The sequence below is a fragment of the Schistocerca piceifrons genome, chromosome 7 (genome assembly GCF_021461385.2).
Source record: "Schistocerca piceifrons isolate TAMUIC-IGC-003096 chromosome 7, iqSchPice1.1, whole genome shotgun sequence".
Classification (NCBI taxonomy): domain Eukaryota; kingdom Metazoa; phylum Arthropoda; class Insecta; order Orthoptera; family Acrididae; genus Schistocerca; species Schistocerca piceifrons.
In genome coordinates, this window is record NC_060144.1 from 390,692,665 (window position 1) to 390,955,267 (window position 262,603).

Genomic DNA, 262,603 nt, shown 5'->3' on the forward strand with positions numbered 1-262,603 from the left:
TTGCTTCATTAATGAAGTGTACCAGCAGTATCTTCTGCCTTGTGGCCATTGATGTTCCGGTGACCTGCCCTGGTCGTTGACGTAGTTTTCGGCAGTGTATTTTCCTCGTCATGTTGATGCTGTCCAGCATGGCGTGTAGTTCGACAGTTGAGGTGTTGTTAGTAGTTTTGAACGTTTATTATGACCTCGATGAACTGGGCACCAGTATCCAGAACATTGTGCTATTGACATCTTGTTGTCGTTTTGCCGGTCGGGTGGAGCAGAACTGATCTTGTTGGTTGGTTCGTGAGCTGACTTTCGGTTGGGTTCCCTTCCGATTAAGGGTTTGTCGGTCTGGCTGCCTGTCTCACCTAACCGAACTTTTGTGTTACCTTCCCAGGACGATCCTAGGAACCTTCTGAGGGCCGCTCCTTGTGGTTTACATAGTGATTTCCCTTTTAGTCTTAAGTACTCTGTGTGGCCCTCAGCCGAGTTTTAGCTTATTAAAATTGCAAGGGTTTTCTTCTTAGGCTTTAAGCCGTAAAGAAAATGTTTCTTGTTTAGTATGTGGCCTTCAGCCGAGTTTCAGCCTTTCAAAATTAAAATTGAAAATTCCTTTTGCCAAGGCCTTAAGCTGTAAATTTGTTTCAAGTTGGTATGTGGCCTTCAGCCGAGTTTTCAGCCTTTTCAGATAAAAAGTTGAAAAATTTTGTCTAGGCCTTTTCTAGTTGGTATGTGGCTTTCAGCAAAGTTTCCAGCTTTAATTAAAAATTAAATTTTCTTGTGTGGTCTTTAAGCCGTGAGATTGTTTGGGTTTTGTTTGTGGCCTTCAGCCGAGTTTCATGTGAAGCATTTTAGGACAAAGCCTTTAGCCTATTTTAGTTGAAATTTAGAAGCTCTTCCCTTTATGCCTTAAGCCATAAAACTGTTTTCTGCATGGTGTGTGACCTTCGACCGAATTTTAGTCTTTCTTAAAATAAAAATTCTAATTCCTTGTCTTGCCCTTAAGCCATAACATTGATATTCTTTAGTATGAGGCCTTCAGCCGTGTTTTACACGGAATATTTTAAGATAAGGCCTTCAGCCTTTTCAAATTGAAAGCTCTTCTTCCTAGGCCTTAAGCCGTTAAATTGTTTTGTCGATATGCGGCCTTCAGCCGAGTTATATGAAAAAAATTATGCTAAGGATTTCAGACTATTTATATTGAAGACAAAAAATGTTTTCTAAAGAAGTGAAACCTCCAGAAGAACTCCTGTACCACAGTTCCTTACTTAGGCCTTGTGCCTTGGATTTTCGATGTGGCCTTGAGCCGATGTAAATTAAATCAAAGGAGGTCTTTCGTTAAAACCTTGAGAGTTTTTTATTCTTGCTTGTGTGATTGTGTGTTTTAAGAAATAAAGTTTACATGTTGAGTCCAATTGACAGTAACTTATTTTGGCCCCTTTCCACAAATATAACCGGATGCGCACTGTCCTTCTAGCCCAGGGATTTCAATGCGCTTGTATACCCACTGAGGTAGAAAATGATCTCATTTGGTTCATGCATCTTGCTTGGGGTCACTTTGGAGTGGCTAAATACAGTAGGAAGGTTGGTGACTATTGTTATATCAGTAAATTAAAGTAGAAGGTGAAATAGTTCTTGATAACTTGTCTGTTTTTCCACAAGGAAAAATTTTCCAGTATATGCAAGAACAGTGAAAAGCATCCTGTTCTATCTATGAAACCATTACAGATAGTGGTTACTAACAACCTTGGACTACTAACTAGAAGCAGAGAAGAAATGAGGTTTGTGGTTTTTTTACTACATTTTTTTCTGAACATGTGTGCCCATATGTGAAACATGCTACCAGAAGTGAACCTATAATTAGAGAGATGCAAAATGGTTAAATACCTAGGCGTCTTCATTCTGATCTAGCTCTTTCACATATTGGCAGTACTTTCTCTTGTAACAAAGGCAAGGAGTTTCTGCAAGAACATGGCATTAAGCTAATATTAAAATCTAAGTATCATCATGTAACTACCCCTGCAGAGAGATAGCAGATGATAAGAACTTACAGTCGCCAAAGGCAATAAAAGTGTCACTAGTATTTATATCAATCTGAGGAATTAATGAATGATATACGTCATACTTCCACAAACTTCACACCAAGGGAATTTATGTTATACCAACCTGTCGATAAATAGTAGTTTTCACACATTCCTAAGCTTCCATCCAATGAATCCACATAAAAGGAAATAAATTAAGCAGTCTGTAATAACACTTTGTGATCTAGCAATGCAATATAACGAATTGTTTAACAGCTATCGGTGACTGATGCACACACATCAGCTGGATGATGGTGATCTCATATGGTGTCAGCCCATCTGTGTTAAATAAATAATGAGAAATGTGAGCTAATGTACAGTCTAAGACCAGAAAAAAGTGAACCATGAAGGAGTATGCGAATGGAACGTAAATAGGTGTATGATATATACTTATACAGAAAAAGAAAAAACTACAATTTCAGAAAAAATGGATAATTTATTCAAGAGAGAGATCTTCACAAATTGAGCAAGTCAGTAACGCGTTGGCACACCTCTGGCCTTTATGCAAGCAGCTATTCGGTTTTACCTTCGTTGATAGAGTTGCTGGATGTCTGAAGGATATTGTACCACGCACTGTCCAATTGCCGCATTAGATCATCAACGTCCTGAGATGGTCGGGGAGCTCCAGTCACAATGCTCCGAACGTTCTCAATTGGTGACAGATCCGGCGATCTTGCCGGCCAAGATATGGTCTGGCAAGCGCGAAGACAGGCAGTAGAAACTCGCCGTGTGCAGACGAGCAGCTTGTCATGGAGGGCAACAACAGAACTGTGGCTGGAGTATCGCCGACGTACCGCTGTACTGTGAAGTTGCCGCAGATGGCTACCAAAGGCACTGATATGAAGGGAAGTGGCACCACCGGTGTCCAGGCCGTCCGCAGACACGTCTTCTGCCTGGAATCCTATTGACGGGAGTAGAATTGTCTTTAGTGATGAGTCCCGCTTTCAACTGAGCCCTGATGATCAGCGAAGACCAACGTCGAGACTCCCCAATCAGTGGTAGGACACCAAACTGACTGTCGCCCACCTTTTTACGGCCTGACAGCCAAGGGTGATTGTCTGGAGCGCCATTTCTTTCACAGCAGGACCCCTTTGGTTGTCATCCGCGTCACCCTTGCAGTACAGCGGTACGTCGACGATATTCTACACCCCGTTTTGTTACACTTCATGGCTAACCATCGTGGGCTTACATCTGATCAAGATAATGCCCGCCCGTACACGGCTCGAGTTTCTACTGTCTATCTTCCTATGTAGAGATACTCTCCCGTGTCATAGGCAACGTACATTTCTGTATTTCTATAAGTGTCTATTGTGACATACACACTGCCTCGTTGTAGAGAGCATAGTATACTGATGAAGGGAAAACTGACTGCTTCGTGAGAACACATTTTCAAGCTTTGTAGCCCACTGTTACTGCAGTGTTAACAAATGGATGCTATCAGTTGTGTTGAACGCAAATAATAAATAGTGCTGTCATGAGACCCGCAGAACACTGCAGATCTTAGAGTGCAATGGTCTGGGACAGCTGACTGCAAACTGCTATTTGTTCATAACTTTGAATGGAATATTAACTATAGGAAACGCTTTCAGCGAACAGTATAGTCTTTCTTCTAAATATCGAGAGAATTAAATTGCATTAGTTTGAATAAACGTATGCTTACATAGAATAGTTTCTTTCTTTTTCTTATTTTGTTTTTGTTTCTATTTTTATTTATTTTTTTTTGTTCACCTCTGGTCTCACAAAAATATTATCACTGTGTATTAGCGGTCAACTTTGTTTCCAGGAAGAACGGAATGCGTAATTAGGCTACTCCTAGCTGTTCGATTTCGTTTGCTTCACGCATGGTACATTGCTGATATACTGACTGAAAGCTAGGCCACTAACCTGATACCGAGCACTTGGCTGTCATGATGTGATTCCCTAGTCGACAAAATGGCAGTTTTGTTGCCTTCCTACATCTGCAAACGTGTACGGAAACTACGTACATACAAAAACAAAATTCTAGATTGTAGCTTCCTGTCCACAGTTCTTACTGGTTTCTTGTGAACTGGACCATTAACAAATGTTGGGACGTGAGCCAACCCAGCACAAACAACGCTACCAATCCGATGGTTTGCGACATAATAAATTTTAAATGTGATCTACATGTCAACTGGACAAAACGTAGGTAATATACCCTCAATGATACAATGGTAGTTCAACACACATATAAATGTTACTACAGAAGTTGATTAAGATTGTTGTTGAAAAGAACTATGTGATCAAAAATTATTATAAAAAGTGTATGTGTGTTGCAAATACGTTATGAGTGTATGAATGTAAATGGTTATTCTTTCATTTGATTATTGTGCTTGGCACATATTAACTACAGACACGAGCAACATCATTGTCTAATTAATTTGTGCAAAGGAGTAGACTTGCTCGTAGCGGAAATGGTGTAAAATAAAACCAGTTATGAAGTATGAATGTGATTAATTGTTAGTTTACTGCATTTCTTCTCTGTGTCTTGAGTACTTGTCCAATTGCAAATGTGTGATAAACTCCTAAACATTAGTACGCGATTCTTACCAACATCGCAGCGAATCTGGGAACTAAGAGACTTATTTTGTGATGCAAATAGTATGATTTATGTCTTCAGAAGGGGCATTATTTTCAATATAATTTTGTATATTTTTCCTTAAGTAAATGACCAGTCTTACCTCTGTAAAATATTAAGTTGCTGATGCAACTGACTCACGTTGCGAATGTTTTATGATGAGAGACTGTCTCGCATTCCTGTAGCGATTTATTCTTATGGTCTGAGTCCTCGAGGATCAGGACCCAAATTTTGACTCATACTGCTATACTTAGAGAAGAACACTTCAATCATGTAAAGTGACCTTCTATGAGAAAGCCAATCAATTACGGAAAAAATTGATTTTTACAATATTCACTTCTAGTTAAACTTTCTTCAATTATTGTTACTACTATATAATGTGCTTAAGTTTATTTCACAGGTTCATTTAGTGAGCACGAAAGCGTCGCGGAGACGCTGAGTCAACTCCAATGGTGGAGATTGCAAGAGAGGCGTTCTGCATCACGGTGTGGTCTGTTGTTAACGTTCCGAGAACATACGTTCCTAGAAGAGTCACCCTATATACAGCTGTTTCCTACGAATATCTCGTGACCTCCCGTGAACCATTCGCGACTATATCAGGAATAGGGGATAGTGGCACTGGTGAACAAAGTACCCTCCAACACACACCGAAACGTGGTTTGCAGATATATGCATAGTTGTAGACACAGATATACGGAACCCATCATTTTACGGAAGTGAATGATGGACTGTGAGAAGAGACTCGAAGCATTTGAGATGTGACTCTGCAGAAGGGTGTTGAAAATTAAGTGAAACTGAAGGTAAAGAGACGCGTTTCTTCACAAACTCGGCGAGGAGAGAAACGCGGGGGAAATACTGACCAGAAGACGATGGTTCAAATGGCTCCGAGCACTATGGGACTTAACTTCTGAGGTCATCAGTCCTCTAGAACTTAGAACTACTTAAACCTAACTAACCTAAAGACATCACACACATCCATGCCCGAGGCAGGAATCGAACCTGCGACCGTAGCGGTCGCGCGCCTCCAGACTGTAGCGCTTAGAACCGCTGGGCCACTTCGGCCGGCTGACCAGAAGACGGGCCGGGTTGACAGGTCGTCTGTTACGACATCTACGAATAACTTCCATTGTACTAGAGGAAGCTCTAACGGGTAAAATTCGAGCGGTTCAAGACAGTTCATTCCGGAACCTCGCGGCTGCTACGGTCGCAGGTTCGAATCCTGCCTCGGGCATTGGTGTGTGTGATGTCCTTAGGTTAGTTAGGTTTCAGTAGTTCTAAGTCTAGGGGACTGGTGACCTCAGATGTTAAGTCCCACAGCGCTCATAGCCATTTGAACCATTTGAGTAAAATCTGTAGGGGAAAATGAGTGTTGGAATGTATGCAACGAAATAATTGCGGACATTAGGTTCAACTGTTACTGTGATATGAACGGATTGGCACAGGAGTGGCAGCATAAAGGAAAAAAGAAACATGCACAGTGGCGCTAGTAGCGGTATGGCAGGACTCTTTCTGTGGTAACAGCTGATATGTGCTTGGGGCTACGAAATATAAGTGTACAGTCATTAACCTTGTGCAGACGTTCTTATTCGGCAGTAGAGATATGTCAGACCAGCAGCCTGCAGATCGGCTGGCTACCTTGGTATTTTTCGTCTCTTAGAGTTATACTATTTTCTTTGCTGAGATTGCAGAGGAACTTGGAAAACGTGAGTTGTAGGTTGCATGAAGTTTGTTAACGTTGTATGCTTGCAGTTCAGTGGATGGAACTTGCAAATTAACTGAGTGCACTCAGATAGCTACAGGACATTCATCATTAGTGCCAGAAATTTCACATATCAGTCTTGTTCCAGAGATACAAGCACGACCAGCCCTCGTTATCAAATCTGTTTCACTGCTATAGCAGCATAGTGTTCAGCACGTCTACTGCTTTCATAATCTAAGCCATGTAGTGCAATTGTGTGCGTCAAAAAGATATGAAGCGTGTGGACTGCGGAAGGGTGTGCGTTTATGACATAGAGCTACTATCTTGCCGCGCGGGATTAGCCGAGCGGTCTAAGGCACTGCAGTCATGGACTGTGCGGCTGAACCCGGCGGAGGTTCGAGTCCTCCCTCGGGCATGGGTGTGTGTTTGTCCTTAGGATAATTTAGGCAAAGTAGTGTGTAAGCTTAAGGACTGATGACCTTAGCAGTTAAGTCCCATAAGATTTCACACACAGCTACGATCTTTTAGCTGAAAGTATTCATGTTATTCTACATACAGTGTCTGATCAAAAGTATCCGGACACTCCCAAAAACATACATTTTTCATATTAATTGCATTCTGCTGCCACCTACTGCCAGATACCCCATATCAGCGACCTCAGTAGTCATTGAACATCGTGAGATAGCACAATGGGGCACACTGTGGGACTCACGGGTTTCGAATGTGGTCAGGTGACTGGGTGTCACTTGTGTCATACGTCTGTACGCGACATTTTCACACTCCTAAACACCCCTAGATCCACTGTTTCCGATGTGACAGAGAAATGGAAAAGTGAAGGGATACGTACAGCACAAAAGCGTCCAGGCTGACCTCATCTGCTGACTAAGAAGAGACCGCCGACAGTTGAAGAGGGTCGTAATTAGTAATAGGCAGACATCTATCCAGACCATCACACAGGAATTGCAAACTGAATCAGGATCCACTGCAAGTACTATGACAGTTAGGCGAGAGGTGACAAAACTTGGATTTCATGGTCGAGCTGCTGCTCGTAAGCCACACATCAGACCGGTAAATGCCAAAGGACGCTTTGCTTGATGTAAGGAGCGTAAACATTTGTCGATTCAACAGCGGAAAAGCGAATCAAGAGACAAAATGTGGCGATCCGATGGCAGAGTGCAGGTATGGCGAATGCCCAGTGAACGCCGTCTGCCAGCGTGTGTAGTGCCAACAGCAAAATTCGGTGGCAGTGGTGTTAAGGTGTGGTCGTGTTCCTCATGGAAGAGGCTTGCACCCCTTATTGTTTTGCGTGGTAGTATCACAGCACAGGCCTACATTACTGTTTTAGCACCTTCTTGCTTTTCACAGTTGGAGAGCAATTTGGGGATGACGATTGCATCTTTCAAGATCGAGCACCTGTTCATAATGCACGGCCTGTGGCGGAGTGGCTACACGTCTGGACTGGCCTGCACAGAATCCTGACATGAATCCTATAGGAAACCTTTGAGAAGTTTTGGAACGCCGACTTCGTGCCAGGCCTCACCGACCGACATCAATACCTCTCCTCAGTGCAGCACTCCCTGACGAATGGGCCGCCATTACACAAGAAACTTCCAGCCCCTGATTGAACGTACGCCCGCGAGAGTGGAAGCTGTTATCAAGGCTAAGGGTGAGTCAACACCACACTGAATTCCATCATTATCGATTTAGGGCGCCACGAACTCGTAAGTCATTTTCAGCCAGGTGTCCGGATACTTTTGATCACGTAGTATAAATTCGACGTGATTATCCATATAATTTTCCTGTCGCTAACATGACGAATAACGCCTAAGGATATAAGCACTGTTCTTGTAGGGAAACTTACAAATTTCTTTCCTTTTTAATGCTGTGGTGTGAAAGAATCCATTATTACACTTCCACATACCTAAATTTTAAATTCTCCTTAAAATCGTGCTTCACAGTATCATGAAAGACATTTTGTTCTAACGAACCAGTGGAACTGCTAATGTATTGTTTTTAGCAGTGAGCATATACAGATACCATTTTCTTGCATAATACACTGTCAAGTCACAGAATTGTGACCACCTTGCAGAAGCTTGAAAACCCACATTTTGCCACGCAGACCGTGTGAGACGTATAGGAAGAGTGTCAATGGCGTTCTGTAAGGTACCGACAAGCAGGTGAAGTCATGTGGACTCCGGCGCCCTGGCCAGCTCCGATAGGTTTCTCAGTTGAAGATCCATGGTGCGAACAGCCAAATCGAGATGGTCCGGCAGATTCTCAACTGGATTTGAATTCAGGGACTGGTGCTCTTCGAGCCACGCACGCAGACTGCGAGCCGTGTGACACGTTGTATTCTGCTGCAGGTATATGCCATCGTGCCGGGGAGAAACAAGCTGATTGATAGATGACTTATACCCTGCAAAGTGCACTCAAGATATTCAAGTACTTTGTAAGGTCAGTTAGAAATGCAAGATCTACTTTCCACAGTGGCTCATCAAACTCTTTTGCTAGCATTTCTTTCTTGTCCATGAATAACACTTCATCTTTACACAAGTTGAAACAACGATTTAAAAGAACACCAGTACAAAATCAGCGTACTTCATAAAAATACGGCACATCGCCATAATCACGGCCCAGCTCAGCAGGGAAGGATTTAAACTTTGTCCAAAACCGTACCATTTCATGTGATTCTTCAGTTTCTCCCGGCGTATTTCTTCCTCGAGCAGTCCACGGCTGTAGTGCTGATCCATAGTGTCCAACTGAGCTCCTGAGAGCGGGCGGCCGTCTTAAATCCCCTCCCAACGCGAGGCGTTCTCTCCGCGGTCCGCGCACCTGACGATGGCGACATATCTGATCGCCGACGTATTGTGCCCGTTGGACACTATGGACCGGCAGTACACCTGTGGACTGTTCAAGGGACCATTTCACCTTATTAACTGTTGTTACAACGCCAAAGACACTTCGAAACAGACAACACTAACGACAGAAAATAAACGCGCTTGTCTTGCAACGCGCATCGGAAACAACAAGCTATGTTTGCAAACAGGTGGGGGAGGAAGTGCTGGATGACTGTGCACACGGGAAATAATTGCGCGCACTCACGGGTGTCCGCCCCTGCAATAACGCGTTTGCCAACCCCTGATGTAAACGCTTCTTATGCCAATTATGGCTACATCTGATTCCTAACTTTTCCATCAGCACTCTCAGTTTATCACAGTACTGCACTGCTGTCCTTATTTATAGCAGTGTAATCCTTGTGTTCGGCTTGGTCGCCCTATTTTGACATCAAACGCCATACACCTTAACACTAGTTATATGTATTTACATCTGTGTTGTACATCACATTCGCAATAGCGTTGCTTAAATCCGATTCAGGCGTCACTTTTCAATGAAACGTTGTGCTGGGACTGTGTTTCGTTGGTACGTGTTTCTGATGGGTACATATCACGCCTGTCATCCTTGGTTAACATCTACTCATTCATAGTATTGTCATTTCATTGTATAAACACAAATGTTGAAAATAATACTTAATTCAGTTAAACTGCTTGAGATTTTTGAATAAAGAGAAGATCTTAGTTTCACTGCACTACTCGGAATAGTATGGTGAATGTATGTGCTTGTTTTATTTATATACTGTTCGAATATTTGCATACATAACTAATTTTGGACATTTTGACCAGCACTGTTTCTTATGGAACTAAGTCATGAAATCTTGTTAAAGTCCATCTCTGGAACTTGCTTAACTGTTGCTCTCTGCCCTTTGACATACCTTCCTGCTCAAGTGGCTTTTGCAGTAGACCGAATGGACCCCAGTCATGGTGACGGGTAATTTCTTATCACTCATTTGTTGAAGTGAAGATTGCAGCTGGAAAGGCATGTTTCAGGGAACACTGTTTTAATAGCTTCAGTTGTAGCCATTTCAAAGCCGAGTAGCTGCGGTTTTTGGTGACCACACAGATATGTTATTTTTAAATCAGGAAAAATGGCTTTCATATATAGTTCGGCTGCTGTATGGAAACACAACAAATTAAACAGGAAATACCTCCATCTTTTCTACTGGGCTTCCAATGTCAACGTGCATGGTGTAAAATTGTTTGAAGTTTGAACTATTTCGAACAACTGTCAGGTGTCCCGTCCATCAGACAAATTCCATTTTCTCAAAAAAAATTTTTTTTTTTTTGCTTCTTCATCACCGAACATCATGATACTTCTATCAGAAACAGCTGTAACGAGTACTGATACCTTTGATGTTGTGCCGTATCGATATTAAAGAAGGCACTGGGGCGTAGGCGAATCAAATCAGGCGATGTTGCGGGAATTAGATTAGGAAGTGAGACGCAAAAAGTAATAGATGAGGTTTGCTATTTGGGAAGCAAAAAACTAACGATAGCCAAAGTTGACAGGATATAGACCGTCGACTGGCAATGACAAGAAAAGCACTTCTGACAAAGAGAAATTTTTTATCGTCAAATACAAATTTAAATGCTACGAAGTCGTTTCTGAAGGTATTTGTTTGGAGTGTAAACTTGTGCGGATAGTAAATATTTCAGACTAGAAGACAATAGAATCTGTCTAAACGTACAGTTGCAGAAGAAAGCTGAAGATTCGATGGGCGGATCATGTATCAAGTGAGAAGGTACCGAATACACTGAGGGAAAGTATAAACCTATGCTATAATGTGACTAAATGAAGGGACCGGCTGGTAGGAGACGTTCTGAAACAACAAATGGACGCCCATTTACTAATGGAGAGAAGTGTGGAGAGTAGTAATTGTAGAAGGAGATCAGATCAAGAGATAAATACAGTAAGTAAGTTCAAAAATATGTATAATGCAGTAGTTATTCGGGGATGAAAGGGCACAAGACAGAGTAGCGTTGGGAGCTGCAACAAACTAGTCTTCAGACTGAAGACAGCAACAACGAGAACAACCAATCTCATCAAATGACGAGCTGCAGACACATGAAGTTTTCAGGGATTTAAATCTTACTATGAGCTCAGCTCGCGAATACGCAGTTCACGGAATGAAAGCACGGAGTTCAGTCAATGACTCTGAAATGTATCCTACTACGAAGCACTGACTGGCCATGTGTGTCACGTAGTGGCTGATCTCAGCAAACGACCAACATGGAGGCGTTTTTCATATTCTGTGAGGCGTTCAGAGAATTTTACTGCTATTGTTTCCAACAGTGATAATGTGGTTAGTGATTTGTCTTTCAGTGATTCAGATTCTGAAGAACCTTTGAGTCTAAAGAAGGAAGTAGTGATGGAAGTGGTGATAACGATGAGTGTGCACAAGCCCATTCAAAACATGTTCGTACTGCGACGCAAACTGAGCGAAGTAAGAGGCATCGGAAAAAAATTAGTAATAACTCAGTTTCCTTTCTTTTCAATGTTTGCGATGGCGTATGAGCAGATTTTTTGAATAAATATTAATCACAGCAATCATTTGAATTACTTATTGTTTTATAGAATATATGGTTATTGATCGAACTGGTTTGTGACGAGACCAATGCTTACTGCTTACCGCACACGGAAAAAAAAGAAAGACGAGCAAGAGAGTCAGAGGAAAATTAAAGATGATGATAATCGGTTGATTGGTGATATGTATTAAATATTAATATACGCACAACCACTTGGGAAATGAAATACGATCGCACTGGATCAAGGTAACAATCACTGCTAAATAGTTGGGAACAAATGATATTGATCTACCACACAACTTCTGATTGGTCAGTGGAATTAGCCACAACCGTCGACATCTATTACCATAAATCTTTAGAAATTCAATATATATTGTAAAAGTGGGTAACTTTGTGGCAAAGGTATTACTTTGTGGTACCAGCATACTCTAGATTTTTTGTTCACAAATATTGAAACGTGAGTTAAATTGCACCGGGTAGCTCTTGTGGCAGTGTGTTCTATCTCATTTGTAGGTGGAAGAACGTTGATTTCTTGGAAATTATATTCTATTGAGTATAATTTTGAAGAGGTAACCAAATGAAGGTGTGCCGATATAAATAAGTTACATGTGGTGACCGTTCATAACATTCTGCTAAGCTACTGAGAAGTGAAAAGTTATTCTCGTAAATTAAAGGGGTATCTTCGTGACAGTACACGTAACTGCAGAACAAGAGTATGTGATATAAAGTATCCGGACGCCTGGCTGAAAATGACTTACAAGTTGCGACGCACTCCATCGGTAATGCTGTAATTCAGTATGGTAATGGCCCGCCCTTAGTCTTGATGACAGCTTCCACTCTCGCAGGCATACGTTCAATCAGGTGCTGGAAGTTTTTTGGGGAATGTCAGCCCACTCATCACGGTGTGCTGCACTGAGGAGAGGTGTCGATGTCGGTCGGTGAGGCCTGGCACGAAAACGGCGTCCCAAAATATCCCAAAAGCGTTCTGTAGGATTTAGGTCAGGATTCTGTGCAGGCCAGTCCATTACAGGGATGTTATTGTAGTGTAACCACTCCACCACAGACCGTGCATTACGAAAAGGTGCTCGATCGTGTTGAAAGATGCAATCACCATCCCCGAATTGCTCTTCAACAGTGGGAAGGAGGAGGGTGCCTAAAACATCAATGTAGGTCTGCGCAGTGATAGTGCCACGCAAAACGCCCTCTCCATGGAAAACACGTCAACCGTCTCCGAATACTACTGTTCGCACTACACACGCTGGCAGATGACATTCACCGGGTATTCGCCAACCCTATACCCTGCCATCGGATCGCCACATTGTGCACCGTGATTCGTCACTTCACACAATGTTTTTCCACTGTTCAGTCGTCTAATGTTTACGCTCCTCACTCCAAGCGAGGCGTCGTTTGGCATTTAGCGGCGTGATGGTTCAAACATCTCAGGTCATCAGTCTCCTAGAACTTAGAACCACTTAAACCTAACTAACCTAAGGACATCACACACATCCATGCCCGAGGCAGGATTCGAACCTGCGACCGTAGCAGTCGCGCCGTTCCGGACTGAAGCGCCTAGAACCGCTCGGCCACCGCGGCCGGCCCCGGCGTGATGAAAGGCTTATGAGCAGCCGCTCGACCGTGAAATCCAAGTTTTGTCACCTCCCGCCTAACTGTCATAGTACTTGCACTGGATCCTGATAGAATTTAGAATTCCTGTATGATAGTCTGAACAGACGTCTGCCTATTACACATTGCGACCCTCTTCAACAGTCGGCGATCTCTGTCAGTCAACAGACGAGGTTGGTCTGTACGCTTTTGTGCTGTATGCGGTCTTTCACGTTTCCACTTCACTATCACATCGGAAACAGTGGACTTAGAGATGCTTAGGAGTGTGGAAATCTCGCGTACAGACGTACAACACAAGTGACACCTAATCACCCGTCCTCGTTCGAAGTCAGTGAGTTCCACGGAGTGCCCCATTTTGCTCTCTCACGATGTCTGATGACTACTGAGGTCGCTGGATATGGAGTACCTGGCAGTAGGTGGCAGCACAATGCACTTAATATGAAAAGCGCATGTTTTTGGGGGTGTCCGGATACTTTTGATCACATAGTGTACGTGTAACAACTGAAATTAATGAAATTAAGAACATTTGTAACTGAGTTACCGAAAGAGAGAGTATTTTATTTTCCATAATAACTTTGCTTCTAATTGTAGCACGAAATTCCTCCGATTATTGTATTAAATTTTTTAGGTTTTTCTTTTCTCTCGTATCACCGAACTTGTTAGTAAGTGTGTAATAGTTTGGTGTAACTACCTTCGATATAGAATACTGTATTAAATAAGTTGTGACTTGCTTCGCTTTCTCGTAGGCTTTCCCTGAACAGATACGCAAATGAGTGTAACCGTTTTGACTAACTACCTTGCTTGGTTCAGGTCACTTACATTTCTCATTCTTATTTCGTTTCAGTAAGTGTAGTTCCGGTCATTTCAGCTTTATGAAAGAGTAATATATCTCCATTTTGTTTGTCTTGGACATCAAGTTACAATTTTTTAGCTGTGGTGGGGGCGGGTGAAAGGGTAAGTTTGTGACAGTAAATATTTCGTTTTCCGAATAGCTAGTAGGGCAAAAGAAAGCTAATTTCAAATTCATGTGATAAAGATAATAGAATTCTACATATGTGGCATCTAAGAGTCTCACTTCATATTTTTAAAAGATTATCTTACAAAAACTGCTAAACGTGTTACAAAGTTACCCACTTTTGTGGGTATATCCTTTTACAGAGAAGACAGAATGTGATTCCTAGAAAAAACAAAACAAAACAAGGAAATTATAACGATGCCAAAGTAATTCGTTTGTTAAACTCTCTCGCGTTCTTGCGTATTTTAAATCAGTCTTGGACCTGTGGCAAACTAGATTCGTTGAGTAGATGGAAATAGCAAAACAAGAGCTGCCATTTTCATCGCAGGTTGTTTTACGTTTGTTAAGATAAATTCTCAGCTTACTGTGGGAGACGCAACGGGAAACATTTAATGAGTCATGGAGTCGTTTACGCTTTATCACTTTGAAAACAGATGTCCCAAGGAGTGAGAGAAGGCAGATATTTCTACCTCCAATGTTGATCTTGCTTAATGGTCATGATAAATATAGAGATACTTCAGGCTACACATGTAAGTACCAGGAGTTGATTTTCCCAAGTGCTAAATGTAGACTTAGATTTGATTCTAAATATCTTTTTTATGCAGAAATATTCCATCACTGTCAATAGGCATAATGGTCTGATGCCGCTTGTGGTCGGCAGATACCAGCACACATATCATTAGAGATGCAGTTTATTCACACATTCGGCAATATGCAGTGTACAATGCAGTAGCGAACGTTGACAGTGCCTTATTGAGGAAGGATTTGTTTCCAAAAGTCCATACGCTCCTTGAGGAGATCTTGCCGGGTGACAAACTCCAGCTTCATGTCCAGGTAGTTAGCAGTTTCCGCCGTGAACTTTTCCCAAGTTACTGGACTTCCACCTGTTGTAGGCTCTCTGCGGAAACAAAACGTCCACAATAAAAACCTCGACATAACCACTTATCCAAAAGGCACCCACTGTCACTAAGCACAGTACAACAATAAGCAGTAACATACAACTACTTCAGTGATCTAATGACGGAAGTAAACTGGTGATTAGAAGCGTAAGAATCACGCAGTAGTGAAATGTTTATGACAATTGTGAGAAACGTATGGAAATGACGTCACATACTTTATAATGTATCGAATATTCACTGAGGTGTGATGTACTTCTTCAAAAGACCGGCACTTGCATGCGGTGTCAACAGATACTTTTCAGTACACTGAAGATCAAAATAGCATACTGAAGTCAAGGGAGAGAGCAATGTGCACAGGTTTTTCTAATACTCAAAAATCTAACTGCATAAATTATACACTGTGCATTTGTACATATTTATACATACCGGTTTTATGAATGATGTGCCCATGAATCAAATGAGGCCTACATTTGCAGGTTTTTGTCAAAGGAAGTTACTATATGAAAGTAAATAATACAGGAAAAACATTTATATCACTGAGATATATTAGATACAGCAAAAAATGACGTAAGTGTGTGTGTGTGTGTGTGTGTGTGTGTGTGTGTGTGTGTGTGTGAGAGAGAGAGAGAGAGAGAGAGAGAGCGAGAGAGAGAGAGGGGGAGGGAGAGAGAGAGAGAGAGAGAGAGAGAGAGAGAGAGAGAGAGAGAGGAGGGAGAGGGAGGGAGAGAGACTACTTTCTTTGAGTGCGCCTTATTCACAGCCTACTACGTAAGAAAAGCCATTATGACTACCAACCATTATGCCATGAAAATGATTTACATTACGTTTTGAGATACTGAAATATCCTCTTCCCAGTATTATAATGCTCATACGCGACGTCTACGGCAATAAAATTAAGAGATTTAGTAGTCTGGGAGTACTTACCCGAACTTAGCGAAATTTGTCCACAGAGTTGTTAGCAGCTCAATCACCTTCCCGTCATTAGAATTCGGGTCCATGTCTGGCCCAAATGAAAGAAACAGGTATTGTGTTTCTGCTGCGTGGCTCATACCTGCAACAGGCGTCTCAGAAGAAAATACGACCTTTGCTTCATAACAGACATAGCTCCAGCTAATCGCGTTCACTAAGTGTAAGAAATGAAGGTTCTAGTTGTAGTCCGGCATTTTTTCTTCTACCATTTCACTGCTGATGAATAATTTCGAGAGAAGAACATTTCTCTCATTAATTGCATTCATTCTGGAACTATTAAGCAAGTTTTGATCTTATCTATGTATACTGGCGAGGCAGATGTGTATGTGTTATCAACAAACAAGTGACAAGAAGAAAATAATTTTTGTTTTCCTTTAACAGCCATTTCTATTAGTTTTGTCATAATCTGTTTAAAGAATCGTAAAAATCATCACATGTGTAAATGTGTGCAGTATACTTTTTCGTATTATTTAGGCAGTCATGAAGATAATGTAACTGAATGTTCGGGCTGTAAGCCCCTGTCGATGGTTTTTGTTGTATAGGAAGTGAATTTCCGTTTTCAAACTCCACTTCATGCCGAAACGTTGGGTTTTCTCCAGCAGCAGTAGTTTTTTACATTATGACGCGGTACCATACCAAAAAAACTTTTATGTCGACCAAAAACACAATGTTTCGACACATTCTCGTAAGTGTCATCTACAGTGCGTTTTGATTCACTTTTATAAAATATCATACAAACATCATGATTGTTTTCCTGTCTCAAGTAAGAAACTCTAGCCTGTGCATTTTGTTTCATTCGCTTGAATTACTCACCTAAAACTACATTATCTCTGAAAATGAACTGCAGCTTTCTAAACGATAAAAGGCATAAAAAGAAATTCATTTTCACAGGTAGTGTAGTTTCATGTGAACCATCGAAACAAATTAAACAAAACTGTTGTAGGCATCAAACAAAAAAAAAAAAAAAAAAAAAAAACAGCCGTGAACCATGTATGAAATTTTACAGAAATAATTTGAGACGGACAGAAGTTGACTTACAGGTATCGGAACACGTGTTGATAAATAGTAAAAGAAATCATTATGTTTTGCATAAGGCTGAGTTTATAATGCCCTGATTTAATTTTTTAATTGCTTTAAATTTGCCTTGTAGTACCTTCTGTAAAAATTAAGAGTGAATCGAGTTTGTAAATGAAAAGATAGGAAATAGGGGCAAACATAGCAGTTACCGATCAGGGACATATATGAAATTTAAAGGTCACATTATGTACGACTTGGAGAAAGGACACTACATTTGTGGAGCGTTAGCTTCGAGGCAACACAATTCCGGCGTTGACTACAGTGAAGAGGAAAGTCATTGTGACCTACGTTGGTGCATCCATAGGTGACGGTCGTAGCGGTGGATGGTCCACTAAGATAATAGATTTACACTTAATTTATCCTTGATATTAATGGCTGAGTTCTGTGACTGTGAATTAAATTACTTGAAGACATAGAGCAGGGAGCTGTTAATGGCTGTAACCATCAGTGTGTCGCGTCATCGAATACTTTGCACGAATCTTCAGTAAAGGATGCAAAGCTTCCAGCTGCTAACGTACCACGAACCTGACAACAGAAAATGCAGATCTGCGTACCAACATGTATAGTAAAATGAGAAACAACAGTGACATCAAGAGTACTTCCATTTGTTCATCCTGTCACACTGCCCTCGATGGAATGCAAGTCACTGATTTTCGCATAGGTCGATCACCGTAGATTCAGTACTTTTAGCACTTATTTTGTGTTAATCATAATTCGCCCATTTGTAGGCTCCAAAACGTTCATTTGCATCATGATAGTATAACACAAATTTTCTGAACACAAAATATTTCCGATTAAAAAAGCATTTTCCTAAACGGATCGTACCTTAAACCACACTCCTTGAAGATTCCATGCTCATCAAACCCTCAAATCGTGCTTCTCATACCTTCTTACTTTGTAAATTTGCTGCCGAAACTATTGGTCTCTACACACACTACAATCTCCCTCCTCCTCCCCCCCCCCCCCTGCATGCACACAGACCAAGGATCCGAAAACCTCTTTCCGAACGTTAAGTTTTATCTCCAAATAATTCACTCATCATTATATTAACTTAGACTTTTTAGAAGCTTCCCCATCTCGAGTCCAAGAATACTACTGCAAAAAATGTGTTACTGACTAAACTAGAACGATTTTAAACCCTACCCTCTTGCCTGCAATGATGTGCTAACCTGCTGTAATCCCATACTGTAACACGACCCACCTAAAATATAACATAATGTATCCTCGTGATACACTTGAATTAACAGCACCCATCGGCTCATCGGCTCCATCAATACAGTACTCCACTCTAAGAAATCACCTGGACCCACTCTGACCAATATATCTGACTAAATGGTTACATCTAGGTCCCACTATCTTCTACACTGCTACCGAAGTCCTGAAGCAGATAAGTCCTAGAGCCCAATATTCTCCAAAAAATTCAGCTGTCCACCAGTTTCGCATTTTATCTAAATGCCATACTCCCTAAATGGTTCCGACTTCCTTTTCTCCCAAAACAGATATCTTTGTTCAATCCCATATCCATTCTATCACACACATTGTGCCCCTCCCCACTGCATTCAGTTCCCTATAAAATATGGCCGGATGGTTTCTAATTCTGAGAATTTGCGTAGTACATACTTTCTGATTACTCCCACATCAGCTCCCAGTCAATACCACACTTCTACCTCTATTTTCGTGCTACATTCTCACCAAACCGCTACAGAACCGGCTCCCAAGTTTCAGAAGTTGTTAACCGCTACATAGACCACCCCTGCATTAATAAAAAGCTTTTATTTGTGGTTATTACACTTCATGTTATACGAACATGCATGGCTGAAGTGCCACCACATAAGTCCGTCCGGTCCTCCTCCCTGTTTCTGACGGGCAAATATAATGAAAACAAAGCATGGAAACTTGCTTGACGTATTTAATATCAAAGAGCCTCCCCAATTTCTTCAGTCACGCAACAAATAAAATCAGCAGCCTCCACCATCTATAGCCGTGCTGAGACGTCTGACCCATCACAACTGTTGAAGCTCTGTTTCCTTCAATTTTCTGTGCCATGTGCTCTTCCGTATTGTGTTTTATACACAGCCTTCCTGCCTGTCTTTATTCTCAACTGATTGCGTTTGTGACGGCCGCGGTGGCCGAGCGGTTCTAGGCGACTCAGTACGGAACCGCGCGACTGCTACGATCGCAGGTTCGAATCCTGCCTCGGTCATGGATGTGTGTGATGTCCTTAGGTTAATAGGTTGAAGTAGTTCTAAGTTCTAGCTGACTGATGACCTCAGATGTTAAGTTTTTGATTGCGTTTGCTGTGTCCGATTCTTTTTGTGCTCATATTTTAGCAGAAATACAGAACGACTGTCTGATTTATTCATCTACTTAGTTGGAAATTATATGTTTATTTTATTAGTAATTGTAAGATATATTAAGACTTTTTTTCTTCATTGTTATTTTGAAACCTGTGTACAGGCAGGCCAGCAGCAGCATACTACGCCGCTCTTGGGCCTCAGAGAAACACAAAAGATACAAATGAAGACATTTAGAGAAAAAAAAATACGGTGGACATATAAACGGAGATAAACACTTCTTAAAATACATGGAGCCGTTCACGGGCGTAGAGTCCAAGATAAAATTCGTTCAGACACTTGGACACATACAAAGACGAAAATTGTTACACGTGAATGTAGGTGCACAAAACCAATAACACTGAACCACTTAAGCACAAAACGACGGCACACACAGAACACGAGGCGTTGATCTCCGGCACGCAAATGTTCACTAACCGTGTACGAGTCCGGGGACCTGCCAAGAGAGGAGGAGGGGGTATGAGAGAGGGAGAAGGGAGAGCAGATGCCATGGGCAGGGGAGATAGATGGAAGGAAGGAAGGGGGTGGGGAAGCCCGGAGGAAGAGGGGTGGAGGGAGGGGACGAGGAAAAGGAAAGAGATGGGAGGGAGGGTGCCTAAAGGAAAGGACACAGGAAGTGGGGGGGGGAGGAGGGGAGGATCAAAGTTGATAGGAGGGGTAGATTGAGGGGAGGAGGGCATCATCAGGGATGGGGAGCTGGCGGAAGCCACCTTGGGAGAGGGTAAGGAGGGTGGAGAGATGGAGACCGGGTGGTACATGGAAATACAGGTGCGGCAGCGGGTGGGGGTGGGAGAGGATGGGTGAGATAAGCAGATGAGGAGGATCGAGTTTGCGGGAGGTGTACAGGATCCGTATTCTTTCAAGGAAAAGGAGGAGGTGGGGGAAGGGGATGAGATCGTACAGGATCCGCGTGGGGGAGGGCTGTCGGATGCGATAGGCGAGGCGGAGAGCATGGCGTTCAAGGATTTGAAGGGATTTATAAAAGGTAGAGGGGACAGAGATCCAGGCCAGATGGGTGTAACAAAGGATAGGGCGGGTGAGGGATTTATAGGTGTGGAGGATGGTGGAGGGGTCCAGACCCCACGTACGGCCGGAAAGGAGCTTGAGGAGATGGAGTCGGGAGCGTGCCTTGGCTTGTATTGTCCGGAGATGGGGAGTCCAGGAGAGGCGACGGTCGAGGGTGACGCCAAGGTACTTAAGGGTGGGAGTGAGGGCGATAGGACGGCCATAGATGGTGAGATAGAAATCAAGGAGGCGGAAGGAAGGGGTGGTTTTGCCTACAATGATCGCCTGGGTTTTGGAGGGATTGACCTTGAGCAACCACTGGTTGCACCAAGCAGTGAACCGGTCAAGATGGGATTGGAGAAGGTGTTGGGAGCGCTGCAGGGTGGGGGCAAGGGCAAGGAAGGCGGTGTTATTGGCAAACTGGAGAAGGTGGACAGGGGGTGACGGCGGCGGCATGTCCGCCTTATACAAAAGGTACAGAAGGTGGGAGAGGACGTAGCCTTGGGGCACACCGGCGGATGGGGAAAAGGTGTAGGAGTCTGTGTTATGGATGGTGACGTAGAAAGGACGGTGGGAGAGAAAGGAGCCGATCAGACGGACGTGGTTAATGGGAAGGGCGAAGGTTTGGAGTTTGAAGAGGAGACCGGAATGCCATGCGCGGTCATAAGCTCGTTCGAGGTCTGGGGAGAGGAAGATTGCGGACCGACGGGAATTAAGCTGGTCGGAAAGGAGATGAGTGAGGTGAAGGAGAAGGTCGTCGGAAGAGAAGGACGACCGAAAGCCACACTGGGTAACGGGAAGGAGGCAGTGCTGGCGGAGATGCTGGTGGATGCGACGGGTGAAGAGAGATTCCAGGACCTTACTGAAGACCGAGGTAAGGCTGATGGGATGGTAGGACGAGACGGCGGACGGCGGTTTGCCGAGTTTAAGGAACATCAGGATATGGGAGGTTTTCCACAGGTCGGGGTAGTAATTGGTGGACAGGATTACACTGTATTGCCTGGCCAGGGTGGAGAGGAAAGAGACAGGAGCTTCATGAAGGTGACGATAGGTGACACGATCGTGACCAGAAGCGGTGTTGCGTTTTGTGCGGAGTGTAGCAATGAGATCCTGTGTAGTGATAGGGGCATTGAGTTCCGTGTGTACAGTGTTGTCCAAGTACTGGAAACCAGGTGCGAGGGGAGGGACAGAGGTGTCAGTTCGATCGCGGACATCGGGGAAGAGGGAGTAATCGAACTGGGTATCATCGGGGATGGAAAATACATCGGAGAGGTAGGAGGCAAAGTGATTGGCCTTACTAAGGGTGTCAGGGAAGGGGTGATTATCATGGAGAAGAGGATAGTAGGGAGAGGGTTTAGTTCCGGTAAGGCGACGGAAGGCTGACCAGAACTTGGATGAGTTGATAGGTAGGGTAGCATTTAAACAGGTGCATGTCTGTCGCCAGTCCCGGCGTTTCTTAGCCGCTATTAAGATTGAAAGGCTTTTTTGTAAAACGCTAAGTAATATTATCATCCATTCGAGAACTGTTTCTCAGCTTTGAAGATGACAGCATATTCTAGAAGGAAGAAGTGGTTATTATACATCTAAAGTCTGACGAAGAAGTTCCAATCAACATCACCTTCGAAAATGAAGACATCCGCAGAAAAACGGGTTAAACGTCAATTATAAAAACTTACGGATAAGTGCTGCCATCTGTTGCTGGGTACAGGAAGTATCAAAATTAACATTGATCTCACCCCTTAATATCACTCAGGGGTGAGACCAGTGTGAATTGCGATAGTTCCCGTACCCAGCAACAGATGGCTACGCTTATCTCTGAGCTTTCACATTTGAGGGTCAGCCCGTTTGTTCGCTTATGCCTTTGAATGTTTCATGTTATATCTTTAAGCAGGCGCACAGCTGTACTGACAACTCGTTGGAGCTGTGACTGGGGCAACATGGATGATCTCCATGTTATGTTTACAGTCATTCCTTGATTTATGGACCTCACTTCCTTGGTCTCATGATCACCGACTGTCATCAGTGATTTTCTGGTACTTCGGAAAGCAACACTAACAAGGGAACCTCCCTATCGCACCCCCTCAGATTTAGTTATAGGTTGGCACAGTAGATAGGCCTTGAAAAATTGAACACAGATGAATCGAGAAAACAGGAAGAAGTTGTGTGGAACGATGGAAAAATAAGCAAAATATACAAACTGAGTAGTCCATGCGCAACATAAGCAACATCAAGGATAATCTGAACTGAGGAGCGCCGTGGTCCCGTGGTTAGCGTGAGCAGCTGCGGAACGAGAGGTCCTTGGTTCAAGTCTTCCGTCGTGTGAAAAGTTCACTGTTTTTATTTTTCCAAGTTATGATCTGTCCGTTCGTTCAATGACGTCTCTGTTAACCGTAATAAGTTTAGTGTCTGTGTTTTGCGACCGCACCGCAAAACCGTGCGATTAGTAGACGAAAGGACGTGCCTCTCCAATGGGAACCGAAAATATTTGATCGCAAGGTCATAAGTCAACCGATTCCTCCACAGGAAAACACGTCTGATATATTCTATACAACACTGGTGACGGCATGTGCGTCACATGACAGGAATATGTTGTCGACCCACCTAACTTGTACACTTGGCGAATGGGTAAAAAGGTTCTTCTACCTTGCCCGATTTAGGTTTTCTTGTGAATGTGATAATCACTCCCAAAAAAGTGATAAAAATATAAGAGTTTTTCACATAAACTGCAGCAAATGAATGCAACAGTTTCACAGTCTCACTGTTTTCCCTGTGCTCTATCAAAACATATGTTTTCAACGTTTTCAAATTTTTCCGTGTGTAGACCGTCAAATCCATCGGACGGACGGACGGACGGATAATAATTGCCTGAAAATAGAAGATTAAACTTTTCACTCGAGAGAAGACTCGAACTAAGGACTTCTCGTCCCGCAGCTGCTCACGCTAACCACGGGACCACGGCGCTCCTGAGGTCACACTCTCCTTTATGTTGCGTATCTTGCGCATGGACTACTCAGTTTTTATATTTTGCGTATTTTTTTCATAGTTCCACACAACTTCTTCCTGTTTTCTCGATTGATCTGTGTTCAGCTTTTCAAGGCCTATCCACTGTGCCAACTTATAACTTAATCTGAGGGGGGTGCGATGGGAAGGTTCCCTTGTAAGTAAGGGAAGCTATAGCGCGGAGAAACACACCCTTGTCTCAGGTATTTTTACTATGATATTCTCGCATCTCTCTGTCACCACAACATCGTTATTATTCATCATCATCATATCCCTTTCCTTCTCATCTTATCTTTGTTTTTCTTCTGTTGGTTCTGCCAATTCTTAAAACATTATCAGTCAGAGGACATCTTTTCATCGTAGAGCTACTTTTATCGCGTTAGCTCATTTCCCTAAAAGTTGTACAGCCCATAATATCTTAGCGTGTAATATTTCGTCCGTGTCTGCTATTCCGTAGGTTTGTTCTTTTTCTCCGACTACTTCTGAAACTGTGACTAAAACCTCCTGAAGCTGAATAATATTCTCTCAATATTTTTATTTCGATTCATATTTTGCTATTTTGTTTTTCATATTAATTTTCCCTAGTACGTCGTATCCATATCGAAATCCATCCAAGGAGTATTCCAAAATACTGTTAAATCACTATAGCTTGAAAACTCTTGCATACATTGTACTATCGTAAAATTATGTGTAATTTGTGGTTGAAAAAAGTATTTCCTGGCAATACTTACCGTATTCTGTGGCACCGTAGCCATTATAGTCGAAGTAATACAAATAGACAGGTAGGTCACTGGTATTTGCCACAATCCTGGCTAGTTCTTCAGCTGGCTGTATGAAGCCCATATCAGAATACATCTGTAAACAAACAACAAATAAAAATACCACTACCAAGTGAAGAATTTCTGCTATTATCATTCTCTGCTGTTTTTTTAATATTGTATCCCATTAGCTCATTAATAAGATGGTGTAAAGGTGCCGAAAAGTTATTGTTTGAAAGTAAAGGAAGTAACACAGGAGTGATGCAATAAATATTGAACCGTTCAGCTTCACTAAGTCGATGATGTTGGAAAATTATCCTGCAACAAACTGTGCACTTTTACAATATTATTGTGGAAACGCAGACTTCAGAGTACTTGAAGTATAATGTTCAGTGAATTCGCGACCATGGTTTTCCCTCAAATCTGGGCCGTATGAGAATGTGACGAGATAGGCCTAAATTTACCAGGAAAAAAAGAGAGAAAGGTAATTCAGGAATTATTCACAATCTGTGAAAAGAAGGCTTTGCCTCGACCCACGACTGTAAGCACACATGTTCTTCACAGTGCTATTTCTACAGTGTAATTCATGCAAGTATCATCACAAAGAAACAACGACTACAGGATTTACGTGGCAACAGTTTGCTTGCATTACACAACTGCTGCCTTCACAATCTGGTCGTGTTTATCAGCTGAAGTTTTCTGCTATTTCGCAACAGTCTTACAGGATTTCTTATGTTCAGCGGGTGACTGATGAAGCAAATATGCTTTTGCCGATACATACTGACTGAGAATAGTTCAGAGGCTCACGACAACTCAGGAAGCAATCAGACAAGATGGAGGGAATATGTAATCTACTTAACCCTTCAGCCAATACATTTGTTGGTCCACACATCATTTGATAGGATTTGGTGGGTAAATAAAAATTAATTCTCGAGTAAGCCTCGTGTGGGTGGGAAATAATGGATGTGTGAATTGTTTGTCGCTTTGTCTATAGAAAGACGGAGCGAAGAAACTGCGCTTGGGTGCTACAGTAATAAATGAAACTGAAAACAGATTTCACATGTATACATGTATCTAATTATTTCATCTGACTTTAATCACCTGTCAGGACAACCCTTAAATGAAATCTCAGTATCTTGTATTGAAAAATGTGCAGCCATTCGGATCCGCAGGGGGAGTGTGAGAGGGGGGCGGGGGCGACGTCCACTCACCCCGGTGGAATCTAGAGTAAATAGTGTCGTATCTTTCTTCTTATATAGTGATACATGGTACTTCCTGGAATTAAGGAAAAATTGGAAGGCAAGGCCCTCCAATATATCTTTCTTTTCACACAACGTGTTTGTTTAACAATATACAGGGTGGTCCATTGATAGTGAACGGGCCAAATATCGCACGAAATAAGTATCAAACGAAAAAACTGCAAAGAACAAATCTCGTCTAGCTGGAAGGGGGAAACAAGATGGCGCTATGGTTGGCCCACTAGATGGCGCTGCCACAGGTCAAACGGATGTCAGCTGCGTTTTTTAAATAGGAACCCCCATTTATTGTTACATATTGGTGTGGTACGTAAAGAAATATGAATGTTTTAGTTGGACCACTTTTTTCGCTTTGTGATAGATGGCGCTGTAATGGTCACAAACGTATAAGTACGTGGTATCACGTAACATTCCGCGAATGCGGACGGTATTTGCTTCGTGATACATTACTCGTGTTAAAATGGAGTGTTTATCAATTGCGGAAAAGGTCGAGACCGTGTTGATGAATGGTTGTTGTGATCATAATGCCCAACGGGGGTGTGCTCTGTATGATGCTCGGTGTCCTGGACGACATCATCCAAATGTCCGGACCGTTCGCTGGATATTTACGTTATTTAAGGAGACAGGAAGTGTTCAGCCACATGTGAAACTTCAACCACGACCTGAAACAAATGATGATGCCCAAGTAGGTGTTTTAGCTGCTGTTGCGGCTAATCCGCACATCAGTAGGAGACAAATTGCGCGAGAATCGGGAATCTCAAAAACGTCGGTGTTGAGAATGCTACATCAACATCGATTTCACCCGTGCCGTGTTTCTATGCACCAGGAATTGCATGGCGACGACTTTGAACGTCGTGTATAGTTCTGCCACTGGGCACAAGAGAAATTACGGGACGATGACAGGTTTTTTGCACGCTTTCTATGTAGTGGCGAAGCGTCATTCACCAAAAGCTGTAATGTAAAGCGGCATAATATGCATTACTGGGCAACGGAAAATCCACGATGGCTGCGACAAGTGGAACATCGGCGACCTTGACGGGTTATGTATGGTGCGGCATTATGGGAGGAAGGATAATTGGCCCCCATTATATCGATGGCAGTCCAAATGGTGCATTGTATGCTGATATCCTACGTAATGTTCTACCGATCTTACTACAAGACGTTTCACTGCATGACAGAAAGGCGATGTACTTCCAACATCCTTTCGTGTCCCAGTCCTAAAAATGTCAATGCGGAATGGTCAATTACTCCCGAATATTTGTGCCAAATTTTGCCCAACTAGCGGTACCATTGAACGATCTCCGAAAGAAAGGAAAAAAAAACAGAATGGGGCCCTTCCCAACAGGCGTCTTTTGAGGCCTTAAAGAAAGCTCTAGCGCCGGCCGAAGTGGCCGTGCGGTTAAAGGCGCTGCAGCCTGGAATCGCAAGACCGCTACGGTCGCAGGTTCGAATCCTGCCTCGGGCATGGATGTTTGTGATATCCTTAGGTTAGTTAGGTTTAATTAGTTCTAAGTTCTAGGGGACTAATGACCTCAGCAGTTGAGTCCCATAGTGCTCAGAGCCATTTGAACCATTTTTAGAAAGCTCTAACCACCGCCCTTTGTTGGCTATGACTGATTTCATCAAGGACTTCATTGTACAAACAGAAGCCTCCAAGTTTACGTCTGCTCGAAGAAGAGTCTTGGAGACGCACTGCAGCTTACGATGATTTTAAGTCGTATTTGGGACACCAACCATTTTTGTTAGAAGTCGATAATCTTGGTTTCAGCTGAGTGTTGGCGAGACCAAGTAGAGTACGGCGAACTGCTAGACGGGCAGTACGTATTTTCACATATCTGTTTAAGGTCAGATATATCCGTGGTTCGGAAAATTTTGTGACCCATGGCCTAAACGGAATGTTGGACCACTACTCGGAGGATCAACTGACGGTGAAGAAACTCCAGAGGGGGCTAGTCTGGAGGCACTGGTTAATCAAAGTTGTGTCATTCTTAGTGGGCTTCCGCTTCTTTTTAATGACATTTCCGTGCATCAGGATGGGGACCCAGTGATAAGTAGCATTAAGGAACAGATAAGGAAAGGAGAAAACGTCAGACCCTTCTGCTTAAATGGAAAAGTAATTATGTTGCACTAGCGTGGACAAAGAGGTGAGAAAGTAGTGATTCCGGTGATCTGGTGTCCTTAGTCTTCGAATATTATCATGAAACTCTGGTGGGGAGGTCATTTGGGAGTGTTCGAAACACATATGAAGGTTAGGGACGACTTTGTTTGGAAGGCCATGGATAGACAGGTCAAGGATATGGTGTTAGGTTCTAAAACCTGTGGGATCAGTAAACCGGCCTTGACTTTTGGTCGTCCGAAGTTGCGACTGAACACGTGGAAAAATTGTATGTTGATTTCTTGGGACCTTTCCTACGTTCCAGAGAGGGCAACCGGTATGTGTTCGTTTGTGTAGATGCGTTCATGCGCTTCTGCTGCTTGCTTCCCACTTGAAATATTATCCCGTAAACGTCTATAAAGTGCCTGGAGCGACTTTTTGGTACCTTTGGGCCTTGTCGCATACTGGTTTCTAATAAAGCTGCTTCCTTGATATCAGGGGCATACCGTAATTTTTGCTTCGAAATAGGGGTGGCTCGTAGTACAACCACACCCTATAACCCGAGTCCTTCCCCGTCTTTGTGGATGAATCGCAATCTGAGGGCCGCATTGATCGCTTTCCATCATAGTGATGAGACCCGGTGGGATAGTTCCTTATCTTGATTAGGGTACGCCTTCAATACCGCCATGCACACCGGCTAGCTTGATGTTTGCGTACAAACTCGGATGGTTTGCATGCGAAGAGGATAGACGCTGCTCAGATCCGCGCTTATTGGAAGTGCGCCGTTAATAACTTGAGGGTAGCCCATGGAAAGACGAAAAATCGGTATGAGGCTGGAAGGCAGCCGAGACCAGGGTATCAGGTGTGGGTGAAGAACTTTGGGGTGACAAGTCGTGAGGCAGATATAGTTATGGGAAAGATTCTGCCCAGATATGTGGGAAATAGGAGAATTTTTAGAACCCATCAAACTTAAACCGAATGTGAAGGAGAATGCACCAAAATAAGAAAGTGTAGTTGTGCTTCAGTTGATTGATGAAAGAAGTACAAACATGTTCCGGAAAAATCAGGAATACAGAAATACAAGTCGCTGAGGAATGAAATAAATAGGAAGTGCAGGGAAGCTAAGACGAAATGGCTGCAGGAAAAATGTGAAGACATCGAAAAAGATATGATTGTCGGAAGGACAGACTCAGCATACAGGAAAGTCAAAACAAACTTTGGTGACATTAAAAGCAACGGTGGTAACATTAAGAGTGCAACGGGAATTCCACTGTTAAATGCAAAGGAGAGAGCAGATAGGTGGAAAGAATACATGAGGGTGAAGATTTGTTTGATGTGATACAAGAAGAAACAGGAGTCGATTTAGAAGAGATAGGGGATCCAGTATTAGAATCGGAATTTAAAAGAGCTTTGGAGGAATTACGGTCAAATAAGGCAGAAGGGATAGATAACATTCCATCAGAATTTCTAAAATCATTGGTGGAAGTGGCAACAAAACGACTGTTCACTTTCGTGTGTAGAATATATGAGTCTGGCGATATACCATCCGACTTTCGGAAAAGCATCATCCACACAATTCCGAAGACGGCAAGAGCTGACAAGTGCGAGAATTATCGCACAATCAGCTTAACAGCTCATGCATCGAAGCTGCTTACAAGAATAATATACAGAAGAATGGAAAAGAAAATTGAGAATGCGCTAGGTGACGATCAGTTTGGCTTTAGGAAAAGTAAAGGGACGAGAGAGGCAATTCAGACGTTACGGTTAATAATGGAAGCAAGGCTAAAGAAAAATCAAGACGCTTTCATAGGATTTGTCGACCTGGAAAAAGCGTTCGACAATATAAAATGGTGCAAGCTGTTCGAGATTCTGAAAAAAGTAGGGGTAAGCTATAGGGAGAGACGGGCCATATACAATACGTACAACAACCAAGAGGGAATAATAAGAATGGACGATCAAGAACGAAGTGCTCGTATTAAGAAGGGTGTAAGACAAGGCTGTAGCCTTTCGCCCCTACTCTTCAATCTGTACATCGAGGAAGCAATGATGGAAATAAAAGAAAGGTTCAGGAGTGGAATAAAAATACAAGGTGAAAGGATATCAATGATACGATTCGCTGATGACATTGCTATCCTGAGTGAAAGTGAAGAAGAATTAAATGATCTGCTGAACGGAATGAACAGTCTAATGAGTACACAGTATGGTTTGAGAGTAAATCGGAGAAAGACGAAGGTAATGAGAAGTAGTAGAAATGAGAACAGCGAGAAACTTAACTTCAGGATTGATGGTCATGAAGTCAATGAAGTTAAGGAATTCTGCTACCTAGGCAGTAAAATAACCAATGACGGACGGAGCAAGGAGGACATCAAAAGCAGACTCGCTATGGCAAAAAAGGCATTTCTGGCCAAGAGAAGTCTACTAATATCAAATACCGGCCTTAATTTGAGGAAGAAATTTCTGAGGACGTACGTCTGGAGTACAGCATTGTATGGTAGTGAAACATGGACTGTGGGAAAACCGGAATAGAAGAGAATCGAAGCATTTGAGATGTGGTGCTATAGACGAATGTTGAAAATTAGATGGACTGATAAGGTAACTAAAGGAATATGTGGGAAACACTGATAAGGAGAAGGGACAGGATGATAGGACATCTGCTAAGACATGAGGGAATGACTCCCATGGTACTAGAGGGAGCTGTAGAGGGCAAAAACTGTAGAGGAAGACAGAGATTGGAATACGTCAAGCAAATAATTGAGGAAGTAGGTTGCAAGTGGTACTCTGAGATGAAGAGGTTAGCACAGGAAAGGAATTCGTGGCGGGCCGCATCAAACCAGTCAGTAGACTGATGACCAAAAAAAAAAAAGTTGTGCTGATGGAACTAGTATTATAGTTGTTTGCTCAGCGTAGTAGTTGGGTCCAGTGCCTTGCCCAATCTGTTCAGACCACCATGTTGCTTTTCCTTGTTGAAATTAACAACTTATGGAAATGAGCGTTTGGCCTCATTGGCCGAGTGGCCCCTTGCGGGGCAGGTCTGGGTCCGGCCGCCTTGCTGCAGGTCTTATTGCATTCGACGCCACATTGGGCGACCTGCGCGCCGGATGGGGATGAAATATGATAAAGACACTACAACACCCAGTCCCTGAACGGAGAAAATCCCCGACCCAGCCGGGAATCAAACCCCGGCCTGTAGAACGGCAATCCGTCTCGCTGACCACTCAGCTATCGGGTCGGACAGTTAATACCTTATAATTTAGAGGCGGAGATGAACTGTTTTCTCGCTGCTTACTATTGTAAGATAGAGTGCAGAATTGTGTTTAATGCGGAAGTGCGAGTTTCAACCAGAATCAACTCTCTGTGGGCTTCAGTTTGGCGAGGAAGGATGTGCCGACATTAATTCGTCAAGAGTTGCGGCGACTTGAATTTCCGCGCCGCCTCGTCGGGACTCGCTGTGGCGCCGACTGCTGGCAGCCGCTCCTTGCCGGCCACGTCGCCACCTCTCTTATGACCCAGCCGTACCTCTGCAAGGGTCCACGAGTCGGCTCACCTGCCTGCAGCAGGCCGATCGCCGCACCGCCGTGTTAGCATCTTGGTTCGTTTCGGTGTCAACGTCGCTGACACTGAACTTTTTGTTTTCATTAAAGAAGACTTTCCGCTGGTAGAGGAACCAGTTGGGCGCTGCATAAAGACTTGGTCGATGTACTTTAGCGGGAGCTGGTTTTTTTTAATTGTACTAGTACTATTTAATGCAAGCAAATTTGTTGTTTTGGTAAACAGACAGTGTGGGCTGTCTTGTGTATAGAGCTTTTGTGGCAGTCTTGTTCAGGAGTGGAGTGTTAAATTTTTCGTGTTTTAAGGTGGTGCATTCTCAGTATCATTTATCTGTATACAAGTTCTTTTGTTCAACACATTCAGTTATACGTTCAATTGATCTAAGTCATTGAAAACAATTGTTTGAAGGTGTGTATCATGTACTGTGTCAAGTTGTATATGAACTATTTATCTTACAGATGATCCTGGGCTTTTAAAATTTTTGCTGGTTTTCAAACTGTAATTAATAGTTGTTCAAAAGAATGTCATACGCACTTCCTCGTAGCCCTCCCACCGATTGCAAGTGCCAACTACCATTCCACGTTCAAAATCAGTTAATCTTCATCGTGCGACCTTAATCAAGTAGGGAGTGTTTTCACGTGAGCCGCTGACTGCAAATGACAGTTCCGCCAATGCACTGTCCATTCATACCTTGTGAACGTGATACACCACCGTCTGAATATGTGCATATCGCTATCCAATCACTTTTGTCACCTCAGTGTACGAACACATGCCAAATATATTAAAAAACATTCACAGCAATAATAATAATTAGGTCAGGAGTTCACTATACTCAGCTGGCGACTACACGGGTAGCGGAGGCTGTGTGGCATGGACTGGGCGGTTTTTTAGGTTAGAAGGCCTCGGGGAAGTACGGAGTGGGCTGCAATCTCAAAGGGCGCATGGCAAATACAGGACGTGCTTGGATCAAGGAACAGTCGGAATTGTAGATGTAAATTGTTGTAGTTGTCCTGGGAAACTCCCTGAGCTACAAGCGCTAATAGAAAGCACAGAAACTGAAATCGTTATAGGTACAGAAAGCTGGCTAAAGCCTGAAATAAACTCTGCAGAAATTTTTACGAAGTCTCAGACGGTGTTCGGGAAAGGTAGATTAGGCAGAATTGGTGGTGGAGTGTTTGTGTCTGTCAGTAGTGGTTTATCTTGTAGTGAAGTCGAAGTAGATACTCCGTGCGAATTGGTATGGGTGGAGCTTATACTTAACAGCCGAACTAAGTTAATAATTGGCTCCTTCTACCAACCCCCAGACTCCGATGATACAGTTGCGGAACAGTTCAGAGAAAAATTTGAGTCTCGTAACAAATAAATACCCCACTCATACGGTTATAGTTGGTGGGGACTTCAACCTTCCCTCGATAATTTGGCAAAAATACTTGTTCAAAACCGATGATATTCAGAAAACATCTTCCGAGATTGTCCTAAATGCTTTCTCCGAAAATTATTTTGAGGAGTTAGTCCACGAACCCACGCGAATTGAAAATGGTTGCGAAAACACACTTGACCTCTTAGTCACAAACAATCCAGAGCTAATAGAGAGCATCATGACTGATACAGGGGTTAGTGGTCACAAGGTCGTTCTAGCTAGGCTCAATACCGTTTCTTCCAAACCCACCAGAAACAAACGCAAAATAATTTTATTTAAAAAAGCGGATAAAGTGTCACTAGAAGCCTTCCTAAGAGACAATCTCCATTCCTTCCGAACTGACTATGCAAATGTAGACGAGATGTGGCTCAAATTCCAAGATATAGTAGCACAGCAATTGAGAGATTCATACCTCATAAATTGGTAAGAGATGGAAATGATCCCCCATGATACACAAAACAGGGCCGAACGCTGTTGCAGGGCAACGGAAAAAGCATGCGCAGTTCAGAAGAACGCGAAATCCCGAGGATTGGCTAAAATTTACAGACCCGCGAAATTTGGCACGGACGTCAATGCGAGATGCCATTAATAGGTTCCACAACGAAACATTGTCTCGAAATTTGGTAGAAAATCCGAAGAAATTCTGGTCGTATGTAAAGTGCACAAGCGGCAAGACGCAGTCAATACCTTCGCTGCGCAGTACCGATGGTACTGTTACCGACGACTGTGCCGCTAAAGGGGAGTTACTGAACGCAGTTTTCAGAAATTCCTTCACCAGGCAAGACGAATGGAATATTCCAGAATTTGAAACACGGACAGCGTCTAGCATGAGTTTCTTAGAAGTAGATACCTTAGGGGTTGCAAAGCAACTCAAATCGCTTGATACGGGCAAGTCTTCAGGTCCAGATTGTATACCGATTAGGTTCCTTTCAGATTACGCTGATACAATAGCTCCCTATTTAGCAATCATATACAACCTCTCGCTCACCGATAGATCTGTACCTACAGATTGGAAAATTGCGCAGGTCACACCAGTGTTTAAGAAGGGTAGTAGGAGTAATCCAATGAACTGCAGACCTATATCATTGACGTTGGTTTGCAGTAGGGTTTTGGAGCATATACTGTATGCAAACATTATGAGTCACCTCGAAGGGAACGATCTGTTGATACGCAATCAGCATGGTTTCAGAAAACATCGGTCTTGTGCAACGCAGCTAGCTCTTTATTCGCACGAAGTAATGGCCGCTATCGACAGGGGATCTCAGGTTGATTCCGTATATCTGGATTTCCGGAAAGCTTTTGACACCGCTCCTCACAAGCGACTTCTAATCAAGCTGCGGGCCTATGGGGTATCGTCTCAGTTGTGCGAATGGATTCGTGATTTCCTGTCAGGAAGGTCGCAGTTCGTAGTAATGGACGGCAAATCATCGAGTAAAACTGAAGTGATATCAGGTGTTCCCCAGGGAAGTGTCCTGGGACATCTGCTGTTCCTGATCTATATAAATGACCTGGGTGACAATCTGAGCAGTTCTCTTGGGTTGTTCACAGATGATGCTGTAATTTGCCGTCTAGTAACGTCATCCGAAGACCGGTATCAGTTGCAAAGCGATTTAGAAAAGATTGCTGTATGGTGTGGCAGGTGGCAGTTGACGCTAAATAACGAAAAGTGTGAGGTGATCCGCATGATTTCCAAAAGAAATCCGTTGGAATTCGATTACTCGATAAATAGTACAATTCTCAAGGCTGTCAATTCAACTAAGTACCTGGCTGTGAAAATCACGAACAACTTCAGTTGGAAAGACCACATAGATAATATTGTGGGGAAGTCGAGCCAAAGGTTGCGTTTCATTGGCAGGACACTTAGAAGATGCAACAAATCCACTAAAGAGACAGCTTACGCTACACTCGCTCGTCCTCTGTTAGAATATTGCTGCGCGGTTGTGGTATCCTTAACAGATGGGATTGACGGAGGACATCGAAAGGGTGTAAAAAAAGGGCAGCTCGTTTTGTATTATCACGTAATAGGGGAGTGAGAGTGGCAGGTATGATACGCGAGTTGGGATGGAAGTCATTAAAGCAAAGACGTTTCTCGTCGCGGCGAGATCTATTTACGAAATTTCAGTCACCAACTTTCTCTTCCGAATGCGAAAATATTTTGTTGAGCCCAACCTACATAGGTAGGAATGATCATCAAAATAAAATAAGAGAAATCAGAGCTCGAACAGAAAGGTTGAGGTGTTAGTTTTCCCCGCTCGCTGTTCGGGAGTGGAATGGTAGAGAGATAGTATGATTGTGGTTCGACGAACCCTCTGTCAAGCACTTAAATGTGAATTGCAGAGTAGTCATGTAGATGTAGATGTAGTAATAATTGACGCTAATAATAATAATAATAATAATAGTAACAGTAATTGACATTTAGAATGATATATATTAGTTTAGAATATTTGAAGCCTTTTCAGTATTATCCGGACGGGAACGATAAAGGAAAAGAGAAGACTGAAATGACAGTGACAGTGGCTATTAGGAAAGAACAAAACATGAACAGGGAACTCTGCCTGAGACGATGGGGCTCATTTCGCTTTCCTGCTACCGATAACTTTTAGCTGGCTCTCACCAGTGAGCGCGGATTACACCTTTGTTCGATCATCGCTGCCTCCCCTAGACTTCAAAAGGAGGCGCTAGAGTCGCATTTGCGGAGAGGCCTCCGAAGAGCGCGGTCCTGGCAATTGGCAGGTAGTTTTCGCAGAGTCTGGAGCTGGGTACAGTAGCAGTGTTCGGAGCAGCGGTGCGGATCGGCACGATGTCTTTCCCGGGTCGTCATTCACTCTTTTTCACCAGGGCTGGGCAGAAAGCAAAGGCCCGGTTCGCTTAAGCTGTGGCCAACTAGTTCAGCTCTGTGCACCGATTTCCCGGTCCGCAAGATGTTCGAGCAGATGTTCGTGTTTATGTTCATTGAGTCGTCATGCACGCCTTCTTATTTGGATCGCGTGATTTTATGACTAGTGTATTGCCTGTCTTCTTTGTGTGATTTTGAAGTAACATGATTTAATCTGCACGCCAGCATTCTCTCTCAAAAAATTTGCCATGGTTAATGTTACGGTTATGTAATGTGCCCGGCTGTCACGCATAGCCATATCATGGGCCTACGCATTATCTGGTTTTCTCTCTCTCTCTCTTTTGAGTTGTGTTTGTTTTATAATTGTCATGCAAGATAACCAGCTGTTTCTGAATTTTAATTTGTTTTCACGATGTTTTAGAAGATGGCTGGTTCTCCCTTACTATTATTCAGCCCTTTAAGCATGTTACATGCTAATGGTAAGACCCTAGCGAGTGGTTATTTATATTCCTACCTGGAAGATATTGTCGCTCCCTTTCAGCAGTTCCCTGTTTCCGAAGATTATTTCCTAGTGCATGTACACTTATTCGAAAGGCTATATAAGTGCAGTTATGGGTGAACCATCACTTTTGATTGTAGTATAATCCTTCGGGTTTGTTAACTCCACTTTTTAAGTTACCGTGTCGGCGGCCTCTTGTCGCATGGGTCTGGTCTACTTGCGGTCGTGTGCACGGCTCTCCACCATTTCCTAGCGCTGGTTGCTATTGTTTGCAGTCGCTAGTCCTGGTTGTGTCTGCTCAAGTTGAGTATCTTATGTTATCTAACTTGGACTGTAACCGAAATTTTGTCGTCGGCTAAAAGGCCTTTGAATAACTGGCTTCACAGGGGGAATTTTCTGTTTAATGTTTTATATTTGAACTTGTGCGTTTTATTGTAATTTTTTGGTGTAAGCCACTCGGGTATCCCCTAAAGACCAATTGTTATTTTTTTTAATATTTATCTTTTTGGGGGTCTGCCTAATGTCTTGAATTTTAATTTGTTTCAAGAAATTTATCTAGAACTGTTTTAATTATTTTAATTGGCTGGTATATTTAAACTTTTCAAATTTAGAAATGTTAAGATAGGCCAATTTGTTAAGGTCTTACTTCTTGAATTTGTTTGAGGTTATTATCATTGTAATTCAACGGCTGTCGCTTTCACCATTTGAAGGCCTTCATCTGTATAATGACAAATTAACTTCATGCTACTTTGTCGAAACTGCATAATTCTCTTTTCTATGTACATGTATACCCATAATCTAACGCGCCACTGATGATGGAAATCTTTCTCATTGTTATGGTTGTAATATCGCCTTCTTCGTATACATACTTCCATGTTTAACATTTTAAAGAACATAGTTCTTATTATAGGAAACAGCGATCTATAATTATTATAAATCAAATGGAAGCAGTCTCGATCGCATATTTTCTTTTTTTAAATGTGGTGACCAGGTGACCGGTTTCGATCTTATTGTAAGATCATCTTCAGACCATAGATGTGTGCCGGAGGCAGTGGCGCATGCCAACCGTCTTACTTATAGATGGTGGTGCACCGGCAGACATCTATGGTCTGAAGATGATCGTATAGTAAGATCGAAACCGGTCACCACATTGAAAAAATTTATGACATCAAGACTGCTTCCAGTTTATTTATACTTCTATGTGGTGAAACTTCTTGGTGTGTGAGAGGTGCTTTACGTTATGTGTATATATGTATACATAAAAAGGTGCATCATACAGTTTTCGCTGCTGCATGATCATAGTCAGCATTGGAGCGTAAATAACTAATTTTGCATCGTAAGTAATGAAAACATCTTCTCTTTAATAATTGATTTACATGACTTAAAATCTTTGCGAGGCACAATTACACTTGAAAGGCGTTGTCTCACATCTTGTTTTGGCTGTAGGGCACCATCACTCCAAGGAAATTTATCAGCTGGGAAAACAAAAAGTGAAAGCTAATGTAAAATGTCTGAAGCTGAATTTGTCGGTTCGAAACCGGTAACGGCACTGTTTAAATAAATAAACATATTGTAGAAAGTGGCTGGTTGCTGTTTTCTTCTATGCCAGAGGCAATCTATATAAATTAACTTCAATTGTCTTGCCGGTTTCTCGAAGGGGACCTGTTGTTACTCAAATATTATTTGAAAATAAATGTTTTTTTCCAAGGGTAAATGATGTTAGTTAAAGAGGCCTAGTCCTCCCATGTCATTTCCCTGATCCTGATAACTCCACAAGTCACTGCCGACAAGACGGGGGACTGACGAGAGTGAGCTGCACCTGATCTGGGGGAGCGATGTGACTTGAGATACAGTGAAACGCAGGGACAAACCCGTTTGTCGGATAATCTTCCTTGCTCAGTGGTGAATTTTATTCATACTTTGAGTATGGTATTCTTATTTCCATCTTTCCAGGTACTGTAGACCTCTAAACTGGATTTTATATGGATCGCGAACACGTTTCCTTTTCCAGGCATACGTCTACTTCAGCCGTTGTTATATGCGTCCCAATTCCTCCCACGTTCTTTATTAATTGTGCATTCTATGACTCAGGCCTACCGCTGTAATTCTCTTTGCAAAAGCAAAAGGTTTATTAACTTGTATAGTTGTGTGACAGGAACGACTACGTCATAATAGTTTTCAGATATCACTTCACAGACAGCTCACCACTAAAAGCTATGCAATGTAACCACTGAATAGTGGAGAGCTAAGAACACCCGTAGGGGTGAATTGGAGACGTTCTGAAATCCATCAAACGAAATGTGACTATACGGAAGCTCATTTAAAAGTATATACAGTTCAGCACGATGTTGTAAACAGTGGTGTTTTACTTGAATGCAGAAAACATTGATCTGTCTAACATTAATTTCACTGAATGCACGGGAAAGCAGATAACGTCTACAGTAAGACAGTACTTACGTCGTAAACAGCCTGGGTGTTGTTCACGGAGAACCCTTCTTCCCCAAAGTAGAAATTCTCCACCTTTACTGCCGCTTCGGTTTGTTCCTCCACAGTTGGCAACGGCAGCTGGGAGCCAACGAGAAGTGTGAAGTTCTCTCTCATGTCCGCAGCGAAAGCTTCGTCTGTCAGAATTCCAGACGCTGAAACAACATACACGTTGCCCGTGAAATGTCACCTTCCTGGATAAGCATGTCGTTTTCCATGTATTTTGTTACAACAGTATTTTACGGACTGTAAGACGCATTGTTTCCTTCGAAAAACTGCCTCCAAAATTCAGGTGCCTCTTATACTCGAAACTAAAATAAAAATTTCCAGTGTTGATTTAAAATTCCTGTCCGTCTTAAAAATTGCCATATATTAGATGCCGCGGGAAACCTATCTCTATCTGGCAACACTGTATTCAACTGGCAGTTGCAGTGCACCGATGCGACGAAAATGGGTTCACAAGCTTGCTAACACTGTCTCGCTCCCGCCCCGCCAAACCCAGAACTCTGTTTAACCTACGACGCGTCGTTGCTGTCTACGGTACCAGTAAACTCGAATTGAAAGTGATTTGTGTTATCGATAACAGTACAATAATTTTGTTAACAGCTAGATATGTAATTGAAAAAGTCAAAGGCATTGATATGCTGCGACCTGTAAATTGAAAGTAATAATATATGCAGAAGTACATGGACACAGAGCAGCCGAGAGGCATTTCGGTCCTCCAACGGAAAATGCCATTTCGGATTAGCGGTCTAGAAAAGAAGAACTAGAAAAAATGAGGAAGATTAAATGTGCAAACAAAGGACTGAATGGAAAACGGTCAAAGCTAGAGAATGACCTACTCAAGCGGATTCACACCTCCCAAAATAGCATTAATACAAAAATGATTCAGATACATTCTCGCAAGGTAGCGCGACAATGTAACTTAACAGACTTTAAGGGTGGACTTTTCGGGAAGCAGCGGCCTTGTGATCTATATAATATCAATGAAAAAATTTTGTAGATCGCTATCGTACTTTATGGAAACGACCGGTTTCGGCCTAGATTTGTCCCTTCTTCAGACAGCACCACCAGTTGAAGTTGACTGTGTGTAGAATACTCAGTTGACCTCAGATTCAGCGACAGAGGTCAACTGACTGTTCTGCACATCGTCAACTTCAGATGATGGCGCTGTCTGATGATGGTTTCAGCCTTCGCCGAAACAGATTATTTTAATAAAGTACACTCGCGATCTAGAGTGTTTTTCCACAGACTTTAAGTGTGGAGTTTTTTGGTGCTACAGGTTTATGAAGCATCACGGACTTACCTGCGAAACAAAAACAAAATGTATCATAAAATGCCACAAGAAAATGAAGAGAAAATATTATCTTTTCATCTCTTTATTACTTAACATCGAGAAAACACCAGTGTTGAACTAAGCCAAACAGCGAATATGGACGAAGCTCCTCTGACATTTGATGTGCCGAGTAAGAGAAATGTTGCCATGAAAGGTGCTAAAACTGTAACTATAAAAACAACTGGACACGAAAAAATGCACTACTCTGTTGTCCTTTCCTGTTGTGTTGACGGTACTAAACTTAACCCAATGATCATTTTCAGACAAAACACAATGCCAAAACTTTCTGGAATACCACCAGGTGTTATTGTTCACGTACATGTCAAGAGTAGGATGCACGAGGCTGGTATGAAATTATGGATAAACGGAGTGTGGGGGAGAAGGAAAGGTGCTTTACCGATGAAGAGTTCTAGTGTTGGATCACTTTAGTAGTCATTTGAAAAAATCTGTAAAAGAGAAATTAAAGCGGGAAAATGCATAGCTTGGTGTTATTCCGAGAGGACTTACATCACAACTGCAACATCTCGATGTCTCGACAAGTAAACCATTGAAAAATTTACATGAGAGAGAAATGGAGCAATTGGATGAGGGATGAAACCCAACACGAATTCATGCTGAAGGGAGCTTTAAAACGACCTGCAATCGAGCAAGTGTGTCAGTGAATAAAACAGTCGTGGTCTAGAGTGAAAGAAGCCGTTATTGTTAAAACTTTCAAGAAGTGCGGCATAAATAACGCTCGCGATGGCAGCGAAGACCAGCTTACATATGAAGAGGACAACGATGACGATAAAGATGAATAAAAATAAGAAGAAGAAGAAGAAGAAGAGGAAGAAGAAGAAGAAAGTTCAGATGACGATTCTGAGGCATATAAAGGTCAATTCGGTATTATAAACTAAGAATTTTTTTAGACTGTCTTTGCAATCTCAAATGTTCAGATGTGTGTGAATTCATAAGGGACAAAACTGCTGAGGTCATCGGTCACTAGACTTAAACATACTACTTAAATTAACTTAACGCTAAGGACAACACACACACCCAAGCTCGAGGGTGGATTTGAACCTCCGGCAGGAGGGGCCGCACGATTAGTGCATGGCGCCTCGAACCACGCGGCCACTCCGCGCGGCTGTTGCAGTCTATTAACTAAAATAGTAAACATGTTATTTCTTAAAAAACTGCTTAAGAAATAAGGTGCGTATTATAGTAAGTAAAATGCCGTATGTACAACACACTCTATACCTCTTATAATCCATCCGCCGCAGAAAAGGTGTCAAAATGAGTCGACAAAGCGAAATATGTAAGATAATTCTTTGGAAACAAGGTATACTTCCCAAAGTGAACGTTGTCTTAGATAGTCCACGATATTCCAGTTGCGATTAATAAAATTTACAAAACACGAACAGGATGGAAGCTCTCAGGACTTAGGTAAGGTCACCATTTTTCGTAGGACTGCAAGAACAATGTTTCTCTCAGCGCATAGTCCTTGAGGATCTGTGATGATTGCCTCACGTGGACTGAAACAGCCAGTATCAGACCAAATGCCAAGGCCAACCACGTGTTGATGGCAGTGGTTTGCGGCACAGATTGTGACGACTCATAGGTAGACTACAGTCCAACAAATAACCCTGCACTTCACCGCTGGATAAACCTTAGCTTAGTAACTCATCTTTCCACACGATTAACGTCTACAGGAAGATCGGTGCTGAGACTAGTATGATGACACCAATGTGACGGCGATTGTTTACAAAGTGGTTCGCTTTGTTTTCCCAATTATTAGGTAACATTTTAGAAACAAAGAAAAGAGACTACGGTTTTGTGTATTGTATTTATGTTAACTCCTCCTGTACAGGGGCTGTCTTACAGCTGAAAGAGTTTAATTTCAAGGGAAAAGAGAAACTGGGGTTTCACATGTGTTGACAACAGGAACTACCATAAGCTGTGGAAACGTTTCCTTTCCAACACGTGCTAAATATGTCTTACATGTATTTATAATGATTTCCAGGTAACAGAGTTTTAAAGTTAACTAGAAATTGAACCGAAATATTTATACTGCAATGAGATCGTGAAGGTCAAGAGTTCTTCATACTCAAACAGTAAACAATTGTGGAATCTCTCTGACACTAGCTGCATTAGAAATGAAAGTATTCTCTTTTTGGTAACACATGAAAATTTCTCGCGAACCGGGCCTCGAATTCGGATTTTCTTTTTGATGTGAGAGGTCGCCTTAACGACTTTGGCTACCAGAGCACCCTTCCAGGACAGATCCAAATTTCCATACGTTATTCTATCAACGAATCGCTCGCAACTTTACCTGAATTCTGTCCACAGGGTTTCAATTAGATAATCGTAATCAACGTTAGTATTATGGTAGTCATTTTGCCTGTAGAGGCTTTTGATAATCATTTTTAACAACGTCTGAAGAAACATACATTGGTAAATATTTTGCAGCTGCACTAAATTTATCAAATTTCACGTGTCACCAACAGGTAATATCTTTATACCTAATTCAGAAAAATTTTGCAGTTGCTAATACATCGAAGTTTAGTACAGCTGCAAGTTCATCACCAGTGTCTGTTTACTCAAATATTGTTAAAAATTAGTATTACAAGCCTAGATATGTAAAAATACGATCGTAATACTAAAGTTGAATACGTTTGTGTGCTTGAATCCCTGTGGCAGGAATCCGAGTTGCGCGCGATGGGGTCGTTGACAGCCGATCTTATATGCTGATCCAATACGAACTAACTTTTGGCACTTCTAGATAAATGTACTTTGATTTGCAAATTATATCAGTGCGAATGAGAAGAACGTAGTTAGGGGTGTTCTATTGTTTGAAGATTAACAGACTAAGTCAGTGGACATTGTCTTTTATTACAGAGGATCCTTTTCATCACCAGTTATTAATTTTCTGTGGCAGTTTATTATATGTACGTCACGGAGATAGAAACATGGTTTGATCATTTTGCCTGGTGTGATCAGTTTGTAAATTTCCCCTCTTCGAAAGAAACTATTGCATTCAAATGAAATGTACTGCAAAGTTACGAGAAAAATGGAGGAGGAGCTTTCACAACGACCATGTTTGTTACAAAAATTGATATTTCCTTTTACTTTCTGCAGTCTCTGGTCAAAAACATCCTGTGAATGGCGAAGAATTTCTGCCGCATCGATAAATCGGACAACAAGGTAATCAAAATTCCTCATATAGAGTCACCAGTGAAAGTCAGGAGTCTTAATGTCCAAACTTTCAGCTAATTCATTCCAGGCAGTCTCTTATACTATCTGCAAAAGTAGATTGGACACCACTGTGCTGGAAGCACATTTCTACTCTAATATTCAAATTTCCTTTCTTCTGTCAGTCGGTAGTTACATTGGACTGGCCTAAATGTAAAATTTCAATCATTGTTTCTTAGTGTTACTTGTTTACTTTTGGTGTTTCGTTGTCAGTTTGTTAGCTACTATGACACTATTAGCGGATATTAGTTTATTTGTATTTAAAAAATAGGAATTTATAAGGATTTCTCCGTAATTAGTATGATTATGAAAAGAGACTACGGAGACTTTTCACTACTCATCTGCATGAAAAGAGACTTGTAATACCTTATCTGGTTGCCCTGTTTCTGATTTCAGCTGTCGCGAGACCGTTCGCCTACTTAAAGGTGTTTTAGCACATCTGGTAACTCTGAGGAACAGGACGGCAACAGGAATGTTAGCAGTGGGTTTAAAAATCTGTCGAGACGAGTTCAATAGAGATGGAGCCATAGATCTTACGGAGCATGATGGTGGAAGAAAGAATCCGCCGATTGTATGAATCAACTACACCGGCAAACCACTGAAGTTACTTGGGGAAAATTGAGAACTTAAAATCAAGATGCTTAAACGGGATCCCAAGCTGCCCTCCTTCGTAACACAGGTCCACCGTCTTAGCCACAGCGCCAGTTCTCTGTTGATTAGCCGCGATGTTTGTCAGGGCTATGTGCATTCCTTAATTTCCTGAAGATATTTTGACGAAAATAAAGAAGGAATGTGTGACAACGGAACATATGCGAATAATATGTTTGTTTTCACGGTCATCTTATGCAGAAGCTGTAAAAATCGGTTATGTTGGTTTCTCCTCCTCAAGCTCACTGCAATTTAAATAAACAGAGTTTTACATCAGATGCGTTTCGCTTTTATTTATAAAGCATCTTCTGTGCTCATCCTGTAAATTAGATACGTATGTTTTCATATTTTGGTTGTTTTAGAAAAAAAGAGCATTCTGTTAAAGAAATTGGTGTGTAGTTTACTTGCAGTGATTCTGCCTCTGTCCGTGCTAACAAAGAGGGTGTAAGCAATGGTTTGAGAATATGTAAACAATAGGAAGAAACACCATAAGCAAACTGCATGCCAGCTTTATAAGCAAAATGTTGTTTTTAATCTAAAAACAAAAATGTACAAACATATCTACCCTATTTGCAGCATGAAGACAGAAGATGTTTTATATACATGAGCGAAACGCGTCTGGTGTAAAATTCTCTTTAATTAAACTGCAATAAGCTTAAGAAAGAGAAACCAATAATAACATCCGAATAACTCTTATTTAGCTAATGGCACTGTAATGATTACCTTTAGAGCAGACAAATCTCAACAAGGAACAGCAGAACTGAAGAAAGCACATTTGAAAATATGCCTGAAATTAAAATTATTAAAATAATGTAGGCAATAACTAGCGCATCGACAGAAGAACAGTACAAATAAACAATGAACTTATAAAAGTGGATCGGATTGTATATTTGTCAGTTCGAGCCAACAGCCAAACAGACAGAAAAATAAATAAGTATACTGAATACTGAAATTTCTTTGTAGAGTTTTCAGTACACTAAACAGGTTTTTCAGAATTTGGCTCCTTCCTCCCATTGTGTCTCGAAAGGAAGGTTGACTGTGTTTATTTGACTTGAGACCATGTGACAAGTACGATGTTGTAGTGCCTATGTTATTCCGAATAACGGTGCACTGTTCCTTTAATAGGCACTGTGGCAACTACAGTCGTTATCAAATACATTAAATGTATTCGCAGTTGCGAATATGGACAACCATCGGGTGTGAAATGGAACACGACTCAAAATTTTTGCTGGACAAGGACTCGAACACGGATTTCCCTCTTACCGCTCGCGATAAATAGAAGTATCGAAAATGTGGTGGTGTCGGGCGGATCATGTATCTAGCCGAATCGATTGTACATGAAGCAAGGAAATTCTTTGCTGCATTTCAAAAGATGATATCAGTTCGAACTGACGACTTAAATGAAGGCGGGTACATAAGAGACAAACTAAAACTATTATGTGTCAGTCACTCTTCATTTTTTATCATGAATCGTTTCGAGGCCTTACACCACCATTATCGTCATGCGTATCAGTGGATTACATTACATTTTTGTTTTTTTGGGTGGAGCCAGTTGTCTTAGATTTCATTTCGATAGAAATAATAAACATTTGTTAACATAATATGGCACAACAATTAAAATTTGTAAACAATAATTAATATACTCACATTAGATAAACACAAAACAACAACATAAATAGTCCTGTGATTGTACGGATGTATACAGCCTTGGAAGTCAAATAGCATTCATTCCTAGCTTACATTGCGAATCAAATGCACAGATAACGTAATACAATATTTTGTCTTCTAAATATAAATTATAAACCTGTATTTCACCATATTTGTTTGTTAATCTTCTGGTTTGATGATTTGGGAGTTGCTTTTTTGACTTCCTGTACATCGTATAGTGTACTTGAGATGCTTCTAAGAAAGCTCATTGCCACGTTCTCAGCTTTATGAGTGAGTGTGTCAAGAACATGTTCCCTGTTATGAACAAAAATTGCGGGTTATTGATAGAGGTTCAGTTGTTGATCTTTTTTAGTTTGTAGAGTGTTGTTAAATTACTGTCTACGTAGTGTAGAACATGTTTTGTGTCGTTAATGTGACTAGTATCTAAATGTATTAACATGTTCTGTAAACCCAGTTCGGAAACGTCGTCTAGTCTGGCTATAATGGGTGCTTTGTCTCGTAAACATACGAGCTGCAAAATTTGTTTATTTTTTATTTTTGTTGTAGTGCAGTGAATTACATAATGTATTATGGTGGAAAAAACAACTCTTACGTAACAGTGTGTTAGTATATTAGCAATTCACAACAGAAAACATGGGCAGAACACAACGACAAAGCTGAAGCGGTGGCAGTGAACTCTTTTTAGAAGACGTTGTTTCTCAAGCATATTAGGCGAAACACACTAACTTTTACTGTTATAATTTTTGCCAGTGCCTAAATGGTAAAATAACTCCCAACACACCAAATCGAAAAATTATCAAATAAATATGCTGAAATATAGGTTGATAAGCTGTTTGTTTTTCATATTTTTCGTTAATGCAATAATGATATTCTTGAGCGAAAAGGCCGTGAAGAGTTAAATACACACGTATCTGTTATCTCTCCTTTTTCCCAATGTAAGCTGGTGACGAAAGCTCTGTGACTGACAAAGCACTGTTTTTCTACCTCCATACAAGCTCTGTACTTTTAATGTTGTTGTTTCATATTTGTGTGACACCTAAAACTGATGTTGTATATTTATGACGAACTTCAGGGTTATTTCTGCTGGAACATACTCCAACTAGTTTCATTTTTCTTTAAAATGTGTGATCCTACTGTTATATTACGTTAACAAATACTGGTTATACCATGATTGTAGCGCAGGAGAACTCTAGAACTCAGAACAGACAACCAGCTACAGCCAGCAAACAAAAATGTAATGCAATCCACTAATCCACCTGATGATGGCGGTGTAATTTAACTTTTACTGCCATAAATGGTAGTGGTTGACAAATCCACAGCCCATCATGGACGACACAACATTAACGTTGGTAGATGCTATTAGAAAACATACATTAACAACACACAAAACCCAAACTACAGGCCATGATGTATGCACAGATATAGAGGACATCTTTATCCACATGTGGATATTAAACGTCTAGCGACAACGACAATGATGATTATGATACGGTGCACTGGAACATAGCTTCGGAAACACACTATAAGATAGGCTTTGAATCTTAAATGTAGTCGCAGGCATCGGTGTCATGTATTATGTTAGGTTAAGCAATGAGGCGCATAGACCAGAAAACAGTTAAGTAACAGAGCCTAAAGATAATGCATTCCCAGGTACACATCTACATTGTGAGACGTGTTGTGTGTCAGCAGTTATAAATGACATATTAGTGTAGTAATTTATATAGTCGGCTTTGAGGTAACCAAAAAAATGGTTCAAATGGCTCTGAGCACTATGGGACTTAACATCTGCGGTCATCAGTTCCCTAGAACTTAGAACTAATTAAACCTAACTAACCTAAGGACATCACACACATCCATGCCCGAGGCAGGATTCGAACCTGCGACCGTAGCAGTCACGCGGTTCCAGACTGAAGCGCCTTTGAGGTAACAGTGCACTACCTTTGTATACAAGTTTGTGTACGTACATTCAACAATGACACTGCCATCTGCAGAAGTGACGCCTGTCATGACGGCGACCTGGTTGTAGCGGCCGTCCCTCAGGATGTCTCCTGGAGACTCGGTGACCACCGCGGTGTCCGACTGCGGCTCAATAACAGGCGAAAAGGCGATTCCCTTGCGGCCTCGCTTCTCCTGTGGGGAGGTAACAGCAGGTGCTGCTCAAGGCACACTCAGTGTTGGAAATGGCAAATGAGAATGTTTATACTAAAGCATGTGACAGTGGCACTTATAATTGCAGTGGTCAGTTACAAACAACTCCACACATTCAATAAAGTCACCACGTGACCGAACAATATTTTCCACACAATATAAAATTCCGATTTTCATTTACGTTTAAAGAGATAGCACAGTATAATTTTTTTCACGTTTAAATGTGAACACTTGTATTGAAAAGTTATTTCAGACAGACCATTGAAACAGTAAAAATGTGTTAAATATATTTTTATAATTTAGAAAAGATTACTAATGATTACCATTATTCTGATTATTTGTACGATTTTGAATAATCATTTAAAAACAGCTACGGTGTCAGTTACCGAAGTATGAATTACTCATAAATGTCATTTCTTGTGTAGGTCGTTTTATGATAAAATGACTCTCTGACCTCTTCCTTCTTTTCGGTGTGTTTTAAGTAGTTGTTATTGAGAAGAGTATGGTGTTGATTGCCAATGTCTTTTAAAGCAAACATTTTTATTGAAAACATCTGTCGGCCAATAAATTGTGTGTGTGATGATATATCCTTCAAAACAAAGTAATAAATAATGAAAATATTAATGAGAAAAAAACCTCGCAGCTGATAATTTTATAGTGATGTATAACAAAATTAGCGATCCTAGATCTTTGCTTTTCAGACAGGAGTCAACTTTCTAGATTTACTGCGACAGTGTAAAACATGGAGAAAACTACAAAGAAGAGACTAAGATAAGTAACAGACAATATAACGAGTTTTAAGCCTTATAATTTCACTCAAAAGTTATTCAAAATTGTTTTGTATGTTGTCAAGAACTATTTAAGCAGATCACACCAATGTTCACCACTGAGGTTAGGCGATCAGGTTCAAATATTGATTTTATCCTAATGCAAAATAGTGTTAGACGCTCAAAAGCCATTGCTGAATCGTAATAACTCTAACATTTTTAACCATTTGTGTAACTGCAGATTGTAAACTACATTAAGACAAAAAAGAATTAAAGACATTATTGCCAGTGGGCATTGACCTACATCAATTGGAGAAGTTAAACTTTTTGTGGATTGGTATCGGAACCAGGGTCCTGTGTAAAAGGCTAATGTGCTAGCTACAGAGCTATCCGGACACAATGATCACCATAACCACGCAGACTACCCTAGCACATCCCATCACCTCATATTGGACACAAATTCTCAATTTATGCCACACACTACTGATGTAATGCCTCTGCTCTATTAGCATCAATCCTTATGGCGTCTTGCTGACTTGTGTAAGAGTTCAAGCGTGACATGTATCTTCACTGAGGGGATCATTGCCCACCACCATGAATCAAGACACATTAGCTGCTACTGGGTATTGATTTATATCAATAGGGGAAGTTCAAAATTTTTGTCGTACCATGGTTCGAACCTGGGCTCCTGCTTACTAGGCAGATGTGCTGGCCACTGTACATAATTAGGGTGATGACGGCAAATGATTCCTTCAGTGCAGTTGTACACCAAGCTAGACATCTCATGGGAATCGGATAGTGCTGCAAGTATTGAGGCTAATGACCAGGAGCACTATATCACTAGTGTGCGGTATAAGTTGAGATTTTTGGGTCCGTGTAGTCGTGGTGACCACTGTGTCTGGATGGCGTAGTGGCCAGTGGATCTGTCTAGTAAGTGGGGACCGATGTTCGAATACCACTCCACCACAAATTGTAAACTTGTCTCATTGATATAAATCAGTGCCCACTGCAGCTAATGCCTTCAAGTTATTTGTGTCTTGTTCCATAGTGGATGCAGGATCAAACTGATGCCTTTTCTTTCAGACGTGTCCTGAAGAACAGACATCACATATGTAAAATATTAGTTAAACTCTGACTCATATGTTGTTGTTCTCAATCGGCGTAACTCATACGAAAACCGTTTATTGTAAAAACTAAGAACTGTCCATTTCGTTTTCCTGCAAAATCTTTGCAAATGAAACAAAATATGTTCAAAGGATGCAAGTTAATGTATTCGGAAAAAATATGTTTTCCTGGTCACTTACAAATAACTGACAGGCCAATCACTCTGTTTAAAAATCTGTTTAGTTATGACAGGAAAAGACGTGTTCTCTGGTTAGAATATAAAACATAACACGAAAAACATAGCAGCTCGTAACAGTCCCCTATCGTAAACATTTTACTTTCTGTTTTATGCTCTGGCTTCCCGCCAGTGTGAACAGTTGGTCATCAACTGTTTTGAAAGCTTCTAAAACACAATGAGAATTTAAGACTATTTTCGTACTTAATATTTCAGCAGTTGGCCCTGTGTCACTACACAGGTCCAGTGTACCTATTCTAAGACAAATTTGCTCCTGTCATTTATTTTTACAGATGATTCCTGACAGGATTAACACAGAGCATATATGCCCATTATCATTGAAATTTATTTCTCCCTCTTATGTCAACTACTTTATAGGTGTCTGAACTTAATGTACAGTTTCGGAGCTCTTGTTAGTACCAAACTGTCTGAAATTCGTTCTTCCTTATTTCACAAGCATATACCTCGACGGTTCGTAAAGGCACCAATTCTTACTTCACCAGAAGTCTACGTTTCTCTTAACTTTCCAAAGACCTGCCTTCTCGTTCAGGAATGTAAATGCGGTTATTCAGAGTATCGTGATAGGGAGTATATGGATTCCACGTAAAAGCAATGAAAGTTCTGAGCTCATAACAAATGTATTTGACTTTGTGGAAGATGGAGCTGTTATTGCAAGCGTTGAAATGGTTTAGAAAGCATTCTGGACTGTCCAGAAATTCAAATAAATTTGTTATGAGCTCAGTACTTTAGTTGTTTCCACGTGCAATCCACTTACTCCCTAGCACGATACTTTGAATAACCGCGTTTACAGCCATCAGTGTCTCACGATATTATGATTTTTTTGAAGTTCAGTGGTTTGGAACTGTTCATTCTTCTCTAGCGTCTCCTGATGCAGCTCAGACCTTGCTAGGTTGTGAGGAGGTGAGCAAGTCCCGACTCCACTCTACAAGAATAACTGACTGTTGGACTGTTGCACCAGCCGGCCTGAGTGTGGTTTTTAAGCGGGTTTGCAAGCTAGTTTAGGCTAATGCTGGGGCAGAAAAAATCTCCCTGTCGTGAAACACGATACGCAGTTATGTTAGGTTGACTGACGAAAGTGATGACAGAAAGGGTATCACGCCACAAAGTTTAATAACATAATTTTTTTAGGTCATGAAAGCAGAGGGTTAATGAGAGAAATGAGAACTCACTTCTCATCCATTTTTCGCTGTCTCAGCCAACTGGCGGTATATACTTGTCGGCTTAACATTTTTTTCTGCTGAATTACCTAAAAATTTCGTGTAGCTCAATGACCAGGTAAAAATCTTCGATATAACGGCACTCCATCGACTTGAGTATTGCTAATCCATCATGATTATGCAACTTGGGAAAGGGGATCTGGAAATCGTTTCATAAACAAGTAGATAGCTGAAATTTCCTTGCAGACCAGGGCTGAAATCCCTGACCTCTTATTTTGCTTACAGAGCTGTTATAACTGAGCAAGACACCCACGATTCTCGTCCCGTCCATACTGCCTCAATCCTAACAGTATTTATCTCCTGTGTTCCAAAAGTCAGGGAAGCATTCCTGCATACCCTGGGGGCGAGGGGGGGGGGGGGGGTCAAGCTATCCTAAAAAGACGTTATCGTAAAGTTGAAACTTACTGACAGTGCTCTGTTTTCAAGCTTACTGACATATCAAAAAAAAAAAAAACAGTTAAAAAATGTGTTATAAACTGAGTCGAAGACCTTGCCTTTCGAAAGCAATGCTCTTTAGGACTGAGCTGTATGGGCACAAGTGACGACTCGTCCTTTGCTATGAGAATGAGTTGGGGCGTGTCTGCGTAACTCATTTGGAAAGAGAATGTTCGGGATTTGAGTCTTAACCCGTCACATAGTTGTAATCTGCCAAAAAGTTTCAAAATAACACTCCTCTGCAGAAAAACACCTTTGTTTTCATTATTACTACCGTAATTGGCGTATCATACCCGTGGTTCTCTCCCCCTTCCTTCGCTATATACAAAACGAACTTTCCTCCATTGAACTTTTTCGATGTACTTCGTCATCCTATCTGATGCGGATCCCACTCAGTGCAGCCGTACTCCAGAAGAGGTTGGACAAGCTCAGTTTTGGCATTTTCTTCAGTTGACCTGTTGGATCCTAAAAGGGTTCTTCCAATAAATCGCAGTCCTTGGTTCGCTTTCTTCACAACATTATCTACGTGGTAATTCCAATTTGTTATTCGTAATTGGAATCCCTAAGTTCTTAGATGAATTTACAGCCTTTACATTTGTGTGATTTACCGTGTAGCTCAAATTTATCTGATTTCCTTCAATGTTCATACATATGACTTCATATTTTCCATTCTTTAGAGTAAATTACCACTTTTCGCATCATTCAGATACCATGTGTAAATCATTCTGCAATTGGTTTTGATCATCTGACGACTTTACAAGACCGTAAATGACGGTATTATCTGCAAATACTCTAATAGGGCTGGTGAGGTTTGTCTCTTAAATCCTTTACGTAGATCAGGAACGAGAAAGAGTCTATAACGGATCCTTGGGGAAACTCGGGTATTACTTCTCTTGTATTCTATGACTTTCTCTCACTTACTACGGGCTGTGACCTTGCTAACAGGAAACCATAACTCCAGAGGCATAACTCAAGTGATTCCATGTAACCAAATATTTTGATTAGAAATCACTTGTGAGGAGCTTTGTCAAAAGCCTTCTAAAAATCTAAAAGTATGTAATCAATGTAGGATTCCGTATTGATAGCCCTCGTTACTTCTTGCGAGTAAGGAGCTGATTGCGTTTCAGAAGAAACGGTAGTTTCTGAATCCGTGTTAGCTGTTTGTCAATAAATCGTTATCTTCGAGGTAATTTACAATGTTCGAACACAGACTTTGTTCCAAAATCCCATTGGAAATCTAGGTTAGTGATATGAGTCTGCAGTTCAGTGGATTACTCCAATTTTCTTTCTTGAGTACTGGTGTGACTTGCGCAACTTTCCAGTCTTAAGTACGTATCTTTCGTTGAGTGAGCGTTTTATATGTTTGCTAACTGTGGATCTATTGTATCAGCATTCTCTTAAAAGAACATGACTGATATACAAGCTCGACCGGAGGCCTTGCTTTTCTTGAATAATTTAAGCTCTTTCGCTACACCGACAATACATATTTCTTGGTTTCTCATCTTGGAAGTTGTTGTTGAGTCGAATTCTGAGATATTTATTTCGTCTTATTTGGTAATGGAATTTCTGAAAACTGTGTTTAGTAAGTATGCTTTAGTGACACTGTCATCAATAATAATACCATCTGCCTCCTCTTGGCGTAGTATTGGTTCTGCATTCGCTTTTCCACTTCACATCATATCGTCAACAACTTTAGAACGCTTGATAAGCGACTGAAGGGATTCTCACTCACAAAAATTTCGATGACTAGTCTATTTTTCAGGTCACTGAGCGCTCCTGGCCCACCCAGCCTGCTGTTAGCGCTTCTCTACTGACAATGCAAACCCCCCCCCCCCCCCCGGTCCCACCCCCCTTTCTTTTAAAGTGGTGGTTCCACCTGTAGTTACATCTAGTGGTCAATTCCGCGTTAAGTATGGCTGTCCAGATACTTTGATCATATAGTGTGTATTACTACATTGGAGAGTATCGCACGAAGCAAGTGTTCATCATATGAAAATATTCAGAAAAACTTCATCAGAAATTTTGTCGCTAGAGCTCAGATTCACCTGGCATCAACGATCAGGAGGACAGGCGATTCAGGTAATTCCCTGTGCAGAACGTCGAGTGATTGCTGCCACAAACTGTCTAGGACCAACAAAATTGGCACAGTTCGACTCACGAAGTCTGACAGGGCCTGGCTGTTGTCCCTGGTGAGGTCTGCGTGATCGGCGGCCCTCAGGAAGGCAGCGACGGCAGAGTCGTTGGCGCCCTGCGTCTGGAAGCCGAGCGCCGCCGCCAGGCGGTACGCCTTCTCTCTGGGGCTCTGCTCCACGCTCCAGTTGCCGTTTGCTACGCCACTCTCCATGATCACTCCATGGAACAGACCTGTAAAAATAGTCTCATTTCGTCAAAATAATCACACATGATTAAGGAGACTGAACTTTCGTATCTCGTCTATTTACTGTCAGGAGACACATTGAGGTGGCAAAAGTCATGGGATGTCTCCTAATATCGTGTCGGACCCCATTTTGATTAGCGTAGTGCAGCAGCTCGGCATGGCACCTGCGCAGCAAGTCGTTGGAAGCCTCCTGCAGAAATAATGAACAATGCTGCCTGTAAGTCGTCCATAACTGCGGAACTGTTGCCATTGCACGATTTTGTGTACAAAATGACCTCTAGATTATGTCCCACAAATGTTCGACTGGATTTGTGTTTGGCCACCTGGGTGGCTAAATCTCTCGCTCGAAGTGCCCAGAATACTCTTCAAGCCAATCGTTGCCCGTTGACACGGCGCATTGTCATCAAAAAATGTTTCAAATTTTTTTGTGAAGTTCATGAATGGCTTCAAATAGTCTCCAAGCAGCCGAAAATAACCATTTCGAGTCAATGATCGGTTCAGTTTGACCAGAGGACCCAGTCCATCCATGTACACACAGCCAACAACATTATGGAGCCACCACCGGATTGCAAAGTGCATTGTTGACAAATTCGGTCTTTGACTTCGTGCTGTCTGCACCACACACGAACCCTACCACCAGCTCTTAAAAACTGAAATCAGGACTAATGTGACGAGGGCACGGTTTTCCAGTCGTCTACGGTCCAGCAGCTACGGTCACGAGACCTGGTGAGGCGCTGCAGGCGATGACGTGCTGTTGGCGAAGGCACTCGCATCGGTCGCCTGCTGACAACTTTAAGTACAGTTTTTGTCCAAACTCGTAATAAATGTCATTTGATATACTTTTATTGTGTTGCCACATTTTTGTTCTAGTGCCACCTTGGGACGCAGGTGTATGCTGTGCAATCTGCCACCCGTTTTAATGAACTATAGCAGCAAACCGTTTATGGTACTTGGGATTATTGGACTGAATTAATAGTAAGTTACAACATCCGAACAATGTCAATGTGTGGGAAGAACGATTGTTGATGTCCGTGTTCAAAATGGCTCTGAGCACTATGGGACTCAACTGCTGTGGTCATCAGTCCCCTAGAACTTAGAACTACTTAAACCTAACTAACCTAAGGACATCACACACATCCATGCCCGAGGCAGGATTCGAACCTGCGACCGTAGCAGTCGCATGGTTCCGGACTGCGCGCCTAGAACCGCGAGACCACCGCGGCCGGCGATGTCCGTGTGAGCTAAAATATTTGTTACTTTACTTTTATGGCCTTGCTGCTAGATATACGTAGGAGGAAGTAATATATTGGCTGACTCTTCTAGAAAAGCGTGTTATGGATTTCTAACAGGTTACCACATCTTCTTGCACAAGAGATCTCTTGTAGTGTCTGCCACTGGAGTTACAAGAGGGTCTCTGCAATGCTGTCGTGTTGACTAAAGGAAGGTGCTGTTCTTCTTCAGATCTCCTCTTTGTCTTCCATCTATTCTTTCAGTTATTGGTCCGAGAATGTCGAGGAATATTCAAGCATCGGTCGAAAAATCGTTTTACAAGTTAGTGCTTTCAATGTTACCTTTACAGGTTGCCTATATTTGCCTACTATCCATAACGGATCCATAAATTCAAATCGATCCTACTTTTACTACTTTGAAATATGCATTCTGACTTGACTTCTTGTGATTTTAATATTTCCAAATCATGATCACATAAACTATTTATACGCTGATGTTACGTATGAGTAACTGTTTCCCTGTGTTATGTCTCGGCTGTAACACAGCAATACAGTAATTATCTTTTCTCTGGAAAAATAAACAAAAAGTTATCACTAAGGCCTTTGTAGGAAATAAACTCGTTTGTATCTCCAATTCTGCAGTGTTAAGTCTGGTAGAGCTTGAAGCGGGATCTATTTAGATGACCTACATAAAATATTAATACGGTTACTACAATGTCTGTATTTTACTGACACTGCATAGTTAGAAGCCGTTGTCTTCCAGGCATGAATGTATGTTTGAAGGACATTAGCATAGAGCTATACAGACGATGAAAAATACAGACACTATAATAATTATGTTTCACGCTAAGGCAAAATATTGTCTCTCCATGTGCGGTAATCACCTAATGTGCGAGTAGTATGGGACGCAGACACTTGGGCGTATGAATGTTTGGATTGTTTCCAGAGCCTTGTGCAGATAGCGGAAGCGGTTAAGACCATCGCTCGCGACAAGCGGGAAATCAGGGTTCGAGTCCTGGCCCGGCACAAATTTTAATGTGTCTCTAGTAAATAGTACGGCTGAAATATTATCATATTCACAGTTTTCAGATAAATTTCATATAAGATATTTTTCCTTGTAGGTACAACTACTCCTGCACCACAACCAAATCTTAGTTCATTGTAGTGTCCGACCTAAATACAGCCTTAACGAGGCACCGAGAGAGATGAGCCTGTGGCAGAACACTGGACTCGCAATCGGGAGGACAGCGGTTCAAAACAATGTTCGTCTACCAGACCTAGGTGTTCCGTGCTTTACCTGAATTCGAAGATAGTTCCCTTAAAAAGGACACAGCCGGTTGCCTTCCTTATCTCTCCCCAGTCTCAGAATGTCCTACGTCTCTAATGACCTTTTATATTTGAGTGACGCATTTAGTGTAAATGACTGTTCTTCCATCTCCACAGAATCCATTCACTAGAAATCAGCAACAAATGCGGCTGGAAAACATGTCTGTTTTTTCTCTGCGGAAGTAAATTCTAAGAGTAACATAATGTCACATTCAAATTACATTTTGACACTTTTCGTTAATATTTTGATGTAACAAGCTCATTGAGCACTGTGATCTGCATTCTCCATTTATTATAAGAATTATTCATTAAAATGGCAGACCTTTGGGCTCCGAATCCCCGAATTATTTGTAAGCGGACAGAGCCTCCACTTACCAACCTCATTTAGTTTTCCTGTCAAGCAGTGATTTCAAAACGGAATCATTGAAACTTTCATCTAGCAAAGACGTGACAGTGAGGCTCTCGTACCAGACTTCCGTTACTCACTTGGTATTGCACAGACTGGACTAAATATAACAATTTGACACCAATAGAAACTGAAGACATAACACTAACACTATCTATAAAGCGAAATACTACGTCCAGGTCAGACTTCATTGAATACTGTCGCCTAAAAAATTGTCCCATGTCTTTTACGAATCCTTGTCATTCTTTGCAATATCATCTTTTACTGAGATTACTACTTAGAGCAGTCTAAATTGTCCTAAAGTCTAACCCTAATAACCTATCAGCCTCACGTATATTTTTAGCTAAATCTTGAAACCATCCTTAACTAACAGCTCCACCTCCACATGGCAACACACCAAGTAAGACCCATGTGGTCTACGACGATAAACAACTTCAACTCAAAGAGCTTATTTCCTATCAATTAAATAAACGGAAATGCTCAATACTGTTTTTTTCCTTGATGTCGAAAAAGCCTCTGGCTGTGTATGAAATTCTGGTCTGGTCTTCAAACTACTGACCTATACACACGCCGCTCACCACATCCAGTTAATAGCATCACTCTCCTACATGTCTCACAAGCAGTCACACCCACGTCTGCATCTTTCACACTGCTGCTGGCATGCATCACTGAACCCCAATCCTTGCTCTCCGTTATGTTCTTAACACTACAAACATCTATTCCTTACCTATTTCTTTCAACAAGCGGACGGCATCAATTACTTTGCTACCTTTTAAATTCTCTAACTATTCGTTACCCCCTCTAATGCCACCTCAAACTCCTGACCAAAGGGCGTAACAAATGAAACCTATAAGTAAACCAGAGAAAAGCCAAGCCAACAACTTTTGCCTCATCAGTCGGCGATTACGTCGTTCTGATTCCAAACTTCCTATCTTCAGTCAAGTAATTCCTGTTACTAACGCTGTAAAGAGAACTACACCAATTAGAATGTAAAAATAAAATAAACCCCTGTTTTAAAATACGGAGCTATGTCTTAGTACAGCTCATCATGGTGAAACAGATAATTGTGAATAGCCGAGTCACGATACTCATAAATGAGGCATTATCTGGCAAAAAGCTAAACATTAGCTTGAAAAAATATACGTTTAACCCAAACAGTAAGTATAGAGTCATATTTCCCGAAATATGTTCTTCCATTATCTGTCCTCTAATTGAAAATGTGAAGTTTCAATGATGTGATCAAAACAAAGTTGAATGGAATAGTTCATGGCGACGCTCTGGACAACGTGAGCACTGTGGCTTTAGACTACAGCATTAAGGATGCACGGAAAATGATATAAGTAGGTAACCATAGAGTTTCAATTAGGAAATCAAAAAATGAGTTACGTTATTATCTCTTGTTTGTAGTTACAAGACGGCGTCATGTCAGACGCTGATCTCTGTGCAGATAGAACACTCAAAACAAAATGCAGCGGCCCATTTATAAAGCGGGGTATTGTAAAGTGATTCGGTTCGACAGCAGCAGAAACACTGCATCTGTGTCACACCAATCCACACGACTAAAGAAATCATGTAGACTGACCTGACACGACAAACTACTCTACAAGTAAGGTATAAAAATGTAGCACGTAGTTTAACTCTGCTAGTAATGAATTTCCCTTCAGCCGCCAACATATTGGGCTCTGATGCTTTTACGTTGTATTGTTTTAAGATGTAAGGCCACATAAATATAGAATCACCAATCAGTCTACATATGGATTAATAAAACTTTGAGCTGATTGTCAGTAGTTATTAAAAATAGCGTAAGGTTGGGTCGATTAGGTTGGGTCGATGCCATTTAAGTCGTTCCTAGATTTCATGAGCTCATACCCTCTGCGGTTTAAAGAAGTTGGGGGAAGCAAAACTCAACCTGATGCTAAGGTTACAGGTAATTCCTTTGATACGATTCAGTAATCGGATTTCAACCTTTATAATAGCAGACCTTCAACAATATGTTTTATAGTAACAATCAATGTCTAACACTCCTTCCATATGCCATTTGACAGATTGAAAGCCAATATGTGCGATGTAGTCTGTACAAACGTATTTTTTCGTGTTTCAAGTTGTATAGTTAAGGCATTTTCTGAGTAAAAATTTTCTGAATCCCAATAGCGAACAGATATATAAATGAAAAAAATACTGGCTTCCAAACTCTGATACAGGATTACATTTCATACCCCATAAAATAAATGTGCAAATATGATATTAAAAATAGGCTGTTATAAAAAAGGTCAAAAGTGTTCGTTTCTTAAAAAGATCTAAAAACGTCGCAAACTGTTCCTTACTCAAAAAGATCTACATTTAGGTACTCACTTGTAAATTTTTATACCAAGAAGTGTCTGGTATTGGTATTAGTCGTATTAGAGTACAGCACTAGCGTAGTTTGGTGGAATAAAATTGCTAACAGGACTGAAAAGCAAATAGCTTTCTCACCACAGGCAGTCAGAAAGAGGAAAAATATCCACAAATTGGAAAGGAGAAATTGCACACAACATTTGAAATAAAGAAATTTCACGTTTTTCTGTCTAGTGCAAGCTTACATTTAATAATTAATAAAAATTACTTATTATTGCACCCATGTTAAACCTCAAAAAAGCAGATCAAAAATTTTTTATTACCTCGTTTGTATGGCAGTTCTAAAAATACGGGTCATATTTAGTATTGACTTGAATAGCAAGTTCATTATGGTCCAACATGCAATATGCAAATACCCATGTGTTGCGCCATTTCCCAGTTGAACCAGAAATGATTTCGAAACATGGTTTGCGAATGATGACAAGGTGAAACTGATCCTGGATGAGACTCACCTCTAGCCGCCGGAGAGAAGAACAAGTGTGAAGTGGAGGAGCCGCCTGCGCTCTCCCCGAAGATGGTGACCTTGTCCGGGTCGCCGCCGAAGGCGGCGATGTTGCGCTGCACCCACTGCAGGGCGAACACCTGGTCCTTGAGGCCAGCGTTGCCAGGAATGTCATCGTTCTGAAGGCTCAGGAAACCTGGCACATGCCACAGCAAGTGTGTGGATGAGCATCATTTAGTGTGAGTATGGAATTGTCTTTTAAGTAAGTGAGACAAAATTTGCTAAATTCTCATGATATATGTGCAAACTATACCAGCGCTATCCTGACAGTAATATTAATTTTCATGTACCTTGGGAAGCAGTGGACGGAGTGAAACTGTCATAGTATCACTCGCAGTCGAGATGATAGGCATTTTATCGACGTGGCTGTAACGGATCATGCAGCCACGTCTCGATCCCCGAGTCCACAGATAGGGACGTTTGCAAGACAACAACCATCTGCACGAACAGTTCGACCACGTTTGCAGCAGCATGGACTATCAGCTCAAAGACCATGGCTGCGGTTACCCTTGACGCTGCATCACAGACAGGAGCGCCTGCAATGGTGTACTCAACGACGAACCTGGGTGCACGAATGGCAAAACCTCATTTTTTCGGATGAATCCAGGTTTCGTTTACAGCATCATGATGGTCGCATCCGTGTTTGGCGACATCGCAGTGAACACACATTGGAAGCGTGTATTTGTCATCGCCATACTGGCGTATCACCCGGCGTGATGGTATGGGGTGCCATTGGTTACACGTCTCGGTCACCTCTTTTTCGCATTGACGGCACTTTGAACAGTGTACGTGTCATTTCAGATGTGTTACGACCAGTGGCTCTACCCTTCATTCGATCCTGCGAAACCCTACATTTCAGCAGGATAATGCACGACTGCGTGTTGCAGGTCCTATACGGGCCTTTTTGGATACATAAATTGTTCGACTGCTGCCCTGGCCAGCACATTCTCCAGACCTCTCACCAATTCAAAGCGTATGGTCAATGGTAACCGAGCAACGGGCTCGTCACAATACGCCAGTCACTACTCTTGATGAACTGTGGTATCGTGTTGAAGCTGCATGGACAGATGTACCTGTAGACGCCATACAAGTTCTGTTTGACTCAATGCCCAGACGTATCAAGGCCGTTATTACGGCCAGATGTGGTGGTTCTGGGTACTGATTTCTCCTGCTCTATGCACCCAAATTGCGTCAAAATATAACCACATGTCAGCTCTAGTATAATATATTTGTCCAATGAATACCCGTTTATCATCTGCAATTCTTCTTGGTGTGCAGTTTTAATGGGCAGTAGTGTATATTTTGGTGAGAATCTTAGAGCTGCTGACATTCATTATGAAACTTGTGCTGCCAACGGACTAGATGTGATGAATGAGTGTTAAATTATCAGTGGTGCGTTAGTACTGTCATTTGTTTTAGAAGGGAAAGACAAAAGTTCATGATGTTGACTGAAGTTACCGTTCGTGTTAGTGAGCAACGAACTTGTACAGAAAACTGACAGAAATATTCGAGGAACTGTGGCCTCATGATATCTCGACTGTCGGACATCTTTTTGCAGATTTATTTGACGAATTTTCACGAGGTCGTGGCCAAGCAGTTAGGTTTCCTCACCTTCTGTACTTGTTGCATTTCAGTATTCTCAAGTAACATCATTTTATGCAGAAAGGACTTTTAAATTCGTTAAGAGATACGATAAATGCTTAATTGTGAATGAGATTAAGTCTATAGCTAATGAGACTGTGTGGCTTCAAGATTTCTTAATAAGTTTGCATTTGTGTTCAGTCTATGCGAGAATTTGCATGGGTGAAGTAATTATATTAACTGTGGCAGTGATCACAGCTCTTGCTTTTATTGTGGCAAAACAGGACATACCAACAAGATTACCATTAATTATATCTGGGCCGTGACAATCCATCAATTATTTATGATCGACAATGGGACAGCGCATAAATTGTAAAAGCAAAGTATTCCAAGTGGAATGGACCGATTTTATGAGGATTTAATAGGCATCGTTTGGCTCCAAAATTTATTTGGAGTTGTACGCATGCAATAAGCTTCTATATTCTGAATCATTCATCTCAAAGTTATCGCTGAATCGGCGTATGAAACTGGAGAAATGCCTTGGTTTACCCCTTTTTATGAATATAGCCAGAGAGTGGCTAACTGCAATTCGAAGAGTCGTGGAATTCACTTGTTTAACCACTTTGGTTTTATTTCAGTCAAAACTGTTGATATACAGACCACAGCTATGTTGAAGATGTCATCCCATCCTTCACTAAAAACTCTGTTTATAGAACAAGAAAAACAATCAATGTGGTCGTTCATCGACTCCCATAAATAAAGAAAAGGGAGCTGCAGACAGGAAAGGTGGTACCTTCGCTTGGAGCCTGTTATTAATAAATGCTGTATTCACTATAAATCGACATCATTACCTATGAAAGTCGTTTCTGATTTAGGGTACCATAGTCTCTACACCACGTGCTTCTAAGTTTTTCACATAAGGTATAATGTATCAAATGAGGGTTTCTTGAGGTACCTGCAGTGAGTAGGAGCCCATACTTGGAAACTCCATCCAATCAAGCTAAAGAGCGCAGAAAAAGTGAAGACCAACGCAAACTGCATGCCACTCGAGCATTAATTACAGCCGTGTTCATCGAAGAAGCAATGACGGAAATAAAGGAAAGGTTCAAGGGTGGAATTAATATTGAAGGTGAAAAGATATCAGTGATAAGATATGCTGATAATATTTCTACGGTCAGTGAACGTAAAGAACACTTACAAAATGGAATGAACACTCTAATGACAACAGAATATGGATTAGGATAAATTTAAGAAAGACGAAAGTAATGAAAACTAGCAGAAACGAGAACAGCGACAAACTTAACGTTAGAGTTGCTGATCAAGAAGCAGATGCTACCTAGGTGGCAAAATAATCAACGACGGGTGAAGCAAGGATGATACAGAAAGCTGACTAGCACAGGCAAAAGTCATGGCCTGGAGACGTCTACTAGTGTCAAAGATAGGCCTTAATTTGAGGAATATATTTCTGAGAACTTGCGTCTGGTGCAAGGCAGTGAAACATGGGCTGTGTGAAAACAGGAAATGAAGAGAATCGAAGCATTTGAGATGTTGTGCTACAGAATAATGTTGAAAATATGGTGGACTGATAAGGTAAGGTGTGAGAAAGTTCTCTACAGAATCGGTGAGGAAAGGAATATATGGAAAACACTGACAAGAAGAAAGGACTGCAGGGTAGGACACCTGTTAAGACATTAGGAAATAGCCTCCATTATACCACAGGCAGCTGCATCGGGTAAAAACTGTAGAAGAAGACAGGGACAATTTATTGCATACGCTTCATGGCAGCTCAGTAATGCTGGACGAGATTATTCCACTATGGAGAAGGGAATGCTAGCAGTGATTTTTGGAACTGGGTACTTTTGTCGTTACTCTATGGCAGGCATCCAAGTTATTGAAGACGGAGGTTGCAAGTGGTACTCTGAGAGGAAGAGTTTGGCACAGGAGAGTAATTCGTGGCGAACTGCATCAAACAAGTCAGATGACACAGAAAAGAAAAAAAAAGTGCAATCCTGCCTTGCATGAATTCGACGAATGCTTCATAGGTTTCCATAGATACGTGGCACAAGCTGCCTATGGACAGTTCATGAAGTCAGCATAAATTAAGGCGAGGCTCTGTGGGCATGGGGCTGGAAATGGAAATGCCGTGTGGCTAGGGCCTCCAGTCGGATAGACGGTTCGCCTGGTGTAAGTCGTTCGAGTCGACGCCACTTCGGCGATCTGCTTGTCGATGGGGATGAAATGATGATGATAAGGACAACCCAACATCCAGTACCTGAGCGGAGAAAATCTCCGACCCGGCTGGGAGTCGAACCCGGGCCGTTAGAAATTACATTCCGTCGCGCTGACCACTCAGCTACCAGGGGCGGACGGCATTGGGCGGACACTCGATAATTTCACAGATGCATTCCATCGGATTCAGATTAGAGGGATATGGTCGCCATGACATCAACGTCAGGTTACCATCATGCGCTTTAAAACTCAGTAGCACTGCTCTAGCCTTGTGAAATACAGTTATGCTGATGGGAGGTGTCATCGATGCCAGGGAAGACTTCAAACACGCGAGGGTCTTGAAGGTCTGCAGTGATATTCTCGTATGGTATAGCTCCCACGGTGCCTTCATTTGCTACTAAGGGTCATATTGAAACACAGTTGAATGTCTTCCGTGATATAACACTGCTCGCACCACCCTGCGTCCTTGATGAGAGGCATTTTCCGAGCTACTGTTTGCCTGGATGACGGCATAATGGGACACGACCATCGGCCTGGTGTGATAACGTAAATCATCGTCCGATCGGGCAACACGTTTTCAGTGATTCACTGTCCTGTCTTAGTGATTTCGTATCTAATGCAATAATAACTGACGATGTCATTGGGTCAGCGTGGGAACACGTAGGTGTCGTCTACAGCGGAGACTCTTGTCCCACAATGTAAGCTGAACGGTGTGCTCCGAAACATTGTGCTTGCACCAGCTTCTGCCACAATCGCCACCTGTCTTTCTTACAGGCTGGGCAAGTTTCCGACCAGCAGTTTCTGTGATGGGCCATGGATTCCAACACCTTGCCATAATCTCGTGGTTTCAACGTATTTTGACCACACCTCGTCGCCACGCTTACGATACTAGCACACGAGCAGCGGACCAGCTTAGCTGTTACTGGGATGCCACACGTGACTGGCAATAACAATATGCCGTTTGCCAAAGTCACTTATGGCAGAGGATTTCCCCATTTGTGGTCCGTATCGCCGCTATAATTTCCTCATCACCCTCTGCTCCGCTTATACGGTGTGTAATGCATACGAGGCAGATATTTTTATATTTTTTAATTTAATTTTATCCATTGCCGTCATAGTTTCTTCCTTAACTGTATTAATTTCGTAAAATAAAGAACTTACTTCAGTCACAATCGTGACTTTATTTCAATGCACTGTGCGTTACGAGTCCTAGGAGCTCGGCTTCAGATGCGCTGGAAGTCTACATCCTTTTCTTTCAGGTTTGGTGTTAATTCTGATCATGGTACGATTCCATTAGTATATTACAAAGTGGCTCATTGTGCAAATAAGTTTAGCAAACTAATACAAATAGAGAAATATCGTACTGTTTCCAGTGGTGGATGCAGGGTTTTGTAGGACAGTATGACTAAACACGTTCAAATACACGTATATGCTTTTCATTCTGCAGCACATACTGTAAACACAAGGCAAAACAAATGAAAGAGTTTCTAATGGAAAGATACTGCATTTCTATAAATACACAGATATTATATCATAGAAGAAAGACACCTATTACATTACTAGTTGTACAGGATATCATTTACCAAACAAATATCTGTGTATGTGTCAATTGTGGGTTGTTGTTGTTGTTGGTGGTGTTGTAGTCTTCAGTCCAGAGATTGGTTTGATGCAGCTCTCCATGCTACTCCATCCTGTGCAAGCTTCTTCATCTCCAAGTACTTACTGCAACCTACATCCTTCTGAATCTGCTTAGTGTATTCATCTCTTGGTCTCCCTCTACGATTTTTACCCTCCACGCTGCCCTCCAATAGTAAATTGGTGATCACTTGATGCCTCAGAACATGTCCTACCAACCGATCCCTTCTTCTAGTCAAGGTGTGCCACAAATTTCTCTTCTCTCTAATTCTATTCAATACCTCCTTTTTACTTATGTGATCTACCCATCTAATCTTCAGCATTCTTCTATAGCACCACAATTCGAAAGCTTCTATTCTCTTCTTGTACAAACTATTTATCACCCACATTTCACTTCCATACATGGTCACACTCCATACAAATACTTTCAGAGACGCCTTCCTGACACTTAAATATATGTTAACAAATTTCTCTTCTTCAGAAATGCTTTCCTTGCCATTGCCAATCCACATTTTATATCCTCTCTACTTACGTTATCAAATGATTGTACCATTAAATTCACTAATGCTTTTAGACTTAAACACTTTGACAAATCCACAATAACCAATCACATGTACCTAAACAGAGACTAAATGACACCCACAACTGCCTAATTGAACTCCATATAGAAAACCATGGTAAAAAATTGGTTTATTACAATAGTTGGAAATAATGTTTCACAAAGAAAAGTCTTCAGAAAACATGCTGAATGAACAAACAGAGTTTAGCAACCATAGTTTTCTCAGTGATCTTAAAAGTTTTATTTCTTCCTGAGAAAACAAATATTTAATTGCGCAACTATTGGACAACTTAATCCACATTTGAAATATTCACAAATATCTATTTTGAAAATGGTACCCTGTATAGCTAATACTTTAATAGCTTTCCACCTTGTTTGAAGTAATAATACCCATGTATTTGTGGAAATGTAGCATCTTTACATTTGAAACTGTTTCACTTGGTTTGAGTTGAATGGGAAGTGTGTATATGTACATAAACATGTGTGTTCATACTGTGATTCAAAACCATGTATACAGCACTGGAAACAGTAATTTATTTTTCGATCCGTATTACTTTGTAAAGTTACATTCACAAAGTGCCACTTTATTATATAATATATAATATCAGAACTATATTATACACGAAAAACACCCAATCTAAATTGTCAAAGCATCTGAAGATTAGTCCTCAGGGCTCGAAATGTATTGGGCATTGAAATAAAGTCTCGGCTCTGCCTAAAGGCGGTAGTTCATTACTTTTGTATATGGTACTGTAGTATGTTCACATATGTTTGTAGTGGTTGCTTTCCTCTGCATCTAATAGTCTTCCTGTAAACACGTCACATAATTTACTACCTAATGTTTTCTAGATGGCCGTAACTGCACCACTACGTGTACTATGTCTTTGAATACAGACTTACCCTTCTGTGTCCACGCATCCACACTTAACCACCTGACCTGCTACCCAAAGGAAAATAACCAATAATGGTCTCCTCTTACCACCTGGAGATACAAACCAAACTAAAAAATTATGAATTCTAATAGCTGTAATTATTATTCTTCAAATGACATAAAGACTGATATACTGTTGTTTATACACAGTACACAGCTACAGGTAGTACAGGAAAGCAGCACAGTGATAGATAAATGTAACTAATAACATCTTTTCTTATCTAGTGAGGTAGCACAGAGGTTAGCACACTGGACTCGCATTCAGGAGGACGATGATTAAACCTGTGTATGTTCATTCTGATTTAGATTTTTCGTGACTTCCTAAATCGCTTCAGAGAAATACCAGGATGGTTGTTTAGAAAGGACAGCCGATTTCCTTCCCCATCCTTCTATAATCCGAGCTTGTGCCCCGTCTCTAATGACCTCGTTGTTGTGGGGTGTTAAACACCAATTTCCTCCTCCCTCCTAAGAATTTTTCTGTTAACGAAGGCCTTTCTGATCATGATGCACAGCTAGTTACAACAGATGACACAGCTTCTTATAGTAATACAAAACTGTCCTCCAAAGTAGTGCATTCAGGTAACGATTTAATAATCGCCAATTTTAGGGAGAGATTGCAAAAGACTGGGATGAGATGTACAGGGAACCTGATGCTAATTTAAATTTCTTCAATTCGTAAGAACTTTGTGAGTGTATTTGAAAGCAGTTTCCTAAGAAATCAGTGAAACATGATTGTAAGAAGCCATCTAGTAAGCTGTAGTTTCTTAAAGTGAAGAAGAACGTCTTTTAAACAAAAAAGGAAAATTTATCCTTTAGTTTGAAGACATAATGTTCCAGAAATAGTCAAACATTAAAAAGCCACTGCCCAGTATTTAGTAAAATTATTAAAAAGTCCAGTAGAATGTGCATTATGCCTGAGATTAGCACCTCTGGCAATCAAATTAAAATAAACTGGAATATTGTTAAAAGGGAAACAGAGTGACTGAGAGCACAAGAAGACTGTACTTCTATCATACTCATTGAGCAGTTTGTCAACAAAAAGTGAGAAGTGAAAAATGTCTTCAGTTATTGTATGTATTGCAGAAAAAAAGAGATCCAGCTGCTCATTAGAGCATGCAAGGTTGTATATTGAAGAAATTGAAATTCAACCCACGTGTCCTGCTGAAATTTAGAAAATAATGTATTCAGTCTACAGTAAAAGATCACCTGGGATTGAGGGCATTTTCAACAGAGAGCTAGAGGCTAGTTCGTAACAGATAAGTAGAATTCTCAGCCGCAAATATAGTAGTGCACTAATAGAGGAAATTTTTCTTGATAGACTGAAATATGCTATTCTAACAACTGCCACGAAATCTCATTTCTGACAGCTTTCTCCATAATTCTTGAAAAAGTGTTGTATTCATGAGTAAGTTACATATTTGTAAAAATTATGTATTAACAAAATGTTAATTTGGTTTTCAGAAAGGCTTTTCAACAGAAAATGCTATATATTCTTTCACTGATCAGATATTAAATGCTCTGAATAACTGGACATCACTTACTGATCTTTTTGTGACCTCTCAATGGCTGTTGATTGTGTGATTCATGAAATTCTTCTAGATAAACTTCAGTGTTGTGGTATGAGTTGGACAGTTCTTCAAAAGTTTTAACTGGCAGAATGCAGAAGGTTGAAATTAACAGTGAAGATAATCTGCAAAAATCAGCATGGTCTTTTAACTGTGCAGGTATCAAGAATGGTGTCCCCCGAGGATCAATCTTGAGTCCATTATTGTTCTTAATATACATTAATGACTTTATTTATTTACAAAGGGCGTTCAGAAAGTTTTGCATAGTCGTTTGTAATTTTCTTATTTTCAGCAGGAGGAAAATAAAATTTTTTCTGAACATACTTGGCACATTAGCTATAAGTCGGAGTATAAAAATGTTTTCTTTTAATTACAGGTAAGCCATGATAAGGGTCACCGTGGTCTAGGGGTTGCGTTTTTGATTCATAATCAAAACGTCTTCAGTCCCAGGTTCGATCCCAGCCACTGCCTAAATTTTGATAAATAATCAGCATTGGCGACCGAAGACTTCTGGCATAAGAAGTCAGCCTCATTCTGCCAACGGCCTTATCTAAGAGGGTGCAGGAGCGGATAGAGGTTCAGGGCACTCTCTTGTCCTAGGGGTGGGAAATTGCCCCTAAGGGCGGAAGAATCAGCAATGATCAACGACATGAGGATGCAGAAGGCAATAGAAACCACTGCATTAAAGACACGTAACGTGTATCCACAAGACATGTTCCCTGTAATTAAAGAAGTGTCATGATGATCTCCCCATTGGCAAAAGATTCCGGAATAGCCCCCCCTTCGGATCTCCGGGAGGGGACTGCCAAGGGGGAAGTTACCCTGAGAAAAAGATTGAATAATCAACGAAAGGATAACGTTCTACGAGTCGGGGCGTGGAATGTCAGAAGCTTGAACGTGGTAGGGAAACTAGAAAATCTGAAAAGGGAAATGCAAAGGCTCAATCTAGATATAGTAGGGGTCAGTGAAGTGAAGTGGAAGGTAGACAAGGATTTCTGGTCAGATGAGTATCGGGTAATATCAACAGCAGCAGAAAATGGTATAACAGGTGTAGGATTCGTTATGAATAGGAAGGTAGGGCAGAGGGTGTGTTACTGTGAACAGTTCAGTGACCGGGTTGTTCTAATCAAAATCGACAGCAGACCAACACCAACAACGATAGTTCAGGTATACATACCGACGTCGCAAGCTGAAGATGAACAGATAGAGAAAGTGTATGAGGATATTGAAAGGGCAATGCAGTATGTAAAGGGGGACGAAAATCTAATAGTCATGGGCGACTGGAATGCAGTTGTAGGGGAAGGAGTAGAAGAAAAGGTTATAGAAGAATATGGGCTTGGGACAAGGAATGAAAGAGAAGAAAGACTAATTGAGTTCTGTAACACGTTTCAGCTAGTAATAGCGAATACCCTGTTCAAGAATCACAAGAGGAGGAGGTATACTTGGAAAAGGCCGATAAATACGGGAAGATTTCAATTAGATTACATCATGGTCAGACAGAGATTCCGAAATCAGATACTGGATTGTAAGGCGTTCCCAAGAGCAGATATAGACTCAGATCAAAATATAATAGTTGTAATGTCTCTTGCAGCGGTCCCTCCGCGATAACTCAGTATATATCTCGAAATATCTCTTCTTATCTTACCGATTATCAATGCAAAGTAATTTCAAGCCCAATTATTCCTTGGAGCGTCCATTTACTCCATGGAATAGCTTCTCTGCTGTCTATGTTTTCTCTTACGAAAAGAATAGGGGACTTCTTGCCGATTAGTCGTGAAAGAAGGATGTATATGTATGTATTGTTGAGCTAGACGCCATCTTGATGAGATTCTGTATGAGAAGGAATTTAATACATGAACTAAACTAAAGTAAGTGTGTTCGCGTATTATTTAACTGATTATTATTGACAGTGTCTGCTTACTACGCTGTGTTGCACGGGATCAGTGGGGAACGTCTGATTTACACTGGACGAACCTGCCGTTTTGTATGCTCAAGATATCCAGTTACTTCAAATAAATAGGCTAACACGGTCTTACCAGCAGATCTCCGGTCTTCCCCATGTGATCACCGAAAGTTAATACAAGGTGAAAGGATATCAGTGATACGATTCGCTGATGACATTGCTATCCTGAGTGAAAGTGAAGAAGAATTAAATGATCTGCTGAACGGAATGAACAGTCTAATGAGTACACAGTATGGTTTGAGAGTAAATCGGAGAAAGACGAAGGTAATGAGAAGTAGTAGAAATGAGAACAGCGAGAAACTTAACTTCAGGATTGATGGTCATGAAGTCAATGAAGTTAAGGAATTCTGCTACCTAGGCAGTAAAATAACCAATGACGGACGGAGCAAGGAGGACATCAAAAGCAGACTCGCTATGGCAAAAAAGGCATTTCTGGCCAAGAGAAGTCTACTAATATCAAATACCGGCCTTAATTTGAGGAAGAAATTTCTGAGGATGTACGTCTGGAGTACAGCATTGTATGGTAGTGAAACATGGACTGTGGGAAAACCGGAACAGAAGAGAATCGAAGCATTTGAGATGTGGTGCTATAGACGAATGTTGAAAATTAGGTGGACTGATAAGGTAAGGAATGAGGAGGTTCTACGCAGAATCGGAGAGGAAAGGAACATGTGGAAAACACAGATAAGTAGAAGGGACAGGATGATAGGACATCTGCTAAGACATGAGGGAATGACTTCCATGGTACTAGAGGGAGCTGTAGAGGGCAAAAACTGTAGAGGAAGACAGAGATTGGAATACGTCAAGCAAATAATAAAGGACGTACGTTGCAAGTGCTACTCTGAGATGAAGGGGTTAGCACAGGAAAGTAATTCGAGGCGGGCCGCATCAAACCAGTCAGTAGACTGATGACCAAAAAAAAAAAAAAAAAAAAAAAAAAAGCCATGTTGGACCGTGAAGGAGATGTCAGGTTGAACAACAGTCGGTGATGGAGTTCTTCTTCAAGACCGGCGATGACTCTGCCACATTCACAGGAAGTTGCTCCCTGTTTATGAGGAGGACACAGTGGATCGGAGCAGTATCCAGCGGTGGTTGCAGAGGTTTAAAGAAGGTGATTTCTCTCTACTGGACCATCCACGATGCAGCAGACCATCGACGGCAGTGAGTGTTGTCGTTGTTGTTATTGTGGGGGAGGAGACCAGACAGCGAGGTCATCGGTCTCATCGGATTAGGGAAGGTCAGGGAAGGAAGTCGGCAGTGCCCTTTGAAAGAAACCATCCTGACATTTGCTTGGAGCGATTTAGGGAAATCATGGAATACCTAAATCAGGATGGCCGGACGCGGGATTGAACCGTTGTCCTCCCGAATGCGATTCCAGTTTGCTAACCACTGCGCCACCTCACTTGGTAGTGAGTGATGTGAGTAATGGGACCATTGACCAAATTATCCAAAGTGACATTTATGTGAGGACACGACAGCTTGCTGAAATGACTCATTTGTCATTGGGTAGTATGGTATCAGAGGCATTTCAGCAAGATGTCGTGTCGTCACACATGTCTTATTTTGGATGATTTGATGAGTGGTCTTCTTATTTACATCACTCACTGTTGTGGATGGTCTACCACATCGTGAATTGTCCAGTAGAGAAAAATCGCCTTCCTTAAATTTCTGAAACCACCGCTGGATACTGCTGCGATTCACTGTGTCCATCCCATAAACAGGGAGCAACTTCCTGTGAATCGATGTGGCAGAGTCATCGTGTCTTGAAGAGGACCTCCAGCACTACTGTTGTCGCAACCTGACATCCACGTCACGGTCCATTATGGGCCACTCGTAAATGAAAGAAAATACTTTTATACACCAACTTATAGCAAAATGTTCCAACTATGTTCACAAAAAATTTCATTCTCCCACCGCAAAAAGTAAAAAAAAAAAAAAAAAAAAAATAGAGGTGACGGTGCAAAACATTTTTAACGACATTTGTCCATGTCAAATTTCGTAGGACCAAAATTGAGGCGCATATCTCCAAGGTCACCAAACGTATCATGAAATTACAACATAAAAATAATAACATGTAAAAATAAAATCTTTATGAACTCAAAAAAAGTAAACGCATCAACAATATAATGTAAGAAACGGCTTAAATTTTCAAGCAACTCCTCAAACAATAGAAGGAGTGATCCATGAGGAAAGTCTTAAGTTTCGATTTGAAAGCGCGCTGATTACTACTAAGATTTTTGAATTTTTAAGGTAGCTTATTGAAAATGGATGCAGCAGTGTGCTGCACACCTTTCTGCACAAGTGTATGTGAAATCCTATGGGACTTAACTGCTAAGGTCATCAGTCCCTAAGCGTACACATTATTTAGCCTAAATTATTCTAAGGACAAACACACACACCCATGCCCGAGGGAGGACTCGAACCTCCACTGGGATCAGCCGCACAGTCCTTGACTGCAGCGCCCCAGACCGCTCGGCTAATCCCGCGCGGCCTTTCTTCACAAGAATTAGGGAAGTCCGATCCAAACATCTGCCGAGTATTAACTGAGTGAAAGGTGCTTGCTCTTGGGAAACGACAGTAAAGGATATGTGCACTGAGAAACCAATGTCAACATAACCAGACTGATTTTTTGTCGAATGACCACTTATTTCAGATACCATTTGAATAGTAAAAATGGCAGCATTAAGTCTTAGAGCAAGATTCTGGACTTGGGCTTTCCACTACAGTTTGATATCACCTAGAAATTTGAAATGTTCAGTTTCATTAATGAGATGTCCATTCTGTGAAATTAAAATGTCAGGTTTTGTTGAATTGTTTTGTTGTATTAGAAACTGAAAAACCGAGTCTTACTGTGATTTAGCGTTAGTCAATTTTCTACAAGCCATCAACTTATGTCATGAACTGCAGTACTTGAAACCGAGCCAATGTTGCATACAAATCTTTCTTTACTACCAAGCTAGTGTCATCAGCGAGCAGAAATATTTTAAAGTTACCCATAATACTAGAGGGCAAATCATTTATATAATTGAGAAACAGGAGTGATCCCAGTACTGATCCCTAGGGCACCCCAAAGTTGACCATACCCCACTCACACTCCACATCACAGCTATTTTAAGCACTATGAATTATGACCTTTTGCTGTCTGTTGTTAAAGTAGGGATGAACCAATTGTGAGCTAATCCCCATATTTCGTAATGGTCCAACTTCTGGAGCAATATTGTGTTATCAAGACAATCAAATGTCATAGCTAATTCAAGAAATGTTCCAAGCGTTCTCACAGAGAAAAGAGAATACAGCACGCTCATTTGTGAAACTACTTCTAAAGCCGACCTGTACATTTGGTAGTGAATTATGTGATATAAAATGATCAATTGTCTTTACTTATACAGCCTTTCCAATAACTTTAGCAAACACTGATGGTATAAAAATAGGTCTAAAATTGTCTACTTTATCCCCTTCTCCCATTTTATAAAGCGGCTTTACTACTGAATTCTTTAATCGTTCAGGAAACTGACCATTCCTAAAGGAAAAATTACAAATATGGGTAATTACAGGGCTAATATGTGCAGCACAGTACTGTAATATTATGCTAAGTACTGAATCATATCCATGATAGTCCTTAATCATCAGTGATTTAATTATTGACTCAATTTCCCGCTTGTCTCTATCACAAAAGAGTATATCAGACATCAATCTCGGAAAGGCATTTGCCAAGAGAGTTATATGATTCCCTGTAGACTTAGTTTTTATTTAAATCACCAGCAATGCTCAGAAAATGGTTGTTAAATACTGTAAATATATTTGATTTATCAGTAACAGAAATATTTTTAATATGGACTGACTTTAAATCGTCGACCTTGTGCTGCTGACCAGACAATTCCTTCTGAACTGACCATACGATTTTAATATTTTTTCAGTGCGGTGCCATCTTAAGTCTATGGAATCAAATGGAATACTGTTTTCTACGTACATGGCCACTTCCCCACTCCGCAAGGATCTCCTTTAAATACAGCCAGATAATCTGTATCCTAGTAAAGGAAGCCTCTGGATTGTCGAATTATTTAAGTGGTGCTTCGATACACCAATAATTTGAGAGTGAACATCTATAAGCAGTTCACAAACTTCATCTCTAATACCTCTTATATTTTGAAAAAATATACTAATTCCTTCTCTACTTGGAAAGATGACGTCCTTTGAAGGTGATTCCTTAGTTAGAGGGACTTCCTGTATGTAGGTATACCTGTCAGCTGACTTCAGTCTAAAAAGGTGCAGCTCTAAAGACCAACTACTACAGGAATTTTACCTGACTGAACCCACCACCACCCACTACACTGTCACCTACAAGCTTTGCCAGCCTCCCCTTTCCATACTTACTGAGGTGCACGCCATGACTAGTGAAACCCGATACACTGATGGACTCAACTGTCACCACTGCCACTCTATATTCTCAACGATGCAAAGCTTGCTCTTTCTGCCGATAATACAAGTTAGTAACCACACCAAAAAACAGGGATTGAAGAGGAAATTAAAAATAATGTCTTCTAGAAAATTATTAAGAATATCACTGTAAATGAACACTCACATCATTTTGAGAAAACATAGTATATTCAGCTGTGAACAGGAAATGGCATACCACCATTGATAAATATAGACTTTGAATAGAAGTCGGTTGCTCAGGCAGAATATCCAGAATTTCTGTCTTTGTGCACTGATGTAAAACTGAATTGGAAGAACCACAATGATGGACTGCTGAAACGTTTGAATTCAGCTACTTATGGTATTATGATTACTGCAAATTTTGGTGATAAACAAATCAGGAAATTAGCCTACTATGCCTAATTTCATTCACTGTTTTCGTGAGACATCATATTCTTGGGTAATTCATCATTAAGAGAACAAGTATTCATTGCACAAAAATATGTAATCGGAATAATAGTTGGAGCCCACTCAAGATCACCTTGCAGATGTTTACTTAGAGAACTAGGGTTATTCACAGTACCTCAAGAGTACGTACATTCGCTTATGAAATCTGTTATTAATAACCCACCACAATTAAAAATAATAGCAAATTGCATAGCTGAAAATCTAGAAGAAGGGATGATCGCCATTATTCTTGCTTAAATCTGACTTCAACATATGTAGGGGTCAATTATGCTGCCTCAGATATCTTTCATCATTTACCACACAGCATTATATTTTTAAAAAATGAAAAAAAATTTCCCTGACAATGCCTACTCAATAGATGAATTTTTAGGTATGAAGTATCAATTGTATAAAAAAAAAAGAAAAATTAATTATGTTCTGTAAAGAAACCTTATGTTAAACTGACACGTTCATAACGAAATATCGTATTCATGGCCCGTGTAACAAGTATTGATGTAATGTAGATTACCTTACCTTGTCATTCAGTTGCAACACCAGAAGAAGTTATCCACTCTCATTGTTGGCAATTGTTATAATGTTTTGGCTCATGTCACACGTAGGGAATAACGTATTGTAGGGTATAAGGACATATCCCTGTAAACCTCAGCCACTGATATTAAGGAGCGCAGAAAAAGTTGAGGGGTATGCAAACTCCATGCCACTTAAGCATCTGTTATTATTCATGACTGGAATTATGACCATCATTCTATCTCCTTAAGTGTCAGCGGAGAAGTCGTTAAACAGGCGTCTTTTCTGGAGACATGAACTGTTCTATTTTGTTTCTAGGGCTGGAGCCACCATTGCCACTGAGGTACTCACCAATGGAACCAACGCGGTAATTAAAAGTGACCAGCAGCACCCCCTTGTCCATGAAGTAGTCGGGCGCCCTATTTGTAGATGAGCCCACCGTGTATGCCCCACCGTAGATGTTGACCATCACTGCCAGTGGAGAGCTGTCGTTCACCAAAGGTACGTACACGTTGACGTATAGGCAGTCCTCAGAGCCAACACCTTCCTGGGGGCACTCCGAGCCGTATGTCAGCGCATCCCGCGTTCCAGACCAGTTGGCTGCTGGCTGCGGCGCCTGTGGTCATAATTGACACAATCTGCTAAAGACATTTTGCTTTTCGAATGTTATTCTGGCATGGAGTAAAACAGAGCGCTTGTTGAAGGGAATGAATAGGTTTCTTAGCACAGATTGGCTGAAGGATGAACAAGGAAATGACGAAGGTGAACAGCAAAATTTGGAAGGATACATTTGGGTAAAAATTTAACGTATTCTCTCCTCCAAGAAGCAATATTATGCAGGATGACTGAAGCAAAGACGACAGCAAAAGTAGTTTGATACAGTCAAAGAAAGCTTCTTCAATAAAAGAACTCAGCTGGTTCCAAAAATTAATATCCTCAACGTGTACGTCCGGAGCGTGGCATTGTATGGAAGTGGAGTATGTACTATGGGAATCGGAAGAACAAGAAACTCTCTGAAATGTAGTAAAAATAAGGTATCAAATCAAGAAGTACAAAAATTAATAGTGGAGAAAAGAAGCCGTATTAATTCTTTACGAGAAGAAGGAACAGGTTGGTGAGACATCTACTACAGAGTAGTTATCTTGGAGCTGGAAGAAGCAATAAGCAGAAAAATAGTGGGGTTAGACGAAAATGAGGGTGGTGAGTGTAGTAGTTATCTATAGAAGAAAATATACGCAAAAGATAGGAACGGAGCAGTTAGCGAAAAACTGCGCTCAAAATTGATGACGTGAGAAAAATAGTGAGTGTAAGGCTTTCCAAGTTACTACAAAGTGTGAGTTACGTATTTCTGTTGTCCTATAGATTAGTGATCCTTCAGTACAGTACCGATTCTTGGAAATACAGTTCTCATCATGTTTATTGTGTCTTCGTGAAATGGAGCTGTATGCAGACAGCTTGAGAATCTTTGTCTATTTAGCCCAGAAAACAGTTCCAGGAATTATGCGAGTAGGTTTTGAAATCAGTCGTAGACATGAATTATAGGGACGTAGTTTCCATGAAAGACGTAGGTTTTAAAATAATTCATAATCCACATAGAACATCCTAACATGGGTTCACAACAGTTTGGGAGTGAAATGCCAACTGAAGAGCACGTGCACCGCTTCAGGATGTTTGCATGAAGCCAACAGAAAGTGCCTGAAAAGTTACAAAATTGTATCCTGTTAACGTGCATAGAAGGAGTGAGCACGTGCACCCCTTCAGGATGTTTGCATGAAGCCAACAGAAAGTGCCTGAAAAGTTACAAAATTGTATCCTGTTAACGTGCATAGAAGGAGTGAGCACGTGCACCGCTTCAGGATGTTTGCATGAAGCCAACAGAAAGTGCCTGAAAAGTTACAAAATTGTATCCTGTTAACGTGCATAGAAGGAGTGAGCACGTGCACCACTTCAGGATGTTTGCATGAAGCCAACAGAAAGTGCCTGAAAAGTTACAAAATTGTATCCTGTTAACGTGCATAGAAGGAGTGAGCACGTGCACCACTTCAGGATGTTTGCATGAAGCCAACAGAAAGTGCCTGAAAAGTTACAAAATTGTATCCTGTTAACGTGCATAGAAGGAGTAAACTAAGAGACACCACACACCACTCAGGCACCCCATAGGCCTGTGGATATTCTTATCCAGTAGAAATGTCTAGACGCCACACCAGAAACACAGACACATTATGTGGGTCAGACATAACGAAACGTCTATACTACAGTTAGAACATGCAACCAAATTTGGCTACAACACCTCCAATAAATCTGCCATAAATCTACACTCCTGGAAATGGAAAAAAGAACACATTGACACCGGTGTGTCAGACCCACCATACTTGCTCCGGACACTGCGAGAGGGCTGTACAAGCAATGATCACACGCACGGCACAGCGGACACACCAGGAACCGCGGTGTTGGCCGTCGAATGGCGCTAGCTGCGCAGCATTTGTGCACCGCCGCCGTCAGTGTCAGCCAGTTTGCCGTGGCATACGGAGCTCCATCGCAGTCTTTAACACTGGTAGCATGCCGCGACAGCGTGGACGTGAACCGTATGTGCAGTTGACGGACTTTGAGCGAGGGCGTATAGTGGGCATGCGGGAGGCCGGGTGGACGTACCGCCGAATTGCTCAACACGTGGGGCGTGAGGTCTCCACAGTACATCGATGTTGTCGCCAGTGGTCGGCGGAAGGTGCACGTGCCCGTCGACCTGGGACCGGACCGCAGCGACGCACGGATACACGCCAAGACCGTAGGATCCTACACAGTGCCGTAGGGGACCGCACCGCCACTTCCCAGCAAATTAGGGACACTGTTGCTCCTGGGGTATCGGCGAGCACCATTCGCAACCGTCTCCATGAAGCTGGGCTACGGTCCCGCACACCGCTAGGCCGTCTTCCGCTCACGCCCCAACATCGTGCAGCCCGCCTCCAGTGGTGTCGCGACAGGCGTGAATGGAGGGACGAATGGAGACGTGTCGTCTTCAGCGATGAGAGTCGCTTCTGCCTTGGTGCCAATGATGGTCGTATGCGTGTTTGGCGCCGTGCAGGTGAGCGCCACAATCAGGACTGCATACGACCGAGGCACACAGGGCCAACACCCGGCATCATGGTGTGGGGAGCGATCTCCTACACTGGCCGTACACCACTGGTGATCGTCGAGGGGACACTGAATAGTGCACGGTACATCCAAACCGTCACCGAACCCATCGTTCTACCATTCCTAGACCGGCAAGGGAACTTGCTGTTCCAACAGGACAATGCACGTCCGCGTGTATCCCGTGCCACCCAACGTGCTCTAGAAGGTGTAAGTCAACTACCCTGGCCAGCAAGATCTCCGGATCTGTCCCCCATTGAGCATGTTTGGGACTGGATGAAGCGTCGTCTCTCGCGGTCTGCACGTCCAGCACGAACGCTGGTCCAACTGAGGCGCCAGGTGGAAATGGCATGGCAAGCCGTTCCACAGGACTACATCCAGCATCTCTACGATCGTCTCCATGGGAGAATAGCAGCCTGCATTGCTGCGAAAGGTGGATATACACTGTACTAGTGCCGACATTCTGCATGCTTTGTTGCCTGTGTCTATGTGCCTGTGGTTCTGTCAGTGTGATCATGTGATGTATCTGACCCCAGGAATGTGTCAATAAAGTTTCCCCTTCCTGGGACAATTTCCAGGAGTGTATATTACCTGCCCATCTTAAATACACTGGAAATTCTTTAGAAACTGTATGGAGTTATCTAATGATACTGCGTATACAAAACAAAGGCAACAAAGTGGATCTTTTTGAAGCATTGAATTTTTTTTATGAATAAAAGAGAATACTATACGCGTAACATACCTAACTACGAAGATGGAACAGTGGCAATGAACTTTTTGATGGCGTCTTAAGCATAGTGGATAATATACAATAACATTTACTGCTATCGCCTCTTTAGTGCCTGAAATTACGTGAACTTGAATCCAATGAACGCATTATAATCGATTCACTAACAAATAAATATCAATCTATATAAGTTTCTTAATAAGGCTATGCTCATATGACCAAATTCTAAAGCTGTAAGCGAGCTCGCACACACACACACACACACACACACACACACACACACACACACACACACACACACATACACCGGTAGATTTTTTTTCAAGTTGTGTGCTATTCAGAGATACAAATGTGTAACTATAATGACCTCCAGAATGGTTATCATTAAACTTTCGCTACTTGAGAGGGCCGTCATGAAATACGACTGATCGTAGGACAATGAAACATTGTGGAAACATATATAAGGACATATGGAAGGGAAACTAAGAAAAAACCATCGAAAGAAAGACATTTTAATTTTCACGTCGGAGGCTAACATTTGTTACTTTCTTACCATTTCAAGGTCTTGCTCAATATGACTACCGTCTAGACACACAACAGGCTGGAACCACACTGGAGACTGCTCTACTGCTGCTTGAAACATCTCAGGTGGGATGTTGTTTTTCTCGCTTCCCACGCCCGGGTTCCCGAGTTCGATTCCCGGCGGAGTCAGGGATTTTCTCTGCCTCGTGATGACTGGGTGTTGTGTGATGTCCTTAGGTTAGTTAGGTTTAAGTAGTTCTAAGTTCTAGGGGACTGATGACCATAGATGTTAAGTCCCATAGTGCTCAGAGCCATTTGAACCATTTTTGGGATGTTGTTTACATCCCTCGCTATGCTCAGCTTCTGCCGCCGCATTGCTGTTCAGCATTCTCATACATGGGAATAGTAACTTCTTCCACAATTTATGGCGCATTTGGCTGTCGGTCTCTTCCAGGAGCAATTCCGAAATGGCCAGCTAATTTGATCTCCAGAATCATGTTACACTCTATTTGTATCAACTGTTTCACCTGAATATGAGGTTGTCATCTCTCAAGACGCGTCGCGGATGAAACTGAAAGTGACCGACATAAATATTTATTTTAATTTATAACTTAAACAGTCAGAGTTTCCTCGTCAGATTCTAAAATGGATGTCGTAAGCTGAAGATTTCGAAAATCACTTCCAACTCTCCGAATTATTGCTACGAAAACTGTAAAGTGACACGCCGCTTCCAGCAAGAGTTTCGTTACAGGTAAAGTATCACTTACAAACCACGGACAAATCATTCTCCACAATATGCAATACTCCTCAGTTGACTAGTGCCAGTGCCGTCGTAACTGCCGTCTGCTTCACATCTGCTGTACACCGAGCTACGTAAATTGAAATATTAACTGTGTTTTTCTTACTTGTCACTTCTACTTCCGTATGTTTTTACTTTTAGGAAGCTTTAATTTTCGATTACTACTAACAGTGTTTCATAGATTTCGTGTTTGCTTTGAATACAGTCAGAGAGAGTCCCTTTAGTGAGCTGTAGTGCCAGTAATGTAAGTGTTTGTTCTAAATACAGTCCAGAGACAGGTAGTGCTTGTTTTTATTGTTTTCAACAAGAAGTGTCTACTAACCACAGTTTAGTTAGCTATCAGCTGTCTTTAGTGAATTAGCAGTCTAGTTAAAAGTTGATTAACTCTCTACAGTAAATTGTTGATTTCTTAGGATGGGTAGGATGTGTGACTTCTGTATACGGGCGCAGGAGGAGCTGGCCACTGTTCGCGAACAGCTGAACGTGCTGATGGCCACGGTCAGCCGTCTTCAGGCTGTTGCTTCGGAGTGTAGTGGCAGTGGGGAGTCTGGTGCGTCGCATGGTACACCCCAGGTGTTACTTGCTTCACCTACGGTCCCTGCTGTCGAGACATCTTTGCGGGTAGCGGGCGCCGTTGGGCTACCCTCTCCCCAAGGGGAGTGGTGGGTTCAGCGGCTTTCGCGTCGCACTAGGCGGAGGGTCAATGTGGAGGCTGTCCATGTGGCATCGCCCGCTCTGCCTGTGAGTGGACATAGGCCGCTCCTTCAGCAAGGTCCGAGCAGGCACACTGGGGGAGGAGTTTATTAGTGATTGGGAGCTCCAATGTTAGGCGGGTGACGGAGCCCCCTAGGGAAATAGCGAAAAGATCGAGCAAGAAGGCCAGGGTGCACTGTGTCTGCTTGCCGGGGGGTCTCATCCGAGATGTGGAGGAGGCTCTGCCGGCGGCGATAGGGAGAACTGGGTGCACCCGACTGCAAATTGTTGCTCATGTCGGCACCAATGACCCCTGCCCTCTGGGTTCAGAGGTCATCCTCAGTTCATACAGGTGGTTGGCGGAGTTGTTGGAGGCGGAAAGACTCGCTCGCGGGGTGGAATCTGAGCTAACTATTTGTAGTATCGTTCTCAGAACCGATAGCGGTCCTCTGGTTTGGAGTCGAGTGGAAGGCGTAAAACAGAGGCTTAGACGATTCTGTGGAGATCTGGGGTGTAAATTTCTCGACCTCCGCTATCGGGTGGAGAAATGTAGGATTCCCCTGAATAGGTCAGAAGTGCACTACACGCAGGAAGCGGCTGCAAAGGGAACGGAGTACGTGTGGAGTGCACATGTGGGTTTTATAGGTTAGAGAATTCCCTCCCTAGGCCCGACAAGATGCCTCCTGAGACGCGACAAGGTATTAGTAGGCAAAACGCAACAATATTAATGTGGTAATAGTAAACTGCAGGCGTGTATATAGAAAGGTCCCAGAACTGCTCTCACTAATAAACGGTCACAATGCCCACATAGTAATAGGGACAGAAAGTTGGCTGAAACCAGATGTAAACAGTAATGAAATTCTAAACTGAGATTGGAATGTATACCGCAGAGACAGGCTGGGCAGTGAAGCGGGAGGGTTGTTTATAGCGATAAGAAGTGCAATAGTATTGAAGGAAATTGACGGAGATCCGAAATGTGAAATAATTTGGGTGGAAGTTACGGTTAAAACAGGCTCAAACATGGTAACTGGATGTCTCTATAGGCCCCCAGGCTTAGCAGGTGTTGTGGCAGAGCACCTGAAGGAAAATTTGGAAAATATTTCGAATAGACTTCCCGTCCATGTTATAGTTCTGGGTGAACATTTTAATTTAACAGATAAGGACTGGGAGACTCAAACGTTTATAACGAGTAGAAGGGACAAAGAATCCAGTGAAATTTTTTCAAGTGCGTTATCTGAAAACTACCTTGAGCAGTTAAACAGAGAACCGACTCGTGGCGATAACATATTAGACCTTCTGGTGACAAACAGACCCGAACTATTTGAAACAGTTAATGCAGAACAATGAATCAGCGATAATAAGGCAGTTACTGCATCGATGATTTTAGCCATAAATGGAAATATTATAAAAGGTAGGAAGATTTTTCTGTTTAGCAAAAGTGACAAAAAGCTGATTTCAGAGTACTTGACGGCTCAACACAAAAAGGATCGGTGGACAAAGTTCGAAACCATCGTAAAATATGCATTACATGAGTATGTGCCAAGCAAGATCGTGAGAGATCGAAAAGATCCATCGTAGTACAAGAACCGAGTTAGAAAAGTGCTGCGGAAGCAAAGGGAACTTCACAGAAAACATAAACATAGCCAAAGCCTTGAAGACAAACAAAAATTATTCGAAGCGAAATGTAATGTGAGGAGGACTATGCGAGAGGTGTTCAATGAATTCGAAAGTAAAGTTCTATGTAGTGACTAGGCAGAAAATCCTAAGAAATTTTGGTCTTACGTCAAAGCGGGAGGTGGATCAAAACAAAATGTCCACACACTCTGTGACCAAAATGGTACTGAAACAGAGGATGACAGACTAAAAGCCGAAATACTAAATGTATTTTTCCAAAGCTGTTTAACAGACGAAGACTGCACTGTAGTTCTTTCTCTAGATTGTCGCACAGATGACAAAATGGTAGATATCGAAATAGATGACAGAGGGATAGAGAAACAATTAAAATCGTTCAAAAGGGGAACGGCCGCTGGACATGATGGGATACCAGTTCGATTTTACACAGAGTACGCGATGAAACTTCCCCCCCCCCCCCCCCTCCCCACCACCCTTCTTCCAGCGGTGTACCGTAGCTCTCTGGAAGAGCGTAGCTTTCCAAAGGATTGGAAAAGGGCACAGGTCATCCCCGTTTTCAAGAAGGGATGTCGAACAGATGTGCAGAAATATAGACCTATATTCTAACGTCGATCAGTTGTAGAATTTTGGAACACGTATTATGTTCGAGTATAATGACTTTTCTGGAGACTAGAAATCTACTCTGTAGAAATCAGTATGGTTTTCGAAAAAGACGATCGTGTGAAACCCATCTCGCCCGAGAAGGCCAGACGCGGGTTCCCAGGTAGATGCCGTGTTTCTTGACTTCCGCAAGGCGTTTGATACAGTTCCCTACAGTCGTTTAATGAACAAAATAAGAGCATATGGACTATCAGACTAATGATTTCAGATGTGCCGCAGGGGAGTGTCGTAGGACCGTTGCTATTCACAATATACATAAATGACCTTGTGGATAACATCAGAAGTTCACAGAGGCTTTTTGCGGATGATGCTGTAGTACTTCGAGAGGTTGTAACAATGGAAAATTGCACTGAAATGCATGAGTATCTGCAACGAATTGACTCATGGTGAAGGGAATGGCAATTGAATCTCAATGTAGACAAGTGTAATGTGCTGCGAATACATAGAAAGAAAGATCTTTTATCATTTATCTACAATGTAGCAGGTAAGCAACTGGAAGCAGTTAATTCCATAAATTATCTGAGAGCAGGCATTGGGAGTGATTTAAAATAGAATGACCATATAATGTTGATCTTCGATGAACCAGATGCCAGACTGAGATTCATTGGAAAAATCCTAAGGAAATGCAATCCGGAAACAAAGGAAGTAGATTACAGTACACTTGTTTGCCCACCACTTGAATACTGCTCAGCGGTGTGGATCCGTACCAGATAGGGTTGATAGAAGAGATAGAGAAGATCCAACGGAGAGCAGCGCTCTCCGTTACAGGATCATTTAGTAATCACGAAATCGTTACGGGGATGATAGATACACTCCAGTGGAAGACTCTGCAGGAATGACGCTCAGTAGCTCGGTACGGGCTTTTGTTGAAGTTTCGAGAACACACCTTCACCGTATGTCTCGCGAAGAGATTATGTGGATAAAAGCGGAGAGATTAGAGCCCACACAGAGGCATACCGACAATCTTTCTTCCCACGAACAATACGAGACTGGAATACAAGGGAGACCCGATAGAGGTACTCAAAGTACCGTCCTCCATACACCGTCAGGTTGCTTGCGGAGTATGGATGTAGATGTAGATGTAGATGAAGATCCACGTTGACTGAGAGAAGTCGGTAAACAACCACCTTGACCTGTCAATATACGGTGCGGATTTTTCAAGAACTGTATTATTAATCCTTGTTTTAGTGCAGGAACTCTGAATAACTACAAGTGCATACGATTGCTAGCAGATATGCTACTGCTTTTACTGGAGACGTTCGACTGGAAATAAGGCAGTTTATTGATACCATCATTACTCATGTCCCACACATTCCCCCCAGATAATTACAGACAAAACAGAGAATTCGGTCGTTCGGGAAGCATTATGTTACATGCTCTCCGTCTACAATTTTTTACCCTTCACACTTCCACCACATAATAAATTGGATGATCCCTTGATGTTTCAGAGGGTGTGATCCCTACTTTTAATCACGGTATGCACAAATTTCTTTTCCACTCAGTTCTGTTCATTACCACCTTATTGGTTACCTATCTACCCATCTAATCTTCAGTACTGTTCTGCAGCATCACAGTCCAAAAGCTTCTATTCTCTTCCTGTTTGATTTGTTTATTATACACGTCTCTCATCCACACAAGGCTACATGCCATGGCAAATATGTTCAGAAAAGACTTTCTAAGACTTCAGTTTATACTCTATGTTAGTAGATTTGTACTCTTCAGCAGCGCTTTCCTTGCCATAACTAGTCAACATTTTTTGTCCTCTCTACTACCGCCACCATCAGTTATTTCTATGTAGAAAAAGCAAAACTCAGTGTCCCGTTTCTTATCTAACTCCCTCAGCTTTGCCTGATTTATTTCGACTATATTCCATTACCCTTTTTTTTGCATTTGATGGTGTTCATCTCATGTTCTCCTAACGAGACACTGTCCATTCTTTGAAACTGCTTCTCGAAGTCCTTTGCTGCCTCTGACGGAATTAAATTATCATCGGCAAACCTCAACACTTTTAATCTCGTGAAATATGTTCCAGAGACATTAAAGACCCAAGGAAGTGTTATCGGCCCTCTGTTGTTCCTGATCTATATTAACGACATAGGAGAAAATCTGAATAGCCGTCTCAGATTGTTTGCAGATGATGCTGTCATTTACCGTCTTGTAAAGTCATCAGATGATCGAAACGAGTTGCAGAATGAGTTAGATAAGGTATATGTATGGTGCGAAAAATGGTAATTGACCCTGAATAAAGAAAAGTGCGAAGATGTTCACATGAGTACTAAAAGAAATTAGGTAAATTTCGATTACGAGATAAGTCACACAAATATGAGGGCTGTAAATTCAACTAAATCCTTAGGGATTACAATTACAGATAACCTAAATTGGAACGATCACATAGATAATATTGTGGGTAGAGCAAACCAAAGACAGCGATTCATTGGCAGAACACTTAGAAGGTGCAACAGGTCTACCAAAGAGATTGCTTACACTACGCTTGTCCGCCATATTCTGGAGTATTTCTGTGCGGTGTGGGATCTGCATCAGGTGGCACTGGCATATGACATCGAAAAAGTACAAAGAAGGGCAGCTCGTTGTGTATTACCGCGAAAGAGGGGAGATAGTGTCACAGACATGATACGTGAATTGGAGTGACAATCATTAAAACAAAGGCGTTTTTCGTTGCGACGGGATCTTCTCATCAAATATTAGTCACCAGTTTTCTCCCCCGATTGCGAAAAGATTCTGTTGGCATGCACCTACAAAGGGAGAAATGATCATCACGATAAAATAAGAGAAATCAGAGCTCGCACAGAAAAATTTAAGTGTTCGTTTTTCCCGCGCGCCGTTCGAGATTGGAACGGTAGAGAGACAGCATGAAGATGGTTCATTGAACCCTCTCCAGGCACTTTATTGTATAGCAGAGTAATCACGTAGATGTAGATGTAGGTGGAGATCTCTATCTACGATAAGGAACACAGGTCGAACCAATGAATAAAAATTTGTACCAAATCTGTGATTAAGACCCAGGTTTCTTGCTCAAAAGGGCACATGCGCTAACCACTACGCTACCCTGGTACTGTACCTAACATATAAGCACAATTTACTCTAGTGCATCTCTCCCTAATGCAAATTCCAATTCGCGTCTCAACAGAACCTGATATTTCCCTAACCCGTATCAGTGATGCAGACGCTCTCTAACACTGGAACAGCTAAGGTGCTATTCCATTGTTGGTGAGCCCCGGAAATACGGATACGAGTTAAGAGTGCGAACATCAAGATGGACATAGACATGACTTGTAGTTTTTGTTAGGGGGGGATGCTAGGGGTGTGCGCTAGGATAATCCAAACAGCTATTCTAGATGCAGTGACAGGGTGGAGCAGTGGTAGCACGTCTGTCTAGTGAGTAGAAAACCCTAGCTGGAATTTGGTGTTGGTCCAGTTTTTTTTCACTAAATGAGCATGTATCCATTCTCAACATTTTTATTTCTTCTCCCTGAAGTTAAATTCCTTATCCAAATTTTCTCTGTGGCTTCCTCTACTGCTTGCTCATTCTACAACTTAAATAACACCAGGGACAGGCTACAACCCTGTCTCACTCTCTTTCAACAACCGCTTCCCTTTCATGCCCCTTCGCCTCCACTCCACGCACGACTCTTACAACATCCGTCTCGTTTGTTTACAATTTGTACATAACATTTCACTCCCTATGTTTTACCCCACTGCCTTCAGAATTGCAAAAGTGCATTCCATTCCAACCGGCATTTTCAGAAGTTTTCTCAAAATCTTTAAAAGCTATAAACATATGTTTGCCTTTACTTAACCTATCTTCCAAGTGAAATCGTAGGGTCAGTATTGCTTCGAGTTAGAATTTTGCAAAACATAACGTAGTAAACTGAGAGTTCGCAAATACCCACACGTGTCAGCACTTGCTTTTCTTGGAACTGGAATTATTACACTCTCCTTTAAGTCTGTGGTAATTTCGCCTGTGGAGGTGGAAGAGTTTTGTCATGGCTGGCATTCCCAAGGAACCAGTGGTTCCGATGGAATGCTGTCTATTCCAGGGGCCTTGTTTCGACTTGTGTCTTTCAGCGCGTTGTGAAATTCTTTCCGCAGTATCATATCTCCTGTCTCATCTTAATCTGTATCCTATTCTCCAGTACTGTCTCCAAGTACATTTCGCTTGTATAGTCCTTCTATATACTCCCAAATTCCAGCTATCCTTTCTTTGTTCAGTACAGGTTTTGATGCTCAAACAGCTGCTTTTATTTTCACAAAATGTCTCTTGAATATTCCTAAGGCACTATCTATCTTTCCCCTATTGGTATAATCTTCTATATCCATTCGCTTCTACTGTAGCCACTCAAGCTTAGTCATTTTTAATATTCCTATCAGTCTCATTCTTAAGGCTTTGGATTCCCTTCAGCCGTCTTCATTTGCTGCATATCTATGTTTGCTACCTTTATCAATTAAATCTAATATTACCTGTTACATCCTAGGATTTCTACTAGGCTTTTCCTTTTTACCTTTTTGTTCCTTGCTACTTTCACTATTTCGTCTCTTAAAGCTTCTTCTGCATTCCTTCATTTCCTTTCCTGTTCCACTCGCAAGGAGAGAGAGGGAAAAATGACTATCTGTATGCCTCAGTGTGAGCTCTAATATCTCGTGGTTCGTGCTCATGGTCCTCACGCGTAGTATATGTTGGTGTCAGCTTCAAATTCCGGTTCTCTAAATTTTCTCAATAATGTTCCTCGAAAATAACGTCGCCCGCCCTCCAGGAATTCCCGAAGCATCTCCGTAACCTCTACGTCTTGTACGAAACTGCTGGTGGCAGATCTAGCAGCCCGCCTTTGAATTGCTTCGATGTCTTCCTACAATCCGACCTGATGTGGACCCCAAATACTAGAGCAGTACTCAAGAATAGATCACACCGGTCACCTTTACAAGCGAACTACTCTTTCCCAAAATTCTTCCAATAAACTGAAGCCGACCACTTACCTTCCCTAACACTGTTTTTACATGCTCATTCCTCCTCGTATTGCTTTGCAGCGTTACGCCCAGATATTTAAGCGACTTGGCTGTGTCAAGCAGGACGCTACTAACACTGTATCAGAACAATAAGGTTTTTTATCCTATTGATCCACCTTAAATACCAAGTAGGAAATAGGTAGGGCCTCTTTAATAACAGCTTCAGTTAAGTAAAATTAGCAGATAGAAAACAGGTAGGCCTTCAATGATAACAGCTTTAGTTAAGTAAGATTACCAAACTGAGAACAGCCAGGCCTGAAATTACCAAACAGAAAAAAGGCAGGCCTTCTTTAATACCAGCTGCCGTTAAGTAAAATTACCAAATAGGGAACAGGAATACCTTCTTTAATAGCAGCTTCAGTTAGGTAAAATTACCAAATGGAAAACAGGCACGCCTTCAGTGACAACAGCTTCAGTTAGGTAAAATTACCAACTAGAGAACAGGCAGGCCTTCGGTGACAACAGCTTCAGTTAAGCAAAATTACCAAACGCAAAACAGGCAGGTCTCCAATAATAACAGTTTCAGTTAACTAAAACTACCAAACAGAAAACAGGTAGGCCTTCATTAATAACTGATTCAGTAAAGTAACCGAGAGTTTAATTGCCTCCTCACAAGGGGTGCGCCAGAAGGCTTACGCGCAAGGAGCACAAAACTACACCAAATAGGAAGGACAAGAAAAGTCATAACTAGAAGAGCAACCTTCAAAGGCCCTTTTCGTTGGGTACAGACCGGCAAACGAAATATTAATACAGCAAGGTCAATTACATGAAAGCAACAACAACCAGCCAAACAGTATTCACGCGTCACTGCAAGATACTGACTCTACTACGATGGCGAAAAGCCCGAAAGAAAACTAGGCTGCCAAAGTCGATTATATAGACTGACCAACTATAAATTTTGAGACGCAGGCACCTCCTAAGCCAATAAAGTGAAATAAAGATGACATCTGCAATGGCCGAAGGTATCTCGAAACCGGCACCCGGCCGTATTACAAGAGAAAGGTACTTATCTGGTGTTCGAAGACTTTCGGCAGAGAGGTCGGCTAAAAACCAACAATCTAGGTACGGCGGAGCCGTATGGCCACAACTTAAAAGAAATACGTTATCTCTCCGGCTCAGGAAACACCATCGGGTCACACAGTTTAAGTTAGCCTGTTAACAAACATCCAAGGCCAGTATCGACTCAGGAAAAACAAACAACACCCACAATTCAAGGAACCCACTGGTAATGAAATAGGTTAGTTAAGAAGTCACAATGATTGCAAAAGACCTCTAGGTATCAATAAGAAAATAACAGTTAAGACCTCAACATCCAAAACAACTTAAGTTGACGAATCGAAGATGAAGCTTGCCGGTTCAAAAGGGGCCCAGAATTCAGCACAGCGAAACTGGCCTCAACTGCCTCATAGTTGTGATCGTCCCACAGATGATTGGCCAGACTATGCACGAAGTCGGCACTCGAAGTGAGCTAGGTATTCAAATCGGCCCACCAATATGCCCAGCAACCATTCGCCAGACTCCGTGGCTAAAACGATTGTGCAAGTGCTCGCCTTAGTCACCGGGAGGACACCTCTCACCGTCACCCTCTCCCCATTACCACTTCCCAACTCGCCAAACCATAGCACTCCCCATCCCCCGTCAACAACCTCGAACAAAGATCTTAGTGGCCTCAAACCAGAGGGACATACGACAGATCGAGAGAGAGGCTCCATGAAGACGAAAGGCGACGCCACCAACCCCACCACGGCTCAGACACTTTACTGATAAAATTCTGACGGTCGGAGTGTCTTTCTTCTGAACGCCGTCTCACTTATGTTGCTACATATCGACTAATGAGTGTTCATCAGAATACCTCGAACTACCGTCTAGCCTGAAACAACCCCATGTGCACTCCACAAGTTTCCTGCTACCAGAGTAACTGCTTCCTTCAAGTAGTGCACCCCTCTCCCCGCCTGATAACGCAGGTCTAGAAATCTGTGGCCATCGCAGAGTCGATGAAGCCTTTGGTTAAGACCCTCCACTCAGCTCCAGACCAAAGGACCCTGATGAACTCTGGCAACAATGCTGCAAATTGCGAGCTCTGCTTGATCCCCATTAAATAGTCTTCACCACCTCTGCCAGCCGCCTGTATGAACTGAAGATGGCCTCAAAACCCATGTAACAGACGTCGTTGTTACCGACTTGAACCACAGCTTCAAGACGACAGCACGCTGCACGCTCAAAGTCTCAGGCAGAGCTGCCTTCACATCTCAGATAAGGGCCTCTGGTAGACATACCGAGTGCATATTGACTTTCGTTCCAGTCCTGAACACTGTCTGTCCAAGCAGCTCCATAATATGCCTAACATCGAAGTTCCCGATAACTAGTAATCCTCTCTCCCCTCCGTCTCTAATGACCTCGTTGTCGACGGGACGTTAAACACTAACCACCACCACATCCTCTCTCCCCGTGTGTCTGCTCGGACCCTGCTGAAGCAGTGACTAAATGGGCCCCCTGTTTCGAGCGACGTGAACGCTTTACCACGCGCCACTCACCCTGCAAAAAGGGATGATGCACCACCTCGGATACAGCAGGAGGTGCCTCGGTAGCGGAGCCATTGGGCAAAGCTAGCGTCACCTGAGGTGTCCCACACGACGCGCCACATTCTCCGCCGCCGCTACCCACCAAGGAAGCAACATTAGGGTGACTGACCGTAGCTAAAAGTGCATTCAGCTGTCCGCGACCGCTGCAAGCTCCTCCTGCGTCCGCAAGTAGCATGCACACATCCTAACCTGATGAACATAAGCGATGTCTTCAGTCACAGAAATCAATCGCTGTTGTCAGTTATCTAGAAGTATATACAGGGTGAGTCACCTAACATTACCGCTGGATATATTTCATAAACCACATCAAATACTGACGAATCGATTCCACAGACCGAACGTGAGGAGAGGGGCTAGTGTAATTGGTTAATACAAACCATAAAAAAATGCACGGAAGTATGGTTTTTAACACAAATCTACGTTTTTTAAAATGGAACCCCGTTAGTTTTGTTAGCACATCTGAACATATAAACAAATACGTAATCAGTGCCGTTTGTTGCATTGTAAAATGTTAATTACATCTGGAGATATTGTAACCTAAAGTTGATGCTTGAGTACCACTCCTCCGCTGTTCGATCGTGTGTATCGGAGAGCACCGAATTACGTAGGGATCCAAAGGGAACGGTGATGGAGACTGGAACAGCACATTACGTCCACATGCTAACACCTTTTTGTTGGTCTTTTTCACTGACGCACATGTACATTAGCATGAGGGGTGAGGTACACGTACACACGTGGTTTCCGTTTCAATTACGGAGTGGAATAGAGTGTGTCCCGACATGCCAGGCCAATAGATGTTCAATGTGGTGGCCATCATTTGCTGCACACAATTGCAATCTCTGGCGTAATGAATGTCGTACACGCCGCAGTACATCTGGTGTAATGTCGCCGCAGGCTGCCGCAATACGTTGTTTCATATCCTCTGTGGTTATAGGCACATCACGGTACACATTCTCCTTTAACGTATCCCACAGAAAGAAGTCCAGAGGTGTAAGATCAGGAGAACGGGCTGGCCAATTTATGTGTCCTCCACGTCCTATGAAACGCCCGTCGAACATCCTGTCAATGGTCAGCCTAGTGTTGATTGCGGAATGTGCAGGTGCACCATCATCCTGATACCACATACGTCGACGCGTTTCCAGTGGGACATTTTCGAGCAACGTTGGCAGATCATTCTGTAGAAACGCGATGTATGTTGCAGCTGTTTGGGCCCCTGCAATGAAGTGAGGACCAATGAGGTGGCCGCCAATGATTCCGCACCATACATTTACAGTCCACGGTCGCTGTCGCTCTACCTGTCTGAGCCAGCGAGGATTGTCCACGGACCAGTAATGAATGTTCCGTAGATTCACTGCCCCGTGGTTTATGGAACCCGCTTCATCGGTAAACAGGTAGAACTGCAACGCATTCTCTGTTAATGCCCATTGACAGAATTGCACTAGATGATTAAAGTCATCACCATGTAATTGCTGATGTAGCGACACATGAAACGGGTGAAAGCGGTGACGATGCAGTATGCGCATGACACTACTTTGACTCAGTCCATCGGCTTTCGCAATGTCCCGTGTACTCATATGTGGGTTCATGGCAACAGCAGCTAACACACCAACTGCACCCGCTTTTCCTGTGACGGGCCTGTTACGGACCCGTTTGCGTGCTACGACCATACCTGTTGCATACAGTTGGCGGTAGATGTTTTGCAATGTGCCGCAGGTTAGATGCTCTCTGTGCGGGTACCGTTCTGCATACACCTTGCAGGCTTCAGCTGCATTTCGTCGACACTCGCCATACATGAGTATCATCTCCGCCTTTTCAGAGTTCTAATACACCGTGGTCACAGTTCCTACAACACTACACTATCACAGACGTCTGGTAACACGGTGTACTACAGTTGGTGTGCGTGCGGAGACGAATGCAGAATAACGATTGCAGCAAGCGCTACATGCGGACGCTGCGACAGCTAGACCAAACCACAACAGTGTACTACAGCCACACTCGTAAACAGGGTCGTCATCGTAAACATGTCCTTGCAGATGCTGCTCGCCGACCGTGGCCCGTGTTTGTTACAACACGCAACTGAACGTCGGAGGTTTCAAGCGTCAACTTTAGGTTACAATATCTCCGCATGTTATTAACATTGTACAATGCAACAAACGACACTGATTACGTATTTGTTTATATGTTCAGACGTGCTAACAAAACTAACGTGGTTCCATTAAAAAAAACGTAGGTTTGTGTTAAAATCATACTTCCGTGCATTTTTGTATGGTTTCTACTAAACAATTACACTAGCCCCTCTCCTCAAGTTCGGTCTGTGGAATTGGTTCGTCAGTATTTGATGTGGTTTACGAAATACATCCAGCGGTAACGTTAGGTGACTCACCCTGTATATAAGAAAGGCGGTCGTGAGAGAGGGGCAATTACCAGATTTGTTAGAAAAATTTTAATGATGTGTAATTCTGCGACAAAAGACGTTACTTGTACAACCAAAGGGTTCGATTCGCAAGACTGGCTCTGAGCACTATGCGACTTAACTTCTGAGGTCATCAGTCGCCTAGAACTTAGAACTAATTAAACCTAACTAACCTAAGGACTGCACACACATCCATGCCCGAGGAAGGATTCGAACCTGCGACCGTAGCGGTCGCTCGGCTCCAGACTGCAGCGCCTAGAACCGCACGGCCACTCCGGCCGATTCGCAAGAAGTTACTAACAAAACGAAATCGTTCACTTTGTTCTTCGAAATTGTTCGCCGGTTCAGTCCCTTACTAGGGTTAATCAACCAAAGACTGAGAGGAATTTCACTTCAAAATCGGCATGATTACTCTGCAACTCCCATTTAAACGGCACGTGGGGAAAATTAACGCCTAAATCATTCCGAGCGAACTCTGAAGTCTGTTACTTTTTTATGGGAGCCTCATTCCTTTGTGTAGGTAGGAACCAACGAAATGTTTTCGTAATCGGAGAAGAAACAACTTCTTGAAAGGTTCTCGGTGTTGCGTCGGATGATATTGTCTAGCCGGTACAATATTTCTGCGAGGCAGTGATTCATCATCTACAGGTGCGACAGTATAAGATGGCTGCTCGTATTCTGCCAGCTGCGCCACAGCGTCGCAAACATTCTCAACAAAATCCAAGGCGAGACGCTACTACAAAGTTGCTCTGCATTCCCGCGAGATATGTTCTCGAAATTACAGTAGCTCACGTTCAAATCCGAATCATGGAACATATTACACACGTTAATGCACACTGAGGTGAGGAAAGTGATGGGATAGCGACATTCACATATACAGATGAAGGCAGTGTCGTATACACAAGGTGCAAAAGGTCAATACATTGGCGGAGCTGTCTTTTGTGCTGAAGTGATTCATGGTAAAAGGTTTACGATGTGATTATTGCCACACGACAGGAATTAACAGACTTTGAAAGCGCATGAGACATTCTGTTTGGGCAATCGTTAGCGAATTCAATATTCGGTGATTCGCACAGTCAATTGGGTGCCGAGAATACCAAATTTCTGGAATTACCTCTCACCGCGGACAATGCACTGGCCGACGGTCATCACTTAACGACCAAGAGTAGTGGTGTTTGCGTAGAGTTGCCATTGGTAACAGACAAGCAACACTGCATGAAATAAAAGCAAAAATCAATGTGAGACGTACGACGAACGTATCTGTAAGGGGCTATAGCAGCAGACAACTGAAGCGAGTGCCTTGGGTAACAGCATGATTTCGTCTGGAGGGCCTCTCTGAACTCGTCATCATATCGGTTGGACCCTAGACGACTGGAAAACTGTGGCCTGGTTTAGATGACTCCCGATTTCAGTTGGTAAGAGCTGATGCAGGATTAGAGTGTGGTGCAGTCCCCACGACGCCGTGAACGCGAGTTGTTAATAAGGCATTGTGAAAACTAGTGATTTCACCATAATAGTGTGGGCTGTGTTTACATGGAATGGACTCAGTCCTGTGGATTTTAAGTTATGTGGAGACCGTTTGCAGTCATTCATGGATGTCATGTTCCCAAACAACAATGCCATTTTTATAGATGACAGTGCACCACACCACCAGGCCACAATTATTCACAATTAGTTTGAAGAACATTGTGGACAGGTGGAATGAATGGTTTGGCCATCCAGATCGCCCAGCAAGAAACCCATCGAACCTTTATAGGTCATAACCAAGACGTCAGTTTACGCACAAATACCTGCACCGCCATCACGTTCGTAGTTATGGATGGCTATAGAGGCGGCATGGATCAACTTTTCTGCACGTCACTTCCACGACTTGTTGAGTACATGCCACGTCGAGTTGATGCACAACGCCGGACTGAAGGAGGTTCGACACGACTATTGTCACCTATGTGATTATATCTCACGTAATCATCACGAGGATAAAAGTAAAGAAAGTTTTACGATATTGCGGTGCCTGTGTTGTTCAGAAATATGATGCAACGTTCGTTCGGGCACGCGTGCATGTTCAAAGAAACAGGCACTGCGGCGACTACAGCCGTTATTAAATACATTAAATGTATTACCTGTTGCAAATATGGACAACCAAATGCTGTATAATGGAACGACGACAGTGAAAATTTGTACAGGAATGGGAGTCGAACCCGGATATCGCGATCACGGTGAATGAATGCCTTACCATTTTTTTGCTGTTCTCGTTCATTTGTTTTTCTTTTTCTGTTTTTTAAGATAATGTTAAACGTATGAAAATCTTTGTTTTTCAAACATAAAAGACGTGTTAATCATAAGAAATATTTCTTGAAAACTCCCCCGAGCGAGCTGTGTAAGCCAGACGTCTGTGCCGCTAGCCTGCTGTAACGCGACTGAACCCGTATTTCCCGCTTATCGTGAGTGGATGCCTTACCATTTGGCTATACAACACTCAACGCCAGAGCCAAACTTCCATACCTCGTAATCACGACTCTGCATCCTGTACTCATATATCCATTACATATATTCCCCTAAAGGGGAGATGTTTTGCTTGGAAGTCTCTTGCCTGGCGTCGGCAGACATTGAAGTGCCTGCGTTATTCAGAAGTACGATCCAAAGTTTCTTCAGACACACGTGCATGGAAGTATGGCCCTAGTCGCGAGTCATGCTCGGATAGTCAAATGGTAAGGTGGCCATTCGCGATAAGCGACAATAGAAAGTTCGACTCATGGTCCGGCACAAATTCTCGTGCAATTAACAGCGGTAAAGTCTCTACAAGGCGAGCTGTACTTACAAGTTACTTACGGTTTTACACTGGGTTAGTTTTGTGTTTCAACGTTTATCTCTTGAATTTAAACCGTTGAACACTTTACAAACGATGTATGAAACTAAAATCACTGACATCCGTGAGGAGCTGCGCTGCTCGCGTCTGTTCAAGGTGCTGATTGTTTTCTAGATGGGGTGTCGCATTCCACACAGTTTCCTGCAAGATGAGAGAGAGCCCTAAATTTCACCAAGGTTACTCACCCTGAAGCGGAGGTCTCCCAGCGGCGGGGTTGCGAACGGGATGCCGACGAACCTGTTGTAGAGGGTGCCGTTGAGCGACGTGGCCACCACGCCCCTGAGGGCACCCGTCTCCACCGTCACGAACACGTCCTCCCCCTGCAACAGATCCACGTGTGACGGACTCTGGAACAGAGTAAACGTTATGTACAACAACATAAATGTATAAGCGTAACTCAGAATACTGCCGTGACGTTGAAGGTCTGCATGTTAACTTGAGCAGCTGCATGTAATGGGGAACGCATTGTTTGTATTGATGCTGTTGCGACCAAAGTTTTCAGGATTTGTCGCTAAGTCTTAAGGCAAATTCTGGAACAGGAAATCCCTTTCCATTTCCGAGCTGGAAACCGCTGTCCGAAACTCATTTCGCAAGTGTCCACAACCGAACGAGATCATCAACAATGTTAGCCAATTGACACTGTTACACCACTGAAATACACATAATCACACCGTGATGTTTATATCTGGAAGTTCGCCTTAGAATCCGAGTAAAAATATTTCCAATTCTTCACTTTCGACCAAGTTTGTCGGGAGGTTTTCTTTGATTGTAAGGCCTAAATCAGAACTGGTAATACTTCTGAAACACCTGGCATTTGTGACCCACTTCTAATTCAGTGGGATTGGGCTGAAAGAAACTGAGCTGTGCTACGTACCAGATATCCAGCAGCGAAAACTTCTTTTATAAAAGTAGTATTTGATATCATATATTTAAAAAACTGAAAACCTTGAAAAGAATCTTACTGTTATTCCGTTTCATGATCGTTATAAATGGAGAGATGCCAAGACTAGAATGGTGTTAAAGGCGACACTCAACATTAGAATGACGACGAGCCGGGACAGATGAATACCAATATCTTAGGTGAAACTGAGTGTGGGAATAATTCCTGACACATAATGTAGAATAAGGTGTCAGAATTACTACTAACTACGGCTTAGTTTCATTGCCTGTCTACCTTTATTAGTGACTTTGGAGGATAAAGTATCGTGTAACAGTTATGTAACTTGGTGAAAATGAAAGGCACGAAAATCTCTCGCTACGCGCAACACTTCTGGTCAGGTTAGTAAAGGATCATCAACACGCAGTCAAACAGGAGTAACGCAGGAGTAGGTACAGTAATGAATAGGAAAATGTGAATGTGGGTAAGCTACAACGAACAGCATAGGCAACAATAGCTAAGGTAGATACAAAGGCAACACACACTAGTAGCACATGTTTGTATGCTAACTAGCTCTGAAGACGATGAAGACATTATGAGAATATACGACGAGATAAAAGAAATCATTCAGGTAGGTAAAGTAGACAAAAATTTAGCCCTTATGAGGTGATGGAATTCGATAGTACGAAAAGAACGAGAAGAATAAATTGTATGAGGACAAGAACAGGAGAAGATGAAACAAAGGGGAAGTCGCTTGATAAAATCGCGGACAGAACGCAATTTAATTGTTGCCATTATGTGGTTAGGTAACTTCGAAAAACGGTTGTATACGTTGAAGAAATCCGGAGACAGAAAAATATTTTAGATAGACGAGATAATAGTAAGAAAGAATTTTCGAACGATGTTTTAAAATGTAGTACGTTTACAAGGACACATTTGAACTGTGAGCATAATTAGTTATGAACTGCCTTTTAAAACATAAGAAATACCAAATAGGTAGCAAATTAAGTAATGGAAGCCGGGTAAACTGACAGAACCAGACTTTACTGAGAGCGTCAAAGGTAATATCGTGAAAAGATTCATTGAAAGGAAAAAGGAATAAAACAGAAGACGAATCTTTAGCAGTGAAGCTAGCAGACCATAAAATTGGTAGGAAGAAAAGACCAATTAGAAACCCTGAGGTAACACACAAAAAAGTAATTGGCGGAAGTATAAAATATGAAAACACGACAAATGAAACAAACACAAGGGAATACAGACGTCTAAGAAATGAAACTAAGAGGAATTGTAAGTGACAAGACAGGAATGTTTGGACTAAACGCAAGGCTGCATGTGCATGCACGACTATGGGAAAAATGAATGCTGCCTACAGGAAAATTAAACAGACCTTTGAAGAGAAGAGAATCACCTGCAGATAGAAGCAGTACTATTTTTTTTTTATAAGCAAAGAGATGCAAGCAAAGGTTGGAAGGTGCGAAGGATGTGTAGAGGGAAACAAATTTGAAGAAAATATTTTAGAAAGAGAAGATGAAGTAGATAAAGATGAGATGGGTGATACACTGCTGGAAGAATTTGACATAATAAGAATTTGACGTATAGGAAGATTCCAACGTCGGTTTCGGTCAAAATAGAGACCAGTATTCAAAGACTAGTATCTGTAGATTTGTGCTTGACACAGCGATCATTTCAATCATCATCTGACGACTCACAGACATCAGCCGGCAGGTGATGTTTGAACTGATCGCCTGTGTCAAGCAGAACTCTACAGATAACAGTTTTTGAATGCTGGTACCTGTTTTGACCGGAAAAGAGCTTGGGATCCTCCTACACGTCTGTCAGAGGGCCCGAAGATGGCGTAATATATCGCCAAATCTGATATCCCAACAAAATAACAGGTTGGAAATTAGACTGCTGAAAAGTTTGATTTGATGTAGGTTTAGAGAGCATGATTGCAGAATATGGACACGAATTACATACAGAAGAACGGAAAAGCTGATAGACCGAAAAGTTTGAATTCTGGAGATATGAAATTGCACGCCAAAAAGCTGACGATACGACGTATCCTAGAAGGCAGGCTGAAGATATGAATTTAGAGAAAGCTTTTTACAAAATTCATTGGAATAGATTTAGGGAAAGTTTTTACAAAACTGATTGTAGTTCTATAGTTAGTAAATCAGACTGCAGCTATAAGAATTGGAGCACGAGGAATGGAACCAGTGATTCAGCAGGGAGTTAGACAGAAGTGTAGTCCATCCATCAATGTTTTTCAGGATGTACATCGAGCAAGCAGTGCAGGAAACCAAGGAGGTATTTAGTAAGGGAATTAAAATTTAGAGAGAAGAAACAAAAGCTTCTGAGGTTCTCCCATGACATAGTGATTCTGTAAGAGACGGGAAAGGCCTTGGAAGCTATGTTAAACGGAAAAGATGCTGTGTTGAAGAGAGGCTTTAAGCTGAACGTCAATGAAGATAAAATAGTGGTAATGGAATGCCGTGGAATTTGTTCAGATGATACAGCTAGAATAAGATTAGAAAATTAGACACAAAAGTGTAGATGAATTTGCTATTTGAACAGCAGAATAACTGACAATAACCTGAGTAAACAGGATCGTACAATGTAGCCTCTGTGAAGTTTGGAAGGTAGGAGGCGGTGTACCGGCAGAATTGAAGGTGTGAGGACAGGTCACTAGTCGTGGTTGGGTACCTCAGTCGGTGGCGGCACGGTAGCTCATCATGTTCGGTCAGAGGATTAGCCACCCTCTGTAATAAAAAAAAATCTGAGTTAATGGAACAACGATGAACTTGAACAAGCGTCATAGGACGTTCGCCCCGAACAAATAGAACGAACAATCACGAAGAGAACAAGACAAAAAAGTCTGTAGAGCACTTTTCCGTGAAAGGCAAAGGTCTCGAGTTCGAGCCTCGGTCTGTCAGGAAGTTTCATATCAGTGCACGTTCCGCTGCAGAGTGAAAATATCATTCTAAAAATAAATTTATTCCACAAACTGGCTAAAAGAAGGGATCGATTGATGGGACATATGTTACGGCATTCAGTAATCACAATTTGGCAGTGGAACGAAGTGTTGTGTCCAAAACTTTTAGATGGAGTCCAATGTTCGACTAAGATGCTGAAAGGTTGCAGCAATCATGCATGGATGAGTAAGCCTACACAGGATGGAACAGCATGGAGAGCTGCATCACACCATCTTCCAGAATGAACACCACGACGACATCTCCACAGAGTATCCCATCTCTTCAGTATATTAATCAAGTAATATATCTAAATAAAAGACTTTCACCAACTGAAATATTCTGTAACTTGGCCAAAACTTTTAGTGTAAGCATTTGTGATTAAAAAAAACACCAGCGTCGTGGTATCTGGAATATACAGTATCATCGAAATCTTAGAAACAAGAGGAAACGAAAAAAATGGAACGACCACATGTGAGCATCGCAGTAAGTGATCATCAAGACATCTTCAGAGATGCTTGTTTCTCTATAGGAAACAAGTGCACCCAGCTTCCAACGTACAGGTGACTCAGTGGTGACGAAAGCAGTACCGTTAATTCAAAATGCTCCCTTCCAGTTTCCACGTACTTCATGAACAGAGCGTAGCCTCTTGCTACATTTACTATCTAATGTTACAGAGACATCATGTGGTCACTGTTCTGCTATATTCCTCAGTTGCCTAGTTTCAGTCATACTGCGTATCGTTTAAAAGTTGTGGTGATGATTCCAAATCAGTGGAGAAGTTCAAAGTTGATCATAACTCAGTCGATAAATAGTCATTACTGGCCGCCAAAATTCAATGGTTTCTAAAAGGATATCTCATGAGTTGCATTTTCCGGCAGATAATGGATGTGTCGGCGGCAAATAGCAAACGATTAACAAGCTTGGTCCTTAACCGTGCACTCGACCTCAGGAGCTGGACAGCTGATCCTCCGGACTTGAATTGTTGAATCATGTGGAGCCTGTTCTCCTTCGGCGTAACGAACTGGGTTCCAGCAGTAGACTCAATGACTTTTCCAGGTCTCAGCACAGCCATTCCTCAGGAATCGTATAGATAGGAAGTAAAGCTTTTGGATCACATCTTAGTATGCCACGTCACAAGTCATACATCCTAGGAACAAACGTTTCCTACGCTGAACGTTTTGTTCCTGTGCAAAAGACTTACTAAATGTGCTCCTTCTCAGGTCAGATATACATTCTACTTAAAAGGTGCTGTAGGCAGTGTTGTGTTACGGCGTAAAGTCAAGCACCTGCACGCCAGCGGAGAACGCTAGGGAAGAGAGGGCTGTGAGAAGAGGTCAGCCAATCACTCAATAACTGACCGCTCTCCAGGACGACAACACGACAGCAGCAGCTCCTATACGAAGGAAACATAAGCGCCGCGTCCGACCGGTCGCGGCCCCAGTCGAGGAAAAGCTTCGAGAGTAGCGACCTGAATAGAAGCCAACATTTGGCGTGAAGTAAGAAGAACCCCGTGCCTGGCTACCATTTTTATTTTTTATTTTTCTTAGGTTTTTATGTTTTGCTTGCACCTTAATTTTACTTGTTTTTTCTTTGTACGGGTGTGTTTACTTGCTTTAACAGTGTCTCTAATAGTGGTTTTTACTAATCGGTGTTTTCAGGTGGACGTTGCCAAAGTTTTCTTTGCCTATGCGCTTATTTTAATTGCTTGCCTTCTCTGTTTATTGCAATTTTCTCTCCCATTATGAGTAACCCACCTCTCCAACCCCTTGCTCAGGCGCCTCAGTTGCAAGCGAGAGATGCAAAGCCGCTAACACAGATGTTTCAGTTTCAGACCCAACAAACAGCCACGCTGCTGAAAACGGTATAGAAACTCCTGGTGAAGCAAACAAATACAGTGCTACAAGCAACACCTGTAGCTGCGAGTTCCATGCCGCCTTTTCACCAATTTAACGAAAGCGACGAGGAGTAGCTCGAGCAGTTGCAACAGTTTGAAGCCCATAAGCTCACAATGTACTAGATGCTGTGAAACTACATTACTTTTGGTCAACAGTAGAAGTGCAGTTTTTCACCTCATTCAGAAATTGTTCCCCACTCCATTCAAATGTGCTTGTGGTGCTTTATATTCAGATGTTATGTTGCGTGATGTGATTGTATACAACGTAACTGATGTCAAACTTAGAGAACAGATTTTGAAACAGTGAGATCCATCATTTCAGCACTTAGTGCAGATACTAGGTCAGTGTAATTCAGGTGCCATTTCGGCTGATAAATTTCAGCAGCGGCCGGCCCACTAGGTAGCGACACGCCGTGTAAGCAGTTCTCCACGTCACGTATACATTTCTATAAACAGACGGCTACACAGGCGAACAGAATTACGTCAACCCTCGGTGCTATACACGGCACACGCACCACAACTGCCCTTACCGACAAGTACAGTGTTACGTTTGTGGCAAGAAAGGCCCCGTACAATCCGTATGTCTGCAACGGAACAAACATAAGAACTCTGCCCACTCACAAAAGTCTATTCACAAGACCCATGTAATCAATGCAATGTGTTCAAAGCCTGCTGCGGGCATTAGCAAAACTAGCAAGCAAACAGTTTCTTCAGTGCTACACCAATCCAACAAACTTTTCGTTCAATTGCATATTTGTGGAAAGCGTGTGAAATTTCAGATGAACACGGGTGCCTCTGTTACATTTCTGAATCGTATCAAGTAAGAACTGTTCGGCTCCTCGCGCCTGTCTAAAACTAGCCCGCACCCAATGAACTTTAGTGTCCATGACATTCACGTTCTCGGAAAATGTACTTTGCCTGCTATGTATCGCTCGCATACACGAACTGTGGCTTTCACTGTGCTACAATCATGCACTTGTGAGAACATATTTGGTCTTGATTCGTTTGATCTCTTTGGCTTTCAGATTCAGGACAATGTGTTGTCAGTGACTGCATTCACAGCTAAAGACAGTGTAGCTGGTTTGCTGAAAGAATTCTCTCAACTCTTTTCTGAAGGTTCAGGCAAGGCTAACAATTTTCGTTGCACATATTACTATGAAAGGCAATATTCAGCCGAAATTTTGCCAGGATAGAGCTGTTCCCATTGCATTACGGGACAAAGTTACTGCTGAACTTGAAGAATTGCAAGATAGGGGAGTTATTGCGCCCATATCAGATAGTCAATGGGTAAGTCCACTGGTTTTGCTCCCCAAACCATCAGGTCACATTTGCCACTGTGTGACTTTATAAGTACAGTCAACCCACAAACTGTGATTGGTACTTATCCATTGCCATGGCCAGAGGATGTCATGGACAAATTAGGTGCTGGTCGCTACTTTTTAAAAATTGATTTGCGGGACGCATGTCTTCTAACACCGCTAGATGAAGCATCTCAAAAGTCGTGTGTTGTGAACACTCATTTGGGCTTATTTAAATATTTGCGTTTTCCTTTTGGCAGAGCTTCCGCACCCGCCTTTTTCCAACAGTATTTGGAACAGCGCAAGTACCAAACTGTTTAAACTAGTTGGACGATATTGTCGTAGCAGGTCGTACACCTGTAGAACACGTAGCAAATTTCTGTGCTTTGTTCCGTGTGTTATCTGATGCAGACTGGACAAGTGTGGTTTTTATAAACCTTAGTAGCAGTATCTTGGTCATGTCAAAAACAGTCAAGGTGTACATCCTCTTCAGTCACACTTGTTAGCCATACGTGACCTGCAAGTTCCTCGCAATATGATAGAATTGCAGTCAGTCTTAGGGACAATGAACTATTATTTCCCCGTTCAAACCGAATGCTGTAGAAATTGCAGCTCCATTGAATCGCTTGCGTCGCAAGAACGTTCCCTTTGTTTGGACAGACGAGTGCCAAGAAGCGTTTCAAAAGCTTAAAAATGCATTGCTCAGTGGTCGATGCTTGGTTCACTTTGACCCTGACAAACCAGTTGTGTTGCAAGCTGACGCTCCCTCTTACGGAATCGGTGCAATGCTTTCGCACAGAATTGGTGATAAAGGCAGGTCTATTGGTATTGGACCGAAAGTGTTGTCCGAAGCTCAGTGTAACTATTCACAAACAGAGAAAGAGACATTGGCTATTGTTTATGGTGTCACACAATTCCACCACTATTTGTATGGCATAAAAATTCTACTTAGTAACGAATCACAGGCCATTACAGTCCTTGTTTCATCTGACGAAGCCGGTTCCTATTGAAACTGCCCAAAAATTGCAGATATGGGCTTTGTTTTTGTCTCAATACCAGTGCGAGATTGTGTATTGACCGACAGCTCAACATGGTAATGCGGATGCACTTTCATGTCTTCCGATTGGCCCTGATACAGACTTTGACGTTTCAGCTGCATCTTGTTGTCATATCGATGTTCAGGATTATGAATTGCTTTAATCCTTTCCTCTGAACTGTAGGAAAATTGGACAGGTCACGGAAGATGATTCAGATTTGAACGTTTTGCTACAATACATTCGCACTTCTTGACCTCGCTCATTGCGTAGCATATAGATCGCTGATACTTCGCACGTCGGCATAGCCTCGCTATACAGCGTGATGTGATTCTTGTTCAAAATGACAGTGGACGGTCACATCTGTTGGTCCCTAAAGCTTTGCTAAAAGAAGTTCAAAAAATGGTTCAAATGGCTCTGAGCACTATGGGACTTAACTGCTGAGGTCATTGGTCCCCTAGAACTTAGAACTAGTTAAACCTAACTAACCTAAGGACATCACACACATCCATGCCCGAGGCAGGATTCGAACCTGCGACCGTAGCGGTCTTGCTGTTCCAGACTGCAGCGCCAGAACCGCGCGGCCACTTCGGCCGGCGCTAAAAGAAGTGTTGCAGTTACTTCACCTAGGACACTGGGGGATTCTTCGTACGAAACAGTGAGCGCGTCGACATTGTACTTGGCAGGGTATGGACACCCAAATAGAACAGATGTCGTTACAGTTTCACGCATGTGCGGAAAATCAGTCCTCTCCGCCACAAACATACTCTGCTTGACTCAAGTCGCAATCACATGGCACATAGACTTTGCGGAATCTTTTTGGAACATTCGTTCGTTGATTGTGGTAGACCCTTACAGCAAGTTTCCTTTTGCTGTGCTAATTAAATCTACAACGTCACGTAACGCAATTCAGGTGTTGCCCTCCATTCTTTGCCTCGAAGGTTTGCTTGAAGTCATAGTGTCGGACAACGGCCCTCAGTTCACGTCAAATGAATTTGAAAAATTTTGTGAACGCAATGCATACAACATCTAACATGTGCACCACAGTCAAAGGGCGAAGCGGAACGTTTTGTAAGAACCTCCATGCAGCAGATGGTCAAACGTCGCACCACACACAAGAGGGATCAAGCATTGCAACTGTTTCTCGCCTCATATCGTCCGCATCCACGAGATGGACCATCACCGGCGGTATTGCTTCATGATCATCGCCATCTGATACTGATCCACCTGCCGACCCTCCTCAGCATCCGGTGCCGAAGGGAGATCGCAAGTACCGTTTCGCGCCGCATAATATTGTGTTCTTGAGGGTTTTTAGTGGCAGCAGACGGTGGTCGCGAGGTGAGATCTTTCATCGACTTGGCGCATGCATGTATCTCATTTCAGGCCCAGATGGATTGCAGCCCGACATCACAATCAAATTCGCCACTGTCATGTGCATGGTGATCCTTCTGTGTCTCTTCCGACAGATTCGCGGATCCCGAGGACAGCGCAGCCACAGCAGCACAGGGTGTCTTCACGACAGAGTGGGACGACCCAGTGGAGACAGAGCTTTAGAGCTTTCGCCTCCTCCGCCCCCTCTCGTCCTACGATGGAGCTGGAACCGTCCACACCGAAGAGGCCGACGCCTTCTCCGTATTCCTACGGGTCTTAGGAGGTGGACGCGTACCCTTCTGGTCGTTTTCCGGGGAACGTTTCCACCAGAGCGAAGGCCGGACGGCGGGGTACTACTGGAAGCCTGACCTTCCCTGCAGCCACAGCTTCCAGTCCATCGCAGCGTCCACGGTCATGCCTCCCCCGCCGTTATCGTGCTCCCTGTACGACCACGGTCGATCGCTTTGTGGGGAGGGGGAGGGGGAGAACGTACGGCGCAAAGTCAAGCGCCGGCAGGCCAGTCGGGAACGACGGAACGTAGAGGCCTACGAGAAGAGGTCAGCCAATCGTTTGCTGAGCGACCCCATCTCAGGACGACAATGTAACAGCAGCGGCCTCTGTGTGAAGAGAACATAAGAGCCGCGTCAGACTGGTCGCGACCCTAGTCTAAGAGAAGCCTCAAGACTAGCAACCTAAATAGAAGCCAACATTTTGTATTTCAAATGTCTTGTGATTCACATGGACATAGTTCTATAATCGTTCAAACATACTATCAAGGAAACATGTATATTATTAGCAAAATTTATCGTGAACATGAATGTAAGTCTCACTCAGTTCATACCCCATGTGATTCTTGCCTGAGATTCACTTTGTCCTTAGCAGTACTCTGTAGGCCACATTCAATCCTCTGTTTTTCAAGGATCCTGGTAATCTTCTGAAAGTATTTTGAAGTCTTACCAATGCTAACGAATACAATGTCGAGAATTGCAGCTAAATTTACTACACGGGGCTTCAAATAATCTGCGATATTACAATCAGATTATAGCAACTTAAAGAAATCCATCAACTGCATATCTATCACTACGCAAAACCGTAAAACCGTCCTCTCAGCTAATGGTAGGCCATGACGTTTAAGGATACGAGATTTGAAATAAATTACTTGTGTGTTTCCATTTCACTGAAGTGCTATTCTGCACCAATTCGCCAATCACCTAGCCGTTAACACATAATTAAATGATAATATTCGTCTTTTCCGTTTCTGCAGCGTCAATGTAAGATGTACAACAGCTCACAAATTTTGCGGAAAAACAACAAAACAATTGTGCTACAGCTGCACAGGTATTGAGATGGGACAAGTACTCAGTACAAATAGTACGTCCAAGTGCAAACACAAGTACAGTACAGTTCGGAAACGCTCTATTTTCAGTAAAATAAACAGAGGGAACGTTCAAATGACTTAATTCAACTGGTTGCGAGTACACAAGTAACAAGATTCTTGTCACGGACGCAGTCGTACAGGAGGCAATATGGCACAAAGCGTGCAGCGTACCAGAAGTAGGGGTGAAGAAATAAGTCATGAAGAGTCGGTCAGAGTACCTGGAGCAGCTGGGGGCGCGGTGCTGAGTCTGCGACTCCCACACAGAGGGCAGCGGCCAGCAGCAGCGTCGCACTGCCCATGTTTCTGTCTCTGACCGCCATGTCTTTCTTCTGGCTGCCCTGTAGTCGGCAGCTCACGTTACAACTTCTTCAGTGACCGACCTGTCATTCTTATCTCAGAGGTATTTTACGTAAAGCACTTCATATCAGTCTGCGTGGTGGTAACAGTGTAACTTATCGTATCGTATCTCTACTGAGATTGCTGTTCAAACAAGAGCTCAAACCGTCTTGCATCACAATTTAAATAATGTCAGTAACCTACTCAGCTTAATGCTTTGGTAACTGGAGTGATTGCATGTGGAAAGTGAAAAGGATAGACTGAGCGAGGGTACTCAGTGGTTAGCGCAATGGATTTGCATTCGAGAGGACGATGGTTCAATTCCCCGTCCGGCTACCGAAATTTAGGTTTTCCGTGATTTCCCTAAGTCACTCAAGGCAAATTTTGGGACGGTTCCTTTGAAAAGCTCAATCCGTTCGTACATCGAGCTTGTTCTCCGTCCCTAATGATCACGTTTCAGACGGGACGCTAAACTCTAATCTTCCTTTCTCCCTTCGATGGTATTTCTACGCACATTGACAGATGTAAATTCTGCGTCTAGTTAAGACGCCACCGCTTTCAAGCATCTTATTCAGACAAGGAAAGTACGTTGTTTTTTTTTATCATTCACTCCATAATACACATCAGGCGAACAGGTACTAAGTACCAACTTCTCAGTCAAATTTGGGTCTCAGAACGTGTCTCCTTTCAGTAGTCGGGCCGCGCGGGATTAGCCGAGCGGTCTATGGCGCTGCAGTCATGGACTGTGCGGCTGGTCCCGGCGGAGGTTCGAGTCCTCCCTCCGGCGTGGGTGTGTGTGTTTGTCCTTAGGCTAATTTAGGTTAAGTAGTGTGTAAGCTTAGGGACTGATGACCTTAGCAGTTAAGTCCCATAAGATTTTACACACATTTGAACATTTGAATTCAGTAGTGGAACAGCTGTTTGTATCCTACTGCATAATGTCCGTAGATTAATTTTAAATAGAAATAATTGGTATGTATTGTACAGGAGACAAATATATTTATGCCATTTGCTCAGTTAAAATATTTTAGAATATTGGCATTACTATTATCAGGGATTAATAGATTCTTAAATTATAGTAAAAGTGATATTTAGTAATCTGTTAATGGTCTGCATTTAGCCAGACATGGAAACAAATGCTTAAGAAGTCTATAAAATTATTCATATTCAATCGTTTTGATAGCAGTCAAGCACATAATGCGAGATATCAAATTATTTATCATCCTAACTAACTAAAATCATTACCTTACGTGGTAATTGGTGTTATCTTTGTAGGTTCTGTGAAATACGGAGAGCAAAAGCCTGACGAGAGATTAAATTATCATCCTAAATGAAATCGCCACTTTGCATCGTATTTTTTGGTATCTTCGTAGGTGCCACACGCGGAGTCAAAAAATAATTTGTGTTCCAGATGTACCAGCACTGTTCTGCCAGCCATTTTTAATCGACAGTGATGTATCCGATCCTTTTTCGGTGAACAGAATTCTAGAGAAACGTAAGCAAATGTTAAATCTCTCACTGCGTCGTATCTGTTCGAAACTATGACTTCAATTTCAGCCACGCGGAGTTGCCGCGAGGTTTGAGGCTCCCTGGCACAGATTGCCAGGCCCCTCCCGCCGGAGGTTCGAGTTCTCTCTCGGGCAGGGATGCGTGTGTTGTTCTTAGCATAAGTTTGTTTAAGTAGTGTGTAAGTCTAGGAACCGATCACCTCAGCAGTTTTATCCCTGAGGAATACACTCACCCGGTCCACGTGCAGTGTTTCGGATGAGAAAACGCAACGAAATTGCTTTTACTTACTTTAACCTGGAAACCCACATGAGACTCTGACTCTTATTTTGTGGCCTGAAATGTTACCCCTGCATATTACATATTACCCATACGTAAGCAAACGTAATACAGATTTAAAAAGGGGATTGGGGGAGGGGGTTTAACCAGAGTTAACCAAGACAAATCTCATATTAGAAACATAGTTTTAGAACTCACGCACTTTTTAAATCTGCATTTAAAGAAATTGCATCTGATAGATACAATGTGTGCAGTGAAAATATTTTTTCTATCTGTGCCCCACTTCGGCCAATAATCCGAAAACAATGAGACAGTGTGGCAGCAGAAATTATCTCGATGTCTCCGCCTCCGTTGGCATTTGTCTCGAAGTTCAATAGCGACTCACACTTATCTGCATGGCCGCAATTTTTATTTACTAAATCTGTAGTCTCTGCATTCGGTAGGCTACATCACCCTACAGTTGTATACAGTTAAAATGAGTGGGATATGTTTCGAGAACATGGTTTTTGAGCGAACGCATGTGGAGGTGCGACACGCGTAAAAAAATTAATTAAATAAAGATCAAGGGCAGAGGACAGTAAGTTAGTAAGACATCGAAATTATGCTGCAGAGTCGTGTAATGATCAACATTCAAATACGGGACAACATACCTCATGTATAAATACAGTTCAATGGACCATGTGCCTTTGTACCCCATTACATTGAGGAAACGCACTTGAAACCTCGAATGAATTAATAAAAATTGGCAATTGATCCCAACGTGTTCTAAGGGGGCAAAAGGACTTTTAAGATCTAACATTTCGTATGTTACTTGAGCCTACAGAATGTATCATGCTCAGAAATATAGTTGTGCCTGATATGAAAGGCCACATAAAATACAACCGTCTTCAAGACAAGGCGTCTGTACTGCGGAGTAAATCAGCAGGACCAGTCACAGCAGCAGAGTATCCTGTCAGTTGACGTGAGACCTCCCAAAACGAATTCTGCCTCTTAGGATTCCTACTGATTGGCTCCACTCATACCTCGCACAACCCGGCAAGACACGCCTTACTGTATCCATCCACATACGTGATGCTTTTGCGCACAGATAAATGGCTGCCCACCTTTTAGTTAGGTTAGCGTCGCGCACACGAATATGCGGCATGGAATGTGGTTTGTGCCACAGAAGACACCTTTCATTTTGAGTAGGACTCTCAAACTGAACGTTTTGCAACGTATCCTTTCCATACTGATACCGATGAATTGTGGAAAAATAATCATTCGCTCTGCGTTTTAGTCCAGAGACTTATTTCACGCACTTTAATCACGGTTAGACAGACCATCTTATTCGTTGACAAGTTGAAGCCTTTTTAGTATTTTTGGAAAACTTCCCGAAGTGCTCGGGACATGGGATACACTCTACTTTGGTAACTCCAGCGAGATTCCCGGGAAATGGGGGAGAGGTGGTTTACTCGGAAATGCACCTCTTCTAACGACACTTTTGCTCATGTTATTAGTCGATAACAGAGACGTTACCTCTGTAAGGTTGATATTCACTCACTGATGTGATTCCGTCGCCTGTCTCTTGTTTAATTATGTGAAATTTTCTCTCATTCCTGTAGTGTTTAACCTTATGGTCTGTCTTTGGAAAAGTAGGACGAAAATTCTGACTGCTTCCATACTAGCACAAATAAACTGGTGTACTTATAGATAAAAAGTGTGTTGAGATACTGATTCAGGAAACACACCATTCAAGCAACGTTGCGTTTTATCGGAAAGCTATTTAAATAACGTCAAAACTGGTTTCTGGAATATGCATTTCTAGTTAGCCTTTATTCATTTATTGTTAGTAACATACTATGTGCTTGAGCTTATTTCATAATAAAAAGAATATTTAAGTGGCATCCCCATGATATTTTTCTTCCAAGAAAATACGAGACAGAAAATAAATATTGACATCATGTATTTTGTAATGATGAGATGGTGCACTGTTACAGTGATAAAAATTGCTGTCCATCTCTTTTTCTCAGTACACCATTTATAACAAGTGCGAGAGAGGAAGGAAACCTAGGACTGACAGAGATTCAGAATTTCCAAACCTGTTTAGACGAACAATACCCCCTTGCTGGAAATTTTCAAATCAGACCTTTATCATACATTTTAATTTCTGACAAAGATTCAGAATTTCCAAACCTATTTGGACGAACAATACTCCCCTTGGTGGAAAATTTCAAATCATACCTTTATCATACATTTTAATTTATTCACAGAGTAGTGCCATTACCAAAATTTGACATGCAGAGCGGTCAAAATTTTTCAGATCGAATTACGTTCTCGATTATCAGTTTCACTATAGCACGTAATGGTCGTAAAATAGTGAGCGGAGCTTCTAGAAGGTGAGGCGCTCTGAGATTTAATAAATTGGCACCTTTTTAATAGGACACATTTCACTGTTGGTAATAATTCTTTACTAATTTTGAAATAAAGTAAATCTCCATTTATTTTGTATATTTTATTGGAGTAATTTTTATAGATAGAGAGAAACGAACACGATCAGCCAGCAGTAAAGCTGTAGAACAAGCTGTCGAAATATTAAATAAACTTGAAGTAGTCATTATTGCCATTAAAACTGTTTTGACTACTCAGACCAAGTTGAAAACGGAATTATTAACTAAAATTGAACAAAATTTTCGTGAACACAAGGACATTTCTTATGCACAGAAAGAATTATCGCGCGCACAGGAACAAGTTTCTACTGCTAATGCCAAAACACATGCTGACCTTGTCAATAGAACAGAAAATGTTATTGAGCATCAGGAGGTCATAATACCAGAGCAACTAAATATCATCAGAAACCGATAAAAGGAAACGTGGCCCACCGTCTAGAAGAAAAAACAAGCATAAAACCAATTTAAATGACGTGAAATATTTACAATGAGAGCAACTATAGAATGATAAAATCGAAACAATACTTTAAGCAGACAAAGAAGAAACTGACATATGCATAAGTGAAATGGTAGATAACAATTTAGGACAATGAAGAAAGAGCATATTATTCAGATAGCAAATCTCAGTAAACACATTACAGGATTAAAGATATTACTCCCGGAGGGGTGGCTTGAATTTGTAGGAAAAGATGCACAACAATCAAGCAAGACATTAATATATTAACTCAAGTAATTTGAGTCAATATGTTCTCAAAATTGCCGGCCTGGCGGCCGAGTGGTTCTAGACGCTTCAGTCTGGAACCGCTCGATCACTACGGTGGCAGGTTTGAATCCTGCCTCGGTCATGGCTGTGTGTGATGTCTTTAGGTTAGTTAGGTTTACGTAGTTCTAAGTTATAGGGGACTGACGGCCTCAGATGTTACGTCCCATAGTGCTCAGAGCCATTTGAACTATTTTTTGGTATCAAAATTGGTGTGATTCACAATTCATCCAGTCTGAGTGGTATTTGTACCACGATCCAGATCCAGTTCGTAAACCAAACTACAGTGCTGCAGCCAACAATGAAGCCAAGTGAAATGAAGCAACACTCTGGGCAATAGAGGCTGCAAGTAACTTCGAAACTCATGAGGAAGTTTGAAGGTATTTATTTGCAAAATACTGGGCCAGATAAGTTTAAGAATGACTCCATAAAGATATTTTCAATCCCAAACTGTATAATGACCTCCAGGGCAATCTCTGGCCCTCCTTCACTATATTTGATAACAAGGTCATGTATTAGGATGACACAGTTGCAAATGGTGAAGTGCTTCGCATTTTTAAAGCGAAATAGCTCGTACAAATAAGGGAAAACCAATAAATGCACCGTTGAAAGATCTGGGTCCTTGTCTCGATGTTTGTATTATTTAAAATCAGACACTCACTCATAACTTGCACACTAACAGCCCACATGATACTTACGATAGAAATCATGATAATGATACTAAGAGCGATGGTTACTGCTTCTATCGCCCAACAAATAGACTGCTGCAGCTTAGATGTGTTAACCAATATGAACACCTACACTATGTGATCAAATGTATCCGGACACTTGGCTTAAAATGACTTACAAGTTCGTGGCACCCTTCATCGGTGATGCTATAATCTAGTTTGGCGTTGGTCCACCCTTAGCCTTGATGACGGATTCCACTCTCGCAGGCATATGTTCAATCAGGTGCTGGAAGGTTTCTTGGGGAATGGCAGCCCATTCTTCACGGAGTGCTGCACTGAGGAGAGGTATCGATATCGTCGGTGAGGCCTGGCACGAAATCGGCCTTCCAAAACGATCCCAAAGGTGTTCTATATCATTCAGGTCAGGACTCTGTGTAGGCAAGACCATTACAGGGATGATAGTGTCGGGTAACCACTCTGCCACAGGCCGTGCACTATGAACAGGTGCCCTATCGTGTCCAAAGATGCACTCGCCATGCCCGAATTGCTCTTCAGCAGTGGGGAGCAAGAAGGTGCTTAAAACGTCAAAGTAGGCATGTGCTGTGATAGTTCCATGAAAACAACAAAGGGCGCAAGTCCCCCCCCCCCATGAAAAACACGACCACACAATAATGCCACCGCCTCCGAATTTTACTCTTGGCGCTACCACACGCTGGCAGATGACGTTCAACGAGCATTCGCCATACCCACTGTTGCGTCTGCCACAGACGGCCCCTGCCAGGCAGACTACACTCAAGACACCCCTGTGTACGATATAACATACACAAGCACTTGCAGAGGCAACCAAGAGGAAAACAATTCTTCAAAACGAACAGAACTTGCTAGAGACTAATGCGAACCTTTTTCTTTAGAGGTCGCCTCACAGATACAGGGAAAATTGGAGTACTCCGCCGGCCTCCCCCGGTTTTATAAGGCCAGCGCAGCAGCAGTACAGCCAGTTCCTCGCCGAGCTAGGACTAGCTCCGACGGACCTCACCGACGCTCTTGATGAGTGGTCGTCTACAAGTTATTTGTTCTTGTGTGTATATAGTGAATGTTCGAGAAGTGTAGTTCAGTTTCAGTAAACGACATTATACTGAGTGTTCTACAATACTGAGTATTCTCTACCCACATTCTACCATAGTATCGCTACAATGTTTTTCCACTGTTCAATCGTTCAATTTTTACGCTCCTTACACCAAGCCAGGGGTCGTTTGGCATTTTCCAGCGTGATGTGTGGCTTATGTGCAGTCGCTCGACCATGAAATCCCAGTTTCTCACCTTCACCTGTCATACATGCTTGCAGTGGATCTTAATTCAGTTTGGAATTCCTGTATGATAATCTGAATAGATGTCTGCCTATTACACATTATGACCCACTTCAACTGTCGGTGGTCTCTGTCAGTCAACAGATGAGGTCGACCTATATGCTTCTGTTCTGTACGTGTCCCTTCACGTTTCCACTTTACTATCACATCGGAAACAGTGGACCTGGGGATGTTTACGAGTGTGAAAATCTCTTGTACTGATGTATGACACAAGTGACACCCAATCTCCTGACCATGTTCAAAGTCCGTGTGTTCCGCGGAGCGCCCCGTTCTGCTATCTCACGATGTCTAATGACTACTGAGATGGGTGATATTGAGTACCTGCCAGTAGGTGGCAGCACAATTCACCTAATATGCAAAAAGTATGTTTCAGGTGAAGGCCGAATACTTTTGATCACATAGTGTTCCTAGAAGCCATAGTTCCAGAGTGGGCATAACAGAAGTCCTCAGTCATCTGACTGATAGTAAATCAGAAAATTAGATAAAGCCAAAATGTGCCCCCCCTAGTGCAGTTTCTGAGAATCGTAGGGGCAAGCAGCATCCATCAAATTTATTAAGATCTAAGGGAGTACACATGCAAGATGTATTGTGCCAGGAGCACACAGACTGTGATGCAAATGATGAACACATTGTGCAGTCAGGAGACAAGAGCAGAGTTAAAAGATAAAACATAGTCATAATTTTAGACAAAAGTGCAGAATTAAGAAACTTATCTGATGGGGTTTTACAAGCACTGATGTTGGAAACGAAGTACGAACATTTCTTGGAACAGGATTAATGATTGTGGAAACAGTTAGCCCCAAATGTAACCCAACAGAAATTTAGGGGAAATGTTTTCACAGTCATTTGTCGTTGTAGATGGTCCGACAACTGACTGCATTGTCGGAACGGAGTTTTTAAGTGAGTGGTACACAGGTGTCAATTTCTCTGCTAGGAACTACATGTCAAAGGAGTTGTCATGATTTCACTGTGGATTTTATTACTGACAAATTTTATCAGAGAGTTAAACTGAGATTTACGGGAGAGTCCAAGGATGCCAGGAAAAATGATGTAGACAAAATAAGCACAAATGTACAGGGTGCCATAAATAAGAAAGATAAAGAATCAGGTTATATCTATGATACATTAATTATAGAATCATAACAAATGTTTAAATTTTACAATACTGTATTTAAGGGATGTCCTGTATTATACATGGATTTCAGTGTAAACTGGAAGTATGTCCTCATGAAACATAGTGTCATGCTTCCTACAGTGTTCCTTGGGCCAAGCGACCAGCGGTGACGACAGAAATTGGAAAACTGTTAGATTGGATTCTCTTTGTAATCCTTTACTTGCTGTATTTAAGCCAGTAAGTAGCACGCATTTAGTCCTTGATGAAAGTTTCATAAACAGGTTGTTGGTTCTGATCAGGACCAGCCCAGAAAACTGGGAAGAATGGATTCAGAACTTCCACTAGTCAAAATATCCAGATTTAGTAACAGCTACCCCCACTTCCGCAGAACATCTCAAAATACAGCGAAAATTTTTGCGAAAATTTGATAAGGATAGAGGCACAGTAAATTAGAGAAATCTAAATTTCAGTGCAATAATATAACATATCAGCACACCACAGGGGCTTGAACGTGACAACTCTTAATTAAGTAGTGTTACGAAATTTCCATTTCCCAAATATATGAAACAATTAAATCCTTTACTTGGTTTAGCAACTTTTTATCATTCATTTATTCTGAATCAGTTAGCAAACAGTGAAGCTCTCTCACAGTCACAGCTACTCAAAAACATGTTCAGTAGTACAGATCCAGGAAATGCCAACGAGCTATTGAAAAAAGTCAAGCAAGCTCTTTGCAATGCAAAGTTACTATACCATCCAGACATGACACAGGATTTTTGTCTCTCAATGATACATCAGATATTGGTATAAGAGAGTGTCTGTTTCAGACAAAATGGCTCTGAGCACTATGGGACTCAACATCTGCGGTCATCAGTCCCCTAGAACTAAGAACTACTTAAACCTAACTAACCTAAGGACATCACACACATCCATGCCCGAGGCAGGATTCGAACCTGCGACCGTAGTGGTCACGTGGTTCCATACTGAAGCGCCTAGAACCGCACGGCCACACCGGCCAGCTCTGTTTCAGATACATCCAATTAATGCTAAACAACCATTTCCACAGTTGGATTCACAATAATGATCCATAGCAGTTGCGAGAGATCCTACTCCATCGTTGAATTAGAAGCATCAGCTATAGTGTGGAATTTCAACAGATATTGTCGCTACCTATGTGGGCACTGTACAAATGTGTATTGTGACCACAAAGCCCTTAGCTTTCTATTAAATATCAATTATTGCTTGCAGGTTTAGAAAGAATGTCGACTTCCTGACAGGAATATTGTTTTAAGATTGTATACGTTAGGGACCAAGGTAATGTGATAACACACACCCTATCTAGTTTATACCACCTGTCAATGATATGGCATGACATTACATTTTACTTAATGAAAGTGAGCCTAGGAGAAACTTTTTCTTGAGTCAAAGCAAAACATGGCAGTGATGCATACAACTGATCTTAGTTAGCTAAGAGGGAAGCATCAGCTGCAAAAAATCCACTTAAAAAGTTAATCTCTCATTATAAAGCCCATAACGGAGTTTAAGTCTATAGAAGACATCCCAACTCTAATGCCCTATACGTCTGTAAACCTTTTTAGGCAGAAAATAAACTTATTTGGTATGTAGATCATGCATGGGGTCACTTTGGAGTGGTTAAGTATGCCAGGATGACGGGGGTGTATTGTTATTAAAATAAATTAAAAAAGAAGTAGCTTGTCTGTTTTTCTACAAGGCAAAATCTTCCAATATCTGTAGAAAGGGTGAACCGCATCCTGTCCTACCTATGAAATCATTACAGATAGTGGCTACTAACAACCGTGACCTACTGCCTTGAATCAGAGCAGGAATGGGGTTTGTGGTACTTTTGTACGACGTGTTTTCTAAACATGTGTGGCTGTATTTGGCACGTACTACAAGTTAACCTATAATTAGAAAGGTGCAAAATGATTAAATGCGGAGGTTTGTTCAGTCTAATGCAGTTCTTTCACATAATTGCACTACGTTCGCTTGTAACGAGTGGAAGGATTTTCTGCAAGAACATGGATTTAAGCAAATACGAAAATCTCAATACTATTATGGAATTACCCTGGAGAGGGTGTTTAGAGAGCTATACCAGTTTATGAGAACTTACTGTCGCCACAGGCTACATACGTTTGAACAGCATTTAAATCAATTTGAGGAAAAAATGAATGATTTATCTCGTACTTCGACAAAACGAACTAGACCAACCTTATGATAATTAATAGTTTTCAGCAATTACTAAGCTTCCGTGCAATGAATCCACATGAAACGAAAAAAAAATTAAGCAAGTTGTAATTACACTTTGTGATATAGCAACTCATTGACAGCAATTGGTGACAGATGCCGTCATATCAGCTGGGTGACAGTGTCCTCATATGGTGTCATAACATCTCTGTTAAACAAACGTAATGAGAAATGGCAACTATAGTACACGCTAAGACAAAAAGAAAAAAAAGCACAATGAACGAATTGTCCGAAATGAACTGAAATTGGTAGATGTGGTGAACTTGTATAGACAAATAAAAGGTTATAATTTCAGGTAAAATGGATAATTTATTCAAGAGTAAAAGCTTCGTAGATTGAACAAGTCAGTAACGCGTTGATACACCTGTGGCCCTTTTGCAAGCAGTTATTCAGTTTGGCATTCATTGATAGAGTTACTGGGTCCCAGTAAAGGATACTGCACCAGATTCTGTCCAATTGGCTTATTAGATCGTCAAAGTCCTGAGATGGTCGGAGAGCCCCAGCAACAATTCTCCAAATGTACTTGATTGGGTAGAGATATGGCAACCTTGTTAGCCAAAATATTGTCTGGCAAGCACGAAGATAGGCCGTAGAATGTCTTGTCTTGTGCAGGCGGGTAGGATAGTTTGCCACGAAGGGCAACAAATGCGTCTTAGAATACCACTGACGAACCTCTGTGCTGTTAGGCTGCCGCAGGTGACGACCAAAGGGGGTCCTGTTATGGAAGGAACTGGCACGACCGCTGTCCAGACGTGTCTTCGGTCTGGAACCCTATTGACTGGAGTAGAATTGCCTTTAATAATGAGTCCCGCTTTTAATAGAGTCCTTATGACCAGAGAATACCTGCCTGGAGACACCCTGAACAGCGGTAGAATACTAGCCTGAGAGTCGCCCACGATATGGTCTGATATCCAAGGGAGATAGTCTCGGGTGCCTTTCTTTCCATAGAAAGACCCCTCTCGTTGTTATCTGGGGCATCCTTACAGCGCAGCAGTAAGTCGACGATATTTTCTAAGCCCCAGTTTATTGACCTCCATAACAAACCATTCTGGGCTTACATTTCACCTATGTAATGCCCTCCCTCACACAGTGAGAGTTTCTGATGCTTGTCTTCCTATGTACACAAAAACATACGTAATGTACGTTTCTGTATCTCGACAATTGTTTTTTCTGATAGATGTACACTGACCCACTGTAGAGGTTTCACCATTTTGATGAAGGGAATAGTGATTGATCCCATCATGCGCTTAATGCAGGCATAAGTGCAGTCAGTTATGGTGAGAAATGAATAATTTCAGTTTTATAACTTTTACAACTGTATTGATACGAGTACATAGATGCAAATTTCGATATCGGTAGTTTTATTATAGCCAGATTTGTTTCATCTTTACTTACTTGCTTTCTAGTAATTCAGTTACGACTAGGAAATGGAATTTCTTACCTTGTGATATTTGTTGGAGGGCTGTTCGTTAAATGTACTGTGGGGCGAAATTGGACCCAAGTTGACTTTTTTTATTTCTTTCTTGCGGCCTTTCTCCCGCTGCAACGCGGGCTCCACCGTGTTACTATTGATTTGGTGCTGTTATTTGCAGAGGGTGGCTGGATACCCTTCCTGACGCCACCCCGAACCTTCGGTGACGGAATTAGTGTACCATTTCGGGTTGTGTTTAGTATAAGCCATGTAATAGTGCAAACTTCTTCAAATATCTGCGAATAGTGTAACTGAGGCGGAACGTGGGGACCAGCCCAGTGTTCACCTAGCAGGATGTGGAAAACCGCCAAAAAAACCACATCAAGGCTGGCCAGCATACTGGCCATCGCCGTTAATTCGCCAGGCGTACTCGATCCAGGGCTGGCGCACTTACCCGAGTTCAGGAAGCAGCGCATTAGCGCTCTCGGCTACCCTGGTTGGTGGAGCCATGTTGACTCTACGTCACTTATTGCGATTCATTGCAATAGTGGTATGTAGACAGTGGTCAAGAGCGTTTGGTCTGCTAACCCAAGAAAAATGGTCAAAACAACTTTGAGAAGCACAGAACGTTTTATAGCATTTACCGGATTCCAGTATTATACATTGGAAACAGGGATGTGTGAAAGTCATGATAGAGTTGTTATCCAAGATGAACACTTTCTAATTTGAGGTGTCACAGTGACTTGAACACTTAGAATGGTACACGAAGTGAGCTACAGAACCTACTAACTGTTAATCTGGTTCACACTGTCATACTTTACATCCCACTGTTACTGCCATAACAACAGATGGATGCTACGGGAACCAGCGCATTGAATGCAAATAATAGTTAGCACTGTCATTAAAGCCGCAGCACACTGCAGACCTTCGAGTGCAATGATGGGGGATACCTATTTGCAAACCATTGGTACATAAACTTGGCCTACTTTTCGAGTGACAAATATGAATAGAATATTAATTATAGAAAACGCTTTCAGCGAAGAGTATCTTTCTTCTTCTAAATATCGAGAGAATTAATTTGCAATAATTAGGATAAACGTATACTTAATGGAATTATTTGTTTCTCTGCTCAAACGAAATTATTGTCACTGTGTATTAATGTTCAACTTTATTTTAAAGATAATCTTCTTTGTACCATTTTATTTGCTTCACGCACAAAATGTTGCTGATATACTGCCCCAAGTTTCGGCCACCAACCTGTTACCCACCACTTGGATGACATAACGTGATGCCCTCGTTGACAAATTTATGACTTTGTTGGCTTGATGCATCTACAAACATGCGTAAGATATATGATAATACAAAAAATGAAATTCCACGTTGGAGCTCCCTGTTCGCCATTCTTAGTGGTTTGCTGTGGACTTGACATGAAGAAAAACCTGGACGTGAGCCAACCAAGCACAAATACGAACGACAATACCTATCCGATGGGTGGCGATGTAATAAATTTTAAACGTAATCTCGATGTCACCTGAAAAATCATAATTTGTAAACAGAAAATAAGATAACGTATCCTCAATGATGAAACAGTCATTTGAACACACATATAAATGTTATTGGAAAAGTTGATTAAAATTATTTCACAAAATAATTATGGTAATCAAAAACTGTTATTATAGATGTATGTATGTTGCAAATATATAGTGAACGTGAGGATGTAACTATTCTTTCGTTTGTTTATTCAGATTGGTACATTGTAACTACAAACACGAGCAATATCACTGTCTATTTATTTGTGAAAAGCAATAAATTTGCCTGTAGCGGAAATGGTGTAAAATGAAAACAGTTATGAAATTTGAATGAAATTAATTTTTATTTCCTGCATTTCTTCTATCTACCTCGACAACTTGGCTAACTACAAGTTTATGATAAACATTTGTGCGCGATTCTTACCAACATTGTAATGAATCAGGTAACTGACTGACTTACTTAGTGTTACAAAGAGTAAAGGACTATTTACTGCCTCCATCACTAACACTACGTATGATTTATTTCTTTACTAGCGCAGGGTGTAGTATCCATCATTATTTTAAATGTACGACGACCGTTCAATAAGGAATGCCCCACGATATTTAAAAAGCCTTTAATGTACATAGACAAACGTTCTTGTTGGTGCTTCACATTTGATGTTTGTTGTGTACGCCCCTGACGTTTCGAACCGCTTTGGCAGATGGGAGAGCTGTAGTACAGCGTCAAAATGCCGTCTACATACGACTCACGTTAGAGGCAGGATGCTGTTATTGAATTCTTGTTGCAGAAAAAGGAACCGTGGTGAACATCCATAAACGTTTTTGGGTAGTATATAGGGATGATGCAGTTGATAGGAGTACAGTTCACCGATGGGTAAAGAAAGTTACAGCCTCAGGAGACGCAGAAACAGAGCTAAATGACCAGCCACGCACGGACGTCGTGTCACAGCCACTGCTCCAGGCATGCTGAATAGTGCGGTTGCCATTATTAGTGCCGATCGGCTCATCACAACTCGACAATTGGCTCTACAGTTGCCAGTCAGCATTGAAAGTGTCTACAATGATAGAGACTCTCGGATACTCAAAGAGGTGCTCACGATGGGTTGCACGAAAGGTCACAGCGAACTGCAACATTCAAAGAAAGGCCATTTTATCTGAATTGTTGGAGCGTTTTTAGACCGACGGAGAGGCCTTTACGTCACGGATTGTTACGGGGGACAGAGCTGGGTGCACGACTTTGCCCCAGAAACATAAAGGCAGTCCATGGAGTAGCATAATACTCATTCTCCACAATCGAAACAATTCAAGACGGTTTTCTGGGATTGTGATGGCGTAATTTTCGTGGATGTGATGCCTAGAGGGTCAACCATCATTTCAGAGGCATACGTGAAGACTTTGAATAAAGTCAAGAATCGTTTCCGACGTGTCCGATCGGACAAGAATCCAACAGAAATCTTGCTCCAACACGATAATACACGCCCAAACATAAGTCTGAGGACCAGATAACACATCGACACATTGGGTTGGACATCATTGCCTCATCTACCTTAGAGTCCAGACCTGGCACCCTCGGACTTCCATCTCTTTGGGCGCCTAAAGATTCTTTACAAGGAACACTCCTTGAAGACGACGAGAGTGTCAGTCATGCACTGAAAACATGACTACGCCTAAGGGACAAGAGCTTTTACTAGCAGGGAATACATGCTCCTCCGCAACGTTGGCGTATTGCTATGAACATGATTGAGACTATGTAGAAAAATAGGACATGGACACGACATGTTCATGTATATTGTCACCAAATTCTAACACTTAACAATAAATATGTTCTGAGAAAAAAGAAGTTGATCATTACTTATTGAATGACCCTCGTAATTTTATGTATTTTTCCTAAGTAATTAACGAATCAGAGAGAAATTATCTGCGTAAAATATTCAATTGCTGATGCATGTCATACTTAGAGGAACAGCTCATTCAAATAACGTGACGTTTTATCAGGAAGGTAATTAAATATGGCAAAAAGTGGGTTTTGGTATCCTCACTTGTAAGTTAGACTTTCTTATTCTTAAGTTTATTTCATAGGTTCGTTTGGTGAGCACGAAAGATTCAGGGAGGTGCTCAGTCAACTCCAGTGGCAGACACTGCAAGAGAGGCGCCCTGCATTACGGTGCGGTCGGCTGTTAAAGTTCCGAGAGTGTATGTTCCTCGAAGAGCGAACCTTTATATTATAGCTGTTTCCTACCTATATCTCGTGACTTCCCAAGAACCATTCGTGAGTGGATTAGGAAAACGGGAATACACAAAATACCTTCTGACACGCCGAAACGATATATATATATGAGGCCTAACAATTCATGGAAGTGAATGGTGGACTGTGGGACAGGTGTAAAAGAAGAGAATCAATGCATTTAAAATGTGATTCTATAGAAGTATGTCGAAGATTAAGTGAAACTGATAACATAAGAGATGGGGTTCTTCATAAAATTGGCAAGGAGAGAAACATGTGGGAAACACTGACCAGGCTGATAGGTCGTGTTACATCGCGGTAAAACTTCCATGGTTCTATGAGAAGTTGTAATGGATCAAATCTGTATGGGAAGAAGGAGATTGGAATGTATGCAACGAATAATTGCGAACACTGGGTTCAAGTGTTACTCAAATGTGAAGGGGTTGCACAGGAGTGGCAGCATAAAGGAAAAAAGGAACAGGCACAGTGGAGCTGGTAGCTTAACAGCAGGACTTTTGCTGTGGTAACAACTGATAGGCGTTTGGGACTACGAAACATGAGAGTACGGTCATTCACTTTTGGCAGATGGTTTCATGCGGCAGTAGACCGGCAAGCTACAGATTTGCTAGCGAAAGTGTGGACGGGATTGTGTAGTTCGTGGTGTGACCTCCAGACCATGCCATCTTTCATCTGTTATGGTTATACTCTTTTCTTTGCTGAGATTGTAGAGGAACTTGGAAAGAGTGTGTTTCAGTTTGACTGGAGATCGTTAATGCTGTATGTTTACAGTTTAGTAGTTGAAACTTGGAAATTACCTGAGTGCACTCGAATTGCTACAGTTCATTCATCAATAGTGATCAGTAGTGACCGAATTTTGACTTATCGGTCTTATCTTGCGGATTCAAGCGAGACCAGCGTCCATTGTCAACACCTGCACAGCACAGAGTGTTCAGCAAGCCTACTAGATAAATTTTTTACTGTGGTGCATTTACACTATGTAGTGCAACTGTATGAATCACAAAGACATGGAGCGCGTGGACTACAGACCCGGTGTGCGTTTATGACATCGATTACGATGTTTTCACCAAAACGATTCATGTAATTCTTCTTAAATTGAACATGATTATCAATATAATTTTTCTGTCACTAACATCGCGAGTAATGATGAAGGAAATAAGCCGAGCTTTTGTTGGGAAACTTGTATTTCAGCGGTGGTGTGAAAGAAACATTTATTCCTTTTCCAGATATATTAACTTTTAAAATATTCTTAAAATCTTGCTTTATAGCATTGTGATAGTCATTTTGTTCTAACAAATCATTCAGATTTCTAATTTACGGGTTTTTAGCAGTGAACATAAAAAGATACCCTTTTTTGGCCTAATACACTGTCAAATCACTGTAATGTGACCACCTGTCAAAAGCCTGGGAACGACCTTTTGCAGTGCAGGCAGCTGTAAGGCGTGCAGGATGGGAGTCAGGCACCCAATAGCAGGTGGAACCATGCCGACTCTAGCACCGTGGATAGCTCCGCTAGGTTTCTCAGTTCAAGATCCATAGCGCGAACAGCCCGATCGATGTAATCTCACAGAATCTCGACTGGGTTTCAGTTCAGGGGGTTTCGTGCGGAGGGGTACGTTAGACTAAATGTATTCCTGGTGCCCTTCGAGCCACACATTTATACTGCGAGCTGTGTGACACGTGTTGGTAGATGACATCATACCGAGGAAAAACGAATTGATTGTACCTTCCAGAATGACGACGTCACCTAGGCTTGGACCCTTCCAATGACTGTCTCACGACGTTTGCTCTCAGACGTCTCACACCGTACACACCAACTGCCATCAGTCCGATAGAGCTTAAAATGTAATACATATGAAAAGACCACCAGTTGTCACTCAGTGGATGTCCATTTGCGGTAATGGCGTCCGAATTCCAGCTTTCGTCGCTGATGAACAGCAGTCACCCTGACTACATACACCAGGCGCCTACTGCGGAGGCCCATTCGCAGCAATGTGAGGAGACACTGTAATGCTGGTAGCTCCTTGATTCACCCGGGCAGTCAATTCCTCAACACTTGCACGTCTATTCGCCCGTACACATTTCCGCATCCGTCGCTCACCCCTCACATCTACGGCCCGTGGTGTACCTCAGTAACCTTCGCCGGATAGCGGCATTTTGGCACGCACAGTATATTCTGACCACGACGTCATGAGAACAGTTTATAAACTTAGCCGTTTCGGAAATGCTTCCACCCTGGGACCGAAACACAATGATCATGCCCTCTTAGACGTTAGATAAATCGCTCCTTTTCTGTATTTCGACAACGACTGCACTGCTGTTCCGCTCCTCCCCCCCGCCCCCCCCCCCCCCCACCTCCCATACTTTAAATACAGTGCACAGCTAGTTCTGCCCCTTGCCGTCTGTGAGTAGTTACTGCACGTTAATGCTGAACATAGATGGTGGTCACATTAATGTTGCGGGACCGAGGACGTTTCAGTATTTTGATCTTTATAGAAATTAAAATAAAAAATCTGAGTTTATAAGCAGAGAACAATTAGTATTATTAATATTTGTCATTGGCATATATATAATGGTATCTATACACAGTGTGTGATTTAAATGTTTTCCAGCAACCACGGCTTCAAAGACAATGACAAGTGTTGTAGCTACCTTGTCTGGTGACAAACCGACTACTTACTCTCACTCGAGCATCGATTTTTAATGTCCTTTTCTGCAATAATGACTGTATCTTTCAATCTATATAACTGAACGGCCAATCTGGGGCACAAAATTTGATGTACAGTATTCCACATAGTTATAAACTGCGTCTATTTCTTGAGGCAGCGCTATTCATGGCACGCAAATTACCCAGACTATAGTCATCCAGTACTATAAAATGAGTGTGTTTGCTGATTTCCAACATATTTTGCAAGTAATTTAGAATCTTTTCGAAACATTTTCTTGCTCATACCCCAAAAAGGGAAAAACATTTATAGCTTATTACATTTTGACTGTTTGAGCAATAAATCTGAAATTTCACGCATGAGGTTTTAATTTATTACTTCTTTCCTGATAACTCCGTTGGGAACACATTTTGCGGACAGCATCCATAAATACCCTAAATGTACCTGCAAAATTATATATTTATAGCACATGCAGTTCTGGGGACACGACATTATCTACTTGGGAGTTCGTTTTTTTAGGAATTGGTGTTTGAGGGAGTTACTGGTACATCATACTTTGACAATTTATAGTTAATGCCATCAGTGCTAATGTACTGAAGCAATGACTGCATTCTAGACACCACGGTTTAACATAATACATAAAAATACTTTGAAGCGCCCAAGAAACTCGTACAGGCATGCATTTTCAAATAGAGAGATATGTAAGCAGGCAAAATACGGCGCTGAGGTCCACAACGCCTAGACAAGTATCTAACACAGTTGTTAGATGGCACCTTATGAAGCTTTCAGTGAGTGTTTTAGTCGGCGCACGAGCGAAAGGATACAGCAACTCCGACGTAGCCATGAAGTTGGGATTTTCCCGTACGACCATTGCACGAGTGTACCATGAATATCAGGAATCCGGTAAAATATCAAATGTCCGACATCCTTGCGGCCGGAAAAGATCCTGCTAGAAAGGGATCAGCGATGACTGAAGAGAATCGTTCATCGTGACAGAAGTGGAACCTTTCCTCAAATTGCTGCAGGTTTCAATGCTGGGCCATCAACAAGTGTCAGCGTGTGAACCATTCAACGAAACATCACTGATATGGGCTTTCCGAGCAGAAGGCCCACTCGTGTACCCTTCATGACTGCATGACACAAAACTTTACGCCTCACCTGGGCTCGTCAACACCGACATTGGACTGTTGATGACTGCAAACATGTTGCCTGGTCGGACTAGTCTCGTTTGAAATTGTTGGAGTAATATGAGACCCCTGATATACATAGATACCACTCTGAAAGGTGACACATACGTAAGCATCCTGTCTGATCACCTTCATCCATTCATGTCCATTCTGCATTCTGACGGACTTGAGCAATTCCAGCAAGACAATTCAATTCCCCACACGTCCAGAATTGCCACACAGTGGTTCCAGAAACACTCTACCGAGTTTAAACACTTTCGCTTGCCAAAAAGCTCCCCGGACATGAACATTATTGAGCGTATTTTGGATGCCTTGCAATGTGCTGTTCAGAAGAAATCTCCACCCATCGTAACCTTACGGATTTATGCACAGTCCTGCAGAACTCATGGCGTCAGTTCCTTCCAGCGCTACTTCAGGCATTATTTGAGTCCAAGCCACGTCGTGTTGCGGCACTTCTGCTTGGTCAAATGGTCGAATGTGTGTGAAATGTTATGAGACTTAACTGCTAATGTCATCAGTCCCTAAGCGTACACACTACTTAACCTAAATTATCCTAAGGACAAACACACACACCCATGCCCGAGGGAGGACTCGAACCTCCTCCGGGACCAACCGCACAGTCCATGAGTGCACTTCTGCTTGCTCGTGGAGGCCCTAAACGATATTAGACGAGTGTACCAGTTTCTTTGGCTCTTCAGTGCATTTACGTGGACAATTTACGAAAGTTTAGTAAAATAAAATTACTGTACATTTTTTGCTTGTTTCTAGTCAGTTTTTGCAAGACATGTGGGTAATAGTTTTTAGAGCGAGAAAGTTTTTTGCATTATTCAGTTTCAGGTTTTACAAGCTACTCAGTTTATATTATGTAAGAATTAATTAATACTGTTATAAAAATCTCTTTCTTGCGGTAAATGAACGTGCATTAAAACTGTAGTGAAATCTGGTTTAGGTGTATTGATTGTGTAGAGTGCGTTGCGACTGACCACATACAGTAGCAGTTCGAGATACCCAGTGTGGCTTGTAAACAGTCTGAGCGTGTGCCCTAATCTAAATGTGTTCCATATCTTATGATCACGTGTCATAGACCAGGTATAGCGTGAGTGAATGCGAAACGTTGTTGTTGTTGTTTATGTTCAATATGTTCTTTATATATGTATCACCTATTTATTTGGTGACATACATGAATAGTGGTAAATAATCATGTATTATATAATAAAACTGTTGACATGTACTATTTACCACGAACAATTTTAAAAGTGAGGCCTGAATGAGTTAACCCATTGTCATTTGCATTTTCTTATGGCATTGTAAGCTCAGTTTGTGTTTTGCGACCAGATTATGCCCGCTGACGACCTAAAGATGAAAATTGTTGCAGAATAATGGAACCGAAGTTTCATCACCTTATGTGACAATTTACGTTTGTTTCTATAGTAAATTTATTTGTTTTTTAAAACCGGTAAAAGTCCTTATAATAAATAATTACAAAACTCCTTTATTCGCCTAATTCATTGTTGTACGAGAGTGGTGATACACGATAGCTTTGCAGGGTCCCCCAGAAAATTATCCAGGCCGTTTACTGCTGTGTTTGGTCTTCCTTTATTAAGATATAACTATGTCTGGTATCTCTTTCCTAATAAACCAAGCAGAAAACATTTTTACTGTAATATGGAAGGAATCATTCATGCCGCCTTTTTGTTCAAATGGCTATGAGCACTATGGGACTTAGCTTCCGAGGTCATCAGTCCCCTAGAACTTAGAACTGCTTAAACCTAACTAACCTAAGGACATGACACACATCCATGGCCGAGGCAGGATTCGAACCTGCGACCGTAGCGGTCGCGCGGTTCCAGACCGCCTTTTTGTGCACTCGCCGATACTCATATGCCTGCCTCAAAGTTCTGTAAATATCTAGCTGTCTGTTGGGGTAACAGATTTCTGGGTGAGAGCTGTAAGCTATGCCTTCGGTTAATCGTATGAGCTCTGATGGGTGTCAGCCAATGGGGAAGCTTTATGGGAGTTTTGATTCGCAAGGCCCCGTGACCGGCAGATAGACACTTCTGTTCCACCGAATGCCTCGAGTTCGTCGCACCGATTCTGTGTCGTAGTATAGACGCTTTGTTTGTGTTACTGAACTGAACACATTCAACCGTCTTCGTTCTAGGTTATGATGAGTTTGTTGCTGGCTACGCACATTTGTGTTGCATTTACGCGATTGAAAATTATATTGCTTTTCGGTCTATAGCGCATCAGGTTCCCTTCAATGATCCATTTGACAGTCTAGGTTAACGTCGGAAATGTAATGTCTGTTCACATTTCCAAATTTTCATGTCAGCTGTCTCAGGTTTCATGTGGCTTATCTCATTTTTCTTCCATTCGTAACGCAATACGTTTTTCAGGCATTAATCCTACTCCGTGGTGATTTTCTTTTATCTCTTATATCCAGTGGTAATGTAAAGACACATAGTCCGCAGAATTATATTTCTGTAAGAAATACGTTATCGTATACTCAACTATTGCTCACTGTACTAGGATTGACCACAATTTCGGTATTTTTGCGATGTTATCGTTCCGTCTGGTTTTTGTTCAGTTTATTCTTCCACGTTTTCCATGTCTCCACGTGAGTTCACTCAATGAGCATGTTCCCGAAACATACTACAATCATTGAATTCTGTTTAAAACTCTGACAGAAAATCATACTTTAAGCAGAGGTCACAGTTTTATAAAAGAAAGTTTTCGGACATACCGCTTAGATTACGACGCTGTTGAACTTCGAGACATGAGCCAGCGAATATGAAAACTTTGACATACTTTCTGCTGCCACACTAGCTCGCTATTTTCAAGTTGTTTGTTATTGTAGGGCAAAGAGAGCAAAACATCTGTATAAGATGCAGTCCTTTCACGTCTATTATTAGCAGCTGCATGAAGTTATTCCGTTGCAGAGTTTAAAATTATTGTTTTTGTTATCATACGGGTAAAATTTTATACAAAGGGCTAATATTTTCGAACGTATAAACCGGAGTTATAGTTACTTATGAACTCCCAAATTGAAGAAAAAAGGTAGTGGTAGGCTTTCAATATAACCTGTCTGAATATATAGCGCAAAAAGATGTTTTATTCAGTTAGGACGCTCAACGACAAGGTGTGCGGCGCCACTCCTAAAATTTGGTTTGAATGGTTGAATGTTAAAAAGATTAAAACTGAATAACATAAAATTAGAGTTGAAACTACACTCACTCGCATTCGCCCGCAAAGGACCCTCGATTCTCCTACTTCGGTCCTGGGTCTTCTACGGCTAATACTGCTCACGACCACTCAAACGTGACGCTATTGCTCGCTGCTTACCACAGGTATTTTCCTGAAATTTTCAGACTCACGCCACCCGTCAGCTCGTTTTCGTGGGCTAGCAAGACTGCATACAATCGCACTAGAAACCTGTTGTCGTGAGCCGCTTTGTTCGGACGTCCTACTGAATACTAGACCATGCAGACATTGAGAAACCATCAATGTTGTAGTTAAACAAGAAGTATTGAGGTTTAAACTTTTGTTATTATGTCAACAACGTCCCAGTTGCAACAGGACTGCAGGCTAATGGCAAATGCCAGTCATGGTACAACGCCGATTCCTCACTGCACAGTCCTGTGAAAAGTGTAACAGTCATCGAATTGCGTCTAACACCTTGAAACAGCACTCAGACTCGCCAATGACAAGAGGCCACCACAGCGCCGATGACTCACTACCGACCACCACAACTATAACCGAAAACTTCCCTGTGCAAAACGCCCCTACCACCTGGCCGCAGCTCCCTGCTCCTATTCCTTGGCTTTGACTATCCCTTGAGTGGCTTGAAGTGCTACTGTCACAGAACAACGTATTTGTACATTGATTACTATGCGTTATATGAATATCTGGGTACTAGAATAAGAGTCTCGATATTGCAATCATTTTGATACATCATATTATATGTTTTTTGACTGAGGAATACACGCACAATCAACACCCACTGCAAAAAGTGTGGAAAAACACTAAAATCAAGTTCAGATCGATTTAAATCACTAAATATGCTATCAAAGTTTTGTAACAAAGCCTGTAGCATCGTAACAAATTCATCAAAGTATTCACTCGAAGTCTCGTTTTCAAGATTTATTTCATTTACAAATAGTGCAGCATTCGATAATTACGCAAATGAGCTTCCTGGAAGTTGCTTTATTCACAAAAGCAGTTTTTTTTTAAACCAAAGCCGGTGTGAAAAATATCGATGATTAGGTGAGTCAGTCTTTCAGGGTTCTACTCAATAGTTTCAGATGCTTTGTAAGAGCATTTAGAAAATCAGGCTCTAATATACACAGGAGGACATCAAACTCTTTTGCTAGCGTTCCTTTCTTGTCTATGAATTACAGTACATCTTTACATAAGGACACAACTAACGTACTTCATAAAAATACGGTAGCTCGCCATAATCAGACCCCAGCTCAACCGGGAAGGATTTAAACTTCCTATGTCACAAATTGTACCATTTCAGTTTACTAACTGTTTTTACAAAGTCAAAGACACTTCGAAACAGACAACACTAACGACAGGAAATAAACGCGCCAGTCTTGCCACGGGCATCGGAACAGACAAGCTATGTTTGCACACATGTGGAGGAGGAACTGCTTGATGACTGTGCACACGGGAAATAAGTGCGGGCACTCACGAGCCCAATGTCCATTTGCCCAACCGTGATGTAAACGATTCTTATGCCAGTATTGGCTACATCTAATCACTAACCGTTCCATCAGTACTTTCCATTTACCTCAATGCTGCACTGCTGTGTAATAGTGTAGTGCTTGTGTGTGACTTAATCGCCATATTTTTACATCAAGAGTCATCCACCTGAACACTGTTCATATGTGTTTACACCTATGTTACATATTTCATTCGGTATAGCATTAATTAAACCTGATTCACGCATCAAATTTCAATGAATGTGTCGCTATTGCCTGGTTTTGATGGGTACGTATTACACCTAATTCCCTTGGTTAACAACTGTCTTGCCGCTGGCGCTGAGATTATGCTCATTTCATCGGATAAACACAAAATGAAGATATTACTTAATTTAGTTAATTGCTTGCAGTGTGCAAAGACTTTTCAGTAAAGGCACGTTCCTAGTTTCACTCCACTAGTCAGATGATATTGTGACATATACGTGCTTGTTTTATTTATATAACATTGTTCAAATTTTTGCGTACTTAAGAAATTTTATAGACCAGAGCTGTTTCTCATGGAAGTAGTTCATACAGTCATGTTTGCGTCCGTCTCTATAACTTGCTTAACCATTGCTCCCTGGCCCTTTACATACCTTCCCATTCCAGTGGCTTATGCGGTAGACCGGGTGGATCCCCTTCATTATGTCCAGTAATTTCTTAGCTGTTATTGCTTGAAGTCAAGATGCAATCGAAAAGGGATGTTTCGTCGAACAGTGTATTAACAGCTTTAGTTGTTGCCATTTGAAACACTAGTATTGTAGTTTTCGTTGACCACCCATATCATATTTTTCAATCAAGAAAAATGTCTTTCATATGTATTGTGCATTCTGTATGGGAGCAGAGCAAATTAATGAGGACATTCCTTCTTCCCTTCCACTGTGCTTCCTATGTCATCGTGTATGGTGTACAGTCGTCTGAAGTTCGAAATGGTTCGAGCAACTGTCAGGTGTCCCCTCCACAAAACCAGTTCCATTTTCACACAGGATTTTCTCCACATCTTCACAAACGAGCATCATTATTTTTTGGTCACAAGCAGCTCTAAGGAGAACTGCTACCTTTGATGTTGTAACGTATCGATACTATAGTCCTTACTTATCGCTGGCTTCTGGAACTTTCGAAGCCTAGCGCGCCTTTTTTTCTGAGGGAGCATTGTCTTGTTGTATAATGACAACAGTGCCCCAGCAGGAGTGTCCACACGTCTCCTTGGCGTACTGAAGGAGGAAGCATTGTTGAGTTTCAACACGGAGCTGTCGCAAGCAGCTAATTTATCGACAGATAGTATGAAGAATAGATAGAAAGGTAAGAGCTAAAAGTGTTGCATCGCATCGAAGAAGAAAAGTGTATAATTCAGTTACTTTGTAGAGAGGCGCTCGAGATTAAATGTGAGATTTATGGTTGTAACACTGACGTGTCTTTGAACCAGCAGCTATCGTGCAGAAAGACATTGATCGCAGAACCTTAATGGAAAGGCCTCCCTAATCAGTGATTACCTGTTTAGTTAATGCGGAAACGTAACCTAATAATGGTTACTTCAGTGTGAATGAGAAACATGGGACTGGATGAGAGCAAGCGTCGTCCGTGAAATGTGTTAAGTTCTAAAGAGACGATAAAATGAAGTAATTTGGTTTCTAATGTTATTATTTCAAAGTGATATTTTCCATTCTTAAACTGAATAACTTTAATATAAGGAAAGTGTAAGAGACACCTATTGGTATTAGCCACGTGTTCAGGTCTGTTCCATGATAAAGCATTTTCTCTATTAGCCGTCTTCATAGCCGACGTCTAATATGGCTGGATATTTCGTTTGTAATATTATATGAACTAGCATTTATCGCTAGCCATCGCTACGAAATCATTGCAAGCCCAGAAAGCGTAAAATGTATTTTCAGAGATTGCTAAATGTGGAGCAAAAGTAATTTCTCCTGTGTGCTTACTTAACTGTATAAAATCCTGATACTTCATTTCAAGACAAATAGTATTTACTGAACTAGTGATGCATGTGTGCTTAAAAGGATTAATGGTAATTTTGATAATGAGCTATGCATTCCATGCTTCCTGGTGGAATTAATTTTCAGAATAATTTGCAATATTTGGCTCTCTTATAACGTGGAACCTGCACTTTGGAGACGTGATCACATTTTCAAAGATAAAATTCATTCTATGGTAACATTAATTTAAAATATTACCAGCAGATAGTTCAAGTAGTGCTAATCATAGTGGATATCCTGCTTAGTAAATGGATGATCCGTTACAAAATGTCTTACAAATTCTGATGCTATTCTTCTTGAAAAGAATGTAGGACTTACGTACGCAAATATTTCTTTAATTATTTATCTGAGATCAAGCGCGAACAAAAAGTGAGCATCAGTCACAACATGAATAAAGTCTTCGTTTTCGTTGTCATGCCTCATTTATTTCGTACGCTACATAATGCTAATTGCTATAACATTTATATCACAGTCGAATTAATGCAGGAGGTGAAACTGGTAACACTTTCTATGGAGGTAATTGCACCACCAGTATTCCTTTACTTGCTCCTCTTAACGCAATCGAAATCGTGAATGAAACAGAGGATCAAATAGGTAAAAAGACAAGGTATAATAGAAGTCCTTGGATATCGTAGGAGATATTGAATTTAATGTATAAACGGAAAGGAACTTCAGACCTTGGCTGCGAGTGGTCATTAACTGAAATTAATGGGGAAACTAGAAATTTCTGATGCACGAGGTTTCGAACCCAGCACAAATTTTAACTTTCTGTATTGAATGCCCACTCACATCCAAGGTCTGTAATTCCTTTCTGTCTTAATTCGTAATAGCTGCTGGATGAAAAATGCTGTCTGATTTTGGACGTGTCTAAAAGAACAGAAAGCACATATATATTTAATTGATGAGGGAGAAAATATTGACAAGAATGCAGCAAAATATAAACGTTTAAAAAATGAGTTTGGCAGAAAGTGCAATAAGGCTGTGCAGACTACAGGAGCATATAAGTTGAACTAGGGTAATCATAGACACAGCCCATACGAAAATTTAAAAGAAGTTTGGAGAAAAGATAAACAGCTTTATTAATATCAAGAGCTCTTATGGAAAGAAGGGAAAGTCGTAATGTAGAAGGAGTGTATAGGCTACACAAGCGAAATGAGCTCCAAGGCACTATTATAGGAACGGAACAGGGAGGAGACGAACATGAGACAGAAAATATAATACTGCGAGAAGAACTGGACTGGCACTGAAAGACCAAATTCAAAGTAAGGCTCCTGGAGGAAGCAATTCTTGGTGAGAGCTACTGGCCGTTGGGTATGGACAATAAACATTTCATAGTAGAAGACAATAGAAGCTATCGAAATGTGATGCTACATAAGATCGCTGAAGATACGATGGGTGGATTATGTAACCAATGAGAAGGTACCGAATAAAATTGGGGAGAATATAAAGCTACGGTATAACTACACTAAATGGAGGGATCAGTTGACAGAACAAATTCTCAGACATCAAGGGAACTCCTGTTTAGTCGTGTAGGAATATGTGGAGCGTAAATATTGTAGAAGGAGATGAAGAGATGAATATAATAAGCAGGTTCAAAAAGATGTAGATTGCGATAGTTATTCAAGAATTAAGAGGCTTGCACAGGACAGAGTATTATAGGGAGCTGCAACAAACTAGTCTTCAGACTCAAGATCACTAAACGAAAACAATCCAATCGCATCAAATAACGAGCTGTAGTTGTATGAATTGCTCTGGGATTTAAGTCTTTTGACGAGCTTAGCACGCAATTGCACCGTTTACTAAAAGAAACCGTGCAGTTCAATTTGTCGCCAGTAAATGACTCTTAAATGCATTCTAAAACGAGGCACTAGCCATGTGTGTCACATGGTAGCTGATCTCAGCAAACAACTAACATGGCAAAAATAATAATTCGCGGTGTTGATGAGGAGGGTTCACAGAACTTTACTTACTATTGTTTCCAACAGTGATAACGGAGTTAGTGATTTGTCTTTCAGTGATTTGAATTTCTTGGGGACTTTCTTCTACTGAGTATTTTGAAGAGCTGACAAACTCAAGGTTTGTCTATATAAATAAGTTATATGAGCCTGTCATTATTAAAAAGAGTGAAATTTTAATAACATTCCTTTCGGTATCGAGAAGTGGGGAAAGGTATTTCCGCACCTTAAAGGGGTAACTCTGTGACAGCACACGTAACTGCAGAAATACATGTGACAACTGAAATGGTAGAAAACAAGTCTCATTAATGGAATTAAGGATAGTTGTAGATGGTTTCCCAAAGAAGTCAATATTTTATTTCCCGTTATATCATTGGTTCTAAATATAGCATGCAGCTGCTCAGAACATTGAATTAAATTTTTTATGGCTTTGCTTTCTCTCAATCTACTGAACTTCTTACTAAGTGTTTAATAGTTTGATGTGAGTACCTTCGTTATAGAATATTGTTAAATAAGTTGTGTCCAACGTTGCTTACTCAGAAGCTTCCACTGAACAGATACGCAAATAAGGAGTAACAGTTTTGATTAATTACCTTGCTTAATTCAGGTCAGCTACTTTTCTCATTCTTATTTCGTTTCAGTGAGTATAGGACTACACTTATTTGGATTTTAAGAAGATCTGTAAAATAAAGCTTACACAACTGACAAATATTTTTCTACTACGTGTAAAACAAAACTCATAAAATTGGACAAATCTGTAACGAAGTTCCAAAAGAAAGTTCAAAAAAAAATTTACTTATAAATTTATAGGGAAAAGTTTACGAAATTCCACATAATACGTGGAATCGAAAAGTGTCAGTGCATATTTTTATGATGTTAAAAAAACTGCAAAAAGTATTACAAAGTTTCCTACTTTTGTGATACAGTAAATCATTCTACGACGACGGTAGATGGCAGACTAAGATTCTTCGAAAGAAAACAAGGAAAGTAAAATTGATCCCAAAGTAATTTGTTTCTAAACTCTCTCCCGAACCGGGTTCTTGAATACTGTAAATCAGTCTTGGACTTGTGTCAAGCTAGATTCACTGAGTAAATAGAAATATTAAAACAGGAGCTGCCAGTTTCATCACGGGTTGTTCTGCGTTTGTTAAAAGATATTCCCAAGAATTTCCTGTGGGACACTCTACAGGAAACACTTTATGAGTCATAGCGTTGTTTACTCTTTAACATTTCGAAAACTGATGTTCCAAGGTGAGAGAAGGGACATATTCATTCCTCCCAGATAGCTCATGATAAGTATAGGGAAACTCCAGGTTACACAGATAAGTTCCGGCTGTTGACCTTCGCATATACCACACGTATATGTAGATCTGAATGAAAATATCTTTTGTATGCAGAAATACTCCATCACTGTCTACAGGCATTAAGGTCTGGTGCCGCTCTCGGCCGGCAGGTATCATCACACATATCATTAGAAGTACAGTTTATTCACACACTCGGCAATATACAGTGTACAGTGCAGTAGCGAAGGTAAACAGTGCTTTATTGATGTAGGATTTGTTTCCAAAAGTCCATACGCTTCTTGAGGAGATCCTGCCGTGTGACAAACACTGCTTCATGTCCAGGTAGTTGGCAGTTTCGGATGTGAACTTCTCCCATGTTACTGGACATCCGCCAAGCGCAGGCTCTCTGCGAAAACGAAACAGTGGTCATAAAAAACTCGAACTAGCCACTACTAGTGGACTGGTACAACGTGGTTTCATTAGCACAGCAACGTTGTACTACAGTCTGTTTGCGTATCTGAAAGTACCCATTTCGACCAAGCACAGTAAAACATACACGTATTATAAAATTACCATGAAATGCAACACGAAAAAAGTTTGTCAATGGTTTTAAAAGTAGCTTGATTAATGAGCACTAATATACTTCAGTGGTCTAACGAAGGAAGTACACTGATGGTTAGAAGCGTAAGAAACACGTAGTGGTGAAACGTTTAGGATAATTTTAAGTGAGAAACGTGCGAAAATGACGTTAAATACTTTACAGTATGTTTCAAACACTCATATAAACTGTGATGTATTTTTTCAAATGGTTGGTAGTAACATACGGTGTCAACAAATACTTTTCAGTACACTGAAGATAAAAATACCTCTCTGAAGTCAAGGAAGATAGCAATGTTTACAGGTGTTTCTATAACTCAAAAATCTGACTACATAAGTTAGGCACTGTGCATTTGTACATATTTGAACTTACTGCTTTGATGAATGGTAATGTGCCATGAATTAAATTAGGTCTACATTTCCAGGTTGCTGCTAAAGAAAATAACTGTATGAAAGTTAAATAAACGAAGAAAAACTTTTATATCACTGTTATATATTAGGTAGAGAAAAAGATGACGTACATGCGTATGTGTGTGTGTGTGTGTGTGCGTGTGTGTGTATTTTCTTTGAATGCGTCTTGTTCACATTCTCCTACGCAAGAAGAGTTCATATTTCTACCATTATATAACATCAAAATAATTTGCATGTCGTTCTGAGACAGGGTAGCATTCTCTGTCCGCTATTATAAGGCTCATACTCGACGTCTATATCAATAGAATTAACAAATCTAGTAGTATGAAAGCACTTACCCATACTTCGCGAAATTTGTCCACAGAGTTGTTAGCAGCTCAATCACCTTCCCATCATTAGAATTCGGGTCCATTTTTGGCCCAAATGAAAGAAACAGGTATTTTGATTCTGCCGCGTGACTCATACCTGCAGGTAGAAAAATACATGCTATGTTTCATAACAGACCTAGTTCAAACTAATAAAGTTCACTAAATGTAAGAAATGACAGTTCGAGTTATAGTCCGGCGTTTTTTTCCTACCATTTTACTGCTGATGATAATTTCGAAATAAGAACATTCTTCTCATTATATTACGTTCATTCTAGAATTGTACAGCAAGTTTTGATTTTGTGTATGCATATTGTTGGGGCTAATGTGTGCGTGTTATCAGAACACAAGTGAGAGGAATAAAACAATTTTTGTTTACATTAAACAGCCATTTATGTTCGTATTTGACATTTTCTATGTGTTTCGATTAATTTTTGTAAAATATTATGCAAAGTTCATGGGTGTTTTCCTATTTTAGGCATAGAAACTATAACTTGTACGTCTTGTTTAATTCGTTTCAATCTCTTACCTGAAATTACATTATCTGTGAAAATGGATTGCAACCTTTAACGATAAGAGGCATAAAAACAACCGCGAACTTCGTATGACATTTTACAGAGGTCAATCGAGACGTACAAAAGTTGACATACAGATATCGGAACACATCTGCGTAAATAGAAAAAGGAATCGCTTCGTCTTCCACAAGGCAGAGTATATAAAGCCCAACTTTAATTTTTTAATTATTGTAAACTTTCCTTGTAGTTCAAATGGTTCAATTGGCTCTCAGCATAATGGGGCTTGACATCTGAGGTCATCAGTCCCCTAGACTTAGAACTACTTAAACCTAACTAATCTACGAACATCACACACATCCATGCCAGAGGCAGGATTCTAACCTGCGACAGTAGCAGCAGCGCGGTTCCGGACTGAAGCGCCTAGAACAGCTCGGCCACAACGGCCGGCCGTACCTAGTAGTAACTTCTGTAAAAATTAAGAGTAAATCGTGCCTGTAAACGAAAAGGTAGGAAACTTAGGGTCAAATATAGCAGTTACCGATGAGAGGCAGAAGTGGTATTTAAAGGCTACCTTATCCACGACTACGAGAAAGGCACTACATAAGTAGAGAGTCTTAGATCTGAGGCGGTACACCTCAGGCGTTGACTCCAGTGAAGCAGGTCATCTCTACTAGAGGAATGTCACTGTGACCTACTTTGATGCATCCACAGGGGACGGTCGTCGCGCTGAATGGCCCAGCAGATGATAAACCACACACTTAATTTATCCGTGATATTAAATGCTGAGTTCTGTGGCTGTGGATTACTTTACTTGTAGAAATACAGCAGATAGCTTTTGGTAGCTGTAGCTGTCAATGTGTCGCCTCATCGAACATTGTGGACAAATCTTCGGTAAAGAGTGCAGAGCTGCCCACTGCAAGTGTAACGTGAGCCTGTCATTAGGGAATCCAAATTTGCGTTGGGTATACCGACGTGTGCAGTAGAATGAGGATCAACAGTAACATCAGGAGTATTCTAATTTGTTTATCTAGTGTCACTGCCCTCTATGGAGTGCAGAGGTCGACCACCGTACATGCAGTATTTTAAGCAGTTATTTTGTATGAATGACAAATATTTGCCCATCTCGAAGCTTAAAAACGTTCATTTATACCACGGTAGAGTTGCAAAATTTTTGTCAACTCAAAAAATTTCGGATTATAAAAGTACATTCCTAAACGAATCATTCCTTAAAGATTCCGTAGTCGTCAAAACTTTAAATTGTGCAAATTGCTTAGTAAGTTACGGGGTGCAACCTTCGGTCTGTACACATACTACAGTCTCCCTTCCCCCACCAAGGTTCCTGCACGCACATACACACCAGAGATCCGAAAAACTCTGCTCGAACGCTAAGTACTTTCTCCAAATACTTCACTCACGACCATCAACTTGGACTTTTTTGAAACTTCCTCATCTCGTTCCAAACAATACTACCGCAAAAATGCGTTGCCGACTGTCAGTAAAATCAAACCCTTCTGCCTGCAACAGTCTGTTAACTTGCTGTAAACCCATCCTGTAACACGATCCACCTAAAACCCCACATAAAGTAGCCTTTTGATACACCTGAATTAGTAATACCCATCGGTTCCATCAGCACATCACTCAGTGTTAAGAATCCACCTGGACCCACTTTCACCAACGTATGGTTAAACATAAGTCCCACTGTCTTCTACTTTACTATCAAATTCCTACAACACATTTCTCCAAAAAATCCAGCTGCCCACCAGTTCCGTATTCCATCTACATGCTGCACTCCTTAACTCGCTCCCACTTTCGTTTCTCCAACATAGAAATCTATATTCAGTCCCATATCCATTCTGTCCCACACTAAGTGCCACACCGCTTGGCATTCAGTCCCCTATACAGATATAACCAGGTAGTTTCTCATTCTGAGAAGTTACATGGTAAATACGTTCTCATCACTCCGACATCATGTTAGTCATAATAAGATTTCTTGTTCAGTACACATCCCAGAAATCAGCTCCCAATCAATATCACACTTCCACCTCTATCCTCGTGTTCCATTCTCACCAAATCACGTATAGAGCAGCTCCCACGTTTCAGAAGTAATTAACTGCTTGTACTAACGCAAAAACTTGTGTTTGTAGTTACTGTATTTCGTTTTACATGAACTAGTATCACCTGTGGTCGAAATCCGACCAATTGCGTCATTATACCGATCTGTGATGTCAAATGTCGTGTATCTTAAAGCGTCTGAAATATTAGCTGCAGAGCTGATCCGTGGCAAATGCTGCATTGTAGCTATTTGTATTCTTAAAATACTTTTTTGATTTCTCTTTAATTGTTTGGTCATTTGAAGGGAGTTATGACACACCAAGTCGAAAACTAAAACTTTACCGTTATGACAACACAATGTGAATGCCGTTGTAACGCGTAAAGGCGTAAATTCACCTCACGAACTCTACACTGTAAATTCATCAAATCTCAGTTACAGCTCTCAAAATTATTTACAATTACATTCAGTTCACATTTATATGTATCTTGCAGAACGGCAATAGAATTAACGCTTTCAATATCTTCATTATTCCTATTACTTTCTCTACTCGAAAATTGCCTCTCTCTCGCTCTTCGTCTTTCAGTCGGTGCCGTTAATGTTCTTATTTGAAGCATAGTCTAAGAAAAACATAGTTTTCTTATAGTACTGGGCATTGTAGCAACTCAAAATGAAAATACTGAAAACTAGGAACACCCTAAATTTCGTAGTGACAGCGGCAAACGAACACAAACTTAGTTCCATTTACTCTTAGACCAAAGTAAGTGAAAAGCGACACTAATAAATGGCGTTTGTTGTCCCCGACGGCTTCGTTACTGCATTCGTTTTCCACTGTTGATGACATCAACGACGTAGCAGTTGCGGCATTTTAGCTATACGGTATGCGTGTGTTCCTGCAACTGAACTATCTGTAACATTTAAAAATGAACCTAGAATGTAAGTTCACGAAACATTGTAACTTGTGTGTCTTTTCTGCCATAGCACATGATCGGTGCTCAGCGGTAGGGTTGGTAGCTCTTCAATTTGCGTTGTTCAGGTATTGAAATTTTAATCTTTGATAGAGAATGCAACATCAGTGTTATGAAAGTGAAAGTTTTTACGTCCTTTTACCACTCTTAAAGGCAACATGCACACGTTATTTTTTCTTTGTGCACATCTATGGCAAAGTACCTTTCGGACTGTATATGGATCTCTTTGTACAATTATCATTAAAAATTGGTACTTCAGTTTTCGTGTTCACGTATTAATATTTGATGTGCTTGGCGGTAGAACAGCGACGTAACTCTGTCCGGCCCTCCTCCCTCCTCCCGACGGCTAAATGAAGTAAAAAAAAAGAAAGGCAGGCAAACTTGCTTGACGTTTGCAACATCAAACAGCCACCCCATTTCTTCATGCACCCAACGAACAAAGCACTCCATCATATACGAGTATAGCCGTGCGACAAATACCCGAGCAGTCATGACTACTGAACCTGCGTTTCTTTTCATTTTCTGCGCGATGTAATCTTCCTGTTTCATTTTGTGCTCATATTTTAATAGAAGTCTGATTTATTCACTTACTGAGTTGAAAATGTTATGTTCATTTAATTACTAACTGTACGGCATATTCAGATTGTCAACGTTCTTTGTAAAAACCAAATAATACTTTGATCTATTCGAGAACTCATTCTCTGTTTTGAGGATGACAGTATATTCTAGAAGGAAGCGCTGGTTATAATATACCTACAGGCAGAGGACGTAATTCCATCCAAAGGACCATTTATTAATGTTTCGCTAAATCCCATCCCATCTGGTTCAGATTTTGTGAGTTCGAGGGCCAGCACATCAACTGGAACTCGTCACTGTGTTCGTTGAGCCACTCCACCACACTCCTGGCCTTGTGACGTGACGCATTTTCTTGTTGAAAAATGCCACTCCTATCGGGAAACAGGATGGTCTTGAAGGGGTGTACATGATCTGCCACCAACGTACGGTACGTTTTGGCTGTCAGGGTGCTTTGTACGAGCTACGAGCTCCACTGAACCCTTGGATGCCCACGTGAATGTTCCCCAGTGCATGAAGGAGACGCCGCCAGCTTTTCCGTCACGCAGTACAGGTGTCAAGGGGCTGTTCACATGGAAGACAACCGATTCGCGCCCTCGCATCGACATGATGAAGAAGGTATCTGGATTCATCAGTCGATGCAACGCTCTGCCACTGTACCAGTGACCAGAGCCTATCGTCACAGTCGTAGTAGCCAATGTCGTGGTGTTAACATTGGCACATGCATGGATCGTCGGTTGTGAAGGCCCATATGAGTGTTCAGTGCACTGTGTGTTCCGACACATTTGTACTCTGCCCAGTATTAAACTCTGATGTTGGTTCAGCCAGAGTTCGCTGCTTGAAAGGTCTGCCCAGCCTCCGACGTCAGACATCTTTAATAATGGATGGGCACCCAACCCCACGACGTCTGAACGTGGTTTCACCTTGCTTTTGCCACGTGTTGAAGAAACTCACTACAGATCTGCTCCAACGTCCCAACAAGTCGTGTAGTTTCCGCATTGTTCTTGCCGAGCCCCAGGGCCATCACAATCTGCCCTCGGTCAAACTCAGGTAGATCGTGCGCCTTACCCATTCCACAGATGGGCAACACGCTCACTGATACTACATGTGCGTCTTGTAAGTTGTCAGGCAAATCCAACACCCTCCATGAAAACCCTGACATGATAAGCAAATCCAGTAGTATGTCACATAGCTCCGAATAAATCGTGACATTAAATTAACCAAAGTAATACGAGTAACGAGTGAGCAAATGGAATGCCACAGACTAACACAAGAATGCCTAAATGCATGTCATAACTTCCCACCATGAGACAGACGCAGTTCCAAGGGGACAAACGAGAACAGAAGCCGAGAGCAGAACTGTGTTAAGTTAGAAGGCCCTACGATAAGGGACGGACACCCACGTCGCCAGCTAACCGTTAGGACCACCCCCCCAGCCCATGTTAAAAGCTAGAGCCTTAGCGTGAGACTTTATCGCATCTCTGTTACGTCAGGACCACCCCCCCAGCCCATGTTAAAAGCTAGAGCTCTCCAGAACAGTATAGATCTTACGATAACACAAAAAGGGCCACCCCAACTGCAAGTTTTAGCGTGAGACTTTTTCGCATCTCTGTTACGTTGCAAACTTTAAAAACATTGCCCCACGACGAAAAGTATAACGTTTCTCATTGGATAGACAGAATTTTTGTAGGCAGAGCTTAAGGTTAACATTGAGACCCTGATTGGTCAGATGAAAACACAGCCAGATAGTTTTTTTAAGCCAACTTCGGTAAATAGTAGTAAGGAGAAGTTAGGAGAGAGTTGCTTTCGTGATGGCGAGGTGAGGAGAGCTGCGCCGGCCGCCGCCCCCTGACGAACACGCTTGTCTCACTGAAATCTTCCGAATTCTACATGTCATGTGTGGTCTGGCGTCTGCTTACCAGCAACAGGTCCCAGGTTCAAACTAGTTAATTCCCTAAAAAACACGCTCAGAGCGTCGTTGTGCGAAAGTGGTAGGGAGACATGATATAGAACAAACACACACCACGCAGAATGGTAGGAAATGGCGACCCTGCCAGGATGGTAAAATACCATGATTGAAGGTCGACCACATGCCTAACTAGGTCAGAAAAATATCCTGTTGAAAAACTTTTCGTAATAAAAAAAACTTTTTTTGAACATTATAAATAGTCGAAAACAGTAGCTGCAGCGATAGATAGTAAGAAAGTATTCAATAAAAGTGAGACATTCTGGCAGAGACAATAGTATAATTAAGTTATGAATTTTAATATTGTTAGAATTAAGTTTTCTCTTCAATGCAAGCGCACAGGTGGCGGATACATCGTTGACAAGTTGGTTCTGAGCAAACAAAAAGTTTATGAAACGCGTGAGATCGTATGAGCGCATGTTGACTCGAAGTAGGGCACGTGAATTGTTTTTAAAACAGAAAATAAGAGTTTCGGAAAGATTAGCAATGGCAGATCGAGACCTTGACCGAATTGAGGTAGAGACCCAGCATGAAAATGAACAGACAATAGAGGACAGTACAACAGACGATGCAGTATCGCGAGAAATAGGACATATAACGCACCATAACGAGGATAATGTACGTCAAGGCATAGAAAACGTAAGTCAGCATACGACAGAGGAGCAGGAAAGTAGAGAGACAGTCGATGAGGATTCTAACTTGCGTCTTGAATACGTAGAACCCATAGTACAAGTAATCAGAGCTCCGTCACCACAGAGTACAAGGAATTCGAGCAGAAACGTGTCACCGCACAGTTCAATGCAATCGGTAGCAAACCAACACTTAGGCGAAAACACAGAGCGTAGGACGTCGGAAGAAAACGCAATAGGACTCACTAATCTGGCAGAATTATTACAATTAATGACGGAAACCATGACAAGACAAACTAAAGAAATTGCGAACCAAATTAAAATTCAGAATGCAGAAATGACGAACCAAATTGAAGAAATCACGAGACAAATGCGTGAGATTAAAGAACAAAACAAAAAAATTCAGTTACACCTAAGTCATATTGAAGACGAGGCAATAGAATCTCGAGAAGTGATAGGAAACTTAATAACAGGTCACAACCAATTGAGAACAGACATTGACAAGGTACAAGCGGACGTACAAACATTGCGTAATGACATTCAGGACGAGATCAAAACATTACGTAACAACACCCAGGGAGAAGTCAAGAAACTAGAGAAATAGATAAACGTAATTACTAAACAAGCAGCAGGTACAGCACGTGAAATTGTTGAAAACAGTGTGCTACACAAACGTATCACAAAAGCAGTGCAGAAAAGATATGATAACCACGTAGTCAAAATAGAAGCGCAAACGAAGCGATAATTTCAGAAATTGCGAACAGAGTTGTTGCAAACCATTGAAGAGCGTAGTGAACAAGATATAACAAGCACTGAGTCTGCAACCACATCCGTATCTGTAACAGCACCGGAAAAACAAGCAATTAACGAAGATATCACGCATTTGCGATTCCAATCACAGGCGGAAAGTAACATACGTGAAATCAGACAGCCTGCACCGGCGGTACGCGAAAGTTAGAGTGGACAATATCCAATGGATCTACACTCCTGGAAATTGAAATAAGAACACCGTGAATTCATTGTCCCAGGAAGGGGAAACTTTATTGACACATTCCTGGGGTCAGATACATCACATGATCACACTGACAGAACCACAGGCACATAGACACAGGCAACAGAGCATGCACAATGTCGGCACTAGTACAGTGTATATCCACCTTTCGCAGCAATGCAGGCTGCTATTCTCCCATGGAGACGATCGTAGAGATGCTGGATGTAGTCCTGTGGAACGGCTTGCCATGCCATTTCCACCTGGCGCCTCAGTTGGACCAGCGTTCGTGCTGGACGTGCAGACCGCGTGAGACGACGCTTCATCCAGTCCCAAACATGCTCAATGGGGGACAGATCCGGAGATCTTGCTGGCCAGGGTAGTTGACTTACACCTTCTAGAGCACGTTGGATGGCACGGGATACATGCGGACGTGCATTGTCCTGTTGGAACAGCAAGTTCCCTTGCCGGTCTAGGAATGCTAGAACGATGGGTTCGATGACGGTTTGGATGTACCGTGCACTATTCAGAGTCCCCTCGACGACCACCAGTGGTGTACGGCCAGTGTAGGAGATCGCTCCCCACACCATGATGCCGGGTGTTGGCCCTGTGTGCCTCGGTCGTATGCAGTCCTGTTTGTGGCGCTCACCTGCACGGCGCCAAACACGCATACGACCATCATTGGCACCAAGGCAGAAGCGACTCTCATCGCTGAAGACGACACGTCTCCATTCGTCCCTCCATTCACGCCTGTCGCGACACCACTGGAGGCGGGCTGCACGATGTTGGGGCGTGAGCGGAAGACGGCCTAATGGTGTGCGGGACCATAGCCCAGCTTCATGGAGACGGTTGCGAATGGTCCTCGCCGATACCCCAGGAGCAACAGTGTCCCTAATTTGCTGGGAAGTGGCGGTGCGGTCCCCTACGGCACTGCGTAGGATCCTACGGTCTTGGCGTGCATCCGTGCGTCGCTGCGGTCCGGTCCCAGGTCGACGGGCACGTGCACCTTCCGCCGACCACTGGCGACAACATCGATGTACTGTGGAGACCTCACGCCCCACGTGTTGAGCAATTCGGCGGTACGTCCACCCGGCCTCCCGCATGCCCACTATACGCCCTCGCTCAAAGTCCGTCAACTGCACATACGGTTCACGTCCACGCTGTCGCGGCATGCTACCAGTGTTAAAGACTGCGATGGAGCTCCGTATGCCACGGCAAACTGGCTGACACTGACGGCGGCGGTGCACAAATGCTGCGCAGCTAGCGCCATTCGACGGCCAACACCGCGGTTCCTGGTGTGTCCGCTGTGCCGTGCGTGTGATCATTGCTTGTACAGCCCTCTCGCAGTGTCCGGAGCAAGTATGGTGGGTCTGACACACCGGTGTCAATGTGTTCTTTTTTCCATTTCCAGAAGTGTACCACAACAGCCGGCTGGAGTGGCCGTGCGGTTCTAGGCGCTACAGTTTGGAACCGCGAGACCGCTACGGTCGCAGGTTCGAATCCTGCCTTGGGCATGGATATGCGTGATGTCCTTAGGTTAGTTAGGCTTCAGTAGCTCTAAGTTCTAGGGGACTGATGACCTCAGAAGTTGAGTCCCATAGTGCTCAGAGCCATTTGAACCATCTACCACAACTGGAAAGAACGACGGGAGAAATGATCAGAAACAAAAGTGGCGAAGAATCGCGAATTTCATATGGAACTATGACGAAGTACGACAACGATCATTTCATCACAATCAGAAAATTTCGACACTTTCGAGAAGGAAACTCATTACATCCGCGAACTTTTATTGATCAATTCCGAGTAGGATTACCAGAACCCTGGTCGCTAGCACACAAATTAGACTTTATATGTGCACACATGTCAGGAACAGTCGCAGAAACCATGCAGAATGTTGCAACGACATGCCGATCGTACGAAGATTTCAGAGAGAAGTTTCTCTCACGATATTGGTCCAGCGAAGCACAGAACAGAGTGAAGTACGAATTATTACAGAACCCATATTTTGAAAATTCAGGAGAGAAGAGCCCCGTGAAATTTTTCGAATTAATGGCAAAGAAAAATCAATGCTTAGATGTACCATACAGTGACGGAGAGTTGATTAAATTATGCGCGATGAATCTACCATTGAAATGCCAACAATCATTAGTAGGTCGCGGAGGCAATGACGTCGAAGCATTTAAAGGTATTCTAAGGGAACTAGAGTTCATATTTTCGGAAGATGACGCAAGAAAAAGACGAAGCGCACGTGAAAACGAAAGCAAAAAGCAGTGGAATCCACAAGACACAGTACGAAGAAACAATAATTGCGAACCATGTGATAACTTCGCACCAAGAAACGACAATAGATTCCAACAAAGAACCGGTTATGGATTTAGAAGAGAATATGGCAGTAACTATAATTCACCCAGGAACGGCAACAACTATTACAGAGGGAATAACGACAACCGGAACGGGTACTGGAGAACCGATAGACCGACAAATTATCAACAAAGAAACCACTATCAACAAGCTGAACAAGAAAAGAGAATACAGATAGAAGAGGTGGAGGTAAGACCACCAAACCCCGATAAACGTTCGAATTGACAGCTAAGCGCCGATGCCAAAGAGAATGACGCACCGACCCAGGACAATTGCAGCACCTTGAACAGAGAAGTAAGAATCTTATCACGAGAAGAGAAGAAGGAAGAAATAAATCCGCAGGGACCAGATGAAAACGATGACAAGAAAATAACAATATCTTGTTGGGACGAAATTAATTGGGAGAATACTGACGAGGAAGATGAATTACCAGAGGCATGCACAACGAATGTAGGAGGAAGGGACGAAGTAATGAGTATTGTAGAACTATTTGAGATGGAAACCAGGGAAAGCGAATTCAATGAGGATAATGCGCAGTCGACAGAAGTTGAAAATAAGTTATGAGTGGGCACACAACCCAGGGTGCGATTTATGCAGTTACAAGTGGGGGGGGGGGGATGTCTTAGGGGATTAGTAGAATTATATATGTTACTAGCTTGGACCGTGGCATTACGCATGGTTAAACAGCTATTTATAAATAGATGTCAATTCCGAAACTCAGTATTGACGCGTATGCACTATCAGAAAATGCATCCCTCGTTATATCTTTAAAAGTACATTATAGGTAAAGCTTATTTACAAAATCATCTACATACGGGTTCAGGTATAGGAGGGGAATTCAAAAAGTAGAGGCACATTTATGAAAATTTGTACTTAATATGATGATAGAAAAGTGAAAAATATTAATAGTATAAATAGTAAGACTTGTAACGTCCCCTTACAAAAATTTCTGAATTACTGTGCTGATAAACCTCTTACATTATTTGCTTTTCAAACAGCTGAGTAAAACTGAACGTACTCAAACATTCACTAAAGTGACACACAATATTTTTAGCGCAACGCAATCTGACTTTCAAAAATCCCTGCAAAAGAATGGCCCTGACTAACATTAACCTATTCCTTTCACAAATCACTTACCTCACAAAAATCTTCGTTACTCGAACTACTGCAATACAGCGAGCGCCACTACTGCCAGCTAAATAAAAGATTCAAACTACTGAAAGCACTAACTACTGATAGGCCTAGTTAGCAAATGAAAGATTTTGATAGAGAACAAACAATTTATTTACCTTACTAGTGTTCAAAAGTCACAATATATATAGCAGTTCATGACATACAGTTTTACAAATTTCAAAACTGCGCCATTTCTCTCCCCACATCCACCACTGCTGGCGGCTCACCTCCAACTGCACAACGCTATGTACTGTTCACATCCAGCTGCCCAACACTACAATGGCAGACAACAACACAAACTAGCCACAGACTGCACACAGCACAGCCAGTGATTTTCATACAGAGCGCTATGTAACGCTGCCAATAAGAAAACATAAACAGCTTACTTACAGACTTATTAAAAACTTTCAGTGTTCGGTTCCACAAATTATATTATATGTAAAGTTTTACTCCAGTGCGTGGGAAATAAACATCCCAGGTTGGGATGCATAAACTAAACCCAGAGGAAGGGATGGTCTGATGCAGAGGGGGGGGGGGGGGGGGGGAATCCTTCCCATCCCCCCTGCAAATCGCACACAGACACAACCCAATGTATATAATGAAGGAAGTTATGAGGCGATAATTAGAGCATTTAGATGCGATTATATGGAAGTAGCGACGAAGAAGGAGAAGATAGACGAGGATGAGGAAAAAATAGAGGATGTTGAAGAAAGCGTAAATGAAGGAAGAAATAGAGAAGAGGAAATAAAAGAGAGAGAAGTAGCAGTCAAAGCTTATCCTACAGAAAGTTCGAATTCACAAGGGAAATTCCTAAAAAGACTCATGTATGATTCAGTGGAGGATTCGTTGATGCAAGAAGAAAAAGAACAACAGAACCAACCCTTTCAAATTCAACCAGTTGTGAAGGCCATGGTAAAGCATATCCCAGTCAATATTGTAATTGATAGCGGAAGTGAACTGACTGCGATCTCAGAAAATTTACTCATGCAGTGTAACGCCAATGAGGAATTGCCAGTTCTGAAAACACGTAAGATTAAAGTAAGAGGTCCTATTAGAGACAATGCTGCAGAAGTTACACGACAAACAAGGTTAACTCTTTCGTGTCAAGATCAAAAGATCGAAGCCAATCTTGTGATTATACCTAAACTGACTGTAGATTTGATTATAGGTGCAGATTTTTTAAATGAGAGATGAGCGATAATAGATATGGGGAAAGGTAGCGTAACATTCGGGAATGTCACATGTCTCTTTGAGCAACAGCTAAAATTAGAAGAAATACCAGTTATAAACAAACAATTAAGAATGACATGAGATAAAGAGGATAAATAATTAGAATGGTATGCACAAAAGTGGGAATCACCTCAACTCATGTTAGAAGTTCATAAAGAAATCGACGAAAAATTGCAAGAAGTTCAAGGTATTTTGGAACACAGTAAAAGAGAATTAGAGGGTATTTTACGAGATAAAGCAGAGGTATTTTTACCTAAGACTGGCAGTATTAAACACTTTCAGTACAAGTCTGAAGATTAATTTTATTACTGGTAAGTAATCAGCACAATATTTCAAGATTATGTTGCAGATAAGATTGTCAGGAGAAAGAAGAATGAAGATAGAGGAAGGTGGGAAAAAAAGTAGGTTCAATAAAAACAAAAACAAAAATAACACCAATAGTACCATAGATTAAGGTGAAGGGATTAAGCGTAGATAGTCTAATAGCATGAAATACTAAAATGCTATACACCATGACACTACACAAAAAATAAAAAAACGAATTTGAGGATTTTTGTAGAAGTTAAGGCTCAAAATGTCTTAGAATTGTAACATGGAAAGGGCGCCGAAATTTGTAAAGCTTTTTAAGAAGGCGTAAAACAATGTTGGTACTAGACATATGTTAAATGATTATAAGTAAAACTTTTTGTAAGAACCATTGTAAAAACTCCAACAAAGACCAGATGCAACGACCCACAAGTTGCAACACGAGAAGTATCAATAAAGAAAAGGACGTAATTAGTAGGACATGATTCCTACAAGGCAGAAGCGTCAAGAGAAGGGAAAGGACAGCGAGACCAACAGAAGGCCCTTGTATCGGAAGTGAGCAGTAAATCTGCCCGCTAAGGGGAACCCTGTAGTGACAGAACACTGAAAGCCATGAGGGTCTTGGGACTGACAAGCAAACACTGGACTTTCACCGCTCGTAAACCCCAGGACGCCGGCCGCCCCCACTCAGTGGAGCGAGCAAGAAACGACCCGACGAGGAGACGGCTTGGGCAAGCCACCACTGGCAAAAAAAAAGGGGTAAAAGTCACACTACTGCTATTAAACAGCACGCTGATGCACGAAACTGAAGAAAATTTCCACAAAGTAAAAATGACACGCCCAAACAATTTATCAAACTGTTACTAAGAGGAGAACTTCAAAGCGACTAGTTATCAATAAATATTTCCATATCCTGCCCAGAGAAGAACCAAGAAGCAAGTAAGAAGCAGAGAAAAAGCAGGAAGAACAGGAGTTGAAGATTCGCAAGATTGAGACCAAGAAAGAAGATGGGTGAAGAATAGACGACATACCTTCCCAAATCCCTATCCTATTGTAAACTAGTCGTTTGCGAAGTATTACAGCGAATAACGACCACTTTCAGTGACACATAACGATGACTTTCACGCATACAAAGCCAGTAAACAACGAGATTCTGGACTCACAGCTCCATTCCATTATGGGACCTCCACAACAGCAACACACACTTGCAAAGCCAACAAGGAACGACGAACAAAGCTGTACATCAAATACTGCCCACATCCATCTCGCTCAAGTCCATCACCTTTGTGCGAAAACATTCGCCAACCTCATGATTAAACATTCATATGATTGTGTGAATGTGTGACATCAAATTATGTGATGTAGGAATTGTGCAAAAGAAATGTGTGAAAAACTAAATAAGTTAAGCACACCAGACAGCTAATAAACTAAAAAATAACAGTCATTGACTATGGACTTCAGTAGAAAATAGACTATCGATAAAAATAAGTCATTAATTTTGAAATGGACAGTATATAAAGAACAAAAGTAAGGCATAATTAACACTAAAACTATATGCCACTTATTTTCTCCTCATAAAAATAAAAGAATAACTATATTTTACTTATTTTCTCCTTATAAAACCAAAGAATAAAAAATTATCTTGTTGGATGATTTCCCTTTTTTTAACATTTGTAACATCTGTTAGGATAATATCTCAATACTTGTGTATGTATATTTCTTTGTAAAAGCATTTCTTGGGAATAATTCTTATTTGTTATTGTAACAATGTTGAAATGAGTGTCTAGAAACAAAAAACATTTTACTTGTACATGATATTTAGGAAAGGTGTTAGAAATAGATTTTACTTAATTACTACATTTATAAAAAAAATATATTTCTACGAAAATCGATGTGAAACACTCCTCACTTTCGATAACAAACTTCTTAAAAAACAAACTTCACACTTAAATAAAGAAAGAAAATTATTAAAAATTAATAATAACATAAAAATATTCTTCTCTTGTCATTTTTGAGAATAATGTGGAAGAATATAAAAATATAAATTAGTAATACAAACTAACATAGAACCCGAGTAATGTGGCTGAACAGTAGGCAACAAAATTTAGATAAAGGAATAATTTTTGACCGACTTAGACAACGATTCAATCATTGCCTAAATTCAGTGCAAAAATTAAGTTCGAAGGGTGGTGATATGTAAGGTGTCAGGCAAATCCAACACCTTCCATGAAAACCCTGACATGATAAGCAAATCCAGTAGTATGTCACATAGCTCCGAATAAATCGTGACCTTAAATTAACCAAAGTAATACGAGTAACGAGTGAGCAAATGGAATACCACAGACTAACACAAGAATGCCTAAATGCATGTCATACCTTCCCACCGTGAGACAGACGCAGTTTCGAGGGGAGAAATGAGAACAGAAGCCGAGAGGAGAACCATGTTAAGTTAGAAGGCCCTACGATAAGGGACGGACACCCACGTCGCCAGCTAACCGTTAGGACCACCCCCCAGCCCATGTTAAAAACTAGAGCCTTACCGTGAGACTTTTTCGCGTCTCTGTTACGTCAGGACCACCCCCCCCCCCCCCCCCCCCCCAGCCCATGTTAAAAGCTAGAGCCCTCCAGAACAGTATAGATCTTACGATAACACAAAAAGGGTCACCCCAACTGCAAGTTTTAGCATGAGACTTTTTCGCGTCTCTGTTATGTTGCAAACTTTAAAAACATTGCCCCACGACGAAAAGTATAACGTTTCCCATTGGGTAGGGAGAATTTTTGTAGGCGGAGCTTAAGGTTAACATTGAGACCCTGATTGGTCAGATGAAAACACAGCCAGATAGTTTTTTTAAACCAACTTCGGTAAATAGTAGTAAGGAGAAGGTAGGAGAGAGTTGCTTCCGAGACGGCGAGGTGAGCAGAGCTGCGCCGGCCGCCGCCCCCTGACGAACACAGACAGGGTAATGAACGCACTCGATGCCGCATTTTTGAGTGCATAAGGCTTCACTCAGAACTGCAGAAGTCTCATCTGTTACATCCTCTTTTTACGTAATACTAGTGTCGATCGTCAATTGAAGCTCATGGTATTCACATTTGCTACGTAAGTTAAAATCTGAAACGCGATGATTTTTCTGTTATATAGTTTTTGAGAAGCCACATCAGCCACTGTAATTTACGACAAGGTAGATAAGTAATTAAAGATAATTGAGGGTCACTGTAGACCATTTTGATAGTTTTCTCTCTTGTGAAACTTAATTTAAACCTAGATTATAGATGTGATATGGCATAAGTCATCCTTCAATCCATTGTAGAACTTGGAAACCCACTCAGGAAATATTCGTTCACATTTTTGTTGAACGCAGTTGGTTTTTACCATCCTGTATTAAAACATTTCCTTTTATCAATAGTGCAATTTATAAGCAATATTTTGTGAGTAGAATAAAATTTCCAATGGTAAACTTAACTGCTTTTTCGACATTATTTTACCAGCTAACTAAAAATAGGAAAACCTTGAACCCCTTCCACTAAATTATTAGTATCAACATTCTTTTACAGGGAGTGCAGTGGAGCTGACGCTGAAATCGTTAAGTATTTGGTTATATCATCGCTAGCCTCACTGAACTCTTCTGAATTCTACATGTCATGTGTGATCTGGCGTCTCCTAACCAGCAGCAGGTCCCAGGTTGAAACTAGTCAATTCCCTAAAAAACACGCTCAGAGCGTCTTTGCGCGAAAGTGGTAGGGAGACATGATATAGAACAAACAGACACCATGCAGAATGTTAGTCTGACTAGCATTCATTCCTCGGCAGGTGACACTGCTATCATCTGGACGGTATTACGTCATTAGTACGTCGGTGGTCATAACGTTCTCGCTGATCAGAGTAAATTCAACCAAGGAATGTTCCAAAATACTGTGAAATCAGTATAGCTTGAGAGCTCCTGCATACGTTGTATTATGGCAAAAGTATAAGTTTAATTTGAGGTTAAAAAAAACGCATTTTCTCACAATACTTACCGTATTCATTGGCACCATAGCTATCACAGTCGAAGTAATACAAGTAATGGGAAGTCACAATGGAATGATGCAATAACTATTGAACTTTTCAACTACACTAAGTCAATGATGTTGGAAAATTATGTAATGCGATAATCTTTTTACTGTTACAATATTGGCCGATGGTGGAAACATAGACTTCAGAGTGCTTGAAGCCTGATCATTGAATTCGCGACCGTGGCTTGCTCCTCAGGTCTGGGAGGAGAGTGTGACGAGATAGGCCTAAAACTGAGCACGAAAAAGAAGAAAAATGGTAGTTTGTAAATTATCCGAGAGTGAGGTATGTGACTTTTTCTACCTCCCCCTCCATTATGTAATATCATTTTGCTTGGATTACACAGCTGCAGTCTTCACAGCCCGCTCGTGTTAACCAATGGAGTTTTTGTTGCTATTCTTTTCGACCGATTGTTGGTCGCCATTTCAGTTGACAGGATCTGCTGTGTAACTAAAAATGAATTCCAGGATAAACCTTGTGTGGCTGAGAAATAATGTATATATGAGTCGCTTTGTAATGTCTCTTGCAGCGGTCTCTCCGGGATATTTTCAGAAATTTTATAAATTATATAACTCAGTACATGTCTCGAAATATCTCTTCTTATCTTAAAGATTATCAATGCAAAGTAGTTTCAAGCCCAATTATTCCTTGGAGCGTCCATTTACTCCATGGAATAGCTTCTCTGCTACCTATGTTTTCTCTTATGAAAAGAATAGGGGACTTCTTGCCGATTAGTCGTGAAAGAGGGATGTATATGGATGTATTGTTGGGCTAGTCGCCTTTTTGATGAGATTCTGTATGAGAAGGAATTTAATACATGAACTAAACTAAAGTAAGTGTTTTCGCGTATTATTTAACTGATTGTTATTGACAGTGTCTGCTTACTACGCTGTGTTGGACGGGATCAGTGGGGAACGTCTGATTTACACTGAACGAACCTGCCGTTTTGTATGCTCAAGATATCCAGTTACTTCAAATAAATAGGCTAACATGGTCTTACCAGCAGATCTCCGGTCTTCCCCATGTGATCACCGAAAGTTAATAATTATTACAAATGTTTCCAGGAGATCGACTGACAATTTTTGTCGCACTGAGACTTCGAAATTGCTTCACTGCCTTATGGAATTTAAGTTAAGCTGAATTTAATCAGGATAGAACAGCATTGAACTGTGTGAATGTGATAAGCCTGCTTTGTCAATGAAAATTCCCTTAATATACGCATGTTTTTACTATCCTGATCAGTGAAGCTAAATCAGGCCGGTGTGAGAGAGGATTTTAAATTTTAGATCCCACACAAAATATATTAAAGCTTGTCGCTGTGCCCATGGAAAGTTACACTCTGTGCGAAGAAACTGAGCTAGGGCGTTAGAGTATTTAACAGAATAATAAGTGAAATGGAAAACAGATTTCACACGTATCTAACCAATTCATCTGACTTTAATTTCCTGTCAGAAAATCCCACACGTGAAATCTCTGTATCTTGTGTTGAAATATGTACGGCCTTTCGGGTGCGCCACGGGAGGAGGGGGGGGGGGGGGGGGGGAATGGTGTGGTTGCCTGCCACCCGCCCTCCCCCTTGGAATCTAAGTATAGAGTATTTTTTATTGATAATAGAATTCTCGTACACGTGTCGACGTGAATAGATAAGCATTAGTCCGCTGGGTCACAATAAATTTTCTTTTGTCACCTCTAAAATTTCATTCTAGTGGCTTGACACGTCTCGAAACTGATGTACTTATTTAAGTTAAGAAATGGTAATTTTACAATTTCGTAATTGAAATCACTTTTCCTTCGGATGACTTGTCTCCATTGAGAATGACATGCTGCGTACTCTTATCTAGGAACTCTTCAACCCAATCACACAATTGGTCTGATAGTCCATATGCTCTTACTTTGTTCATTAAACGACTGTGGGGAACTGTATCGAACGCCTTGCGGAAGTCAAGAAACTCGGCATCTACCTGGGAACCCGTGTCTATGGCCCTCTGAGTCTCGTGGACGAACAGTGCGAGCTGGGTTTCACACGATCGTCTTTTTCGAAAACCATGCTGATTCCTACAGAGTAGATTTCTAGTCTCCAGAAAAGTCATTATACTCGAACATAATAAGTGTTCCAAAATTCTACAACTGATAGACGTTAGAAATATAGGTCTATAGTTCTGCACATGTGTTCGACGTCCCTTCTTGAAAACGGGGATGACCTGTACCCTTTTCCAATCCTTTGGAACGCTACGCTCTTCTAGAGACCAACGGTACACTGCTGCAAGAAGGGGGGCAAGTTCCTTCGCGTACTCTGTGTAAAATCGAACTGGTATCCCATCAGGTCCAACGGCCTTTCCTCTTTTGAGCGATTTTAATTGTTTCTCTATCCCTCTGTCGTCTATTTCGATATCTACCATTTTGTCATCTGTGCGACAGTCTAGAGAAGGAACTACAGTGCAGTCTTCCTCTGTGAAACAGCTTTCAAAAAAGACATTTAGTATTTCGGCCTTTAGTCTGTCATCCTCTGTTTCAGTACCATTTTGGTCACAGAGTGTCTGGACATTTTGTGTTGATCCACCTACCACTTTGACATAAGACCAAAATTTCTTACGATTTTCTGCCAAGTCAGTACGTAGAACTTTACTTTCGAATTAATTGAACGCCTCTCGCATAGCCCTCCTAACACTACTTTCCGCTTCGCGTAATTTTTGTTTGTCTGCAAGGCTTTGGCTATGTTTATGTTTGCTGTGAAGTTCCCTTTGCTTCCGCAACAGTTTTCTAACTCGGTTGTTGTACCACGGTGCCTCTTTTCCATCTCTTACGATCTTGCTTGGCACATACTCATCTAACACATATTGTACGATGGTTTTGAACTTTGTCCACTGATCCTCAACACTATCTGTACTTGAGACAAAACTTATGTGTTGAGCCATCAGGTACTCTGAAATCTGCTTTTTGTCACTTTTGCTAAACAGAAAAATCTTTATGATCGCTGATTCCCTGTTCTGCGTTAACTGTTTCAAATAGTTCGGGTCTGTTTGTCACCAGAAGGTCTAATATGTTATCCCTACGAGTGGCTTCTCTGCTTAACTGCTCAAGGTAGTTTTCAGATAAAGCACTTAAAAAAATTTCACTGGATTCTTTGTCCCTGCCACCCGTTATGACCATTTGAGTCTCCCAGTCTATATCCCGCAAATTAAAATCTCCACCCAGAACTATAACATGGTGGGGAAATCTACTCGAAATATTTTCCAAGTTATCTTTCAGGTGCTCAGCCACAGCAGCTGCTGAGCCAGTGGGCCTATAGAGACATCCAATTACCATTTCTGAGCCTACTTTAACCGTGACCTTCACCCAAATTATTTCACATTTCGGATCTCCGTCAATTTTCTTCGATACTATTGCACTTCTTATCGTTATAAACACGCCTCCCCCTTCACTGTCAAGCCTGTCTCTGCGGTATACATTCCAATCTGAGTTTAGAATTTCATTACTGTTTACATCTGGTTTCAGCCAACTTTCTGTCCCTAGTACTATGTGGGCATTGTGACCGTTTATTAATGAGAGCAGTTCTGGGACCTTTCTATAGACGCTCCTGCAGTTTACTATTAGCAGATTAATATTGTTATTCCCTGTTGCATTTTGCCTACTCCTACCTTGCTTCGTCTCAGGAGGCGTCTTGTCGGGCCTAGGGAGGGATTTCTCTAACCTAAAAACCCCACATGTGCACTCCACACGTACTCCGCTACCCTTGTAGCCGCTTCCTGCGTGTAGTGCACGCCTGACGTATTGAGGGGGACTCTACATTTCTCCACCCGATAGCGGAGGTCGAGAAATTTGCACCCCAGATCTCCGCAGAATCGTCTGAGCCTCTGGTTTAAGCCTTCTACTCGGCTCCAAACCAAAGGACCGCGATCGGTACTGGGAACGATACTACAAATAGTTAGCTCAGATTCCACCCCACGAGCGAGGCTTTCCGCCTTCACCAACTCCGCGAACCACCTGTATGAACTGAGGATGACCTCCGAACCCAGAGGGCAGAAATCACTGGTGCCGACATGAGCAACAAGTTGCAGTCGGGTGCACCCAGTCCTCTCTGTCGACACCGGCAGGGCCTCCTCCACATCTCAGATGAGACCCCCGGGCAAGCAGACAGAGTGAACACTGGCCTTCTTCCCCGACCATTCCGCTATTTCCCTAAGGGGCTCCATCACCCGCCTAACGATGGAGCTCCCAATCACTAATAAACCCCTCCCCCGTGTACCTGCTCGGACATTGCTGAAGGAGCGGCCACATGTCCACTCACAGGCAGAGCGGGCGATGCCACACAACCAGCCTCCACATTGACCCTCCGCCTCGTGCGCCGCGAACGCCGGTGAACCCGCCACTCCTCTTGGGTAGAGGGTGGCCCCTACCGCGCCGGTACCCGCGAAGATGTATCGACAGCAGGGACAGTGGGTGAAGCATGTAACACCTGGGGTGTACCATGCGACGCACCAGACTCCCCACTGCCGCGACACTCCGAGGCAGCAGCCTGAAGACGGCTGACCGCGGCCGTCAGCACGTTCAGGTGTTCGCAAACAGTGGCCAGCTTCTCCTGCGTCCGTACACAGCAGTCACACATCCTATCCATCCTAAGAAATCAATTTACTGTAGAGAGTTAATCAACTTTTAACTAGACTACTAATTCACTAAAGGCGGCTGATAGTTGACTAAACTGTGGTTACTAGACACTTCCTGTAGAAAACAATGAAAATAGAACTACCTGTCTCTGGACTGTATTCAAAACAAACACTAGCACTGCTGGCACTGTCGCTGACTAAAGGGACTCTCTCTGACTGTATTCAAAACAAACACGAAATCTATGGAACACTATTACTAGCACTCGACAATTAAAGCTTCCTAAAAGCAAAAGCACACGGAAGAAGAAGTGACAAGTAAGAAAAATACAGTTAATACTTAAATTAACGTAGCTCGCTGCACAGCAGACGTGACACAGACGGCAGTTACGACGACACTGAGCGGCAGCCGCCAGTTTTCCGGAGCCATGTCTTTCTGAGTGAGTGAAATAATTACACTTCGTTCCTATTATTATTACTGACATTGATCCCATTCTTTTAAAATCGCAGATCATTGGTTGAGTAATTCGTAATAATCCGCCCGGAATAATCTGTAATTAAAATAAGTAGACGAGATCAATCTTCGCCATCTTATGTTCAGACATGGAGGCATCTCAGATCATCTTCAGAGATACTACACAACACCGAAATCAAATCAACGCAATGAAACGCTGTGAAACGTTACAGCCTCACGGTTGAATTAATTAGGACAATTCAAGTCTCACCTGAACAGAGGAATTGTTCCAACCAAATATTTAAAATGTTAACGTTAATTTTAACCAATCCTAGAAAGTGAGGAATCCATACTAGATGTTCAACAAAACAGCGTCCGTGAGCGCAGGCGATTACGTAAATAGTAATGATTTGTTAACAGTTGATTAAATTCTCCCTATCACCATATTTACACACATATATGATAGTGTGAAATAATACTCGTAAATATGTACAAAGGTACATAATTTTAACTTTTGTCTCACATAGTGGACAACGTTGCACCAAATAAAATTTAAATAATTCCATGGTATCTCGTGTTTCTCTCGATTATCATGCGAATGTAAGAACTTGAAATTCGCCCCAATTTATTTCCAAGGGAACCATTCTTCTCCAGTACCAAATCTCCTGGTAATTGGCTGAAAAGAACCACAGCTCTACAAAAGGTAGTATCTAAAAGTGCCAGCTCTACTCCCTGGATTACAGAATGCAATTGAAAAATTAAACCTATGCTCCACAACGGAAATTAAAATTAATAGTTACTCTAAGTACTTTTGCGTTAAAAACATGGAAAGTCACTGACAAAAAGTAGCAAAAAAATGTTGTTTGCTGATTTGCATTCAAATTGTTTGGTTTCAGCTATAATTTTGGCGTCGTTGGTTACACTGCGAAGAGCTATACCAGTACTTTCTATGGTGATACGGTGACACCAACGAAACAGAGGTATTCTGTGGCAGAAAAAAGTAAGAGAAGGAAGGAAGAAAAGTGAAAGGATTCGTGGAAGAAAGTCATAATCTTCAGTATAATGAAAATTAGTCCGGCCACGCTACCTGTAGGGACTTCAGCTGCTGTACATCCTGGAAAAAACTTGTTCCATTTGCACTCCTAGAAAGCATTTTACATTGTTTTGCCTTACCATATTATATGTTCTTCTCTTTGTATAAAAACAGTGCAGTGTCACACTGTCAACGTGACAGTGGAATCGATATCTTGTGATCGAGTACAGAGATGGCAGTTTGGTGAGGATGTTAATGATAACACGTATCCGTTTTTTTGATGACTCTGATTGCAGATCCTGATTACACACCAGAAAATTCATCACATGTTAAAATACTACATTTGTGGCGTAGCATTGTATTGCAAAAGTGTAATTTCAAAAGATTTACACTTAGAATTTGGTAAAATTTTAGGGAATGCCTTAACATTAGTAGTGTATAAATGTAATGTAAAATGTAGAATGAAAGGCTGTAAATTTCTTACAGCCACTGGTTCGTTTTACCTTGTAACAACATAAATAGCTATAATAAATTAGCATTACTTCGACCCTAAAGTTAAACATTGTCGGTCAGCACTACTTTTATTTTGTTTTATTTCTCTACAAACGTTTGTGCATTTTTATTTTTAGGAGGTGTCAAAATCTACATCCAATGAAATACATGTAGGGAGCAGGTGACAATGTCAACGAAAACCACGTCAATGCAGATTTTTTAAACGTTTCATTTCAAAACGAGAGGTAGAGAGGCAATTGCTGCCAACTTATAGTTGACAGGAAACTACAATGGACCCCGGTTTTAATAAAAAAAAAGTTGTTAGTTACAGCCATGCTATAAATAAATATTACTCTGAAAGGCTTCAAGTGAATTTTCAAGAAAGCGAAAACCCAAAATAGTTTTATTAGTGATGTGACTACACTAAACAAAAAAATCACATAGTTCATTGGTGTGTGTTTTACCCTTATTGAGTTTTAGTTTATATATGTGAAAAGTTGTGATTCCCTAATCTTTTGTTTCGTAATGCAAAAGAAAATGATCACCGAAGTTCAGAAACACTTTATTAATTCTCTTCCTACATAAACAATTGAGAGCGTTTATTTTTGAATAGTACTGTAACATTTTTCGTTCTTTCTTATATTTATCGCCTGTAGTATACTAGTCTCTGATGTAACTTTGTAAAAGTTGCGTACTTGCTATGCAGATTTTACACGTTCTTTCTGATGAAGTCAACTATAACTCACAACAGGAGAGACAAAGTTATAAGTAAACAATTTTACAGACTTATTAACTATTTTGTACCGATATGAAATATCACATAGCTAAAAAAATGGTATAACAATTCCCAGAAAACGATACGAATAACATCATTATGATTTACAATTTACAGATTTAATCAAAAATATAACACTCAGTAGCTCAAATTTGTGCTCTTGTGCATTAGCAGTGTCTTCAGCCGATCTCTTTAGTTATATTAATTTATTTATTGCATTATTTAACCTGACCAGATTAGGGCCTTCAGCCCTTCTCTTATACTGAGGTAAGTTACGGGTTATCTCTTAATGTCGTGTCAGACCTCTTTTTTTCCCGGCGTAGTGCAGCAATTCGACGTGGCATGGACTCAACTAATCCCCTACAAAAAGTTGAGCCATGCTGCATCTTTAGCCGGCAGGTGCAGGATTTTGTGCAGGAAATGGCCTCTCGATTATTTCCCATGAATTTTCTACTGGATCTGACTGGCGAAATCACTCGCTCGAATTGTCCAGAATGATCTTCAAACCAATCGCGAACAATTGTGGCCCAGTGACATGATATATTGTCATACATAAAAAATTCTGTCGTTGCCTGAAAATGCTCTCCAAATAGCCGAACATAAACGTTTCCAATCAGTGACCGGTTCAGCTGGACCAGAGGACCCAGTCCATTCCACGGAAGCACAGTCCACACCATTACAGAGCCACCAACAACTTGCACGGTGGCTTCGTGTCGTTTGAGCAACACGCGAACTTTACTATCAGCTCTTACCAATAAAGACGGCCTGGGTGCCCGGCGGTTCTAGGCGCTACAATCTGGAACCGCGCGGCCGCTACGGTCGCAGGTTCGAATCCTGCCTCGGGCATGGATGTGTGTGATGTCCATATGTTAGTTAGGTTTAAGTAGTTCTATGTTCTAGGGGACTGATGACCTCAGCAGTTAAGTCCCATAGTGCTCAGAGCCATTTGAACCATTTGAATTTACCAATAGAAATCGGTGTCCGTCTAAGTAGGCCATGTTTTCCAAACGTCTAAGGTCCAACTGTTATGGTCACGGGCCCAGGAGAGGCGCTGCAGGCTACATCATGCTATTAGCAAAGTCACTCGCGTCGGTCGTCTGCTGACATAGCTCACCAACGCGAAATTTCACAGCACTGTCCTAACGGAAACATTCGTCGTGCGTCCCACATTGATTTCTGCGATTATTTCGCGTGGCGTTGGTTGTATGTTAGCACTGACAACTCTACGTAGACACCGCTGCTCGTGGTCGTTAAGTGAAGCTCGTCTGCACTCTGCTGTTCGTGGCGGAGGGTAATGCCTGAAATTAGGTATTCTCGGCAGACTTCTAACGCTGTGGATCGTGGGATATTGACTCCCCTACTGATTTCCCAAGCGTCTAGCTCCAATTACCATTCCGTGTTCAAAGTCTATTAATTCCCGCTGGGCACTCATAATCACGTAGGAAACCGTTTCACCTGAATCATCTGAGTACGAGTGACAGCTCCGTCGATGCACTGCTTTTTCATTCCTTATGTGTGTTACACTACCAATGTCTCAGTATGTGCATATCGCTATCCAATGACTTTGACCACCTCAGTATAACTTCACCAGGAAGAACACATGCCAAAAATATTAGAAAACAATCATAGTAATAACAATAATAGTAACTGACCGTAATAACTATAATAATTTTTAAATGGTTCAAATGGCTCTGAGCACTATGGGACTTAACTGCTGTGGTCATCAGTCCCCTAGAACTTAGAACTACTCAAACCTAACTAACCTAAGGACATCACACACATCCATGCCCGAGGCAGGATTCGAACCTGCGACCGTAGCAGTCGCGCGGTTCCGGACTGAGCGCCTAGAACCGCTAGACCACCGCGGCCGGCAACTATAATAATTGTAATAGGTATTTAGAATGATATACTTGTAGGCTAGCTTAGCATATTTGAAGCCATGGTTAGTATTATCGGAAGCGGAATGGATAAAGTAAGAGACAAGATTGCAATGACAGTGACAGTAGTTGTAAGAGAAGAACAAAACATAAACAGGGAAACTTCCAATACAGTAGGAAAAAGTTGTGGGGTGGGGGACGGACGAGATTGAGATGCACAGGACGTGGGAGAGAGGTGTGATTTGAGGTACTGTGAAACGCAGGGACAAACTCGTTTGTCGGATAGTCTTCTTTTCTCAGCGGTGAATGTTCTTCATACTTTGAGTATATTATTCCCTTTTTTCCACCTTCCCAAGTACTGTAGACCTCTAAACTGGATTTTTTGTGGAACGTGAACACGTTTACTCTTCCAGGCATACGTCTATTTCAGCCGTCATTGTATGCGTCCTATTTTCTCCCTAGTTCTTTATTAATTTTTAGATCTATTTCCATGACTCAGGCCAACCGCAGTAGTTCCTTTTCCAAAAACAAAGGGTTTATTAACTTATATAGTTGTGTGACGCAGACGACTTCCGTCATAATATCTCTAGAAATCGCTGCCTAGATAGCTCAGCACTAAAAGTTATGCAGTTTAACCACTGAATAGTGGAGAGCTAAGAACACACGTAGGAGGGGAATTGTGACTATATGGAAAACTCATTTAAAAGCATATACATAGCATCAAGAAGTTGTAAATTTGAACGCAGCGACTACGAGGGAAAGCAGATAACGTCTACAATAAGACAGTACTTACGTCGTAAACAGCTTGGGTATTGTCCACGGAGAACCCTTCTTCTCCAAAGTAGAAATCCTCCACCTTTACTGCCGCTTCGGTTTGTTGCTCCACAGTTGGTAACGGCAGCTGGGAGCCCACCAGCAGTGTGAAGCTCTCTATGTCCGCTGCGTAGGCTTCGTCTGTCTGCATTCCGGACGCTGCAACAACATGTGCGTTGCCCGTGAAATGTCTCATCCCTGGATAAGCATGTCGTTTTACATGTATTTTATTACAACAGTATTTTACGATCCATAAGACGCACATTTTTCTTCGAAAAATTGCGCCCAAAATTCAGGTGCGTCTTATACTCGAAATTAATGTAAAAACGTCCAGCGTTTTATTTAAAATTCCTGCCTGTCTTAAAAATGGCCATATATCAGACGCTGCGGTACCTCTATCTGGCAACACTGGAGTCAACTGGTGGCAGCAGTGCACCAATGCGACGAACGTGGTTTGGGGGGATTCACCAGCTTGATAACACTGTTTTCATGCCACGCCGCCAAACCCACAACTCTTTCTAAGCTACGATGTGTCACTGCAGTCTACGGCGCCATTAAATTTGAGTTGGAAGTGATTTGTGTTATCGGCAACTGTATAACATTTTTGTTTGTAGCTAGTTTGGTAATTTGAAAAAAATTAAAGGTGTTCGTATGATGCGACCTATAAATTGAAAGTAATAACACATGCAGAAGAACGTGGAAACAGAGCAGCTGAGAGGCATTTCGCCCCTCCACCAACAGAAAAAAGCCATTCATGATTGACAAGCTAATAAAGAAGAAGTGAAAAAACATTAGGAAGCCTAAGCGTGAAAACAGAGGGCTGAATGAAAAATGGCCATAGCTAGAAGATGACGTACTGAAATGGATTCATAGACACCGCCAAAATGGCACTGGATATAATCCAAAAACGAATCAAAAACATTCTTGTAACCTAGGGCTACAGTGAAACTTAACAGACCTGAAGGGTGGAGTTGATTGGTGCAAAAGTTTGTGAAGCGTCATGGACTTAGGGTGCGAACCAGAACCAAAATATCTCAGAAAATGCGACAAGAGGATGAAGGGAAAATATTATCTTTTCATCCCATAATTATTCAGCATTGAAAGAAAACCGGTGCGTAACTAAACCAAACAGTGAATATGGACGAAAATCCTCTGACATTTGATGTGCCGAGTAACAAAACTGTCGCCACGAAAGTTGCTAAAATTGTAACTATAATAAGAAGGACATGCAAAAAGCACTATACTCTTGTATCTTTATGTTATGCTGACGGTAATAAACTTAATCCAATGATCATTTTCAACCGCAAAACCTTCAGAAATATTGTCAACTGTTGTTGTTTATCTACATGACAAGGGTTGATGGACGAGGCTGGTATGAAATTACAGATTAACGGAGCGAGGGAGAGAAGGATAGATGCTTTACTGAAGAAAAGTTCTCTTCTTGTGCAAAATCAGTCAAATAGCCGTTTGAAAAATTCTGTGGAAGAGAGATTAAGATAGGGAAGTACCAAGCTTGCTCTTGCTTCACAATTGCAAGCTTTTGATGTCTCGATAAGTAGACAGTTTAAAGTATGTATGAGAGAGGAATGGAACAAATGGATGACGAATGAAACCCAACATGAATTCAAGCCGAAGGGAGGTTTAAGACGACCTACAATCAAACAAGTGTGTCAGTGGATAAAATAGTCGTGATCTAGAGTGGGAGAAGATATTACTGTTAAATCTTTCAAGAACTGCGGCATATGTAACGCTCTTCATGGCAGTGAAGACCCTCTTATATACGTAGATAACAAAGATAACAACGAAGGGGAAGATGCAGAAGAAGAAGAAAGTCCAGATGACAATTTTAAGGAATTCAAAAATTCATTTCGGTTTTATAAACTAAGAATTTTTTTAGTTTGGCTGTATAATATAACAATAAAAGTGGTAAAAATATTAATTAAAAATATTACTTGAAAATTAAAGTGTGTCTTATAGCGCGTAATGTCTTATAGTCCGTAAAATACGGTATGTGCAACATATGCTGTGCCTGTCATAATCCATCTCCTGCAGAAAACGTGTTAAAATTATTCGACAAAGAGTAATCTCTCAGATAACCCTTTGGAAAAACAAAATAGTTCCAAAAGTAAACATTGCCTTAGAAAATCCAAAATATTACAGTTGCAATTAAAAAGATGTACAAGACGCAACCTGAAAGGAAGATGTCAGGACTCAACCACATGTTGATAGCAGGGGTTTTCGGCACAGACTGTGACAACTCATATGTAGACTACAGTATAACAAATCATATTCCACTTTGGCGCTGGATAAACCTTAGTGATTCATATTTTTAAAAGAAAATAACAGGCCTCAATTCTACCGATGAACTTCTGAAGGATGACTGGTGCTGACATAGTGCGATGACAGCAATTCGAGCGTGACAGATTACATCGCTCTTTGGCCTGTTGTCCTAATCACTGATTAACATTTTATCAGCTTATGTAAAGAAAAGATAATATGGTTTTGTGTATTGTATTTCCATTAGCTCTTCCTGCACTGATGACGATGTCTTACAGTTGAAAGGTCTCAGTTTCAACGACAAAGAGACTATGGAACTTTAGACGTGTTGCGACAGGGACTACCATAAAGCAGTCAAAACATTTGCTTTACAGGGGCGAGATACGTATTTCTTACATATATGTATACTGATTTGCAGGAAACTGAGTCGTAAAGGTAATTAGGATAGCGCGCCAAAATAACTGGACTGCAATGAGATCGTGAAGTTCAAGAGTTCCTCACACTCAAACAGTTAACAACTCCTGAAGCTTTCTGACATTAGCTGCATTAGAAACGAAGATATAACCTTTTAGGTAACACATGAAAATTTGTGGCGGACCGGGACTCGAAACCGAATGTTCTGTTTGGAGTGAGCAATCACGTTAACAACTTTGGCTATCCGAGCACGCTTCCAAGACAGATCCAAATTTCCTTATGTCATTCTGCCGACGACCCCATCGCTCAGAACTTTACCTGGATTCTGCCCATAGGGTTTCAAGGAGATAAACGTAACCAACGTTACTATTACGACCGTCAGTGTGTCTATTGAGGCTTTCAAAAATTATTTTTAACAATGTCTGAAGAAACACATTCGTCATGATCCTGCAGCTGTACTAAATTTATAAAATTTCACGTGTCACCAGTAGGTAACACCTTTCGAATAAGTTTCTGAAATGTAGTACAGCTGCAAGTTCTTCCCCTATGTTTGTTTCCTCATATATTGTTAAAAATTAGTATAATAATAATGATAACAATGAGCGTATGGCATTGGTCGCCGGGAGACCCCTCGCGGGGCGGTTCGGCCGCCGCTCCACAAGTTCTTTAACGCCACTACAGCGACTTGCGAGTAAATGAGGATGAAATGATAATGAGAGACACACAACACCCAGTCATCTCGAGGCAGAGAAAAACCCTGACCCCGCCGGGAATAGAACCCGGAACCCCGCGCGCGGGAAGCGAGAACGCTACCGCAAGACCACGAGCCGGGGACAAAATTAGTATCACAAGCCTAGATGGCCAAAATGACGATCCTCTAATATTAATGTTGAATACGTTTGTCTCCCTGAAATCTTATTGCGGGAATCCAAGTTACGAGCGATCGGGTCATTGACAGCCAGTCTTACGTACTGAACCAACACGAAAGAACTCTGGCATCTCTGGAAGACATGTACACTGATTTGTAAATTATATCAGTGTGAATGAGAAGAACATGGTTAGTCGTTTGCAGATTAATGAGCTAAGTCAGTGGATATTCTTTATAATTACAGAGGATCCCTTTCATCACTAGTTGTTAATTTTGTGTGACAGGGTATTACTGGTACGTTTTATCATTTTGCCAGCTGTGATCAGTTTTTAAGTTGTCTCCCTTCGAAAAAAACTATTGCTTTCAAATTATATGTACTTCATAGTTACGAGAAAGATGGAGGAGAAAGATTCACAACGACTATGTTCGATACACAAATTGATATTTCGCATTACCGCAGGGGTAAGCGGGACAAATTTTCGTTGTCGTCATTCCATTATACAGCTGGTGGTTGTCCATGTTCGCGACTGTAGTTGTAATCACCATTCTAAACCGACAGATGGGAGTACAAGTCAAAGTCTTATTGATAACCTAACGATAATGTGGTGGAGGTGGGCACGTCATGTATCTAGCCGAGTCGATTGTACATGAAATAATGACTTTCCTTGCAGGATTTCTAAGAGATGAGATAAAAGCGAGCTGACGCTCTAAATGAAGACGGGTACATAAAAGACAAATTAAAATAATTATCTGTGCCGATCTCTTTTCATTTTCTACCATGACGCTTTTCGAGGCCTTACAGCTCCCTACTCTTCAAGCGTTCCAGTAGTTTATATTACATTTGTGTTTGCTGAAGGTAGTCAATGTAGTATTAAGTTGCATTTCGCTAGAAAAAATAAACATTTGCTAACGTAATATGGTACTAGGATTACAATGTGTAAGCAATAACAAATATACTTACAATGTCTTTTGGAAGAAATAAATTTTCAGTTCGTCCCAAATATACACTTTCGTCATTAAGAGGGCTTATAAACACGAGACAACAACATAACCAGTCCTCACATTGTACAGATGTAGAAAAACATACCTTGTAAGTCAAAGAGCATTCATTACTAACTCACATTGCGAATCATAGATACAAATAACAGAAGTATTTAACTATTCACTACTTTTCCGCTTCAGAGTATCATTATTGCAAAAAAGAAAATATGAAAAATAAATAAATTTTATCTCTGTATTCCAGCACACTTATTTCTTCCGCTTTGGTGATTTGGGAATCGTTTTATGATTTAGGCCCTAAAAGCAGATAGTAATAACGGTTGCTGTGCATCGTCTAGTATTATAGTTAAGATGCCTCTAAAAGAAGTTCACTGTCACTTTCTCAGCTTTATCACTGAATGTGTTATGTGGCGCATGTTCTCTGTTATGAATAAAAATTTCAAGTTATTTATTGATGTTGAGTTGGTGGTCTTTGTTTGGTTTGTAGAGTATTATTAGATTATTACCTACTTTTTTCCAGAATATGTACTCTGTCGTTAATGTGAGCTCTACCTAAATGTATTTACTGGTTCTTTAGATGCATTTCGAAAACGTCGTCTAGTCTGACTGCACTGGACACTTTATGTCTTAAACACACTAGCTGGAAAATTTGTCTTTCTTGGACTTTATGCTGTGGGGCAGTGAATTACATAATTTGTTATTGTGGAAAAGCAACTCGTACATTTCAGTGTCTCAGTACATTAGCAATCCACACAGAAAGCATGGAGAGAACACAATAACAAAGGTGCGACAGTGGCAGTGAACTATTTCAGAAACCTCTCAGACATACTAGAAGTGGCTTCTCAAGCATACTAGACGATGGACAGTAGCTACTGGCTTTGGAAAGACCTAAATAATAAATGAATTCCCAAACCAAATCGAAATATTAACAAATAAATATGCTGAAATATGTTATTTATATCTCATATCTTTCTGTACTGCGGTAATGACATTCAGGAGCGAAAAGGGTGGAAAGAGTTAAACATATATGTCTTTTTTATCTGTATCTTTTATTGTCAATGTAAGCTGGTAATGAATGCTCTGTGATCTTGCTGCCATTTTACATTAGCAAATACTGGTTATACCTTATTTGTAGCGTAATGGAACTCAGAACAGACAAAAGACTACAGTCAGCAAACGAAAATGTAATATAATCCACTCATCCATCTGATGATGACGGTTTAATTTACCTTTTACTACACTAAAGAGTCGTGGTTAACAAATCACAGTCCATCATGGACAACACAACATTAACGGGGGTAAATGCTATTATAGAACACACGTTAACAACACACATACCCCTAACAACAGCCCACGATATATGTGCAAATATAGAGTACGTCTTTATATAGATGTGGACGTTAAAGGTACAGCAACGACGACAATGATTACGATATGGTGCATTGTAACGCAGCTTCTGAAACATACTATATGATAGACTTTAATCTTAAATGTAGTCACAGACGTTGCGGTTATGGATAACAGTTTAGTTTAGGCAATGAGGCAAGGAGACCAGAAAACAAGTAATTAACAGAGCCTAAAAATAATGCTCTCACAGGTACCCATCTACATTCTGAGAGGTGTTGTGTGTCAAGAATTATAATTGTCATATGAATATAGTAATTTGTATAGTCGGCTTTGAGAAAACAGTGCGCTACATATATATCCAAGTTTGGGTACGTACATTCAACAATGACGCTTCCATCTGCAGAGGTGACGCCCGTCATGACGGCGACCTGGTTGTAGCGGCCCTGCCTCAGGATGTCCCCTGGAGACCCGGTGACCACCGCGGTGTCCGACTGCGGCTCAATGACAGGCGAAAAGGCGATTCCCTTGCGGCCTCGCTTCTCCTGTGGGGAGGTAACAGCAGGTGCTGCTCAAGGCACACTCAGTGTTGGAAATGGCAAATGAGAATATTTATACTTAAGATTGGGACAGGGGCACTTACAATTGCACTGGTCAGTTACACACTTTTATCTTCAACAGAAAACTTGATACATTCAATGAAGTTAGCACACAATCCAGTAATACTTTTCACGCAACGCAAAATTCTGATTTTCATTTACGTTTAAACAGTTAGTACAATATATGTTAGAATGAGAAAACCTGTAATGAAAACTTATTTCAGACAGAAGAATGAAACAGTAAAGATTTGTTATACATAATTTCTTAATTTTGAAAAACGTTAGTAATGATTGTTATTATTCTGATTATTTCTACGATATTTTTGGATCATTTAAAAACATTTATTGTGCCAATTACCGAAGCATAAATTACACATAAATTAGTCGTTCCTCGTATAGAACGTTTTATGGCAAAACACATAGTTGAGATCTTCGTCCTTTTTGGTGTGTTTTAAGGAGTTGTTATTCAGAAAAGTATGAAGTTGATTGCCAGTGTGTGCTAAGGCAAACATTTTTATAGAAAAGTTCTGTGATCCAATATACTGTGTGAGATGATATATTCTTCAAAACACAGTACTAAATAATAGAAATATTGAAGAGAAAAATCTTCGGAACTTATCATTTTATAATTGATGCATAACAAAATTAGCGATCTTTGATCTTTTCTCTTAAGATAGGAGTCAACTTTCTGATTTACTGTGTCAATGTAAAACATCAAAAAACTACAAAGAAGAGACTAAGATAAATAACCGAAAATGCTACACGTTTTGAGCCTCATAGTGCTACTCAAAAGCACTTCACCATTGTTTTATACGTTCTCAAGGTACAACTATTTACGAAGATCACACCAATGTTTACCACTAAGATTAGCTGATCAATTTTACACGTTGCTTTTATGTTACTGCAAAAGAGTATGTTAGACGCTCAAAAGCCATTGCTGAAATTAACGAGCCTAATGTTCTTAAATATTCGGACTCTAAAGTATTAAGACACAAAGTAATTAAATACATTAGCTGCACGTAAACGTTGGTTTATATCACTGGGACAAGCTGAAAATACGTGCTAGACTGGTATTCGAACACAGTTCTCCTGCTTACTAGGTAGATGTGCGTCCACTATGCTATCCGGACACACTGGTCACCACAGTTTCACGGACTAATCCAGCGCGCCTCGTGTCAGACACAAATTCTCAAATTACGCTACCCGCTACTGATGTAGTGCACCTGCTCATTGACCTCATTCCTCATGGTATCGTTCTGATGCCCATAAGAGATCGAGCTTGGTGTGCATCTTCGCTGTAGAGATCATTCGCCGCCACTATGAATCAAGAAACAATAGAGTTAAAGACGTTACCTATTAGTGGGCACTGATTTATGTCGATACGGAAAGTTAAAAACTTGAACCGGACCACGGTCCGAACCTCGGTCTTCTACGTACCAGTCAGAAGTGCTGGCCACTATGTATAATTAATGTGACGATGGCCAGTGATCCCTTCAGTGTCAAGCTCGAGCTCTAATGGGTCTCGGCTAGAATATTACTTGAAAAGCGCGTCTGTCCGACCTGGCGTCTCGGGTGCAGCGGCCACCTGCTGCTGCCGTTATGGTGGTGGTCGACATCTTGAGCCATACCTTGAAGGCAACATTTCATACTTTAGTGTACGCTGGAAGAACAGCTTGATAAGACTGTGATAAAAATGTATGTGTTTCGTTTGTGTGTAGTTGCATACTGTATGTTTTATATGATTGGCTGAGGGTATAACATAGATTTTCTACAATTATGGAGGTATTTCCACAACAACAAAGGCAATCGGTGTTAAAAAAAAGAGAAGAAATTGTGACCGCACTATCTCATGAGAAGTATTTGGACACGTACTACTGGACATTAATATGGGTTGTGTCGACAATTCGCCATAATCACGACTTGAACTCTGCTACGGATACAGTGAATTAGATATCTGCACATACGTGGAGGATCGCCACCCCATTCTGCCTCAACGAAACCAGAGAAGGTAGTAATGTTGAACACTGGGTTCTGGAGCGAAATCGATGTTCTAACTCGTCCCTGCGATGTTCCATTGGGTTCACGTCTGGACTGTGGGCAAGCTAGTATATTTCAGGAATGTTACTGTCAACGTATCGTTGCCTCACATATGCTACTACATGGAAGGGTGCATTGCATTGTCAGCTGACACAATCATCGCCTCCAGACTGATGATTTACTCTGGGCAGTACACGGTGCTGTAGAATGTGGCGATACCCCCAGCACTTAGCGTTTTCGTAAGAGCGAAAAAGGGATCACATCCTTAACACGAAAGATATCACGTACTGTAACACCACATTCTCGTACTTCACTGTTCGTATACACATGGTGGCAGGTAACATTGTCCATGCATTCGTGAAACCGAAATCCTGCTATCGGATTGCCACTCGGTATAGCGTGATCCACCACTTCAAATCATTCGCCTCCAGTCATCCACTGACCAGTGGCGTCGCCGTTTGCACTACAACAAGCGTCGATTTGTATTTACTACAGAAGTGTGTGGCTTATAAGGTGGTATTCAACCATTTATCCCATTATTTTAAACTCTATACGAGCAGTTATTGCGCTAATTGGACTGCTGGTAGCACTTTGCTACTCGTGACTGTTTCTCCGATCTCGCACGATGTTGTACGATCATCGTCCGCAGTGCTCGACGGTACCTGTCCGTCAGTACAAGAGATCCACGTCTAAATCTACGTTTATTTATTTATTTACATGTCAAGTTCCGTAGGACCAAATTGAGGAGCAAATCTCCAAGGCCATGAAACGTGTCAGTACATGAACTTACAACATAAAAGTAATAACAGATAAAAATAAATGTTCATGAACCTGAAAGAAAATCAGTCCATAAGTTTAAGCAAACGCTATCAGCAGTACAATGAGAATCAGCTTAATTTTTCAAGGAACTCCTCGACAGCATAGAAGGAGTGACCCATGAGGAAACTCTTCAGTTTCGATTTGAAAGCGCGTGGATTACTGCAAAGATTTTTGAATTAGAGTGGCAGCTTATTGAAAATGGATAGAGCAGTATACTGCACACCTTTTTGCACAATAGTTAAGGAAGTCCGATCCAAATGGAGGTTTGATTTCTGCCGAGTATTAGCCGAGTGAAAGCTGCTTATTGTTGGAAATAAACTAATATTGGTAACAAGAAACGACAATAAGGAATATACATATTGAGAGGCCAATGTCAAAATACCCAGACTCCTGAACAGAGGTCGACAAGAGGTTCGTGAACTCACACCACTTATTGCCCGAACCGCCCGTTTCTGAGCCAAAAATATCCTTCTAGAACGGGAAGAGTTACCCCAAAACATAATACCATACGACATAAGTGAATGAAAATAAGGAAAGTAGACTAATTTACGTGGCAAAGATCACTCACTTTCGATACCGTTCGAATAGTAAAAATGGCAGTATTAAGTCTTTGAACAAGCTCCTGAACGTGGGCTTTCCAACACAGCTTACCATATATCTGAACACCTAAGAATTTGAACTGTTCAGTTTCACTAATCATATGCCCGTTCTGTGAGATTAAAACGTCAGGTTTTGTCGAATTGTGTGTTAGAAACTGTAAAAACTGAGTCTTACTGTCATTTAACGTTAGTTTATTTTCTACAAGCCATGAACTGACTTCATGTACTGCAATACTTGAAACCGAGTCAATGTTGCACACAACATCCTTTACTACCAAGCTAGTGTCATCAGCAAACAGAAATATTTTAGAGTTACCCATAATACTAGAGGGCATATCATTTATATAAATAAGGAACAGGAGCGGCCCCAACACTGATCCCTGGGGCACCCTCCACTTGACAGTACCCCACTCAGATCCCACATCACAGCCGTTATCAACATTGTGAATAATGACCTTTTGCTGACTGTTGCTAAAGTAAGAGGTGAACCAATTGTGAGCTACTCCCCTTATTCCGTAATGGTCCAACTTCTGGAGCAATATTGTGAGATCAACACAGTCAAATGCCTTTGTTAAATCAAAAAATACGCCAAGCGTTCGAAACTTTTTGTTTAGCCCACCGGTACCTCACAGAGAAAAGAGAATATAGCATTTTCAGCTGTGAAACGACTTCTCAAGCCGAACTGTACATGACTACTCTACCATTAAAATTTAAATGCCTGACAAAGGATTCATCGAATCACCTTAAAACGATGTGTCTACGAATAGTTGAATCATCCGTGCGAGCTCCGATTTCTCTTATTTTACTACAACGACAATTTCTCCCAATGTAGGTGCGTGGATACAAAATATTCTCGCATTCGGAGGAGAAATTTGGTGATTGAAAGTTCATGAAAATATCCTGCCACAACCGAAAACGCCTTTGTTTTAATGACTGCCACGCTAATTCGCGCATCATACCCGTGGCAGTCTCTTCCCTTCTTCGCGATAATACAAAAAGAGCTGTCCTTCGACATCCCTATCTGATGCGGACCCCACACAATGCAGTCTTTCGTTCGCTCTCTCCACAACATTATCCATGTGATCGTTTCAGTTTAAGTTATCCCTAATTCTAAGGCTTAAGTATTCTCATGAATTTAGAGCCCTTACATTTGAGTGAGGTATCGTGTACTCGAAATTTATCGGGTGTCTTTTAATGTTCATGAGGATGACTTCACAATTTTCATTCTTTAGAGTAGACTGCCACTTTTCGCCCCGTACAGATATCTTGTGTGAATAATTTTGCTATTGGATTTGATCATCTTGGGAAAGCAGAACTCCTGTAATAGTATCTTGTGGAAAGCCAGATATTACTTCTCTTGTACTCTATGACTTTCCCTCTGTTACTATGAACTATGACCTTTCTGGCAGGAAATAAAAAATCCAAACGCATAACTCAGACGATACCATGTCGTTAAGCAATTTGATTAGAAGTCGCTTGTGAGGAGAGGTGTCAAAACCCTCACGAAAATCTAAAAATATAGAATGAAATTGAGATTCCCTACCGCTAGAGTTTATTACATCTTCTGAATAAAGATTTAGTTGTCTTTCACAAGAACGATATTTTCTGAATCCGTGTTAGCTGTTTGTCAGCAAATAGTTTCCTTAGAGGTAATGCAAAATGATCGAACGTAGAGTATGTTCCAAAATCCTACAGCAAAACGACGTTAGTGATATGAGTCTCTAATTCAGTAGATTACTCCAATTTCCTTTCATGAATGCTGGATTGATTTTGAGCAACTTTCCAGTCTTTAAGTACAGATCTTTCGTCGAGCGAGCGGTTGCAAATGATTGCTAAGTATGAAGCTATTGTATCAGCATTCTCGTGAAGGAACCTGACTGATATACAATCTGGATCGGAAGCCTTGCTTTTGCTAAGTAATTTAAGCTGTTAAGCTGCTTCACTACACAGAGAATATCTGCTCCTACGTTTCTCGTATTGGAAGTTGTTCTCGATTGGAATTATGGAATATTTACTTCGTCTTGTTTAGGGAAGGACGTCAGGAAACTGTACTCATAAACTGTTCTTTAGTGGCGCTGTTGGCGCTGCCATCAGTAACATTACCATCTGCCTCCTTCTGGTTCAGTTTAGGTTATACCTCCTCATTTCCACTTCACAGTCGCATCGTCGGCAACTCTAGATGCCTTGAAATGTCACTGGACGATTTGTTTCTCAGAAAACGTCCGATGACAAGTCTACGTTACAGGTCACTGAGCTCTCCTGACCCACCCAAGCTTGTGTCAGCGCTCCTTTACTGACAACGTAATGTCTCCTCCGCCCCTGTGCCCCATTTTGAAGTGGTGGTTCCGCTCTCGTGACATCTACTGTCAATTCCACATTAGTTATGAATGTCCAGATACTTTTACCAGATAGATATGTATTACTACACTGGAAAGCATCACACGAGGCCAAGTGTCTGTTATACGAAGATACTCAGAAAATCTTCATCAGAAATTCTGTCGCTCGAGCTGAGGTTCACCCGGTATCATCGATCAGGAGGCGAGGTGATTCTACTAACGCTCTCTGCAGAACGTCGAGTAATTGCTGCCGCAAACTGTCTAGGACCAACAAAATTGCAACAGTTCGACTCACGAAGTCTGAGAGGGCCTGGCTGTTGTCCCTGGTGAGGTCTGTGTGGTCGGCGGCCCTCAGGAAGGCAACGACGGCCGAGTCGTTGTCGCCCTGCGTCTGGAAGCCGAGCGCCGCCGCCAGGCGGTACGCCTTCTCTCTGGGGGTCTGCTCCACGCTCCAGTTGCCGTTTGCTACGCCGCTCTCCATGATCGCTCGACGGAACAGACCTGTAAAAATAAATAGTGGTCTCATTTCGTCCAAATAATCACCGATGATCAAAAATACAGAACCCTGGAATCTCCACTAGTTAGTGTCAGATAATACTCTGAGAAGACAAGAGTCATTGGATATCTCTTAATCTGGTGTCGGACCTCCTTTTGACCGATTTCGTGCAGCAACTCGACGAGGCATGGACTCAAAAAATCGTTGCAAGTCCTCTGCAGATGTATTGAGCCATGCTGCTGATTTTTGTACACAAACTGATCTCTCGATTACGCCCCATAAATGTTCGACTGGATTTATGTCGGACGATCTGAGTGGCCAAATGCTCTCCAAGCAGCCGAACATAAGCATTTCCAGTCAATGAACGGTTCAATTGGAACCGAAGATGGTTGAAACGGCTCTGAGCACTATGGGACTTCACATCTTAGGTCATCAGTCCCCTAGAACTTAGAACTACTTAAACCTAACTAACCTAAGGACATCACACATATCCATGCCCGAGGCAGGATTCGAACCTGCGACCGTAGCAATCACGCGGTTCCGAACTGCAGCGCCTAGAACCGCACGGCCACCGTGGCCGGCGGAACCAAAGACCCAGTCTGCCACCATAGCTCAGCAACGCCAAATTTCGGCGCCCTGTCCAAACGGCAACGTTCGTCTTGCGTCCCACATTAATTTCTGCTATTATTTGTCGGACCCACATTAATTTCTGCTATTATTTCTCGGAGTGTTGGTTGACTGTTAGCACTGACAACTCTACGCAAATTCCCTTAATCTCAGTCTAACGCCGCGCGAGATTAGCCGAGCGGTCTCAGGCGCTGCAGTCATGGACTGTGCGGCTGGTCTCGGCGGAGGTTCGAGTCCTCCCTCGGGCATGGGTGTGTGTGTTCGTCCTTAGGATAATTTCGGCTAAGTAGTGTGTAAGCTTAGGGACTGATGACCTTAGCAGTTAAGTCCCATAAGATTTCACACACATTTGAACATATTTCAGTCTAACGTGAAGCCGTTCTGCCACACCGTTGTCCGTGGTGGAAGGTAATGCCTGAAATTAGGTATTCCTGGTACACTCTTGAGACCATGTGTCTCAGGATATTTAATTCTCCATCGATTTTCGAAGCGTTCAGCTCCAACTACCATTCCGCGTTCAAATCCTATTAATTCCCGTCGTGCGGTCATAATTACCTAGGATACCGTTTCATCTGAATCAACTGACTGCAGGTGACAGCTCCGCCAGAGCACTGCTCTTTCATACCTTGTATTCGTGATGCTACTGCCATCTGTATATGTGCATAACGCTATCCCATGAATTTTGTCGTTTCAGTGTATTTCCAGTATTTCACTCGCCTCACGGCACTTTAAGTGAGTATATAGAACAGCAAAATGTAATAGAGCAAGTGGGTTGAATGCTGATGAAGTTCGTAGAAGAAGTACACCTACAACTACATTCATAATCTGCAAGAGATGTTTTGACGTGTGGTCGAGGATAGTTTGTTTACCGGTGTCACCTCGGCACTTTACTGTGCTGTCGAGAATGGTGCACGATATGCACCAGGCGTAAGCGGAACACAACAAGTACCACAAGCGGCTGCCACCACACACACAGAAGCGCAACCCAGGCAACACTCAGTTCTCAGCAGCAGTCTCCAAATGGCGTTCAAAAATCCAGACCTCTTCCTGCTTCTGCACTACATCCATCAGCACCTCACACTCATCAATCCATAGTATTGACAGCCGCTGAGATAAGCGCTAAAAACCGGGGAGTACTTTGCTTCTCATTAGTCCCGGAGCAGACGGAGAGCCATCTGCGGACAGGCAGAAGAACGATGCGCCACAGGCACTCCCTGAATTCCGATCTTGCAGTCAGACAGTTCGGTCCACTGCCTGCAGTCAGCTCAGTACAGTTGATGCAGTTATGCTATGGAACACAGTTCAGTGATTTGTGTTCTGAAGACCACGTTCCAACTGAGAAGTCGCTATTTATGAAGAACTAGGATAGACAAAGGAGTGCCTGTATAATTGTATTCAGTCGTAGTAATACCATTGACTGCCAAGAGACAGTAAAAGCGCTTGTATTTCATTATATTAGGTGCAGGACACAAAATGCGACACACATAACTCTTACCAAAGGTAAGTAAAGTTTCTGTCCAATCTCTTAACAAATATTCTTGGGTATTTTTATTGTGTTGCCACATTTCTGTGTTAGTGCCGCATTGTCAAGCAAGTGTATAATATGATAGTAATAGCGTGCAATCTGCCATCAGTTTTAGTGAACTGTGGCAGCAAACAGGTTTTATACTACTTTGGATATTTGGACTGAATTAATAGTAAGTTACAACATCCAAACAGCCTGTGGGGAGGAGGACTGTTGGTCTCCGTGAGAGCACAAATCTTTCTTATTTTACTTTCATGGTCTTTCTGCGAGATATACGTAGGACGAAGCAATATATAAGTTGACTCTTCTAGGAAAGTTTGTTATGGATTTCTAACAGGTTACCACATACTCGTGTAATGTCTGCCATTAGAGTTGGAGGAGCATATCTGTGATACTTTAGTGTTGACTAAACGAATCTACTGCTCTTCTTCAGATCTCCAGTTTATCTTCCATCTCTTATTTCAGTTATGGGCCCGAGAATATTCAAACATCGGTCGAACAATCGTTTTCCAGGTTGCTTCGTTCAACGTATCTTTACAGATTGTCTATATTTGCCTACTATCCACTGTGGATTCATAAATTTAAATCTCCATTATTTTTACTACCTTGAGATATCCACTATGTTTTGATTTCTTGCTGTTGTAATATTTCCAAATCATGATCGCATAAGTTATTTATACGTAGATGTTACCTATGAGTGTTTATCTGTGCTCTGGTTGGCTGTAATGAAGTAATGCAGTAACTATATTTTCTGGGGAAAAATTAAACAAAACGTTATCACTGATGCCTTTGTAGGAAATTAACTCGTTTATATCTCTAATTCTGCAGTGCGAAGTCTACTACAGCTTGAAGCGGGAGCTATTTACGTGACCTAAATAAGAGATTTATACGGTTATTACAATTTCTGTATTTTACTGACGCTGCAAAGTTCGAAGCAATTGTCCCTGAGACATGCATCTACGTCTGAAGGACATTTGCATCGAACTGTACAGACACTGTGGGATACAGACACTACACTAACTGTCTTTCGCGTTAAAGCAAGGGCAAACTGACGATCAAAACATTGTCTCTCCCTGTGCGACAGTCACCTAATGTGAGAGCAATATGGGACGTAAACACTTGGACGTAAGGATGTTTGGATCGGTTCTTGAAGCCTGTGCGCATTGCTGAAGTGGCAAAGGTGACCGCTCGCGACAAGTGGGAAATCACGGTTCGAGTCCCAGCCCGGCACAAATTTTTATGTCTCTCTAGTAAGTGGTAGACCTGAAATATGATCGTTTCGCAGTATGCGAATAAAGTTCATAGAAAACGTCAACTACTTCTGCACCACACCCAATTCTCAGTATATTGTAGCGTCAAATCAATGAGCAACCTTAATGAGGCACCGAGTAAGATGAGCCACTGGTAAGACACTGGACTCGCAATCGGAAGGACAGTGGTTTAGAACAATGTCCGGTTACCAGACAATATGTTATTTACCTGAGTCGCCTAAGACAAATTCGAAGGTAGTTCCCTCGAAAAGGACACACCGGGTCTCAAGATGTGCTACATCTCTAATGACATTTCTTATTTGAGTGATGCCTTTGGTATAAATGATTATTCTTCAATCCCCACAGAATCCATTCGCTAGAAATCAACTGAAACATGTAGCTGTAAAGAAGATCTATTTCTTCTCTGGGGATGTAAATTCTGACAGTAACATAATGTCAGATTCAGTTTCCACTTTCTCTCTTTTCTTTAATATTTTTATGTAACAAGCTCATTGAGCACTGTGATCTGCATTTCCCATTTACATTAAGGATTGTTCTTTAAAGTGGCGGACCATTGGGCTCCGGGCGCACCAATCACTTGTAAGCTGACCGATCCACCACTTACCAACCTCATTTAATATTTCTGTCCCAAGCAGTGATTTGAAAACGGAATCACTTGAACTCCCATCAAACAAAGATATGGTAGTGAGGGCTATGAGTCAGCAGACTGAGGCATTCCGCTCGTGACACCGACTGCGGGTATCGCCAGAGTAAACAACTATGTTACGAAGATTCTGTAATGGATGTGACATAATAAACACAGCAGCGCACCAGACCAGCGCCCTATGCGCATTAATTCCCTCCTAGAGAACAAAAGGTTCCTGCACGACCGTTTCAACAAAACCAACCACTCTGCATCTTACTTTCACACCTAAAGTTTGATTACTTCTTGAATCTCTGTGTCTACAAATGCACAAATCATAAATCTCCCACCTCTCGCACTTCACATCCGTTACTTACTAGGTATTCCACAGACAAGTCAAAGACACCAATTTGACACAAACAGCAAATGAAGACAGCAGAAACACTCTCTATAAAGCGAAATACTTTGTCCGGGCCCCATACCAATGAATACAATTGCCTCAGAAATTGCCCCATGTTTTTTACGAATCCTTGTCATCCTTTGCAGTATCATCTTTTACTCAGGTTGTGGAAATCAGGGACAGTTCAAATTTTCCTAAAATCTAATCCTAAGGACCTGTCAGCCTCACCGCTGTTTTTAGGAGAATCCTTGAAACTATCATTACGCAACAACTTTATTAACACATGGCAACACAGCATCTGAGACCCATGTGGCCTACGACGATCAGCTAATCAACTACTTCAACCTCAAGGTAAACCAAAGAAAAACTAAGACAATGATGCCGGCTTCACCTATCGGTGATTACGTCATCCTGAATCAGATCTTCATATGTGCAAAAAACTAATTTCTTTTACTAACACTGTAAAGAGAACTACACCAATTCCAATGTAAAAAAGAATAAAAACTATTTTGAAATGTGGAAATATGTCTTAGTACCAACCATCGAGGTGAAACAGATAATTGTGACAGGCAGAATCACATTACCCATAAATGAGGCATTATCTGTCAAAAAGCTACACATTAGTTTGGAATAATATCTGTTTAATTCTTCCATAATCTGTTCTGGTATTGCAAATCTCAGGTTCCAATAAAGTGATTAACACAAAGTTGAATGGAATAGTTCATGGCAATTCTCCGGACAATGTGACCACTGTGGATTTTGATATTAGACTACTCCTGTATGAATGCTCTGAAAATGATATGGGGGGGGGGGGGGTGACCGTGCAGTTTAGTTACCAAATCAAAACATGTGTTATGTAATTATCTCTTGTATGTAGGGACAATGCGGCGTCGTGTTAGACACTGACCCCGGTGCAGCTAGAGGAACGAAAACAAAATGCAGTGGGATACTGTAAGTTAATTCGTTTTTGACAGCAACGGAAACATTGCATCTGTGTCAGACCAGTCCTCACGAGTAAAGAAATCATCTGGATTGACCTGACACGACAAAATACTTTAAAAGTAAGGTATAAAAATGTAGCTCTTAGTTGAAGTCTCCTTACAATGAATTTCCCTTCAGCTGCTAACATATTGGACTCTGACGCTTTTACATTGTATGGTTTTAAAATGTAAGGCCAAATCAACCTATAATCACCAATTAGTCTACTGATTAACAAAAAATTACGTTGATTGCCATCAGTTATTCAAAATAGTGACAAGTTGGGTCCACGTCGTTTAAGGCGTTCCCATGGCTTCATCAGCCCGCACCCTCTACAGTTAAAAGACGTAGCGAAAGAAAAACTAGACCGGATAATAAGATTACATAAAACTCCTATGATATGATTCAGTCCTTGGATTTCAACCTTCATAGCTGCAGGCCTACAACAATAACCTTTACGGTAAAAATCAATGACCAGTAGAATCCGGATATGCTATTTGACATATTCCAAGCTAACATTCTGCGATGTAGACGGCGAAAATGTAATTTTTTCGTGCTAGATCTTAAGTAGTTACGGTATATTTTGAATGAAAATGTTCTTAATCCCACTGGCGAACAAAAAAAATGGTTCAAATGGCTCTGAGCACTATGGGATTTAACAGCTATGGTCATCAGTCCCCTAGAACTTAGAACTACTTAAACCTAAATAACCTAAGGACGGCACACAACACCCAGTCATCATGAGGCAGAGAAAACCCTGACCCCGCCGGGAATCGAACCCGGGAACCGGGGCGAGGGAAGCGAGAACGCTACCGCACGACCAAGAGCTGCGGACCACTGGTGAACAGATTCATAGGATGAAAAGAGTACTGGCTCTAAAAATCTAACAGTGTCACAATGTTGCTCAGTAAAATAATGAAGGACTCCATTTCATACCCCATAAAACAGATGTCCAAATATGATATTAAAAATAGGCTATTGTACAAACATCGGAAAGTGTTCCTTACTGAAAGAGGTCTAAATTTAGCTGCTTGGTTGTAAATTTTTATACCAGGAACTTTCTGGTATTGGTATCCGTCTATAAAATTAATAAAATAAAATAAAATAAAATATTAATTATTTTATCTGTATGATTGTCTCTCCTATGAGTCGTCAGGTTTTAATTATTCGGTATCAGACGCTTGACAATGGCTTTTTCGTAAAGGTAATGTTACTCGTAGTTGACCGTGAAATAAAACTGAAATAATCGGACTTCGTAATTAAATCGTTTCCAAAGACTGCTGCGGTAGGTGCGGACTCATAATCTAAATCTCAATATTACAATAATTTGCCAGCCATGCCAAAACGTCGTACAGAGGTGATTGTCTACTAAACAAAAAAATTACACAGTTAGTTAAATCAGATATATTCAATGAATAAGCCTACAGTTCATAATCCTACTTACTTTTATAAATATAAATTCCTTACAGAATCGAGTGCCTAGTGTGGTTGCAACTCGCAGTAATTTTCTATAACATGAAATATGGCGGTGTGCCGGACAATAAACTAAAATACGTGCTTCTCGCACCACTTCAACCAGAGCTCTCTTTTCTTAATCAAACATACGAGTAACGTAATTGTGCTTTTGTTTTATCAGCGACACAGCGCTGCAGTTGTGTGCCATAGGCTTTATTTATTTGTCACTGATTATTTATTTAATTAATATCTCGCGTTTCCGAGGAAACTCACGCTCGGCATGCAAATGTGCCTTTATACGTCGTATCAGAGTATGTTATTGGCGCGTTTCGGTGGAATAAAATTCCCTAGAGGACTGAACAGCCAACAGCTTTCTCACCAAAGTGAACCAGAGAAAAAATATTCACATATCGGTAAGTAGATCTTGGCCACAACATACGATATAAAGAAATTTCATGTTTTCCTGTACAGTGCAAACTTACATTTAGTAATAAGTTAAAAATTGCTTTTTATTCTGTTTGCATCCACGTTAAACCTCAAAAACATCAGATCAAAAATTTCTTATCGCGTAGTTTGGATCGCAGTTGTAAAAATGCGGATTACATTCATTAGTGACTTTAATTAGAAAATCCATTGCCGGCCGAAGTAACCGAGAGGTTCTAGGCGCTTCAGTCTGGAACCGAGGGACCACTACTGTCGCAGGTTCGAATCCTGCCTCGGGCACGGATGTGTGTGATGTCCTTAGGTTGGTTAGGTTTAAGTAGTTCTAAGTCCTAGGGGACTGATGACCTAAGACGTTGAGTCCCATAGTGCTCAGACCCATTTGAACCAGAAAATTCATTAATGCCAAACTTGCAATATGCAAATACCCAGATGCTCTCCCATTTTCCAATTGAACCGGACTGATTTCGAAACGTGGTTTGCGATAGATGATGACATGAAACTGACGCTCGGTAGGACTCACCTTTCGTAGCCGGGGAGAGGAACAAGTGTGACGTGGAGGAGCCGCCTGCGCTCTCCCCGAAGATGGTGACCTTGTCCGGGTCGCCGCCGAAGGCGTCAATGTTGCGTTGCACCCACTGTAGGGCGAACACCTGGTCCTTGAGGCCAGCGTTGCCAGGGATGTCGTCGTTCTGCAGGCTCAGGAAAACTGGCACACGCCACAGCAAGTTCATGGATGAGCATCATTTAGTGTGAGTGCGGAATTGCCTTATCAGTAAGTGAGACTAAATTTGGTAAATTCTCGTGATATATGTGCAATCTCTACCAGTGCTATCCTGTAAGTAATCGTCATTTTCATGTAGCAAGGAAAGTACTTAACAGAACCAAATTGTCGGAACACTGATTTAGGAGGTCTGGTACAAATAGAAACTTGTTCGCCTGCCGCGGCCATTCAAAATAACTGTTGCAATTGCAAACCGAGACAAATGTTAGATACGTTCTGTACTATACTTTTTGCTGGTAGAAAATCTTAGAGCTGCCGACATTCGTCATGAAACATGTGCTGCGTACGGACGAAATGTGATGAATGAGGTTTAAATGTACCACTGATGCGTCAATGCCGTCACTAGTTTTAGAATGGAAGGACAAACGTTCATGATGTCGTTTGAAGTTACCGTTCGTCTGTAGTGAGCAACGAACTTGTACGGAAAATTCACAGAAGTATTCGAGGATCCAGCGCTTTATGATTTCTCAGTTGTCGGGCATCTTTTTGCGGATATATTTGAGAGTTTTTGCGCGAGATCGTAGCCAAGCAGTTAGGATACCTCACATTCCGTTATATTTCAAAATTCTCAGGTAACATCATTTTATGCAAAAGCACTTTTCAGTTCGTTAAGAGATACGATTAATGTTTAAGATGGAATGTGATTATGTGGTGCAGCTTTAAGGTTATTTAATAAACTTGAATTCATGTTACAACCTGCGTGAGATTAGCTTGAGTGAAGTAATTATATTACTTTAACCAGTGGTCACTTATATCTGCGCCGGGACAAGCCACCAATTATTTATGTTCGATAACGTAATAGCGCCTAAATTGTAAAAGTGAAGTAATCCCTATAAACGTAGTATGATGTCCCTCCAGCAGTTCACACACGCCATGGGCCCATTTTGTAAAAATTTAATAGACACCGTTTGGTCCCAAAATTTATTTGGCATTATCCACATACCATCAGCTTCTATATTCTCAATCCGAATCATTCATCTCAAAGTTTTCGCTGAATCGGCGTATTAAACTGGAGAAATGTCTTGGCTTGCATCGTTCTTAAGACAGTAGCCAGCGAGTGGTTTCCTACAGTTCGAAAAAGTAGAAATTGAATCTGTTTGTTGAACCGTTTTGGTTTTATTTCAGACAAAACATTTGATATACCGATGTAGCTATGTTGAAGGTATTATCCCATCATCCACAAGAAATGCTTTTGATAAAAGAAGAGAAACTGTGAGTGTGACCGTACATCCACTCCCATAAATACAGAATAGGTAGCTGGAAGGAGGAAAGGTGGTACCTCTGATTGCACCTTATTATTAACAAATACTGTATTCAGTAGCAACCTACATCAGAACCTGTAAAATTCATTTCTGATTTAGGTTACCCCTTAGTCTCTACACAGCATGCTTCTAAGTTTTGCACATAAGGTATCATGTATTATACGAGAGTTTCTTGAGGTACCTGCTGTTTGTAGGAACCCATGCTTGAAAACTCCATCCGGTCAAGCTAAAGAGTGTAGAAAATGTGACGACCAGTGCAAACTGCATGCCACTCGAGCGTGAATTATAGCTGTGGTCAGCATTGGATACAGCGCCAGTGAGCCAAACTTTTTTAGTAACAATATAGATTTTGTATTACGAGACTCTTAACTGGAGAGATAAGCCATAGTTTGTTCCAACTACTTGGTTAATCACTACCATGGAAACACTTACCAATGGAACCGAGGCGATAGTTGAAAGTGACCACCAGAACGCCCTTGTCCATGAAGAAATCAGGCCTTCTAAATCTAGAGGAACCCGTCGTGTAGCCGCCACCGTGGATGTTGACCATCACGGCCAGTGGAGAGCTGTCGTTCACCAGGGGCACGTACAAGTTGACGTACAGGCAGTACTCAGAGCCACGACCTTTCTGAGTTCACCTCGAGCCGTAGGTCAGCGCGTCCCGCGTTCCAGTCCAACTGGGCGGTGGCGTTGGTGCCTGTGGGTGTAAAGCCGGCCGCGGTGGCCGTGCGGTTCTAGGCGCTTCAGTCCGGAACCACGTGACTGCTACGGTCGCAGGTTCGAATCCTGCCTCGGGCATGGATGTATGTGATGTCCTTAGGTTAGTTAGGTTAAGTAGTTCTAAGTTCTAGGGGACTGATGACCTCAGATGTTAAGTCCCATAGTGCTCAGAGCCATTTGAACCATTTGTGGGCGTAAATTACACAGTCCTCCGATGACAAGTTGATTTTCAAATGTATTCTGACCGAGAGTAAAGAGGACTTAGCATAGACAGTGGGGAAAGGATGACACGGTAAAGACGATGGTAACAGCGACTTGCATAACATCAAGACTGGGGATGGATTTGCGGAAAAAGCGAACGAATTCTCCAGTGTAAGAAGCATATCAAGCAATGATAACTGAAGCAAGAAGACAGCAGAAGTAGCTTGGTACAGACAAAGATTTCTTCAATAAAAGAGCTACCTGCTAAATAATGATATGGAGTTGAGGAATAAGTTCCTAAATTTGTACAGCATTGTATGGAAGTGGAATACTGTATGTACTATCGGAAATCTGAAGAAGAACAAACTGATAGTATTTGAAATGTAATAAAAATAAGATATGAAATCAAGATTTACTAAAATTACATGCGAGGAAAGAAGACTACATGAAATTCGTAAGAGAAGAAGGGACAGGTTAGTGGAAAATACGCTGGGTAATAGTTAATTTGGAACCAAAAGGTGTGGTAAGATCAAAAATAACATAGATGAGAATTCGAATACCTCAGACACATTAGATGATGAATGATGATTTTAATCTGTATGTAAATATAAAAAGATCGGAACAAAACACGAAAAGCTGGAACATAGCAGCAATATGTGTGTGTGTGTATGGCATTGACTCACACCTCGCCATCACAAGGTACAGTAACATCAGTGTGCTTTGTCAGGCCTTCTAAATCTAGAGGAACCCGTCGTGTAGCCGCCACCGTGGATGTTGACCATCACGGCCAGTGGAGAGCTGTCGTTCACCAGGGGCACGTACAAGTTGACGTACAGGCAGTACTCAGAGCCACGACCTTCCTGAGTTCACCTCGAGTATGCAGTTAACAGCGATAAAATCACAACAGGTGAGTTGTGCTTACTAGCTACTTACATGTTTTCATTTACTCACTTATGTCCGTTTCAACTTGAATCGCAACTGTTAAACGCCTTATAACTCTTGTATGAAACTAAAGTGTTTTCTTGTGTCTGCAGCAATAGAAGTGTTTGAGTCCAATTAAGGTACTGGTTGTTTGTTAGTAGTGGTGTTGCACTCCACAGAGTTTCCTGTAAGATGGGAGAGAGAGAGCGCTAGGTTTCGCGGAGGTACTCACCCTGAAGTGGAGGTCACCGAGCGGCGGGGTGGCGAAGGGGATGCCGACGAACTTGCTGTAGAGGGTGCCGTTGAGCGACGTCGACACAACGCCCCTGAGGGCACCCGTCTCCACAGTGACAAACACGTCCTCCCCCTGAAACAGAGTAACTTACGGCGAACTCTGGGACACGGTGAACAGAGTGTACAACAACATAAATGTGTAAGTGTAACTAAAGATACTGACGTGACGGTTAAGATCTGCATATTAACTTGCACAGCCATATGTAAAGGGGAACACGTTAGGCGTGCCGATAATGTTTCTACCAAGGTTTCACTCGGTTATAAGGAAAATGTTGGGATGAGAAATCTCCTCCGTTTCTCCAAGTGCAGATTCTGTTTGTGAATCAGTTCATTGGGAAGAGGCTGAAAAGAACCCAGCGGCATAACTTGACGAGATCTCAAACAATGTGGACAAAGAAAAAGAAACCATTTTCAGCAAGTTGTGGACCTGATTCTGTTGCAAAGAACACAACTACACATATTGCCAATGAAACATCTACGTATGGAACGTATCATACTAGAAGTGAAATGAAAACATATCCAGTCATCCATTTCCGATCAAGATTATCAAGAGGTTTTCCTTTGTTGTAAAGCATAAGTCAGAACCTGTCCCAAATACTTGCAATTGGGAACCCATTTGACCCACTTTGGGATTTGGCTGAAAAAAACGGAGGTTTGCAATGGACCAGATCTTCTAAAACCTGCCTTTTCTTCTTTTTTTACTAGAAATAAAGAAACATGACACCTTGAGCAAAATCTTACTGGTATATCGTTTTGTGCTCGTTATGAGTGGAGCGCGGTGTGTACTTGAAGCAAGACGACACTCAGCATGCCAGTAAGAATGTCACAGAGTTAGGACAGACGAATAAACCTCCGATTTTTTAAAGAATCTAACTCCATGCATAAAACAGCTTTAGACGTCTAAGTACTTCAGGAATGCAGTTTTGAAATGATACTTAATGTATGTTGTAAGACGCTAAGTGCTCTTATTATGAAATACCGGATGAGTACAAGCTGGATAATTTGTGCTCCATTTCAAGAAAAAACAAGTTTTACACACGTCCGATTGTGTATGATGGTATATCTCCTGAGCTATGTTTCATAGAATGATAGAATTTTTCAAGTTCATTCAACGTTGAATTACACCTGTACGCAAATGTGTTACGAATAGAGTTAGTACCAAAGAAGAAATAAATTAAAACGTCATGCCTGATGATGAACTGTTACTGCGCGCATATTTTAAGAACAAACTAGCTTTTCGCACATCTGAATGTTTACGACAGCATATCTCCTGTGCTATGCATCTTACAGTGATATAATTTAGCAGTTACATTGAACAGTGTTTGTGGATACTGTCTGCAAACTGTTTTGCGAAAAGATTTAGCAGTAAGGAAGTAATAAATTAAAAGGTCATGCCTGTTGCTGGAGTGCATGAACAGCGAAAATGTTGTAAGCGATAAAATGTTTCTCCTGTCATCATTTTGTGCTGTGCGTCAGCGAAACAAATTTCCTAAAGATTTGAAATTACGTGTAATTTTTTGTAGCTACGTATAATCTTTTTTAATGAGCGCTACGTACTCTCATTCTCAAGTATTAGATGAACAGAATCCACGTATTTGCGCTCTGTCGATTATTCTGACACAAGACCAACACACATTTTCCAACTGTAATACCTTTATTATTGTGTTATACTTTTATTATAAAATTATATCTCTTAAAAAGTAGATTATGACAGTGTTATAAACTACGTGGAATATTGAAAATCGAACTTCAGTTGTCCCTATGCTGCAACTGGTTCCGGGTTTCTGGTTCCCGTTTCCGGGTAAACGTTTTAGTAACGTGGGTATATGTGAATGTAGTAGATTAAACTGAGTCTGGGACCAGGGCACAGTTTTCAACACATAATCAAAAGGGAGTTGTACGAATTCTTAGCAGCTAACGCGGAGTTCCAGGGCGTGTCTACCTTTATCGGATACTGCAAAATGTAAAGTATTGTACAAAAAGAAGTAACGCAGAAATAGTCCTAATAGTAAGAAAATAACAATGCGAGTAAGCGACTGTAAACAGTATAGTGAACGCATTGTAGTAGGTAATATAGAAGTTGATGAACTACTTCGTTTGCCTGCTAGCTCCGCAGTCCATGAAGACACTGAAAGAAACTGTGATGAGTTAAAAGCGATGTGACAGGGAATGGAATTCTATGATAGGTGAAGTATGAGAAGACAAAATGGGAGGAGAATATGAAGTGAGGGAAGAGGATGAAAGGGGAAACCGCCAGGTAGAATATTTCAAAGAACGCAATTTAATAATTACTGATAGTTTGGTAGTCATGAAAGAAGTTTGTATACGACAATGAGACCAGGGGACACGCCAATGTCTCGGACAGATAACATTAGTTGTTGGACAGAGATTGGTAAACTAGATTTAAAGCTACAAAAAGTTATAGGGGTAGCTGTGGACTCTGTTCATAATTTACTAGTCACCAACTAAAGGTTAAAACTGAAGAAATAGGAAATTAAGGAAATGTGATCTGGATAATCAGAAAGAACCACATGTTTGCCATAATTTCAAAGGAATAATAACGTAACAACGCGCTTTAACAGGGAAAACGTGCACAACAAAAGACAAATGGGTGGCCTTGAGAGATGTAATAGTGAAATCAACAGAAGATCACATGCAGTGAAGTACGAGACCTAATAGTAACCTTTGGATAACACACGAGATACTGAATGCAACTGACGGAAAGGTCTCCAGCGTAGGTGACAGTACCTCAAACTTTTTTACTACCATGGGAAATTCATCCAAAACAAAATATTCCACCTAGAGTGCAAGATAAATGAAACAAGTGAAGCACCCTGAGACCCCAAGAAGAATGTAATAATTCCTGTTCAAAAGAAGGAAAGTATTGATAGATGTATATGTTAATAACTCGTTGATGCAAAATACTGACATGAAGTATTTAGAGAAGAATGGAAAAATTAGTAGAAGCCAGCGTCGGGGAGGAAACGTTTGGGTTCCGGAGAAACGTAGCAACACGTAAATCAGTACTAACTAATCCGTCTTGTATTTGGAGATACGAAGATAAACTGAATAAAAGCAAATTTATTTTTATAGTATTCCTAGATTTAGAGAAAGCTATTGACAGTATTGATCAGAAAAGAAGCTTCGAAATTATGTAAGGGTAAAAGGCATAAATAATGTGAAACATGTATAATTAAATTGTTCCATAAAAATTTCGAGAAAAAATTCGAAGCGAATTTTGTAAAGGACGGGGGAGTGTTGCGCCCCAGAGTGATACTCCAGTCGGATGTGAAAATTTCTTAAAGTTTTCCTTGATCAGCGCCGGCACCAGAGTTGAAACCAAGGCAGATTAGTGCATAGTACTTTATAAATGGATTAAAAACAGTCTTGAGAGCAATAAATAATTATTTGCAATGGTTACCGGTTTCAATCTGAATGTGACCATCTTCATACAATTTATAACATGATGGTGGGGGGTGGCGGCGAACGTAACAGGTGTTTTCAATAAGCGAACGTCAACTGCTGAGCAGTTGCGAACAAGGCTGTTTTTAATTTTAACCAGACTGCTATTTTTCTCCACGAGAAATGTTCTCAAAAATTACTAGTACACTACACCTAGGTTGAAATGCCAACAAGAAAGAACAGCCGATATTGCACGTGGCATAGGCATACTGACACAAAACATCTGAGGTCGATGACCAAGGTGCCAATGCAGGAGATTGACTACTTGCAAAAGGGATCATAGCGTCACACACAGTGAAACACTAACACGTAAATCGAACGCAAGAGTGACTTTACAGCACACAGAGGCTGCAGAAATAGCTAAACTGAAAGCCTGAAGGGAAGAGTTGTTAAACCGCAGCATGGTGCAAACTGTTTACAGGTTCAAAAAACTAGATCTCATTAGGTCATTCAAAAATGGTTCAAATAGCTCTGAGCACTATGGGACTTAACTTCTGAGGTCGTCAGTCCCGTAGAACTTAGAACTACTTAAACCTAACTAAACTAAGGACATCACACACATCCATGCCCGAGGCAGGATTCGAACCTGCGATCGTAGCGGTCGCGCGGTTCCAGACCGTAGCGCCTAGAACCGCTTGGCCACCCCCACCGGATCATTAGGCCATTCTCGCCACATTGTAACGTCGTTGGCATAGCTTCCATAGCACAACTCTGTTTACAGCGGTCCTCTGTCACTCCATCTGCAGTGTGTCTAGAATTCGATCTATTATGCAACAGTGAGCACAGTCCGAAGGACTTGGCAGCCATGGGCTGCTGCCCCATATCTGACGAGGAGACTTTGGTGTTACCTACCACCAAAGCACCTGGAAGCGCAGCTGATGATACCTGGTGAAATTCCATCGTCCTAAGGGGGCACAGTAGCTTCTGGACCCCGACTTGCATCTACGAGCAGACAGTGTTAGTTGTCTCTCTGAGAAATCGTAACGTAGCTTCTCAGTTAGTCACCCTGTGCAGAGCTGTTGGGTGCCTTCTGGGGCACCATCTACGTTGACAACTAGAGTGATCCCGTAAACTTCCAGCCATTCTGCTGGCCACCGGGACATGCGAACAACGCCCATAGTGCGTCCAGTAAGCACCTCCTGTGACGTAGCTGGCCGCTGCGTGTGCAGATTCGTCACCTTGGTCGAGACTACTGGGTGTACAGGCATCAGCGTATTGCAATATGGCTATCACCCTTGTGCTAGCTCGAGTGCTGCCACCCGTGAAAGAAGAAAACTGTGTATCCGTGAAAACATACGTGTATTCTGTTAACAATGCCTTACAATTAATTTATCTAAGGGGTACACTTCGATCTGATCGACTTTGAATATGTTATAGCTTAGAGCAAAATAAGAGACATATTTTTTTTGCGTAGCCATGATGCCGTTAAAGGTATCACACAGCCCCGTGAAATAAATTAAGTTTAATATTTCAGAATGAATACCGTTCGAAGGGTAACATATATACAAAAAAATTCAAATAAAAGTACTATGGTTTTCAATGTACGATAAAATGGTGCATCCATATTTGTCGAAAAAGTAATTTTTTTCCGAAATCCCGTCCTCCACACAATGTTGATTTTCACTTACACATTCGACTAATAGCAATACGTATATCACAACTAACACCAAATTCAATCACACATGATGAAGTGCTATTCCAAAGACGCATTTGTTGGAAATATGCTAGAAATATCTCTGTGTCACTGTATGCAGTGTTCGCTTCATTGCCAATTGTAATGTTGCGTTGTTTAATAAGTCTTTCTCAGGTAAATATATGTTCTATATACATTACTCCATATACAATTTCCTTATAACTTAATGAAATATAAAATGTCTTGTATTTGTGTTTTCTTTTTAAATTCCGTGTATTTTTTTTGTTTTTGAATCGTAACTTTTCAGATTTAATTATGTTGTATTTGAAATTGTTTTTACATTATTGTCGTAATATTATTGTAAATCTGTACAATAATTAGGAAACACAGAAGTGTTTGGGCCAAAAATGTTTAATCGGAGGCTAATTTGAAAATATTACTCTTTCGATAAATATGGGTGAACCATTGTACAATACATTGAAAATCATAGAACTTTTATTTGAAGTTCTCTTTATCTCAGTCAGAAATACTAAACTGATTTTTTTCCAGGGGATGTTTAACCTCCGTAACAGCCGAGTGGGCAGGTATGAAAAAATGTGTCTCTTATATGCCTCTACACAGCAACCTTTTCAAAGCCAATGAAACTCGAAGTGAACACCTTGCTTGAGTTTACGTGTTAGTAGCATCTCTGGCTCGACAGATACTCAACGCTGCACTCCGCACCATGCCATTTGGCACCCATAGAGGTCACAGATTTGACCCTGTGCAGCACTAATGAAGTAGTATTTTATACACAATATAACAAAAGATCATCAATGTCTGTATTCAGTGATTTAACCAAAGCCTTTACGTTTAAGGGAAGAAACCCATATGTTTTGATATTAAGAGTAAACATTACCAATAACCTTATGTACAATAGCAAGAGAGAAAAATTGTAGGAGAATAGAAGAGCATCACAATGAAACGTGGTCGAGATTTTCTCACAGATACTGCTGCCTCTATAGACAGCGAGTACTCACTGCTTCAAAAGCACACGTAATTCACTGGCTAAGAGAAGCAATAGTATATGTCTATAATGTCCCATTGCACGTCCCGCATCTGCTGTGAACAGGACGTGTAGCTTGTCTCTGACGTTTTCTACGTTACTCCACAGGAACATCATTTGGCTGTTCTTTGTTATAATCGTCCTTAGCCTAGTGGTACGTCATATCGCACTCTCAGCAGAAAATATCAGTTCAAGGCTGCGGTGAATATTCCCGCTCACTAGGAATGTTCAAAGATTACCATAAGAGGTTCGATATCTAGTCTTATCTGGCCGACGGAACCAAACTGTGCTGCGCAGTTGCAAGCACAGCCTAACGATCTCTCACAGCTTGTAGTTTGCGTCGAATTGTGTCGCCGGATCATAGCACATAATCCACATAACAAATCTGATAATGTGCACTTGACCGCATGAAATAGACAGTTAGTTCTCCGTACTTGAATCGATCAATCGTGGGGACTGTTTATTTACTTTAGTTGTCGAGCTCTTCGGCAGACGCACTGATTCTACCAGTGTCGGGGCAGCTCTCTGGAAAAGTCTCAGCCGCTAGTAGAGATCTGGAACGCAGTGTTAGAGAGTATGACACGTAGCAAATCGCTGTATTTAGGAGTAAGCATAGCCCAGTTTTGTTCCTCTGCAAGAAGGAACACAGAGGTCAACGCACTCTTTGTCGTAATTTGGAAACAGAGTGATTTGATTGAAGTCCAAAACTGTATGATCATTGGCTTTCGGGCCAGGTGTGGAAGCATTTCCGAAAGGACTAAGTGTGTATAAACTGCTAGCGTGTCGCTGTGGTTGAAGTACACTATGCATGGCAAAATGGCGCTATCCAAAACCAGCGGAATTTTCTGCCTTGTGGCCGTTAGTGCTCCGGTTACCTGCCCTGGTTACTAACGTAATTTCAGGCAGTGCCGTTTCCTCACCTGTTGTCGCTGTCAAACACGGTGTGTAGTTTTGACAGCTTAATACATATACATATTTGATTCTGGATAATTATGTCCATAACATTTTGTGTTTGAGTTCTCATGTACGGATTGGTGGCAAGCAAGTCGTTGTGTCGGTCGGTCCGTGGCTGTCCCTTGGTTGGGTTCCGACGAATTAAGTGTAGTTACACTCACTACCTGTTTCACCTAAGTGAACGAGGGCAGACCGACCTCATGGAGGCTTCTGAGTGCCGTTGTCTTTACTGTCTTTCTCACCCATATTTAATTATCTGTTTATAATCTATCATAGCCAATGATCTAAAAAATTCTTGGTTTTACTGTGTTTTATGCAAGTCAAAGGCTTTCAGCCACGTATAAGTAAGTTTGAATTCCGGAAAGTGAATATCTGCTGAAAGATTATTGCCGTTGCGTTGTCTTCTCTTTAGTGCGATTTCAGCTACTTAAAACTTAAGGCTTATGGTTATATTTTTTTAAAATTTTGTAAAATTAGTTGTGGGCCTTCAGCCGCTTCGAACCTTATTGTTAAAATTATCTTTCAAGCTTAAATATTGCGGCCTTCTGCCCTTAAAGGTTTATGGTATTTTTTAATTTTGGAAAAACAATTTTGGGCATTCTGCCGCTTAAAACCTTATTCTCAAAATTATCCTTTAAGCAAATACATTGCGGCATTCTGCCTTTCAAAGGTTATGGTAATTTATTTTAAAATCTTGAAAATCTTATTGTGGGCCTTCAGCAGTTCGTATTGCATCTGATTTATGTTTGTCTGTCTACTTTTTCCTTGAGGTTTTCAGCCTATATGTGATATATATTTTAATTATTATATTCGTAATTTTAATTGCGTGTCTTCAGTTACTTGAAATTTGCCTCGTTGATTTTTAAGATTTCTTGTTTGGAGGCCTTCAGCCGTGAAGAAATTGGAGTTTGAAAATCGTAGTTGTAAAAGTTCGGCTATGTGTCGCTTGGGTTGTAAATGTGTAATTAAACTGCAATAAATTACGATTTGGGAGTGAAACTGACCGGCACCTTATTTGACCCTTTCCACGATCCTAATCACCAGTTCTGCCCAGCGGGTTTAAGCGGGAGTTTCAGGTGACATCTACCAGCGGGACAATGCAACGTATCACAAACCTCGTAGTGTACCTGTGTTTCGAATAGGAGCAGGATGAGTTTATCGTAATCCTCTGGCCGCCAAACTCCAAGCATTTAAACCAATCGAGAACCTCTGGGACCACCTCGATCGGCCTGTACACCAACCTATCGCAGTTGACAATGGCACTAGAGTCAGCGAGGTTCCAAATCCTATCAAGAACCATAGGGACTCGCTTCTTGCGCGTCACGCAGTGGTCGGCGCTGTATACCTTCGGACTTTTGACATATGGTCATTTAATGTGACTGGACAGTGTACGTCTTCTGCTTACGAAGTTTTACTAATTACTTTTGGCAGCTCCTTTAGATATTAAATATCTTATGATTCACATGAAAATTGTACTGTATTTCTTCGAATATCCTTTTGGAAACATTTGTGTGTTAATCTGTCGTAAATAAGTTAATAAAGTTTGCTCAGTTCGAACACATTTTCATAAGATTCTTGTTGTCCGAGATCCACATTGTCCTCAACTATACACCGGGGACAGTGTACAGCTATCGAAGGCCTAAAATTGCATTCAGTCTTCTGCTTTTTATGGATCTTGATAATGTTTCTAAATTTTTTTAACAAATGGCAACGCTGAACAACATCAGTCATATTTAATATGCCAGGAACGGCTTCAAATAATCTAAACGATTACTGTCCCGGCTCACCACATTGAATTTTTAAGAAAATTACTAAACTGCCAATCTGTCGCCGTGCAAAACCAGAAAACTGTGCTTTTAATCAATATCAGGTGATGAAAGTTAAGGAAGTTAGAAGAGCTGCATCTTTAGTGGCAGCTTTCTTGTATGCCATTATCTCACTGACATTGTGCCAGTTCTGCAAGAATTCTCCCATTGTCATCAACATCAAGGGCTTATTTTCACCATCTTTTGTGAATCGCACAACAGCCTCTTTGCAATATGATAATTAGCAGGAATGTAATGCAAATTTGTATCTTACTAGTGTTTTAAATACTCTATTTTTAAAATTTGTATGTTACTCCCGTAAAGAACTAAAGAATTATGTAATATGAATTTGTGATACTATTTTTTCGCTGCCATTTACATTTGTCTGCTATGTACTTTGAAGCTTTGGACCGGTAAGAAATATTATCTCTGTAAAAATTTGTGGAAGGAAAAGAGTGAGTGAAAGAAGTCAGTCTACGGAGGGACTCTGATATGTTTGGACAGGAGGCACGAGTTTGGAGTTAGTAGAAAATTAGCTATGGAATGTGAAAGGGGTTAACAAGATCACACAGAGATTGTACGGAGACAGAAACTGCAGTAAGAATGTGAAGAGCAAATGATGCTTTAATTTACCGTCTAGTAAGGTCATCCGAAGACCAGTATCAGTTGCAAAGCGATTTAGAAAAGATTGATGTATGGTGTGGCAGGTGGCAGTTGACGCTAAATAACGAAAAGTATGAGGTGATCCACATAAGTTCCAAAAGAAATCCGTTGGAATTAGATTACTTGATAAATAGTACAATTCTCAAGGCTGTCAATTCAACTAAGTACCTGGGTGTTAAAATTACGAACAACTTCAGTTGGAAAGACCACATAGAAAATATTGTGGGGAAGGCGAGCCGAAGGTTGCGTTTCATTGGCTGGACACTTAGAAGATGCAACAAGTCCACTAAAGAGACAGCTTGCACTACACTCGTTCGTCCTCTGTTAGAATATTGCTGCGCGGTGTGGGATCCTTACCAGGTGGGATTGACGGAGGACATCGAAAGGATGCAAAAAAAGGGCAGCTCGTTTTGTATTATCATGTAATAGGTGAGAGAGTGTGGCAGATATGATACGCGAGTTGGGATTGAAGTCATTAAAGCAAAGACGTTTTTCGTCGCGGCGAGATCTATTTACGAAATTTTAGTCAGCAACTTTCTCTTCCGAATTCGAAAATATTTTGTTGAGCCCGACCTACATAGGTAGGAATGATCATCAAAATAAAATAAGAGAAATCAGAGATCGAACAGAAAGGTTTAGGTGTTCGTTTTTCCCGCGCGCTGTTCGGGAGTGGAATGGTAGAGAGATAGTATGATTGTGGCTCGATGAACCCTCTGCCAAGCACTTAAATGTGAATTGCAGAGTAATCATGTAGATGTAGATGTAGAAGACTTCCGAACTTTCTAGAACATGATTGCTCCGTTATTACTGCAGTAGCTTTCCACTATTTCTGTAAGAAGATGTATTCCGCAGAAGCGGATTTCGTAAGACCTGAAGAGCTTTCAAGAAAACAAGAACTGCAACGAAGACGATTATGGCCAAAGTCCGATGCAGTAGACATTGGGAACAGTAAGCAGACAATGAACAGAACAATCTAGAACCAGAGAACGCAAATACCCTGTGATTTCGTCAAACTGTATGTTTAGTTACTTCCTAGGTTCATAGGACTTCTGGCTGTGCATTTTACTCGTCTGTTGGACTGTATTACAACTGGAGACTTACTTCTGGTGTTGCTTGTGTGGAACCGAAAACTAGTTAAAAAGTGAGCTTCAAACAGTGTTAGGGCCAAAGATAGCATCATTTTAAAGTGAAATTAATAAAAGTAATATAAAATCGCTTTCATATATCTCACCCAAATATAATCCGGTTCTGTCTCCTACTCTGAAACCATTTTCAAAATTTTATAATTTGTTAGGCCACGAGCCGAAGCACTGGAGGTCTTGCGGGAATTTAACCGTATTTCTGTCAGTTAATTTGCCGATAGATGAAATGGCGACTCCCATCTCCTCATCGGTCTTTTCTGAGTCGTCAGTCTTCTGACAAGTTTGATACGATCCGCCACCAATTCCTCCCCTGTGCTAATCTTTTCATGTCGGGGTAGCACTTGCATCCTACATCCTAAATCAGTATTTGCTGGCTGTATTACAATCTCTGTCTTCCTGTACAGTTTACCCTCTACAGCTCCCTCTAGAACCATGTTAGCTTTTTCCTGATTCCTTAATAGGCGTCCTATCGTCGTGTCCCTTTTTCTTGTCAGTGTTTTATACCTTCCATCACCGACGTTCTACGGAGAACCTCCTCATCCCTTACCTTATCAGTTCTTCTTATTTTCAACATTCTTCTGTAGCATAGCATCTCAAATACTTCGATTCTCTTGTGTTCTGGTTTTCACACTGTCCATGTTTCACTACCATACAATGTTGTGCTCTAAACCTACTTTCTCAGAAATTCCTTAATCAAATTAAGGCCCATGTTTGGTATTAGTAGACTTCTCGTGGCTAGGAATGTCCTTTTTGCTAGTGCTACGCTTTTTTTTACGTCCATCTTGCTCCGTCTGTCATGGGTTCTTTTGCTGGATAAGTAGCAAAATTCCTTCACTTCATCGACTTCACAGTCTCCAGTTTCTTGCTGTTCTCATTTCTGCTAATTATTTTGGTCTGTCTTCTGTTTATTCTCAAACCAGATTAAGTATTCATTCAACATATCCTGTAGCTGTTCTTCTCTTTCACTGAGGATAGCGTTTTCACAAGCGAATCTTATTATTGATATCCTATCACCTTGACTTTTAATTCAACTATTGAATCTTTTTTTATTTTATTTCCGCCACTGCTTCTTCGACGCACAGATTGAGACTACACTCTGTCTTACAGTCTTTTTAATCCGAGCATTTCATTCTTGGTTTTGCAGGCGTGTTGTCTATTACTTGTCTTTCCCCATAGCCTACCACCCACTTTTCTCAAAACTTCTTCCACCATTCATGATGCCTAACGCTTTTTCCAGGTCGACACATCATATGATCGTGTATTTATTTTTTTCAGTCTTGCTTCAGTAAACAACCACAACCTCAGAACTCTCTCTCTGGTGCTTTTATCTTTCCTAAAACCCAATTGATCGTATGAAATAGACCCTCACTTTACTTCTTTTCCATTCTTCTGTATATTATTCCGGTCAGCAACCCGGATGCATGAATTGATTGTGTGATTATTCTCGCTCTTGTCAGCTCTTCCTGTCTTTGGAATTGTGTGGGTGGTATTTCTCAGAAAGTATGATGGTACATCGTCAATCTAATACATTCTACTGTCCAACTTGAGTATTCGTTTTGTTCCCATCCCCCCCCCCCCCTCCCCGCCCCCTCCTCCCAATGATTTTTTTAAATTCCGACGGAATTTGAGCCATCCATTGTGTGTGATCTTAAGTCTTCACTTTTAAATTCTGATTCTAATATGGCATCCCATATCGCTTCCTTATCGACCCTTGATGGTTCTGTCAGTCATCAGTAAGGTCTTCTACCTCATGGGGCCTTTCAATGTATTCTTTCTACCTACGCGCTCTTTCCTTTGCATTTGGCAGTGGAATTTCCATTAGTCTCTTAACTTTACCGCCCTTGTTTTTAATCTCACCGAACGCTGATTTGACCTTTCTATATGCTGAGCCAGTCCATCCATCAATCATTTGTTTTTAGATTTCTTCAGGTTTTTCATGCAGCCATTTCACCTTAACTTCCCTTCACTTCCTATTTATTTCGTCTCTAAGTTACTTGTGTTTCTGTATTCCTGAATGTCCCTGGACATTTTCTTGTAGCTTGTTCTTTCGTCTATCATGTGAAGTATTTCTTCTGTTACCCATGGTTTCCTCGCTGTTAGCTTCCTAGTACTACACCTACGTTTTTATTCCCAGTTTCTGTGATTGGCCTTTTCAGAGTTATCAATTCCTCCTCAACTTCACTGCCTACTGACCCATTCATTATTGCAATATCGATAGCCTCAAAGAACTTCAAGCATATCTCTTCATTCCTTAGCAATTTCATATCCCACTTATTTGCGCACTGATGCTTCTTGACTAGTCTCTTAAACTTAAGCCTGGTCTTCATTATTACTAAATTCTGATCTGCGTCTGTATCTGCTTCTGGGCACGTCTCACAATCCAATATCTAATTTCGGAACCTCTATCTGACCATGATGTAATCTAACTGAAATCTTTCCGTACCTCCCTGCCTTTTCCTATTGTACATCCTCGTTTGGTGATTCTAGATAAGAGTATTCGCTGTTACTAGTTCAAATTTATTACAGAATTAAATTAGTCTTTCTCCTGTCTCACTCCTGCTACCAAGTCCATATTATCCCGTAACACTTTCATCTAATCCTTGCCTTACAACCGCATTCCAGTCCCCATTGACTATTAGATTTTCATCTCCCTTTATGTACTGCACTATTTTTTCAGTATCCTCATATACTTTCACTATCTCTTCATCTTCAGCTTGCGACGTCGGCATGCAAACCTGAACTATCATTGTCGGTGTTGATCTGCTGTTGATTCCGATAACAACAATCCTACCACTGAATTGTTCACAATAACTCACTCTCTGCCACACCTTCCTATTCAACGAATCCTAGTCCCGTTATTCCAGACGAGAAATTATTGTCTTGTTTCTATTTCAATTCACTGATCATTCGACATCTAGATTGAGAATTGACATTTCCCTTTTCAGATTTTCTAGCGTCCTTAAAGACTTCAGGCTTCTGAAATTCCACGTCCAACTCTTGGAGCGTTACACATTCATTTCTTCGATATTTTTCCCATGTTCAGCTCCCCCTTGGCAGTCGCTCCCGAAAAACCAAATGGAGGTTAGACTTGAATCTTTTGCCAATGGAGAGATCATCATGCCAGTTTCATAATAACGTGTGACATGTCCTGTGGATACACATTATTTGTCTTTAATGTAGTTGTGCCATTGCCTTCTGCATGCTCAGAATGTTGATCGTTACTGATCCTTCGACCTTTTTGGGGCCAGTTTCCCACCCCAAGAGACTGGTCTCAGCTCTGTCGGTTGCTCTGCACTCTTTGAAAAGGCTGTTGACAGAACGAGGGCGACTTCTTATGTCAAATGTCTTCGGTCGCCATTGATAATGATTTTTATTCAGAATTTAAGCAAAGGGGACGTTCGAACCCGGGACGGAGGACGTTTTTATTACTTTCCAAAAGCGCTACTTCCAGACCTTGGGTCAGCGAGCGTCATATAGGCCGCGTCGTCACAGTATCAGAGTATATCCATCACTGTTGCCTGATGCAAAGTGAGACATTTAAATATTTCAATTACCAGTACACAGCGTCCATCATTGTTTTGCGAGTGTGGAAGCAGAATTTTCACATACTATTAAGTAAGCGTGAGAAAGCCAGAGGAACAGTGTTAGCAGCCCTTAAGTGAGATAATTAACAGAATTTCATTGAATGCCATTCCATTAACGTTGCAGAAATCTCCTTCTGTTGGAATTTGAATACGTACAGTGTAACAGGAAATGTGTATCATTAGAGTTTGTACATAAACTAACGTAGGTAAGGATGGTAATTATCATCTGAATAGATTAAATATGTACAGTAGGAAAGATGCCAACATAATTTCGTCTAGACAAAGTGGTTAAAGATAGGCTTTAGCGTAATATATTACAGAAACAGCCAAAAAAATAGTTTCCACTTACCAGTAACCTTAATCGTAGGTTTCATTAAAAAGTTCGTTCGTCATTGAGTGTATTAAATGTCATTTTATACAACCATAACCTAACTCTTCTTACGCTTCCCATATTCATGCGCAACCAACATTTTCAATGGCCACTTTTGTGTCATACCGAACGGACGATACACATCAGTAGCGCCCTTCTGTTCACTTGCATTTAGCATAACACTGCATAAAACACAATTTATATACTTCTCCACATAGCTGTTTTTTGTTATTAGTAATCATCATCTCAGTACACCCTCCGACATGTATATGTATGTATATATTTTTATCCATTATCTTGTAAGAGTACATGTGAGTACATACATGTGAGTATGTGAGAGTGTTGCTTTGACGTTATCCGATAGAAGTAAGAGGGAGGCTGGCTACAAAACAGTTTCACAGGTGTCTTCCTATTTATTCTGATTTGAAGCATTCTATGTTAAGTGTAGTCTATAAAAGGGTGTGGCACTTTCAATTAATTTTAGTTAGAAAGTTGAGTTGAGTTGCGGCCACTTTATGTGCTAAGGAGTGCGACATTTGTAGTAATTACTGGCGGTTCATTACATCCATTGAGGTCAGATCAATCAAATCAGCTTAATCAAATTTTGTGAAACAGCCTTAAGTAAACAATAGTGAGAGAACAATCAGGGTAGAATAGTTTTAAACACACCATTAAATGGCAACAATCATGATTTGTAATTCTGCTGCGTAAGCGGTTTAGAAATTCATCTTATACAGCAACTCATCAAATGGGACAACATCCAGAAGAAGTAGTAATACAGGATTAGAATTCATTGCAACTGTTGTAGAACAATGTTAGGTATAGAACTGTTCCAAAACGGTTGTTATAGTATCGAACGAACAAATAGGACGTTCAAATGATATTCACCAAAATGGTCGCGAATACACACGTCACAACATTCTCGCCATAGGTGCAGTCATGGAAGTGTCAGTATGTACCGCAAGTAACGGTGTAGAGGTGTGTAGTAAAGAGACCGTCGGAGTACCTGCTGAAGCTGTGTTCGAGGTGCCGAGTCCGAGAGTCCCACCCAGAGGGCGCCGACCAGGAGAAGTACCGCACTGCGCATATTTCCTTCTCTGTCCGTGCTGTCTGCTTACTCTTGTAGCCAGAAGCTCACGTTACAACTTCTTCTATAACATGTCTGTCATTTATATACGCCTTAGTTATATCACGTAAAGTTCTTCCTATTAGCCTACGTGTTGAGTGCTCAATGTAACTTATCGTATCAGATGTTTACGTGATTGCTGTTCAAACAGAAACGGAAGTCCTCTTGCACCACGTCCAGCAGTTTAATTCTTCGCTAAATGCAGCGATAACAGTCGCATTCAGCTTATCCAAACAAACAAAGCGAGAATAGCAGAAATTAGATTAGCCATGAACTTAACATGAAAACTGGTGGCCATGGAGTGAAGAAACTGAAGACATTTTGCTACCTTGAAAGCAAAACAACGCATTAACGACGAAGCAAGGGGGTCATAGAAAGCAGACTAGCCCATTCAAAGAGAGCATTTGCGGGCAGAAATTGCAAACATCGGCCTTAACGTAAGGAAAAAGTTTCCGAGATTAACGTCTACAACACAGTATAGTATGGAAGTGAATAATGGAATGTGGGAAAAGAAGAAAAGAACTGAAGCGTTTGAGTTACGGCAGTACAGAAGAATGTGGAAGATCTCTCCACAATCCACGAGGAGAGAAACATATCGAGAACATTGACAAGACGGTGGAAAAGGATGATAACTTCCATGGCACTAGACGGACCTGCAGAGGTTAAAAACTGTAGGGAAAGACAGAGTTAGAAAATATCCGACTAAAAATTGAGGACGTAGGGTTCAAATGTTACTTTGAGATGAAGAGATTGGTGCAGGAGAAGAATTCGTGACGGACTGTAATAAACCAGTCAGATGACTAATAAAAAAAGAGAAGAAGTACTGAAAGTGGAGCTTGTAGCGTTACGGCAGCGTGATTCGTGACATTCACTCAAGTCTCACTCGGAAAAGACGTCAAAATGACACGATTAGGCTGTGTAGCCATGAGCGTACATAACGCATCCCTTACGGTAGCAACTTTGATGTGGTAGTAGCTGTGTAAGGAATGCATATAGCAGACACAGTGTGAATTGAATTACTGTCCTGGATAATACGGCGCTATTTTACAGGCAAGAGATAGTGATTTGACCTGTATCTTATTGGTAAGTTACTTTTTTCTCTATTCTTTTACAAAGATTATACAACTATAATATGTTTCGATTCGTGCATATGCCGTATTGTTAGATATCTTGTTAAGAGGTAAGGATTGCTATGCTTTCAAAGTCAGCTAAATATTGTAATGACTCTATCATAGGGTATTAATTTTATCTTTCAATACGAAAATATACGATTTTTTACTCATGACGCAAAATATGACGTTTTAACTACTCAGTTTAAAAGCCAGTCAAACATTATTGTGATCCATTGCTTAGGTATTAACATTCTATTGATGCAAAAGTACTTTTAGCAAATACCGCAAGTTACACCCTTTATATAATTTTTTGGATAAACACTTCTGGACAAGATGCCAAAAAAAAAGGAAAGAGTAAAATATCCCTCATAACGTTCAGATAATTATGGGTGTATTCGGTTGTTTCATTTTAGTGGTTTGTGAAGTACTAGGCTCCGATTGGAAAATAGGGGACAGGAAGGGGAGGTCTCTTAAATCACAACTAAACTTGGTCCACCACCTTGAATATTTTTAGTTTTTCTTAAATTTTCGCCATCTTGCATTATTAAATTTCCTGCCAGCGCAATAACTGCTTTGTAAATTTCCCACCAGTGTCAGCTTCGATTTTTAGACTTCCCACAAATGCCATCTTACACATTTTTAAATATTACACCATCTACCACCTTTGCTGATGTCATTAAAAGAGGGGTGTGGCTTGTGACGTCCTGATGATAACATCATAGAGCATGAGGTGTGTCGTGTGGTTATAAATTGAAACTTTCTGATGCAAACAAATTGCCCTAGGGGCCATTGATATACAACTAGTAGTGTGCCCATGGTCTTTCAGTTCATGACTTCAAGACTGAATCTTGTAATAGCACAATAAAAAAGAAAATTTTAGCAGTTTGTGCAAATGTTTACTTTTCTTCCAATACTAAAAATATAGTTGTGATTTTAAAAGTGTTAACAGCCTTCTTACGTATAAATTGTTGTAAAAATGTTGGTCTTATTTCAGGGAGCAAAATTTTCTCTGCCATTGTGTGAATACTACCATGTCCCATTCACATGTCCTGTGTATACCGAAGTACTTTCGCAGCTTGCACTGCATAACATGCTCCCAGCATTCTGTTATTCTGCTCATTCATCATTTTGGGACACTGTTGAGAGACAGCTTCTTCATTATGTCCCACAGAAAATAATTCAGTACAGTTATATCTATGCCTAATCTCCGTTTCTAATATACCAACCAGAAAATATTTTCTTTATATAACTTCAACGAGTATGTAGTGGCTAAAAGAGACGTTGGTTTTCATTACATAGAGGTCTTCAACAAGAAGATTTTCATCGTCATAGCTAAAATTTGGTGTGAAATGAAACTGGAACTAACAGTTTAAAACTTTGGAACACAAAAATAGAGCTAAAACCACACTTTCATCCACCAACATCCTGCGACGGTTCTCGATTTTTAGTCTGCTAATACTGTTCACGATGCTCCAGCGTGATATAAACCTGTTTCTATTACTCTCCTCAGGTATTTTCCAGAAAAGTGCAGCACCGCTCTTTGTTGTGATCTAGGGGGAAACTGTACATACTTCGCACCAGAAATCTACCGTGATTTGCTGTGTCCGGTTGCTCCACTGAGGTTTAGTTGAGAAACCATGTCTGAAGTATTACGGTTTAAATTTTTGTTTATTACTATGTTAGACACATCCCAGTTACAGGAACACTGCAAACCAAGTCAAAGCTCACTGAACCGACTAAAACAATATAACTGTACCAATGACGATTCATATCCTATGAGAAGTTTCAAGTCCATAGGCCCAGGAACAAGGTGTATTATTCTCATACAGCTCTGAAATTCGCTGACAACAAGAGCATGTCTGACCACGAGACCTACTGCCGAAAGCCACTCCTTCCAAAAATGCCCGCTCCGCCGCCCCCCCCCCCCCCCCCCGCCCAAGATGCACAAGAACACTGCACAGTCCTTCAAATTTATAAGTACTGCCCTGTCCCTTCCAGTGGACTGTCGTTCTTCCAACGCAAAATTACTTATTTACATTTGTACGTTCAATACTACATATTATTTAATCAGTGTTGTGGTCAAAGTAAGCTCATTTGTGCCTTTATCTTTTTGGTACCTCACATTACATGTCTTTTGTGTGAGGATTAAATAGATTTAAATAATAATTACTGTATTCGACGTACAATCTACTTAAAATCTGAATGACGCTACTTCAAATTACTGTATGATTACTGTTATAAAGGCACATTTGCATGCCGAGCGTGAGTTTCCTCGGAAACGCGAGATATTAATTAAATAAATAATCAGTGACAAATAAATAAAGCCTATGGCACACAACTGCAGCGCTGAGTCGCTGATAAAACAAAAGTACATTTTCGTTAGTCGTATGTTTGATTAAAAAAAAAGAGGAAGAGCTCTCGTTGAAGTGGTGCGAGAAGCACGTATTTTAGTTTATTGTCTGGCACACCGCCATATTTCATGATATAGAAAATTACTGCGAGTTGCAACCATACTAGGCACTCGATTCTGAAAAGAATTTATATTTATAAAAGTAAGTAGGATTGTGAACAGTAGGCTTATTCATTGAATATATATGATTTAACTAACTGTGTAATTTTTATGTTTAGTAGACAGTCACCTCTGTACGACGTATTGACATGGCTGGCAAATTATTCTAATATTGAGATTTAGATTATGAGTCCGCACCTACCGCAGCAGTCTTTGGAAACGATTTAATTACGAAGTCCGATTATTTCAGTTTTATTTCACGGTCAACTACGAGTAACATTGCCTTTACGAAAAAGCCATTGTCAAGCGTCTGATACCGAATAATCAAAACCTGACGACTCATAGGAGAGCCAATCAGACAGATAAAAATAATTAATATTTTATAATATTTTATTTTATTTTATTTATTTTATATTGGCGACTGCGTGTCGGACTTGTTATTTTGTCATTTGTTACATTGTTCTCTTTGTTTCATGTGAAAAATCAACCTTCTGGTCCTGGACTTGACTATATGAGAAATAAAAAAAAATCAGAAGATATTTGCCAATTATAAAATTTTGCGGGAAGACGCAAAGAAGCTTCCAGCAAAATAAGGTAAGACGCAGCATCTTTGCATTAGCAGGCTTGACCAGACGTATAATTCAGTGTATTAGCTTTTCAGTAAAATTCTGTAGTGTTTCTTTTCCGCATAACAGTTTCAGTGATAAATTCCATTCTCAGTATTTTTCCTTAAACAATAACGTATGCAACAATACCAATACACGAGTGTACAATATGGCCGACTTCTGTACGATATCATGTAACATGGCCAGCAGCCATTACCAATAATCTCAAATTCAGTTTATATTTTTAAATTAACAGACAGCCATTGTTGCTACGACCGATTCATGCTCAACTGCATTTTATTTTAAAACCAGTGTCAAACATTAATTTCTTGAAATATATAGCACGTGTGGCATGGTAATAACTAGAAAACAATACGCAAAAATGGAACAGCAAAGACGTACTATTCAGACGCAATCCGACTCGGACGAGAGACAAATGTTAGAAAATGACTTTACGACAGCAACCGGTAGTGACGATACATCAAATATTGACGCAAGTGTCAACGGAAATTTTGACAATAGGCCGTCCACCACAAAAATTTCAAAGTCTCAGTCAGAGCCCATGTTAATACATGACGTCACGTCTAATGACGCGGCGGGGGCAGAGACCTTGCAAACAGTAAACATTGCCAACATGTTACAAATGCTAATGAAACAAAACGCAGAAAATATGGCAACCTTAAGGATGCAGAACGCGGAAAACATGGCAACCTTAAAGACACAAAATGAACAGTTAAAGACACAAAATGACGAAATTAAATCTGATCTCATAGCAATCAAGGCATGTAATGACACTTTGTGTAAACGTGTGGAACTTATAGACGCCACACTGACCAAACAGATGACTGAACTCAGTACGAAATTTTCCAAGCTTAATACGAGACAAGACAAGACTACAAATGACGTAGCACTTTTACAGACACAATTAAAAAACCTTAATGTCACGTGTGAAGCTCTTACTGAACAAATTCAAACATATCCTTCAGTACACGACAACCTTGAAAAACGGATTACTGACGTGCAGAATAAATTTGACGATGTTGAACAACACCTGACTGACATCTTACAATCTGATGCCACAGCTCATTTTCAAAATATTAATAAAGAATTTCATGATTGGGTAGAGAACAAAGACAAACATTTTGATAGATGCATACGTGAAAATTTACCAACAATTGTGCACGACTCCGTAGCGGAATACATCACTAATAACAAACAGCTGATTAGTGACGCAGTACAATCCGTCACTGCACCCATGAGACAATTCACCGATCAACCACAGTCTGAATGTAACGAAAATATCAGTCAAAATGTACAGTTCAGAAACCAATATACACTCGAGTATGACGCACACATACCGCACACCACAAACACACAAGAACAAAACACACCACGACTACAACACATACCACGACGTGCAACCACAAACACAAGCTATTATCATGGTAAACCACAGCAACATTATCGTAATTACTCGCCAGCTGAGCATTGCAGTAATTACAGTGGAACAAATCCATATCATAATGCAAAGGAAGAAGAAAGCTTAATAAAACACAGGCAATTTCAGGCTTTTATCCCAGAGAAACGAACCATTCATCCGGTGATTTTTCTTAAATCTTTTAGTAACGCATTTCCACGCACTTGGAGTGACCGGAAAAAGATTTCATATATTGTCGGTTACATCCAAGGCGATGCAGCTGTCTGGGCATACAGTCAAGCTGACGTATGTACCACGTACAGTGAGTTTGAGCGTGCCTTTCTGAACAAATTCTGGTCGCAATCCGTCCAGGAGCGACTCAGAAGACAAATCTTAGAACCTGAAACTTTTAACAGTAAAAATGGTAACTTACGCAGATATTTTGAAAAATACTTGAACATGGGACATTTTTTAGACGAACCAGTCGCAACGCGAGATATACTCCGAGCGTTGAAGGCCAAATTGCCTTTCAACATTAAGGAAAAACTTCTACATATCCCGGATGACGATTCAGATTATTTTTTAACAGCTTTAGATTCGGTTGACATGTTACTTGAAGATCAGCGCTTCGCGCGGCAAAACAGCAGCCACAATGTTTACACTAGTGGTATGCAAAACATGCAGGCTTGCCAACACAATTCTGGCGCGCCCACAGTTGGATACGCGGTACAACAAAAACAGCAAACTCACATGCCGTCTCAGTACGGAAATCAAAATCAACACGCGTATTCCAATACAAACAATAGTTACAACAGTAATAACATTTCATGCGGCAATCCATACAAAAGGCACCGCGGTAATAACAACAACGGTAACAACGGATACAAATGTAACAACAAAAACACAAACAGAAATAGAAATAATAATAACTACGAGCCAAGACAGCATCAAGCCTGGACTCGTAGCGATCAATACTATCATTCAAATACTGCTTTACCACAGCAGCCACCAGGACAAAATTGGAGCATACCTTACGACCGACAGGTAAGTTATAATGCGCAACAGCAACAACAACCGCAAAAGTTTGGAGATCATAATAGGCAATATCCGAATGTGAATATAATAGAAATGACACCTGATGCACAACCTCAATCTGTGTCAGTACCTAGTACAAATGATAATCCAACAAACTAGAAACAGTCACTACTTTGCCCCAGGTCGTGGCTGAAGAATCCTTGGGGGGCGGCTTCAATGTTAATCAGTTATTTGACACCACACTTGAACAACAGAATAATGATATGCCGAGTAATTCTAAACAAAAACTACCTGTTTTATTTATAAGATACAACCACAATAACAATATATCAGATGAACTTTTACAAGACAGTACACAATGTCGTTTAAACACAAATGAAATTGTTTTAGCATCCACTACTGGTGTAGTAGGTGGGATTCCAACTACTATTATCCTAGATACAGGTGCAGCTGTGAGCGTTTTATCTTTTAATTTTTATAAAAAGATGTGTGAATTGGAACCTGTGCCTGAGTTTCCTGCCCAAAACTGTAAAATAACTACTGCACTAGGTAATAAGTCATGTAGGGTTACGAAGCAAGTTTTTGTAAACGTTAAAATAGGTAATGGAACCGTACAATGGCCATTCCTGGTTGTACAAAACCTTGTGACAAATTGCATATTAGGAATAGATATTATGAGCGAGAAGGACTGCATTATAGACTTCTCCAAAGGTAAATGTATTTTAAATGATAAAGGCAGTGTAATTATTATTGATTTGGACAGGAGAACTCTAAAGCATGACAAACACTGTACAGGGTACAAGGTACAGTTAGTACTTGACAAAGACATTCAAGACATGCAAACACACTCATCTGACAGAGAGCTAATGGACTTGAAAACATTGCTTGATCATAAGATAAGTGAAGCTACAGCTCTCAGTGTACATGAACGTATAAAACTACAGGAAGTGTTATCCAAATATTTACAAGTTTTTACCAAACGATTAGGTGTTATCAACACGTATGTGTACAAGATTGAAGTTAAGCCTCACAAGATCTTCTACCATAAGACATATAACGTACCGTTATCTCAACGACCTGCTGTGTGGCAAGAATTAAAACAAATGTTAGACTGGAAGGTCATTGAACCATCCACCTCACCTTATTGTAGTCCTCTACTTGTTGTCAAAAAATCAAATGGAGGCATTAGGTTAGTGTTAGACGCACGAGCTATTAATGAAATAATTTTACCGGTTCACACAAAACCTGAAAATTTAGAAGAGCAATTACAGAAATTTCTAGATGCAAAATATTTTTCCACAATAGATCTCGCTAATTCGTTTTGGCAGGTGGGTATCACTCCTGATTCTCGGAAATATACTGCATTTATGTTCGGGGGGCGAACCTATCAGTTTTGTGTTCTACCCTTCGGACTGAATGTCAGCTCTGGGGTATTCATTACAGCCCTGGATACCGTGCTTGGCGACGATTTAGTTGAGACAGTCACACACTATGTAGATGATATACTGATAGCTACACAATCCTGGAATGAACACGTTGACACACTTCAAAGAATTTTAGAAAAATTTGCACAAGCTGGAGTCACAGCCAACCTAAGAAAATCAAAATTTGGTTGCAGTGAGATAAAGTATTTAGGACATATCATTAATTCACAGGGCATACGTCCGGATCCCAGTAAATTAGATGCTATCAGAAACTTTCCTAGCCCTCGAACTAAAAAGCAGTTAAAATCATTCCTTGGGCTATGTTCATTTTTCAGACGTTTTTTGCCACAACCACTTTTGAACAGTAAACATCTGCTAAATCTACTCAGAAGGAATCAAGTTTGGATCTGGTCGGAACAGTGCCAGAATGACTTTAATACAATTAAACATGCTTTAGTGAATGCTAACATTTTGAGCCATCCAGATTTCAATTTAGATTTTTGTATGACTTGTGACGCTTCACGTACTGGCTTGGGCTGTTGCTTATTTCAAGTTGTAAAGAATAAAGAGGAGGAACAGATAAGAATTATTGGGTTTGCGAGTCGCACTCTAACTGAATGTGAGCGTACATACTCCACTACTGAGTTAGAAACACTTTCCATAGTATGGGCATTCAAGAAATTCAATTATTATTATTTATTTGGAAAACATACGGTAATTTACACCGATCACCAGGCCCTGACATTTTTGTTAACTTGTAAACTTGTACATCCTAGACTATCACGATGGGCAGTTACACTTCAGAACTACTCTTTTGAAATTGAGTACATAAGAGGTAAGGACAACACCATTGCAGACACTTTGTCTAGACTTCCACAAGGTATGAATGATACCAACAGTGACTTAGAAAATATAAATGACTACAGGATTCTCTTAATGCAAGACAAGCAGTATCACCAATATTATATTGATATGTGCAGAAACATGGCTGAATTACAAAAATCTGATCCTCACTGGTATAAGATAATAACATTACTGGTAGAAAAACACAACCATCCTTTGACTAAGTATTACAAGTTACACAATGATGTGTTATTTTACCGCCGACATCCAAATGCTACTAACTGGTGTGTATGCATTCCCAAAGAGTCTGAACGTAATCTAATTTGGCACACACACTTAGTTTGGGGTCATTATGGGACGAAAAAGTGTTTGGCAAAGCTCAGTACATACTGTTATTTTAGCAATATGAGAAGAAAAATTTACAGGGAACTAAAAACATGTGTCATATGTCAAAAATCAAAACCTCAGAATTTATCCACAAAAACAGATTTACATTCTATTTTACCTGGTAGACCCCTGGAAATTCTGTGTACTGACATTAGTGGACCGCATCCAGCAAGCTCTGGAGGCGTCAAATATATCTTAGCTTTTTACGATATATTTTCTAAACACGTAAAACTTTATGCTTTAAAATCCGCCACTGCAAATGCTATAATACGAAGATTCTCAAGTGATTACCTGACGCACGTGGGAAAACCTAAAGCAATTCTGTCAGATAATGCAGCATACTACTCTGGGTACAAATGGAGAAATTTCTTGAAGGACAATAACATTAAAAGTATATTTATTTCGAGGTTTAGTCCACAATGTAACGCGACCGAGAGACTTTTCCGAGAATTAAACCGTTTCATGAGGACCTATATTTCATCAAAACATACTAATTGGGTGTCCTACCTAAGTCTTTTCGAAGACGTACACAATAACTTAAATATTTACGATACAAATTACACACCTAACGAGATCATGTTCAATTGCAAACAGAACGATCAGTGGATAGAACCATTACCTAAGTTGTCAGACAAGGAAATCACACCTGAACAGAAAATAAAAGAAGTATTGACTACGCTGACACATCACGCACAGATACGAAACAAACATCACAGAAACATAATAAAAAGAAAACAAAAATTCGAGGTAGGAATGCTTGTACTACTTCGTACTCATCATAAATCTGTTGCACTCAAACGACGCAACGCTAAGTGGCGTCTGCTATATGAAGGACCTTATATAATTGTTAACATACCGCACCCTGGTGCGTATCTGTTACAACATCGTAGAACTAACAAAATTATTGGGCTATACGCACACCGAGATCTTAGAGCATTTCATGCTGAATAATGTAAAAGTCATACCCATCAAAATATTGCTAAGCAACTCGAAAAACTCTGTTGCTACAACACAGATAATAAGTAGTATAGAAATTTTCATTTCAGCGTTCCAGAGTCGCAGTTGAAGACAGAAGAACTTTTCTTTCAACGCCGCGGTTCCACCGAGAAGACTGAATATTAAAGTAAAATTTATGATTACGTAGCAGTGAATGATATATAAATTTTTCACGGAACATTTGTGACTGTAGGTACCACTGACTTGCTATGACACCTGACGAACCGACAGACGTCATCTGTGAAGCGATCTTTTACTTCGAGAAATAGATTAGACGCACATCTCTCAGCAAGAAAAGCATCTACCAGTAGTCAAGGCCACACAGACACTCTACACACACGCACAAAACGCGAGGAATCGAACATTTTCTCTCTCTTACTATTTTGAATATTTATTGAGTAGCGAAAACGCCTGGTCTTGTCTACTGATGTAATGAATGTTGTGTCTAACCTATCTTAATTTCAGATGACATCACAAAAAACATCGATAATATCCCAGCAAAACCGCTAAAGAGGATGTAAATATCTGCAATTCATGTAATCAAATATGACACAATGTAATAACCTATAGCTATGTAATGATGATGTAAACATGTTTATGTGCAACTGTATTATGTTTATGCTAAGAAAATATGTGACGTGTGTATGTATTATTACTTATGTTTTTTTTAAACTGATGTATAATGTAACTGTTACTGTGTGAAAATTTGAACGATAACGAGTGCCAAAATGTGAAAAACTTTTAAAAAAAAAATGCGTAGTGAACCACTGTTCACGGACATTAACGTACATTACTAAGTCTGTAACTACGCAGAGACCTATGTGAAAGAAACTGTTAATGACATTCATGATGCATCGTACCTTTGTTAACGCGATGAACGATTTCTTCGATGAGTAACCACGAACATTTAGGTGAGCTATATTTAAAAAAAAAAAAAACTGAATATGTGAAGTGCATAATTCGTGCATCGTCTAGCGACATTACTACAGTACCCAACTTCAAGATGTTAACTGGATTAAATGGACACAAAGTGCCTGTCCAGAAAACAACACGACGGGTGGAAGAATTTTGGTTGGAACTTCAGGGAATGAAATGTTCTCGAAATGTGACGGACACGCTTACCTGGACTGTCCAAGGATCGACGCCAGCTATGTGCCGTCCGAGGTTCTGCAACCAAGCTTCCACGGAATATCGAAAACGAACTGCATATGGACTAATTACTCGACGGGTCACGTCTGATCTGTAATAAACAATGCTTTTTGTCACAACGAACTGCATCACAACGACTATAATGGAAATAGGAAATGGACATGCTTATGTATCAATCACGTTGTTATACAACGATGTTACTGTGATCAAAAAAACTTTACCACGACGATACTAACCTGTAAAAAAATTATTGTGCAGCAGGTGAATATGAACTGTGATAACGACACCATGTGTATAGGTCAACGCACCTGAAAAATACGGACATTTTTCTTTGAAGCATTTCATTGCAATGCTATGTAACTAAGAACATTCAACAATCTAAAGTTGTATTGTATTATAACAAATATTGTAATTTTAAAACTAAGTTACCTGTCATAGAATGTAGTCTTCATATGTAATCTTGGTGGAATATTTTCTTTGTGCAACGACTAAGAAATGCGCGCGCACACGAACAATATGAACTGCAATACTGTGCCGCGTGATCTAAATTTACGAAATAACGGCAGTGCCGTAGTTACACAGACGCTTCTGCGCATGCGCGCACTCTGTTTTGCCAACATAAGAACTTTTTCGGCGCACGCGCGTCATTCAAATTTTGTGTATAATATACAGTATAATGTAAGTCATGTAAATAGTTGTAGATAACTTAGATTTTCTTGTGCCTTTAGGTGAATTGCTCGCCTGCAGGTGTGTCCTTTCACCTCGCAATTCAGGGGGCAATATAAAGGCACATTTGCATGCCGAGCGTGAGTTTCCTCGGAAACGCGAGATATTAATTAAATAAATAATCAGTGACAAATAAATAAAGCCTATGGCACACAACTGCAGCGCTGAGTCGCTGATAAAACAAAAGTACATTTTCGTTAGTCGTATGTTTGATTAAAAAAAAAGAGGAAGAGCTCTCGTTGAAGTGGTGCGAGAAGCACGTATTTTAGTTTATTGTCTGGCACACCGCCATATTTCATGATATAGAAAATTACTGCGAGTTGCAACCATACTAGGCACTCGATTCTGAAAAGAATTTATATTTATAAAAGTAAGTAGGATTGTGAACAGTAGGCTTATTCATTGAATATATATGATTTAACTAACTGTGTAATTTTTATGTTTAGTAGACAGTCACCTCTGTACGACGTATTGACATGGCTGGCAAATTATTCTAATATTGAGATTTAGATTATGAGTCCGCACCTACCGCAGCAGTCTTTGGAAACGATTTAATTACGAAGTCCGATTATTTCAGTTTTATTTCACGGTCAACTACGAGTAACATTGCCTTTACGAAAAAGCCATTGTCAAGCGTCTGATACCGAATAATCAAAACCTGACGACTCATAGGAGAGCCAATCAGACAGATAAAAATAATTAATATTTTATAATATTTTATTTTATTTTATTTATTTTATACTGTCTATCTGTTCAGTGGTTTATTATTCATTGTACATGACGTAGCGTGGTCATCATTTGTTGCGAGACCGCTACGGTCGCAGGTTTGAATCCTGCCTGGGGCATGGATGTGTGTGATGTCCTCAGGTTAGTTAGGTTTAACTAGTTCTAAGTTCTAGGGGACTAGTGACCTCAGAAGTTGAGTCCCATAGTGTTCAGAGCCATTTGAACCATCATCATTTGTTACTGACCTCGCTGCTTCGGCACAAGAAATTATTTTAGCTACGTAAATGGTACTTTTGCTGATTGTGGCTGAATCTAATTACTAATCGTTCCAGTAGTCCACTCCACTTATAATGCACTGCAGAATTTTTTTCAGTAGTGTAGCTTTGTGTGTGGCGTGATCTCCCGATTCTGACACAAATTGTCATATAACCTGACGCTACTGACGTAAACTTTTACTGAGATGACAAAAGTAATAGGTTAGCGATATCGTACATTTAGAGAGGGCGATAGGCTCGGGTACCCAGAGTATAAAAGACTAGTGCATTTGCAGAGATGCCATTAGTACGTACTCAGATAATTCATGTAGAAGGGTTTCCGACATGATTAGGGTGACACGACATTAATTAACAGACTTTGAACTGGATGCGTGGGACATTCCATTTCGGAAATCGTAAGGAAATTCATGATTATGCGATCCACAGTGTCAATGAGTGTGGTGAGGGTACCAAATTTATGACATTACGTCTCACCACGGACAACGCAGTGGCTGATGGCCTTAACTTAACAACAGAGAGCAGTGAGGTTTCCGATGTGTTGTCAGCGCAACAGACAAGCAACACTGTGTGGAATAGCCACAGAAATTATTGTGGGATTTACGACGAACGTACCCCTTTGGACAGTGCGGCGAAATCTGGCGTTAGTAGGCTATGGCTGCAGACGACCGACTCGAGTGCCTTTACTAACAGCACAATGTGGACTGCAGCACCTCCCCTGGACTTGTGACCATATCGGTTGGATTCTAGACGCTGTGATCTGATCAGACAAGTACCGATCTCAGTTGAGTAAGAGCTGATGGTAGGATTTGGATGTGGCACAAAAATGGTTCAAATGGCTCTGAGCACTATGGGAGTTAACATCTGAGGTCATCAGTCCCCTAGAGCTTAGAACTAATTAAACCTAACAAACCTAAGGACATAACATACATCCACGCCCGATTCAGGATTCAAACCTGCGATGGTAGCGGTCGCGCGGTTCTAGACTGAAGCGCCTAGGACCGCATGGCCACTGCCGCCGGCGATGTGGCATAGGCCCTACGAAGCCATGGATCCAAGTTGTCAACAAGACACTGCGCAAGATGGTGGTAGCTGCATAACGGTGTGGGCTGTGTTCACAGGCAATGCAATGTGTTCTCTGGTCCAACTGAACCGATCGTTAACTATAAATGGTTACATTCGGCCACCTGGAGACTGTTTGCAACCATTCATGGACTTAATCTTACCGAACAACTATGGAATTTTTATCATTGACAGTACGCTATGTCACGCTGCCACAGTTGTTCGTGATTGGTTTGAAGAACATTATGGATAATTGGAGTGAAAGTATGGCCACCGAGATCGCCCATCATCGATCCCGTCGACCATTAATGGGACAGCTCGTGCACACAATCCTTCACCGAAACACTTTCACAATTATGGATGGCTATGAAGGCAGCATGGCTCAATATTTCTGCAGGGAACTTCCAACGGCTTGTTGAGTCCATACCACGACGAGCTGTGTACTACGCCGGACAAGAGGTTGACCGTCACAATACTGGGAGGTATCCCACGGTTATTGTCACCTTCGTATACATGTATGTTGCACATTTCACGCCCAATCGGCTTAATTGATTCACTTGTTACTTTTCAATTAAAAGTGGTGATGCAAATATTTGTACAGCTGGTACAAGACTGTGATGGCTACGCTTTGTGATCAACATCATTGGTTATCATCTGCCTTACCGATGGTGGTCATACGATGTTTCAGGATATGCGATGAATACAAAATTGCTCGTAGCGTGTGTAGTTTTTAGAATACAGAAGAGAGCTTAGCTTCGCTGCACTTGTCGCATTGGTATGGTAAAATATATGCTATTGTTTTATTTGTACTGGTATATCCTGTGGTCGAAATTCGACGAAGTGTGGTTACGAAATAACGAAACTAATTTTTTAAAAATATTTGTGATGGGATATATTTGTATGCAGGTTCTCAGTCCTTACCAGTACACTATGTAGGTTTTTAGGTCTTGTGTATTGCGTACTGTGTTTTAAATCAGGGACCTAGGAACGCCAGAGAGGCTTCGTCCCGTCATAGTCCTCAGTGGTTCACAACCCCCCGGCAGTCTACCCACCCCACCGCCGCCCCTCACCGAATGCAGGGTTATTGTGGAGTTCGGTCCCTAGTGGACTCCCCAGGAACGCCTCATACTAGACAAGTGTAACCCCTGAAGTTTGCATGGTAGAGTATTTATGGTGTATGCATATGTGGAACAGTGCTTGCACAGCTATCACCGACATAGTATAACTGAGACGTAATAAGGGGAACCAGCCCGAATTCGCCGAGGAAGATGGAAAACTGTCTTAAAAATCATACACAGACTGCCCGGCACACCGGACCTCGACACTAATCCGCTTGTCGCATTCGTGCCGGGGACCAGCATGCCTTCCCACTTGGGAAGCAGCGCGTTAGACCGCGCGGCTAGCCAGACAGGTGTTTTTATGTCTTACTTGTGTGCTATGAGGAAAGGAGTGAGAAAGTATTGAGAAGTAGCACAAGAGACTGAAAGCCAAAAACGAGGGAAATAATTGCTTTATTCTACAATTTAATGGTATAGAACCCCAGCATAAACAAATTTTTAGTAAATATTGCTTCATCATTCGCTAATTGTCAGTATTCGCTGTGTTCACAAATATAAAATTTCAACCCATCAAATGAAAAACTCTATCTTTCGTAACATATAACTGACCATGCATAAGGACAGGTTGTCTTAATAAAATTCCAACTTTTCGAATGTTTGTCCTTATGACTTATTAACAATAATAAAAAAAATGTAGAAACAGTTGGAAATTGTTTTCTCTGAAACTGAAAAGGTGAAAGCTAACCTGCATAAGTCATATGCAGGTGTGAAATCAAAATTCGTTTGTTCGGTACAGCTGCAGTAAAAACAGAGCAGTCAGTGGCATTATGGTATAAAAATTTGAATGCATTCTGGTTCCATTAATTAATCCTCATTTTGTATTTATACGTATTTCTAATAAGAGCAATGCATTTAATTTTTAACCGTAATTGCTGTGGTGCTTATTATTACAACTTGTTTTATCATAGCTGTAATAAATTTTGTCTTCAACTATCATAGGAATGAGTATATCGTTATTTATTGTGACACAATCTCTCCTTACCTGACAGGTTAGCCGAGAGCACTAATGCGCTGCTTTCTGGACTCGGATAGGCGCACTGGCCCTGGATCGAATCCGCCCAGCGGATTACCGACGTTGGCCAGTGTGCTGGCCAGTCTGGATATGGTTTTTAGGTGGTTTTCCACATCCTACTAGGTGAATACTGGACTGGTCGCCAGGTGTGGAATCAAAATTCGTTTGTTCTGTACAGCTGCAGTAAAAACAGAGCAGTCAGTGGCATTATGGTAAAATAATTTGAATGCATTCTGGTTCCATTAATTAATCCTCATTTTGTATTTATATTTCTAATAAGAGCAATGCATTTAATTTTTAACTGTAATTGCTTTGGTGCTTATTATTACAACTTGTTTTATCATAGCTGTAATAAGTTTTGGCTTCACCTATCTTAGGAATGAGTATATCGTTATTTCTTGTGACACAATCTCTCCTTACCTGACAGGTTAGGCGAGAGCACTAATGCGCTGCTTTCTGGCCTCGGATAGGCGCACCGGCCCTGGATCGAATCCGCCCAGCGGATTACCGACGTTGGCCAGTGTGCCGCCCAGTCTGGATATGTCTTTAAGACGGTTTTCCACATCTTTCTAGGTGAAAACTGGGCTGGTCCCCTCGTTCCGCTTCAGTACACGATTCGCAGACATTCGAACACGTTCATGCTATTCCATGGATTACACTAGATACAGACAGCTGGGGTACACAAGATACTACTCGGGGGTATGGGGCGACGGCAGGAAGGGCATCCAGCCACTCCTTAAAATTAGCCATGCCAAATCCGTTCCTAAAAATTCCGACCCTGTGTAACCGCGGGACAAGGCACTAGCAAAAGAAAGAAAGAAAGCAAGAAGGAGTCTCTCCTTCTTCTATCTTTTTTCAACGTCTATTCAAACATAGTGCAAAGGCATATCAGTATAACGGTCAGCAACCGTCGATGGATCGGTTTCATCTAATGCAGACAATGATAATCATTTGATTTTTTCGCCTTTTCAGCTGCATTCCACTCTCGGCTTACTCTTAAGTAAACATGTTGTCTGTGTAAATAACGATTATCATGCCTAGTGATAGAGTGACTGAAAATGCATTGGAAATTCACAAATACACAACACTGCTTCAGTTGATCTGACATTACGGCCAATCACGGAGTTGCTCACTTCATCAGTCTTTCACTGCGTACTTCTACTAGGCCACTTCTACTAGCTACACTATCGTATCCTTTGCATATGTATTTATAAATGTATTTAACGCTTTCAAACTTAGTGCAAACTTCAACATTCACATGGCAGTCAAATTTGGAAAGTAAATCTGGATTATATTGTACAACATGACGATAGTCAAGTGATTGTCCTCAAATATTAACGCTGTCTGTACAATGGAGATCCATTAACTGATTGTCATGTGGATTTTTTGTTGCACTTGCCATCTCTCATACACACAGAATTTTAATTAAGTGCACCACATGGTCCATCCATGATACGTTTCGAAACACATTCGTGTAGTTTACAATGTGTTCAAATCTCTGGAATTTCTGCACATAGGACTTTATCAATATCACAAATGTCTACTATTTCATGGATTTAACATAAAGTAATTGATATAAGGGCATGTGGCAATCCTTGTTTTTGAAACTAGGTGGTGTAAATAATTGCCTGAATTTGAGCAAAAATATCTTTTGCTAATACTTAATCAATTGATTCCATTAATTTAGTCTTGAATACCTGCATAATACTTTCTGGACAGAAACTCAGATTCATGTCAATCAATGTTCTTAATACTCTCTGGCCAATTTGCATGGCAAGTCATAGTAACATATAATGAAGGTTTCCAAAAATGTTGAACAATGGACATTAAATCTAACTAAATTTGTTACATATTTCTTGGAGAACCATTAAGTGGAGAAAGCAAATATCTCTTCTTCCAATATTTGCAGTCTGATTCAGGTTAAGTTGTAAATTATTATATAAGGTATTATAAATTTCTACCCTTACAACAGACTGATTCTGTCAAATGAAGTGGAGTCTCATACCTTCAATATGTACCTAAATATCAACTATCCACTTTGTGGATGTTGTAAATGGCTGAATTCATTTCTAACTGAAATGCAGTAGTATGCATATTGGAATATAGTAACGGTATCTCTAGGCTGTTGGTGTATTATGGAACAAATTAGCGTTCCAGCCAGATTCTCTGTTAAAAAATAACAACTGATATGCTAATGGATCCAGTGAGCAGTCTGAAACTGGAAAGTTTTTGGCAGCACCACTGTTTTTTTAAAAAATACACCACATTTTTTTGAGCAATCAGTCACCATCACTCGTGGTAAGAATAGCGCCATCGGTTTTAATTACACCATTGTAATGCATGTAACCTAAATTTTATTAATTGTAATAATCATACTAATTTCTCTATTTTAATTTTCCACTCTTGCACCATAATCTTTCATCACAGTAAAAGAATACACAAAAGGATTAGCGAGCTCTAATTCAATAGTAATACTGTGCATTACTTAGTTATTAGTATAACATGGGTGTTTTCATTATTAATTCAGTCCATAGTGAAAAGCAGTGTCGATGTCATAAAAATATAATTGCACATAGCATGGTGAATCACCACACATATTAGCCATTGCACCTGACTTGTATTAAAAAATTTCATGTATATTAAAGTGATACACTCCACATACGTATGTGTCTGAGATTTTGGCCTCAGAACTGCCCATAGCAAATGCAGCGTTCCAGTTGTGAATATCATTGAAGTAATTGTTTAATTTCTTTTGAAAGCTAGAATCATCTGAAGTGCGTCTTTGTTAAGGTGCACTCACAAATAAATTTTGTGTTAATGCTAGCAATTGTTTTCCTTATGACAACATAAGTGAATGCCATTGCATCATGTACAGTAACCTCTGATGAGAAATGTTTTACGTTACAAAATCTGCACTGTAAATTCATTAAACCGCAATTGTAACCGTCCAAATTTTATGGAATTACCTTCAGTGCACATTTATAGGTTTCATTCAATAAAAAAGGTGCATCATCATTATGAGTGTTCACATACCTATTACTCTGTCTATGCAAAGATTGTGTCTGTCTACCTCTGCGCCTTTCACTCCGTCAGAAGTCACAGTTTTTCTAAATGAAGAAACAAAGAATTAGGAACTTAGTTCAAATTTTCTCTTTATGGCGACAAATGACCATAAAGGTACAGGAAGGTAAGAGAAGTAACGACGTCAATAGACAAGGTTATTCACAGACTGTTGTTATGATATTTTGATTTCCATTGTTAATATCGTCAACCTAACTTTGGTGGCATTGTAGCTGCCCCGTGTACATGAGCTACAGCAAAAGAATCATGTAAACATAAATGTGACAAGAATGTGATTTCACGAACCACTACTACTTCCAGACGTCATTTCTACCATAGTACTTGACAGATTGACAGGACTGAAGTGTGTAGCACTTCAATTTTCGGTGTTCACATATTGCAGAATGTAATGCGAGATAGAGAAGGCATCATTAGAGTTATGAATATGAAAGAATCTACTTCCTTTACCACTCTTAATGCCCAAGTACATACGATTTTTTCGTTGTGCACATCGTTGGTAGAGTACCTTTCGAATTACCTACGTTTCATTAACCTCCTTGTATAACTAATGTTAAAAATTGATACTTTAGTTTTCGTGTTAACGTGTTAACATTACGATACCACTGTTCAAATTTTGATGCATACTGAAGTAATTTTAGAGCTCTTGGGCAGCGCTTGGTGCTGCGACAATGAGTCACTGTCGCGTCCGTCTCTGTAACATCTTAATCTCTTCATCAACGATCTGTAAGTGTCTCTCCACTCCAGCGGCTGTTGCGATAGGGCGGATATACCTCATTCAAGTCACCTGGCATTGCATTATTTGTGACAGCTTTTATTCATCCTGTTTATGAAGGAAATAAATTTCCTGTGTGAGTCCGCGATCATCGTCACTATCTTCTGACTAACACAGTGTAGATCGCTTAATATTATTATTTACTTATTACACCACTTCACCTACACTCATCACGAGATCAACATTTTGAACTTAATAATCAAGGTTCAGTGTCTGCATCAGAACCCATAATAAGGTTTTTATTCTCACAGTTCAAATGGTTCAAATGGCTCTGAGCACTATGGGACTTAACATCTATGGTCATCAGTCCCCTAGAACTTAGAACTACTTAAACCTACCTAACCTAATGACATCACACAACACCCAGTCATCACGAGGCAGAGAAAATCCCTGACCCCGCGGGAATGGAACCCGGGAACCCGATTCTCACAGTGAACCGTTTTTTGCCAACTCTGAATTTTCATTTGAAGACAGCATTAGCCGAAATGGATTATTAAACAGATGTATATATCAATCGATCTAGACGGTTCGCAAAATGATTTATTCAAACTGACGATTATTTTAATCTTCAACTGATTCTATGCGATTAATTCATTCTGGATTGTTTCTATATATGCTCCTGAGCACGTCTTACAGTTCAGAACATGATTTTGAAATGTCTTTCTCACCAATATATCTTCCCATGTCTACAGACCTTTTCCAAGCATACCTACTAATCCTGTGGTTTTTAAACAGTGTGTTCGCTATTGCCACATGACATTTATTGCAGCCCTGTCAATCTGTATCCTCTCTCGTTCCTAATATCGCCCTCAGCTTCCTGTGTAACATCATCTTTCACTACTACACATTCCAATAGCCCAAGATTATTAGACTGTATTCTCCCTTTACATACTGTGTTACTCATTCAGTTTTTTTCCTTGGTAAAAATTGTTGTTTTGAGTCTTATTTTTAGGCAAGCGTCAGTTCAGTCTATATCTGGTACTCCCTTTACATACTCTGTTACTAATTCAGTTTTGTTCCTTGGCAGAAATTGTTGTTTTGAGTCTTATTTTTTGGCAAACGTCAGTTCCGTCTATATCTGGTTCCATCGTCATTAAGATACCGGTTTGTGCAGTTCTCATCAATGTTATTTTTGATGTGCACACCTCATTACTAAATCTACTCGCATGATGTGGCTATGCTTCACATTGTTTAGAAGAGATATTCAAAATGAGGTCAGCATTTATTTTTGGAAATTGTCCTCATAATAGTGTTTTTCAGCTAGAAAAATACATTCATAAGGACTCCACAGCTAAGAATTGAATGTATATATGAATAATATGTAACTAAAAGGCACCGTCTGTTGCACATTGATGAAGGGGCCTTTAGATGCTTACCATTCTGATGACATTCTGCTGGCAAGTATGTGTGTTCACATCACTTCAACTGAGAATTAATATCTTTTTGTTTGTTACACAGCCGATAGAGGTAAACTGTTCATTTCCTCTAATATTGTCATTTTCCCCTCTTCAAACTGAAATTCTCGGCATTTCATACTGACCAGCTCTAAACTTCACTGATGGTTCCATTTGCTTTTTATGCAAAGAATTTTCTTGTTTTCTCGATGGTCGTCAGCACCATGCATTAGCTACACTGCTTATTCCTAATGATTTAGTTGAACCTTATGGTCTATCGTATCATAATCCCTTGAAAGATACAAAAATATGCCTGTCATACATTCAGTTTTGTCAAGAGCATCAAGTACCACGTTTGCGAATTCCACTACGGCTGATTCTGCACTTCTCTCACTTCGGAAATCAAAGTGTATTTCATTTACCAAGTTGTATTTATTCAAGAAATTCATTAACCTGTCTTTCACAGTAATTTTTAAATGATGACAGCAAGAAAATTGGTTTGCTATGTCTTTTGCATTTCCTTTCTTTAACAGAAATTCAACTCTTGCCTGTTTTAAATATTCTTGAAATTACTCTGAAGCGACTAACTTATTTAATATATTTGTTAAGAAAGCTTGTATACACTGTGTGCCCTGCTTCAGCACATATATTGCTGATTCATTTAAAACTATTGAGCTTTCATTCCCTAGATTTTGTACAGTTTTACTGACTTTATGTTCTAGAGCTGACAGAGGCTTCACAGTACGTAGTGCCTAATATTAACAGGTGTTATAATTGTTTTTGGAAACATTTACTCTAATTTCTATACAATACTTGAAAAATGCTCTTTACAGCGATTACCTATGTTAACGAGAATCGTATAAGCATTTGTCTGTTCCTTCTCCCTTTTCTAAAGCATCTAAGACTGCGTTACCTTTATTCTTTTCATTGTAATTTGTCATCAAGTGACTGTTTTGTAACAATCAGCATCGTTCTATACTGCTTTTTGTACCTGTGATAGAAACTTTAGATCCCAGGCTCAATATGACTCTTTCTCATGGCAGTGAGATACTTAAGATTTTGGAGGAGTAGTAATACCTGCTATTATGCGTTTGTTTTTCCGAGACACCGTTACTGATGTGATTACTTATGCAGATGACTTTTTTAATTTAAACAATTCTTAGAACTTAGAGAATTTTGTTTTTAAATTGACTCCTCAAAACATTTCGTGGCAAAGTTTATTTCCTAGCTGTGTTGGAAAATGTTGCAGCTTGAACTCTACAGTTCAGGGATTTTTCCATGTCTGGTTTTACTGTTCTTATTTGTAAGAAATGGTCTGGGAGTGCAAGTTCTTTTACGGCTACATCACACTTTTCCCTGCGCGTATTTGTGGCTAAATGATCGATTACCGATACAGTCTCTGTTGCACTATTTCCCAAACTCTGAAGCGTACTCATGAGCTTGCTACTAGTTTTATTAGTGATACTTGTCTCTATGTTTCCAAAAAAATGATGTTGAATTTTTGTACTTGAGACATTATATATTAGCATCGGTTAATTTATTGAAAAACGTGCCAAAATTATCGTTGTGTACTCAGTACGTACACACACACACACACACACACACACACACATACACACGCACACACACACACACACACACACACACACACAGACACACATACACACAAACACAATGATTAATTTGTTGTTGTTAATTCAATAATGATATTTCAAGGAGTTTGTCTTCACCTACCGCACTAATATCGTGTTATAAATTAAACTTTGATCCTTTTCTGATACAGGGGCATGATTTTCATACATTGAAGGAGTCCTACATTAAAAGTATGTTCTGTCACGTCTTGATAACACTACATGTTGGTTTTCTGTGTCTCCACACCTGTGTTCAGTGACACAAACTACCGTGCAGCTCAAACATTGCAACTCAACAGCTAACCGCTGTATTTTATATTTTCCGAATTGTATGTTTTGAGAAAGGATTCTTTGTAAAATATTTCGTGCTGCTCTGTCTAATGGTTCCTTTTCTTTTTGAAAAATAGTAAGTGTGTCAGTTGTTTCAGAATCTATCTTGTGAGTTGTTATTGCGGAGTTTTTAAAATGATGGAAATATCATTAATGTAGCGGAATTAGTCGTCTGGATTTGTCTTAAAAGAGACCTTCTTTTCCCACCCATGACAACAGGTATTTTACCACGGAAGGCCTGAGATACACCCACTACACTTTCGTGCATGGGTTGTACCAATCTTCACATCCCAGTCACGTTTTGGTGTAGGCTACGCCTAGTGAAATCTCCTCTATCGCAGGCCGGGGTGGCTGAGTGGTTCTAGGCGCTACAGTCTGGAACCGCGCGACCGCTACGGTCGCAGGTTCGAATCCTGCCTCGGGCATGGATGTGTGTGATGTCCATATGTTAGTTAGGTTTAAGTAGTTCTAAGTTCTAGGGGACTGATGACCTCAGAAGTTAAGTCCCATAGTGCTCAGAGCCATTTGAACCATTTTTTTGTAGTTTGGTACCGCGAGTCAGGGAAGCTATCTGGTCCAGCTCACCACCCATTTCATATGCATTTTCCCTGTCCAAACTATTTCCGGCCGCATTCCTGTCATTACATGGCCCTCCTTTGAAAAATATTTGTATAAAGACCCTAAGTCCTCTAGCACTGGATTTGGTTTAGATATTCTGTTGGCCTGGTACGGTGTCCCTGCGCTTTCCGGTAACTGAGAACCAACACCACGCCCAAGGCTACATCCTAGCGACAGCGCTCTCCTCTTGCAGCATTCTGCACAATCTTAGGCTACCTGACCCCGGTTGAAGCGCGCTCCACATTTATTTCTCTTGAGACACTTCTCCACTCTGGCAGTGATTCGTAACTGTTTTAGTGTTTATAATGAAAATATCGGAGCGCGTTCGCTTCCTCCCTGCCTTCCTACCACCTGCCTCTACCCACCCTTCTTCCCTCTGCCTCTCTTCATCTTTATCAGTTCCTTTCTTGTTTCCTCCAAGTGTGCCTGAAGGTTTCAGATTTTCCGTTTCTCCTCCCTAAATAGAATGTTCCTGCCACCCGCCCGTACAACCGCTTCCGGGACGAGGCGGTGTGCCGGCCCCGGATCGGATCCACCTGACAGGTTGATTACGACGGTCGGTGTGCCGTCCTTCGTGGTTGGGGGTTCCTGGTTTTTAGGTGGTTTTCAACATCTCATCCAATGCTATGAATAACATTACTCACAGACAGCGTGCACAGATTCTATCCTGGGAAGGGAGGCGGTGGGCAATGGAGGGGTACCGAGGTCGTGAGAGGAAGGGTAATCATGCCAAAGCCGGTAAAAACCATGCCGACTCTGCAGCGATACGGCACAAGGAAACAAGGAAAAGGAGAACAAAGACAAAGTTCCTGTTGGGTGCTCTTCAGTCCCAGAAGAGAGTCTCTTCAGTTTACCCACTGACGTCCCCACACTACTCCCCCACTTTACCCACCTCACCGAAAATATTTTCTGCAAGATTGGCAGTAAACCCCATAGTTACTGCCCTACAAGAGCTTTAACATTTCTCATTCATGGTCAAATTAATTTAGAAAGAAGAATTAAGTTAAAAGGTTTAAGATGATAGTCAAGAAGGCGAAATTGGTAGTTTGTAAACAAAAGCAACAATAAGTCGTTTCGTGCTGTTGCCATGTTTGTGAACTTTAGCTACAGCTCGACACAGCTTTTTTGTGATCTCCATTTCTTCTGTGTACAAAGTAGACGCACTGAACAGTAATTAGGTCTTTCATTATTTTGTTATTCGTTGCAAAGACTTGACGTGAGAACATTTTTCTGTGTCGTTAAGCGCTTCACTCTTCACTCTTTCGAACTTTATTTCATTAGTTTATATCAATTTTTTAACAGGTTTTGTTGTGGGTTGAGATTTTTGTCTAATGTTTCAAGCACAGTGATCTAACGGTTTGACAGTTCGTCCTGCCCTTGGTATCTTTTTAGCTGTGTGTAGCTACGACTGAGGATCGTTTCTTGTTCTGCCTGCTAAGTGTAGGCGTTTGTTCGTCCAGCGATTTGCTGTTCTGAGAAATGATTGTTATGTACTTGTTACCCGTTTTCTGTGATGCCGCGTGCTGTAGTGTTCTTTTTGCCACGGAATTATGTAGTCACATTTTATGGGTGACAATGTAGCTCAGTATAACCGAATCCAGCAAACAGCTATAACGTGTGGAATATCTTTTCATGCCGTCCGTTGTCTAGTTCGTCGAGTTGGTCCAAATTCATGTAAGATTTTTCTGTGTGTCCCGTAACTTTATGGCCAGAAGACAATGAACAGAAGAACTATTTTGACGACGACATATCGATAGACTACGAGACATCAATGGACTATGACACGTCAAATGTAGACGTGTATTATTCTATGCTTAGTCACGTTGTTATTTTGGGCTCCTCGCTGACGTGTTCACAGTTTGAACGGTCGTGGAACGCGAAAAATATAACTTTTGACTGCCGTGACTCAGTATCGGAATGATAGATTGATCGTATGGTCAGGGATCAACTTTGACAGTAGTTCAAAACTGAACTGTTATAGCTCGAAACTACAAGGAAGCGAGACACTGACACAGGCTTCCAATAAAACGCTGGTGGTTATTTGCAGTTTTCATTTTACGACCGCAATGGTTGTTCCCGTAGACCTTACCTGGTGATTGATGAGTGACAGAATAGAGGGTGCCGTGTGAATGAAGTGATGCCACGCTTCCCGGATATGAATCTTACAGAGCGTATGTGAGAACTTCTCGGAATCCGTTCAGAAGCTAACGTAAACATACCGTGATTCATGTACAGCTGCAAATTACTGCACTATGGTGACGGAACATCCTCAGGAGCTCTCCATAACACCCACACATTACGCATTTAATATTTTTGTCAGTGAAAGTGTCTTTACAGAAAATAAATTTAGGTCTGTCCAGTTGTTCCGACTAACGTTATTTGGAACTATTACTTGCTGAAGCAGCTATTTCCTCTCCATTACTGGAAACTCATCTGCTCTGATTCCACATCTCTGCGGTTTGGCTGGAAACAACCGAGAGTTCTAAAGAGGCCCATCCTGACCCTTTGAGAAGGAACTGAAAGATATACATACAAAAGAAGAAATTATCCATCGACGCATTACACACAGTGGAACAGAGGTGATTCCTCAGAGCGAATATGCACTGTATTATGGGACAGAAATTATGGATTATTAATATCTTTATCGCTATTACACTCACGTAACATTTTCCGCTGTGTGTTTAGTTATCGAGATTGTATTTCATTGTGCTATATCTGAATGGATATTCTCTTATGTATCGTAACAAAATCAACTACGGATCAATGTTGGTATAATGTCTCAAACCTCCAGTATACAGGTTTATATATATAAGTCTAATGCATATACTATTGTATTATTTTTAATTTGTAAATAACTGTATTGTACTCTTCTTGACACGAAAACAATAATAATAATGGTTCTAAAGGAAATGCAGGGATATTATTACATAGTTATATCGGTTTATTTAGTTTAATCAGCGGACGTAACTGCATAATTTCTTATGAAGCAATAATCTATAGTGTCAGGGTTTTTAATATTTTATTGAAAGCAACTGTTTGCTGATATATCGAGATGAGTTGTTAGAGAGAGGCTCAGCAGTTTCACATGGGGATGTTCTCATGCCAGAAGTCCATCCGCTCCTTGTCCTTGTTCTGCTCCAAACTGTACTCCGTCGTAATGTGTAAGAAGTTTGGCGACGAGATGGTGAATGGCTCCCACAACACACTGTCGTTTCCAGAATTGGGATTCCTGTAACATGACATTGAGATTTACGAAAATATTTATGGTTGTAGTATGGTTTGGTTTATGGAAGTTTGGGAAGACGGTTAAGTCCAATATGTAGCGAGAAAAAATTTCTACTCATTTAATCTTATTAGACGTTATCACTTCCACGAATCAAGAGAGGCTGCAGGGAGGATGATTAGAAAATGACCACTACCTTGTCTGGACAAGAATTAAGGAATAGGCCGTAGTCTCATAAAAGGTTCCATACCAGCTTTCTCCTTAAGCGTTAGAGAAGACGTGAATCATAACAGTGGAATGGGAATTTGCACATGACTGTTCTAAACGCAACTTAGAGCTTTTACTACTGACTCAGGTGATAGGATCGAAACAGTCAAAATAGTAAATGTTTTTCACAAAAAAGAGGGTAACTGAACACTGACAATATGTGTTCAGATTTCAACTAATCTAGTCGTTACCCTTGATAACGGAAGAAAGAGTTAAGAAAAATAAAAACATGTTCATAGGATCTGTTGGCGTAGAACAAGAGCTCGACAGGGTAATATGGTGCAAGATGTTCGAAATTCTCAGGAAAATACATGTAAGCTATAGGGAAAGAGGGGTAAAATACAAAGTGAAGAAGAACGAAAAAATAAAAATAAGAATGGAAGACCAAGAAGTGCTCGGATTAAAAAGGGTATGATACAGGAATGCAGTCTTACACCTCCACTGCTGAATTTATACATCGAAAAATCAATGACGAAAATTTTTAAAAATGTTTAAGGATTAGGAATAAAATACAAGACGAAAGCATTTCAATGATAAGATTCGCGGATGACACTACTATCCTCAGCGAAAATAAGGAAGAACTTTGGAACTGTTGAAAGGAATGAACAATTCAAGGTGCATAAACTACGAATTGACAACAAATCGCAGAAAGAGGAAAGAAGTGAGAATTAGAAAGAATGAGATTCGAGATAAACTTAACTTCAACAGCGGGTACCAAGAATTAAACGAAGTTAAGAAATTGTGATTCCCTGGAAGAAATGTGTGACATGACGTAATAAGAAAGGACGACTTACATAAAAAGCACACCAGCACAAGAAAAGAGCGCGCGCTTGGCTAAAAGCAGTCAACTAGTGCCATATGTCGGCCTTATTTTAAGAAGAAAAATCTGAGGATGTACGTTTGGAGACAGCATACAATGGAAGTGAATCGCGGATTGTTGGAAAATCAGAAAAGAAGAGAATCAAATCGATAGAGTTGTGCTACAGCAGGATGTTGAAAATTAGGTGGCCTGATAAGAGATGAAGACATTCTCCGTAGAATCATCTAGAAGATGAATATGTGGAAAACAATGACAATAAGACGGGGCAAGACGATTGATGAGATGTGGGAATGACATCTGTGGCGCTAGAGGGAGCTGTAGGGGGTAAAAACAAAAGAGGAAGAAAGAGGTCGGAATATATCCTACAAATAATTGAAGAAGTAGGGTGAAAGTGCTACTCTTCGATGAAGAAGTTGCCACAAGAGAGGATTCGTGACGGGCAGCATCGTACCCCAGAAACTTGATGAAAAATGATACTGGGTTTCGTCCGCACAGTTGTCCCTCTACAGTTTGACTGCTAACCAACGCATGGGGAAGCGTAAAATGGAACTCGTGACATCAGCATATAACATTCTATTGTACAGTGGCTCACAAAGACTAACAAAATTAGAAGTTGTGGAGCATCATTTCGAAAATGTAATTGGAGTAGCGATCTTGCTAAACTCAGTGACTCATTTTATTTTGAAAATATAAGACGGTAATACTCACTTTAGTCTCTGCTACTACACACATTGTCCGCAGAGCTGTGAAAACAAAATCTTTATGACGTGCTGCAAGAAGACTGTGTCCGAACCCAATCTCAACTCCAACGCGAGCTTGAGTGAAAGTGCACTCTGAAGACCGGGGAAAAGTAAGTGCTCGTCGTTAAGTTTTAAATCTCTCAGAAAAAATGATAACATCAGTTTTTTCGTCAACTACCAAGTTGACTTTTTTTTTGGTAATGGCACAATCACAGTATCAAGTTAGGCATTCTCTCGGTCCTCATAATTCATCTATAAACGTTTATTAAGAATGTCTGACTGAGTTGGCTGTAGAATGTCAGGCCATCCCTCTACTGTACTCTAGAAAGCAACGTTCCTTGCTTACTTGCATGAGACACCCATACACGTTAATTGATAAATGCTCTGTCCCAGTGGCGCTGCCTGCAAGTGGGACAGAATCCAGCTTATGTCGTCTCTGCCTCCTAGGCTAAAGTAAAGTTCGCCGCGGTTTATTTACTGTACAATCTAATGTGTGAGGTGACCAGAAAAACCACATGCTCATGTGTCTGCTCACTTTTCACTAAGCTATTGTTTGTGTGCACACCGTATGAAAAGTCGACTGCTTCTCATTCGTTTCATTGTGATTGTGCAGTTATTCTGAGAGATGCACATTTCCTCAGTGTTTTATACCTCCTGCAGACGAGATGAAGGGATTTTCTCAAATCCCTTGTTGGTTAATGTGGAACTTCCAACCCAAAATACGATGATGAAATGATATATGTTCGTTATTTTGGTGAGAATATCCAGTTTTGGGGAGAGTGTAACTACGAAGTGTATCAAAATAAGGATGTTGGAAAACATAAACCGATACGGAGGTTTCAGTGTAAGCGGAGCTTGGGATTTATTACAGATACTGTGGAACCATGTATCGATCTCAAACCATGGGTGTCATTAAGTTGGCAAACGGAACTGGAAGTTTCGTGCAACGCCGATAGCGGTCGTGCGGGATCCGGGAGACCAAGTGGAGCACGCCAGTTGAGACAAGCGGCTTTGGATGACGAGCGACCTCTGCCGCCCCGATATAGGATGGCCGACGGCAGCGATTCAGTCCCCTAGTGCTCGGAGCCCCTTCGTTACGACACCTTCATTCGTGTCTCATCGTTGTGGACTCGGTTTCTTGTTTATTACGTGTAATGAGTCTTCATAATTTGGAGAAATACAAGTTAAGTAAATCTTCTGATTATTCTGTTAACTTCTTTAACTAATTATTTCTGCTCATGTCCAGCTTTCCTACAATGATAGGTGCCACACAGCACGGCAGCACACATCTCCTCGCCATTTTGTACGAAGTCGTATACTACACATACAGTACATAATTTCACAATTGTGAATATGGCATACTGAAATGAACCACAACAGTTTGTTTCTCAGCTGCAGCCCATACTACTGAATCACTTACACTTGTGCAACCTGTTAGGCAGAACCAATATCACATCTAGTTTAGAAGAGCTTCTTCTGGACTTGATAGTTGATACTGTTTTTCAGCTTTAAGAAATATTTCACCTGTTCAGATATCACGATATTAACAGCCCAGTTATCAGTGCGCTACTCAAGTTGAATTTCCGTTGGCACTGTCGACCAAGGAAAGGGACCAATATGGAGAGCAATGTTATCCTCGTCCTGGATGAGTTGAATGGATACATCGTGACACCTATGGAGTCTTCTTCCGCAGGAGATCGACTTGTTACGAGCAGGAAGCTTAAGTATCAAGATGATACAATAGTAGGAAATTTGTGGTGAGAATTTGTGGGACCAAACTGCGGAGGCCTTCGGTCCCTAAGCTTACGCACTACTTAATCTAACTTAAACTAACTTACGCTAAGGACAACAAACACACCCATGCCCGATGGAGGACTCGAACCTCCGACGGGGGGAGCCGAGCGGGCCGTGACAAGACCCCCCCAGACCGCGCAGCTATCGCGCGATACAATAGTTACTGACACCAGAAAACGACAAGATGATGATCCAGGATAATAAGATGGCCGTTGGTGCGAATCACCAGTTCTCTAGCAGGAGTTAAATAAGTAATGCAGCTATATAAACGTTACAGTTTATTGGCCAAGAATTCGTACAGCAGACACTGGTGGTGTCTCGAGCTCAGATGGCAGAGACCTTGTCAGCAATAACACAAAGTGGTGACGAGAAGCTGCCAGAGGTGGTGGCTAGTTGTAGACGATTCTAGGTGACCTACAGCGGGTCAGCGGCTGGTGTGGGGTGGTTCTCAGAATAGGCAGCAGTTTCACATCTGCAGCTACAAACACACTCTGCAAGCCACCACATGGTATGCGGTGCAGTGTACGTTGCACCGGTACTAGTTATTTACTTTCCTGTTGCACTCGCAAATATGGTGAGGAAAAAGGACTATCTATATGCCTCCATAGGAAACAGCCTAGCCGCAGTGGATACACGATGCTCGTCACATCAGCGAAGTTAAGCGCTGTCGGGCGTGGCCGGCACTTGGATGGGCGACCATCCGGACCGCCATGCTCTGTTGCCATTTTTCGGGGTGCACTCAGCCTCGCGATGCCAATTGAGGAGTTACTCGACCGAACAGTAGCGGCTATGGTCAAAGAAAACCACCATAACGACAGGGAGAGCGGTGTGCTGACCACACGTCCCTCCTGTCCGCATCCAGAGCTGAGTATGACACGGTGGTCGGATGGTCCCAATGGACCACTTGTGGCCTGAAGACGGATTCCTCTTTTGCTACATGCCTCCGTACGATACCCAGCCCCGTAATATTATCTTTGTGGTCCTTAGGCGGAATGTACCTTGGCAGCAGCAGAATCTTTTGTAGTCAAACTCAAATGCCAGTTCTCTAAATTTTCTCAATAGTGCCCCTCGAAAACAACGTCGCCTTCCTTCAATGATTCGCATTTGACTTCGCGAAGCATCTCTTCAGCGTTTTATTCATCTGGAAGATGAGATGAAGGAACTTTCAGAAATATTTGCGTGTTGTTCGAAGCTACTGGTAACAAATCAAGCAGCTCGCCTCTGAATTGATTCGATGCCTTCCTTCAACCCGATTTGTTGTGGATCCCAGACACTCGACCAGTTTTCGACAATGGTTCGCACCAGTGTTCTATGTGCGATTTCCTTCACAGATGAGCCACACTTTCCTCAAATTCTCCCAGTAAACAGAAGTCGATCATATGCTTCCCTACTACAATCCTTACATTCTGATTCCATTTCATACCGCTCTGCAGTGTTACTCGTAGCATTTTAGTCAATGTAACTGTGTCAAGCAGGACACTACTAATACTGCATTTGAACATTCTGGGTTTATTTTTACTACTCATCTGGATTACCTTACATTTTTCACATTTAGTGTTAGCTGCCATTCATCACATCTACCAGAAAGTTGGCCAAAGTCATCTTGTATCCTCCGACAGTCACTCAATGCTGGCACCTTTCCGAACACCACAGAATGGTCAGGAAACAGTTGCAGACTGCTTACTGTGTCTGTCAGATCATTTATGTATGTATATAGAAAATGACAGCAGTGGTGCCACACTTCCCTGTTGCACTCCTGACGATACCTTGTCTCCGATGAACAGTCGCTTTCGAGGACTGCATACTGGGTTCCATTACTGGACAGCAGCTCTTCCCCCTCAAGGAAATTTATTATATTCGAACTGAGAATATGTTCAAGGATTCTGCAGAAAACCAGTCTTAGGAATATTGATCTATAATTTTGCGGGATCGTTCTTTGCCCTTCTTACACACAGGAGTCACCTGAGATTTCCTTCAGTCGCTTGGGACTTTGGGCTGGGCGAGAGATTCGTGGTAGAACAAGATAAGTAAGAGACCAATGCAGTAGAGTACTGTTTGTGAAACCGAACTGAGAAAGTATTTTACTTTTTCAGAGCGTTTGTCTTATAACAAGGCATCGCTTCTAGTTATGCAAGGAGCAGAGACATTGCAACATGAGGTAACCTTGCTCGCCACTCACTGGGCTTGTGTCTTCCATTGCGCAATCTCAGTATTATTCAGGCCCTCATAGCGAATTTTCACAAGCAGAATCTGGCCCGCCTGGCTATTCATGGGTCGTGACGTCTGGTATGGAGGGTGTTGGTAGAACGGACTGGACTGCTGTCAGCAAACCATCACGTGTGCTTGTGGTAGTGTCCGGGAAACTTAACGCCTTGACGCTGCAGAGTTCCACGTGTCGGGATGCGGCAGTCAGATGCTGTTAGGTTCCTCCCATGACAGCTACAAGTATTTCAGGCTGGTTATTGTTCGAAGTGATTGATTAAATAGTTTATGATGTGTCACCAGAGTCACCATTTACAAAGTTGATTCAAGCAATAGTTCTTTGCATCACTATTCCGGTGGTATATTCGTTAATCAGGCTGTTGTATAGGTGCTAACGAATCTATTTCTGTAGCATGTGACCACTGTATTGCTTCGCAAATATCCGTCAGAAAGACAGCTCTTGGCATATGCCTCACATATGTTGTCAGATCCTGAGGACAAGTCCTGGAAATATTAGTGAGAGCTGCTCTCCGTGTGTTTAGAACGTATTTGTAGTATCGAGGTTTATCTTGGAGGCAGCAATCAGCCACTTAGTTGGGTCCTGAGAAGACCTAGACCCACAGGTTCGAGTGATAGGTGGGTGATAATGTCTGCAATTGTGTTTAAAGTACAGCTTATATGGAGCTAGTAGTAGATACCGTCAACCGGATGTTTGGTGAGGAAAATCGGGTAAAGAAAGGCCACCATGGTGATGATGACGATGATATTTGGCTTGTAGGGAGCCCAACTGCGAGGTCATCAGCGCCCATGTGAAGTCCCAATTTTTACACTGTCCATTTTCTTTTCACAATCCAATGTAGTCTCTCTCACAAATGATGATGATGACGATGAAATGATGAGGACAACACAAACACCCCGTCCCCGGGCAGGGAAAATCCCCAACCCGGCCGGGAATCGAACCGAAGACCCCGTGATCCAGAGGCAGCAACGGTACCCCTAGACCACGAGCTGTGGACGGGCACCCTGATGTATAGACGTCGGCTATCCGAGTAGGTTCACGCCATATTAATGAAGCTGACGCTTTTGATTAAGGATATAGGTCTCAATTGGGGTTATAATCCAAGATTCAAGTTTCTTATGAATAAATTAGAGGCGGCACAATCCTTAAAACCTTATTGTCTAACAAATAACGTCTTTTGTTGCTTTAGTATAGCAGACTGTAGCCTTAAAATTCTTATAGCTCCTGACTAGGTTCCATATTATAAAGTAATACTGTGTCCGTAAATCTCTGTGGTAATCTTGAAATTTTTGAAGCCCAACTGAAGGTTATAGAAAATGGATACAAAATTAAAACACCTGTTCAAGCAGACTAACTCAGTAACGGAAAACCCTTACCAACAACAGCGCCTGAAAAACAACATGTCAGTCACTACAGCTATAACGCGAGGTCCAAGTACCTGTTGAATGAACTGTATCTCAGAACACATGTAATCGTGCTATCTGGTTTTGCGCCCATAGAAGCAGAGAGCAGCGTACAATCATTAATATCGTTACAGGAACTTAATCATTGTGGTCACAATAATAGCTTCTGTTGTTTTCACTGCACAGCTAGCAAAGTACGTGAGGTAATTGTCCAGGTCTAATCGCTGCTCTTACCTCTGACAGTTTTATATTGGCTGCTTTGTATTATGCATGTTAATTATTACTGGTATCTGTATTCTGAGATTGAAGATGAGTTCCTATAGCTGAAAATCATAAACAGAGCGATAAATACAAACGTGACTGGGCGGAAATATTACCGGAACGATGGAATGACGTCATTTCTTCAGTGGTTTCAAAGCAATGAACAAATCTATAAGACGTTGAAGCGAGCTGTCGTGAACATTTTTCATGATGAAATGATTTTTTCAGTTTATACTTGGAACTCTGTTACGAATTGACTTACGCAACACCATACCGTGCTTCGATGCACCTTCTGGATAACGAACGAAAAAGAGGACAAGAGTAACGGCAAGACACCGTGATTTACTAGAGATAGGATTTTGTTTCCAGCATACTTACCCATACTTCACGAAATTGCTCCAGCTGTCAACCACCCTCTGCCTCAGAGCCCCTTCAACAGTTGCAGGATCCCACGCCACTGGAATGTTTTCGACGAGGAACAGGAACCCTATTTCCCCCGCATGAGGAGTGCCTGTAATAATAGTACCCATGCAGTGCACTTACAAACGAATCAGGCTGTACATGTGCTCACTTCAATACGTATTAACTCAGTAACTGTAAACTAATTAAGAGAAAGAACTACATCTTAGCGATGCAAAGCAGTATGTATCATAAAAACAGGCACGGAAAAGTCTGCATTCAGTGAACGTAAGCCCTAGCTGAATGCGCCAGAAACAGGCATACGTAATACTTACATTTTCTAAAAACAAGGCGTGGCAAAACCTGAGGTTTCGTTCTTATGAATCTATACAAGCAGGTCCCTTGTTCTAGTAAGGTTTAGGTTACGATAGCCTTACATAAAAAAGTTGGTTATCACTGGAATAGGTTTAAACAACATATGCCTTACGTATTAGCTGAAAGTTAATCACATTATCAAAAGAGAAAATGACAATATTGTAATGATAAAGATCAATCAGTGCAACAAATATTAAACCAACAGCCTTTTGCGTTGAAGAAGTGAGCAGACGTATTCAGGCACACTGAGCAAGTGTAGTATTCGGAATTTTAAAAGTTGATTTTATTTCCATTGCTTATAAAAGGTAAAATACGATTGAGTTACTAAACAGAAAAGGATCTTTCCTTGACATGGTGTTTTCTCTGATATACATGAATAAAAACCCGCTTACTGTAGTGAGCCCTTGTGAACCTTGTATAATTTTTACCCGCCTACAGCACACTTCCCACCAATACCATATTAATTACCGCTTGATGCCAAAGGATGTATCGTATCAACCGGTCTTTTTGCCAAGTTATGCGACAAATCTCTTTTCTACCGATCAGATTCATTACCTCCTCACCAGTTGCACGATCTGCCCTTCAGTATTTTCTGTAACACAACATTTAAACAGCTTCTAGTCGCTTCTTCTTTGTACTACTCATCGTTCATTTCTGTACTTACGCTCAACATGTAGATTTCGATTTTAAGGAGACGTAACCAGAAACACTACGATCAGAGTGATACATTCGTCACTGCATAGAAATTGCTTAGCAAAATATTTAAAGACGCTTGATAACTGCAGTTCAGTCTTGAAAAGTTGTGGAAGTACAATTTGAGAATACATGAGAGGCGGAGATTTAAAACCAGTAATCTGGATCTCGAATCTATAGAAGTACTTGGCCACTACAGCACACACCTTGGTAACAATTTTATTTTCGTGACACACGAAATATAAAATACCATTCGAACGTGGAAAGTAAGAGGACAAATACCAGAAGGTTAGTTAGACATCGGGGTACAGCTTAGAATATCGATATCACTCAAATCTGTATCTAAGAACATACATCCCTTAGAGCGTGAGTATTTTTACAAGTTATGTTGGGAGTATATTTGATGCAATGGACTTGCCAATTGGTCTAGTGCAAACTTCGTGCAGCTACAGAGCTATGACGCAGCGTCCGGTGAAGAAATCGTTTTGCACATTGACAGCTATCAAGTAGTAAATTATTTAACCCATGATTTATGAGTCTCGATCTGTATCTCCAGCTCTTACCCGGTGCTGTTTTGTGCCTATCATGAAACAAATACGTGTCTCTACTGGATAAGAGAAGCGTTTTAAGCAGTCAGTTCGATTTATGCGGTAAAAGCTTATTTACTTACCATGATGTTTGTGGTTTTCCTTCTTTAATTACATCTACATTTACAGTCGAAATCACTGCAGAGTGCATGGAGGAAGGAACGTTCTATCGTACATGTTATTAGGTCTTATTCCCGTTCTATCTTCTTCCCGTTCCATGTATGAACGCAGCGCTGCAAGAACGATTGTTTAAATAGCTGTGTGCGCATTGTAATATCTCTAAGTTTGTCCTCGCGAGCTCTACGTTAAGTTTATCATTTGAAGCTGATTCTCAAAACTTTGAACGATTAAGCAGGCCTCCTCGGGATAGTTTGTTTCTGTCTTCAAGTGTATACCAAAAAATGGTTCAAATGGCTCTAAACACTATGGGACTCAACTGCTGTGGTCATAAGTCCCCTAGAACTTAGAACTACTTAAACCTAACTAACCTAAGGACATCACACACATCCATGCCCGAGGCAGGATTCGAACCTGCGACCGTAGCGGTCGTGCGGTTCCAGACTGAAGCGCCATTAACCGCGCGGCCACTCCGGCCGGCAGTGTATACCAGTTCAGTTGCATTTGTATCCCTGTCACACTCTCGCAGGTGGGAAACACATCTGTGACCATTCGTTCTGCCCTTCGCTGTGTACGTTCAATTTTCCCTGTTAGTCCTATTTGGTCTGCGTCCCACACACTTGAGCAATCTCCTTTGTAGACCGATTGCATTTCCCCAGTATTCTACCAATAAACCAAATTGTGTTTACCCATGACTCAGCCTATGTTATCATTCCATGTTATATTCTTACGAAATGATATACCCTGATATATGTATGAGTTGACCGACTCCGCTTGTGAATCATTGATACTCTATTCATTACAATGCTTGTTTTTGGAGGAACGCAATACTAAACAATTCCTGAACGTTTCACGCAAGTGTTCAATCTTTGCATTACTCTGAAATCTTATCAAGACCAAACTGAATAATTATGCACAGACAGTAGTGCATTATAGATAATTCCGTCATCTGCGAAAACTCTGATGTTAACATTTACATCATCTGCAGAGGAATTAATATACAACATGAATCACAATAGTCCCACCTCACTTCCCTCGGGCACACGCGAAGTTACTTCAATATCTGTCGATGATTCTACATCGAATATAACATGCTGCCTCCTCTCTACCAACCAACTTAGTCTAGTCACAAATTTCGCTTGCTTTCGGAATCCATGCTGGCTGCCATGGAGGAGGTCATTCTGTTCTAGATACCAAATTACGGTCCAGCTGAGCATATCTTCTAAGTTTCTACAACAAATGAAGTTCACGGATGCTGAACAATAGTTCCGCGGGTCACTTTTGCTACCGCTCCTGTAGACGGATGTGACATGTACTGCCTGCATACGATTTTTGTTCGAGGTATCTGAGGTATTTCATGTTAAGAGAGAGGCTAACATAGCGGAAAATTTGTTATATAATGTAATCAGTATTCTTTCGGCTCGTGGAGCTTGTTTTCCAACACCAGTGACGTAATATCTATAGAATTCATCTTTGCAGTGTTGTAAGAATTAAACTGGGGCAAGGCTCCGGACATTTTATTTGTAAAGGAACATCTGAAAACAGACTCCAGGGTTTCAGTTCTTGTTTTTCTAGTCTCAATTTCAGACTTCATCTCGTTCGTGAGTGTTTGAACACTAATCTTAGTACGACTGTGGCTTTTACATACGAGCGTAAGTTATCTAGGTTCTCTGAAAGAGCTTTCAATAACGTTATGCTCTCTTAGTCATGGAAGGCATTAAGCATAGATCTCTGGGGAGCCATTCACGTTTCATTCAGCATATCCTTGCCTAGAGACCTACGCTTTGTTGTACACCTATAGTGTGCTAGTCTCTGCTTCATTAGTCTTATCTGGTTCTGTTCAGGTAATACGATAAAGGAGAAAGAAAAAAGTTTTACATATAAAATAATGAATGAAAGTAGGGGGAGTTAAGTTCGTCCAGAAGTTATATCAGTTCATTTGATTTTACGCGAAATAATAGCTGCTAACATCATCTTAAGCGCTGCACTGAGGAACAACAACGGCACATATGGTAGTTGAGGAAGACTCATCTCGGCCTGACTTTGGCTGCTGTTCGGTTCGTCCATCTACTTGTGGTGGGCTGCTTGGAGCCAACGTGAACTTTTCGTTGTGCCTGACCTCGGAAAACCACCCGATGGCCCATAGAGACGAGCTGTTGCGCATACCAATGCCGTCAGTACTTTCCCAACTGTTGCCTGACAAAACTAGGAGCAGCGAGACCCTACAGTACCTGAATGACAAACTGTGCCCCAGCCTTCTGGTCGAACCTCCGCGCCCAGCTGTGGTGTCCTGTGGGAGGATTACGTTCGAGAATGGTGGCAGACCTTGTGACTGTGCAACATCGTTATCGCTAATATTTTTTTTTATCGGATATCTAAATGGGTTTACTATTTATTGTGATTGATTAAGTCAAATACATCTCATAGGTAAAAATTTAAATTAATCGTGTGCCTGTTTATGCTTTCTGTAATTTGTGAGATTTGAGAAAAATTTTGTGAAGCATGTAGAACATGCACTAACAATGTCAGGAACTTGGTATAAGTCATGAACGAGTCTGAGTAAAAGCGCAAATTAGAATCTTTCATGTTGAGCTAAAAATATTTGGAGGAAGTGAGCAGAAGGTCCTCGAGGGGAGTAGTGGTGGAAACGTCTAAACTTCATGACATAAGAGTAGGTGTTTCCAGAATGAGATTTTCACTCTGCAGCGGAGTGTGCGCTGATATGAAACTTCCTGGCACATTAAAACTGTGTGCCCGACCGAGACTCGAACTCGGGGACCTTTGCCTTTCGCGGGCAAGCGCTCTACCATCTGAGCTACCGAAGCACGACTCACGCCCGGTACTCACAGCTTTACTTCTGCCAGTATCTCGTCTCCTACCTTCCAAACTTTACAGAAGCTCTCCTGCGAACCTTGCAGAACTAGCACTCCTGAAAGAAAGGATATAGCGGTGACATGGCTTATCCACAGCCTGGGGGATGTTTCCAGAATGAGATTTTCACTCTGGCAGAAGTAAAGCTGTGAGTAGCGGGCGTGAGTCGTGCTTCGGTAGCTCAGATGGTAGAGCACTTGCCCGCAAAAGGCAAAGGTCCCGAGTTCGAGTCTCGGTCGGGCACACAGTTTTAATCTGCCAGGAAGTTTCATATCAGCGCACACTTCGCTGCAGAGTGAAAATCTCATTCTGGAAACATCCCCCAGGCTGTGGCTAAGCCATGTCTCCGCTATATCCTTTCTTACAGGCGTGCTAGTTCTGCAAGGTTCGCAGGAGAGCTTGTGTAAAGTTTGGAAGGTAGGAGACGAGATACTGGCAGAAGTAAAGCTGTGAGTACCGGGCGTGAGTCGTGCTTCGGTAGCTCAGATGGTAGAGCACTTGCCCGCGAAAGGCAAAGGTCCCGAGTTCGAGTCTCGGTCGGGCACACAGTTTTAATCTGCCAGGAAGTTTCACAAGAGCAGGTGTTAAACGCCAAAGTTCTCTATCATATGAGCACGCAGCATGTATTAGGTCGAAGAACAACATATTACAAAAAAATTTCCAAGTTTTTGCTACTTTTTATTGATATGTTATTAATTCATCATATGTATATCACGGCAATCTTGTTATGGCATTTTGGCGTTTACAAGTGACACTGTGATGATGGTAAAATTTTCCGTAAAAATATAGAATAAAAATAAGAGGGTATGCTGAAGAGTTATGGCTCCAAATTTATTACATTAGAAGGGTATCAGACTAACACTCTGTTCCTTATGAGGGGCAGTAGACTTTTCAGAAGTTGCAGGACCAACAGCTTGTATGAGTGACTGACCTGGCCACGTGACATTAGCTAACGTAGCCATGGCGTGCTGATACTGAGAATGGCTTAAAGCAATGGGTAATTACAGCATCACTTTTTCTGGTGGCATTTAGCTCTAGTATATTTTTAGTGAAGATGGCATCCACTTAGGTAAAATATTCTGGAGGTAAGACAGACTTCCATTCAGATCTCCGAGCGGGGACTGCACAGGAGGATGTCGTCATTGGTACAAACAGAACTGGACGTCTACCGATCGGAGCCTGGAATGTCTGATTCCGTGATCTGGTAGATACGTTAGGGACTTTAAAAAGGGGAAGGGGCTGGTTGATATAAATTAAGGTCTGGCATTTCCTTCACGTCCAAGTGAGCAAAGGCTTTGGCTCCATATTACATTTCTACAGATTGTTAGCTTCGGATATTTGTATGACAGGACTGTCAATTTGTCGCTCATTAAAGGTATTGTCAAAAATATCACGCTTTACTTATCGAGCGATGTACTAATTTTCAGTGCTCCACTTTAACAGATATCTCTAAAGTTCGACCGGAGTGACATTGGAACAATTTTTAATTAGGGACTACGTTGTCCCCACTTTATCACACTGTAAATTGGTGGTTTTTTATTCTTAATTATTATTTTCTGATGTCACTGCCTGTGTCCTTGTCGGTGTGTGTGTGTGTGTGTGTGTGTGTGTGTGTGTGTGTGTGTGTGTGTGTGTGTGTGATTTCTTGTAGCATGGAACAGATCAAACGCCAGCCAGTTGGTCTATCATTAAGAGCGATCTATGTCTTGAGCTACAAATATCATCCTCGGACTGTATCCACCGTGTTGACCACTGATAGTTTCATCATTACGGACGCGATAATGTAACGTGGCTATGATTTCCAGCACATCATTACTACGGAGGACGTCACTCAAGAAATCATTTATGAGTCATTTCCTGGTGCTTCCCCTTACAACTACATCTACATCTACATACATACTCCGCCACCATACGGTGCGTGGCGGAGGGTACCTCGTACCACAACTAGCATCTTCTCTCCCTGTTCCACTCCCAAACAGAACGAGGGAAAAATGACTGCCTATATGACTGTAAGAGCCCTAATCTCTCTTATCTTATCTTTGTGGTCTTTCCGTGAAATGTAAGTTGGCGGTAGTAAAATTGTACTGCAGTCAGCCTCAAATGCTGGTTCTCTAAATTTTCTCAGTAGTGATTCACGAAAAGAACGCCTCCTTTCCTCTAGAGACTCCCATCCGAGTTCCTGAAGCATTTCCGTAACACTCACGTGATGATCAAACCTACCAGTAGCAAATATAGCAGCCCGCCTCTGAATTGCTTCTATGTCCTCCCTCAATCCGACCTGATAGGGATCCCAAACGCCCGAGCAGTACTCAAGAATAGGTCGTATTAGTATTTTATAAGCGGTCTCCTTTACAGATGAACCACATCTTCCCAAAATTCTACCAATGAACCGAAGACGACTATCCGCCTTCCCCACAACTGCCATTACATGCTTATCCCACTTCATATCGCTCTGCAATGTTACGCCCAAATATTTAATCGACGTGATTTTGTCAAGCGCTACACTACTAATGGAGTATTAAAACATTACAGGATTCTGTTTCCTATTCATCTGCATTAATTTACATTTATCTATATTTAGAGTTAGCTGCCATTCCTTACACCAATCACAAATCCTGTCCAAGTCATCTTGTATCCTCCTACAGTCACTGAACGACACCTTCCCGTACACCACAGAACCATCAGCAAACAGCCGCACATTGCTATCCACCCTATCCAAAAGATCATTTAATAAGCACTGCATTGTTTCTACGATAGTTACAACACATCTCGCATGATCTTAATATCTGGAAATAGCTACAGCTTAGGACTGTACTATGGCCATAGATTCTGTCGCTGAAACGTAATAGTATACAGATGGAGCTTCTGTTCGTCGCATTCAAGCGATAGGTAGAGTCTGCTGGAGGAACGCGTATCACTCCTAATTGTCCTGATGGAACTGAACTGTACTGGCGCCAAACCATGCTATTAAAGCCTGGTACTCTGATTACCGGGTTGTAAAACAACAATTAACGGTCAGATTGCGAGTCAGACATAGCTTGATTGGCATACGTTTATAGCGGGGACACCTGGGTTGACGTGGGAGCGGTGGGGCAAGAACACTTCACTAGGCAACACTGGTGAAATATTAGCGTAATTTTGCGCGATTGCAAACCGTAACAACAACCATACTACCTCCCGACAAAGGTTTTTATTCAGTACAGTTCTTAGTCGTAAATCTTCAGCAAATCTCAAGTCTTTAAATTGTGAAGGAAAGTAGCTGTACTAGTAGCCTTATTACCATATTGGTAGAACTTCCAAGCAGTTCGATATGACAGTATCTGGGTCCTGACCACCCTTTTCATTTCTGTTTTCATGATCAACCTGTGTTACAGTTGTTAGAGTTCCTCCTTTATCAAAGCATCACTAGGCAAGCTATCCTTTTTCATTTTCTTAACGTGTATTCATAGTTACACTCCTGGAAATTGAAATAAGAACACTGTGGATTCATTGTCCCAGGAAGGGGAAACTTTATTGACACATTGCTGGGGTCAGATACATCACATGATCACACTGACAGAACCACAGGCACATAGACACAGGCAACAGAGCATGCACAATGTCGGCACTAGTACAGTGTATATCCACCTTTCGCAGCAATGCAGGCTGCTATTCTCCCATGGAGACGATCGTAGAGATGCCGGATGTAGTCCTGTGGAACGGCTTGCCATGCCAATTCCACCTGGCGCCTCAGTTGGACCAGCGTTCGTGCTGGACGTGCAGACCACGTGAGACGACGCTTCATCCAGTCCCAAACATGCTCAATGGGGGACAGATCCGGAGATCTTGCTGGCCAGGGTAGTTGACTTACACCTTCTAGAGCACGTTGGGTGGCACGGGATGCATGCGGACGTGCATTGTCCTGTTGGAACAGCAAGTTCCCTTGCCGGTCTAGGAATGGTAGAACGATGGGTTCGATGACGGTTTGGATGTACCGTGCACTATTCAGTGTCCCCTCGACGATCACCAGTGGTGTACGGCCAGTGTAGGAGATCGCTCCCCACACCATGATGCCGGGTGTTGGCCCTGTGTGCCTCGGTCGTATGCAGTCCTGATTGTGGCGCTCACCTGCACGGCGCCAAACACGCATACGACCATCATTGGCACCAAGGCAGAAGCGACTCTCATCGCTGAAGACGACACGTCTCCATTCGTCCCTCCATTCACGCTTGTCGCGACACCACTGGAGGCGGGCTGCACGATGTTGGGGCGTGAGCGGAAGACGGCCTAACGGTGTGCGGGACCGTAGCCCAGCTTCATGGAGACGGTTGCGAATGGTCCTCGCCGATACCCCAGGAGCAACAGTGTCCCTAATTTGCTGGGAAGTGGCGGTGCGGTCCCCTACGGCACTGCGTAGGATCCTACGGTCTTGGCGTGCATCCGTGCGTCGCTGCGGTCCGGTCCCAGGTCGACGGGCACGTGCACCTTCCGCCGACCACTGGCGACAACATCGATGTACTGTGGAGACCTCACGACCCACGTGTTGAGCAATTCGGCGGTACGTCCACCCGGCCTCCCGCATGCCCACTATACGCCCTCGCTCAAAGTCCGTCAACTGCACATACGGTTCACGTCCACGCTGTCGCGGCATGCTACCAGTGTTAAAGACTGCGATGGAGCTCCGTATGCCACGGCAAACTGGCTGACACTGACGGCGGCGGTGCACAAATGCTGCGCAGCTAGCACCATTCGACGGCCAACACCGCGGTTCCTGGTGTGTCCGCTGTGCCGTGCGTGTGATCATTGCTTGTACAGCCCTCTCGCAGTGTCCGGAGCAAGTATGGTGGGTCTGACACACCGGTGTCAATGTGTTCTTTTTTCCATTTCCAGGAGTGTAGATACAGTCACCTACCCTTACTTGTTTATTATTGCTTCCCATAGCGTGCTTCAAACATTCCACTCAAAAATATTTAGATGTTTGGTTGTGACATATTTTGATTGATTACGTTCAAAATAAATTCGAATGGATTCTGCTCACTATATTACGGGGGTAATCATAAGGCAGAAAATACGTTGTCGACTAAACATCCGTCCAGGTTTGATTTTTTTTTTTGTGGGATCTAAAATTTAAAAAACCTCTCTCACACCGGCCTGACTTAGCTTCACTGATCAGTATAGTAAAAACATGCGTATATTAATGGAATTTTCATTCACATAGTAGGCTTATCACATTCACGCAGTTCAATACTGTTCTATCCTGATTAAATTGAGCTTAACTTAAATTCAATAAGGCAGTGAAGCAATTTCGAAGTCTCGGTGCGACGAAAATTGTCAGTCGATCTCCTGAAAACATTTGTAATAATTATTAACTTTCGGTGATCAAATGGGGAAGACCGGAGATCTCCTGGTATGACCGTGTTAGCGTATTTATTTGAAGTAATAAACTGGATATCTTGAGCATACAAAACGGCAGGTTCGTCCAGTGTAAATCAGACGTTCCCCACTGATCCCGTGCAACACAGCGTAGTAAGCAGACACTGTCAATAATAATCAGTTAAATAATACGCGAACACACTTACTTTAGTTTAGTTCATGTATTAAATTCCTTCTCATACGGAATCTCATTAAGATGACGACTAGCTCAACAATACATACATATACATCCTCCTTCTTTCACGGCTAATCGGCAAGATCTCCTTCATTCTTTTTGATAAGACAAAACATAGATAGCAGAGAAGCTATTCCATGGAGTAAATGGACGCTCCAAGGAATAATAGGGCTTGAAACTACTTTGCATTGATAATCCTCGTATATTAAAGTTTAGGAATCGGTAAGATAAGAAGAGATATTTCGAGATATGTAGTGAGTTATATAATTTATAAAATTTCTGAAAATATCGCGGAGAGACCGCTGCAAGAGACATTACACACGCTTAACATAGTCTAAGGTTTACTTGGACCAAACATTTTTAAAATTTTTCATTCAGTCATTGAGATTATTTTTCCTTCCACCACGACAGTGTATTTTACTTTCAGGATGGGAGGTTTTCAGGTTTATTTTCTTCAGCATTATGCACAGAGCACTGTCAAGTGGAAAAATGCATACTTGTGTAAGGCTGAACGTTAGTCTTTCCAGCAACCATTTATCGTAATTTATATCGTTTTTCTCAGAAGATTTGCAGTAGCATAGCAAGTTCTCTCTATCTCTAGTCTGTTAGCTAGTTTGCTACTCTGAGATTGTATCACTAGGTGTTCTCTTCCCACTTATAAAAGAAAAACTGGTAGACATTCAACAGCACGCGTAAAAAACAGCTGTACTACAGGTTATACATATAGCACGTGGTCCCACACTCCCTATACCTTGGCATTTCGCATATCTAGCTCTAGGTAAAAATATTTCCGATGGGCAGAACAAAGGAACAGTTTATAAGCAGCTTTTCCATTAGAAGGAACATGAAAAATTCTCTTTATCAATACTAAGGATCAGCTTTCAAAATGTCTTGCAGAATTACTGAAGTTTGACGTTTCTCTAAATTGTAAAGTGATGTCACCAGCGAAAGTAGCCTCTAGAGCCAGGACGTAGACAGTGCAAAAGGCTTGAATGGAGGATCTATGTGTTACTGAAATACCTTATTTAATTACGTCATGGTCTAGTGTGTATTCGCTTTCTTTAGCTTATCCAATGACACCACTTCGTTTCTTACTATAAGCTGCAAACCTCAAAGAATCTCCTTCAATAAACAAAGAAGTCAGCGGAAAGTGGGAATCTCTGCTCCCTTGTGTGAAAGCCATAATGTGCTGGTAGTGTAATGAGTAAGCGGCTTACCGTAGGTAGTGTTGCCGAGCACCTCGCCGCGGTAATCGAACTCGTAATAGTAGACGGGCTGGTCCGAGAGCTGCGACACGTACCGCACCAGCGAGTCTGTCGGCTCTGAGAACGAGAGGTCCGTCACCAGCTGCAACAACACCAGGACACTGGGTCAGTGCCCACTGCACAAAGGGAATCTACAGGGTAATCATGCAGGAGTTAGGAAAATATACCCTGCGTAGTCATTTATACATTCTCCTGCCACATTAATGTGAACACCCGTCAAAAACTTGAGTAACCACGATTTTCAGCTCGGAACTCTGCGAGACGTGAAAGAAAGTCAGTGAAGTTCTGGAAGGTACCGCCAGGGATTTGGATCCATGCCAACTCCAGTGCTATAGCGGGCTGCACAAGGTTTCTTGACTGAGAATCCATGTCGCGAACAGCCCATTCGAGATTGTCCAGCAGATCCTTGATAGGGTTTAAATCCGGGCAGTTCGGCGGCCAGGAAGTTGGTAAACTCAAGCAGGCGCTCTTAGAATCACGCACTTACGCTGCGAGCAGTGTGGCACGCTGCATTGTTTTGCTGGTAGATGTCATCGTGTCGAGATAGTAACTTTTGCGGGGTATTTGCTTTCGGACGTTTCACGCGTACACGCCAACGGCCATCTACCCGATGAAGTATAAAACGTTATTCATCTGAAAAGGCCACCTGGCGTTACTCAGTGGATGTCCAGTTTACGTACTGTCCTGCTCGTAGATGCGTTTGTCGCCGATGGACAACAGTCAGCATGGGTACATGACACAGACGCCTGCTACGCAGCAACGTCTGTTGTGCGGCCGTTGAGGAGTCAGTGTTGGTTGCCCCTTGGTTCATGTAGGCCGTCAGTTGCTCAACAATTGCCCTTTTCTTCGTTCTTGCACATCTCTGCAGCCATCGTTCACCCCTGTCATCTATTGTGCGTGTTGCACTGCAGTTGCCTCGGCGCGATGCACGATATACGTTAACCACGGTGGCACGCAAACAGTTTACAGATTTAGCCGTTTCGGAAATGTTTCCATCCTTGACTCGAAAGACAATGACCACACGATTTTGTATCTCAGATAAATCTCTCCGTTTCCGTATTACGACAAAGAGTCGTTTCATATACCATTGCTAGTACTGCCGTTTACCATCTGTGAGTGGTCAATGCACGTTGACGTCGAACGTAGGTGATGGTTACATTCATGTGACTGGATCGTGTAGTAAGGAAAAGCATATGAATTTAACGTACTGTTGAAGTCTGGGGGATCAGAAAGCACACGGTCTGACTAGGTGAGGGAAGGTCGTTCTAGTCTTGCTTAAACAACGAAGCTAACATTTGCCTTCAACTGTTTTGGGAAGCACTGGAGTATCTGGAGAAGGAATTAGGGCCAGGTGTGAAATAACGGCTTTCACTAGGCAGGGAGTCACAGACTCAGTAGCTTAATATATGTAAGTATAGCCCATTTTGTTTGCGACAGTGCTCACTCTGTCTCAAAACTGAGACATTTAAATTCAGTTATGTTTCTGAATTTCCTTCTCTAGAATATACAGTACGACCAAAAATACAGTTTCAGTGTATACGGTGTGGCCAAAAATATGGAAACACTGTCAGATATGTATGCTTTAACACAAACGCAGCTGCTAGCGAATCCTGCAAGTAGCACTGTTGTATTGACCATGAATGGAGCCTGTGCAATGTCCTCAACACATTGAAAGTGTCTTTCTGACGAGGACAGTGATCTGTGTGGTCGTGAGTATATAGCTAACTGATTCCGAAGTAGGAAAATTTTTGGTGCTCCTATGGTGTGTGTTTCCCTAACCAAGCTAGCCGAAGTGTGTGGTGTTTGAAGAGGGAGCGCATCGAAGCTACATACCGAATACAGGGAAAGCAGAAAAGCATCATCCGCTATGATACAACGCCCGAGAAAAGTGTATGTTGAGTGATCGTGATGAGCGGTCACTGAAGCAAATTACAACGGAAAATAAGACGACAACAGCTGCAAAAGACACTGCAGATGTGGATGTCGCATACGCAAATCCTGTCAGCGCCAAACCAACACGAAGGGAGGATCTTGTCCAGTATTTACGCCCAGAGGGCGCTGGGCGCTCTGTTTGCCGTCCGCGCCAACAGAGCGCCCGACACAGGACGGGCCTCAGAGAGCTGCCACAGATGGCGAGGACGTCCGAGGGAGCACCGGGCAAGAGACTAGCAGCGCCAGGCGGGCGCTAACGGCAAACAGAGTGCCCAGCGCCTTCTGGGCATAAATACTGGACAAGATCCTCCGATACGGCAGTCTCAGGTAGCACCTGAAGAGGGCAACGAGTTACGTGGCTGAAATATTGTGCCAGAGCGACACAAAAATCCGGCAGTAGACCCGATTATTCGACAAGTTAAGATCTCGCCGGGAAAGCCTGAAGTGTTACAACACGAAGGGAGTTCCATTACCAGGAAATTGCAAGGAAAGTTGGAATTCCGTAACTTCACATCCTTCTTTCAAATGCCTTTCGTTCGAAAACGTGGTGTCGAAGCCATAAAATCTGGACTGTGGAGCAACGGAAGAATATCCTTTGATCAGATGGCGGGGGTTAGGTGATGATTTCTGCAGCCATATGCATTGACCCCGTGATTACTTTACCGGTTCGCATTATTGCCAAGGATTACGTGACCATTTTGGCTGATTGGGTCTATTCCATGGTACAATTTTTTTTCCCGTAAGAGTGATGCCGTGTTCCCAGAAGACAGGGTCTCTGCTCACGCAGCTTGCATCGCTCGGGACTGGCGAGCATGAAGGTGAACTGTACCCTGGCCATCACAGTCACCATATCTCAACGTTACTGAGCTGGTTCAAATGGTTGAAATGGTTCAAATGGCTCTGAGCACTATGCGACTCAACTTCTGAGGTCATTAGTCCCCTAGAACTTAGAACTACTTAAACCTAACTAACCTATGGACATCACACACATCCATGCCCGAGGCAGGATTCGAACCTGCGACCGTAGCGGTCTCGCGGTTCCAGACTGCAGCGCCAGAACCGCACGGCCACTTCGGCTGGCCGTTACTGAGCCTTTGTGGTCTACCTTGGAGAGAAGGGTGTGTCATCACTCCAGCTCCATCATCGATACCTGAATTTGCCGCTACTTCGCGGGAAGAATGGTGTAATATTTCCTTGAAAACTATACAAGACTTGTATTTATCCATTCCAGGACTACTGGAGGCTGTTTTGAATGCGAATTGCTTTCCTGCACTTAGGTAAGCAAGGTAATGTGTTGTGCTTTTTATGTTTACATATTTTAGTCCACCCGTTTATAATGAGAATGTTACTACACATTTTGATTTAAAAAGCCAAGGAGGAGGGGGGAAAGCATCAGGAAAAACGATGTAATAACATAATTAGGCACGGAAGTAAATCTGAATGTTGTAGAGTTCCTGCACAAATGAAAAAATTATACCGATCAGCGCCGATAAAAACCCTCAATAAATAGTACTAGCAGTGTCGCAGCTGTCCTTAATAGAGATATTCACATTGACGAAGCTCTGGGCATCGTCGAATGTGATGTCTCCTTGGCCGAAGTAGAAGTCGTGCAACTTCCACGTGGCGTTGATGCGCTCCTCTTCAGTTTGGAGATGCACCAAAGGCGCAACTGCCAGTTCGAAGTTGTCGTTGAAAGTCTGTAGCTTCTCGGTGTCGTTCAGGTATCCTCCATCTGAAAGTCACAGGAGCTGCTATTAGACCATGTTATAGCTGAAACCAACAAAACAGAAACGATTTAGCAATCGAAAGGCTGTCCATTAAATTTGCAACACCCAGAAGAGGAAATAACGAGATTTTACTTTTTGTGTATGGACAGTACAGTAGGAAGAATGACTGATAAAATTTGTTGTTGATTTGAGAGTATACACAGTGCAAAATTTAGTAGACAAGCGGTAATCTCAGGTAAATGGAAAGTCTCTAACCTGGCTTAGCATCGCGTCGAACCGATATCGTGTCACTAATAAGGGTACAGCTCTGCATTCTGATTAAACTCTGGGCCAAAGTTCATCAATCATTGTAACTGCAAGTGGTAACGTGTCAGTCTCTCGGCAACTCAAAACTATATTTTTTCAATGAGTGAGAGGTCGAAATTGCGTGCTTGTCAGGGAAACAGTCTAACACCCCCTTATACGAAGTAGTTCGGTACATCACGATGCAATCTTCCATTATTTTGCACACAGCCAACAGCCTTGACACAACCGAAATGAAAGCTAACCAAACTACCAGCTTTGAGAAACAAATGTTTCAAATGGCTCTAAGGATTATGGGACTTAACATCTGAGGTCATCTGTCCCCTAGACTTAGAACTACTTAAACCTAACTAACCTAAGGACATTACACAAATCCATGCCAGAGGCAGGTTTCGAACCGGCTACCGCAGCAGCCGCGTGGTTCCGGACTGAAGCGCATAGAACTGCTCGGCCACAGCGGCCGGCTATGCGAAACAGATGTGAGAGAGTTTTGTACCCAGTAGCACCCCATACCACCACTTCTGGTCCTGGATCCGTAACACGATGATGAAAAAATCTGGCAAGTCTCCTCGTAGCCTTCACAAACGGATACGTCCATCGTGATGCTGCATCCAGAAGCAGGATTCGTCTTAAGAGAAGAACTGGTACCACTCCTGTGTCAGTGTTATAAGTGTGTGCACCATTGTGCACACGGCCCCTTAATGCCGCCCTGGGAACCCACAACAGTGGCCGCTGTGCTGACAGAAGACTTCGTTCGTGTGGAAACTTGTCTTGCTGCAAACAGCCCATTTCCTGACTCAAGATTTCTGAAGCGGTGATATAACAGCGCCTGGATGAGCGTACAGTCTCTTTGTCCTTTCGGGCGCTAGGCACGTGGGGCCATTGGGATCATGCACTGCCGTAACTTTGGTCCTCCTGAACCCGTCGGTTCCATATTCGAAAGAGAGTCTCGCTACCGACGAATGCGAGTAACACAATAGGGAAAGTACAATCAGCAGTTTCACTAAGGAACAATGCTGTTGCTGTCGCATTCTGACACGTGCCGGTAGAAGTTCCTCCTTCTTACACGAAACATAACTCGATTTCATCACGTGCACTGTCCAGCCCTATTAATTTAGCCACTTGTCAGTAGTCTGAACAGTCATCTTTCACAGCACAGACCGCTGAGAGACTTGCAGGATGAGGGTCTGTGTGCTTCTGGAACGTACCGACAGGGATGTGGAGCCACGCTGACTCTGGTACCGTGGCTAGTTGCTCTGTTATCTCGGTTGAGGATCCGTGGCGCCATCAGCCCGATTGTGGTGATCTCACAGGGTATCGATTGGGTTTAAATCCGTGGAATTTTGTGGCCAGGGCAGCACGGTAAACTCATCCTGGTGCTCTTAGAACAACACACGTACACAACGGGCAGTGTAACACGTTGCATTGTTCTGCTGGTAGATGCCGCCGTGCCGAGTAAAAACAAACTGCACGTATTTTTGGACATGGTCTCCAAGGATAGGTGCAGTCTACTATTGATCCATTGTGCCTTCCAGACTGACGTTACCCAGAGAATACCACGAAAACATTCCCTCGTCGCCGGTTTCGGGTAGCGCCATTCTGCCATTCACGTTACACATTAACTACGGTGGCCAGATAACAGTTTAAAACCTTACCCGGTTTGGAAATGCTTCTATCCTTGGCCCGAAAGCCAATGGTCATGCCTATTCGGTCGTCAAATAAATAGCTCCATTTCTGCATTACGATAATGGCTGCACTGTAATCAGCGTCCCGGAGCCCTCCCCCCTGTCCTGACATGCTTTATATAACGTCCACTGGTTAGTGCTGCAGCCTGCCGTCTGTGAATGGTTGTTGCAAGTTGACGTCCAACATAGTCTATGGCCACATTAATCTGACTGGACCGTGAGTAATACCGAATGAGAAACGGGTACGTAATCTCCCATTATTTAGAACAGACGTATTCACTCTTAAGTATTTTGTGCTTTTGCACTGTAATAGTAATATTTTACATACCGAAACATGAAACACACTTCACGTCAATTTGATATTTGTTGCATGCCGGTCTCATGGGGGTTAGCAGCGTGTTCTCAAGTATACTTCCGCTCCAAACAGACAGGATGAAAGCTGTTAAACTAAGTGAATGACGGATGTCAGAGTGGTGACGTGGCGTTTTCCTCCTTTTATGTTGCACACTAAAGTGCGTAGAAGTAAGTGATAAGGTCGTGTGAGGGATGGGGACATCGAATCGGGCAATTTTTGTCAAATAACGATAAATTGTAAATTCATCGTTGTGGAGTGATGGCCACAAAATGGCATTCAACCAGAATAGAGTAGCAACGTTATCACTCTCGGAATTTACAGTTCCATGGTTTTTGACTATGATCTTGTTCAGTCCAGCCAAACCAGTAAATAAAAATATTGATGCGAGCTGTGACTGTCCTACAAACTGATTTAGATTTCATTACTGGAAAAGTAACGCCTTGCAGTACCACATACCAATTACCTTACAGCAATGTCGCCCCCCCCCCTGTAGCTGAGTGGTCAGCGCGACAGAATGAGAATCCTAAGGGCCCAGTTCGATTCCCGGCTGCGTCGGAGGTTTTATCCGCTCAGGGACTGGGTGTTGACGCGCAAGTCACCGAAGTGGCGTCAAATCGAAAGACTTGCACGAACGGTCTACCTGACGGGAGGCGCTAGTCACACGACATTTACCTTACTGCAGTGCTCCTATTGTAGAGCAGTTTATTATATTAATAAATTTATTTAATATCTGTACTTACAAAGTACGTGGCCTAAGAAACAAGCTTTACCCAGTACACAACACAGAAAGATCGCCTCGGTGGAAGCAGCCATGGAAAGAAGTTTAAAGTTTTCCTATCTTTGACCGTTCAGCTTAAACAATTAGATTGAGCTGTATTACCACTAACTTGCAGTCCTTATCTAGAGTCTAGAACAGTGAGTGACGAAACTCCCACAGTTTTTTTGCAACGTCGCTACTGCAGCGATGCAAAGTGGCTGGTAAGTCGTAACACACTGAGAAAAGATTGTGTGTTCTGTATATGGAGTGGAGAAGCACATTCTAAATGCTTTTTCATGAGGTAGTATTTCGAAACTTATTGTGGCACTGTAAATATTGAAGGGTGTTTTCTAATGTACGACGAAACAAAATATTTTTCCTGTTTTAGGGAGCGTGGTATCGGTAAGAGAGACATGGAAACCCTTTCTCTGTCTTCCAGATCAAAATAATCTGTACTGTCAGATTTGCATATGAAGTCAAAACTAAAAAAGGTGAAAAGTAGAATCATGGTGATCACTGATGTTCAATTATTCACTGCAAAAGATATGGGATCTTTGGGAATAAGTAATGTACTGTAAAATGGACTTATAACCCGAAACCCAGGTAGTGCAATAACATTAATAATTAAACTGTGAAAGAAGGCCAAAAACAGTATTTGTTTAGTTCAAGGAAAGTCTTCTCATTGGTAGCCGATAGTGAACAGGAATTGGGTTCCGCGCTAAATGTAATGGAACATGTGCAAGGTGTAGGTTAAGAAATACACATAAATAAGAAAAAAAAGTCACAGATAGACATATTGCAAGACTAAATGTTACAGCCCACAAAGAGAATCTGGAAGGGATATATACATTCTGAAACATGGTAAGTAAAGCAGATCAACATGTTAGGTACATGCAGTGTATAGAAGTAAAGACAAAACCAAAACGTCTTATAAGGTTACAGAGCGGCTTGTGTCCAAGGACATCAAAATGGTACCTAGTTTTTTATGTAGTGAAATGAGTCTGAAATCCGTAAAGAAACTAGCGAAACGAACTACAATCAGAGTGCAACATTAGAAATTACGCGGCAGATGCGTGGGTACACTCATAACCAGTTCCATTTGAAAGCAAATCGGGTCACAACTCATTACTCATGTTAACGGATTTTCGAAGACGCGGCTACGTCTTGACTACTGTGAACCATATATATGACATAAGACTCAGATTTTATAATTACGTGTTAAGATTAGCAGAGGTGCCATAGTTTGATTTCATTTTCCTATTCATACTCGATACATCACCGCCCCGTTTAGTGACTGGGAAACATGGAAGGAACAGTACTGTAAGTACACTGACGGAAAAAATCGCAACGCCAATGCTAGAAACGTAGAGTAATGAAAGTACGGGAATACGTATTTTGTCTTGGAACCATATTTAAGTGATTAACATTGTAAGGTCACAGGTTAAAGTAAGTATGAGATAAGCCATCACAAATGTGAAATGCTGGTACACGACTAACCGGTGTGAGTGATGACCTTTGTAGTTTAGCACCTTTAAACAACAAAAAAACCAATAACTGGTATAGCCGTCAGACTGTTGAATACAAGCATGCGTTGTGTGGTACGGGTTCCGGATGTCAGTTTCTGGAATGAAATTCTTTGCCTGCTTCACTTGATAGGTCAATACAGGGACGGTTAATGCTGGTTTTCGATGACACTGGAGTTGTCACCCGATGATGTCCCATAAGTCTTCGAGTGGGGACAGAGGTAGTGATCGAACGGGCTACGGTAACGTGTCGACAGTGTGTAGAGCATGTTGCCTTATAACAGTGGTATGTGAGTAAGCTTAATCCTGTTGAATAACACCTCCTGGATTGCTATTCATAAATGGCAGAACAACAGGTCGAATCCCCAGATTGACTTACAAATTTGCACTCAGGGTATCTGGCATAACCACGAGAGCACCCCTGCTGTCATAGGAATTTGCAACCAAGACCATAAATCCAGATGCAGGTTCGTTGCAAGCCCACAATTGGTGCCGAGGCGGAACTAACTTTCATTGGAAAACACCACTGAAGTCGCAGATGGTAGTGGTTTGGGGTCAAAGAAATGGACTCTATAGGTCGTTTGGCTCGGAGCTGTTATTGAAGTAACTGATTTGTTACTGTTCGTTGTGTCACTTCCGTGCCATCCGCTGCTCAAATAACTGTTGGAGACGCAGCACGATTCACCAGAGTCATACGCCAAACAAGATGGTCTTGTCTCTCAGTAGTACCACGTGGCCATCCCGAGCGCAATCTTCTTGCGCGCGTACATTCTTGTGACCATCGCTGGGAGCAATCGTGTACAGTGGCCACAGTACTGCTAAGTCTTTCTGCAGTATCGCAGAAGGATCATCCAGCTTTCTTAGCCCTCGTACACGTTTTCATTCAAACTCTTTGTCGCTTTAAAGACATTCTTGACTAATATCAACTCACTTCTTCCGCACTACTCGTATATGGTACAAGAGACTTTCTCATATCTCAAACACATGTGAAGCATATATGCAGAGCGAAACTGCTGTATCGTGCGAACAAGACAGAGCCAGGGCAAAAACACCAAAGGCGCAAAGATGCGAGCTGGTGCCAGTGACATAGAGACTCGCCACTTGCGCGAGATTCACCAGCGCCACGGGCGGCGCTGAGGATGAAGATTTCGACTTCGCCTCCTCCAATTGCCGGACGAGTACAATCCGCCAATCCCCGGACGACAATGGACAGAAACCTACTCAGAAGACAGAAGAGCAGCTTTCGCCCACTTGGTTTAGATCACCGTCAAGGGCTGACGTAGACAGGGAATGTCGCTTAGTGAACTCGTACAAGTGAACAGATAGTTGTAAATTGCATGTCCTATGCACTGTGAAGTTTACCTACGATTGTTTGCAATTAACGATTGAGGACATTTTTGTGTTATATTACACGCAGTGTTGCAGACTTCCTTCTTCAACAGCCGGCCGAAGTGGCCGTGCGGTTAAAGGCGCTGCAGTCTGGAACCGCAAGACCGCTACGGTCGCAGGTTCGAATCCTGCCTCGGGCATGGATGTTTGTGATGTCCTTAGGTTAGTTAGGTTTAACTAGTTCTAAGTTCTAGGGGACTAATGATCTCAGCAGTTGAGTCCCATAGTGCTCAGAGTCATTTGAACCATTTGAACCTTCTTCAACAAATCAGAATGATAAGTAAACCTTTTAACTCATTCGTGTGACTTTGTTTTCTTGGAGTGTTGTAGAACCTTCGTTCTCCTAGCCTGTTACCTGACGCTAGGGCATAGCTGTGTAACAGTGGCAGGGAGAAATTGTCTTAGCGGTGTGCTGCACCAGAAGCCGTTTCACGAACTCACAAACTCGGCCTACCGCAACAACAGTGGTAACTCGGCCTCCACAGCAGTAGCGACGAAGACTTTACAGAAACTGACGACGAGGGTTTACAGAAGAAACGACGAATGAAAATTTGTGCCGAGGACGGGATTCGAACCTGGGTCTCCTGCTCACTAGGCAGATCTGCTAGTCACTACGCTTGTGGCTTTACACAACTGCGCGAACTACCAGATTACGCATCCTCCTCAATCCAAGTTCAGACT

At 41.5% G+C, this 262,603-nt stretch overlaps 2 protein-coding genes across 2 annotated transcripts; both read right to left on the reverse strand.

The window, feature by feature from the left end:
* Positions 1–15,166: 15,166 nt before the first annotated feature.
* On the reverse strand, positions 15,167–107,701 carry LOC124805730 (acetylcholinesterase-like). Its single transcript, XM_047266301.1, has 10 exons — positions 107,600–107,701; positions 96,743–96,904; positions 75,864–76,128; positions 59,609–59,794; positions 53,583–53,788; positions 47,462–47,627; positions 38,591–38,772; positions 24,452–24,575; positions 16,240–16,366; positions 15,167–15,314 (listed from the first exon to the last, which is right to left on the reverse strand). The coding sequence occupies exons 1-10, from the start codon at positions 107,699–107,701 to the stop codon at positions 15,167–15,169; spliced, it is 1,668 nt and encodes a 555-aa protein (XP_047122257.1).
* Positions 107,702–120,721: 13,020 nt separating this feature from the next.
* LOC124805731 (venom carboxylesterase-6-like) lies at positions 120,722–205,370 on the reverse strand. Its single transcript, XM_047266302.1, has 8 exons — positions 205,290–205,370; positions 189,564–189,698; positions 187,922–188,117; positions 185,967–186,152; positions 177,924–178,129; positions 171,618–171,783; positions 165,317–165,534; positions 120,722–120,844 (listed from the first exon to the last, which is right to left on the reverse strand). Exons 1-8 carry the CDS (start codon positions 205,368–205,370, stop codon positions 120,722–120,724), a joined length of 1,311 nt encoding a protein of 436 aa, XP_047122258.1.
* Between the last annotated feature and the right edge of the window lie 57,233 nt (positions 205,371–262,603).

Bases quoted from the DNA above. Each gene is read 5' to 3' on its own strand.
- LOC124805730 (XM_047266301.1), bottom strand. From the start codon at position 107,701: ATGGCGGTCAGAGACAGAAACATGGGCAGTGCGACGCTGCTGCTGGCC. The intron at 53,789-59,608 runs GTGAGTCTCATC...CTATTTTTACAG, and splicing joins CTTCTCTCCGGCGGCTAGAG to GTCTGTTCCATGGAGTGATC. The intron at 15,315-16,239 runs GTAAGTACTCCC...TTGTTTCCGCAG, and splicing joins ACAAATTTCGCTAAGTTCGG to AGAGCCTACAACAGGTGGAA.
- LOC124805731 (XM_047266302.1), bottom strand. From the start codon at position 205,370: ATGCGCAGTGCGGTACTTCTCCTGGTCGGCGCCCTCTGGGTGGGACTC. The intron at 186,153-187,921 runs GTAAGTGTTTCC...GGCGTGTGCCAG, and splicing joins CTATCGCCTCGGTTCCATTG to TTTTCCTGAGCCTGCAGAAC. The intron at 120,845-165,316 runs GTAAGTACTGTC...GCATGTTTGTAG, and splicing joins ATACCCAAGCTGTTTACGAC to ATGCATCAAGCCAACAAAGT.